Source organism: Rhinoraja longicauda, chromosome 3, assembly GCF_053455715.1.
Source record: "Rhinoraja longicauda isolate Sanriku21f chromosome 3, sRhiLon1.1, whole genome shotgun sequence".
Lineage (NCBI taxonomy): Eukaryota > Metazoa > Chordata > Chondrichthyes > Rajiformes > Arhynchobatidae > Rhinoraja > Rhinoraja longicauda.
The window spans coordinates 66,649,586-66,937,943 of record NC_135955.1 but is presented as its reverse complement, the minus strand read 5'-3'; the positions used below and the strand labels follow the sequence as shown (position 1 = coordinate 66,937,943).

Below are 288,358 nucleotides of genomic sequence, written 5' to 3'. Positions count from 1 at the left end.
CACTTTTGTTAAATTGAACCCCTCTCTCTCATAGTCACATGCAATTCTAAGTGTTAGAAAAACCTTGGGCTTGAGTTACCACAGCAAAAGCAAATCTCAGTGGAGTCATACTAAAAAGAGCAGCCATCTTGGAAACTGTTGACCATTTTATTGGTCATTTGATAATAGACAGATGCAAAATCTGCAAAGAATTAATACCACGGAGCAGCATTTAAAATTGTAATTAAAAAAAATAATTTCAATAAAAACGACGCCTGCATTTATTTAAATGGTAACTTGCAGAAGATGGCCTATTTTAAATAAAAAGCAGTTTTATCACCGTTCTTACTCACCATCATCAAGTAACTTAATTTAAAGTACTAAATAATTACTTGTTAAAAAATCTATAGCCATATGAATATAATAGCCAGTTTTTTGCAAATTGAAAAGCAATTAAAAACAAAGTCTTTTGAATGATGCCCTTTCGAGGCCATGGCTCTTTCAAGCCCTGCACACAAGCACAATTTATGGAAACTCGTACTAACTCCCTCCAGATTGATGTTTTCTAAACTGGCACAAAAGGTTGTAAAAAGTCAATACGCTCTTGAAAGAAATTTGTGCTTAAAATCCAGCAGTCTTTCACAAAGGGAAAACAGATTTATCAGAAAAACGCAAACAATCTTGTTGGATGCGGGATCTGAACATGTGATTCTCCAGATACTTGTAGCAGCAGGTCAATTTTACAAAGAATGGAATTTCTAACCCCTACTTTCAAACACTAATGATTTCAAAAAATTGTCGAGGAGGGAACCAAGCACAAGGTATTCCTTGACAGGGTTCACCTTTTCTTTAGGTTAGGTCGGATTCAGAGTACATTGAAGGAAGGTCTAAGAAAATGAAGTGAGTTGGCTCCCAGACCCGTGTTGGATTTTATTAGGCATTGAAAGATGGGACTATCAGTGGAAAACATTATTTTATATCAGCCATCTTTACATGAAACAGATTTTCACTTCTTTTCATAAGAGTCAACCTTTTGACAATTTTAATATCCCTGGCAGCGGATATTGAAGCATTAGGTCTTATTTCACTCACTTTTACAGAGATTGTTTAAATTTCCTATTTCCTCAATTTTTGACAATGATCGCAAAAATATAAAGTCAGTACTGGATTGCAGCTTTACTGTAACCAAAAGTCATAGTCAAATTTTTCACATCAATAATCTTCCAAATTGCCAATTTAAAAATATATTTATATTTACAGCAGCAATAAGTCACAGGTATACAAGTTTGGGCTATTCCTGTAACAAATCATTAACTTATATGATTTCATTTCAGTTCAGAAGACGAAGTGAGGAAGGCAATCAGTCTCAGTTCTACACGAATCAATTATGTTAATCAGAGATCACTGAATGACAAAAAAAGTAATTAATTGTCTGAATCCCTATTGGAGAAATGCAAATCTTTACTCAAAGAATTTCAGAAATCTTTGATAGCAATTGATGCCTGGGTTTGGTCGGATGCACATGAGAACAAATTCAATCTGTGAATTAAAAGGCTTTTATTATCAGAATATATCCAAAAAACCCAATAAAAATATTTTAAAATGTCCTCTTTTTTCTGTTCCTTCCCCAATTCATGAATTTGTTGCAAATAAGACTCAGAAAGTGGGATCTTGGAGAAGGCTGTTGTGATGTTTAAACAATTAATTTACAATTAATCCATTGCAAATACAATCAAACAAAACTCAACTACAATAGATAGAGCAAAGAGGAAGATATACAGTGCATTCAGAAAGTATTCAGACCCATTCGCTTGGAAAAAGTAAAGGGGTCTGAATACTTTCTGAATGCACTGTAGTGTGCAATGCTGGGACTGCAGCTATTTACAATATATATTAATGACTTGGATGAAGGGATTAAAAGTACCATTAGCAAATTTGCAGATGATACAAAGCTGGGTGGTAGTGTGAACTGTGAGGAAGATGCTATGAGGTTGCAGGGTGACTTGGACAGGTTGTGTGAGTGGGCGGATGCATGGCAGATGCAGTTTAATGTGGATGTGTGAGGTTATCCACTTTGGTGGTAAGAATAGGAAGGCAGAGTATTATCTGAATGGTGTCAAGTTAGGAAAAGGGGACGTACAACGAGATCTGGGTGTCCTAGTGCATCAGTCACTGAAAGAAAGCATGCAAGTACAGCAGGCAGTGAAGAAAGCCAATGGAATGTTGGCCTTCATAACAAGAGGAGTTGAGTATAGGAGCAAAGAGGTCCTTCTGCAGTTGTACCGGGCCCTAGTGAGACCGCACCTGGAGTACTGTGTGTAGTTTTGGTCTCCAAATTTGAGGAAGGATATTATTGCTATTGAGGACGTGCAGCGTAGGTTTACTAGGTTAATTCCTTGAATGGTGGGACTGTCATATGTTGAAAGACTGAAGCGACTAGGCTTGTATACACTGGAATTTAGAAGGATGAGAGGGGATCTTATCGAAACATATAAGACTATTAAGGGGTTGGACACGTTAGAGGCAGGAAACATGTTCCCAATGTTGGGGGAGTCGAGAACAAGGGGCCACAGTTTAAAAATAAGAGGTAGGCCATTTAGAACGGAGATGAGGAAAAACGTTTTCAGTCAGAGAGTTGTGAATCTGTGGAATTCTCTGCCTCAGAAGGCAGTGGAGGCCAATTCTCTGAATGCATTCAAGAAAGAGCGAGATAGAGCTCTTAAGGATAGCGGAGTCAGGGGGTATGGGGAGAAGGCAGGAACGGGGTACTGATTGAGAATGATCAGCCATGATCACATTGAATGGCGGTGCTGGCTCGAAGGGCCGAATGGCCTACTCCTGCACCTATTGTCTATTGTCTAATACCCAGCATTGTAGCGCGCAAGTTCCAGAGGAACAAGTCCAATTTCCACAATGGGGTAGGGATGAACCTGACAGTACCCTAACTTATCAGAAGCCTGATAACAGAGGGGAAGAAGCTGTTCCTGAGTTTGGCGGTGCATGCTTTCAGGCTTCTGTATCTTCTGCCTGAGGTCCCCCCCCCATCCGGACCAAACTCAGATCCTGGGGGGACAGGGCTTTCTCCATCGCTGCTCCCACCCTCTGGAACTCACTACCTCAAACCATCAGAGACTCCCCCTCACTCACCACATTCAAAACATCACTGAAGTCTCACCTGTTCAACACTGCCTTCAACCACTGTCCGTCACCTCACCTTATTTTTCCTTTTCTGTTCGTTTACTTATTTATTTATTTTTTTCTATGTTTTAGTAAACCCTGTAAAGCGTCTTTGAGTTTTTAGAAAAGCGCTATACAAATGTAATGCATTATTATTATTATTATTATTATAAGTGCAGTGGGACATGTCATTGATTATGTTTGCTGCGTTTCTGAGGCGGCGTGAAGTGTAGATGGAATCAATGGTCGGGAGTCTGGATTATGAGATGAACTGAGATACATCCACAACTCTCTGCCATTTCGTGCCATTAGAGTTCATAGCATAATCCGATACGTTTCTATTTTTAATGCTCCAATGCTAACAAGATAGGTGACTATGGTTTTTCTTTGGGAAGCAATGAACTTGAAGCCTGGTTTGCCGTATGGCTGATCTTTAAGCTTGATACCTTAACTCCATTTCACCCCATATCCTTTGATGCACTTTATGTCTAGAAATCTAAATCCTTCTTAAATATTTTCAATTACTTGCTTTCCACAAGTTTCACCGCATCTGAGTCCTAAATATCTTAACCCTGACACAAAGACTCCTGGTCTTAAATCCTACAGCCAGAAGGACCATCCTCCTTGCATCAGCTAGTTGAGCCCTACCTGAATCTTGTACTTTTCAATAGGATCTGCTGTCATTCTTCAATATTCTAGTGTACTTCAGCCTAGTTGAACAAATCTCTCCCCAACACCCAAGACCGTGAACCTTTGTTGCATTCCTTTTATGGCAAGTGCATCTGTTCTTAAATAAAGAGACCAAAACAGCATATAATACTTTAGATGTGGTCTCACAGAGGTCATGAATAATTGAAGTAGGTTATCCTCAATGCTGTAATCAAAAGCTCTTGCTATAAAGGCTAATGTACTATTTGCTTTCTTCACTGTATGCTGTGAATTCTGATTTGACATAAATTGCTCACATTAGCCTTAACAATACCAAAAGACGCCATCCCACTCAGAGCATCCTCATTATCTGTTAGAAAACAGTTGGATTTACACAGTACAGGTATTCACATTATGCTGCATTGGCCATGCATTTGTCCACTTCATCAACATGTCTAATTTACCTTGAAGCTTCTTTGTCTTCTTCTCATGGCTCACAATCTCATCCAATTGCATGTTGTTGGTAAACTTAAAAATATTACACCTGATTCTGATGATGTTTCACAATAAAGGGAATGGCTGATGCTCAACTTCTAATCTCTACGATATACTAGTAACCTTATGCCACCAGTAAAAGATTCCTTCATTCTTAAATTAATAAGTGATAGGAGCAGAATTAGGCCACCCTATGTTGAAAGACTGGAGTGACTAGGCTTGTATACACTGGAATTTAGAAGGATGAGAGGGGATCTTATCGAAACATATAAGATTATTAAGGGGTTGGACATGTTAGAGGCAGGAAACATGTTCCCAAATGCTGGGGGAAGTCCAGAACCAGGGGCCACAGTTTAAGAATAAGGGGTAGGACATTTAGAACGGAAATGAGGAAAAACATTTTCAGTCAGAGTTGTAAATCTGTGGAATTCTCTGCCTCAGAAGGCAGTGGAGGCCAATTCTCTGAATGCATTCAAGAGAGAGCTAGATAGAGCTCTTAAGGATAGCGGAGAATGGGGAGAAGGCAGGAACGGGGTACTGATTGAGAATGATCAGCCATGATCACATTGAATGGTGGTGCTGGCTCGAAGGGCCGAATGGCCTACTCCTGCACCTATTGTCTATTTGGCCTAACAAGTCTACTCCACCATTCAATCATGGCTGATCTATCTTTCCCTCTCGACCCCATTCTCCTCTTAACCCTGACACCTGTGCTAATCAAAATTCCTATTCTCTGGTTCCTATCTGTCAATTAATTTTCAATCCATGCCATTCTGGGGCTTTATTATTGTTGACTTTGAATGAAACATGCGATTTGTACAACAGTTCTATGATGATCACCTGAAGCTTGGTAATGCTGCTTGTATTATCAGGTTAATTCATTCCATTTATTGTACCTCCGCAGGTGTCGAGATAACAACTGTTTACATGTTACCTAGGGACACTAGGTATGGGAGTCACTGTCACACTGATTTGCATCAGTTCATTGTGCATTCTTGATCAGATTTAACAGATCAAGTAGGTTCCATCAAAGCCTGGATTTGAGCCATAAAGCGACATGGCATATTAAATTTATAAGCTCTGCCCTGTCTATAAGACACATAAATTGTTTGTTTCATGGCCACATCAACACAAAGCAAATCCTTGTAGTATAAATCCAAAGTGCTTGACAGAGAGGTCTCAGCTGGCTCCTTGAAGAGAAAGCTCAAGGCAATCAAAATAGAATGGTTATCTCAGAGATCATATGGACAATATGTAGGCTGCCTCATTACATAAGCATGCTACTGAAAAGAGAATACAAATATCCTATGCTTCATTACTCCATCCAGAGATAGAGATCTTTTTTGCTTTTAAAAAGAGGATTTAAATTATTTATTATCTTGAGAGCAATTGTTACAATTTGTAGCATTTTATTGCAGCCCCTGTTGAAGTAGTCCTCTAACAATTAACTATTGAACCACTGACTAACTTGTAAGATGCTAGATGTAGCATTTCATTCAAGGATTTTATTATTTTTAAACAGATTTACTTGATGTGGACATAACCACACAGCAGTTTAAAAATCTGGGCTGACAGATGGCACAATAACATGGCAAGTGCTGCAGAATATTAAACAACTAATTCATTTCAAACAGCCCCTCTTCCTTCTAGACAGTGCACCTTTTACATAACCAACAGTAAATATATTTTTTCTCTCAGTGAGAAATAAAGTGTTGACATTTGCAGACACTTGAATAAATCTAATGCAACCAATGAAATGGGCCCAGCACAAACAGAGACTTCTGTTTCTTTGTCTTCCAGGTGGAGGCAACAAAGAACTTGTAGCATTTAACTTTTCATACTTCATCTGTCAAATAAGATAGTACAGCAGGCAAATGGGTGCCTTTATAAAATATCTGGACACCCAGGTCAAAGCTGAGAGAATATTTTTGCAGCAGAATCCACTGTAGTCTAGGTTTAGAGAATTCTAAAATTGTTCATATTCTCCAAGTGCATACGTTTAAAAAAAACCCAAAAAAAACCCCTCATGATTTTTTAATGTTGCAGCATAGCTTAAATTATTAATAGGAAAAGTAAAAGCACTGCTAGAATATTTAGTCAAAGAGTGGGATAGGAGATGAGGACATGGGTCAAGGAAGAGAAGAGAGAAATTAATTGCCTGTATTTTCGAAATTATTTAATTTCTGGATGTAACAAATTAATTTTTTTACACTGAAAGGTAGTGATGAAAGAAGCACAAAAATAAACAAGTAGTCACTGTAGGGGATCTCAAAAAAAATTCAAGACCAGCAATGCTGGCTTGAAGGGACAATTGGCCTCCTCCTGCACCTATTTTCTATGTTCCTTAAATATTTACACATTGTAAATCATGAGGTTGATTCTGAAATACTTAATTTTTTTTCTTGTTCCACAAAGGTTAATGCAGAAGGGAATTGTTTTTTTAAATCACAGTACCAACAGTTTGATACTTCATGAATGGGTTTTAGAAAGGTTTAAATTGGAACCCCATGGTGCTCCCAAAATTAACCACATTGTAAATACGTTTCTGATTTGTACCACTTGGAAAAGGGTTAGAGATGAACCCAGCTTGATGCCTGATCTTCAAAGTAAGACTTGAATTCTCAAAGGAAACACAGACCTATATGTCTGATATATATGATAGTTTCAACAAGATTTACTTAAGCCAACATATCAGAAAGAAAAAAAATTAAGCATAAATGAGCCTTATTAAGCAGAAAATGCTTATTCAGGATAAGACGACTGGCACTACTTTAAATTAATTCCAATTTTTCATTCAAGCAACTTAATTCTTTGATGTCATCTTGAACAATTTTGGGATTTAATTCCAAGTTAATTAGAGGAAAGTGAAAGCTGTGCAAAATTTAAAACTTGTATTTAATCATCCCAATTATATTTAAAGACTGCTCTTTCAAATAGTTTTTGAAGAAAACCTCAGATAAGAAATTCAAAAAAACATCCTATATGAAGCTGTTAAAGAAGCTATCAATTCTTATTATTTCCCAGATTGGATAAACTATTGAATGTCAAGTCACTGTTGCCTTTAAATAAAAGAAAACTGGTAGGAAGGTGTGACAAATAACTTCATAGCAAGAGGATTTGAGTTTAGGAGCAGGGAGGTTCTGCTGCAGTTGTACAGGGCCTTGGTGAGACCGCACCTGGAGTATTGTGTGCAGTTTTGCTCTCCTAACCTGAGGAAAGACGTTCTTGCCTTAGAGGGAGTACAGAGAAGGTTCACCAGATTGATCCCTGGGATGGCGGGACTTTCATATGAGGAAAGACTGGATAGACTGGGCTTGTACTCGCTGGAATTTAGAAGACTGAGGGGGGATCTTATAGAAACATATAAAATTCTTAAGGGGTTGGAGAGGCTAGATGCGGGAAGATTGTTCCCGATGTTGGGGGAGTCCAGAACCAGGGGTCACAGCTTAAGGATAAGGGGGAAGTCTTTTAGGACCGAGATGAGAAAACATTTCTTCACACAGAGAGTGGTGAGTCTGTGGAATTCTCTGCCACAGAAGGTAGTTGAGGCCAGTTCATTGGCTATATTTAAGAGGGAGTTAGATGTGGCCCTTTTTGCTAAAGGGATCAGGGGGTATGGAGAGAAGGCAGGTACAGGCTACTGAGCTGGATGATCAGCCATGATCATATTGAATGGCGGTGCAGGCTCAAAGGGCCGAATGGCCTACTCCTGCACCTATTTTCTATGTTTTCTATGTCTATGTTAACATTTGCTCCTGAAAAATACTTTGGTGCATTTACTTTGTTCTCTTGAAACCACACAGAAATGTTTTGCAGATGTTCTTAAACTGACCCAGCATTCAATTTACAGCAGACCTGTTTCTGAACAATAAGAATAAGACATAAGAAAAAAGCATGAAGTGAAAACAAAACCAAAGGATATTAAATACTAAATTGGTCAAGTTCAAAACAGACAAAAATTTTAAATGCAGCATTGACAAGAGAAAAATATTTAATTAATTTGGTCAAAAAATCATCTTGGGGATCAAGTGATCTATTTTGGGGATTATATCCATACCCTTGCAGAATCATATTAGGGTAGAGGTGGGAGTGGGATTATTTACGAGCATTCCTTCCAAAATGACCTGTACGTTTGTTTCTGCGGTCTAGCTAAAATTACTTGCATTGCATCAATTAGAACACAGAACAGCACAGGAACAGGCCCTTCAGCACAACGTCAACCCCATCCAGGCTGCCAATCTAAGCAAACCCATCGGCCTGAACATGGACATCTCTCTATTCCAAGTCTGTTCATGAACCCATCCAATAAACTCCGAAAGAACAATCCAAGTTTGTCCAACCTCTCCTTATAGCTACTACACTCCAATCTAGGCATCATCTTGGTGATCCTCTTCTGCAACCTCGCCAAAGATTCAACATTCTTTCAAGAGTGTTGCAACCAGAACTGCAGACAGTGCTCGAATGTGATCTAACCAAAACTTTATGTAGCTGCAAAATGACATCTCAACTTTTATATTCAAGACTTCCAACTTCAAAGAACATAAATTTGCTTTAAAAACCCTTGTACATCCCAGAATGTTCAATCTGGAATTTTTCCAAATTTTATGGAAACACTCGGCATCCATACTGCACGTTTCTCTTTATTTTCTACCAATATTGATAATAAATGGTTTGTAAAATAATTTGCAAAAATATTAAGAGGACAAACATCAATCTTTCGTCAAGCAAAATTCATATTATACAAAAAGGCTTTGTGTGTATGTGTTTGATATCAAGAGATACGTTCCATTTCTCTGAAGTGACTGCAGAGTTGAGTTTGGTTTTGATTATGAGTTAACTGAAAGCATTCTATTCAGCTTCTGTCTGTGAGAGAGTGTGTGGGAGAAATTTGGATGTAAAGAGTGAAAGCTTCCTTTGCTGGTCTAAGTCAAACCCAGCTTCATTTCATTGCTGCCAGTGAACTGTGGGGGTCTAGTTGGATAGTGGCCAACTATTATGCAGAATCAGTGGGCTTCAGAACTTCAGAGCAATTCAAGACATGGCTTCATGCATGCCAGCAGCAGAATGGGAGTTTTTTTTTATATAGGTCTGAGAGGTTGATTTCCTCTGAGTTCCCAGAAAGCAAATGTGAAAATTTCTTAGACTTTTTTTTACTGACCTCCAGCAATCTCCTTAAGGACTGGTAATTTGACCCTTTAAAACCCAGGGCAAAGAGAAGGAAGGGACTGCAGATGCTGGTTTCTACCAAAGATAGGCACAAAGTACTGGAGTAACTCAGCGGGCCAGGCATCTCAAAAGCAATGCTGCCTGACCCACTGTTACTCCAGCACTTTGTGTCTATCTCCAGTGCTATGAGATATGTGTGTGGTGTAAGGCTCATCCATTAACAGTATATCTAAATTTCAAATTAATGGTCTTACAATTGGCATAGGATCAAAATGGATATATTTAACATGTTCAAACCCTATTTCTGGTGGGTGTCCTCAATGACAAATAGTCAATAGTCCAGCCAAATGATTTCAAGGCATTTTCAGCCCAAGTTAAACTCAACATGGACACCAATTATTATTATTTTTTTCTTGTGTGTTATTGAAAAGTATTTTAATGCAAACTGAAAAATAAATTTAAACGGCTGAGTATCCAGCTTGGAGCTGGCTAACATCGCAAAAAAGCAAGTGTAAGGTTTGCAGAGATTGCTGAGAAATTTACAAAGGAATGCTGCTAAACTAAAGATCCTATTACCAAGGGTCCCAATGTGAAATGTCGCCTATCCATTCCCTCTACAAAGGCGGCCTGACCTGCTGAGTTACTCCAGCACATTGTGTTTTGCTCAGGATTCCAGCATCAAAAGTTCCTTGTGTCTCCACAGGTCTGGCCTGTTCCCATCATAAGTTCACAAATCATAGGAGTAGAATTAGGCCATTCAGCCCATCGAGTCCATTCCACCATTCAATCATGTCTGATCTCTGCCTCCTAATCCCATTTCCCTGCTTTCTCCCCATAACACCCGTTAAAATCAAGAATTTGTCTATCTCTGCCTTAAAAATATCCACTGACGGCTTCCACAGCCCTCTGTGGCAATGGGTTCCACAGATGAACTACCTTCTGACTAAAGAAGTTCCTCCTCACCTCCCTCTGTCAGTGGATCATCAACTTCCTGACAGACAGGAAGCAGCATGTGAGGCTGGGAAAGCACATCTCGGACCCGCAGACCCTCAGCATAGGAGCACCGCAAGGCTGCGTACTCTCCCCTCTCCTTTACTCTCTCTACACCAACGACTGCACCTCCAGACTCCTCTGTCAAGCTTCTCAAGTTAGCGGATGACACAACCCTGATTGGACTGATCCAGGATGGGGACAAATCTGCCCACAGAGATGAAGAGACACAGCTGGCGTCCTGGTGCCATCACAACAACCTGGAGCTCAATGCTCTTAAGACAGTGGAATTGATTGTAGACTTTAGGAGAGCTCCCCATCCCCTCCCCCCACTCACCATCAACAACACCACAGTCACATCTATGGAGGCATTTAAGGACCTTAAATGGGGGGCCACCATCGACTCCACAGTCAAAAAGGCCCAACAGAGGATATACTTCCTGTGGCAGCTGAGGAAACACAACCTGCCACAGGCAATGATGGTCCAATTCTATACTGCCATCGTGGAGTCTGACCTCACCTTCTCCATCATGGTCTGGTTTGGCTCAGCCACCAAGCACAACATCCGGAGGCGCAACGAATCGTTCGATCAGCTGAGAAGGTTGTTGGCTGCAACCTTCCCCCCATTGACGAACTGTACACTGCAAGGTCCAGGAAGTAAGCGAGCAAGACCATCTCTGACCCCTCTCACCCTGGCCACAAACTCTTTGAAGCACTTCCCACTGGAAGGCGACTCCGGACTGTCAAAGCCATCACAGCCAGACATAAAAACAGCTTTTTTCCGCAAGTAGTAGCTCTACTCAATAACCAAAAGTCTGTAGTCTCTTTTTGCTCTGGTATATTTCACTCATATGTTTAACCCGTAATGTTGTATTCTTAATGTTTTAATTGTTTTAAGCTTTATTCTTAACTGTTTACTGTACATTCATGTTGTTACTTGCGAGCGGAGCACCAAGGCACATTCCTTGTATGTGTACATACTTGGCCAATAAACTTATTCATTCATTCATCATAAACGAAAACCCCATTGCTGTTGGATCATAAGATATCCACATTCCAGTACTGTGCATCGTGCAACTAAACCATGTCATTTTCCTGATAGTTACAAAATATCGGACAGCACGAATTTTCATCTTGGATGCAATTAGCTATTAAAACGTACTAGACATCTCTTGATGTACTCAAGATACAACTGTCATATCCATGAGTAGGTACAAATATTTTAATCAGAGTCTAATTTAATGCCTCCAATAATATTACAAAATACAGAATCATTTACTATTTACTCATAAAATCAGCTTCTTACTAAATTAAAATGCATAACTTGCCTTCTTAATCCACCAAAAAGTTGGATAGCGCAGTTGGATAGTTGGATAGCGGTAGCGCAGCGGTAGAGTTGCTGCTTTACAGCGAATGCAGCGCCGGAGACTCAGGTTCGATCCTGACTACGGGTGCTGCACTGTAAGGAGTTTGTACGTTCTCCCCGTGACCTGCGTGGGTTTTCTCCGAGATCTTCGGTTTCCTCCCACACTCCAAAGACGTACAGGTATGTAGGTTAATTGGCTGGGTAAATGTAAAAATTGTCCCTAGTGGGTGTAGGATAGTGTTAATGTACGGGGATCACTGGGCGGCACGGACTTGGAGGGCCGAAAAGGCCTGTTTCCGGCTGTATATATATGATATGATATGAAGAGACTTTGTAATCCCTTAAGCATGTGAAATTAGTAGAAAATCCCACTGGTGATTTATTCAATCTCAAGTTACGGCCAATTTCCTTGCAAAATGATAGATGTATTTGTGCCCCAAATACTAGTTTCACCAATTTTAATCAAGTAAAATAAAGCAATTGGATAGAAATGAATTTATGTTTACATATTTTATTACATATTTTATTAAGATGTAGATGGAACTCTCTGCCTGTGCTCAGATCAATTTCATTTCCCCCAAATGGTGCCTCCAAACTGTTCTCCCCATCAACTCTACACCCAACCTACTTGAGGGAGAATTTACAGTGGCCAATTAACATTAATCAGCTCGTCTTTGGGATGTGAGAGAACACTGGAGCACCTGAAAGAAACCCTCACTAGGACTATAGAATGTGAAAACTCCACATAGACAGCTCCAGAGGTCAAGATTGAACCCACTATACTGATAATATGAGGCAGCAGCCTCTAACAGCTGCACCACTGTGCCACCGAAGATAGACAGAAATTGCTGGAGTAACTCAGCGGGTCAAGGAGCATCTCGGGAGAAAGGGAATAGGTAATTGAACATTCACAGATATAATCATATTACCACAAAATTGCAACTGTTTTATCCCATGTTCCCCTTGTTGCTCAGGCAATTGCTTGGAAACCAATCGTACCAATGCACTTGTGGTGATGATAACCAAGTCAGGAACTGCTTTGAAATTCTGAATACCATTTACAGATCTATCATAGAAACGAAGTTCCTGGAAGAGATCAGCCCATCTGTTCCATCAGAATTTCATTAGTCTTTATGACTACTGCAAGTTGTATAACCAATGCAGTATCTTGCAAATGTTGTGAGCAGTTAGCCCTGTTTGTATTCAGTCTAAGAGGACCAAAAGCATTGGAATAAATGTTTTTTTGCCAGCTGCTGCAGCTTGAAAACTGGATCAGAGAACTGAAAAGACATGAAGAATGTGATAATTAGAAAGACAGGCATCCAACCATGTAAACAGTGCCTATTTGTGCCCTCACAATACCCTAAAACCTGTTACAACCAATTTTAAGTGTTACTGATGTGTAGGCTTTGTGCAAGAGAAAAAAGACAGTGGAATGAACAATAAATTCAACATCTAGCTGCAAGATCGTTTCAGATACCTTATCCCATACATTCTCTCTTGATTTTTCATGATTTCAACTTAAGCAGTATTTGATGCCATTCTTGTGCAGGGCAGGTAAACATTCAGTCGTTAATCTAGCTACAATGAAACAAAACTTATATTTCACCACAATTGATTAAATTTATTTTCCCATTACATCTGTATTTCACAGGACCTTGATTTTTATTGTCCTCAAAATGCACATACACACCAAAGTGTACTTTAGCATCCATTAAGCTACAGAATAGATCTGATGATATAAAAACAAGGGATGGTGGTGGTTTACACAAAATGACACAAACTGCTGGAATAACTCAGCGGGTCTGGCAGCATCTCTGGAGAACATAGACAGGTGACATTTCAGGTCAGGGCCTTTCTTCATACTCAGATCTGATCTAGGTTTACCCTGAGAAATATCATTGTGATTTATTTCATTAAAAACACGTTCAAAAATGACTGAAGTTCACTCTCCATATTAGGTTACAATATAGAAAAAAATACTTTAATTTGGTTTGGGAACATTGCAATATGTACAAACAGAGGGGCCAACATCATCTAATAATCTAATAACCAAGTCTAGATATGATCATTAAAAAACACTCTTAAATGCATCAATATGAAGTGTCTCTGTGGTACCCTCAGGCCATCCATCTTAAAGTTTCATCATGCTTCTGATAAATAATAAAAACAAAACTTATTTTACATCTGAATTCTGGAGTAAGCTCTCTTGAATTTTGTGACTAGAATTAATGAGTATTAATGTTCCTGATTCTTCATGATAGATCTCCACATCTTACAAGTCTCCAGTATAATATGTGAGTGAAAAGGTAATTTTTCTAGATATAATATCCATCTCACACTTGACTTATTAAATACAGCTGTTAGATTCATAGCTAGAAAAAAATCTGTTCTCCCCAGCTCAAGAGAATATAAACAATGGTAAATGTTCAGTAAAAAGGTATGAAATACTATGATGGAATGGAATCAAAGCTACCAAGCTCCTCTCCCTTCTCCCATCAGGCAAAAAGTATAGAAGTGTGAAAACACACACCTCCATGTTCAGGGACATATTCTACCCAGCTGTTATCAGGCAACTGAACCATCCTACCAGCAGTCCTGCACTACTATATACCTCATTGGAGACCCTCGGACTATCCTTGGTCAGACTTTACTGGCTTTATCTTGCACTAAACGTTATTCACGTTATTCCTTCTATTGTGTATCTGTACACTGTGGATGGCTCGATTGTAATCATGTGTTGTCTTTCCGCTAGTTGGTTAGCATGGCACCAAAAGCTTTTCCCTGCACTTTGGTACACGTGACAATAAACTAAACTCAAAATGTAGCATCAGTTACTATAATCAGTTAATGTTCCAATCTTCTGATGTTTACCATTCTCAATTGCTATAATTCCTCCTTGCAATAAAGAGGTCAAATGGATCTTCTATCACTCCAAAACAAACATGCATTTCCCATAATGCATGCACAAGCAATCATTACTCTTTACATCAGATGGTTCATGCAGTGTCATTAATTCAGTCCTAATACTAAGATTCAACTGTTAATTTTTGAAATAAGTCATTAATATATTTATATATTATCTATATATATATATATATATTATATATAGCCAATCATAGATTTGTACATCACAGAAGGTTGTCCCGTCCATTGTGCCTGTGTCAGCTCTTTGAAAGACCCATTTTAGTAATTTTGCTGCTCTTTTTTTTTTATCCCAGATTTTTCTTTTAATGAGTCCCAGGCCCCAAACAGAGATGACTTTGCCTCCCACGATGCCTACGGCAGTTGAATAAAAACTTCTATCGTTGGGGGAGGATGTCATATTTTTCAGCCACCACTGAAGTTTTCACATCACATGCAAATCAAAGTTAATATCAAAGCCACAAGGAGGCCTCTATTGGGAGCACTTCAGTCTCTTCCACTGCAATGCAGTTGATTCATCATTGCTGTGAGATTTTTGTCACATCTGACCAAGCAAAGTGTAATCTGGTACTCCTTAGTCTGAATTGCTGAAGTTATGAACCACATCATCGGTAAAATATTAGGCATAAAGAACATGTTTCTGTTCGTCTTGTCTAAGTTTGAGTACTCTTACTCCTGAGTCAGTTGATTGTGGACTTAAATTCAACTCCTGAAATTTGAGTACAAAGGTTAACGCAATTCTTACAAGGTTCGATAGGGTGGATGCAGTGACAATACTTCCTCTGGAAAGTCTAGAGCCAAGGGTCATAGTCTTAAAATAAGGAATTAGGCCATTTCGACCTCAGGAGAGATAGTCTAACTCAGAGATTGAATCTTTCTAATCGTCCACCCCAAACACCTCCATTCAAAACAGAGATTAATGTGTTTCTGGATATTAAGGGAATCAAGAAATATGGGGACAATTCTAGAAAATGGAACTTAGATAGAAGATCCCCCATGATCATGATAAATGCCAGTAAAGGTCTGAAGGATCACCCGACCAACTCCTGCCCACATTGCTTATATTTTTATCATAGAACAAAGTGACTGACTCAATGATTACCAAACAGAGGCACATGTCTATTGTGATGAAGTACTTCGAGAGATTGGTTATGATGCATATGAATTCCTGCCTTAGTACATGCAAACTCCATGCAGACAACACTGGTAGTCACGATCAAGGTTCAAGGTCTTTTTTTGTCATGTGTACCAATTAAGGAACAGTGAAATTCGATTTACCATCAAACCCATTTCAACTTTGCTCGCTGCATCACTGTGCTGTCATGATTCCTACAATACAATAGCGGTTATATGTGAAATGTTTTGGAATATGCCAAGTCATGAATGGGATCAGATAAGTACAAGATCCTTTTTATTTACTTACAACTCTGTTGGTGACTGGCGATGATACCAGCTAAATACAGAAAAACCCATTCCTTCTCTCCAGAGATGATGCCTGTCCCACTGAGTTTCTCCAGCTTTTTGTGTCTACCTTCGATTTAAATCAGCATCTGCAGTTCTTTCCTACACAGAAAAATCAAAGCAGCTTCTGTTTAATTTCTGACACGAAGCAACAACATGCATGTACCCTGGAGGAAAATATGCCATTCCACTCATTGAACATTGCTCTTTTGGTCGCAAGCTTCTCTTTATAATACCTTCTTGAATTGAAGCATCCCTAATAATTTAGGCTCTATTAGATTAGACAATAGACAATAGACAATAGGTGCAGGAGTAGGCCATTCAGCCCTTCGAGCCAGCACCGCCATTCAATGCGATCATGGCTGATCACTATCAATCAGTACCCCGTTCCTGCCTTCTCCCCATACCCCCTCACTCCGCTATCCTTAAGAGCTCTATCCAGCTCTCTCTTGAAAGCATCCAACGAACTGGCCTCCACTGCCTTCTGAGGCAGAGAATTCCACACCTTCACCACCCTCTGACTGAAAAAGTTCTTCCTCATCTCCGTTCTAAATGGCCTACCCCTTATTCTCAAACTGTGGCCCCTTGTTCTGGACTCCCCCAACATTGGGAACATGTTATCTGCCTCTAATGTGTCCAATCCCCTAATTATCTTATATGTTTCAATAAGATCCCCCCTCATCCTTCTAAATTCCAGTGTATACAAGCCCAATCGCTCCAGCCTTTCAACATACGACAGTCCCGCCATTCCGGGAATTAATCTAGTGAACCTACGCTGCACGCCCTCCATAGCAAGAATATCCTTCCTCAAATTTGGAGACCAAAACTGCACACAGTACTCCAGGTGCGGTCTCACCAGGGCCCGGTACAACTGTAGAAGGACCTCTTTGCTCCTATACTCAACTCCTCTTGTTACGAAGGCCAACATTCCATTGGCTTTCTTCACTGCCTGCTGAACCTGCATGCTTCCTTTCATTGACTGATGCACTAGGACACCCAGATCTCGTTGAACTCCCCCTCCTCCTAACTTGACACCATTCAGATAATAATCTGCCTTTCTATTCTTACTTCCAAAGTGAATAACCTCACACTTATCTACATTAAACTGCATCTGCCATGTATCCGCCCACTCACACAACCTGTCCAGGTCACCCTGCAGCCTTATTGCATCTTCCTCACAATTCACACTACCCCCCAACTTAGTATCATCTGCAAATTTGCTAATGGTACTTTTAATCCCTCCGTCTAAGTCATTAATGTATATCGTAAATAGCTGGGGTCCCAGCACCGAACCTTGTGGTACCCCACTGGTCACTGCCTGCCATTCCGAAAGGGACCCATTTATCCCCACTCTTTGCTTTCTGTCTGTTAACCAATTTTCTATCCATGTCAGTACCCTACCCCCAATACCATGTGCCCTAATTTTGCCCACTAATCTCCTATGTGGGACCTTGTCGAAGGCTTTCTGAAAGTCGAGGTACACCACATCCACTGACTCTCCCTTGTCAATTTTCCTAGTTACATCCTCAAAAAATTCCAGTAGATTTGTCAAGCATGATTTCCCCTTCGTAAATCCATGCTGACTCGGAACGATCCCGTTACTGCTATCCAAATGCTCAGCAATTTCGTCTTTTATAATTGACTCCAGCATTTTCCCCACCACTGATGTCAGACTAACTGGTCTATAATTACCCGTTTTCTCTCTCCCTCCTTTCTTAAAAAGTGGGATAACATTTGCTATCCTCCAATCCACAGGAACTGATCCTGAATCTACAGAACATTGAAAAATGATCTCCAATGCTTCCACTATTTCTAGAGCCACCTCCTTAAGTACTCTGGGATGCAGACCATCAGGCCCTGGGGATTTATCAGCCTTCAGTCCCATCAATCTACCCAAAACTATTTCCTGCCTAATGTGGATTTCCTTCAGTTCCTCCATCACCCTAGGTTCTCCAGCCCCTAGAACATTTGGGAGATTGTGTGTATCTTCCTCAGTGAAGACAGATCCAAAGTAACGGTTTAACTCGTCTGCCATTTCTTTGTTCCCCATAATAAATTCCCCTGCTTCTGTCTTCAAGGGACCCACATTTGCCTTGACTATTTTTTTCCTCTTCACGTACCTAAAAAAACTTTTGCTATCCTCCTTTATATTATTGGCTAGTTTACCCTCGTACCTCATCTTTTCTCCTCGTATTGCCTTTTTAGTTAACTTTTGTTGCTCTTTAAAAGAGTCCCAATCCTCTGTCTTCCCACTCTTCTTTGCTATGTTATACTTCCTCTCCTTAATTTTTATGCTGTCCCTGACTTCCCTTGTCAGCCACAGGTGTCTCTTACTCCCCTTAGAGTCTTTCCACCTCTTTGGAATAAATTGATCCTGCAACCTCTGCATTATTCCCAGGAATACCTGCCATTGCTGTTCTACCGTCTTCCCTGCTAGGGCCTCCTTCCAATCAATTTTGGCCAGCTCCCGCCTCATGCCTCTGTAATCCCCTTTGCTATACTGTAATACCGACACTTCCGATTTTCCCTTCTGCCTTTCCATTTGCAGAGTAAAACTTATCATGTTGTGACCACTGCCTCCTAATGGCTCTTTTACCTCTAGTCCCCTTATCAGATCAGGATCATTACACAACACTAAATCCAGAATTGCCTTCTCCCTGGTAGGCTCCAGTACAAGCTGTTCTAAGAATCCATCTCGAAGGCACTCTACAAACTCTCTTTCCTGGGGTCCATTTCCAACCTGATTTTCCCAGTCTACCTGCATGTTGAAATCTCCCATAACCACCGTAGCATTACATTTTTGACACGCCAATTTTATCTCCTGATTTAACTTGCACCCTAAGTCGAGGCTACTGTTTGGGGGCCTATAGATAACTCCCATTAGGGTCTTTTTACCCTTACAATTTCTCATTTCTATCCATACTGATTCAACATCTCCTGATTCTATGTCACCCCTTGCAAGGGAATGAATATCATTCCTTACCATCAGAGCAACCCCACCCCCTCTGCCCACCTGTCTGTCTTTTCTATACGTTGTGTACCCCTGATTGCTTAACAAATTAATGATATTGTGATAAATGTTTGGAATAAAGCTGTTCTAACTATGCCTATTCAATTTGATATTTCACAAAGAATTTCTGCAAATGTAACTTTAACAATAACAATTCTCACAATGGCATGGTTGTCACTTGACCTGAAAACAATCTATCCTAAATGAGTATTGGATATCATTTAGAAAATATGAATTAAGTATAAAATGATATAGTATGAAAAAAATTGTTTTCTCTTGAATAGACTATATAAATGGAATATTACAAACTCGATACAATGCCGCCTGAAGTTGTCTTTGCTACTATTGCTTGAGCAACTGTATCAATTAAAGACCTATGGGATGATTTTCATGCTAAGTTCAATGGCTTTGCATCAAGTATGTTAAGGATTCAGTACTGCAGTACAATTTGGGGTAAATAGCTTGCTGTTAACATGAAGAAAATGTCATGAATTAATTCAAATAGATTAAAGAGTGTGGTTCAGCCTGCAAAATGATTTAAGCAGGTGCAGTTATTTTCACTTTTTAAATTAAAGGAAAGTAGATCAGTTTAAAATCAAAATCAAATCAATAAAATAAATTTAAAATATTCTTGATAGTTATATTTTTAATTCTGCAACTGCACATACAGCTTGTCAGAACACTAGGCTGGGTAACAGGGGAGCCTTTTGCCGTTTGCACTTTATCCATGATGGCACTTATATTGTAGCTGCACAGCTCCCAAAATAGCCTCATCAGTGAGGCATTTAGGCTGCAGGCTTGAGAATTGAAGGCCCCACTCATGGACCAATGGGAGAAATTAAGCTCTGCTCAATGTCTCGGAGGATTTCTTCATGATGACCAGACTCATTTTGAAGCTAGTTAAAAAATTAATTACAAAAAAATGAATAAAATAAACATCAACTTTAGCAAATTAATTAAAAATATTAATAACTAAAACAACCCATTGACCATTTATCTTCACTCACCATTTGGATACCTAAAATGAGGTTCTGGGCTAGATATAAAGTCCATTCTGAAGATAGACACAAAATACTGGAGTAAATCAGTGGGCCAGGCAGCATCTCTGGAGAAAAGGAACAGGTGACCTTTCAGGCCGAGACCTGTCTGCAGAGTTAGGGGAGTCAGGGGAACATTTTATCACCTCCCTTCACAGCCTCCAGACTTATTGTTCCCCAGCCCTGCATGGCCAGGTTTTATATTCTCCTCAAAATCCATAGCTCCCCTGACTCTCAGTCTGAAGAAGGGTCTCGACCCGAAATGTCACCTATTCCTTTCCTCCAGAGATGCTGCCTGACCCGCTGAGTTACTCCAGTATTTTGTGTCTACCTTTGGTGCAAAACAAGCGCCTGCAGTTCCTTCCTACACATGAAGTTCATTCGGCTCTTCAGCTCAGATTGGACAGCACAACGACGGGTTCAGTGGTGGAGTGAGAGGCACGACCATCTGACCCTGGTGCTTCCATGTTGCTGGGCCATATATCCAGAAAATGTTGACACCCGCTCTGCAGCAATCTGATACTTCTCTTTGTAACTGCCCACGAATGGCACATTAGATATGGCTCTATTACTTAATATTCAATTGCATTGGGCTTGTTCATAACTGTCTATTGAAGATTCAGCTACAAGCTTATGCCTGATTAAGAGATGTACGGGATCTCTATGCTTCAGTAATGATGTCCACAATAAATTCGTCCACTGCTGTATTTAGAATGGGAAGCTTACGCTAGAATAGAACCACATTGCAGTGCCTTCCAGGTCACTGTGGTTATTAACTTTTATGCTTCAGGGTCCTTCCAGCCTTGAACTCCAATATCTTTCAAATTATTATCCATCATTGCAGAATGGAAGATACTAAACTCTCAATTTTGCAATAAGTTTGATAAAGCACGTAGTTTTGTTACAAATAGAATCATATAACTACAAAAATTAAGTCACCCAGCCGAGCTTGTCCAAATGCCTGCTCCTGGGACATATCGCTCTAAACTTTCCCCTGGATTCTTGTAAACACAGGAGACAACTGTTTCTAGAATCTTGAGCAAAAAAAACAATCCAGGTCCAAAGTAACGATAGAAAATAGAAACATTCAGACATGCAGTCAACAAAAAAACATTCTACCGCACCAAATGCAATGGAAGAGAGCACAGGCATCCCTCAACAATGATTCCACTAACATTAGCTGCCTCATCAATGCCTTTATATGAAGCTCTGTGGCAGAAATCACATGTGATTTTACTTTCTAGGGAGCTGGCAACTGTACTCACCAATTCACCACATATACATTCCGGTTCTAAGCTAACTACTAAAATCCAACTGTATCACAGGTTGACAGGTTTGACATTTCTACCATTGATCACATGGTTGAGTTCATGGCTATCTCAATTCATTGGGTTGAGAGTGGATCTGGGCCAGGTAATCTACAGGTAATCTACAGTCAAATTTGGCTGGCAAAACCGTAGCAGATTAGTAGGCTGCCTTCAAGGAAGTGATGATTCAAATCGATTGGGGCACATTCCCACGAGAAGCAAAGGAAGAACAAACACTGCTCGTGGATGACGAAAGGAATACAGAGGATGATAATGTAACAATAGGTTTAATTGTTGGGTTGTATTTACCAGTGAGAACTGGATTCATTACTTTGTGTGACACAGTGGCGCAGCGGTAGAGTTGCTGCCTTACAGCGAATGCAGCACCGGAGACCCGGGTTCGATCCCGACTATGGGTACTGTCTGTACAGAGTTTGTACGTTCTCCCCGTGACCTGCGTGGGCTTTCTCTGAGATCTTCGGTTTCCTCCCACACTCCAAAGACGTACAGGTATGTAGGTTAATTAGCTTGGTAAATGTAAAAAAAATTGTCCCTAGTGGGTATAGGGTAGTGTTAATTTGCGGGGATCGCTGGTCGGCGCGGACCCGGTGGGGCTGAAAGGGCCTTTTTCTGCACTGCAGCTCTAAATTAAATTAAAATAAGAGATGTAATAGGATCACAAAAGGGAAAAAAAAAGTATTAGCTGCCAGAATAAATGGGAATCAATGGGAATCACAGGAAACAGCATGTGAGGCTGGGAAAGTACATCTCGCTCCCGCTGATCCACAGCAGAGGAGCAATGCAAGGCTGCGTACTCTCCTCTCTCCTTTACTCTCTCTACATCAACGGCTGCACCTCCAGACACCTCTGTCAATCCTCTCAAGTTTGCGGATAACACAACCCTGATTGGGCTGAAACAGGATGGGGAGGAATCTGCCCGCAGACAGGAAGTGACATAGTTGGCGTCCTGGTGCCATTGCAACAACCTGGAGCTCAATACTCTTAAGACAGTGGAATTGATTGTAGACTTTAGGAGCGCACCACCTCCCCTCCCCTCACTCACCATCAACAACACCACAGTTACATCTGTGGAGTCATTTAAGTTCCTTGGAACCATCATCTCCAGGGACCTTAAATGGGGGGCTACCATCGACTCCACAGTCAAAAAAGCCCAACCGAGGATGTACTTCCTGCGGCAGCTGAGAAAACACAATCTGCCACAGGCAATGATGGTCCAATTCTATACTGCCATCATAGAGTCTGTCCTCACCTTCTCCATCATGGTCTGGTTTGGCTCAGCCACCAAGCACGACATCTGGAGGCCGTAGCGCATCGTTCGATCAGCCAAGAAGTTTGTTGGCTGCAACCTTCCCTCCCAATGATGAACTGTACATTGCAAGGGCCAGGAAGCGAGCGGGTACAATCATTTCTGACCCCTCTCACCATGGCCACAAACTCTTTGAAGCACTTCCCTCTGGGAAGGGACTCCGGACTGTCAAAGCAGCCTCAGCCAGACATAAAAACAGCTTTTTTTCCCACGAGCAGTAGCTCTACTCAACGGCCAAAAGTCTGTAGCCTTATTTTGCTCTGGTATTTTATTTTATTCTTCACATGTTTAAATTATAATGTTTTATGTTTAATTGTCTGCTGTATCTCGTGTTGGTGGCGCAAGCCACAGGGTGTTGCATGTGTCTAGTGCCCTGGTATAAATCCAGATGCCGCTGGTTTACAAATTTTGCGAAAAAGGGAGCCGAATGTGTAAGCCTCCTTCTGCCAGTACATAACCTCTGCATCATCAAAACTCTCGCAGTGCCTCCTCGTGGAAACACATGGTAACTGGGGCCATCTTCAGTCACAGGCTAAACTGCGCGGGGATCTCGGAGGAATGGCCCCCAGAGATGCGACGTGCAGGCCCACCGACGTGTGGACACGTCCTGACGTCCATCAACCCGGTCCCAACTATAGGTTAAATAGCACCCCGCCGCCTTGTGCGTAAGGCTCAGGAGAGCCAAAGGCACTGGAGCTGAAGTCCCTAGAGACGGTCGACTGACCCCTCGTGCATCCGTCTTCTGGCAACTCCTGCAACCGAGTAGGCCCCAGATGTGGCAGCCACGCCGTTCCTCTGGAATCAGCATATTAGGTCGAGAGGGGAATGCAGATGCTGGGCAAGTTTGTATGCCCATTTACCTGCCCAGGCTCAGCGGCCAAATCAAAAGGAGAGGACACTGAAAAATCCCCCTTTCCGAGCAGGGCAACGCCAAGCCGCACCATCATCTCCCGAAGATGGCCGGATGCCAGAAGAACTCAGAAAAAAATCGCTGCGAGCAAAGCCCCAAGGCAAATTCCTTGTATGTATACATACTTGGCATAAAATTTATTCTATTCTAGAACAGTTCTAATATTGAAGGATAGTAAATGTATGGCCCATTAAGAGCAAATATGGGAACTTGCACATGGGTGCTGGAGGTAATGCTAAGCTACTGAGTGATACTTTGCATCTGTCTTCACCAGGGAAGTGGGTGTTTCTAAAGGAAAAGTGAAAGACAGGATAGTTGGATAAATTAAGAAATGATAGCTCAAAGTGATTAGAAAGGTTGAGCAAATTTAAAGTAGGTAAATAAGAAGGACAGGATGGAATGCAAGCTGAAGGATGCAAGCCAGAGAACTGTTATTCCTTTGGTCAACAAGGGAATATGGATAATCCCAGCAAATATAGGCCATTCATTTTAATAAAGGTGTTGTGAGTGCTTTGAGAAACATTGAGCCAGAACAGGATTAATAGTCGCCAGGAGAAAAGTGGATTAGTCAAGGCAATTTTAGACGTTCTCACATGGTCCACTAACATGGTCCACTACTTGCGCTGGTCAAGTAGGCACAGCAATGACTGTTCTACCTGAGAACACTGGAAAAGTCTGGTCTGCCTCAACAACTGCTGCCGACCTTCTACCGCTGCACCATAGAGAGCATCCTAAAGCATGGCATCCCTGTGTGATATCTCAGCTACACGGAGGCAGAGAGGAGAGCTCTTCAGCGGGTAGTCCATAGAGCTCAGAGGACTATCGGAACACAGCTACCAGCCTTGGAGGGCATCTACAACATACGATGCCTCAGAAAAGCCACCAGCATTCACAAAGACTCCTCACACCCCTGCAACAATCTGTTCGAAATTCTACCATCGGGCAGACACTACAAGGCCTTCTATGCCCACACCTCCAGACTCAGGAACAGCTTCATCCCCAGGGCCATAGCTGCTATGAACCGGTCCTGCTGAGCCGGATGGTCACATTGCACAGTGAACCGGCACAGACCTACTTAAATTTTATTCTGTTTTAAAACTGTTTCTAATTTTGTTTCACTGGGTTGTCTAAATTTATACTGATTAGCTAATTAATTTATTGCATCGTATGGAAGGCGCATTCCCAATCTCGTTATACCCCTGTACAATGACAATAACGATATATTGTATTGTATTGTATTGCAAGCCAGCCCCGGTTGTTCATTTCAAATCATATTTAACTAATTTGTTTGAAGGTTTTGAAAAGGTAGCAGTAGAATTAATAAGGATAACTCAGCCAATGTGAGTAAATAGATGTCCAGAATGCTTTTAATAAGATGCACACAACAGGCTTAAGTGCACATTATTAAAAGCTGAACCAGGAGGGCTGACAGGAATATTGCAAGCATGGATGTAAAGTTGCTTAAGTAACAGAGAAAGAGATTTGTACTGAATGGCTGTTTTGACCAGATGTGTATGAACAGTGGTGTTCAGAGATCAGAGCTGAACAAACCCATTGCTTTTGTGATAATATATTTTAGACCTAGACTTGGAGATTCAAGCCACAATTTATGAATTTGTGGATAAATCGACACTACTGTGTACTGTGAAGACGAAAAAGACAAATTGCAGCTGGTAGCAGGGGCAAACCTAGATAAAGCTAGATGCGGAAAATGTGAGGTAGAAAGGATGAGGAGAGTACTATAGAATAAAGAATGACATATGAGACTGCAGAGGTTGCACTCTGGAAAAAAATGTAAACTGCAGGAGGAAATCAGCAATCGGGCACATCCTTAGAGGGAAAGTGATAGTCCATGTTTTGGATAGAGACCTGCTTCTGGACCTGAAGTAGAGTCTTGACCTAAAACATGGAATAAAGGACACTGTTCTAATATGCATGCAAAAAAAGAAACAGCTGGGGTATATGTGCACAAATGATTGAAAATAGGTCAGGTTGGGAAAGTGATCACTACGGCATAGCCAATTATGGGTTTTATTAATAAAATACATTGAATATAAAAGTAGGAAGGTTACACTGAACACTGGTCTACTGTCAACTAGATTAATGTGGTCAACTCTGGACACTACGGTAAAGGAAGGGCATGAAAGCATTGGGGAAGGTTCAAAACAAATCTGACAAATGATCCTTGGGATGAAGGAACTTGATTTTGAAGATTGATGAGAATTTTTTTTACCAAATGGAAAAGGTGTAGGAAAGTATATGCAATAACGAGGGGCCTGAACAGACTGGATAGTGAGAGGCTGTGTTCTTTATTGCAGACGTTTGAGGGTTGGAGGTAATAGGTAGAAAATGAAGCAGGAAAATTAAGAACTGACCTACTCAACAAATGGAATCTGGAAAGCACTGCCTGCAGGTCTGGTGGAGATAGATTTGGGAGCTGGCCAGGGCCTCCAGCACTATATTCTGGTTTGCCATTCACCTTTCAGTCAGATCCTGCTGCTTCTGATTAAATGTCCAATAATGAGGATATTGGTCAAGGAGCGTTGTGCAAAGTAATTGGCTATCATAATGGAAATGGGGGTATTTCAAGTTATGAAATGTGGGTGGTAGATAAGGCTTATGTGAACCAATGGATAGGAGGGCAAGCTCTTGATTGACAGAGGTTAATGGATGTCTGATGCACTCAGCAGGGTGAGGGGCATTCACCTTGATTTCACATGAAGACACAAGGAACTGCAGATGCTGGAATCTTCAGGAAACATGTTGGAGTAACTTAACGGGTCAGGTGGCATCTGTGGAAGGAATGGACAGGCAGATTTCAGGTTTGGACCTTTCTTCAGAATGGCGAAGGATTCTGATCCCAAATGTCATCTGTCCATTCCTTCCACAGATGCTGCCTGATGTACAGAGTTCCTCCAGCACTTTGTGTTTTCGCATGAGCTTTTTGAACTTCTTTCAACACTGCATCAAGATCACCTTAATGAGACTCTTGGCATTAACAACAGCTATTTCCCTCTAGTGCACAGCAGAGTTTGCATTGACGACCCTTGTTGATCTATCACATCTCTTCTTTCTACTTACTGCACAATGGCTTCCAGTGCAGACCTGAAACTATCTGGAAACCAGGCCCCATTGGAGAACGTTTCTTAAATAACCATAGTATAGACCCATTTTTAGAAAAGCTCTCATGGTTTCCTAAATTCACATAGCAAGTCATATAAAGAGATAGAGGCCAGCTTTAAATAGTGCAAGTCACTCAGGATTTGGAATATGCTGAATTATGCACCTAGTGAACACCATGGGATGTGCAGAATGAATGCAATCTCATCTTTCAACTGAGCAAACAGCTCAACGTGTGATGCTGTCTGCATCATAAATATTAGTCGGGCCTTAGCAATCTTTGTCATCCCTGTGCCCATTTTCAAAGACTACCAAATGCGGCCCCTTTAACTTTAAGGATTAATGAATGTCCCTCACAGCCAAACTACGTTCAGTGGAAAAAACATTTTTAACATAATAGGTTTTCTTTTAGGGGCTGATGGAGATAACAGTATCACAGCTGTCATCTGCATCTCAGGCTATGCATTATGACAAGCCCTTTAAGCTATGTGTTAAATATTTATAACAATATAGAAGTGGGCCAAGGCTTTATAATCCACTTTGGCTCAAATGTAAAGTTCAGATTGTCACGTGGTGTTAAGCAAGATGTTCCTCATTATATTGATGAAGTGATAATGCAACCTGACCTGACAGCATCATTAAAAGCCCCCACCGCTCCAGCTACAATATTACAAAGTAAGCTTGAACCCCACTAACAACATTAACAATCTCTGCCATTCTCCAAACCTTAGATGATATTAGCATTGCTTCATCTTTTGCAAGTTAAAAAAAAATCGTACTTACAATTTTTATACTTTGCATGGCATAAAAAAATATTTTGTTGCGATTGCATTGAATACCTCATGGTGTACAGATTTAGATAGATCTAACGGTGCTGCTTTATCTGTTTTCTGGGCCAAGTAGTTCAGAGTACATTGCTCATGTACTTTTGTTCATAATATTTGAATTTATTCATAACATCAGTGGGGGATTTCTGCACTACATAATTTAATGCTTCATGATCACAAAAGAGGCAATCTCCAATACAGTGGCAAACCATTAGGAATACTTTTGTTTGCACTAGCTACAATTAGCTACAAAAATATACAATTAATTGCTTATGAAAAAAAATATTGCAGTACTCCTTTTTGTGGAAGAGACCGGAGGCTGCAGTAACAGACCTAGCAGCAAACCTCATTCTGTCAATACTCATGGAATGCACTAAAGGTGGTAAAAAAAAATAACATCCAAAACTTATGCCAATAAATATTCAGTACTGTCCCCGTTGAGACATTCACTTATACATTGAGTTGGTACTTGCAAGAACAGTAATATGGTTAATTATCACTACAAATATACAGTAATGTTAAATACATAATTGCCTGTTCAGAACCCCGTTTATTGTGGTTCCTAATTTTAAAACTCAAGCGATATACGCTTTGCAACCATTTCTGTCACCTATCTTTGTCCTGAATGAAATGCAGACAGGAATTCACCAGGAAGTCAGCATAGTTACCATCAGTGATCACTACTGTTGCTATGCTGTGCTTTCTGATGCACTACTGCCAGCTCAATTAATGCAAGTAAATAAGATAAATGATCATGACTTCATTTTTTGTACAATTGGCCATTTATCAGTTTGAGAATTTGATTAGGAACAGAATCAGCCATAATTGAATTAAAATAATTATCAGTTTATCTTCTTCAGTTTCTCTTTTTGCTCCTGTAACCTTCTCTTGTTATTGTTGTGCTTCCTGTAGTTCCCTTTGATAGGGGGGGGGGTCAGTTCCTGTGATGGACCACCACTTTCTGCTGTCCCTTTTGTTCCCGAGTGTACAAATTAATGAACCAGGCCATGATGCAAGCAGTCAGTATGCTTTGCGCCATGCACCTGCAGATGTTTGATAGAGTATTCATCAGAATGTCAAATCTTCACAGATTTTTGAGGAAGTAAAGGCATTGGTGAGCTTTCTTTGTGATTGCATCAATCTGTTAGGCCCAGGACAAATGATCAGAGATGTATATGCCCAGAGTTTGAATCTGTTGATTAGAAACATAGAAAATAGGTGCAGGAGGCCATTCGGCCCTTCGAGCCAGCACCGGCATTCATTGTGATCATGGCTGATCATCCACAATCAGTAAGCAGTGCCCAACTTCTCCCCATATCCCTTGATTCCACTAGCCCCCAGAGCTCTATCTAACTCTCTCTTAAATTCATCCAGTAATTTGGCCTCCACTGCCCTCTGTGGCAGAGAATTCCACAAATTCACAACTCTCCGGGTGAAAAAGTTCCTTCTCACCTCAGTTTTAAATGGCCTCCCCTTTTTTCTAAGCCTGTGCCCCCTGGTTCTGGACTCCTCCAACATTGGGAACATTTTTCCTGCATCTAGCTTGTCCAGTCCTTTTATAATTTTATATGTCTCTATAAGATCCCCTCTCATCCTTCTAAACTTCAGTGAATACAAGCCTAGTCTTTTCAATCTTTCCTCATATGACAGTCCCGCCATCCCAGGGATCAATCTCGTGAACCTACGCTGCACTGCCTCAATTACAAGGATGTCCTTCCTCAAATTAGGAGACCAAAACTGTACACAATACTCCAGATGTGGTCTTACCAGGGCCCTATACAACTGCAGACCCTCTTTACTCCTATACTGAAATCCTCTTGTTATGAAGGCCAACATGCCATCAGCTTTCTTCACTGCCTGCTTTACCTGCAAGCCAACTTTCAGTGACTGGTGTACAAGGACACCCAGGTCTCGCTACACTTCACCCTTACCTAACCTGACACCATTGAGATAATAATCTGCCTCCTTGTTTTTGCCGCCAAAGTGGATAACCTCACATTTATCTATATTATACTGCATCTGCCACGCATCTGCCCATTCACTCAACCTGTCCAGGTCACCCTGCGACCTCCTAACATCTTCTTCGCAGTTTACCCTGCCACCCAGCTTTGTGTCCTCTGCAAACTTGTTAGTGTTACTTCTAATTCCTTCGTCCAAATCGTCAATATATATGGTAAACAGTTGCGGCCCCAACATCGAGCCTTGCGGCACTCCACTCGCCACTGCCTGCCATTCTGAAAAGGACCCGTTTACTCCTTCTCTTTGCTTCCTGTCTGCCAACCAATTCTCTATAGTGACAGGTGACCTCCATGGTGACAGGTGCATGATCCCTCGGCTTTCCCTTCCTAAAGTCAAGAGTCAGGTCTTTGCAGAAACAAGGAACCACAGATGCTGGTTTACAAAGAAAAGATACAAAATGCTGGAGTAACTTAGCAGGTCAGGCAGCATTGCCGGAGAACATGGATAGGTAACGTTTTGGATCAGAACTATTCTTTAACTCTTTGGTCTTGCTAATGTCGAGAGCAAAATTGTTATTCCAGTACCACTCAATCAGATTATCAATCTCACTACTGTACTCTGACTCATCATTACCCCTCACTTACATAGAAACATAGAAAAATAGGTGCAGGAGTAGGCCATTCGGCCCTCCAATGACAATTGTATCGTCGTCAAATTTAAAGATGACATGGAAGCAGTGGTAGACACAAAATGCTGGGGTAACTCAGCGGGACAGGCAGCATCTCTGAAGAGAAGGAATGGGTGACGTTTTGGGTCGAGACCATTCTTTAGATTGATGTTTTTTTTCTATGTATCTCCCCCTCCCCTGACATCAGTCTGAAGAAGGGTCTCGACCCGAAAAGTCACCCATTCTTTTTCTCCAGAGATGCTGCCTGTCCTGCTGAGTTACTCCAGCATTTTGTGTCTATCTGTTGTATCACTTGTTCTCTGTATATTACCAAGGGATCTTTAATATTTGCCTAGGAGGAGAGGCTATACATTAGGAGGAGAGCCAAAACATTATGACCTGATGAGCCAAAACATTATGACCACCTGCCTAATATGCTGTTGGTCCTCCATGTGCAGCCCTTTATGCAGCAAGGTGCGATGCACTTTGTATTGTGACACATTCCTTCCGTGACCACCATTAAAATTTTCTGTGACTTGTACCACAGTAGACCTTCTCTGGTTTCTTCCCTCACTCCAAGGATGTACAAGTTTGTAGGTTAATTGGCTTCTGTAAATTGAAAATGACAATTTGTGTCCACACTATCCTCGTGTGTAGGATAGCCCTAATGTAAGGGGTGATCGCTGGTCGGCGTGGACTCGGTGGGCCGAATGGCCTGTTTCCACGTTGTATCTCTAAAAGTCTAAAGCTGATGTTTCTCCTGGCAGAGGTGTCCAGCACCATGGGTCAGAATATGTTGATTGAAATCCTAGTTTGGGCCAGTCTACATAAAGGCAAAGAAATGTTCAGAACTCGGCTCAAGACTGCAAAGAGCCTCATCTGTCCCTTTCTATTACATTCAGCATAAGCATTTGATGCTAATAAAAGCTGGTTCTACTGGGAGTGAACAGCACTAGTCCACTATTAGGAGCAATGCAGTGTAAAATCTCATAAGAAATACATTTTGGACACACGATACCATTAGCAAGATTTCAGTGAGCAGGAGCCATAAAAATAGCAAAGAAGGTACAAGACAATCGTACAATAATTATACCATATTTTATTAAACACTGCTGTAATCTTTCCTAGAACTTTGAGCAAAATCAGTTAACTCTATGGCAACGTGATTGTCCGTCTAATATCTGTTTCTCCCGCCTTGTCCTTTCGAATTGAAAATCTGAACTCCACCAAGCCATGCTTGTCTTATCCTTGAAACATTTACTACTCCATTGCAAATTAGTGCCTCCTGTTCCTTCAGTTTAAAAAAAATGTTTTGTACGGAGTTAATTTAATCAGTTCCTTATTAATTATTCTGCTATGTTTATTAATAACACCTATTTTATAGCTATATCCTTTAACTGTCATTTATTTGCAGATCTTTCAGGTTAACTTTACTCCTTACCCTTTGCTGAGCTTTCTGCGTATTTCTTTATAATGTTCACAGAACACAGAAAACTACAGCACTGGAACAGGTCCATTAGCCCACAATGTCCATGTTGAACATAACGTCAAGATAAACTAAGCCCTGTCCCTCATTCCCTGTATATCCATGTGTCTATCTAAAAGGCTCTTCAACACCACTATCGCATCTGCCTCTACCACCAACCCTGGCAGCACATTCCATACACCATCACAAGGTACTCCAACTCCTTTATACTTTGCTCCATTCCCACCCTCAGCCTCAAGTCTTATGTTGAAAACTTGATCCACAGTCCTAGTTATCCTCTTACCTTATAAAAAGGTACAATTCCAGTCCATCCGTTACATTATGAAATACAACTTTATACTGCTGTGTACGACCTACCACCATCAATACAAACATTTAAATTCCATCAGATTCCACTCAGCCATATTTTAGAAATGCCTTTTCCTGATGGCACATTGAAATGCTGAAGTCATCCAATTCATAAATCAGAACAATTTGTGTCGTTCTGATATTGTGACATATTACAAGTTCCATTTCAATCTCCCCCGGCTACATATTTTAAAAATGCATGAAGAATCCTTTCTGCGATGTTTGAAGAGTCATCATAAATAAAACATTAATAACATGGGAGACAGATGCTAAATAGAGAAAAAACGCAGCAACAGAAACAAAGGGTAAAGACTTGCCACATTGTACACAGCTCCCAAAATTGCATTTCGCTAATTCAACTGAACCAGATTCAGAAGTAGAGATTAACCAGTACCTGCTACTACTTTATGCATTCACTGCATATAACCACAGGTATAATTCTAAACATTGATTTCTCTAATTCTACTATCCATCAAATTAGATTTTAAGGAGCAGGCTGGTGAAACTGACCCATTTGATAGCTTATCCCTTGACAGCTTTTTTTTTACCTTAAATATAACGAAAGGAATAATAATAATAATAATAATCCATTTATTTTATATAGCGCCTTATCACATGCTCAAAGCGCTTTACAAAAACAATTAACATAGAAACAAACAGACAAACTATCCTGACGGAAAAGCGGCGAATACTCAACGCCAGCGTCCTCTCACGTCAGGGTCCGGCAGTAGACATTAAAAAGCACAAGACACACAGATATAATTTTTTACACAAAACAGCCATCACAGTGATTGCTCTAGGCACACCCTCACTGTGATGGAAGGCAAAGTCTTATCTCCTCCTCATTCTTCTCCCGTGGTGCCACGAGGTGATCGAGGCTCCCGACTTTTTGAAGCCCCCACCGGGCGATGGAAAGTCCCAGGGCCGAGCCGAGCCGAGCAGGCCGATGAAAGTCCTGAGCCCCCACCGGGCGATGGAAAGTGCTGCGGCCGAGCCACGCAGGGCGATGAAAGTCCTGAGCCCCCACTGGGCGATGGAAAGTCCCAGGGTCGAGCCGAGCAGGCCGATGAAAGTCCTGAGCCCCCACCGGGCGATGTAAAGTGCTGCGGCCGAGCCACGCAGGGCGATGAAGGGCCTGCGGGCGGGTTGATCGAACCTCGCGCTTCGGGGCGGTCGAAGCTGCTACGGCTGGAGCTCCCAAAAGCCGGTCACCAGCCAGGGACCTGCGAGCTCCCGATGTTGCGGTCTGCAGGGCCCACGGCCGAAGCCTCCGAGATGGTAAGTCCAGGCCCTGCGACCGGAGTCTTTGGGGTCGATCCCAGCTGGAGGCCGCCGACTCCACGATGTTAGGCCGTAGCGCAAACGGAGATACGACACGGTAAAGGTCGCATCTCCGTTGAGGAGGAGATTTGAAAAAAAGGTTTCCCCCAACCCCCCCCACCACCCCCCTACATACACAGAATTAAAAATAAAACAAAACGTACATTTAACAACGACAATGACAAAAAACAAAAAAAAACGGAGACTGCCGGTGAGCCGCAGCTGCAGAACACAGCCACGCCCCCAAAAACAAAATGATGTGAACTTCCTCCAGAGTCTAAGGAAATGAATGCTTATTGCAAACATATGCAACCAGTAAGTAACGTCATTAATAATTGAAAATCAAAAAACTACAGATGTTGGAAATTGAAATAAAAAGAGAAACATTCACCATATCAGGCAGCATCTTTGAACAGTGAAACAGATGACAAACAGACTTCATCATTTACTGAGACAGTCTTACAACATTAGGTTGACTCAGGAGATAATGCCTTATAGCAGTGGTTTGTTTTGATGGTACAACAGAGGTGATACAACAGCACCTCAAAAGAGTTAAATGTCTTTATTTTGTTTTCTGGCCATGTGACACATATGTTTATTAAAGGTGCTTACTGGCATATTTTTGTCTACCAAAACACACTGCTTTTCACCAATTGTACATGAAGGCCTGTGCAACCCAGGTGCTTGATAGGGTTTATGTGAGAAAGGTTTTACGCTCAATTCTGAAGAATAGAGAAAGAAAAAAATCCAGCTCAAAAAGGTTTTTGCAGTTTTTTTCTAAAAGGTATTGAAAAACATGTGGGATCACATAGAAATAAAGCAAGCACCCAAGTTGATATATCCCCTAATACGCTATTGTACGATGCATTGTATGATAAATATTGTATGATAAATTGTGTGATAAATATCTAAAGTTAAAAAAAGGTTAGGATGATGTAAAACATGCCTAAGAGCCTTAGAATTTTATCTTTTTTTTTTAGATTTAGATTTAGAGATACAGCGCGGAAACAGGCCCTTCGGCCCACCGAGTCCGCGCCGCCCAGCGATCCCTGCACATTAGCACTATCCTACACACACTAGGGACAATTTTTACATTTACCCAGTCAATTAACCTACATACCTGTACGTCTTTGGAGTGATCATTAACCGCTGTGGTGGATGTTAATGTCAACTTTTATGTAGTTGTGAATCTTGTTGGGGTTTTTTAGTATGGCTGTATGGTAATTCGAATTTCACTGTACCTTAATTGGTACATGTGACAATAAACTGACCTTGAAACCTTGAACTAATATGTCACACGTGAACAGCACGCACAACTAATTTATATTTCCTAAATACTACATTCTATGTTCCAATGTTCAATTGATGTATACAATTGTTTGTGTGTCTAGGGTTGCATGCCGCTGTGTGCTTAGTTTAGTTTAGTTTTATGTCACACGTACCGAGGTACAGTGAAAAGCTTTTGTTGCGTGCCAACCAGTCGGCTGAAAGGCTACACATGATTACATTCGAGCCCTCCACAGTGTACATGCTGCTGTTGAAGTAGTGGTCTAAAAGAGTGGAGCGATTATAGTGCGTGATTGCAGATCCACTTCTGGGATCAGCACGCAGAGAGTCGTCTGGTTTGGGCGCTATCTCTTCTGAATTTGACTGGTTTATATTGTAATCATGAGAAACGTTTACTGTTTATTGTACAGCATGAATGGGACTTCTTGTTTACTGCCTTTTTCCTATATTTATAGAAACCAAGGCCAATATCCCATCATCAACCCAGCCAAGATCATCAATTTAAACAAGAGCATGACATTATTATTACAATTCAGTTCAGAATTAATCAAATTTTGAAAGGGATAGACAGATTTCTTGCTTCAATATTATGATCCGATACTCACTTGTTTAGGCAAGCGGAAGAGGGAATTTCCATAAAACATTCCTTTGGCCTGGCTCCAGGTCCCATCGATGATAATAATATTGTAAGGAGACAGCGATGGATCAAGTTCAAGTTCTTCCAGGTTATTTGCCTCGGGTCCAGGATACAAGATTAATGTACTAACACTCTGGCAAATAGCTGCAAGTTCAGGGTGCCTTTAAAATAAAATAAACTTTTCGGTCATTCAGTCAACATTTCCCTTGTCATTCTTTTCAAATTGCTATTACATACACTAAAAGCTCTTGTGGCATGGCCTTCGTTAAATAACCTACGAACTCATAGCAGTTTGTAGTGGCCAATTTAGCAACTATTGGGATCTGGGAGGAAACCAAAGCATAAGGAGGAAACCACAGAGAGAACAGAGAGAATCTCCACAGAGGATAGAGATGGTCAGCATTAAACCCAGTTACTGAAGCAGTAATGCAGCAGCTCTAATAGCTGTGCCACTATGCCGTATCAGCAGGCAGTCTGATCAGATGCCTATTTTAACAGCAAGATACTTTTATCTGATGTCCTCTGGCCGCTCCATAAGACCTAGCATGCGGACCGTACTTTGGAAATGGTCCCAAATCTGGTGACTTGAAAAGTATTTCATTTGTTTTGCACATGTAACATTAATGCGCTATTGATTGATTGATCATTGACCATGTTCACTGGCAGAGGCACCAGAGCAGAAGGCAGCACACGTGGAACCAAATGAAATGAAATTCAATGAATTGCAATTGGAAATACAGGTACCTCTGAGAGACAGATATATTCCCATTGGCCTATTCATTCTTTCCCCACCTTCCCTGAAACTTAAAACTAACTGTTTTTCACTTTCATCATTCTGACAAAGGGTCTTTGCTTTTGTTGCGTGCCAACCAGTCAGCTGAAAGGCTACACACTCCAAGATCCAAGAGTGTTAAGTTTGTTTGTTCTTCTGTATTTGCTGCCTAAACAGCTGAGTGGTTGCAACATTTTGTGCCTTTATTTCAGATTTACTTCACCTGAAATTTATTTTGCTGTTCATCTTCCTTCATCCCTCGCTTGGTTGTCCTGCACTTCCCTGCCTAACAGGCGTCAAAGCTGTCCTGGGAATGTAGCTTGAAGAGAATAAGAAAAGCTCTTCCAAACAGCTACAAGCAGCCTTCAATCATGATTATTATCCATTTCAGATCACGATTGCAGAAACAGAAAAGGGCCAAGTTCAGATGACTGGGGAGTTTGGACTGCTTGCCAGTCATCAGCAGATCAAGTCCGATGTGTTTTAATTAAGGAACATGACTGAACAGACCCACTATATCCTTTTTAGTTAAAAAAATAGGCATCATTATAATCAAAATATGCGAGAATATTACACACACAAACTGGGTAAAACAGATGTGTTTTGCCTTTAGTGGTATCTTATTTTCTGGTAGGTAGTTTTGCAGCTGATGCCAGAAGTTTATTGGGCAGAATATCCAGCAGTAGTGTTCCTTCTAATTTGCAATAAACCATGAAAATAAATACAGGAAAACAGACAAAATAATCACTTTTCTAAGATGTTAAAAAAAATTACGAATACTAAAGCTGTTGTACTGAAAATAATCAACTGCACTGCCTATTCAACATTGTAGTAGTTCACTGAAAAATAGTAACCATTCATGAATGTATTAGTTATTTTAAAGGTAAGTGTAAGTAGAAGTTAGGACAATTGGAAATATCATTCAATTAAATTTTAATCCTGAAATGTTGTTTCACAGAAATAATATCATAAACTGCTAAGTATATATATATACATATATGTACACACACATATATATATATTATATACCTATACACATGAATGTATATATATATTTAACAAATATATAGCAAAAGGCATTCAATGAGAGCTGAGTGATAGACAGTGATGGCAAGATGGGGATAGAATTAGTGATATCTGGCATTAGCGGGACATCACTGTTTGAGACTTCAACTGCCACCAATGGAAACAAGATCTGCCTGACATTGGGAGCTTTAATGTCAAGTGAAGTTCATTGTCATTTGCACAAGTACAGTGAGGTACAGGTACATTGAAAATCTTGCTTGCAACAGCATCACAGGCTTAGATAAACACACAAGACAACATAAATTACACATAACATTTCTAAAAGATGTACAGAGTTTGTACGTTCTCCCCGTAACCGCGTGGATTTTCTCCAAGATCTTCCGTTTCTTCTCACACTCCAAAGACGTAAAGGTTTGTAGGTTAACTGGCTTGGGTTTGTATACTTGGTATGTGTAAATTGTCCCTAGTTTGCATAGGCCTGTGTTAATTTTAGATTTAGAGATACAGCGCGGAAACAGGCCCTTCGGCCCACCGAGTCCGCACCGCCCAGCGATCCCCGCACATTAACACTATCCTACACACACTAGGGACAATTTTTACATTTACCCAGTCAATTAACCTACATACCTGTACATCTTTGGAGTGTGGGAGGAAACCGAAGATCTCGGAGAAAACCCACGCAGGTCACTGGAAGAACGTACAAACTCCGTACAGATGGCGCCCGTAGTCAGGATTGAACCTGAGTCTCCGGCGCTGCATTCGCTGTAAGGCAGCAACTCTATTGCTGCGCCACCGAGACGCCCATGTGCGGGGATCGCTGGTCGGCGTGGACATAGTGGGCCGAACGGCCTGTTTCCGCGCTGTATCTCTAAACTAAACTAAAGTCTGGCACAGTGGTGCAGTGGTAGAGTTGGTGCCTTACAACGCACAAGATCTGGGTTCGAGCCTGTCTGCGGGTGCTGTCTGTGAAGAGTTTTTATGTTCTCCCTGTGACCGTGTGGGTTTTCCCCTGGTGCTCTAGTTTCCTTCCACATTCCAAAGATATGCAGATTTGTAGGTTAATTGGGTAGTGTAAATTGTCCCGTGTGTAAGGTAGAACTAGTGTATGGGTGATCATTGGTCAGCGTGAACATGGTGGGCCGAAAGACCTGCTTCCGCGCTATATCTCTAAACTAAAATAAACTATACAAAGAAAAATGTGAGCAGTAATTTCCTCAATGGGCAATAGGTGGCCGGCCCCTAATGTTTCATTGTCGAGGTAGGATTAGGGTTGTGTGGGTTGGTTCAAGAACCTGATAGTTGTAAGAAAGTAGCTATTCCTGAACGAGTTGTGTGGGACTTCTAGCTTCTGTACCTCCTGCCGAGAGTAGCAGCAAGAAGAGGCCATGGACTGGATGATGAGGATTCAATGATACATACCATCTTATTGAGACAGCGCCTCATGTAGATGGTTTTGATGGAGTTTTGAATAATATTAAATAGTATGTTAGTATGATACTGTCTCTTCATAGAGCACTGCAGAAAAAATAGCAAGGTTTAAGATGGGACAAAAGTTAGAGGATGAAAGATGAACTGCTGAGTTTATCAAAAGGAAGCTGAAGATGCGATCCTGGAAGAGTAGATAAACATGAGGCATGAATATTGTGTGTCAACATTGGAGGCTGGGAATCAAAGCTGAAAGTGGAGGAAGTCAAAGTGGGAGAAGAAGGGTTCCAGTAAATCATGGGGAAAAAACTGAAAGGTGAAAATATGTTCAGCCTGGAATAATGTTTAATTGAAGGCCAAAAATTAAGGGAGAGAGGAAAAGCCAGTAGCATAATCAGCTGGGTAGCTAGACATGAGGACTAGACACAGGGTTAGGAAGAGCCATGATGGGCCATGATTGGCCGAGTAGACTTGATGGGCCGAATGGCCTAATTCTACTCCTATTCCTTGTTACTTAATGACATTGGAATAACGGCATTGAAAGTAAACGTTAAACAACAGTTTCCAGATCAGCAGAATTCCCTTGGTTGACATGGGTCACAGGAGAGAGAACCATGAGTATAAGATGTGTGAAGGAGCTAGAAATCTTTTTCATTTCTGTCGAATGGATAGTGATAATCTGATCAGTGGCATCAAGGGAAAAGGAAATGGTAATGAGGCCATCTTCAATAAGGCCAACTTAATTCACAAGTTGCATGCAGAATGCTAACATTTTTTTCACTTGCAGTGGCTGACAGAGAGACTACATATTGAGTTATTGATTTTCTTACATTACAACAGTGATTAAACTTCAAATGTAACAAATAGGGTTAACACACACTCGGGGACATTCTGAGATCATGCAAATGCTATTATTCCGTTACTTCCAGAATGCCTGCCTCTGATTTTAGATTTCTAGCTCTTGTAGCTCAAATCAAAAGCATGTAGAGCGACAAAGTTTCAAAAGCAACAAATCATTTTCCAGATCTGCTCCTGGTAGATGCCAATTATTTTACCAAGAAACAATTTATTCCCTTTGGAAGTTGACTGGATTTATTTGCAACCATGGTACTTCAATAAATTTTACAAGATCATAATTATTTGTAAGACACACAGCATAAATCGATCATCAAAATAAGCCTCGTTAAAGTTAAACTGTCTGAAGCCAGAGGAACCATGCCAAGGTTCAGTACTGTTTAGTCTCATGCCATTATGTGCACATTGGTGGAGAAATTGGATAATGCACTGCAGTCATCGCTTTCAATTAATTTGTCCTAGTTTAACCTGGTGCAGATTGTATATTAAATTCATACTCCAACCTCATTGCCAGTGCACTGCAAAATCCTACAAGTAGCTTTGGTTTCCATTATGATGAAGGCAGCAAGCTGATCTTTTGTTCCAGGATGTCTAAGATTCTGCAGCAGTGCTCAGCTATGAGGCAGTTTCTATCTGGATGAGAGTGGAGACTTCAGCCAGGAGATGTTGGGTCCCCGACATCTTGAAGTGAAGCTGGCCACTACTTGGATGCTGGAAAGGACAGTTTCCTATTCCCCTGCAAAATCCTGGGCAGAGTAGGAGCTGGACTCTTCCATGCTCCTTCACATGTTAACCTCCTTAACATGTTATGTAGGAAGGAAATGCAGCTGCTGGTTTATACCGAGGATAGACACACAGTGCTGGAGTAACTCAGCCTGTCAGGCAGCATCTCTGGAGAAAAAAGGATGGGTGACGTTTCTGGTCAGAATCCTTCTTCGGTCTGTAGAAGGCTTCCAACCTGAAACGTCGCCAATCCTTTTTCTCCAGAGATCCTACCTGACCTAGGCAGAGGGGAGGGTAATCTCACAGGAAGGCCAGGTTGCAAACAATTTATGCTCCATTGAAGTCAGTTGATGTCTTTGGAAGGGCATGGTCTATACAAAGGCAGATGGACATGCACAACAAACTATGAGGGAGATAGACACAAAGTGCTGGAGCAACTCAGTAGGTTCAGTTCAGTTTAGTTTCTTGTCAAGTGTACCGAGATACAGTGAAAAGCCTTATGTTGCATGCTAACCAGTCAGCAGAAAGACAATACAAGATTACAATCGAGCCCTTTACAGTGTATAGATACATGATAAGAGAATAACGTTTAGTGCAAGGTAAAGCCAGCCAGGTCCGGTCAAGGATAGTTGATGTCCGAGGGAGATATATGTCCAATTCTCGTTCATACATTACAAATGCATTTGCTGCCAGTAAAATACTCAATTTTAGGATCATGGTTGAAGTTACGATTTTAATGCCATGCCTTGGTTCCAGATTCTCTCTCTAAATTCCCTCCTCTCCACAGTCCCTAAACTGGTTTTTAGGCCCCTGACTTGATGACTACCTTTGCTTGTTTAAATAGTAACCCTGTAAATTGCTTTGGGGTGTTTCATTATATTGCAAGTTCAGGCAATTGTTGATATTGCTGCTGAATGTCAGTTTGGCCCAAATGGTTACAATCTGGATCTGTGAGTTGGATGGTTATGAATTCAACACCAAGACTTTGACTGACAGTCCATTAATCTATTGAAAATGGGCTGCATTGTTGGAAGTGCAGTCTTTCAAGTGCCGTGTTAAGCTGATTAACCTTTTAGCTGGATATGAAGATCACATGGCATTATTCAAAGAAGAGCACAAATTTTTTCCATTATCTTAAAATTGCCACTCAAATAACATCACTAAAATCAAATTAATCTTATTCATACCCATGAACATTGAACATTGAATGTAAACTATTACTATTGACGATATCAGTGTATTTATACAGTAAGAGCAGTTATTTGAAAGTACAATTTTTGAAAATTACTTCTTTGCCTTTATTTATTTGAATAGTTAAAGTGTATGCATTTTATTCAAAACACGTAGGCACTGTTTCCAAAGATTAGGCCTTTTAAATTAAGTTTTCTTTATATTTATTTTTTACTTACTGATTACCCGGGGCCTTGATTGCATACAGGAATAGAGGTCAGTTGCTAACATCATTATTTCCTTTAAATTCAACACTCACTTCTGGGCATCTAATTCACAATATTTCCTCAGGTCAATTCAAAACAAATTATTGCTATGGTTTTAACTTTAACTGGATTGGTGGCAGTTTAGGTCTAATTTATTATCAAAATCTCCCAGTTATCTTAATGTAAGGGAAAAGGCAGAAAGTGGGGGTTTATATACATGCTGAGCTGAGATGGATTGGATTGTTATCTTAATGCAATGTCTGCAATGTGGATGACATTCGGAAATGTTTATGAGGTGAATATACTTCACGTTAATGAATATAAACAATTTGTCTCATGCTGCCCTTACCATAGTTCTTAGTTTATAATCTTATAAATTTAAGTATATAATAAAAGGCGCGGGTGCCTTTGTTGGCCATGCAGTCCCTCTCATCTGCTCCTCAATTCAATAAGATGGCAGCTTATCTTGCATTCCAACCATTATTCCATCTGATCGCCCTGTCACTTATTTTGATCCATCAATCTTAGTGCACTCGCCGACTGTTTATCCAAACCACTTCTGGAAAGAAAATACTCCAGGGGAAGTCTACTAATAATTGGGTGATTTTACAATCAAAATAATTTCCTGATTCTGTGCTTTATTTAGTCCTACAAGGTGTGTCCGTTCCATTAATTCAGCAACGAAGCACTTATATGACAGACTTACATTATTATGTAAATAATTAAGTCTATCAAAACCTAGAAGAGTAGAATTAAGTCTACCAAAACCTGACCTGGGAGATCAGGTAAACCTACCCGATCTCCCAGTTGCTAAACACTTTAACTCCCCCCCCCCCCCCATTCCCACAGAGACCTTTCTGTCCTGGTCCTCCTCCATTGTCAAAGTGAGGCCCGGCGCAAATTGGAGGAATAGCACCTCATATTTCGCTGGGGCAGCTTACACCCCAGTGGCATGAATATTGACTTCTCTAACTTCACGTAACCTTTGCTTTCTCACGAAGGTAGACACAAAATGCTGGAGTAAATCAGCGGGTCAGGCAGCAGCTCTGGAGAGAAGGAAAGGGTAACGTTTTGGGTCGAGACCCTTCTTCAGACTTTGCTTTCCTTCTCTCTCCATCCCTCCCCTTCCCAGTTCTCCGACCAGTCTGACTGTCCCTGATTACATTTTATCTCTGTTTGCTTTGTTGTTAACTTCTCCAAGCTAACAATTATATATATTCTACATTTACCTTGACCTTCCCCTTGCACCCCCTTTAATGTCTCATTCTCACACCTTCCACTTTCTTATCTCTGCATCTCCCTCTCTCCCCCCCTGACTCTGTCTGAAGAGTCTCCACCCGAAATGTCATCCAATCCAATTTTCTCCAGAGATGCTGCCCATCCCACTGAGTTACACCAGTATTTTATGTCTATCTTACATTATTATTGAGTTCCATGCTCCCAATGCACTTCACAACCAATGCACAACCAACCAATTTGGAAGTGCGATCACCAGAATAGCACAAGAAATGTAACCAAACTAGAGATGCCAAATCCCACATGTGAAAATGACCAGAAAACAGCTGTTCTCTGAAGGTTGAGCGTGGAATATTGTCAAGGAAACTGGAGATAACTCCCTACTTGTCTTGGAAATAGTGAAATGAGATTGTTTAAAATCCATCTGAGAAACCAAAAAGGACTTCAGTTAAACATCTAATGTAGGTTCACATTTCTAGGCCTTGAACCCAGAACCCTTCTCACTCAAAGTGCTGCAGAACTTTGGTTGTTCTGTTCATTTTACTTCTTCCTGAGATTGTTTTGTGGCTTTTAACCTAATCTACCTTGACTACAAAATAGAATCTGGCTATAATTAGAAGGTACAGAAATATAATTCTACATAACCACCAATATACACTTACTGTAAAAATAATTTTCTAGAAATTCATTCCTGATTAATAAAACTCAAATTCTTTATCACAGAAAATGTACGTTTTACTCCATTCTATTGATTCCATTGACTTTGATGGAAACAAATCTCAGAAATGGAGCACACTCAGAATTTATGGAAATCGTGAATATAACTGCCAGTTCAGATAAAGTACAATATGATTTAGCACACTATGCTATGCCCATTGAGTTCAGATGGAGAAAGATGTAGCTTTGTATTTAAAGAATATTAATTAAATAAATTAATGTAATTAATATAGATGTGGCAGGGCAGTTGATGGGTAACAAATGCTGTATGTGCTTGCTACTGAATCCCATGGCGATCACATCTACAGTGCTGCTCAATTAATGGAATTAAGCCTGAGATTTGGATGTTGCAGTGCCTTAGGACAAGGGAATAGTTATTTGAATGTTTAATTCCAAGAGGCAGTTTCAACTCTTGATTAAGTGCTGTAGAACTGATCAGTCTTGAGAGGGCAGGGAGGTGTAACTGTGAGTGAAGCAGGAAATGGGGAAATCACAAAGTAACCTACGCACTTATCCACCATGCGCAATGTTCCTGCAACCTGCAGAGACCGCAAAGTGATGAGCACAGTACCACAGTACCATAGCACAGGTGGAGCATGAAGGGACTGAAATTGATTATAGTAATGACAGTATAGATCAGGGTACAGATACTAATCTCTGCAATGTGGCACATGAATCCTGAGCCTGTGAAACCTGTGCAGACATCTGCCCAGTGCTAAGGACATCTCCGAGGGATGAAGGGAACTTAGAGTGCGAGGGGAAAGACAAAGTTGTAATCCTCATAGGAATCAACAGCATCGATAGGATGAAGGTGGAGTGTCTTCTACAAGAATGTGACCAGTGGGATCCAAATTTAAAGGGGAACAACAAAGGGGATGACCTCTTGTACAGTTCAAGTGATCTTTTACTCTGCTAAATCCCAGTACATGCAACCTTAGACTGTTTAATCTTTCCTCATAAGGCAGCCTGCTCATTCCTAGTATCAAAAAATTGATGACATATAAAATGATGGGCTTGACATTCAAGATCTGCACAACAAGGATTTTCTACCAACCCTGTACAGCACCACCCTCTGAACAAAATGTTACACGGTGAGACTCTGGGAGATATGGACCACTTCTCATATCTCAGAAGCCACCACTATTGGAAGGAAAAATGTTGATCATGAAACTCACCATCATCTTCAATAGAACAACACACCTTTAGTTGATTGAGGATAAGATGGTCTTATGATTTCAAACACGACAAAACCTCAGTGTCAATGGGACACCACTGCATTCCTCTATGCTTCTAAGTTCTGGACTGCCTGTAGCAGGCCAACCAACATCAGTGCCCACTTCCAACCAACATCCCCAGCATTGAGATTGAGATTTGGGGCGGCATGGTGGCGCAGCGGTAGAGTTGCTGCCTTACATTGCTTACAGTGCCAGAGACCCGGGTTGGTCCTGACTACGGGTGCCGTCAGTACGGAGTTTGTAAGTTCTCCCCGTGACCGCATGGATTTTCTCCGAGGTCTTCGGTTTCTTCCCACACTCCAAAGACAAACAGGTTTGTCGGTTAATTGGCTCGGTATAAATGTAAAATTGGCCCTAGCGTGTGCAAGATAGCATTAATGTACAGGAATCACTGGTCGGTGTGGACAGGTTGGGCCGAAGGGCCTGTTTCCGTATTGTATCCATAAGCTCCCTCAGGCAGATGATTTTATTTGCATTTCTGACACAAATTTCCAACATAACAGTCAAGGGAGGAGGTCAGTTCGAGGCAGACAGAGAAAAAGATTCCAGAATGTGCTCAAAGATTTCTTGACAAATTGCACAGAGCTGCCAACCTTGTCAAACCAAAAAAAAGGAACACAGATGGCAAAAAAAAAGGATTTTTAATGAAAAAATATTTTTTTTTTTCTTCGGCCCTTTGCCGCTCCTGCTGGCCTTCCAGCCCTTCTTCCCGCTCGTCATCTCCATCAGCCGGGGTCCGCTTCCATTTGGCCGGCGCTCAACACCTCGAGGCTGGGACTGTCGAGCAGAGCCGTGGCCTGGTCCTCCGCCTCGGCTCCCAGCACCTGGCTCAGCTCTCGCCGCTGCCGATCGGTCTCTCCCCGGTCCTCTTCCTCCTCCTCTTCGAGCTCGACATTCCGCTCCTCCTCCTCTTCCACCGCATCCTCATCCAAGGCTGTCGAGCCTTTCCTCCCTGGGCCCTTCGCCCTCAGGCGGGTCGCTGACCTCCAGCGCTCGCTAATTCTGCCCCTGCAGAACCTTCAGGTCCCTCAGCTCGGGTTCTTCCCGTTGCTCCTCGCCCAGCTCGCTCAACCCCGTCCTTTCCTCCTCCTCCTCCTCCTCCTCTTCTTTTCCCCCCTCTGCTTCTCGGCCTTGGTCTCCTGCCTCCCTTCCTGGCCACGTTTCCCCTTCTCCCTGCGGCTGGCCAGACGTCTTCCCAGCTGCTTCTTGCGTCCACGGGCTTGGCAGCCCTTCTCCCATTTCCTCTTCCTCCGCCAGATTCTCCAGCTTCTTCCTCATCTTTTACAGCACAAAAATTGGCCTTTTGGCGGCTTTTTAAAGGTAAGAATGTACCTGTTGCATGTATTGGTAGTGTACGCTGTAAGCTGCCATGTCCTCCAGACAGCTTGAGTGACACCGTGCTTCACGCACTTTGACCTTACGTGCAATCCCCTAATACATGGACATACGATCAGAATTTCAAAAAAACGTATTTTACTGAGAAAAACCATACTGCCGCAATCATCTCAAAAACACGTGATAAATAGGGCAAAAACGTAATGGCTGGCAGCTCTGATTGCAACATCCGCACTAAGCCCTGAGAATCCCTTCCAATGACCACCCCATGTATTAAAGGAGCTTTCAGGATGGATATTCAGTTCCTTGAGCTCATGGAACAAGAGCACAAAGCAGCTCGGCAAAACTGGAGGAAGCCATGCACCACATTGCACACTATCCATTTCCCCACCCAGTCAGGTTACCCCCTGCCCTTGAGTGGAATGGTCTCTAGTTCCTTCATTGGCCTTATCAGCTATCTGAGAACTCGCAAAGCCCTAGTGGAAGCAAATCATCCTCTATCTCAAGATAGGAAAATAGTCTAACTGTTTCTTAAACGTTGAGATAGTCCCTGCCTCAACTACTTCATCTGGCAGCTCGTTCCATACACGCTGCACCCTTTGTGTGAAAAAGTTACCTCTCAGATTCCTATAAAATCTTTTCCCCTTCACCTTAATCCTACTGTATATCCTTTGGTCCTTGATTCCTCTACTCTGGGCTAGAGACTCTGCGCATCTACCCGATCTATTCCTCTCATGATCTTATACACCTCAATAAGAGCACCCCTCATACTCCTGCGCTCCACGGAATAAGAGTCCCAGCCTACTCTACGTCCCCCTACAGATCAGACCCTCAAGTCCTGGCAACATCCTCATAAAATGTTGGACAGGAAATTTAGTTAGTATTTGTCAGAAAATGTTGACAACTTATTAGTTGCAAATTTTCCAGCTGTTTCAGTTTTGACCACGTATACTCTATTGAAACTCTACAGGTGTACATTGAAAGCATACTGACTGGTTGCATCACTTCCTGGTCCAGCAATTTGATCACCGTGGAAAGAACGAGATTGCTGAGAGTGGCAGACACTAACCGCTCTATCATGGGCACTGACCTCCCCACTATCGAAGAGATCTGTAGCAGGCTCTGCCTCAAAAAGACAGCCAGTATCATTAAAGACCCACACCACCATGACCCCACTCTCATTTTGCGACCACCATCGGAAAGAAGAGATAGGAGCCTGAAAACTGTGATCAGCAGGCTCAAAAACAGCTTCTTCCTAGCAACCATGAGACTCTTGAACACTACACAACATGAACCTCAAAAAAGACAGACACAAAAAGCTGGAATAACTCAGCGAGACAGGCAGCATCTCTGCAGAGAAGAAATAGATGACGTTTCGGGTCGAGACCCTTCTTCAGACTGAAGAACCTCACCATCTTCCACACAATTTTATATGGACTGTGTAAAGGGTTGTACTACAGCCTTTGGTTTTTACACAATTTTGATCACCATAATATTAATTTAGTGTATTTTTGATTAACACATATTAACTGTGTCTTATTGCATTTACCAGCTTGTTAAGCTGCAGCAGGTAAGAATTTAATTGTTTCATTGTCAGTACATATGACAACTAAACATTCAACACTCTTGACCCTTGACGAATAGTAGTGCTGCTTGCATCTTTATCACTAACCACTTTACAGGCCCTCTGCAGGTTATGACAGGGTTTCATTCCTGAGAACCGTTTGCAATCCAAACAGTTTGCAGGTCAAAATTGCAGCCATCTGGCAAGAAAACTTAAATAAAAACAAAGGACAACCAAGGGCAATGTGCAGTTACAACCGGGCGTTTAATTCAACCACTCAGTTTTCTCTGCATGATGCAATGATATTGCTATGAATCGGGTTCCCACTCAACAGAAGGTGCCTGAAGCCCTGCAATAGCTGGCAAATCCATCCTGCCGATCTTTCAACACTCAGTCATGTGCAAGGGCTGAATGTATGTCGGGTGTTTGTAGCCTGGGAAGGACCAGTACTTCCATCTGCCACAGCTCCTCCAGCTACTTAATGTTAAGCACAGTACTTAAAGTAGATTTGTGCCCCCCAGCATAGCTGTGCACTTGTAAGTGTGGCCCCAGACCTTGTGTTATTGGTGTCATGATGTTGGTATGTTTGCATTGTTTTTCAACGTGTGAGGCAGTCCTTAGATATTCAAGATCAAATTTGTCATGGCTGTGAAACGTGTATTCCTCTACATTTTTGTTAGAGTTAATGACTTTATGTTTTTTTTCAGTGTGCATTGCTGATCTAATAGAATTCTTCTTTATCGATCAGCCTCAGTCTGACCATACATAATCCACGTAAATGGATTGGCTGTAAAATTTTGACAATTATTACCGGTGGTGATGGTTGGCTTGAAGTAGTGTTTACTTGGATTAAACTGGTATATGATTGGTTTTCTTCAAGCTGCCTTGATAGCTGCTAAAAAAAAAAAACATTTAAAACATGCCTTATCATGTTGCACGGATTCCAAAAGAAGTTAAAACTTCATTATTAACAACAGCCATGTGCCAGCCAATTTGTGCTCTTCATGTTGAACAACTCTTGGAAGAACCACTGAAAGAACCAAGGGAACAGAATGTACTCTGGGTGGGGAAGTTCAAAGAGCGTCGTCATAGCACTAGCTCTGATTGAGCGCGCCATGTCCTAAAGGACATAGCTCCCAGACTGAGTCTGTAGCAGATTATGAATGAACCAACATAACCTGACCTCATTCCCACCAATATAAAGGAACCTGGTGCACCTCTCTATTTTGAACCTCGTAGGGGGACTGTGTATAAACACTGCTGTAATTACGACATGGTGAAACCAAAATGTATAAAAATGGCCTTTATTAAAATCTGACAATGTGCACTTTAACCGCATGTAATTTTTTCTATTACAAATCTCAAATTGTTGAGTACAGAGGCAAATAAATAAATGATGGGTCTTTGTCCCAAGCATTATGGAGGGCACTGTATTTGAGGCAGAGATAGATAAATTTTTGATTAGTACAGGTGTCAGAGATTATGGGGACAAGGCAGGAGAATGGGGTTAGAAGGGAGAGATCGATCAACCATGATTGAATGGCGAAGTAGACGTGATGGGCTGAATGGTTTAATCCTCCATCACTTGTGATCTTATGATCCTGACTTATGGGATTTAACAATATCCGGTTAGTTTTTCTTGGTCATCATTATTTAGACTAGATGGTGTTTTTTGTCCTATTTGTCTTTTGTTTTATTAACTGAGCTAGCTAATCCAGGTCTCTAGATTAATAGCCTGATAATTTAACTGCTACATCATCGCCATACTGTTGTACTACTTGTGTAGGAAGGAACTGCAGATGCTGGTTTAAACTGAAGATGGACACAAAATGCTGGTGTAACTCAGCGGGACAGGCAGCATCTCTGGAGAGAAGGAATGGGTGATGTTTTGGGTCGCGACCCTTCTTCAGACTGATGGGTTTTTTCTATGTGTCTCCCTCTCCCCTGACATCAGTCTGAAGAAGGGTCTCGACCCAAAACATCACCCATTCCTTCTCTCCTGAGATGCTGCCTGACCTGCTGAGTTACTCCAGCATTTTGTGAAATAAATACCTGCATTTGTGTCTATCTGTTGTACTACTTGTTCTCTTTATATTTCCAAGGGATCTTTAATGTTTGCCTCAGAGGAGAACTATATTTTGATACTTCTAAAGAATGCAACAAAACATAAACCTTCCTCTGAGCAATCCTCTATTATTCCTAGTAAGCTTCAAACTCTACTTTCCTCCCTATAATCTACTTAAGTTTTTATTTATTGGCTAATTCCTCAAGCTGGATTTTCCACCCACTGGCTAATAACTGATAGGAATGTTTTTGTTTAGTTTAGTATAGAGATACAGCACAGAAACAGACCCTTTGACCCACCAAATCTGCGCCGACTAGCGATCCCCGCACATTAACACTATCCTACACAAACTAGGGACAATTTACAATTGTCAAGAAATTAACCCACAAACCTGTACGTCTTTGGAGGGTGTGAGGAAACCGGGCATCCTGGAGAAAACCCACATAGGTCATGGGGAGAAAGTAAAACTCCATACAGACAAGCAACCGTAATGAGGATCAAACCCCGGTCGGTCTCTGGCACTGCAAGGCAGCAACTCTACCACTACGCCACCCTTTTACAACCCTTACTTAGGATTTTAGGAATGTGGCCTTGTTTTCCTAAGGCTCCAAATCCATCAAATTTCTTTCTTGGTTCAGACTTTCCACCTTCCTGTAACCTTCAGAGCTTTATAAAGCATTGCTCACCTTTTGACATAGTCTCTGCAACATTGGCAGTGTCTTTCTATAAATGTGCTTTCACCTCGGCTTCCTCTTCTCTCCTTATCTCAGAGCTTTTTGTCTTTTTTGCATCCTTGACCTTTGTCTTCTCATCAAAGCATCTCCCCTCACTCACCTACATGCATCTATCACTTGCTGAAAATGAATGTATTTAAATACATTCTCAGATTATGCATCATATACTTCTTATTTCAACTGTTCGCAGAATCTCAATTTCTAAATGCAAGAAAACATATTCAGATCTATGCTGAGTATTTATATCTTTCAGCATATGCACACAATGGTCACAAGAGGCTTTTTTTTACAGAACATTAAAAAAACATTAAAAAAAAACAGAATTAAATGAGAATTTGTATTATTTGTGGGCAAGCAATATGATCCAGTGATTGTCATTAGTGGCTCAGTGGAGCATGATGAAGATAAGTATAGAACTTCAATTTCCTCTTGGTGAACAATTTGATAGATATAATTGAAATATCATGGGAGAAAACAAAAGATAGAAGCATCGGAACCACTCTGAAAATTTCCTACATGCTTAATAGAATGCTACTCAATGTTGCAATTTATCAAAGCATAACACACACACACACACACACACACACACACACACACACACACACACACACACACAGAGTGGATTAAAGTAATGTGTCAAAAAATGGGAAAAGACAAATTGTATGTGTGACATGACATTTGAATTGCAAAATGAACATTTCTTGGGTTAAGAAGTCATCACAGTGTTCCCCGGGTATGTAAAATGAAGCTTTGCACTCAGCTTTGCTTGCAAGGTTGTTAGTTGGTCTGGACACACAAGAACACAAGAAAACAGGAGCAGGCCTCCAGGCACCTCAAGCCTGTACCACAATTCAATACGATGGAGACCTTCATGCCAGCTCCCCATAACTCTCCGTTCCTTGATCGTTCAAATATGTATCTATCTCCACCTTAAATATATCAAATGATCTGGCCTCAACCGAGAATTCAAAAAATTCACTGTGTAGGCAGGAACCAGAGATGCTGGTTTATACCGAAGATAGACATAAAGTGCTGGTGCAACTCGCGGGTCAGGGAGCATCTTTGGAGAAAAGGAACAGGTGATGTTTTGGGTCGGAACTCTTCTGAGTCGGAAGAAGGGTTCTGATCTGAAACGTCACCTGGTCCTTTTCTCCAGAGATGTTGCCTGACCTGCAGAGTTGCTCCAGCACCTTGTGTCTAAAAATTCACTACTCTCCGAGAGAAAAAAAAGCTCCACACACCTCAGTTTTAAATGACTGGCTCCTTATGTTGTAGCTATGTCTCCTTGTCAGTGACTTTCTCAGCAGACACTGACAGAAAATTAAGCAGAACTAGATCAAGAGAAAAGTGGACATCAGATTTATTCGTTGTTGTACTCTGCCACCACTTTCTAGCACAAAATTTCTAAAACCAAACTTGCAAATCTTTTAATTAAATAGTACCAAATAATATTTATGATTTGGAGAGACAAGGAACTGCAGAGGAACTGCTGGACTATTGAGAATAACACAAAATGCTAGACGAACCCAGTGGGTCAGACAGCATCAGTGAAGGGTATTTCGAGTCAGTACCCGACTGCACACTGCTCAGTCTGACGAAGTGTACCAACCCAAAATGCCGTCTGCCAATTCCCTCTACACATCCTGTCTTAGTTTGGAGATACACCACGGAAACAAGCCCGTCGGTCCCCCAAATCCACACTGATTTTTCAAGAATCACCAAAGTCAGGAGTGGTCCCAGAGGACTGGAAAATTGCAAATGTTATTTCACTGTTCAAGAAGGGAGATAGGAAAAAGAGGGTAAACTATAGGCTGGTTTGCCTGATGTTAGTGGTTTGAAAGATTTTATAGTCCATTAAGGATGAGGTTTCTGAGTAGTATGATAAAATAGGCCGCACGGTTTTGTGATGGGGAGGTCTTGCTTGACAAATCTTTTGGAATTCTTCGCGGAAGTAAATAGCAGGATAGACAAAGGAGAGTCAGTGTAAGTTTGTTTTATTTGGATTTTCAGAAGGCTTTTGATAAAGGGCTCCATGTGATGCTGCGAAACAAGATGAGAGCCGATAGTTTTCGATGGAAGATACCAGCATGGATAGAAGAATGGCTAAAAGGCAGAAGGCAAAGAATAGAAAAATAAAGGGAACTTTTTCTGGTTGGCTACTGGTGACTCGTGGTGTTCCGCTCCTCTTCATGTTGTATATCAATTATTTGAATGAGGAAATTGAAGGCTTTGTGGCCATGTGAATCTGTGGAATCCTTTGCCACAGACGACAGTGATCGGCAGGCTCTTGATTAGTAAGGGCGTTAAAGGTTACGGGGAGAAGGTCGGAGAATGGGGTTAGGAGGGAAAGATCGATCAGCTATGATTGAATGGTAAAGTATTGATGGGCCGAATTGCTTAATTCTGCTTCTATGATTTATGACCTTATGATGTTAATAACCTCTTCACACTGTCTGTGTTATCCCACTTTCTCATCAACCCCCTGCACATTAGGGGCAATTTACAGGGGACAATTAATTTACACACCACACATCTTTGGGATGTGGGAGGATCGCACAGGGGCACCCTGAGGAGCACCCAGGGGCAACCCACGCAACTACAGAGAGAACGTGCAAACTCCACAGAGAGCACCCAAGGTCAGGCTCGAACCAGTCTCTGGTGCTGCAAGGCTTTAGCTCTCTCTAGTAGTTGCACCACTGGGCCGCCCTCTCTGACCTGCTGAGTACCTCCAGCACTTTGTGGTTTTGCTCAATGTTTTTAATTTGATCAGTAACATTAAACTTCTCTGCCTGCTATCCAAGTCTCCTCATTAATTGAAGAGTTTATATCAGAATACTAAAATAGATAACAGAGAGTTCATGCTTAGTAAAATAATATTATAGCATTTCAATTTTCCAGTTTAAAAAGATACATAATATCTGATGTTAAGCAATATCAGTTATTCCTCAAGCTGCTTTTCCATTTTGAGTTGCCTGAGTTTTAAATCAACCAAAAATTTTAAAAAGCACCCACAATTAAGCAGGTGCATGACAAACGGAACCAATGCAACAGTCTGAAATCTACACTTGTAATGTTGTGCTATGCTGATTATCAGCAATGCTGTCAAAAATAACTCTCACTTTAGCACCAGTTAGATTAAGCAATACCACACAAGAAAAATTGTACATCCTGGTTAGCAAACGTTAGGTTTATCTCTGGCCTTGATCGTACCATGTGAGACCTTCATGGAGTCTTTGACAGATGAAACATAAATTCTGCACAATACTGAAGTGTGTTATGATTCTGCATATTATCAGAATCATTATACCCTGCATAATAAAGAGGGCAGAACCTCCAACAGAAGAAGACTCAAAGTGCTGGAGTAACTCAGCGGGTCAGGCAGCACCTCTGGAGAAAAACGATGGGTGACGTTTTGGGTCAGGACCATTATTTAGCACTTTGTATCTTTTTTTATAAACTAGCACCTGCAGTTCCTTGTGTCTACATCCTCGAGCTGCATTAAATAATCACCCAGAGGACATTTTGTGTTGCTGGATTATTCCCATTTACAAATCTTTTCTGCCACTGACAAAGATTAATCTTCAATCTACAGATAACTGAACAAAGCAAAGTCTATGCCTTTAAGCTATTTCAAACATTAGTTAACAAAAGCTATTACAAATTCTCTATTAACAAGTAATAAACATCAAGCTTCAAATGAAAAATGTTATATGCAGGAACTACTAGTTAAAAGTATAATCACCAGTCGAGTTTCTCCTGCATTTAATTTGAATCCCAGCGAACAAAGCTGGCACACATGACTGTGAAAGCTCATTCTGACATACTAATTGTGAACAGGTCTGGACCTGAATGCAATGCCATGTGAACAGCTGGTACTCTTCAACCAGAAGAAATGAGTTTGAACAGCAGTGTTGCTGTATGTCAGCTACCGGTCCAGCAAAAACCACAACAAAAAGGTGTCACTGCCACAACTCATGTCTTTCATACAATCAGCAGCAGTTAACCTCTTTCCAGCCAAGGACATTTGGGAATGGTGTCAAGAATTCTCACATTTTCTTAACTCAGGCTAAACTTGAACACCGAAAGCAAATTGGCCATGAGAGATAAGATGGGGACTGAGTTCCAGGCAAGTATCTTTTTTTTCCTGAATATTATATAAATATGGGAAGAAGGATTTAAAGTTATATTATCGAACCCCTGCCAATAAAAACCAGCAGGACAGAATTGCTCTAGTCTTGGAGATCCTTCTGACTGGAGAACTGTATGTAATGTTTTATCATATTTCATTCATAACCTTTTTCATTTGAAGCTTGATGTTTATTACATGCTAATAGAGAATTTGTAAGAGCTTTTGTTAACTAATGTTTGAAATAGTTTAATTAAGAAACATTTGAATATGTACATGGATAGGAAAGGTTTGGACAGATATGGGCCAAATGCAGACAGTTGGGACGTGTAAAATGAGCATGTCGGTCAACTTGGGCTGAAGAGCCTGTTTCCACACTGTATGACTATAAATGAATGGGAGGCAATAATCTGCATGGTCGCTCCAAATACACTCAAAGTCCCGTAAATTCAATTGTCCTCTGTTCTGGTCATTTAATCAAATCAAATCAAATCAAATTGCTTTTATTGTCATTCAAAAATAAATTTGAACGAAATTGTCGTTATCATGCAATCACAAACAATAAAGAGCACAAGACATGCAACCACACAAGTTTAAAACAGACAACCATCACAGTGATCCCTCCAGGCACACCCTCACTGTGATGGAAGGCAAGAAAAGTCTTATCTCCTCCTCCGTTCCTCTCCCGCGGTCAGGCAGTCAAACTGCCTCGAGGCGATCGAGGCTCCCGACTCCCGAAGCCCCCGCCGGGCGATGGAAGGTCCCAGGCTGAGCCGTGCAGGCCGATGAAAGTCCTGAGCCCCTACCGGGCGATGGAAAGTGCCGCGGCCGAACCACGCAGGGCGATGAAGGTCCTGCGAACGAGTCGATCGAGCCTCGCAATTTGGGGCGGTTGAAGCTGCTACGGCTGGAGCTCCCGAAAGCCGGTCGCCAGCCAGGGATCTGCGAGCTCCCGATGTTGCGGTCCACAGGGCCCGCGGCCGAAGCCTCTGAGATGGTAAGTCCAGGCCCTGCGACCGGAGCCTTCAAAGTCGTTCCCAGCTGGAGGCAGCCAACTCCACGGTGTTAGGCCGTAGCGTGAACGGAGATACGACATAGAAAAAGGTCGCATCTCTGTTGAGGAGATTTAAAACAAAAGGTTTCCCCAACCCCCCCCCACATATACACGGCTAAAAATAGGTCATTACATTACATACATTTAAACGCTAACAATACACAAAAAAAGAAAAAGACAGACAGACTGCCGGTGAGCCGCAGCCGCAAGGCGCAGCCACTTCCGGAACTTTACTGTAGAGATACAGTGCAGTAATAGGCCATTGGGCCCATCGAGTCCGCTCCGACCAGTGATCATCCCGTCCACTAACACTATCCTACACACTGGGGACAAATTACAATTTTACTGAAGTCAATTAACTTACAAACCTGTATGTCTTTGGAGTGTGGGAGGAAACCGGAACACCCGTAGAAAACCCACATGGTCACAGGGAGAACGTACAAACTCTGTACAGACAGCACCCTTGGTCAGGATCGAACCTGGGTTTCTGGCACTGTAAGGCAGCAACTCTACTGCTGTGCCGCTGTGCCGTCCCTAAATTATTCTTAGGCAGAATGTAAACACTGCACGGTTCCTTGTTTCTTTTACTGCTCATATGAAGATAAAGTTAATGGAAACCTTTATCTTGGTGAGTTTCCATTTATCAAACAACATGATGGGAAGTGTGTGCTTCTGTGCTCCCAGTGAAAGTAACATTCAACATCACAGAGAAAGGATTGAGATCTTTAAAACAATCAATAAATTCTGTCCAGGTGGACCATGATTGCCATGAAAGGATTGGGGGAATTTCATAATGTCCCCAAAACAGTTGAATTACAGTCTAGAAAGTACTTCTCTTGGCAGGATGCCAAACTGAGCAGTAAGAGTAGCTTTGCTGTAAGGCGTTCAAAGTGGGATAAGCCCCATGAAACGCAAGTCCTCTTAAGTTTATAGAAGGTGGGTCATACCACTCATCAGAGTCTCCTCGTGTTTGCTTGATTATCCTTGAAACAGATCTTTTTTGACTTACGATCTAAAGTACATCGCTCCTAATTTACTCCTCCTGAGGCAACGAGGACTACGAAACAATGGTTGAAAGAGCCTTTATGTTGCATCACATTGACATGGGGCCAGCTTGATTTTATCATGGCTCTTTACTTGTACGGTACAAACCTGTGGATATATATTTTGTTAAATCAAAACAAAAAATATTTAATTTTACAATTAAAAACTCCACCCTCAGCTCTTTAGCAGGTTTCTTGTGAAAAGTCCTTTTTTTTGGTAAAATGTATCAAGTGATTTTTTTTCTCTATCTAGTCATTTACAGCAAACCCCACTAATTAGCTGACATACATCTGATTTGTACGCTAAGCATTGAATTTCTTGTACCAAGAAATGGTTACAGTGATAATAACCATTATTCACACTTTGAAGAAAACTAACCTCAATTTTACAAAAAATCTGCCAAAATATTTACTATCATGGTTCAACAAAATAATTTAAAGCAAAAAGTTTGAACTCCATCTTTAGATTCGTCGATGACACCACCATTGTTGGACGAATTATAGATGATGATGATCCAGAGGATAGGAGGGAGATTGATCGACTGACCAAATGGTGCCAGAACAACAATCTTGCTCTCAACATTCTTTAAGACCAAGGAACTGATTGTGGACTTTGTTAGACAGGGATGTGGATCCACAAACCCATCAGTGGTGGAGAGAGTTAAAAAAAAAAAAATTCCTGGGTGTGGATGTCTCATAGATACTATTTGAACTGCTGTATTTAGAACAATTTGGGTTTATATTTCAGTTTTCCCTTTTGTCCAGATTATTATGCTCTTTCATGCTTTGATAACAATGAGATTGAACTATTTTCAACAAAAAGAATATCATACAGCACAGAAATGGGGCCTTTCAGCCCACCTCGTTCGCGCTGACTGCGATGCTCATCTACATGAATCCCATTTGCCTGCATGAAGCCCATACCCCTCCTTGCCTTTTATATCCAAGTGCCTTTTAATCAGGCAGAATGCAATCATTCTGCTGCTAGCAGCTTGTCTTGCAGCTTGTTCCAGAAAACTACCAGGCTTTGTGTGAAAAGCTTACCCTTCAGATCTTCTTTACATTTCTCCCTTTGCACCTGAAACATTCAGCCCTCCATTCCAGGCAACATCCTGGTGAATATCTTCTTCGCAGTCTCTGTGCCATCACATCTTTCCTGCAGTGTGGCAACCAGACTGGAGATAATAGTCCAAGTGAGGTCTAACCAATGATTTATACAGCTACAATAATGACACCACATCTGGAGGCAGCATAGTGGCACAGCAGTAGAGTTGCTGTCTAACAGCACCAGAGACCAGGTTCAATCCTGACTATGGGTGCTGTGTGCACTGTGCTTCTGTAAATTGTTCCAAGTGTGTAGGATAAAGCTAGTAAAGGATTACTGGTCGGTGGGCCGAAGCGCCTGCTTCCATGTATCTCCAAAGTAAAGTCTAAACTCTTATACTCAATGCCTCAGCCGATGAAGCAAGCATCCAAATACCTTTCTCACTGCCCTATTTACCGGTGCTTTCATTTGCGGAGAGCTACGGAGTTGCACTCTCTGTACATCAATGCTCCTGAGGTCCCTGTCATTTTCTCCATATGCCATACCAGTATATGACTTCCCAAAGTGCATTACCACATACTTGACAGGATAAAATTCCAGTGGTACTGTTCAGCCTTGTTGTTTACAGAAAAACATGGGACAAGATTTTATAGACAATAGACAATAGGTGCAGGAGTAGGCCATTCAGCCCTTCGAGCCAGCACCGCCATTCAATGCGATCATGGTTGATCACTCTCAATCAGTACCCCGTTCCTGCCTTCTCCCCATACCCCCTCACTCCGCTATCCTTAAGAGCTCTATCCAGCTCTCTCTTGAAAGCATCCAACAAACTGGCCTCCACTGCCTTCTGAGGCAGAGAATTCCACACCTTCACCACTCTCTGACTGAAAAAGTTCTTTCTCATCTCCGTTCTAAATGACCTACCCCTTATTCTTAAACTGTGGCCCCTTGTTCTGGACTCCCCCAACATTGGGAACATGTTTCCTGCCTCTAATGTGTCCAATCCCCTAATTATCTTATATGTTTCAATAAGATCCCCCCTCATCCTTCTAAATTCCAGTGTATACAAGCCTAATTGCTCCAGCCTTTCAACATACGACAGTCCCGCCATTCCGGGAATTAACCTAGTGAACCTACGCTGCACGCCCTCAATAGCAAGAATATCCTTCCTCAAATTTGGAGACCAAAACTGCACACAGTACTCCAGGTGCGGTCTTACCAGGGCCCGGTACAACTGTAGAAGGAACTCTTTGCTCCTATACTCAACTCCTCTTGTTATGAAGGCCAACATTCCATTGGCTTTCTTCACTGCCTGCTGTACCTGCATGCTTCCTTTCAGTGACTGATGCACTAGGACACCCAGATCTTGTTGAACATCCCCTCTTCCTAACTTGACACCATTCAGATAATAATCTGCCTTTCTATTCTTGCTTCCAAAGTGAATAACCTCACACTTATCTACATTAAACTGCATCTGCCATGTATCCGCCCACTCACACAACCTGTCCAAGTCACCCTGCAGCCTTATTGCATCTTACTCACAATTCACACTACCCCCCAGCTTAGTATCATCTGCAAATTTGCTAATTTTTTGATGACGGTCAAGTAGTCTGAGCTCCTCAGTCATCGTTTTAAACTATGCTATTTTTTCAAGTGTGGTCCTGGATGCTCCCTCAGGGAGCTCAAAAACCCGGACATTCAGACTTTAAAATGGCTCCTTCCCACAGCAAGCAGACTCCTGAACTAATCAACTCTTTCACATCCCCTTCACAGAAATATTGCCATGCTCTTACTTTTATTTTATTTTATTCTGCTGTTTTCTTCATAGTTGCACTTATTGTTGTATCTGTCATTAAAGTATACTGTTTACAAGCTTCATGTGAACATGACATTTCATTGAATCCTGGTATGTAGAACAATAAACTACTCCGAATCTGAATCTGTAAACACAAGAGAGTTGCCAGCATCTAACAAAGGTCAGGCCTCAAAACAGCTCTAAACTAATAAGAACTCCAGTGAATAGATGCCTGTTCATTATCATACAGAATATGTGTCATCTCCAAATATGAATTTGTACGTTCAGTGACTCTCGAAGTGTCTTTTTCCTCAGGACACCATTAAGAAGCTAATGTGTGTGACAGCAACAACTGTACATTTGCAATGGGAAATTGTTTCTGACCACCTCCCTTCAAACTCTATGGAAAAAAAACTGCAGATGCTGGTTTAAATTGAAGGTTGAAGCGGGACACGTGTCAAGCAAAGTTTTCTTTGTTCCTCAAGCACCATACAGCTCCCCAAACCCCCAACCAGTTCAACTCCTCCTGGAACCACTACCAACGACTATTATTTCCAACAGTCTGTAATTCTTGGACTACATGTGCTTATCATGAGTAAATTCTGCTATTTATAGAAATTCCAATCCACAAACCCATTCCCCAAACTTTACAGATGTCCTAACATTCATATGAAATATATTTGAGCCTTTGAAAATCAAGTATTTCCTATTCAGTGTGAGGAAAAGGAAGCCATCCTGATCAATCAAATTGCTTCTGATTCAATTATTTACAAGTGTATTGGTGGAAATGATCACCATTTGACATTTATCTTGAAGTACTATCTTCACACTCAGGCCACATTGCATCCTGTTGTAGCATGCCCACTTGGATCAATTTAGAATCGATCCACCTACTTGGTCATCAATAGGTGCTGCAGGACGTTAGTAGCAGCAGGACCATATTCTACCACAACTTGTATCCCCAGGCCAAGGCACATACATAAGAAAACAGTGGCAGGAACAAAAGTAGGCCATATAACCCTTCAAGCCTGACTTGTCCTTTATCAAGACCCTGACTGATTGATATTCTACGAGGGTCATTTTCCTGTACTTTTTCCAATATCCCTTTTGATTCCTTTCATATCTTTTTAATTTATCTATATTTTGAATGAACCTAGTGACTGCGTTTCCTCAACCCTCTGGGGTAGAGAACAACAAAGATTCCCACCCACGTCATGAAGCCGTAAATGGTCTGTTCCTTATTTTCAATCTGTCTCCGGATCCTCAACTCCTCAGCCAGGGGAAATACATTCCAGCTTGTCATGGTCTTTAAGAATCATGCAAAGTTTCAATGAGATCTCCTTTCTTTCTTCTAAACTCAAGAGAATATTGTCCTGACGACACAAAAAGCTCTATATTACCATCTTTATCTCTTGTTTCTCTTTCCCCTGACTCTTAGTCTGAAGAAGGGTCTCGACCCGAAACATCACATTCCTTTCCTCCAGAGATGCTGCCTGACTTGCTGAGTTACTCCAGCATTTTGTGTCTATTTTCAATTTAAACCAGCATCTGCAGTTCCTTCTGAAACAGAATATTGCCCCTGTCTGCTCAAACCCACCATCCCCAGACAAAGTCCAACCCCATACCTCGCCTATCCATTCCCTCTACAGATGCTGCCTGACCCACTAAGTTGTTCCAACATTGTGTTTTGCTCGTGATTCCAGCATCTGCAGTTTTTTTGCTTCTCCCTGGAACTAGTCTAGTCAAACTGTCCAACTGTTCTCTGGCACGGATATCCTTTTGAAGAAAAGACCAACATTTTACACCATATGCCAGGTATGGACTATACAACTGCAATAAGACATTGTCACTCCTATAATTAAATCCCATGATAATAAATGCTAACATATCATTTGCCCTTCTTGCACTTGTTGCAACTGCATATTGACCTTCAGGAACTAGTGCACCAATACATATCTGTTCCTTTCAGCATTAATGCTACCAAATCTCCAACCATGTTAACAACCCTGTTTCATCTGCTTTGTGTACCAAAATAGATGAGCTGACATATTTCCACTTTAGATTCCAACTACCATGTTCTCACCACTCACCTAATGTGTCCACGTTATCTGAAGACTCTTTACATCCTCCTCTGTACTCACAATCCTATTTAGGTTTGCATAGAGAAACATAGCATTTTATTCCCTCAGCCAAATTATCGATACAGATTGTGAACGGTCTAAGCACCGATCTGTGCTGTATTCCATTAGTCACTGCCTGCTAACCCGAGGTGGATCCGTTTAGTTTCGTTTTGTTTGGAGATACAGCGTGGAAACAGGCCCATTTGGCACATGAGTCCACGCTGACCATCGATTAATGGTACTATGTTATTCCACTTTCTTATCCATTCCCTACACATTAGGGCAATTTTACAGGGTCCAATTAACCTAGAAATCCCCATGTCTTCAGAATATGGCAGGAAAACTGAGCAATAGACAATAGACAATAGGTGCAGGAGTAGGCCATTCAGCCCTTCGAGCCAGCACCGCCATTCAATGCGATCATGGCTGATCACTCTCAATCAGTACCCCGTTCCTGCCTTCTCCCCATACCCCCTCACTCCGCTATCCTTAAGAGCTCTATCCAGCTCTCTCTTGAAAGCATCCAACGAACTGGCCTCCACTGCCTTCTGAGGCAGAGAATTCCACACCTTCACCACTTTCTGACTGAAAAGGTTCTTCCTCATCTCCGTTCTAAATGGCCTACCCCTTATTCTTAAACTGTGGCCCCTTGTTCTGGACTCCCCCAACATTGGGAACATGTTTCCTGCCTCTAATGTGTCCAATCCCCTAATTATCTTATATGTTTCAATAAGATCCCCCCTCATCCTTCTAAATTCCAGTGTATACAAGCCTAATTGCTCCAGCCTTTCAACATACGACAGTCCCGCCATTCCGGGAATTAACCTAGTGAACCTACGCTGCACGCCCTCAATAGCAACCGGAGGAAATATACGCGGTCACAGGGAGAACATGCAAACTCCACTCAGACAGCACCCGAGGTCAGGAACAGATCCAGGTCTCTACCAGCTGCACCACTGTGCTGTCAAGATCTACTTCTGAAATAGAAATCTGAGAGCTAATGGTACTAACCACAAACTTAGTGAATCTAACATCACAAGCCCTTTCCTCATAATTGTGCCATGCTGTGTTATTAATAATTAACGATATTTAATCACCTTGAAAGAAGTAACATGGTTATGTGTGAATGCAACTTTTCAACAAAAAAGTATGCACGCCAAATGCACATACGATATTAAATATTAGAATAAATGATTATACATTAGTCTTACTGGAGTGATTCATAAAAATAACGTAACTGGATTCAAATAGGCCTGGCCTGGCCATTTACTAAGTAGTATATTATTTGCAAACATTTTTCTTCGTCCAACAACATTTTCTATTCCAGAAATGCCCAGTTGGAGAATGGAGTAATTTTCTGTACAACTAAACTATCTAGCTTGATCAAATATAACAAATTTAAAAAGTGATTTTATCTGACCAACTGAAAGTTAATGAAACCATTCAGCTATGCAATTGACGTTTCACTAGTTTAATTCAAATAGCTGATTCCCTGAGAAAAACACCCTGTTTTGTAATGTTGTTTTATCCTTATGATTCCCTTTATGATATCTGTGGTATCTACAGGTTTGTGAACAAATGATTCAGCACTAATTCACAGTTATAATCATTCTGTGAATTTCCAGTTAGCACATACACATTTCAAATCCAACAGGTTCCAGCTGCTGGCATTGTGTGAGGAATTTGTGTGATGAAATGCATTTTCTTTAAAAAAAAACCTCTTCCATCTTCATTACCAGGTGAGTACTCATTCAATAAAAATAAATAATTTCCCAATATTTCAGAAGGCCACCAATGATATTCACATTTTAAAGTTGAGCAGTGTCCAGTTTCCTTGTATTTAAAGTCACGTCGTTCTTTCAGAATCCAAACAAGAAACACAACCCATGAATTTATAGAAAATCTTACACAAGACCATGTTCAAAAGAACGTTATAGGCAGTGTGGTACTTAAAAGTACTGTTGATGTTACAATTTAGGAATATTAAATGGAATTGATCTTTACCTGTCCTCATTGAAGCGCCGTCCAATAAAGACTTTACATTTGTCAGCTGGAAGGCAGGCAGCTAGCAAAGGAACAGTCCGCAGCGCTCGACCCGCCTGAGTTAAGAAAACAAAATGGCATTTAGAGTTTTGGACCTTTGGATTTGACAATTTCACTTCTGAAATTACAATCCACAAACCCATTCCCCAAACTTTACAGATGTCCTAACATTCATATGAAATATATTTGAGCCTTTGAAAATCAAGTATTTCCTATTCAGTGTTCCTTTCAGCATTAATGCTACCAAATCTCCAACCATGTTAACAACCCTGTTTCATCTGCTTTGTGTACCAAAATAGATGAGCTGACATATTTCCACTTTATATTCCAACTACCATGTTCTCACCACTCACCTAATGTGTCCACGTTATCTGAAGACTTTTTACATCCTCCTCTGTACTCACAATCCTATTTAGATTTGCATAGAGAAACATAGCATTTTATTCCCTCAGCCAAATTGTCGATACAGATTGTGAACGGCCTAAGCACCGATCTGTGCTGTATCCCATTAGTCACTGCCTGCTAACCCGAGGTGGATCCGTTTAGTTTCGTTTTGTTTGGAGATACAGCGTGGAAACAGGCCCATTTGGCCCATGAGTCCACGCTGACCATCGATTAATGGTACTATGTTATTCCACTTTCTTATCCATTCCCTACACATTAGGGCAATTTTACAGGGGCCAATTAACCTAGAAATCCCCATGTCTTCGGGATATGACAGGAAAACTGAGCACCCGGAGGAAATATACGCGGTCACAGGGAGAACATGCAAACTCCACTCAGACAGCACCCGAGGTCAGGAACAGATCCAGGTCTCTACCAGCTGCACCACTGTGCTGTCAAGATCTACTTCTGAAATAGAAATCTGAGAGCTAATGGTACTAACCACAAACTTAGTGAATCTAGCATCACAAGCCCTTTCCTCATAATTGTGCCATGCTGTGTTATTGATAGTTAAGGATATTTAATCACCTTGAAAGAAATAACATGGTTATGTGTGAAAGAAAGGTTTTCTAAACTAAAATTTTGTAGTTTCTCTCTCATCACAATCCTCTTATTAAATGTCCATAACTAACTGGTACCCACAGGTTACCATATTCAAAACATCATTCTATATAAGAAAAACACAGTTCAATTTCATTTTCTATATTCCTCTATTATTGCTATCAAGTCAGAGGAGTGACACTGACTTAATAGGAATGTAGAAAAGTAGAAAACCAGGTGCACTGAAAAATGAGATGCTAACCTGCTAAGGTTAAATACCAGATGACATGCATGCTGAACAGTCCCATGAACAACAGATTAGATTTGCAGACCTGATAAAACTGTTTGAATAATAGTGAATTATTTTAAAAAGATGAGATTATTCCATGAATATTCAATCCACAATGATAGAGCACAGCGTGTGATGGTGAATCTGTGTAATTCTTTGCCACAGAAAGCTGTGGAGACCAAGTCAGTGAATATATTTAAGGCAGAGATATATAGATTCTTGATTCGTATGGCTGTCAAAGGTTATGGGGAGAAGGCAGGAGAAGGAGGGCGAGGAGGGTTATGGGGTTAGGAGTGCGAGAAAGATCAGCCATGATTGAATGGCAGAGTAACTTAAAGGGCCGAATGGCCCAATTCTGCTGCTATCACTTATGATCTTACGAGCATGTCAGTGCAAGAGAGAAGACATCTTGCAAAAGTAAATTTAAAAAATGAATTCCAGAGTTAAGTTGAGAGTAGCTTGACATTTAACTGAAGCAAAAGCATAAATGCTAGAAGAACAAGCAACATCTGGGGGAAGAGAAACCAGCTAAAGTTTCAAGTCAAAGCCCTTCTTCTGAAATGAGAAAGAGAGAAAGCAAGTTGTATATAGCCCAATGGAAATGGAAGGCCCCGATGCAGGGACAACCAGAAACACGACAGTTCCTCCCCACCAACCTCCCCTCCTTCCCACTCCCACAAATATGACTTGACCCATGAGGGTTCCTCCAGAAGTTTGAATTTTGGTCTAAGTAACAGTGAAGGTGAGGGAGGGCAATATATGGAACAATGGGAATGGGTAATGAAGTGAAAGGAATGGATATCTGAGCTTCATTATCTGTGTAATTTGTTGAAAACATTGTGAAGTCTGAGTGATGTATAACCTGGGGCTTGCTGAGCAAGCCAGAACATATAAATGAAATTATATTCTGACCTGCTGAGCACATCCTATTGAAATAGTTAAACCAATTTACTTTCTCTCTTTCTTAATTCTGATTAAGGGTTGTCAGCCTGAAATGTTAGCTGGCTTCTCTTTCCACAGATTTTGCTTCACAGGTTGAGTTCTGTTTAGTTTAGTTTAATTTAGAGGTACTGTGCGGAAACAGGCCCTTTGGCCAAAGCCGACCAATGATCCCCGCACACTAGCACTATCCTATGCACTAGAGACAATTTACATTTTTTTTTACAAAAGCCAATTAACCTGCAAACCTGCATGACTTGGGAGTGAGGGAGGAAACCGGAGCACCTAGAGATAACCCACGTGGTCACAGGGAAAACGTACTAACTCTGTACAGACAGCACCCATCAGGATCAAACCCGGGTCTCTGGTGCTGTAAGACAGCAACTATACCACTGCGCCACCATGCCATCCCTCAATTTACCGGAGTTTTCTGATTTTATTTCTGAAACCAGCTTTTGCAGTTTCACTTGTTTTCTGACATTTGGCTGTCCACGTCATAAAGAAGACAAAGTAAAATCGGTCAATGGGAATTAGTGCAAAATCCTTCCACCGAATTTTGATACATTGCACAAAAGAGGAGTCATTGGAAACTGCAGATGATGGAATCTTGAGGAAAAACACAAAGTGTTTTGAAAAACACAAACTCAGCAGATCAGTGGTAGGAATGGACAGACGACTGATCAGTCTGAAGAAGGGTCCTGACCCAAAATATATTTTGTCCATTCCCTCCACGATGTTGTCTGACCCACTGAGTTCCACCAGCACTTTGTGTTATAATTGTGGTTAATGGTGGTTAAGCATTTTATATACATTACAAGATTGCTCAAGGCCCAACAATCTTTAACTTTAATCTTTAAGGAAGATTTACATTTATTTAATGCCTTTTATGATTATTTTATACCAATGAATATTTCTCACTGTAATAATGAAAACCTCTAAGTCAACCCCCTCAAACTACGTGACAATGGCCAAATGACCTCTACAGATGAGCCGTAGAAAGCATTTTATCGGGATGCATCACAGCATGGTTTGGGAACAGCTTCACCCAAGACTGCAAGATATTGCAGAGTTGTGGTCACAGCCCAGACCATCACACAAACCAACCTCCCTTGCATTGACCCCATTTACACTTCACTCTGCCGCAGCAAGGCCACCAGAATAATCAAGGATGAATCTCACCCTGGTCGCTCCCCTTCTTCCCACTCCCATTAGGCAAGAGGTACAGAAGAGTGAAAACACACACCTCAGATTCAAGTACAGTTTCTGTTATCCGGTAACTGAACCATCCTATCAACAACAAGAGAGCAGTCCTGAGCTACTATCCACCTCATTAGAGACCCTAGGACTATCTTTAATTGGAGATAAACACAAAAGGCTGGAGTAACTCAGCAGGACAGACAGCATCTCTGGAGAGATGGAATGGGTGATGTTTTGGTTCGAGACCCTTCTTTAGACTGGTTAGGGATAAGTGAAATGAGAGATAGCGAGAGAGGATGTTGTAGAGCTCTTGTCAAAGAGAGGAGGAGAACTTCTTCAAAGTAGGCATACCTTGAGGCGATTTCGTAGTGGAGCGGACAAAATGTGTAAGAAGGAACTGCAGATGCTGGTTTAAACCGAAGATAGACACAAAAAGCTGGAGTAACTCAGCGGGATAGGCAGCATCTCTGGAGAGAAGGAATGGGCGTCGTTTCGGGTCGAGAACCTTCAGACTGGTTAGTTAGACTTTTACTGGAATTTATCTTGCACTAAAACGTTAATCCCTTTATCATGTGTCTGTACATTGTGGATGGCTCGAATGTAATCATGTTTAGTCTGTCCGCTGACTGGTTCGCAAGCAAAAAAATGCTTTTCACTGCACCTTGGTACACGTGACAATAAACTGAACTAAAGTGAAATTATTGTTTTGGATTGTGCCGATTCAGGGATGAATATTGGGCAGGATGGTCGGGATATATTCTTTTCCTTTAAGATAGCAACAAGGGATCTCCAATGCCCATTCAAGAGAGCAGATGGGATTTGGAAGACAGCATTGCTCAATGCATAGCATCATCTCAGTCGATGTACATTTTTGTGTTCACTTTTCGCCAGTGGCAGAGTTACCAGCTGAGTCCCACCTGACACCAGGTCAGATGTGGTGATGTTTCCTGCCAATTACAGTGTTCAGTTCCATTCACAATTTTCCACATCCCCAAGACCCAAGCAACATTAAATATTAGCTTCCTAAGTGGCAAAAACTAGTCAGAAACTTGCCAGGAAAGATTGACTCTGGGAAGTAAGAATGTAATGCCTCCCCTTGATATTCAACAGCATAATTATTGCCAGATTTCAAAACTCTGGTATTTCTAATTCCATGTTGTTTAAGGGGCAGAGAAAATTTTAAAAAATGCACAAAGGTCCACTGTTACTGGCATTATAATGGGGAGATAATCTGGAAAGTTTCCTTGTGTACGCGTGTGCTGTGCCAAAAGGTTGCAGTGAGTGCATTAATATTCACTGCACGTTTCTTAGGAAGGAGCAGAGAGGGAAAAGTCAGATGCTGGGTCACGCAAAATGCTCGTGCTCACTCTGTAAAGGAGGATTGCCTGCAGGTCACCTGGCTGTCCCTTGAGCAACATTTAAGCAAGCAGGAACACACAGTGATCCCATGAGGAGGAGTTTTGACAGACCTTACATCTAGTTGACTGCATGCCTCCTGCCTCTTTCTCCTTCATCGAGCATGATCTACCCAGTGCAAAACATAATTAAACAGTTTTAAAAAGCTAACACAAGCAAAGGGAGAATGTTCCTTGATGATTCTTTAAATAAGTTGTTGCCAGTTCCAGGAAGAGAAACATAGCCTTTCCTCAATGGCATATGGTCAATGTCAAGCATAAATGGCTTACCACCAGATTTTATGCCACAGGCCAGGATAATTTCAGGCTGATATTTATTCAGCCATTTCACTGCACTCAGCTAGTTTCTTTTAATAAATTAAGGGGATACCAGAAAATTGGCAAATGCTATCATTATTACTCATCAATTATTGCCCTAATAATTATCAAAATGTCCAAAAAAATGGTTAATTTATTTTTATTTAAATTGAGTTTCTCCTTTAAACTCTTCACCTTTCCCACATTTGTTCCCCAAGGTTTGCCTCAAAATAGTTACTGTAAAATGTTTGGAAGGGGTTAATGATTATGTTGATCACTGCAGCAGGCTTCTCAGCAGCAAATAACTATACTTTGTTGTGATGGGTATGATCAAACGTAACTGGCAACGGATGGGGAAATGGTTATTAACAAGTGCACACATTTTGTTCTACGCCCAGTTTGCAGCAGCTGAGCTGATTCATAGTTTCCTCTTGCCCTTTCCCATAGTCCTATTCCTGCTGACATTTGTCTCTTCCCACAGCTTTACTCACCTCTGCTGGATGCTGAACTATGTACAGGCATGTGGAAACATTCAGTGGGTGAACTGGAAGGAATGGGCAGAGGCAAACCTTCTGAGGACGGCTGTAATGAGGGAGACACATGTTAGTCACAGTGTATGATTCAAAACTCAATCAAGAGAACTAACTCATAACACCAAGCCACAAAGTCATTACAGCTATATACTTACATGACATTTCCAAAGCAACATTCACATGCAGGTTACACATATTGTCAGGCTGTGGCTTAGAATTTTATATAATGTTTTAATAAAATGCACTGTGACTTTCATACACTCAAGGTTCCCTAGGGCACTTCAAAGAAAATGGCAATATAAACATAGCACACAAAGTAAGGAAATTTGTGTTTGGTAGATTATTTCTTTGTTGTAACAATGCTTCTTGGCAATAAATCTTATACCGTTCGAAAGCCTGTTTATTTCCCTTTTAAATGGTGCCACATTTGTAAGGAACATGCATTTGTGGGATGAGCAGCAGAGCTGATATGTGGGTTGCGCCCATGAAAAATCTGCCAAATCTTCTCTGCCAATGCCAAACAGCTTATTCTGCCATTGACTCTTGTTCGGTGTTGTTTGGTGGATTGGATGATTGAAGTCTGAAGAAACAAGACATATTGGCAATTTAACAATTTATTCATTTAATAAACAGGAGCCTCAGTAGCGTGTGGAAGAACCATACACAGCCACAACAGCCTGGCACCTCCTCCTCATGCTGGTCACCAGCCTGGTCACACACTGTTGTGGGATGGCATCCCATTCTTCAACCAGCATTTGTCGCAAGTCAGCCAACGTGGTTGTGTTGGTCACTCTGGCACGAATAGCACGCCCAAGCTGATCCCACAAGTGTTCAATGGGGTTGAGGTCAGGACTGCTGGCAGGCCATTCCATCCTCTCCACTCCCAAATTCTGGAGGTAGTCTCTGAGAAACCCTGCTCTGTGGGGGCGAGCATTGTCATCTTGGAGGATAGAGTTCGGTCCCAGACTGTGGAGATATGGGATTGCCACTGGTTGCAGAATCTCATCTCGATATCTCTCTGCATTGAGATTGCCTCCAATGATGACAAGCCTCGTTTTTCCAGTGAGGGAGATGCCGCCCCACATCATCACACTGCCTCCACCAAAAGATGTTACTCTATCGGTGCAGCAATCAGCATAGCGTTCTCCGCGTCTTCTCCACAATTTGACCCTATGATCCAACTGCCGTAGGCAGAATCTGGACTCATCGCTGAACATAACGTTCCTCCACATGTTCAGGTTCCAGTGCACGTGTTGCCGACACCAGCGCAAACGGGCCTGATGGTGAAGGGCAGTCATGGCAGGCCTCCTGGCAGCCCTATGAGACCGGAGATCGGCTGCGTGCAGTCTGTTCCGAATTGTCCGGGCAGAGAGCCGTCGGCCATATCGTCCTGCGAACCTTGACTGCAAATCTGTAGAAGACAGCCTACGGTTCCTAAGTGCTGACAGGGTGAGGAAACGGTCTTCTTCGGGTGTCGTCTTCTTGGGACGCCCACTTCGCGGCCTGTCTCTGACATCCCCCGTTATATGGAACTTGGCCTTCACTTTGGAGATGGTACTAGGGCTCACTCCAAATAATGCCCAAACTTGGTTTTGCGGAACACCAGCTTGAAGTTGCCCTATCGCACGGGCCCTATCCAGATCAGTCAAACGTGGCATGCCGATTCTTGGAGCAGACACCTACTGACCACTGTAGCAGGGCCCATGCTCACAGATGCTGCCAATCAGGTGCCAATCAGGCACCTGATTGTCAGCACCTTGGGGTACCAGAAGCTCAAAACAAGAGTCAATAGCAACAGCAGAATAAGCTGTTTGGCATTGGCAGAGAAGATTTGGCAAATTTTTCATGAGCGCAACCCATATACTCAGCTCTGCTGCTCATCCCACAAATGCATGTTCCTTACAAATGTGGCACCATTTAAAAGGGAAATAAACAAGCTTTCCAACGGTATAAGATTTATTGCCAAGAAGCATTGTTACAACAAAGAAATAATCTACCAAACACAAATTTCCTTACTTTTTGTGCTATGTTTATATGGAGTGCAATATGCTTTGCATGCAGGAAATCAAAAAAAGAATTCAAAGTTCAGAAAAGGTGGAAATAAGGTGGCAGGTCAATCGCATCTGTGGATTGTTTTCTCTGGTGCACCAGAGGCTCAAGGGAAACTTGATAGAACCACATAAGTTTTCCACGGTGGAAATGTCAAAGGCTGATGTACATAGATTTAAGACGAGAGGGGCAAAATTTAAAGGAGTTGTGTGGGACGTTTTTTTTTTACACATACAGTGAGTGGTGGATGCCGGGAATGTGCTGGCAGGGGGTTGTAATGGAGGCAAATAAAATAGTAGGTTTTAAGAGGCTTTTGGACAGGCACATGGATATACAGGGAATAGAGGGATTTGGATCAGCAGGCAGAGGAAATTATTTTAAACCTCGAGCCCGCGGTCCGGACTCACCACCTGCGGCGCTGGCTGCCTGCGAATGCTGCGGGAACGGCTGCGACTCGTCTCCGGAGGCTCCGGCGCGGGCCGCGTGGACGTCGGAAGCCCGCAGGCCCCTGGATGGGGGCCGACATCGGGAGCTCCGGCAGCGGCAGAGGCAACGTGTCCGCCCGCCCCGATTCGCGGGGCTTGGGTCGGCCCGCCATGGACCTTTCACCGTCCGGCGCGGCCTGAAATAGGCCGCGGGATTTTTTTTCACCGCCCAGCGGGGGCTTCAATATCGGGAGCCCCGACCGCCCCGACGTGGCAACTCCAACAGCCTGACCGCGGGACAAGACGGCAGGGAAGAGAAAAAGACATTCTGGCCTTCCATCACAGTGAGGAGGGACTGGAGGAGACTCACTGTGATGGATGTTTCTTTTTGTTTGGTGTTAGTTGTGATTGTATGTGTTATTGCATTTTTATTGATTAATCTTATTGGTCTTATTGTTCAACTGCGGGTAATGTTTCATTTTACTACACATTTATGTGTATGTAACAAATAAACGACTATTGACTATTGACTATTGACGTTCGGAACAGACATTGTGGGCAGAAGAGCTTTTTCCAGTGCTGTGCTGATCTCTGTTCTATGAAAAAGAAGCAGAGTTAATGTTTCAGTTCAGAGAACCCTTTGTCAGAAACATTTTATTACAGGATTATTCTTAGTGAGTGGAATGCTATAAATTTGTAAGGATGAGAATGAACGAGTACAAGTGAAAATATAAGGGTGGGTAATATTCCTGTGGCAGTTAGCAATAAACAGAACTAGAAAAGGATCCAGGTAAATTGGGGGTGATGCAAGGAACAGTAAAAAAAAGTACTTGGCCAGATAGATTTCAGATTGTACAATTCTTTTGCAGTGAAAGCGGCCAACTGGCAAAGACTTTGGAGTCTATGCCATACTCAGAGTAATACCATTCTTCATGAATTTTCTCTGTAACATATTCTTCCTGCACTTCCATGAACTCCCTCTGCATTATACCACCTATAGAATCATAGAGTGATACAGTGTGGAAACAGGCCCTCCGGCCCAACTTGCCCACACCGGCCGGCATGCCCCAGATACACTAGTCCCACCTGCCCACGTTTGGCCTAAACTTGGGGCAATTCATAGCAGCCAATTAATCAAACATCCTGCAATTTTTTCAGATGAAGAGAGCTGTAGAGCTATGTGGTCACAGGGAAAGTGTCTAAAATCTACGTATACAGCAGGTCCGGATCGAACTCCGGATGTTTGAGCTGTGAAGGATTGATGATACAGCTTTGTCGGACTTTGTTAAGGCCATATTTGGAGTATTGCATGCAGTTTTGGCTGCCCCAATAATGTGGAGGCTTTAGAAAGGTTGCAGAGGTTTACCAGAATGATGTGTGGATTAGAGTCTTGGAGCAAAAAGAATTTGGACAGAAGATAGATACAATGTGCCGGAGTAGCTCAGTGGGACAGGCAGCATCTCTGGAGAGAAGGACTGGGTGACGTTTCAGGTCGAGACCCTTCTTTAGACTGTGAGTCGGGGAAAGGGAAATGAGACATATAGACGATGATGCAGATATTGAACAAATGAATGAAAGATATGCACAAAAGTAACGATGACAAAGAAAACAGGCCATTGTTAGCTCTTTGCTAAGTGAGAACGAGAATCTGGTGTGCTAGGCGAGAATGTGAAGTTAGACAGAGAGTTTGGACAGACTTGGATTGTTTTCTCTGAAACACCAGAGGTTGAGGGGAGATCTGATAAAAGTGTATAAAATTATGAGAGGCATTGATAGGGTAGACAGTCAGAATCTTTTTCCCAGGATGGAATTACCAAATACGTGAGGGCATAGCTTTAAAGTGAGAGGGTCAATGTTTAAAGGAGATGTGCAGGGCAAGTTGTGTTTACACAGAGGGTAGTGAGTGCCTGGAACACACTGCTTGAGGTGGTGGTGAAGATAGATATGATAGTGGAATTTAAGAGACTTGGATAGACACAGGGATGAGACACAATGGAAGGATATGGATTATGTGCTGGTAGATATGAGTTAGTCTTTGCACCATGACATTGTAGGCTGAAGGGCTTATTCCTGTGCCATATTCATCATCATCATCATATATCTACAGCCGGAAACAGGCCTTTTCGGCCCTCCAAGTCCGTGCCGCCCAGTGATCCCCGTACATTAACACTATCCTACACCCACTAGGGACAATTTTTACATTTACCCAGCCAATTAACCTACATACCTGTACGTCTTTGGAGTGTGGGAGGCATGGAAACCCCAGGTATCACAAAATGCTGGAGTAACTCAGCGGGTCAGGCAGCATCTCTGGAATGAAGAAATGGGTGACGTTTCGGGTCGAGACACTTCTTCAGATTGGAGAAGGGTCTCGACCCGAAACATCACCCATTCCTTATCTCCAGAGATGCTGCCTGACCCTCTGAGTTACTCCAGCATTTTGTGATACCTTCGATTTGTACCAGCATCTGCAGTTATTTTCCTACACTGCATGGAAACCTCAGTAATGTTTCTTAGTTGTGACCTTTACCAAGGTAGGACCAACTATCAGGATGATCACCTATCACTCAATTGACTCCACTTACTTACTGATTTAGTAAGAGAAAATGAACAATTTCTTTAAAACTCTCTTCCGAATTAAAATTTGTTTTCACTCTAATAAGTGCTACATTTCAAATTATCCAGTATTGGATAATCAAATTTGCAGACACAAGGAAATGCTTATGCTGGTTTAAAAAAAAAAATACATTGCAAGCACAAGATAGAGTCATAGAATCACTGAAAAAGGCCCTTCTGCCCATGCCAACCAAGATGCCCCAAGTAAGCAGGTCCGATTTGCCTGCGGTTGGCCCATATCTCTCTAAAACCTAAAAAGACACAAAGTGCTGGAGTAACTCGGCGGGTGTGGAAGCAATGCTGTATAGGTGACGTTTCAGGTTGGGACCCTCTGACCCACTGAGTTACTCTATTTGGGACTTTTTAAGAGCAAATTTGTATCAGTCAATGTGTGTACTTTTAGACTTTCTTGAATTATCTCCTCGTGCACAGGAACAATGTATGAAGTGTAACAAGTTTATTTCCCCAGAATAATAGCCAAGGGCAAATCATGTGCATTGCAATCCAGGGAAAATAACACAAAACCTAGTTGCTCCCTACACATTTTGTCTGTTCCACTGCAAAATCTCCTCAAGGTATGCCGACTTTGAAGAAGTTTTCCTCCTCTCTCCGACGAGAGTTCTGCAACGCCTTCTTGCTGCACCCCCTCTGTGATTCCTCCTTCTCTCCTGCTGTTTTTACATATCTTCCATTCGTTTGCCCTAAGTACCATCGATATTTCTCCTTCCCCTTTCCCTTAACTCTCAGTCTGAAGAAGGGTCCTGACCCGAAATTTCAACTATTCCTTTTCTCCAGAGATGCTGCCTGATCCACTGAGTTATTCCAGCTTTTGTGTCTGTCTTCCATCCATTTATGTAGGTGGTCAGCATAAAAATACAATACAATACAATACAATATATCTTTATTGTCATTGAACCCAGGGGTACAACGAGATTGGGAATGCGCCTCCCATACGACAAGATGACAGGAAATTTAATTTAATGTAATAACAATTGCAATCCAAACTAGTTCTTTCCAGCCAAATAAATCATATCAGTTTTTTAACAAACTGGAAATATTAAACAAAAGAGGGAACTAACACAATGAAAGGTTGATCCAAAATGAACAATATCAACAAGTTAACATCAGCATAAACAGCAAAGGTCACTTTGTAACATTAATAAATGTAAATTGCCAAGAAAGGATTTGGCAAGTTAATTAAAACTTGTTGAAGTTTGTTTACATGCAAATTCAAAACTCTTGCCAGTTACAATTACTGTTTATGGAATTACGAATGGAGTCATACAGCAAATTTCATCATTTGTATTAATATTTGAAAACAAATTTTACAAATTCATAATTTTGATGTCCAAAATGCAGAATTTTACAATAAAAATGTTACAATGTTACAATGTACTTAAATTTAATATGGCACGTAATGCAACTTTTCAACAAAAAAAAGTATGCACGCCAAATGCGCATACGCGTTGCACTACATTCATGTGTGAAAAACGACTATTACTTCCAACAGTCTGTAGTTCTTGGACTACATGTACAATGTCAGGCCTACCATGAGTATCTACTGCTATTTATAGAAAGGTTATTAACAGAGATACTTTTTGCAACACAAAGAAAAAAATGGTTTGTTTTGTTTTTTCTATTTTGCTTTTTCCTTGCACATCCTAATTCTTTTGGTACTGAATAAAATAATGGTCATAAAATGTATGACTAAGTTATGAAGAAAGAGTTAATATATGCGACTCGACTGAGCGTAGGGAAGTATTGTTGAAGTAAATTTGCACATTAATTGATAATCAGCCCAAAAAGGTAGTAATTGACTTTTCTGCTGTGTTTTATACTTTATCCCCGTCTTAATTAATGAATATAGTTATTATAATCTTGCACTTAAATTTAATATTTACTCATTACAGTTCCACCACTGATTTGCTGGCACTCTTGGTTCCAGAGCTTTGCTGGTTTTCCAGCTGGCTAAGGAAGCCGGCTATGGGGATAGATGTGCTGGCTCCAGCTGGGCTGGAGTTCAAGAGCCCAGGCCGCAGGTTGCAAATTCAACTCACCGATCGGCCATGGAAGTCCCGATGAGGTCGAGATTGGCTGCCTTGCACAGCCTTGGTGCCACATTTTCGTGGAGACTCCCAGGGTGTAAGGTTTACACGCGGAACCCCTAGTGACATCTAGCGGCCGAATTGACAAATTGCAATTACTGACTGTTTTGTGGAAAAATGTGAGGCAAAATCACGGAAATGAAATAAGAAAGCGGAAACTTTCTGCCAAATTCGAAAGGGTTGGGAGGGGTGCGTTGTAAGGCAGCAGCTCTACCAGCTGTTCCATTGTGCCATCATGAACTTGGTCCTCCACACCAGTTTGGGAATTTCAAGTAATATAATAAATTTGGAATTAGAAAAAACTAGTTAACAATTGTGGTGAAGAAACCACTGGAATGTTGTAAAAATGCATCTAGTTCTCGAATATCCTTCAGAAGTGGGAATCTGCTACGAATGGAAGATAGACACAAAAAGCTGAAGTAACTCAGCGGGTCAGGAATGGGTGACATTTCAGGTCTAGACCCATTTCATCTGCTATGAATGCTCAATTGTATTGTGACGACCATTTGGAGTAAAACAAAGATTATGTTTCAGCCTTTGTTCTCTCATCCAAGTTCAGAGCAGCGCCATAAGATTGATAATCAACCCAAAACCCTTCTTTGCTCCACCCAAGTTGGCAATGAAAATACAAAACGTTGGAATATCATCAATGGAGAAAGAGTAAGATTTCAGATTCACCAGACATATCTCATGGCTAAAGTGTTAACTCGTGAGAAATACAGTAGTAGAGTAGGATGGAGTTGTGCTTATTGAAGTTTAAAAGAGTGTGTGATGATCTCACTGAAATATATGATTCTGGGAGGACAAAGTAGATGCTGAGCAGATATTGTCCTTGAACTAGGGAGCACAGTGTTAAAATTAATAGTCAGCCATTTAAAGCAAAGATGAGGATGACTTTTTATTACCTCTCAAAAGATTGTGAATCTTTAAAATTGCTGACAGCCGCATGGGCTGAAACATTGAAAATATTCTAGGCTGCAATTCTCAGCATCTTGCTCCACAGGGGTGTGAAGACATTCAGACCAGGCAGAAAGAGGATCTGAAGCCAAGAACTGAATGGATTTAGAGACATGAGAGACTGTAGATGCTGGAATCTTGGGCAAATATTAAACTGCTGAAGGAACTCAGTAGATCAGGCAGCAATTGCAGAGGGAAATGGATAGACGACATTATGGGTCAGGATCCTTCTTCAGACTAATCTTTGTTAATGATAGTGTAGGAAAATAACTGCAGATGCTGGTACAAATCAAAGGTATCACAAAATGCTGGAGTAACTCAGCAGGTCAGGCAGCATCTTAGGAGAGAAGGAATGGATGACGCTTCGGGTTGAGACCCTTCTTCCGTCTGAAGTATTTTGTGATACCTTTGTTAATGACAGAGCAGGCTCAAAGAGACCTTTGGCCTACCCTGCTACTACTACTCATGTTTTTTCTCAGGTGAAGGACTTTTCATCAAAACTAAACCAAGTTGTAAAGATATAGGTTTTGTGCAAGGTTGCAATGGAGGAAAGGGCAAAAGGAAAAGGAAATCTTATGGCAAAGCAGATGATGGTGCAAAATAGAAGGGGATGGTGAAATGACCAGAAAAAAAAAGAACAGATTAGGTGTAAATGGGATCCCTATCACAGTCTTCATTTGACATTTGCACTTCGACTCCGGTGTTCTTTCCATCCACCATCTGTTATTTTAATAACAACTTTTCTGCTGAACCTCTGACTTCAGGTGCCAACAGAGTTGTGTCTTTTCCCTTGAAGAAGGGCAAAGCCTCCAAGCCAGGATTATCTCAATCTTCTGTCAAACTCATCAAACCAGCCCTGCTATTTCACAGGCAACTGAACCGTCCTCTCACCAGCTCAGGTGCAGTCCCGACCTACCATCTACCTCATTGGATAACTGAAATATCTTTAATCGGACTTTATTATGCACTAAATGATATACCCTTTATCATGTACCTGTACACTGTGGACGACTTGACTGCAATCATGTATAGTCTTTTCGTTGACTGGATAGCACGCAACAAAATAGCTTTTCACTGTACCTCAAAACGTGTCAATAATAATAAATTAAACTAAATAAACTAAACTAAGTTATTCGCAGTTGAAAATTCCATGCAGACTGGAAGTCGACAGATTATCTGAGTTGCTGTCAGAAAAGAGCCATCTAAATGGGGTCCTTGAGAACCTCTACATTGATTTTCTTGCAGCACCCTATTTGATGAAACTAATGAAACTGTTTTTGGATGAGACTGATGAACCCAACAATGGGGATTTGCTGTGTTCAGTGCTTGTCACGGCAAAGATGATGCAAACGCATTGCAGGCTCTTGATTGACTGATGATAACATCCAACAGATCAACAAACGCCAGTGTGGACACAAGAAACTGCATACACAAAGTGCTAAGTAATTCAGTGGGTCAAGCAGCATCTCTGGAAAACGTGGATAACACTGCGACCATCCATAGACATATTATACACTTACATGGCTCTCTTAGTTTAGTTTAGAGATACAGCACGGAAACAGGCTCTTCGGCCCACCGAGTCCGTACCGACCAGCGGTCTCGGCACATTAACACTATCCTACACCCACTACAGACAATTTACAATTACATCAGGTCGAGTAACCTACACACCTGTGCGTCTTTGGAGTGTGGGAGGATACCGGAGATCTTGGAAAAAACCATGCGGTCGGTCACAGGGAGAATGTACAAACTCCGTACAGACAGCATTTATAGTCGGGATCGAACCCGGGTCTCTGGCGCTGCAAATGCCACAAGGCAGCAATTCTACTGTTATGCCACTGTGCCGCGGTGATATGGTAATAAAAGATCTTATTATCTTTTGCCATTTTTTCCCAAAAATTAAAATTAAATATTTTAAAAGCAAAATTCCAAAAGCTTCAATTAAAAAAACCCAGGTAACACATAAAACGTAAAAGAAAATGATTTGCTTCCCAACCAGAGTGGATGCCTGATTATTATATAGAGCCATTTACAATTCAGTTTAATATCACTTTTACAACCTGAGAAGCATGGTTGAATCATACACTAAACCTCGCTATGTGTGCAGGCTGTAAATTTAAAAAGATGCAAGAAATGTAGGCAAGATTAAATTTATTAGGCTTGAAAGCTTGAATGATAATAAATACCTGCCATATACATTGTAAAATTTGCAAACATTACATTTTATTCAGAATCAGAAGGGTTATATTTGATGCAGGCAAGCTTTCAGATCATTGTGTGGTTATCAGATACGCAACATATTTTTTCCTTCCTCCTTTGTGCTTACTTCACATGTAAAATGTCCCAGTTTGCACAGCCCTGTAATCACAGGAGCCATTTGCTATACAATGTTTAAAGTGGTCATTCTGAACTATAAATGGAGGAGGCTTGTACCAATGTAAATCAATTACAGCTAAACGAAGCCTGTTCCAAGAAAAATCTGACTTCTGTGGCTACAGAGTTCACAGTTTATTCCTTTAGAAATATCATTGTCAAGTGATGATAGTTTTTCACCTCTCAAACTATATGGAATAGCTTTTCCATAAACTTGTTTCCACATGCTGTCAAACAATAAAAACAAACTGTAGACACAAAAAGCTGGATAAGTCAGCGGGTCAGACAGTGTCTATGTAGAAACGTCACCTATTCCTTTTCTCCAGAGATGCTGTCAGACCCGCTGAATTACTCCAGCTTTTTGTTTCTATCCAGTTTAAACCAGCATCTGCAGTTCCTTCCTACAGATTAGAAAAAAACTTTTAGTTTATTCATACAACATTCAAGAACAAGGCTCTAGGTAGCAACCTTAGATGAGCACACTTCTTAAGTGCAGATTCTCATGTCTATTGTTGATTTCGTTTTAGGGCGTCTGGAAGCATTTTTATAACAGTTGTGTATTGTGCCATTCTTCTTCCTTCAAAACTTTAATTAAAATGATATTTGGTTTCATCCATTTTCTGCAGGCTAACAAGACCAGCATTCTCCAAAATCTTTACTCATCGTCATTGTCTACCTAACCTTTCCATGCAGTTGACAATGTCATAGAGACATAGTGTGATACAGTGTGGAACAGGCCCTTCAGCCCAACTTTCCCACACAGCCAACAATGTCCCAGCTACACTAGTCCCACCTGCCTGCGCTTGGTCCATATCCCTCCAAACTTGTCCTATCAATGTACCTGTCCAACTGTTTCTTAAACATTGGGATAGTTCCAGCCTCAACTACCTTCTCTTGGCAGCTTGTTTCACATATCCACCGCCCTTTGTGTGAAAAAGTTACCCCTCAGATCCCTTTTAAATCTTTCCCCCTTCACCTAGGACCTATGTCCTCTGGTCCTCGATTACCCTTCTCTGGGCAAGAGATTCTGTGCATCTTCCCAATCTATTCCTTTTATTTTATACACCTCTATAAGATCACCCCTCATCCTCCTGCACTCCAAGGAATAGAGACCCAGCCTCTCCCTATAGCTCAGACCCTCTTGTCCTGGCAACATTCTCGTAATGTCATTCTCTTCATCCAATATCATACTTCCAGCTACAAAGGTCTTTCCTTATATCCCTTTCTCAAAGTTCTCATAAGTATACAAAACTCGTTTCTGGTGACCAGTCCAATGAATGAACTCCTCATGTAATGCCTTTTTAAATGTTTCCAAGTAAAATCTGGTTACATTGCTCTGAACATGACCAATAATTTGCAATCCACCTTCCCCGGCATACTTCGGAGATGCTACTGTCTGGATGGATACATATCAGGTTACAAATACTATTCATCCCTACCTTGACTTTTGCCTGTGTTCCAGGCTGGGTAGCAAAGGAAGAAGAGAATGAGGGCCGAGAGGAGTTGTTGCTCCATAATAAGCCCAACGTGCCACTGGGACAGAATAATACCAAGTGCCATGGAAGGAAAATTCTCTCCTGTGTGCTTTCAGGGCACAACTGATAACCCAGAGATTCCTTTGAGCGCAGCACTTTGTAGGTTTCCATGTCACTTATGCATTATCCGTTAGTGGAAGCCAAGATGCAGCACTCACAGTCACACCCACACTTTCAATACCAACAGAGCACGATGAGACATTAATGAAAGAGCTCACTTCCCCTTGATCACGCAAAACAGAAACCCCAGAACATCTGCATGTGTGTCACAACTGCCCCACAAGGGACACTTGGCCAGCTTTTGTTCAAAACCACCCAGTTACTCCTCAACTCCTGCAGAAATGGCCCACAAAAAAACCCAATGCACAATGTTTCTTCAACATCACAATGGGGTAATGGATCAGCTGAGCAGGCAGATATGCTTCCCATAAATAAATGTCAGGTTTGTTCAATTTCCTTTTTTTGAACAGGAATAGGCATTCCTGAATTTGAAAATAACTCTTTCCAAACAACTAAATGATATTACAGATAAAAGTAGAACCTGTCGTAGTATAGCAACAGTAATGATTGTTAATGCAAAGGTTAAACCTAGTAAGAGGTGTGGCTTGTTAGCAGTTGTTCACGATTATGACTCATTCTATTTGCAAAATTAAAATTGTAACTAATTACTATGTCAGCTGGAGGCTCCAGACAGATTTTTTTGTATTAGGGCAACAGATGCGGGAAATATTTCAATCGAATTGATTTAATTGTGTTAAAACCTGTACAAAAATCCAGTTGAATCTAATCTTAGCCAATTGTCCAAAGCTACATTAAATAAATTTTGAACATCTAACGTTGTTGCTAACAGAAATGAGTGCATAGTACAATACCGTTCAGAGAATTTGAGCAAAACAACAGTGGGAATGGCTAAAGCTGAATATGAAAAGAAAACCTTTCTCACTGGTTCATGTTACACTTTTGTGAACCAGTTATTCAGGTTGAGGTGTATTATTGAGGTGCAGCCCTGAGTGCTTCACTATTCTTCTTATTATATTACATTTGAACTACACATGCTTGATGCAACATTAAACAACACTATTTCCATTTTCATTTCACGTTAGCACGTTGAAATGTCTCAAAGTGCTTTTGACAATGAATCACTTTTGAAGCAGATTGACTGTCAGGTATACAATCACAATTGACTGGTATTACCAGCTAAATATCCCATGAAATAGTAACGAGATGAATGACCGGTTAATGTGTTTTATTCTGGAGGTGCCACTCAATGAAAGAATATATGTCTAGATACTAAAGAAAAATACTGTGCTCATTTTCAGATGGTGTCAAAGGATTTTAACATCCACTTGAACGATTCTAATATGAATGAATGAATAAGTTTATTGGCCAAGTATGCATATGCAAGGAATGTACCTTGGTGCTCTGCTCACAAATGACAACACCAACATACAGTTAACAACTAAGAATAAAGCATAACCACATCAAAACAATAAGGATACAACATTACGGTCTAAACATGTGGGTGAAAATAAACCAGAGCAAAAAGAGACTACAGACTTTGGTTATTGAATAGAACTATCACTCGTGGAAAAAAGCTGTTTTTATGTCTGGCTGTGGCTGCTTTGACAGTCCGGAGTCGCCTTCCAGAGGGAAGTGCTTCGAAGAGTTTGTGGCCAGGGTGAGAGGGGTCAGAGATGATCTTGTCCGCTCGCTTCCTGGCCCTTGCAGTGTACAGTTCATCAATGGGGGGGGGAAGGTTGCAGCCAACAACCTTCTCAGCTGTGCGAACAATCCGTTGCAGCCTCCGGATGTCGTGATTGGTGGCTGAGCCAAACCAGACCATGATGGAGAAGGTGAGGACGGACTCAATGATAGCAGTATAGAATTGGACCATCATTGCCTGTGGAAGATTGTGTTTCTTCAGTTGCCGCGGAAAGTACATCCTCTGTTGGGCTTTTTTGACTGTGGAGTCGATGGTGGCCCCCCATTTAAGGTCACTGGAGATGATGGTTCCAAGGAACTTAAATGACTCCACAGAGGTGACTATGGTGTTGTTGATGTAAGAAAATAACTGCAGATGCTGGTACAAATCAAAGGTATTTATTTCACAAAATGCTGGAGTAACTCAGCAGGTCAGGCAGCATCTCAGGAGAGAAGGAATGGGTGACGTTTCGGGTCGAGACCCTTCTTCAGATGATGGTGAGTGGGGGGAGGGGAGAGGGATCTCTTCGAAAGTCTACAATTAGTTCCACTATCTTGAGAGCATTGAGCTCCAGGTTGTTGCGATGGCACCAGGATGCCAGCTGTGTCACTTCCCCTCTGTAGGCAGATTCCTCCCCATCCTGGATCAGTCCAATTAGGGTAGTGTCATCCGCAAACTTGAGGAGCTTGACAGAGGAGTCTGTGGAGGTGCAGTCGTTGGTGTAGAGAGAGTAAAGGAGAGGGGAGAGTACGCAGCCTTGTGGTGCTCCTATGCTGAGGGTCTGCGGGTCCGAGATGTGCTTTCCCAGCCTCACATGCTGCTTCCAGTCTGTCAGGAAGTTGATGATCCACTGACAGAGGGGTTCAGGCACTGTCAGCTGGGAGAGTTTGTAGTGTAGTAGCTCTGGCACAATGGTGTTAAAAGCAGAGCTAAAGTCCACAAACAGAATCTTGGCATAGGTCCCCTTGCGGTCTAGGTGCTGGAGGATGAAGTGCAGGCCTAGATTGATTGCGTCGTCCACCGATCTATTGGCCCTATATGCGAACTGCAGGAGGTCCTGTAGGGGGTTTGTGATGTTTTTCAGCTGGGCCAGCAGATCTTTCAAAGGTCTTCATTGCTCCAGAGGTAAGTGCGACAGGCCTGTAGTAATTAAGACCAGTGATCCTTGTCTTTTTGGGTACAGGGACAATATATGGATGGATCACATCCAAATCTCTCACATAAAGAATATAATCTCCTTTCTGCTTTAACTCTGAAATAGCAGTAAATAACCAAAATATAAAAATAGCTCTTTCACCCAATAACACCAACCACCCTCCCCCCTCCCTTTCCGCCAAGTACAATAACATTCATTGAACACAACCATTGCAAAATATTTTACGTAATCATATGTTTAACTTTATTCTGGTTGCATCGCCATTGTACTTAAGTATAGGATTGCAAAGGAGAAACCCCTTCATGCCTTATGAAACAAAGTTTAGGTACAGCCTTCCCCGACACAAGGCTGCAGGAAAAGATCTCCTTGGACTCTCACATATGTCCCCACAGGAATGGTAATTCATCTGCTGATGAAAGATACTTTGATTTAAAATAATTTGACTAACTGCTCAGAAAAATTACAATTCAGATCTGGAAAAACAGATTCATAGAAAGGTAAATTTGAAGAGAAGCAACAATAATGTGTGGAACAGCAAATCTGATCGCAAGGTATGAACAACAAAGCACAACACTGTCCCCTATTGAATATACAAAGTAACAACAACTTTCAGTTAATACAGAAATCTAAGGATTGGGACTTGTTGGTAAATACCACACTTTAGTTCAGGATTGCAAACAGATATTCTCTCATCCCAAATCCAAGTGTGCCAAGCTTGTAGCGTCATACCCAAGAAGACTTGAGGCTGTAATTGCTGCCAAAGGTGCCTCAACAAAGTACTGAGTAAAGGGTCTGAACACTATGTAAATGTGATATTTCAGTTATTTCTTTTTAATTACTTTGCCAAAACATTCTAAACACCTATTTTTGCTTTTTTTATTATGGGGTATTGTGTGTCGATTAATGTTTGTTTTTTTTAAAATCCTTTTTAAATTAGGGCTGTAACGTCAGAAAATGTGGAAAAAGTGAAGGGGTCTGAATACTTTCTGAATGCACTGTTCATCAAAAACTTTTACCAACCTGTTGTTGTTTGCAGTGATATTAGTCATGCAATACCTCAATGCAGTGTAAAGCCTTGCCATTTAAGACAGGGTGATTTCAGGCAGCATCAACGGAAGCAAATAAGAAAAAATATCATACTTGTCTAATGGTCAACAGAAAGAGTGAGTAATGTGCTATGCTGTAATTCAAATAAGAAAACGTTGAAATGGTCTTGAGGTAATCAGTGTTTACCATGCTTGGTGGTTCAATTATTCGTTTTAATCAATGTAATGGCAGGAAATAATCCAGTTATTCACATAAAAGACCAAAAATAAAGATGTAGACCTCAAAATCAAATGATGTATCTTGGGATTATGAACAATTGAGCTTTTTCTTTATTCATATTACCCAAATCCTTGTGTTTGGAGTTGCATATTTCATGACTTCAGTATAATATTAAGCCTCTAAAGCTAATGATTACTTCCTGATGTTAAATAGATAAATCAAATTCTTACTTGAATCCATTCTAACCACATCATATAAAAAGCCAATCAGTTTCTTCGCTGAAATAAATGTAAATATGTCATACTCATCACAATGTTCCATATTTCCATCATCTTCCATTTTACTCAACCTGCCTGACATCTGATTTCCCCAGGTTGTTCCTCTGAAAACCACCATGTCTCCATCCATAATCTCATTCCCACCACAATGGTCCTCCTCTGCTCACATCATTGGAACTTTTTGGAGAAAAGTCCCAGCCTGAAATGTCATGTAACCATGTTCTCCGGGGATGCTGCCTGACCCGCTGAGTTACTCCAGCACTTTTGTGTCTTTTGTTTGTAAACCAGCATCTGCAGTTCCTTGTTTTTCGACCAAAGTATGTCAAAATTGATTCCAGCTAAAATCTCCAGTTCTTCACCTCGTTTTGCCAGTCTGCATTCCATAACTTGAAGAAGGGTCTCGACCCAAAACATCACGCATTCCTTCTCTCCCGAGATGCTGCCTGAACCGCTGAGTTACTCCAGCATTTTGTGTCAACATTTGGTTTAAACCAGCATATGCAAGTTTTTTCCTTCCATAACTTTCCACTATGTCTCTAAACTAATTTAGCCCGCCTACCTCACACTGCAGATTCCCAACTTCTTCTTACTGGCATCCTGCTGATGCACTAGTCATGTCAGAAGGAATAGGAGTAGAATTCCTCCACCATTCTACTCCACCATTCAATCATGGCTGATCTATTTCTCTTCCTAACCCCATTCTCCTGCTTTCTCCCCATAACCTCCGACATCTGTTTTTAAGCAAAAATATATCTATCTCTGCCTTAAAAACTATAAACTATAGCCTTCTGTGCCAAAGAATTCCACATATTCACCACCCTCTGACTAAAAAAAATTCTCCTCATCTCCCTCTTCAAAGAACGCCCTTTAATTCTGAGGCTATGAGCTCTAGTCCTAGATTCTCCAACTAATGGAAACATCCTCTCCACATCCACTTTATCCTAGCCTTTCAATATGCTGTACGTTTCAATGAGGTCCTTCCTTGGCATGGGCCTATTATAACAGGCATGTAACTACTCAGTCTGAAGAGCTTGGCACTTAACCCCATTGTTTCGCATCCAGGCTGAGATTTTCTTCTCCTGTTCTAGGCTCAGGCTCTGAGGTTTCCGCCCTGATTCATTTTTAAAACCTGTCCAGGCAACACTGGATGGAGTTTAGCCGACATCTTCAAACTCTCGTTACTGGGGTTTGAGGTTCCCACCTGCTTTAAAAGGGCATCAATAATACCAGTTCCCAAGAAGAGTAAGGTGATGTGCCTCGATGACTACCAACCGGTGGCACTAATGTCCTTGGTGAAGTGCATTGAGAGGGCTGGTAATGGCGCATATCAATTCCTACTACAACAGCAACCTGGACAAACTACAATTTGCCTACCACCACAACAGGTCAACGGAGGATGTCATCTCACTAGCTCTCCACTCTGCACTGGACCACTTGGACAAGAAATACACATACATCAGGCTGTTGTTCCATAACTACAGCTCAGCATTTAACACGATCATCCCCTCCAAACTGGTTCCCAAGCTCACGGAACTGGATCTCTGCACATCTCTGTGCAACTGGATCCTCTGATGACTTCATCATCAGACCACAGTCTGTTCGAATTGGCAAAAACCATCAGCATGGGAGCACCTAAAGACTGTGTGCTCAGGTCCCTGCTCTACTCACTCAATGCTCATGACTGTGTAGCTTGACACTGTTCCAATTCCATCTTCAAATTCACCAATGTCACCACTGTTGATGGACAAATTACAGATGATGACGAGTCAGAATATAGGAGGGAGATCGTTCCATGATCAAATTTTGCCAGAACTACAAACATCCTCTCAATATCAGTAAAAACAAAGAACTGATTGTTGACTTTGGAAGAGGAAGGCTGAGGATCTATAAACATGTCTTCATTGACGGGACAGTCATGGAGAGATTCAAAAACATCAATTCCCGAGTGTATATATCTCTGAAGATCTATGCTGGACCCAGCACACGATGCAATCATCAAGAAAGCCCATCAATACTTCCTTGGAAGATTTAAGGAGATTTGGCATATCGATGAATACTCTCCTAAACTTCTACAGTAGAGAGCATATTGACTGGTTGCATCATAACTTGGTTTGGCAACTCTAATGCCCAGGAATGAAGAAGTTTGCAAAAAGTGGTGACACTGCTCAGTCCATCATGGGTACTGACCTCCCCACCATCAAAGGGATCCACAGGAGTCGCTGCCACAAAAAGGCAGCCAGCATCATCAGAGACCCACACCACCCTAGCACACTCTCATTTCACCCCTGTCATCGGGAAGAAGGTACAGGAGCCTGAAAACTGTCAATAGTCAATAGTCGTTTATTTGTCACATACACATAAATGTGCAGTGAAATGAAACATTACCCGCAGTTCAACAATAAGACCAATAAGAATAATCTATAAAAACATCCAGGTTCAGGAGCAACGTCTTCCCAATATCTATCAGGCTATTAAATACCAGAACCTCCAAATAAGATCCGAACCACATAGACTTGGAGGTATTGTTTTTGTCTTTGCAATATATATATATATATATATACATATATCTATCTTTTATTATGGTGTTTACAGAGTACAATATTTACATATCTGTTGTGCTGTTGCACATAAGACTTTCATTGCTTTGTTTGGGACATACGACAATAAAACACTCTGGACACTTGACTCTTGAGATACAGGCCCATAAAGTTTTTTAAACAGTTCATACACTAAAAGTAAAAGCAAGTAAATCTACTGTTATTGCAGCACAAGAACGACATTTAAGATTGGACCTTCCTTTCTGTGTTATCTCTGACCCTTGCTTTTGTCAAGCGGCTCTTAGCATCTCTGCACCTTCTCATAACTCACCTGCAAATTAACCAATATCTGCTGACAATGCACAAGTTAACAATGGAATGAATGGTGGTTGCAATGATACATTTTGAATAATATTTCTCATAATAGTTGCACATAAACAAACATGTTCTAATCCTGAAAACACCCAAAGTCCAAAGGGATTTTTTAGTGGAGATTGCGAGATACCAATTAAAGCAGACAGTCTGTATTTTCTTTCTTTGTCTAATCCAAGGACAATAGCTGAAAAAAAAATTCCATGCAAACTGTAACTTGTTAATATGGAACACACTGAAGCTGGCTGGTCTGAGTCAATTATTCACTGGACAAGGTTTTCAGTAACCAATGAATATTTTTAAAATGTCATGACTTGGTTAAAACACATGACAACATAAGCTCTGCATCCTATAAAGGCACTGGGGCAAGGTCATTCAGGTAAATTGAATTCACAGTGCTGCTGCTCCCAGACTCACCTTCATTTAATCTGCAATACAATTATTCTACCTCCTACAGAAGCTCACGGGGTAAAGTGCACCATGCACACAAATAGCATAAATCATCCAAAATTATATTCATTATACAATATACGGAAACAAATCTCAAAATACAACCCAGGTTCATATGGATGAATAACCACTTTTGTCATGTTCAAGCAAAGCTACATTTATTGCCATGTAGCGTAGAATCATTTAAATATTTCAGTTAAAATATTTTGATTCACTGTTTGCCTGATATTTTTTTCAGATTAATAATGAGCTAATGTACATATTTAACTGTGCAAAAAAAACAGAGAACACCATCGCACAGTAAGATTTGTTTACTTTTTTTTATATAGCCCAACCCATCCATGCCAACCAACCAAGGTGCCCCATCTAAGAAAGTTTGATTTGCCTGTGTTTGGCTTATATCTCTCTAAACCTTAAAAAGACACAAAGTGCTGGAGTAACTCGGCATGTTAGGCAGCAACTCTGGAGAACATGAATGAGTGTCATTTCAGGTAAGGACCCTTCTTCCATCTGATGAAGGGTCCTCACCCAAAACATCACCCATGCATGTTCTCCAGAGATACTGCGTGACCCACTGAGTTACTCCAACACTGTCTTATTTTTGTATACCAGCATCCATAGTTCATTGTATCTTCTCTCTAAACCTTTCCTATGGTTTATACTTGTCCAAGGGTCTTTTAAATGCCTCAACTACCTCCTCTGCTAGCTCATCCCATATACATACCACCCTCTGAGTGAAAAAAACTCATGATCTGAAGATAAATAGACAGAGGTGCTATGATAGCACAATATAACTGTCAATTTTCTTTTAAGGAAGAATTATCATGGAGGGGAAAGTTTAACCCACTGTGTGTAATAAAATACTGGTGGAAGTGATGGAATTGGATCAGAATTGCATTGCTATGGTAATAATTTAAAAAATAAAAACAATTCATTTCAGTGGAGATTTCAGAATGAATGACTTGCTGTCAAGTGTGGCTTTGGAGCTCTGATAAAACTGAAGACAGCAGGCATTAAATGTAACACAATCCACTTGCACAAAAGAAGATTGCTAAGAATTCTGTAGTTTAATCATCCTAACCTCTGTTTACATTGTCATCAGCAGTAATAACAAACAGCACTAAAACATTTCAACCTTTGCAATCTTATGGGAAATTTCATTACCTCTTCCCTCAAGCCCTATTTGTTCACATTTTCTGTCACCAAGTAAAATTACGAAGTTACATCAAAGATGAAGATTTGTGTAGGCAGAACAGTGAGGAGATTTGCTTCAGCCTTTAGTCAGAAAGGTCTTTACAAATATCACTTCTAACCTGGAGAGCCGTTCCAGCACGAATGTGGAGTTTGAAACAATGGCCTTTTGCTCACAATTTAGTTATGCCAAAACTAATCTCCATAGATGAAGAGATGATTCTTAAGAACATTAAAGAAATATGAAATACTGTATTCCTAGCTAAAATAAAACAAACAAAAAAAAGTCAGGGTTTTGAGCAGTTATTTTCTACTTAAGAAAAAGTAGTTATGCTTAATTGTAAAATCAGTTTATGGAATGTGAACATAAATCTTTACTTCGTTATCATCACTGACTTTTATAAAACAGAACATTTTATTGAGACTTTCAGAAGAGTAACTAAATTGTACCTTTATTCTCATTAATGCATGATAGGCTGTTTTGGAAGGTTAGATAACATGGGATCCAGGGAGAGTAGATGACTGGATAGAGAATTGGCTTCGTGGAACGAAGCAGAGGGTGAAGGTGGATGGTTGTTTTTCAGAGTGGAGGTCTGTGATGAGCGGTGTCCCTCAGAGATTGTGCTGGGTAGATAGGGTGGTCAAGGAGGCTTTCAGTGCATTGGCCTTCAGCAGTCAAGCTGTTGAGTAGAGAAGTTGGGATGTTATGATACAGTTGTATAAGACTTGGCCAGTCTTATACTTGGTCAATAAGTCAATTACTTGGTAATTGAGGCAAGTACTTTAACAACATTTAGAAGGCATTTGGACTAGTACATGGATAAGCAAGGTTGAGAGAGATATGGGCTAAACGCGGGCAGGTGGGATGAGCGTTGATGGAACATCTTGGGCCACATGGGCATGTTGGGCGAAAGGGCCTGTTACCATGCTGTATGACTCCATGACCCTAACACAACCTATTGATAGGTTCTCAACATTAATGTAAATTTCAAACAAGGAAGGATACTGCAAAGGTGTATGTTGCTCACCTCTCTAACATCTAATTTGAAAACAGTATTATGAATGTTTCTTGCAGTCAAATCTGATGTTGTCATATTTCGAGCACAACTTAACTAACAGCACGAGTTATTTTCTGTCAACAGGTATTCACAATTTAATTAATTCACAAATTCGACGCATCTCGTTTCTCTGCACACTAGAGAAACTTATGTTCATACTAAAGCAAGGTTGTGGTCTCTTCTGAAGGATTCTCTTTGATCTCAATGTTTTCCAAAGCACCTCAACGAATACAAACTATCATTCCATCCAAAGTGATCAGGTATGAAAATATTGCTGTCGGCTCAGTAATCATTTAAGGCCCGAGAAGTCTTATGGACTACAATAGACGTAGGTTTGAGGTTTATACCCATCAGCCAGCATATACAACAAATTATCCTCCAACATTTCCGTCACCTCCAACGGGATCCCACTACTGGCCATCTCTTCCCATCTCCTCCCCTTTCTGCTTTCCGCAGAGACCGTACCCTCCATAACTTCCTGGTCCATTCATCCTTTCCCATCCAAACCACCCCCTCCCCAGGTACTTTCCCCAGCAACTGCAGGAGGTGCAACACCTGTCCCTTTACTTCCCCCCTCGACTCCATCAAAGGACCCAAACAGTCTTTCCAGGTGAGGCAGAGGTTCACCTGCACCTCCTCCAACCTCATCTATTGTATCCGCTGTTCCAGATGTCAACTTCTCTACATCGGGGAGACCAAATGCTGGCTCGGCGATCATTTTGCTCAACACCTCCGCTCAATCCACCTTAACCAACCTGACCTCCCCGGTGGCTGAGCACCAACTCCCCCTCTCACTCCCAGTTTGACCTTTCTGTCATGGGCCTCCTCCATTGTCATAGTGAGGCCCACCGGAAATTGGAGGAACAGCACCTTATATTTTGCTTGGGCAGCTTAAACCCCAGCGGTATGAACATTGATTTCTCTAACTTTGGATAGCTCCTCTGTCCCTCTCTTTCCCTTCCCCGAACCCAGTTCTCCCACTGTCTTCCTGCCTCCAACAACATCCTATCTTTGTCCCACCCCCTTCCCTGACATCAGTCTGGAGAAGGGTCTCTGCCCGAAACGTCACCCATTCATTCTCTCCCGAGTTGCTGCCTGACCCGCTGAGTTACTCCAGCCTTTTGTGATACCTTAGGTTTGAGATTTAATATTTTCCTAGATCTCAGCCGAAGTGGCAATGGAATGCCATAATTCAACAAGGTAAAAAATATACATCTGTAATATTCATGTTTCTTTCTCCTCTGCTCATGATTGCAAACAAACAAATATGATTAAGCTAAGGTGTGGTTTATCATGATACGGACAAATAGCCTCATCACACACAAAGAATGGCTACTGGGAAAGTTATCCATGATTTGGGTCTATCTGTGGAATACTCATTAGCTTAACAGCCAAAGAAACCTGAGGAACGTTAAAAAATAGCAAATCCAGAAACCCCTGTGGACCGCAAACCGAACATAAAAGGCTGAGTACAAAGATTTCATCCGAGGGCTTCTCTAATTTTACACCCGCAGAAAGAATTGTGCAATAACTTTTTTTCATAAATTCTGTTGAGAACTTTCTAAAAGCATGTTCTTTGTTCTTCAAATTGTAACTAAATATCTATGGAAATACATTCTAAAAACAAGAATGTTATTTTATTAAATAACTGTTATTTCATTGAAGCTGAAGAATGGAGCTACTGTACCAATCTTTGATATTTTCTCTTTGAGGTACCACATCATGACGTTCAGTCCACTCTCTACGGGAGCATTCCATTAGCCTCATTACCCCAACTTGAGTCACACAACCACTCTTTCATCAGCTGATTTTCTAAATCTTATTGAAATGTCCACAAATCCCACATCATTACATTTATTTTTTTCATTGAAAATTAACAATTTACACCATTACCAGAAGACAAAGCTATAGATCCTGCAATTGGCATTATGTTAATAACTGCTCCACAGGTGTCTCACACATTTGAACCAGTTCCTAAATTAGCAGCAATGTTAATGCCCCTGTAGCTAAATAGTAAAACAACAGATATTATTTATTGCTTTATTAAACCATTAAATAGGAAATTCACAATAGAGCAATGTAACAAAAAACTATGGTTAGAAAATGTGTATTATTGCACTATTGTTATTTGCAAATCAGTGAATACTTAATGCCAAAGTACCATTCTTTAAAATGGTAACATGGTAGATATAGCAATTGAACTACAGTCTAGGAGATAGTATGTACTATTAAGGTCATAAGGACATAAGTGATATGAGTAGCATTAGGCCATTTGTCCCATCAACTCTACTCTGCCATTCAATCATGGCTGATCTATCTCTCCCTCCTAATCCCATTCTCCTGCCTTCTTCCCATAAACTCTGACACGTGTACTAATCAAAAATCTATCTATCTCTGCCTTAAATACACTGATTCATTCCAGTTAGACGGTCCAGAATAAACACGGCTTTCTGTACAACCACACTGATGGCAGAGGTTCTTCCCCAAGTAAAGCAACAGTTGTAAAGGAAGAGTGAACAAACTAATGCCACCGCCTTTCCTCAAACTTAACATTCTCAAATTCCCCAGCTCTGATGAAAGCTTACCAACCTGAGATTTAGATATTGTTTTGCTCGCTGGTCTATTGAAGTTTGCTGTCTTAGACAATAGACAATAGGTGCAGGAGGAGGCCATTCGGCCCTTCAAGCCAGCACCGCCATTCAATGTGATCATGGCTGATCATTCCCAATCAGTACCCCGTTCCTGCCTTCTCCCCATACCCCCTGACTCCACTGTCCTTAAGAGCTCTATCTAGCTCTCTCTTGAATGCATTCAGAGAATTGGCCTCCACTGCCTTCTGAGGCAGAGAATTCCACAGATACACAACTCTCTGACTGAAAAAGTTTTTCCTCATCTCAGTTCTAAATGGCCTACCCCTTCCTTATTCTTAAACTGTGGCCCCTTGTTCTGGACTCCCCCAACATTGGGAACATGTTTCCTGCCTCTAACGTGTCCAACCCCTTAATAATCTTGAATATTTTCAGCATTTTCTGTTTTATACCCAAATCACTATGCTGCTCTATTGAATGGTTATTTGACAATCACGCTATTATTTGGGGTTTGTTGAGACAAGCTCTTTGTCACAGCAGTTATGACTGCAGTTACGTGGTGATCCCAGCAGGTCTAAGCACACAAGTAATTATCTGTTGTCAATAACTGATTGACTTGCAACATCTTTGCCATTTCTAATTCCCAGGAAATTAAAAAAATATATACTTAAAATCATTCATCTTTACTGGTACAAAGAGCGAGGTGATGAATACAAAAGTCACATTTATAAATTAAGTTTGAGGAAGACACTTTTCATAAATTAAATCCAATCATTTTCAACTCAAGTATTAATTAAAAACAGACCAATAAGAATGTGCAGGCTGAGGATTCAGATATGAAGCACAATTAACCTTGTGGCTTTAACAAATCAACTGAGTGTCTGTCTAAATCTTCAATCCCCTGGGGAAAAAATCAAATTTTCAAAAGTGAACCAGTGAACAAACTTGGTTTACACATTTAATAAACATTAAACTTTCTTGCAATAATGATGTTTCAAATTTTTTTAAATCCTCTGTTAAACCAAATGTTATTAGAATATGTTTGTGTTTTACAAGACCAAAATAATTTAATAGTGACTTTTAAAGTTTAATGTTGAAAAGCTCAGATAGGTTTAATGTTTATTCATCAAGGACTTTTACCGTATACATTCCAGCAAAAGGATAGTTATTTACATGAGTAAACAAAGATTCTTGTGAGTCAAAATCAGATTCCTTATTACTTGTCATCTTGAGAAACCTCCCTCCACTTAATGTAAACAGGTTTGTATTGGGGTGAATTAGGTGCAACAGACTTATTATTCAGCTCGTACCCTTCCTATCACCATCCAATGGCAGTTATAAATCAGCATTTATAACTGATTCATCCATTAATCCATGCCAATTACAATTCACAATAACATTTTCATTACCCTCATGAATGGAAGCTCCACTTAGCAAATGTAGGTGCAGCACACTGAAAAAAAAAGTTCCAATATGATTTTATTTTGGGGGGGTTAAAACAAGCATGAATCCTTCTCTGAACCTCCCAAAATCGGCATTGCAGCAAACACCTTGACTTCCTCCGTCCTTCTGCATCAAACCCCTCATAACTTCTGGATGACTGAGATTGCATCCAGTGTAAGAAAATAACTGCAGATGCTGGTACAAATCGAAGGTATTTATTCACAAAATGCTGGGGTAACTCAGCAGGTCAGGCAGCATCTCAGGAGAGAAGGAATGGGTGACGTTTCGGGTCGGGACCCTTCTTCAGACTGCATCCAGTTTGATGTCAGCAACTAATCACTCAAACATATTATTGAACTGCTTTGTGGCACCTTATCAAAACCTCTTGGAAATACACAAACAATCCTGGAGAAAAACAAGCAACTGTTGTTCGGTTACCGATTTCTTCAAAGCATTGGTGCTGAACAACACAGGAATCAATTAGGTGTAATTTCAGGCAAAAAATGATAATAGAGGGACACCAGAATTGCTAAAGGTGAAGGACAAGAATGTAAATTCATTCTGTGAAATGTGGGGAGAAGGCAGTAAGCAGTGAGTGATAGATGAACTGGTTAATGTGGTATTGAATGTAGATGGTAACTTTTCACAAGATTATGTTTATGCTGGAAGAAACTCAAATGGTAGACAAGAATGTATTTGAAAAAGTAAACTTTTTTCCTGAAATACTATATGTCATTTGTTTTCTGGCCTCTTAATAAAGAAGAAAGTCTGAGTGAATCCAGGTGAATGATTGGCATCAAATAAATAAACTGCAGATGCTGAAAATCTGAAATAATTTAAAACAGAAAATTCTGGGAAAAAAATCAGTAGCTGTGGAGAAAAAAAAAATAGGGTTAACATTTAATGTCCAGGACCTTTCATCAGAACTCAGAAAATTCAAACAAAATTTTCTCGACAGCAAAGGTGTGGGAGGGCAATGGGTAGAACAAAGATAATTTCTCTTAATAGGTGAAAAGTGAGGCAATTAATGAGCAGTCAACATCAGATTAAACTTCCTTCTGTGTTTGTGTTGCAATTATTGTATACACAGGCTGAGGCCCAACACAAACTCAAGAAAAAATATCACCTTCAGTCTGAGCACTTTCCAATCTGCAGGACCTAATCTGCAGGAAAGGTCAGAGTTGGAGTGGAATAGTCGGCAACCAGAAGCTCAGAGTCCCTTGAGTGGACTGAACACAGGTGCACAACAGTCACCCATTGTATTCGAGGCCACATTATACTGAAGGCAGTAAAGTGGACTGGAACAGGTAAAGTGAATTTATACATCTTTAAGGTTTCTCATGGGAAACAAATTGAATGGTATTAATCTCACCAATTACAAATTATTAAAACTTCGACATTAAGGCCTTCGACAAGGTCCCACATAGGAGATTGGTGTACAAACTTAAAGCACACGGTATTGGGGGTTCAGCGTTGAGGTGGATAGAGAATTGGTTGGTGGGCAGGAAGCAAAGAGTAGGAATAAACGGGTCCTTTTAGGAATGGCAGGCAGTGACTAATGGGGTACCGCAAGGCTCAGTGCTGGGACCCCAGTTATTTACAATATATATTAATGATTTGGACAAGGAAATTGAATGCAACATCTCTAAGTTTGCGGATGACACGAAGCTGGGTGGCAGTGTTAGCTGCGAGGAGGATGCTAGGAGGCTGCAGAGTGACTTGGATAGATTAGGCGAGTGGGCAAATGCATGGCAGATGCAATATAATGTGGATAAATGTGAGGTTATCCACTTTGGCGCAAGAACAGGAAAGCAGAGTATTACCTGAATGGTGGCCAATTAGGAAAAGGGGAGATGCAACGTGACCTGGGTGTCATGGTGCACGAATCATTGAAAGCAAGCATGCAGGTGCAGCAGGCAGTGAAGAAAGCGAATGGTATGTTAGCATTCATAGCAAGTGGATTTGAGTATAGGAGCTGGGAGGTTCTGCTGCAGTTGTACAGGGCCTTGGTGAGACCGCACCTGGAGTATTGTGTGCAGTTTTGGTCTCCTAATCTGAGGAAAGACATTCTAGCCTTAGAGGGAGTACAGAGAATGTTCACCAGATTGATCCCTGGGATGGCAGGACTTTCATATGAAGAAAGACTGGATAGACTAGGCTTATACTCGCTGGAATTTAGAAGACTGAGGGGCGATCTTATAGAAACATATAAAATTCTTAAGCGGTTGGAGAGGCTAGATGCGGGAAGATTGTTCCCGATGTTGCGGAAGTCCAGAACCAGGGGTCAAAGCTTAAGGATAAGGGGGAAGTCTTTTAGGACCGAGATGAGAAAACATTTCTTCACACAGAGAGTGGTGAGTCTGTGGAATTCTCTGCCACAGAAGGTAGTTGAGGCCAGTTCACTGGCTATATTTAAGAGGGAGTTAGATGTGGCCCTTGTGGCTAAAGGGATCAGGGGGTATGGAGAGAAGGCAGTACAGGTTACTGAGCTGGATGATCAGCCATGACCATATCGAAGAGCCGAATGGCCTACTCCTGCACCTATTTTCTATGTTTCTATGTCTATGTTTCCAGCTCAGCGTGAAAAAGTGAAACTTTGGTACAATGGCAATGGAACGCACTTTGAGGAAACAATGTGATATATTCAACATATATTTTATTCTCAGTACCTTCTGACATTCATTTCTGCTCTTTAAATTTGTTATTCATATTCCTTCTACATCTTTTTCACATTGCTTCAGATATATTAGCATAATTGTCATGTTATGGGACTAGTCTCCTAGTTGCATGGACTAATATCCAGAGGATTGCAATCCTATTTCAAATCCTATCATGATAGTTTGAGAATTTAAATTGCATGCAAAGTAATATAACAGGTATAACAGAGCTTTATTTGTCGTTCGGCACCGAAGTACCGAACGAAACTACATAGCAGTCATAGAAAAAAAGAACACAAGACACATAACCCCAACACAAACGTCCATCACAGTGACTCCAAACACCCCCTCACTGTGATGGAGGCAACAAAACTTCCACTCTCTTCCCCACGCCCACGGACAGACAGCTCGGGATTCATTTCCACAGCAATGTAATTACTTATTTACTGCTCTTTGAAAGCAGACTAAAAGCAAATTCCTTCAAAACTCTCAGGGTTTCCAGAAATAGGAATACCTTGAAATACCTTCCATAGAAAACTATAGGATTTGAATGTGCAAATGTGTGGGTGGAGGCTGGGGTAAGAATATAGCAATTTCAAACTGCTGCATTTTTCGGTTCTCCATTGTACTTAGACGGCACGTTACCAATGTATTTGGAAGAAACAGGCTGCATTTAACTAACTCTACTCACTCCGTTAGAACAATATTGACATAGATGTTTAGCTATGTCCAAAGAAAACTGTAAAAATATTATGGCACCATAGAAATGGGAAAATCAAAAGGGTAATGTAATTTGGATGGAAGTTAAATATGAAGATGGAAGCATTGAAAAATATTCCAAGTGGCAGGTTTAGAAATGGCTTGCCAAAGAAGAAAAAATGTAATAAACAATTTCTTCTGATCAGTGGCTTATGGGAAAGTCCATAGCTTTTAAAAATTATAAATAATTACAATTTGAAGGGCAGATTCTCCACAGTTTTTCAGTACCATGGTAATTAAGATTTGATGGAATTAAGAGTAAAGTAATTTAACATAATCAGTCCTTAATCGGACATTAAAAATTTGAAAATATGTCAATGGATGAGGCCTGCCATTTATTGACACGCAGAACAGATTCATCACCATATTCAAGTATTTGAATGTCAAATCAACACCAAAATATTACTGTAACCTACTGCTACAACAAAAAATTGAACAGTTACGGGTAGCATGGTGGCACAGTGGTAGAGTTGCTGCCTTAGAATGCTTGCAGTACCAGAAAACCCGTGTTCGATCCCAACTACAGGTGCTGTCTGTACGGAGTTTGTACATTCTCCCCGTGATCGCGTGGGTTTTCTGAGATCTTCGGTTTCCTCCCACACTCCAGACGAAATGGTTTGTAGGTTTTTGTAGGTTAATTGGCTTGGTATAAGTGTAAATTGTCCCTAGTATGTGTCGGATAGTGTTAATGTGCGGGGATCGCTGGTCGGCGTGTATTCGGTGGGCCGAATGTCCAGTTTCCACGCTGTATTTCTAAACTACACCAAACTTCCTATTTTCCATATTTTATCATGGAGGCCAATCATTGTCATCTAATTCACTCTGCAATAATAATGAAAATGAAAGGCATTACAAGATAATAGTCAGAGAAAAGGTTAGCAGTTCGTAAATCCAAGACAAAAATACAGAACAATCAACACATGAAGTAAAGTAACAAAGAAGTGCAGATGCTGTTTTACACAAAGGACACAAAGTGCTGGAGTAACACAGCGGGTCAGGCAGCATCTCTAGAGAGCAGTGATAGGTGTTGGTTCGTGTCGGACATTTCTTCAGGCAGACACACAGAGATTGACATCACAGAGTATTATGCTCCAGAAAGCAGGATGGTGTGTTGCCTCCCTGGAGCAAGGGTCCAGGACATCTCGGAGCACTGCACGGCATCCTCAAGAGTGAGGGGAGCAGCCGGAAGTTGTTGTGCATGTTGGCACAAATGATATAGGTCGGAAGAGGAAGGAGGTTCTGCAACAAGAATTTTTGGAATTGGACAGAAGACTGAAAAGCAGGACCTGCAGGGAAGTGATCTCAGGATTTCTTCCAGTACCTCGTGCTAGTGAAGGTAAGACTAGGAAGATAGGGGAAATGAATGTGTGGCTGAGGAATTGGTGCAGGGGGCAGGGATTCAGATTTCTGGATCATTGAGATCTCTTCCGGGGCAGGTGTGACCTGTATAAAAGGGACGGGCTGCACCTAAACTGGAAGAGGATCAACATCCTAGCGGGAAGGTTTGCTAATGCTGCACGGGAGGATTTAAACTAGATTGGCCGGGGGGTGGGGATCTCGTGCAGCACAGAAGCACGTGAGAGGCTAGTTGGTATCGAGGGTGGTGTGGGAAAGGTTAGTGGACAGAATAGGCAGATGAAAGGCAGAGAGCGAAGTAGAAGGGTTGGTTTAAATTGCACGTATTTTAATGCAAGGGGCCTGACGGGTAAGGCAGATGAGCTAAGGGCATGGATAGGTATGAGCGACCCGGACGTTGTAGCCATGACTGAAACCTGGTTAAGGGATGCTCAGGACTGGCAGCTCAATGTTCCGGGGTACAGGAGATTCAGGAGAGACAGGGGTGAGGGAAAAAGAGGGGGGGGGGTTGCATTGTTAATTAAGGAGGATGTCACGGCTGTGTTCAGAGGTGTCATTACGGGCAGTTCGTCAAATGAGGGTATATGGGTGGAGCTGAGGAACAAAAAAGGAATGATCACCTTGTTGGGGGTGTACTTCAGACCCCCGTATAGTCAATGGGAATTAGAAGAACAAATGTGCCGGGAGATTGCAGACAGCTTCAGGTCAAATAAGGTTGTTGTAGAGGATTTTAACTTTCCCAATATAGACTGGGAAAATCATAGCGAGGAGGGTTTAGATGGGGTACAATTCCTCAAAAGTGTTCAGGAGAGTTTTCTTAAGCAGTATGTGCAGGCCCCCACACGTGAGAGGGCAACGCTGGATCTAGTATTGGGAAATTGGGAAGGGCAAGTTAATGAAGTGTGTGTGGAGGAGCCTTTTGGGACCAGTGACCACAGTTCCATTAAGTTTAAGATAGTTAAGGATAGGGCCGGAGAGGGTCCAGGTGTTAAAATGATCAACTGGGGTAAGGCCAACTTTGAGGGTATGAGAGAAGGTCTCGCTCAAGTTGACTGGAGCAGGTTATTTGAGGGGAAAGGAACATCGGCCAAGTGGGAAGTTTTTAAAAGTGTACTGAAGAAAGCTCAGGATGTGTACGTCCCCGTTAGAATGAAGGGCAAAGCAGGCAAACATAAGGAAACTTGGCTGACGAGAGAAATTGAGACATCAGTCAAAAACAAGAAGGATGCAGGGGACTGGTATAAGCAGCTGGGATAAAGTGCATCCCTGGAGGAGTTTCGGGAACGAAGGAGTAAACTAAAAAAGGAAATCAGAAGGGCAAAAACAGGCCAGGAGATAGCTCTGGTGGGTAGCATTGAGGACAATCCCAAAAGATTTTATAAATACATAAGGAGGAAAAGGGTAACTAGAGAGAGAGTGGGACCTCTCAGGAATCAAAGCGTCACCTCTGTGTGGAGCCACAGGAGATGTGCAAGGTCCTAAATGAGTATTTCTCCTCTGTATTTAACAAAGAGAAAGACAGTAGGAAGGAGGAAATTGGAGCAGTCACTGGAAGTGTCTTGAGAGCAGTCAGGGTTACCGTCGAAGAAGTACTGAAGGTACTGTCGTGCTTGAAGGTAGACAAATCTCCAGGGCCTGATCCGATACATCCAAGGACATTGCAGGAAACTAGAGAGCAAATTGTGGAAGCCCTGGTTGAAATTTACGAGTCGTCCTTAAATACAGGAGAGGCGCCGGAAGACTAAAGGGTGGCAAATGTTGTGCCTCTTTTCAAGAAGAGCTGCAGGGAAAATGCTGGGAACTATAGGCCGGTGAGCTTAACATCTGTAGTTGGTAAGTCACTGGAGAGTATTCTGAGGGATAGGATAATAATAATAATCCATTTATTTTATATAGCGCCTTATCACATGCTCAAAGCGCTTTACAAAAACAATTAACATAGAAACAAACAGACAAACTATCCAGACGGAAAAGCGGCAAATAAACAACGCCAGCGTCCTCTCACGTCAGGGTCCGGCAGTAGACATTAAAAAGCACAAGACACACAGATATAATTTTTTACACAAAACAGCCATCACAGTGATTGCTCTAGGCACACCCTCACTGTGATGGAAGGCAAAGTCTTATCTCCTCCTCATTCTTCTCCCGTGGTGCCACGAGGTGATCGAGGCTCCCAACTTTTTGAAGGCCCCACCGGGCGATGGAAAGTCCCAGGGCCGAGCCGAGCAGGCCGATGAAAGTCCTGAGCCCCCACCGGGCGATGGAAAGTGCTGCGGCCGAGCCGAGCCGAGCAGGCCGATGAAAGTCCTGAGCCCCCACCAGGCGATGGAAAGTGCTGCGGCCGGGCCACGCAGGGCGATGAAGGGCCTGCGAGTGGGTCGATCGTACCTCGCGCTTCGGGGCGGTCGAAGCTGCTACGGCTGGAGCTCCCAAAAGCCGGTCGCCAGCCAGGGACCTGCGAACTCCCGATGTTGCGGTCTGCAGGGCCCACGGCCGAAGCCTCCGAGATGGTAAGTCCAGGCCCTGTGACCGGAGTCTTTGAGGTCGATCCCAGCTGGAGGCCGCCGACTCCACGATGTTAGGCCGTAGCGCGAACGGAGATACGACACGGTAAAGGTCGCATCTCCGTTGAGGAGATTTGAAAAAAAGGTTTCCCCCAACCCCCCCACCACCCCCCCACATACACAGAATTAAAAATAAAACAAAACGTTCATTTAACAACGACAATGACAAAAAAACAACAACAAAAACAGAGAGACTGCCGGTGAGCCGCAGCTGCAGAACACAGCCACGCCCCCACATACAGGATACACAGGCATTTGGATGGGCAAGGGCTGATTAGGGACTGTCAACATAGTTTTGTACGTGGGAGGTCGTGTCTCACAAAATCTGATAGATATTTTTGAAGATGTGACCAAAAAGGTTGATGAGGGCAGAGTTGTAGATGTTGTGTACATAGATTTCAGTAAGGCGTTCTACAAGGATCTGCACGGTAGGCTGCTCTGGAAGGTTAGATCTCATAGGGTCCAAGGAGAGATAACCGAATGGATAGCAAATTGGCTCCATGGAAGGAAGCAGGGGGTGATGGTGGAAGGTTGCTTCTCAGACTGGAGGCCTGTGACTAGTGGTGTGCCTCAGGGTTCGGTGCTGGACCCGTTACTGTTTGTGTATCCTTATTGTTTTGAGGTGTTTATGCTTTATTCTTAATTGTTAACTGCATGTTTGTGTTGTCATTTGTGAGCGGAGCACCAAGGCACATTCTTTGTATCTGCATACGGCCAATAAACTTATTAATTCATTCATTCATTCATTCTTTCTTTTACTAATTAATTCATTCATCTACATCAATGATTTGGATGAGAACATACAGGGCAAGATTAGCAAGTTTTCTAATGATACAAAAGTTAGTGGTTTTGCAGACAGTGAAGATGGTTGTGAACGATTGCAGTAGGATCTGGATCGTTTGGCCAGGTGGGCGGAGGAATGGTTGATGGAATTTAATACACAGAAGTGTGAGCTGTTGCATTTTGGGACATCGAACAAGGGCAGGATCTACACAGCAAATGGTAGGCCTCTGGGTAGTGTTGTGGAGCAGAAGGATCTAGGAGTACAGGTGCATAGTTCCTTGAAGGTAGATAAGGTGGTCAAAAAGGCTTTTGGCATTTTGGCCTTCATCAGTCAGAGTATTGAGTACAGAGGTTGGGAGGTCATGTTGCAGTTGTATAAGACGTTGGTGAGACCGCATTTAGAATATTGTGTTGAGTTCTGGGCACCATGTTATAGGAAAGATATTGTCAAGCTTAAAAGGGTTCAGAAAAGATTTACAAGGATCTTTTCTATAGTTATAGAGCTGTACAGCACGGAAAGAGGCTCTTCAGTATATCTTGTCCAAATTGACAACACAATTCTGAAACATGTTACCAGACACTGTGCCAGGCAAGGGAAGAAATCGATGGAGGTCTGACAAAAGATTTTGCTGATCACAGTTGACATATACATGACCATAACAGGAGGACAAGTAATTGGATATCTTTACTCAAGAAGGCAGCAGGGATATGACTGTTAATTGCAGGCCAGTGTGTCTTCATCTGTTCAAGGGAAGTTATTGGAAAAAATCCCGAGAGACAAGATCAATCTATACTATTGGAAAGGCAGGGATTAATCAAACACAATCAACATGGCTTTGCCTGCCTGACCAATTTGTTGTCTTTTATTTTTAAAAATCAAAGTCTATTGATGAGGACAATTTAGTTGATGTGGTTTGAGTTGCCTTTAGGAAAGCTTTTGACAGTGTCACATGGGAGTCTGGTCCATTGGATTAGACCTGATGGGGACCCAAGACAAGTTGGCAAAATGAGGAGGGTTGGTTTTGCAATTAGAAGAATGTGACTAGTCTCATGGCACAGGGATCAATTCTGGGATTATATTTTTTTGTTACAAACATTTATAATTTGGATGTGAACGTAGGAGGGATAATTAGAAAGTTTACACATTGTACAAGAGCTGGTGGTGAGGAAGGTAGTCTTAAGATACAGGATGATATTAATATGTTGGTAAAAAGGGCAGAATAATAGCAGGTAGTATTTAATCCAGGCATGGAATGCAATTATACACGAGTGAGCAAAAGTGTTGAGCGAAGCGATCCTCCAACATTTCCGTCACCTCACTACTGACCTCACTCTTCCCATCTCCTCCCCTTTCTGCATTTCGCAGAGACCGTTCCCTCCGTAACTCCCTGGTCCACTCGTCCGTTTCACTCACCCCCTCCCCAGGAACTTTCCCCTGCAACCGCAGAAGATGCAACACCTGTCCCTTTACCTCCACCCTCGACTCCATCCAAGAACCCAAACAGTCTTTCCAGGTGAGACAGCGATTCACCTCCACCTCCTCCAACCTCATCTATTGTATTCGCTGTTCCAGATGTCAACTTCTCTACATTGGCGAGACCAAACACAGGCTCGGCAATCGTTTCGCTCAACACCTTTGCTCAGTCCGCCTTAACCAACCTGATCTCCCGGTGGCAGAGCACTTCAACTCCCCCTCCCACTCTGACCTTTCTGTCATGGGCCTCCTCCAGTGTCATAGTGAGGCCCACCGGAAATTGGAGGAACAGCACCTCATATTTCGCTTAGGCAGCTTAGTCCAGCGGTATGAACATTGACTTCTCTAACTTTAGATAGTTCCTCTGTCCCTCTCTTCCCCTCCCCCTTCCCTGTTCTCCCACTGTCTTCCTGTCTCCACCTATATAATTTCTTTGTCCCGCCCCCCCGACATCAGTCTGAAGAAGGGTCTCAACCCGAAACGTCACCCATTACTTCTATCCAAGATGCTGCCTGACCTGCTGAGTTACTCCAGCATTTTGATACCTTCGATTTGTACCAGCATCTGCAGTTATTTCCCTGCCCAACACTAATCTCAGCAACTATGTTCTTCTATAGACTTTGTTTTTGGTTGCACTACAGACTTTGGTTTTTGGATTATTATGTCCTGGTTACCTTGTCTTACTGATTATTAATTTATTGTATTTGTGATTATTGTATATTTGTGTGTTATTGCATTAATGTGCCTATTAAGCTTCAGCAAGTGAGAATTCCATTGTTCCTTTGACAATTTGACTTTGTTACTTATGACAATTTAAAACTCTTGACTCTTGTATTTTTATCTCTATGATTGATATTCCTGGATGTTTTTGCTTCGGATAAGTTGCTATTTTGTTGCACTTACCAAGTTCTCAACTAAAGGTTCTACCAAAGTAGGAAACTGTATCAATTATAGATGAGGCTCTCACTAAGGCCTCTTCTACATCCCGCAGCTCCGCTCTTGCTCCCCCGCCCCCCATTCGTAACAAGGACAGAATCCCCCTCGTTCTCATCTTAATAATAATAATAATATTCATTTATTGTCATTGCAACGAGTACAACGAAATTAAAAAATAGCCAATCCTGACGGTGCGTAAAAATATATATGCAATAAATGCAAAAACAAATAAACACAATTATATTAAGTACAAAAGTTTTAACAGTGTTGCCTAGTGCAGAAGGTAGTGTTCAGTTCTCGTATGGCCCTGGGGTAAAAACTGTTCTTAAGTCTGTTTGTTCGGGATTTGATCGACCTGAAACGTCGACCAGAGGGCAGATGAACAAACAGACGGTGGCCGTCTTCCTCAGCATCTTCCACCCCATCAGCCAGCGTATCCAACAAATCATCCTCCAACATTTCCGTCACCTAGAACGGGACCCCACTACTGGCCACATCTTCCCATCCCCTCCCCTTTCTGCGTTGCGCAGAGACCGTTCCCTCCGTAACTCCCTGGTCCACTCGTCCCTTCCTACCCAAACCACCCTATCCACGGGCACTTTCCCCTGCAACCGCAGGAGATGCAACACCTGTCCCTTTACCTCCCCCCTCAACTCCATCCAGGGACCCAAACAGTCTTTCCAGGTGAGACAGAGGTTCACCTGCACCTCCTCCAACCTCATCTATTGTATCCGCTGCTCTAGATGTCAACTTCTTTACATCGGCGAAACCAAACGCAGGCTCGGCGATCGTTTCGCTCAACACCTTCGCTCAGTCCGCCTTAACCAACCTGATCTCCTGGTGGCTGAGCACTTCAACTCCCCCTCCCACTCCCAGTCTGACCTTTCTGTCATGGGCCTCCTCCAGTGCCATAGTGAGGCCCACTGGAAATTGGAGGAACAGCACCTCATATTTCGCTTGGGCAGCTTGCAGCCCAGCGGTATGAATATTGATAGTTCCTCTGTCCCTCTCTTCCCCTCCCCCTTCCCAGTTCTCCCTCTATCTTCCTGTCTCCACCTATATCCTTCCTTTGTCCCGCCGCCTGACATCAGTCTGAAGAAGGGTCTCGACCCGAAACGTCACCCATTCCTTCTCTCCTGAAATGCTGCCTGACCTGCTGAGTTCCTCCAGCATGTTGTGAAATAAGTACCTTCGATTTGTACCAGCATCTACAGTTATTTTCTTACTCAAACTGTATCACTTGGTACATATTCAACAACGGAGAAGAAAATGGCTAGTCTTTCTGCTTCCTGTGCCCCATGCAGTGCTTCATTGTAAGCTCTATTTAATCATTCAAGAATAATAAATGTTCACATTTACCAATCATAGAGAAAATACTCATCTGTTCAAGATAATTTGCTATTTTAAGTCAACAGCAAAGAAATGTTTTCTCAAGCAGCTACTGCTGTGAAAATCAGATCAAGAAAAATATATTTCCAAATACTGCGTCACTATTTTCTATCATCACATAACCTTTGCAACGTAATAATGTGTCACAATGATAAACAGGTTGGTTTCTTCATGCCTCAAGGTACAGTGATTTTCATATTACTAACATATGAACTTTAGTGCAATGACCTTCCATTTCCTCAGCATCTTGAACTTAGAATGGAACAAGGATCAGACTGTCCATGCCGATCAACCCCCACAATTCTCATCCGAACAACATGCTGTTGAAGGGCATTAAGACAATGAAATTCTTACTTAATGCAATAACACAAGGAGTAAATAAACAATAATACAATAAATTATTAATCAGTAATGCTCGGTAACCAGATAATGGTGCAAAGCCAAAGTATGTAATGCAACAAAAAAGTACATAATAGATAATAGCTTAATCATTAGGTATGACAGTGGCCTGGATTGTGCAGTGTTCAAGAGCCTGATAGTTGTTGGTTGGAAGCTGTTCTTGAATATGGAGGAAACAATGTTCAGGCTCCTGTACCTTCTTCCCAATGATTTTAGTAAGATGAGAGCATGGCAGGATAGTGAGGTATTTGATGATATTCGCTGCCTTTTTGAGGCAGCACCTCCTGTGGATCCCTTTGATGGTGGGAAGAACAATACCCATGATGGACCAGGCAATATCTACCACTTTATGCACTCTACTTTGTTCCTGGGTCATCAAATTAAGTTGTCTACCTTACACAGAAGTTCAATAGAATATTTGGAACCACACAAAATCCCCCCAATCTTCTGAGCAGGTAAAGATGTCAATGAGTTTTCTTTCTGATTGCATCAATGTGTGGGGCCCAGGACATATCTTCAGAGATATGCATACCCTGGAACTTGAGGCTGTTGTCTCTCTCCACTGCCGTCACATCAATGAAGACACCTTTATTATGGGTATTCTTGGAAAGCAGGTGGGGACCTTGGACTGCAGCAGTGAAAGGTTGAAGATGTCCACAAAAACTCCAGCCAGCGGGTCTGCACAGATTTTAATAACACAGCCACGTACACTTTTCCGGTGGCTTAGACAATAGACAATAGGTGCAGGAGTAGGCCATTCGGCCCTTCGAGCCAGCACCGCCATTCAATGTGATCATGGCTGATCATTCACAATCAGTACCTCGTTCCTGCCTTCTCCCCATACCCCCTGACTCCGCTATCATTAAGAGCTCTATCTAGCTCTTTCTTGAAAGCATCCAGAGAATGCCTATCCCTGTGAAGGATGTTCTGACCTCAATAACTGAGCTTACAGTATCATCAGTGGCTGTGGGGACTCAAGAAGGTTATTCTCTCTTTCAAATTGAGCATAGAAAGAATTGAGCTATTCCAGAAGTGATGCATCACTCTCAGATGAGCTACTATTTGGTTTTACCTTGTAGGAAGTAACAACGTGCAAGCTCTGCCACAGCTGCTGAATGTCCTTCTGCAACCAAAAGCCCAAAAGAGTCTCTTTGCTTCTTGATGGCCTTATCAATGTCGTGCCTGGATTTCCCAAGTAATCTGGTATCACCAGACTTGAATGCTCATTATCTGGCTCTCATCAGATTGCATACCTCCTGGTTCATCTAAGGCTTCTTGCTAGGGAACATTTGAATGGTCTTGGTGGGAACACCTCCCTTCACACATTTCCTTATGCAGTCTTCAGCAACTGTGGGGATTTCATTCAAGTCCATCACCCAGTCCATTGACTCCAAGAAGTCGCAGAGTCTCTCCTTTCTCTGCTGACCAGCTCTGTGCAGTCCTCACCACTGCACTCTTCAGGCAGAAGGAGCACAGCCAGGTGGTTTGTTTCCAAAGTGAGGGCAAGAGATAGCATTATCGGCATGTTTCACAGTGGAATAATGGTGGTTGAGAGTGTTTGATCCTCCTGGGCTGCTTGAGACAAGTTGGCAGTTTAGAAGTGACATTATGTGAATGTTTACTAACTGAACAGTGGCATTAATATCCGTGGTCATGAAGTATTTTGATTATAAACCCACTGACACACACAACTATCTCGACTACACTTCTTCCCACCCTGCTTCCTGTAAAGACTGTCCCCTACTCCCAATTCCTCCATCTGCGCCGCATCTGCGCCCAAGATGTGGTGTTCCACACTAGAACATCCGAGATGTTCTCATTCTTTAGGGAACTGGGGTTCACCTCTCACATCATAGATGATGCCCTCACTCGTGTCTCCTCGGTAACCCACAGCTCTGCACTTGCTCCCCCTCCACCTAGTTGCAACAGAGTCCCCCTTGTCCTTGCCTTCCACCCCATCAGCCGTCGCATGCAACAGCGCCGGAGACACAGGTTCGATCCTGACTACGGGTGCTGCACTGTAAGGAGTTTGTACGTTCTCCCCGTGACCTGCGTGGGTTTTCTCCGAGATCTTCGGTTTCCTCCCACACTCCAAAGACGTACAGGTATGTAGGTTAATTGGCTGGGTAAATGTAAAAATTGTCCCTAGTGGGTGTAGGATAGTGTTGATGTACGGGGATCACTGGGCGGCACGGACTTGGAGGGCCGAAAAGGCCTGTTTCCGGCTGTAGATATATGATATGATATGATATGATATAATCCTCCAAAATTTCCGCCACCTCCAACGGGATCCTACCACTGACCACATTTTCCCATCTCCACCCCTTTCCACCTTCCGCAGAGACCGTTCCCTCCGCGACTCCTTAGTTAACTCATTCCTTCCCACCCAAACCACCCCCTCCCCAGGTACCTTCCCCCGCAACCGCAGAAGATGCAACACCTGTCTATACCTCCTCCCTCGACTTTGTCCAGGGACCCCGACAGTCCTTTCAGGTTAAGCAGAGGTTCACTTGCACCTCCTCCAACCTCATCTACTGTATCCATTGTTCAAGATGTGGACTCTTATACATTGGTGAGACCAAACATAGACTGGGCGATTATTTCGCGGAACACCTTCACTCAGCCCGGGTGAACCAACCTGATCTCCCGGTTGCTGGACATTTTAATTCTCCTTCCCATTCCTACACAGACCTTTCTGTCCTCGGTCTCCTCCATTGCCAGAGTGAGGCTAAATGCAAATTGGAGGAACAGCATTTCATATTTCGCTTGGGCAGCTAGCAGCCCAGTAGTATAAATTTTGATTTCTCTCACTTCAGGTGGCTCCAGCATTCCCTCTCTATATACCTCGCCCACCAAAGTCGCACTAGCTTCTCATTTTCACCCTGTAAACAACTTACAATGACCTGTTCCTTTATCATCGTTACTTTTTTGCATATCTTTCATTCATTGTTCTTTATCTCTCCACATCACCGTCTATACCTCTCATTTCCCTTATCCCTAACCAGTCTGAAGAATGGTCTTGACCCATAACGTGACCCATTCCTTCTCTCCGGAGATGCTGCCTGTCCCGCTGAGTTACTCCAGCTTTTTGTGTCTATCTTAAGTATTTTGAGAGGTTGATTGTGGCACATATCAACTCCTCCTACCTCAGCAAGGACCTGGACCCACTACAATTTGCCTTACACCACAATGGATCAATGAGGGATGCAATCTCACTGGCTCTCCACTGGACCACATGGACAATTAACATACTTGTCAGGCTGTTGTTCATTGACTACAGCTCAGTGGTCAACACCATCATCCCCTTCAAACTTGTTACCAAGCTCAAGGAACTGGGTCTCTGTACATCCCTTTCCAACTGGATCATTGTCTTCCTCATCAACAGAATACAATCAAAATGAATTGGCAACAACACTTCCTCCTTGATAACCATCAGCACACATGAACCTCAAGGCTGTGTGCTCAGCTCCCTGCTCTACTGATTCTATACCCACGACTGTGTAGCCAGAGACTGTTCCAACTCCATCTATAAATTCACTTTGGACACCACATTTATTGGCTGAAATATGGATATACTCCAGAGTATAGAAGGGAGATCACAGGTCTGATTGAATGGTGTCAGAACATCTACCTTGCTTTCAATGACAATGAACTGATTTTGGACTTTAGAAAAGGAAGGTTGAGGATCCACAAACATTGATGCACTCAAGAAGAAAGCCCATCAATGCCTCTACTTCCTTAGAAGATTGAGATTTGATGAATAGTTGAACCTCCACAGGTTTATGGTAGAGAGCATATTGACTGATTGTACCATTGCCTGGTTTGGCAACTGAAATGCCCAAGAACGAGGGAAATTACAAAAAATGGTAGACAATGCCCTGTCCATCATGAGTAATGACCTCCCCACCATTGAAGGGATCTGTAGGAGACACTGCCTCAAAAAGATAGCCAACATCATCAAGGACCTATACCTCCCTGGTCATGCACTTGTTTCACTCTTGCCATTGGGAAGAATGTATATGAGAAACTGTAAAAGTCTAGGTTTGGGAACAGCATCTTCCTAACTACCATCAGGCTATTGAACACTACGAACTCCAAACTAAGAAATGACTTTGTTGCAATAGGAACTTTGTGCTTTGTTTTGGTTGGCACTATATTGTTTTTTATTTATTTAACTTTTTTTTGTTTATTATATTATCTATTGAGTACTGTGATTACAAACCTGTTGTACTGCAGCAAGTGAAAAATATTTTTTTCCCGTTTTGGGACATAAAGGAATAAAACATTCTTGAAACCATTTATAACTTCTGAAAGGAGAGATACAAAAAGGGTGACCTAAAGTTTGGTCAAGAAATTGCAGAAAATGTCTCAAAGTGCTGCTCCTTCCCGAAACACATTATAGGCAACCCCCAAATTGGAGACATTGGGTAACAAGAATTCACCCTTGCGGAGTGCACAAATCACTACCTAAAAATGTGAGATATTGAATTAAATTTACGCTGATATAATTTCTGTGGAAAAAGGGTAAATTAAACATTTTTCCAACTAGCATTTTGACGTATGTGGGGTTGACATGCTCTCGCTTTACGGAAAATTGCGATTGGACTGTTCTCTAGAAAAGCATCTCCACCCCACATGCAACGTGGGAATTGCTGGCATTTACGTTTAAAGACTCTCCTCCTAACCTCTCCCGATGAAGATTTGTCATAATAATTAGTAAATCTTTTTTTGACTCAAATTAATTACTTTTGTTGATACTTGCCCAATGCATTACAAACAATACCTATGGGTTTGGATATTAATTATAATGTGGGATCCAAGCTATTCAGCGTAAAATCTAGTCACGAGTATGTTTCATGGTATCAGTGGTTTTACAAGAACCATTAGTCAGTACCTCAGCTAAGAATGGAAGGGGGGGGGGGAGTGAAATAGATAGATCAAGGGAGAGTAAAAAATATCCATAGTTGAGAAACAAGGAACTGCAGTTGCTTGTTTAGAAAAAAAGGACACAAGTGCTGGGGTAACTCTGGACCAGACAGCATCCCTTGCAGCTGAGCTGGGGTGGGTCTGGATCACCGAAGCCGGACTCCGGCTGTGACTTGGGCCCCACTCTGCCTCCACGCGTCTCATTTTCCGGGGTAAGTACCTGCACCGTGAGCACGTCGGCCTCTTCCCCGCCCTCTCCACCGGCAACTCTGACAGTTCCTGCAAGACGTTTTGCTCTTCTTCCGCGCAGTTTGCACTCGAGCGTCCACCCTCCGAGTCTGCGGCCGCCTCTACCCCCGCCCTCTCGGACTCCATGTTGCCCGGAAGCGGCTGCAAAGCACGGTTGGTTCTGCACCACCAGAGACGAGACGGCCCAGCAGAGGGGGTGGTGTGTCAGGTCGCATTTGCGGGCATGCCGTGCAATTGGGATCGTGACCATCGGAGGGCGCAGTTGGTCAAACAGGACTCAATCTAAAGCAGGGTCCCGACCCGAAACATCTTCAGCCCATTCCCTTCCCAGATGCTACCTGACCCACTGAGTTCCTCCAGTACGTTATGTTTTAAGCGCATTAAAATAGTTCATGCTTGACTTTTATTTTTTCTTTTGACTGGTGCTGACGAAGTGATTTTTAAAAAATTTAGTTGCCATCAAGACATGCTGTGTTTCGTTTCACTTCTTGACCTAAAGCCAGTTTCCCTTCCGCCAAATTAGGGAGAACGTTGTCCACTTAGGCTTCTCATACCCATTATTTAAATATTTTCTGTGTGTCAATAAAATCAAATTAGATAACCAATTAAAGAATCACAGACAGTGCAAAAATAAATTCTATACATAATTGGCTTGAATATTGGAAGCAGGGCATGATGGTTGAAGGTTTTGTATCCAATTAGCTTGCTCTTCTTCGTTACTTCTTCACTCAATCAAATTCATGACATGATTTTTTTTACATCATGCTATTCTCACTCAACCCGTCCTTTTAAATGCACGTCTATCTTATCCCCCAGGAATCCCCAACAATAATTGACCTGCCATAGATGTTAGGCTATAAGAAAATAACTGCAGATGCTGGTACAAATCGATTTATTCACAAAATGCTGGAGTAACTCAGCAGGTCGGGCAGCATCTCGGGAGAGAAGGAATGGGTGACGTTTCGGGTCGAGACCCTTCTTCAGACTGATGTCAGGGGGGCGGGACAAAGGAAGGATATAGGTGGAGACAGGAAGATAGAGGGCAATCTGGGAAGGAGGAGGGGAAGGGAGGGACAGAGGAGCTATAGATGTTAGGCTTCCTGGTCTACAGTTCCCAAGTTTTTCTTTGTAGTTCTTCTTACATAAAGGCACATCATTAGCGATCCCCCAATCCTCCGGCACCTCACCTGTGGCTAACGATGATGCATATATCTCACCGAGAGCACCTGCAATTTTCCCTCTAGCCCAGTTCTCTTGGATGTATGTAATAGGGAGATGGAATGGAATTGAATACTTTATTGTCACATATGACAAGGCACAATGAAATTCCTTGCTTGCATACCTAGGGTATGCAAATCGCAGCCATCTACAGCGCTGACAAAGTTACAAAGTATGCCAGCTCTTCCTTTGCAATGATTGGATGACAGAGTACAGACTCAATGGGCTGAATAACCTAATTCGGCTCCTATAGAATAATTCAGCTCCTTAATAATAATAATAATAAAAATAATAGTTTATTTGTCATTCCACTCCTTACAGATCATGCAACGAATGGGACGAAACAGAGTGCCTCTGAGGGCCATTGTGCAATACAAATGCAAAACATATAGACAGGGGATGACAGTGCAGTACAATACGATACAGTACAATACAATTAGGCAGTGCAGTACAATACAATACATATAGACAGGGGATTAAAGCATGTAAAAGGTAAAGCATCTCTTCTGAGTATAATTTGTAAAAATATGAATTTATTCCAATGGCAAAAAATACCTGTAAAGTTGAGCTTATGTAAATGGTTTTAGTTGTGTTTTTGTTCAAAGAGATCTGGGTGTCTTTGAATATAAATTATTGAAGGCTAACAAACAAATGCAGCAGACAGTTTGGAAAGCAAATAGCATGTTGTTGGGCTTTATTGCTATAAGATTTAACTACACAAGTGAAGAAGTCTTCGAACAATTGTAGAGGACCTTGGTGATAACCTGCCTGGAATCATGTGTGCAATTTTGGTTTTCTTACCTAAAAAATATACTTCCTTCAGAAAGGTCCTTGCAAAGATTTGCCATTGTTTCCTGGGGTGATGTGTCTACCATACATGGGGAGATTGAGTGGGCTTTCTTCGCTATAGTTTAAAAGAAGTTATCGCATTGAGAGATACAAAATTGTTAGAGGACTTGACAGGGTGGACATGCAGAGATTTTTCCTCTGGCTGAGGAGACTGGAACCTGGTGTCATATTTTCATAATAAGGGGTAAGATATTTGGGACAAATGGAAAATCTTTGGAAATCTCGACCATGGGCTGAATCGTTGACTGCACTCAAAACAGAAATCGATAGATTTCAAGATATCAGAAACATGTGTGGATTGAACTGAAAACTGGCATCAGTCACAATGTTGTTGAACGACAGAGCATACTGTTGGGGTTAAATGGCTTGCTCCTCCTGCTATTTCTTAAAATCTCTATGTTCTCTCTTTTTATATAATGTATTTGCATCTGTCCTAACAAACCACGTCATCCTTGAAACTGCCTGGAAACCCCTTACATTATTTGTATCCATTACACTTCAAGCATCTGCTGCCGGCACACAGCTTAATGTGTAATTGCTGTACAAAGATTATACCAAATTTTACAGCAAAACAGTATCACCAATCATGAAGTTCAGAAAATTGTAAGATTGGTATTGATGTTCACAAGATCTCTGACTGCTCACGAAGCATGACTTCAGACAAAGCAGCACTGCCTAAACAGCAGAAGGTCTTACAAAACTACTTGCCCATCATATTAGCCAACCCCGCCCAAATTTGTTGAAAAACACGAGGTTCTTACATTGGCCTCAGAGCATCTCAGAACCCACAAAATCAAAGCAACGGTCATTCTCAAGCTCAATGGACCACCAAAGAAGAAAAATATCTATTATTACAATATCTCCCATTTGTCTGGAAGTCGTTTATTTTATGTTGACATTTCTTTACATGAGGTTAAGTGTCTCTATGCAACAGCTGTTATCATGAAACCATTCCCTTTCCTTCTGCTCCTCTGTGCTAAAAGATAAGCCATGTATACTCATATTGGAGATCGACTTGTGTAGTCACTCACCTCTGAATGCAGTAGCCTTAAGGTTCTTACACTAAAGGTAAATATCCACTCGCCATTAATACTGAAATTGCAGCTTCCCACTTCGGCCCATCATATTATCACTGATATATAATTTCTATTTTAATCCAATTTATCAGCACTTGGCCTGTAGTCTTCAATGCTCTGGTGATTCAAGTGCTCATCTACATATTTCTTAAATGTGAGACTATCTGCCTCCACCATCCACTTAGGCACTGGGCACCTGATTCCAACTGCACACTGGGTGTGAAGGCTCCTCCCAAGGTCCCCATTTAACCTCTTACAGTAAAACCTTCCCCTCTGCTATATCAAAAGAAAAAGCTTCTCCTTCTATCTTATCAATGCCCTCATAATTCTGTATATCTGCAGCGTCCTCCCTCAACTCTAAGGTAAACAAACCCAGGCGACGGAGTCACTCCTAGAAACTGAAAATGCTTCATCCTCGGTTAGATCCTTGTGAAATTCCTCTGCACTCTTTTCAGTGCAATCATATACTTCTTCGTGTGGTGACCAGAACCATACACAGTACTCCAGCTGCAGTCGAACCAAGATTTATAAAATTGTAACATAATCTCCCATTTATTGAATTCCATTCTCTGACTAATGAAGGCGTACCCAATATGTCTTCATCATCATCACCTTATTTACCTGTTTGGTTTAGTTTATTATGATTGTCATATGTACTGAGGTACAGTGTAAAGCTTTTTGTTGAATGCTATCCAGTCAAGATTTAATAGGAATCTGAGGAGTAACTTTTTCACACAAAGGGTGGTGGGTGTATGGGACAAGCTGTCAGAGGAGGTAGTTGAGGCTGGAATTATCCCAATGTTTAAGAAACAGTTAGACAGGTGCATGGATAGGACAGGTTTGGAGGGATATGGACCAAGCGCAGACAGGTGGAACTAGTGTAGCTGGGACATGTTGGCCGGTGTGGGCAAATTGGGCCAAAGGGCCTGTTTCCGCATTGTATCACTCTATGACTAATAGAAACATAGAAAATAGGTGTAGGAGGAAGCCATTTGGCCCTTCGAGCCAGCACCCTCATTCATTGTGATCATGGCTGATCATCCACAATCAGTAACCCGTGCCTGCCTACTCCCCATATCCCTTGATTCTGCAAGCTCCTAGAGCACTATCTAACTCTCTTTTAAATTCATCATTAAATGTATGATAGCAGATCCACTTCTGGGATCAGCAGGCAGAGTCACCTGGCTTCCTTTGCTACCATTTTCAGGGGTTCTTGTAGTTGCACCTCAAGGTGCCTGTATTCCTCAAAACTTTCTTAGATACCACTCATTGTCTGTGTACTAGCATTATTAGTTCTCCCAATGTCCATCTTGCATTTATTAGGATATATTTCATATGTCATTGCTCTGCCCATTTTACAAATTGATCAATGTCATCCTGTACCCACCAACTCTCCTCACTATCTTTCCCTCCCGTCTAGTGTTTGTATCAATTGTTTGTTACAATTTTAATCTATATACTACTAAAACTCTAATCTTGTGTGTTTAATTGCACTTACAGCACAAATGGTACACGATAGCACAACAATGCTAGGCCCACCTTACTCACCATTGTCCTGCAGTTCAAATGGTTGTTATATTTTAAAAGTTATTCACTTTTTAAACTTTAAAAATCACTTTATAAACTTTAATAAATCCCTTTTCCACTTGCCCTGCCCGTCAGCCGCGCCTGCACAGTTGGGGCCTGTTGATCCAATACAGATGCTCCCCGACTTACGATGCTTCAACTTATGATATTTCGACTTTGATATGGTTAAATGCATTTCGACACGATATTTTCGGTTTCCGATGGGTTCTCGGAACGTAACTCCATCGGAAATTGAGGAACACCTGTACTTACGTGTTGATGAGGGGGGATGGAGTGGGTGAGTAGTGGGGGGGGGGGGGTGGAGTGAGAGAGGGGAGGGTGCTACACCAATGCAGGAGCAGTTTGGACCCAACGGGTCAACAGTAGCTAGTATATTACAAAGTCACAACATTGTATTGCGTTCCAAATGGGTGGGGTCAAACATTTTGGGGGGGGGTTTCACTTCAATAGGTATTCAAGTGTGATGACATATCCACAATGCTATTATATATCAGGTGTACAAACCAGAACATGTCCACCTGTGACTCTGTTGTTGAAACAAGCTAATCACATATTGAAACGAAATCTAATGTGAAAACAAACAGGTATTTTGGATTCACAGCCACAGTACGATTCTAGCACACCTGGACCCTGTTTTATTATTGTATGGTGAATCATATAGCCTTTTAGGATCATCAAGAAACACAAGGGGGTAGAGAAAAGACATGGCTGAAGTTCACCAAATACATACCTCTTCTCACACCCTTTCACTTTGTTTTCACCACAGGTAAATTTAGTCTCAGGCTCTCTCACCGTATTCTTGAATATTTACACTTTTAGACAAAATCTGGATTTGTGGTTTCTACTGTAAGTACTGGTTTGTTATCAACGTTGGTTTGTTACTCTTCTTTAAATAGACATTAACAAAAGGTCAAACCATCAACTTTCTCCAAAAGTTTCTTCAATTTAAAATTTATCAGCATAGCACCATCTCTCTATATATTATTAAACTCTCATCTTGTATGCGAGTTCCTGAGATACAGCCAAAACGGTACACGATAGTGCAACAATTTTGGGGTCACCTTGCTCACCATTGGCCTGCGGTGTGCAGTAGCAGGTTTCGTTCAAATTGTTGTTATATTTTTAAAGTTATTCACTTTATAAACTTTATACTGTGAATGGGCCCAGCAGCCGTGCCTGCGCAGTTGGGGCCCGTTGATCTAAAACCTACGTGTTCATCTTGCGTCACAACGGTAAGATGGCCGCCGGATCCGTGCGTGCGCAGTTGTGGGAGGTTTGCCGGGGAGGACTGGCGCTCATCCCGGCGTATCACGTGCCTGACCTTCCTCCCGTGGTGCAGCGTGGACCTTCCTCCCATGGTGCAATGGGGCGGCAGAGGGTCAAAGAAGATGGCCGCCAGCAGGATGAACATGCGGCAGCGTCTTGCGGCCGCTTTCCTGCTGCTGGCCGCTGCGATGGCCGCCCGGGGCCGGGGTGAGTGGCTCCCTCTCCCCTTTCTTCTCCCACCTCACACGCCCCCAGCCCCGGGGGAGACTCCCCGGCTGGCAACGGGTCGTCAGGTGGGGGAGGGTTACCAGGCCCACAGGAGAGGTTTGGACCTAACGGGTCAACGGGTCATCTATTTACAATAAAAGCAACATGACTGAAATAATTTTGAATAAAGTACTTATCATTGGTCTGTATAATGTATGTTCAGCATAGATCCCTGGAAAATATATTTTGAAAAGCTTTCGTCTTTCATATGTTTCCAAGGCTGAATTTGTAGCAGCTATTTCTGAACCTGTAAAACCCAATTCCTCTTACCCATCACAGAAGAACTAAATAAGTAAACAGTGCAGAATCATAGATTTATTTTTCTATGCTGCTAAATTCCAGAATATCCTTTGTGCTCCACATCCCAAGATTACAGCTTGGATAATATTCAAAACGACCGAGTGAACCAACCATTTGCATGAGTACACAGAGGTGTTGGTGGAATAAAACCTTCAGGCATTAACAGAGGCCACTTAGCATTTTACGTCCAAGAAGAACAACCATCCACTCCAAACTCACCATGTAGTTCCCGATCTTGAGCCAACAGATTCCAGTACCTCAAAAGTACTTCATTTACCTTTTAAATAATTTCTGGGAGTTCAACAATATTATTCACGTACATCCCATTGCTCTCATGAGATCTCATATTCCAGCATTCTCCATTAGTATCAAGTGATACCAACACCTCCTCCCCACAAAGTGAATCTGCTTAATTAACTACTCTTCATTTCCAGATTCTATATTCCATGCCTGCTTCCAAGGAGCAATTTCTGTTCTCTTTCTCTATAATGCTCCATTATAGACATCAATTCTAGGTATTTCATCTTTCACTATTTCGTTGGCTCCACTTTCACTATCAATCACTGGAAGTTCATTTTGATTAGTTCCAACTTTCCAAAAGAGTCTCTCCCTACACAACAGTGGCACCAATCTTTATCCTGGTATGGTTCATCTAATTTAAATCAAGATATAATAATAGCAATAACGATGGGAAAAGTTAGGAATTGCAGAATTCAGTCCTCAGTACATTAGTATGAATTTCAAAATATCACAAAAAATTATAAATTAATTTGATTTATTGAGTTATTGTAAATCAATGAGCCCAGTAATGTGTTATGCATCAAACTCAAATACCCAGAACAGATGACTCTTTAGGTGCAATCATGCCCTCATGTGATAAATCTTCACACTGACACCCTGAAAAACAGCAAGAGGCGAAGAAACAGTCCAAAATCTCCTTAATAGTGCTCTTTTTCATGATTATCACTTGTGTGGTACTGCTCAGTAAATATTTCAAGCTCATCATGTGTCAGCACAAATCTACAGAATAAAGGCACGGTTCACCAATCAAGTTTTGGTAGCTCACAAGCATGTTGCCATTCACTCAGTCCTTAACCCAAACCGAGCATGCACAAGCCTTCTTCCGTTTATCAGCCTGGCTGTATATTACATTCACGAATAAGCCAATTTCCTGAATTCTATGGAAGAACATATGACCAAGATTTTTGTCAATTACTGAGATTTGCAAATGCGACCAACAGATTTTCAAGGGATTTTGCCTCTGCTGCTCCAGAAAGTCTGTTCTATTTTTTTTACTACTTCCTTCCCATCATCACCTCTTATTGTTCAGTCACATTATCTTTCATTTAACCCACTTTGTATGTCCAACATGTTCTCCCAAACATCACCACTCTTCCTTCCTACTTTCCAGTAGTTATTTCAACACAAGGTAATTCTTGGATAAGTCAAAAGCTGCCTTCTGTGCAACGCAGCATTTCTAACAAACCAATTGAGTTGTTCAGGCTGATATCCAAACTGCCCTAACCACTTCTCTTGCCAACCTTCCTGCACTCTAGACTTAAAGGTCAACCTTGCCAATCATCCTACTGCCCAATTTGTTTCATTCACTGTCTAAACGCACCCAAAAACCACTGTTTCAAGTAATAGTTTCCTCTCTGTCCTGCTATATGTGGTATAATTTCTGAGATATTTTCTGGAAACTGATTGAAACCTTTGAAACTGGAAATTGATTTTAATCTCCTACATTTCCATCAACACTCCTCAGATGCTACCACTAACCTACATACCAGGGTGATTTACTGTCGTAAATAACCTACCAACCCACACATCTTTGCAGCACTGTAGTAAATATTCTATAAACCCACATTTTTGCAATCTAAACATCCAGCACTGGAGGTCAGGAGTGAACCCGAGCAAGTGAGGCAGTTTCTCCACTAGCTACACTTCTACTGAGTTCTCCACCATCAAAGGGTTCTACCGAGAATGCTGCTTCAAAAATGCAGATGATATAATCAAAGACCCACACTATCCTGGCCATGCTCGACTTCTGTCCGCTACAATTGGAACAAAGGTAAAGGAGCCTGAGAACTGTTATAACGGTTCAAGAATAGTTTCTTCCCATCAACCATCAGATGTGAACCATAGGGGCAGCACAGTGGTGCAGCAGTAGAGTTGCTGCCTTACAGTGCCAGGAACCCAGTGTCGATCCTGACTATGGGTGCTGTCTTTACAGAGGTTGCACGCTCTCCCTGTGACAGCGTGGGTTTTCTACCACATTCAAAAGACATGTGGGTTTTTAGGTTAATTGACTTCTGTAAATTGTCCCTCCCATGTAAGATAGAACTAGTGTACGGGTGAGCATTGGTTATGTGTGAAATCAGTGGACTGAAGGGCCTGTTTCCACAATGTATCTCTAAACTATGTACAACCCTAACCACAACCCTCTCAATGTACTTTGCTCCTTTGTATTATCATGGTTTTATTGAGAAAAACACAAACTGCTGGAGGAACTCAATGAATTAGGTTTCGGATCAGGACCCTTCCTCAGAGTTCCTCCAGTACTTTGTGCTTTGTTCAAGATTCCAGAATCTGCAGTCTTTTATCTCTGAGTTGGGTTGCCTCAACTCTCTAACACGGTGGCAACATATGGATATGAAGACCAGTGCTGGATGAGCAACCTGTGGGCTTGCCTCCCACCCAGGAGATGCTCTGTGGGTTCCTAGGTCAGCGACAGGAGGCACCCCGGCTCGCCGAAGCAGAGTGGTGGCTGCAGGAGGCGGATTTGAGGGTTGAGTGGTCAGTTTAGTGGGCTGTTGGAGGCCCTACAACTGCCTGGAGATTGTGTGAACCAGGTGTCGTTGGAGGCCCCACGGTCTGATAACATGGCCCGTAGCAGCGTGGAGCTGTGCTGAAGGACATCACCAGCAGCACCAGGCCGACCCAACAAAGTGCTGCCACCAGAACAGGCCTTCAAGACCAAGATAAAACTCGATATTTTTAAGAACTTGAAACTTAAAACGTACAAGGTGGAAGCAGAAACGTATCGACCCTTTATGTACTGCCTCAGGAGAAAATTGCTATTCTTACAAACAGTCGTTGCACTCTTGTACTTGTGTATCATCCAGCTTATGTGTTGGATGATTTTCCGGATTGTATGCAAAACTGAGAATTTCAGTGATAATAAAGTACTATTGGACCTTTGTGCCCGTAAAGATACAGCAAGTAAGAAAATCATCGTTCCGGTGCATATGACAAGTCAGGTAAACACTCTTGAATTTTGGTTGGACTTAAACCTGACGATGTTATCACATGTTCTATTTTCCACCGCCCTGTGGTCTCTCGACACAGTCCATTGCTCCTCACACCAAATGGATAGCACGCAGACTCCTCGCTAGTCCCGTCGTTGCCATTCAAAATTAAAACAAATCGCATTTCCCAGTGCCGCTGGGTTGCTTTTCCGATTGCTCACGGCTGTTCAGGGGAATAAAGGCCCGTCCAAGGTGACCGTGATCGGGTGTGCATCAACTTCAGAGGTGGCGGTAGTAATTGTTCCTGCGCCACTCGTTCGGGCCACCGTCACTCCGAGCCCGGGCCTGCGGCTTCCAGTCGCCGTGGCAACGCCCGCCCGCTCCAGTCGGAGGCGCCCGGGGGGGGGGCGCTCTCGCGAGGGAGGGATGTGTCAGCAAGATGGCGGCTGCAGGCTGTGAGCAGCATCAGTGAGGAGGGAGAGAAAGAGAAAGAGAAAAATAAAGAGAGAGAGACGCGACTCAACAGACACGTCGACGGAACTGTGCGAGCGCAGACCCAGCCCATTGGGGCTGTCCGACGAGTGCCGCCGGCCGCCGCTGCTGGCCTGAGATGAGCCCAGGGAGCGAGAGCGAGCGGGCTGGGTGACCCTCCGCCGAACTACCTGCTGCCAGTGAGAGGGGAGGATGAATCTTCATCAGGTCCTCACCGGCGCTGTCAATCCCGGCGACAACTGTTTCTCAGTGGGCAACGTCGGCGAACAACCGTTCACGGTCAGTGTACAGGAGTATGGAGGGGGAGGGGGGAACACAGTCAGCTGTTTAGCCACCTCTGTCTCCACTGGAGACTGCTGGTCTTGGCCTCATCACCTCTCTTGCCCCCAACCCAAACGACTCTAGAGTCCGAGAATGAAAAGGAGTGCTCTCCTTATGACCACACACTTGTGATTTCACTTGTGACAACATTTCCTGATTCTATGAATTCAACTTGTTCTGTCAGTCTTGACCTCTTTTTAAAGTTCCTGCTTGAGGGAAATGAGTGGTGATAGTTCAGTCACTAGACATGCAGGTAACTTTAACACCCTAGGAATGTTTCGGTTTAAGTTATTAAATTTCCCTCCTTATTTTACGTGATCAAGCAGACCAGGAGACCGCAATTTCATTGCATGATCTAAAAAAAAATAGTTACAAGACATCAGGAAAGCGATGATATGCGGCAATAAGACTTTTAGAAAGTTTAATATATCCCGTTTGTATCTTCATTCAAGTTTTTTCTTAAGCCATGTTGAATATTGTACACGTGTGGATAAAAATAGTACTCACCAGCTATTTACAATAAACCATGGTTGCATTGAGTAGTTATTTAACTACAGTACTAGTGCTCAGAACCTTTTCATAAAAGTGAACATTTTGATAGAATAAAAACGTTTCACTGATTATTTGAGAACTTCTGTATATAGACGTTTTAGTTGAATCTGGAGAATATATTTATTCTTGAAGCCACGTTTGCATTTTTAACATTAAAAAAAAATAATTAGGTTCAAAGTGGAATGGAAGTGTACAGAGCTGCTGTGTTGATTTATGTACAAATGATGCATTGTACAGGTTGCCAATACATGTACAATTATGCTATGAGTTTTGTTGATGCACATATTTTTAAGCATTCCTTATGTATTTTATAATGGTGGTTACTTGGCAAAGTATTATTTGGTTTCAGGGAATCAGTGGGAGATGGCCAAAAGCTGACTGGCTATCAAATGTGGAGTCTGGTTTAAATGCCTTTACACTATTTCCCCACTAGAATGATTGTGCTGGCAAACATGCTTTAATTCATCAGCTGTGTAAATAATCATTAATGAAGTGATATGCTGCAAGTAATAAGGGATTTAGGGTTTGATAATAAATCACTTGCAGTTACTAGTTTGAGAGAAGTTAACCAAAGCAAATTCTGTACATATTGTTTTTCAAATGGTGTGGATTTTGTTTTAGTTGGGCTAAACCAGTTTATTTGAATTATAAATGTAATCTGATTATCAGTCACCAGCAGCATATATCAAAATGAATGAGTGGAATGATTTCACATGTATTTTACTGGAATTTTGCTGTAATGCTTGTTTTTGACTAGTTTTACATTTTGAGTTAAATTAATGGTGTACTTTGCAATACAAAACCAACCATTCTCTTAATCTAGTCACAATTTGCACTGAAAATATGTGCTGATATGTTAAACCTATTTTCAGAGGGATGTACAACAAGAAAGTAACCACGGATTACAAAGAAATTAATAGAAACAGAAAAAGTAGGTGCAGGAGTTGGACATTCGGCCCTTTGATCATCTAAAATCAGTACTCCGTACCTGCTTTTCCCCTCATGTTCCTTGATTCCTTTAGCAATAAGAGCTAAATCTAACTTTCTTCAAAACATTTGAAGGAGCTGAGAAAAATGGAATTGATCTGAGAGGAGCCATAGATGGAGGAGATTCACCTCTGTGTTGTAGAAAAATCTAAGAGATATGATGGGAAAAATATTCCATTTGACTTAGATGTTTCCTATCATTTTAAACCTAGATAGAACCTGCTTAAATGACGGCAAGTACTGTAAGCAGTTTGGATCACCATCTTATAATAGGGACGTATGAGAAATGCAAAGAGTGATAAATGAGAGTCAACAACTTTAAGTTCCTGGGCATACTAATCACTGACGATCTGCTCTGGATCCAGATATCGATGCAATCATAAAGTCCACCAAGCCCTCTTTTTTTCTTATTAGATTGAGAAGATTCGGTATGTCCACAAATACCCTCTTGAACTTCTACATGTGTATGGTGGAGAGCGTATTCACTTGTTACATCATGGCCTTGTTTGGCAACTCAAACTCCCAGGAGCAAAGGAAATTACAAAAAGCAGTGGAGGGTACATTACGGGTACTGATCTCCCCACCATCAAAGGGATCAATGGGAGGTGCGGCCTCAAAGTCCGCCAGCATCATCAATGACCCGCACAATCCTGGCCACGCTATTTCACATCGTCAGGAAGAAGGAATAGGAGACTGAAAACTGTAACCTCCAGGTTCAGGAACAGCTTCTACCCAATAACCATCAGGTTATTGAATACAACAAACACCAACTAAACTTCAAACTATGAACTGTCTTGGTTGCACTAGAGACTTCAGATCTTTGTTTCTTTTTGCCCTAATAATGTTTTTATTTAATTATTTAACTTTTTTGTTTGCTTGTGTTATTTATTGAGTTGTTGTCGTGGCTATCCCTCGAGGTCGAGGATGATTGTCTACGTTCCGTTGATTTTATGAACTCTCAGGTGGCTTAGGAGTCCAAAGTTGAGCGATTGAGTCAAGTATTCACCGCTTCTGTGCCGGTTCTTGACCAGGAGCTTCCAGCCATCATGTTACATTCTCCCGTCGCCCTTCCCCGATCGCCATGGGTGGCCCTACCAGAAGCTAGTGCTTCCGACGGCATCACTGTCGGAATCATGGGGGCACGCAAGCTTCACCACGATCCAAAGAGGATTTATTGAGTACCGTGTTTACAGACCTGCTGTGCTGCTGCAAGCAAGAATTTGATTGTCCCATATCTCTTGCACATATGACAATTAAACACTCTTGGCTCACTTGTAGCCATCTGAAAGGATTAAACACTTGGTGTCTCTTATATGGGTGGAGGGGGGGAGAGGGAGGGAGAGGGAGAGGGAGGGGGGGGAGGATGGGGGGGGAGGGGAGGATGGGGGGGGAGGGGAGGAGGGGGGGGAGGGGAGGAGGGGGGGGAGGGGAGGAGGGGGGGGAGGGGAGGAGGGGGGGGGAGGGGAGGAGGGGGGGGGAGGGGAGGAGGGGGGGGAGGGGGGAGGGGGGAGGGGAGGAGGGGAGGAGGGGAGGGGGGGAGGGGAGGGGTGGGGAAGGGGGGGTGACTGTAATGGGTTTGCAAGGATGGCCAAGATAATGAAAGGTTTAAATTGTGTAGCTCGAGAGGAGATGTTGTCATTTGCAGGGAAGAGCAGCATTAGGGAACCATAATGATAATTGCTGAAATCCAAACAAAGAATTCAATAGAAACATCCCTACCCAAAGATTTTAGAAAATGTGGAATTGGTACCTTGGGTAAAATATGTGGTGAATGGAGTTGATGTATGAAACATGGTTGTGAGGAAGAAAGGTATGGATGTTACATTTCACGGAAGGCACATTGAGATTTGTATAAAGCGTAAATATTTGTGTGAATCTTTTGGGCTTATAAAAGTGCTTTTTTCTGTGTTCTAAATGCTTTGTAAATATGGAACCAGGGATCTGGGTCTGTCGAGCAGGGAAAGTAGCCTTTGGTAAATTACAACATTTTGAATGTAGAAATGGACCAGAAAATGACTAAATTATAATACAGATAAATATTAAGGTGTTGTCAGAATATTGTACTTGGCTTTAGGCAATCTATATTTAAGACTGATCACAATATGATGCAAAAAATGGTATCCAGAAATGATATGATAATTTTAAATGTTGGAAATAACAACGTAAAAAGCCAATTTCTCATGAGAGATCTTATCTTTCATGGATAAGAAGATCAGCAAACAAACATGAAATATATGCATTTTGAAACATGTTTAGGGTATTCCTATTGATTGAAGATAGATGTAATCTTAATTTTTTTAATTAAAGTGGATAAATATTTAAATGAAAGACAAATACCAAGAAAAAAGAGAGTATAATTGTTCTCTGTAAATCTTAGTGAGGTTAGATCAGCACAGTGGATCAACCAGCCTCTCTCTCATTGTGTTAAGCTTTCTTGATTTCTTAGCTGCAATGGCAACAGTTTTCTAAGAAAGTTTGCTGTGGGGCCCATAACATTTAATTTATTGTAAATGTCATATGTATACACAGATATTTTGTCACAGTAGCTTGAAAACATTGATGCATATTGATGTTGATGCAACTGGCATTAAGTTTGAATTGTTTGGTCAGGTGATAGCCCACCAGAATAATGCCTTGATACCTTCACTTTGAAGAAGAAATAGAGATAATATTTTCTCTTGGAAACATCTATTGGTGACAATTTGCTCTTGCATTACCATGGACACAGGTATACAGCATGGAAATAGGCCTATTGGTCCAACGTGCCAACAAGATGCCCCTTCCAAGTTTGTTCCATTTGCCCATGTGCGGCCCCCATAACCCTCCAAACCATTCCATTCAAATATCTTTTAAATGTTGTTAATGTACCTGCCTCAATAACTACTTTTGGCCACTCATTTCATATATCCACTTCCTCTGTGTGAAAAGGTTGCCTGTCAGGTTCCTGTTAAATCTTTCTCACCAAAAACCTATGTCCACTAGATCTTCATTCTCCTACCCCAGGAAAAAGGCTTGTTTTCTAATTATGAGTTGCCTAAATGTTTTGTATTTTGCACAGTTTTATTTTCTTTTTAGTTGTATAATTTGTGTGTTGTCTGAGTCAATGTGCATGTGATGCTGCTGCAAGCAAGATTGTCGTTTCACCTGTGCTACACTGTACTTGTAATGTATGACAAATTAATGCTATTTGACTTGATGCTATGAAGCACTCTTGGGCTTAGTTGCAATAGAGTAAGGTGCAGAATACAGGATTTGTACTTTGTCCTTACTTAAAAGAGTCAACCCTGATTGTCATTTTACATTTTATCACCTATAATTTGCAAGAAAAGTCTCAGTAAGCATAGTTTATGCTTTAGGCCCATGCATACAAATGCATTCAGTTATTTTGGATTAAATTTACATGTATATCCTGAAAGCCAATCTATAAACTTATCAGTTGTAAGAGCAGTATTAGGCCATTCTGCCCATCAAGTCTACTCAATCATGACTGATCTATCTTTCCCTCTCAACCCCATTCTGCTGCCTTCTCTCCATAACCCCTGACACCTGTGCTAATCAAGAATCCATCGATCTCCGCCTTAAAAAATATCCATTGACTTGGCCTCCACAGGCTTCTGTGGCAATGAATTCCACAGATTCACTGCCCTTTGACGAAAGATATTTCTCCTCCTCCTTTTGTTCTGAGGCTTTGGCCTCTGGTCCTAGACTCTTCCACTAGTGGCAACATTCTCTCTACATCCACTTTATCCAAACCTTTCACTATTCGGTAAGTTTCAATTAGGTCCCCCGTCATCCTTCTAAACTCTAGCGAGTACAGGCCCAATGCCATCAAACGCTCATCGTACATTAACCCAATCATTTCTGGGATCATTCTCGTAAGCCTCCTCTGGACCCTCTCCAATGCCAACACATCCTTCCTCAGAAGAAGGGTCTCGTCCCGAAACGTCACCCATTCTTTCTCTCCAGAGATGCTGCCTGTCCCACTGAGTTACTCCAGCATTTTGTGTTTACCTTCGATTTAAATCAGCATCTGCAGTTCTTTCTTACACATCTTTCCTCAGATATGGGCCCGAAAACAGCTCACAATACTCCAAATGTGGTTTGACCAGTGCCTTATAAAGCCTCAGCATTAATCCATGTTTTTGTATTCTAGTCCCCTCGAAATAAATGCTAGCATTGCTTTCGCCATCCTTACTACTGATTCCAGTTGCAAATTAACTTTTTGGATTTCTGCACCAGCACTCCCAATTTTTTGCATCTCCGAATTTTGAATTCTATCTCCGTTTAGAAAATATCTACCCTTTATTCCTACTTTCAAGATGCATGACTCCACACTTTGTATTCCATCTGCCACTTCTCTGCCCCCTCTCCCAACCTGTCCAAGTCCTTCTGCAGAGTCCCTGCTTTCTCTATACTCCCTGTTCCTCCACCTATCTTCATGTCATACAGAATATTGAATAGCTTTTATTGTCATTCGTTTTACCGAACAAAATTAATTTGCCAGCAGTACAAAAAAACACACAACCCCAACACAAACATCCATCACAGTGACTCCAAACACCCCCTCACTGTGATGGAGGCAAAAAAACTTCCTCTTCCTTCCCCCATGCCCCTCCCACGGACAGACAGCTCGACCCCTACCGAGGCGACCGACCCGCACAGCCCCCGCAAGGAGATGGAAAGTCCCCGCGGCCGAGCCGCACCGGGCGCTGGAAAGTCCCGCGGCCGTACCGGGCGATGGAAGGCCCCGCGGCCAAGCCGCACCAGGCGCTGTTAAGTCCTGCGGCCGTACCGGGCGATGGAAGGCCCCGCGGCCGAGCCGCACCGGCGATGGAAAGTCCCACGGCCGAGCCGCACCGGCGATGGAAAATCCCGCGGTCGAGCCGCGCCGGGCGATGGAAGGCCCTGCGGCCGAGCCGCACCGGGCGCTGTTAAATCCCGCGGCCAAGCCGCACCAGGTGATGGAAGGCCCCGCGCCCGAGCCGCACCGGGCGCTGTTAAGTCCCGCGGCCGAGCCTCGCCCCGAGGAAGAGACCTAAAAAAATAAAGATTTCCCCCACCCCACCCCACCCCACCCCCCTCCCACACCCCCACACATACACAGCCAAAAACAAAACACCCCAACACACAAACAAAAAAGGACAAAGGACAAACAGACTGCTAGCGAGCCGCAGCCGTTAGGCGCCGCCACACGTGTAAACTTGGCCACAAAGCCTTCAACTCCCTCATCCAAATCTTTCATTTGCAATGTGAAGAGTAGCGGCCCCAGTACTGGCATCTGTGAAACACTCCTAGTCACTGGCAGCCAACCAGAAAAAGCCCCCTTTATTTCCATTCTTTGCCTTCTGCCATACAGCCAACCTGCTATCAATGCTACTATCTTCCTTCTGATACCATGGGCTCTCATCTCCTTTAGCAGCCTCGCTTGCGACACCTTATCAAAGGCTTTCTGGAAATCCAGATAAACCACTGACACTCCTTTGTCTATCCTGTTCTTTACTTCCTCAATAATTCCAACCGGTTCATCAGGCAAGAGTTCCCTTTCACAAAACCATGCTGACGTTGGCCTATTTTATCACAAGCTTCTTAGTACTCAGAAACCTCATACTTTATAATGCACTCTAAAATCTTACCTACCACAGAAGTCCGGCTGACCGGCCTATAGTTTCCACTCTTTTGCTTTTCTCCCGTCTTGAACAAGATTTTGTGGTATCTGGTGGTTAGAGTCCAATGGTACAATCCAGTGATAAACCCATTACATCTGCACATTACGTTCTGAAAGATGATTTGAATACTAGTGGAAAAAACAGTGCTAAATATCCTTAAATAGCATGTTGGAAATAGTTTCTCTTGAGTTGATGTATCCATTTCTTATCCAGCCGCCTTGAATTTTATATTTGCATTGCTACTATGTTCAAAGTTTGAACTTGGTACTGATGCAGGGTTTCAACATAAAATATTGACCATTCCTTTCCGTTCACAGATACTACTCAATCTGCTGAGGTTCTCCAGCAGACTGCTGCTCTAATTTTAAGCATCTGCAGAATCTTGGCTCAACCTGAAATGTCATCTGTCATATTCTCCCGAGATGCTGCCTGACCAGCACAGTGCTGAGTTGCTCTGGCACTTTGTGTCCTTGTGTCTCAAAGTTTGAGACTAGTCAGCTCAACTTAATGAAATCTAGCATGCTTGGAAGACAATATATTAAGCATCAGATATTGATACTGCACTTGTTGGATAAATATGGACAACTGTACTGATCAATGGGTAAAAGTTTATGTTCAAGAAGAAATGTGGCCAGTTTCTGTTGGTATGAGGTTTAAAAGTGAACACAGAAGTGATTGCAGACGGTACAGAGCGAGGCTCTAAATGACAGAGGCCGATCAACACGTGACCCAAATTAAAATTTAAGGCACATTATGTAGTTACTAGCATTAACATTTTTATTTTCTCTGTTAATGAAATATGTAGCACACATGGAAAAGTCTGAACAGTGAAGCGTTATCTATGAAGAAAGATGTTAAAGTTGATGTATGCAGAGAAAAACTAAGACTGAGATGTGCAGAAGCATTTGAAATTGAAATAGCCAGTAATACCCCCAAATAGCCAGCGTAGTTAAGAACATTCAGAAAAGAATAATATAAGCAGCATCAGCATGTATTTATGAAAGGGAAGTCTTGTTTCATTTTCTGAGATACCCTAGAATGTGATGAGTGGATTACATAAGTGGTGACCAGTGGCTGTGGTGTTTTTGTGCTATTTGAAGACTTTGGATGAAGTTCTATGCAGGAGATTAAGTGAGAATTGGTTAATAGACAGAAACCCAAGTGGATTGACAGAGACCAAATACAATCCTTTCAAGCTTACTGATTGATACAATAAAAAATTGGGTTGTGAGTAGTGAAATGGCATCCAAGGAGGCTTTGAGGGAATGATTCGATAAATGATTAGGCATCATGACGTGAACCGACGGTGGGTGGACAGAGTAGAGGAGATGCAGCAACTCACTGGAAGCTGTCATGTCTGGATTCATCAGTGCCATTAAGCCTTTGATAAGAAAATACTCAACGATTCAAAGCTTGCTCTGCTGGAAGTAACATAAAGGAAGTATCCCTCTCTGTGGGAAAGAACATGTTGAAGACCACCTCAAACAAGATTTTCTTTGATGCCAAATTTGCTTTTCACTTTTGCAATGCCTAAAATCTCCCTAAAGTTCAGAAACCTTGCACCTATTTAAAAATAAATAATTTGTAATTTGTTTACAAAGCACAGGAGCTACAAGCAGGTTTCTGGAGCAAATGTTGAGATATTTCATGCAATATAATGCATGGGAACAGCTTCAACAGCTGGAATCTGTCAGGGATTTGTGATTTTCAAGCTTTGCCACACATGCACCAAAGTTCTCAACTGGCTAGCATTTACTCTTTGTAAATATCCGTTATTCTGTTTTGAGCATCTACCATTTGCCAGCATGTTCCGGGACATTTAGCTAAATAAAATTTCCTCCCATTCTTTGTTGCATGTTAAACTTTGCTGTTCTTTAAATGCAGTGAACATGTGGGAGCAGTTTTAATTTTATTGGACCTTATTGTACTTTTTTTTAAACTGATGTCTATCCTGTGGGGAATACAGAGGCTAAGGAAAAGCCTGATTAAAGTTTATAAAATTCTGAGAGGCATTGATAGTCGACAGTCAGAACTTTTCCCCCAGGGTGGAAATGTGGAAGAATACTTTTAAAGTGAAAGGTGAAGAAAATAATTAAAGGATATATGCATTTTACGGAGTGGATGCCTGGAATGCGCTGCCAGGAGTCGTGATGGCGGCAATTATGTTAGTACTATCTAAGAGCGTTTCTGGTAGGCACAGGAAAATGCAGAGATTGGAGGGAAATGGATCACGTACAAGCAGAGGAGGACTTGGCGTCAAGTCTCGGCACAAACATTGTGGGCGGAAGGTCTTGTTCCTTTGCTGTACTGTTCTGTATAATTAGCATTCCAAATTCATGCTGCAGTAATTTTAATACATAGGTGTTAATCGCTGTGCACATGAAGCGTGATACCCTGTGTGAATGTGAATGATTCCTTAGCAGATCTAGATTTCCTTGCATTCAGATATTAAGTTGCTGTTGACTAAATCTACAACAAAGCCTATTTTGTTTTTTAGTTGTCTTGGATCTTCTTGTCTTAGACCTGGATCTCTGCCATGCATTATGTAGTGGCTGGTGTAAAATTGTCTTCCCACACTGAAATAATTCTCATACAGGTATCCTCCACTTCTCCAAACCGGAGTGGAAGGAAGCAAGTCAGTCTTGATCTTGAAGGACGAGGAAAGAAGTTATGTGTTTTATCAGCAAATTCTTTGTTGCCAGTGGTGTACTTATTTTGATCATAGATTTGCAGTTGCAATTGTTGTGTAACTATCCAGATCATATTATAAGCCTGAAAACTGTTGGTGTAACATTACAAGCTGCTGAACCTGCTGGCAACCTTCAATGCTATTTACACTTCATACAGAATTGGTTACACCTACACTTAAAGCACCTTCAGCATTCATCAAATTATTTTTTGTACATAATGGCTACACTCTGTATACTACTTGTAATACCACAGCAGCACTTTTCAGTCCTGTGCCATTATATGGTTGACAAATGTTTAATGTATTAATGAATCGAGGGGTATGGGGAGAAGGCAGGCACGGGTTATTGATTATGGATGATCACAATGAATGGCGGGGCTGGCTCGAAGGGCTGAATTGCCTCCTCGCACCTATTTTCTATGTTTCTATGTATTGGTCAAATGATAATGACAATTCTTAATGTATTCATTGTTGAAGATATTATTTGTATGAACATTTTAGAATATTTTCTTCTATTGAGCATTAAGAACTCAATAATACCAAGGAGGGCTAATAGGAAAACTGAGATTGAGAGGAATATTTAAAAAAAAAGTATAGATCAGAGTCCAGGTGGTGGAGTCAATAGTCATTTATTTGTCACATACACATAAATGTGTAGTGAAATGAAACATTACCCGCAGTTGAAACATTAAGACGTGTGTGGGGGACAGATGAGGGGGGGAAATGAAGGGGAGGGGATTGTGGGGAAGAAGGGAGAGCCGCCCCCCCTTCTCTTCCCTGTGCTCCACCTGGACGAACCTATTTCCCCTTTCCCCTTCCAACTACATTCCAACCCCCAGCTTCGCAATTTGCAACTCTATAATCCTTTTGTCTCTCATCTTGTCACAACTTTTTATCTCGGTCCCTTGTCCAAACACCTGCCTATCAAAAAATGTGTTTATCAACCCATCAACTTATTACCTGCCAGTCTTTGTCCTGCCCCTCACCTCTTCCAGCTTTCTTCCCTGCCCCCCTCCTCCACACATTCGGTCTGAAGAAGGGTACCAACCCGAAACATCACCTATCCATGTTCTCCAGAGATGCTGCCTGACCTTCTGAGTTACTCCAACACTCCAGATCTGCAGTTCCTTGCTTCTAAATGTAATGGTGGAACTCCACATATCAGTGCCATCTGAAAAGTTTGTTTTGCAGCAAAATTATTCATGTGTGTGCTTATTGCTAGCATTTTGCTCTGAGGCTTTAAATGGTGGTGGATTAATTTGAGATTGCACTTACCAAGTCTTTTTTGGTAGCACTTCTATTTAACTCAGCAAAATTCTCCTTGGCTATCTTTGCTTTCAGAGACTCATTAGCCACATATCATGTGTCTAAGTCTGGGCACGATGCTTAGACATATATGAAAGAAAAAGTCAAATCATTTCAAATTCTAAGTCGAATCCAACACCCTTAAGTTTCACTTTTATATGGTTAAGAAACCGACCATCTTGCCCATTCCCATTCAAAACATCCACAGTGTTCCAAATATGTCATTTGCAGATTTTAAACAGAATATAAAGTGCAAGTACTGAAATTAAATCCAGGAACTCCAAAAATAAATGTTGTTTGCTTTCGAAAAACATCCATGAAAAATGTTGGATTGTTTTCAACAACAGATTGGTTAAGTTGCCTTGCTCAAAGAAGTAAACCTACTCTTCATCTGTTGTAGGAAGACACAACATGCTGGAGTAACTCAGCGGGTCAGGCAGCATCTCTGGAGAGAAGGAATTGGTGACGTTTCGGGTCGAGACCCTTCTTCAGACTGATGTCAGGGAAGGGAGCGGGCAAAGATAGGCTGTAGTCGGATACAGGAAGACTAGTGGGAGAACTGGGAAGGGGGAGGGGTAGAGAGGGGAAGCAGGGACTACCTGAAGTTAGACTAACTTTAAAATGTGAATAACTTAAAAAAATATAACACCGATTTCAATGAAACCTTTTCCATAGGACCACGGGACGACGGTGAGTAAGGTGGGCCTATCGTGTACCATTTTGGCTATAGTTCAGGAACAAGGGAACAAACGAGAGTTTTAGTATATAGATTAGTTATTTTTCCCACATAGTAATTCAAATTAATGATGTTAACATGCCAAAATACTGTTCTGTGTAAATGATCAGAGTGGCAGATATGAAGCAAAGTTCTGCACAGCATGTTTGTTTTTTTCTGCTGCCAGCCTAGGCCAGTGTCCCACTCCATTTGCCAGACCAGAGAGGCCAGTATTGTAGGTTATTGCCAAACTCTTTGCAGGTAGTTGTCAACATTATTTTCCAGGCCCCCACTCCCTCATCTTTACTATGGATGTTCAGTCACTCTGCACCTCCATCCCCCACCAGGAAGGTCTGAAAGCCCTCCGTTTCTTCAATAGCACAATCAGCCAATTTCCCTCTACCAACACTCTCCTCCGCTTCATAGAGCTGGTCTTTACTCTTAACAACTTCTCTTTCAACTCCTGCCTTTTTGTAGGGTACATCGAACAATCCCTGTTCCAGACGTACACTGCATTGACGACTGCATCGGTGCTACCTCCTGCACCCATGCAGAACTCACTGACTTCAATAACTTTACTACAAATTTCCATCCTGCACTCAAATTTACTTGGACCATCACCCTACAGTTTCTTGATCTCACCGTCCCCATCACAGGAGATAGACTATCGACTGACATTTATTATAAACCCACTGACTCCCACAGCTATCAAGACTACATTTCTTCCCAGCCTTCTTGCAGAGACTCTATCCCCTACTCCCAATTCCTCCGTCTACAACGTATCTGCGCCCAAGATGAGGTGGTCCATACCAGGACATCGGAGATATCCTCATTCTCTAGGGAACGGGGATGTCCTTCTTCCATCATAGTTGAGGCCCTCATTAGGGCCTCCTCGATATCCCGCTGCCCCTCTCACCATTTGCAACAGGGACAGAGTCCTGCTAGTCCTCACCTTTCACCCCATCAGCAGTCATATACAGCACATAATACTCCGGCATTTTCGCCACCCCCAACGGGATCCCACCACTCGCCACATCTTCCCATCGCCACCCTTTTCCACATTCCGCAGAGATCGTTCCCTCCGCAACTCCCAGGTTAACGTCCCTTTTTACCCAAATCACCCCCTCTCCAGGTATCTTCCCCTGCAACTGCAGGAGATGCAGCTTCTGTCCCTATACCTCGCCCCACAACTCCATCCAAGGACCCTGACAGTCTTTTCAGGTGAGGCAGAGGTTCACTTGTACCTCCTCCAACCTCATCTATAGTATCCGCTGTTCCAGGTGTAGACCAAGCGCATGATTGGCGATCGTTTAGCTGAACTCCACTCAGTCCGCCTAAACCTACCTGATCTCCCAGTTGTTAAACATTTTAACTCCCCCTCCAATTCCCACACTGACCATTCTGTCCTGGGCTTCCTCCATTGTCCGATTGAGGCCCAGTGCAAATTGAAGGAATACCACCTCATGTTTTGCTTGGGCAGCTTACACCCCAGCGGTATGAATATGGACTTCTCTAACTTTAAGTAACCTTTGTCTTCCTTCTCTCTATCCCTTCCCAGTTCTTCAACTAGTCTTGCCTTCTAGCTAATGATGATCTATTCTACATGTTCCTTGATCTCCATCCCCTTTTTCTCATTTTCACACCTTACAATTCCTTATCTCTGTATCTTGCTCCCCTTTCCCCTGCAGAAGGGTTTCGACCTGAAACATCACCCATTCCTTCTATTCAGAGATGCTGCCTTTCCCACTGAGTTACTCCAGCATTTTGTGTCTACTTTCGGTGTAAACCAGCATCTGCAGTTTTTCCTACATCATTATTTATACTTTTCCATAGTGAAAGAAATATTTTTTAAATCTTTGTTTTCAAAAATGAGTGCATCTGACACTCCCAGCTCAATGACCCAAGTTCAGTTCTGACCTTCAGATAGTATTTGCGGAATTTGCATATTCTCCCTGTAATCACGTGCCCTGGTCGCTCTGGACTCCTCCCACATTCCAAAGATATTATGTTTAGTTTATTATTGTCACGTGTACAGAGATACAGTGAAAAGCTTGTTCTGCATGCTATCTATTAAAATCATGCTATACCCAAGTAGAATAGATCCTCTTTTGGAAAGCGTGCAGGATTGCCAAATTCCGGTGCCATGTTGCAACTTCCAGGCCTCTGGCCAAGATCAGACTTCGCAGAGGGAATATGCAATTTTTCATTTTAAGGCCCCGTGTCTTGGCAGCACTGGATTAATGAAGTAGGGATCGGCCTGACCTAGCACAATGCTGTCAGCCTCTTTCGTCGTTGTTTTGTACAGCTGCCACAGGCCCCGCTCAATCCACTCACTCACTCAGCTGCTGTAGGACCTCTAACGGTCATTTCCCCTTGAACTACAATCACCACCACTGTGCTGTCCGTCCTGGCTCATAGCGACCCTTTGCTTCTGTGCGCCAAAGCCACCATGCCCTGCTTATCTAGTTCATCATGGACCTTTAGGGTGCTTTGTGACTGTAAGGGAAGTGATTTTGTGAACCACTCACAGCCACCAACTTTCCCTTTCACCTTACCCTGCCATTTGGCACAGTCTCCCAATCAGACATTTCCCTTCTAGTTTCACAAATGCCAATGGATCGATCTCTTCAACTCTCTGCCATGTTCTTTACAGGCTGGCACAGGAGTAGAGGTGCAGCCTTACAGTGCCAGAGACCTGGGTTTGATCCTGGCACCAGGTGTTGTCTGTACGGAATTTGCATGTTCTTCCTGGGTTTTCTCAGGGTGCTCCGGTTTCCTCCCACATTCCAAGGACATGCAGGTTTGTAGGTTAATTGGCTTTTGTAAATTGCCCCGAGTATAGGCTAGAACTCATGTATGCGATGATTGTTGGTCGGCGTGGACTCGGTGGGTCGAATGGCCTGTTTCCACTCTGTATCTCTAAACTAAATTAATTAATTACAATAAATGAATTCTAGTGTGGTGTGTGGCTGGAGAATTAAGAAGGGGTGATGGACATGTGAGAGAGAATAAATACAGGGGAATAAGTGGAGACACGAATAACAGTAGATGTTGGAATTTACATACACAAAATACAAAGTGCTGGCGAAACTCAGCAGGTTGGGCAATATCTATGGAGGAAATGGATAGACTATTCTCAGACTGATTGTGGTGGGGGAGAAAGATGGATCAGAGTGGTGCGGGTGAGGCAAAATCTGATGAGTGAATACAGTCAAGGGGTGGCAGATAAAGGCTAGAGATGAAAAGGAGATAAAGGGGTGGCAGATAAGGAGAGTTGGAGTGAAATGTAAAGCAAGAGGGAGGGATATGGGTGGAAGGGGACAGGGAGAGGAAATAGGGGCGATAAAAGGAAAATCAGGGGCTCTGGAATGGGAAATAAGTATACAAAGGGCTGACTGGGGAAGGACAGTGGGGAAAACAGATGCGTATTAGGGTGGGGTAGTGTATAGGACACATAGTGTATATGGGGGTTTGGGATAGTATTACTTAAAATTGGAGAATTCAATGTTCATATTCAATATTTCCAAGTGGTATGAGAGGGATGGACTACTGAGAATATGGCAAGATGCGATGTTGACTTCATGGGCTGAAAGGAAAAATACGAGACCTGTCAAAATTGACAACACTATCCCCAAATCAAAATTGCTTAATTCTCAAGAATTTTTACTGAAATTGTCATAAATTCACCAAATAATTCTGATGCTGGCTGGACCTAAACTGGGAGGCCTGGGAACTAAGCTGGATGCCACATGGGACAGAAGGCTGCAAAGGCAAGTGTGCCTACTATACTTGCCTTTGCCGCCATCTTGTCCCATGTGGCTTCTGCCTCCATTTCCAGGCATCCCGGTGAGGGCCCAACTGAGATCTTAGGTAGCTAAACTCCATCTATTGCTTCTCGCAACAGTTCTGTTTCACTTCTAGCCTTTGTCATTATCTCTACCCATCTGATAATCACACACCCTCTCCCCCTCTGCTTCTTTATCCACATCACTTGCCAGGCTTTACACCACCACACTCTCGCTTTTCCAGCTTTCTCCATTCTTTCACTTAGTGTGAAGAAGGATCCCGGTTCAAAATGGTGTGTCTATTTTCCTCCACAGATGGTGCCTGACCTGCTGGTTTAAAATAGTACCGTATTTTACTCACTCTCTCTTTGTAGGCCTTATCCAAAAAGATTATTAATTAATATTGTTGCCTCATACTTGATCTAATATCGCAGTCTGAGATGGTTTCTCGACACATTGATCTGGAGATCAATCTTGTATCAATTACAGAAATTCAGCCCCTACAGTACTACATTAATCCTCAGTTTATATCTAGATCTATACACAGTGATTACTGTATTATTTACATTACATACACTTCTTCAATTAAACCATGTCCTTCATCTCTACTGCTATTTAAGACCTAATAAACAATTGATTTACCCTCTGCTGCCATTTTGCTTATTGAAATCGATTTACAAATAGAAAAATAGGTGCAGGAGCATAGAGCATCCTAACACATGGCATCCCTGTGTGGTACCTCAGCTGCACGGAGGCGGAGAGGAAAGCTGTTCAGCGGGTAGTCCATAGAGCTCAGAGGACCATTGGAACACAGCTACCAGCCTTGGAGGGCATCTACAACACACGATGCCTCAGAAAAGCCACCAGCATCCACAAAGACTCTTCACACCCCTGCAACAGTCTGTTCGAACTTCTGCCATCGGGCAGGCGATACAAGGCCTTCTACGCCCGCACCTTCAGACTCAGGAACAGCTTCATCCCCAGGGCCATAGCTGCTATGAACTGGTCCTGCTGAGCCGGATGGTCACATCGCACAGTGATCCGGCACAGATCTACTTGCACTTTATTCTGTTTTAAAACTGTTATAATTTGTTTCATTGGGTTGTTTAAATTAATACTGACTAGCTAATTAAATTATTGCATCGTATGGGAGGCGCATTCCCAATCTCGTTGTACCCCTGTACAATGACAATAAAGATATATTGTATTGTATTGTATTGAGTAGGCCATTCAGCCCTTCGAGCCAGCACCATTCAATTTGATCGTGGCTGATCATCTAAAATCAATACTCGTTCCTGCATTTTCCCCATATCCCTTGATTCCTTTAGCCCTGAGAACTAAATCTAACTCTCTCTTGACAACATCCAGTGAATTGACCTCCACTGGCAGAGAATTCCATAGATTCACAACTCTGGGTGAAGAAGTTTTTCCTCACCTCAGTCCTAAATGGCCTACCCCTTATTCTTAAACCGTGATCCCTGGTTCTGGACATTTTTCCTGCATCTAGCCTGTCCAATCCTTTTAAGATTTTTTTTTGTTTCTCTAAGATCCCCTCTCATCCTTCTAAATTCCAGTGAAGACAAGCCCAGTCGACCCATTCTTTCATCATATGTCAGTCCCGCCATCCTGGGAATTAACCTGGTGAACCTACGCTGCACTCCCTCAATAGCAATTTAAATAGTTTATCATAATTTGAATACAGATAATTTCTAATTGCTGTACTGACATCATTCTCTGATAGCAGCTTTACAATGCCACTTTAGACAAAGACAATAAGTGGAGGAGGATGCCATTCGGCCCTTCGAGCCAGCACTGCCATTCAAAGTGATCATGGCTGATCATTCTCAATCAGTACCTCGTTCCTGCCTTCTCCCCATACCCCCTGACTCCGCTATCCTTAAGAGCTCTATCTAGCTCTCTCTTGAATGCATTCAGAGAATTGGCCTCCACTGCCTTCTGAGGCAGAGAATTCCACAGATTCACAACTCTCTGACTGAAAAGGTTTTTCCACATCTCAGTTCTAAATGGCCTACCCCTTATTCTTAAACTGTGGCCCCTTGTTCTGGACTCCCCCAACATTGGGAACATGTTTCCTGCCTCTAACGTGTCCAACCCCTTAACAAATCTTATACGTTTCGATAAGATCCCCTCTCATCCTTCTAAATTCCAGTGTATACAAGCCTAGTCGCTCCAGTCTTTCAACATATGACAGTCCCGCCATTCCGGGAATTAACCTAGTAAACCTACGCTGCACGCCCTCAATAGCAAGAATATCCTTCCTCAAATTTGGAGTCCAAAATTGCACACAGTACATCAGGTGCGGTCTCACTACGGCCCTGTACAACTGCAGAAGGACCTCTTTGCTCCTATACTCAACTCCTCTTGTTATGAAGGCCAACATTCCATTGTACGTGCATGCTTCCTTTCAGTGACTGATGCACGAGGACACCCAGATCTCGTTGTACGTCCCCTTTCCTAACTTGACACCATTCAGCCATTCAGATAATACTCTGCCTTCCTATTCTTCAAGATTCAAGATTCAAGATAGCTTTATTTGTCATCCAATATTGGACGAAATTCAGTCACCCACAGTCCACCAAACCTCACACTTATCCACATTAAACCGCATCTGCCTTGCATCCGCCTGTAAGGGCTAACACACGCCCACTCACACAACCTGTCCAAGTCACCCTGCAACCTCATAGCATCTTCCTCACAGTTCACACTACCACCCAGCTTTGTATCATCTGCAAATTTGCTACTGGTACTTTTAATCCCTTCATCCAAGTCATTAATGTATATTGTAAATAGCTGCGGTCCCAGCACCGAGCCTTGCGGTACTCCACTAGTTACTGCCTGCCATTCTGAAAGGGCCCCATTTATCCCCACTCTTTGCTTTCTGTCTGTCAACCAATTTTCTATCCATGTCAGTATCCTACCTCCAATACCATGTGCTCTAATTTTGCCCACTAATCTCCTATGTGGAACCTGGTCAAAGGCTTTCTGAAAGTCAAGGTACACCACATCCACCGGCTCTCCTCTGTCAATTTTCCTAGTTACATCCTCAAAGAATTCCAGAAGATTAGTCAAGCATGATTTCCCCTTCGTAAATCCATGCTGACTCGGAACGATCCTGTTTCTACTATCCAAAGGCTCCGCAATTTCGTCTTTTATAATTGACTCCAGCATCTTCCCCACCAGACTAACTGGTCTATAATTTCCCGTTTTCTCTCTCCCTCCTTTCTTAAAAAGTGGGACAACATTAGCTACCCTCCAATCCACAGGAACTGATCCTGAATCTATAGAACATTGGAAAATGATCACCAATGCATCCACACTTTCTAGCGCCACCTCCTTAAGTACTCTGGGATGCAGACCATCAGGCCCTGGGGATTTATCAGCCTTCAGTCCCATCAGTCTACCCAACACAATTTCCTGCCTAATGTGGATTTCCTTCAGTTCCTCCGTCACCCGTGGATCTCTGGCCACTCGAACATCTGGGAGATTGCTTGTATCTTCCTTAGTGAAGACAGATCCAAAGTACCGGTTCAACTCGTCTGCCATTTCCCCATAATATATTCCCCTGCTTCTGTCTTCAAGGGACCCACATTTGCCTTGACAATTTTTTTCCTCTTTACATACCTAAAAAAGCTTTTACTATCCTCCTTTATATTATTGGCTAGTTTTGCACCAGCTCTTTCTAAATGTTCAATGTTGTGGATTATTTGATTCCCAGTTTAGGGCATCATTTCTGCGAGGGCCATGAGACCATGACCAAATACAAATATTTGTGTTCAAAAATATAGAGCCTTTATATGTGGCTTTTAACATTCTATATTCTGGATGTATCTGCTGATTGTCTTTTGCTTTTACTGCTTATTTATTTGCTGACTCTATTTCTAACTTTACTTTAAGCTTTGTTTCTCTCCTGAATAATCTCAGCTTCTTATCACACTCTGTAGCAAGTTTAAATCCTATTCAAAAGCATTAGAAATCATTCCTCGAAGTTGCCATCATATTGAAATGTAATCTATCGGATTTGTACAGGTCTTATCTGTCTTAGAAATCTGAAAGCCTGCTTCTTAATTTCTTTAGCCATATATCTTAAACCTGCAATGGAGATGATTTTTTTTTTTAAGGATTTTTTTTAACGTGACATAGCAAGCAGAACCTGGTTTGGAATTGCTATTATCCTTATCCCTGTGACTTAAAAGGCAGCACAGAAGCACATGAGATAATACTGCAGTTTCATTACTCCACGGACCCTGGATTAAATCCTGACATCTAATGTCAATACCAAGTTTACAGGTTCTTCTTTTGACTGTAGATTTTGTTCAGATACATCTTCAGATACTGTGGGAAAAGAAAACTTGTGTTGATAGTGGTGGGAGAGTCAATGAACACAAGTGAGAGTGGGTTCCAAGGAAGTAAGGACATAGGGTAGTTAGGATTGCTCTGTGAGCCATTGTGGACTCAATGGGTCAAATAGTCTCCTATGTCACAAGAAATAGTGTCATGAAAGTCAAACCTGCTGGCTTTGTAGAAACATTGAAAATGGGTGCAGAAGGAGGCCATTTCGCCCTTCGAGCCAGCACCGCCATTCATTGTGATTATGGCTGATCATCTACAATCAGTAACCTGTGCCTGCCTTCTCCCCTTATCCCTTGACTCCACTAGCCCCCAGAGCTCTATCTAACTCTCTCTTAAAGTCATCCAGTGAATTGGCCTCCACTGCCTTCTGTGGCAGAGAATTCCACAAATTCACAACTCTCTGGGTGAAAAAGTTTCTTTTCACCTTAGTTTTAAATGGCCTCCCCTTAATTCTTGGACAGTGGCCCCTGGTTCTGGACTCCCCCAAAATTGGGAACATTTTTCCTGCATCTAGCTTGTCTAGTCCTTTTATAATTTTATATGTCTCTGTAAGATCCCCTCTCATCCTTCTAAGCTCCAGTGAATACAAGCCCAGTCTTTCCAATCTTTCCTCATATGACAGTCTCTCCATCCCAGGGATTAACCTCGTGAATATAATGTGGATAAATGTGAGGTTATCCACTTTGGCGGCAAGAACAGGAAAGCAGAGTATTACCTGAATGGTGACCGATTGGGAGAAGGGGAGATGCAACGGGACCTGGGTGCACCAGTCATTGAAAGCAAGCATGCAGGTGCAGCAGGCAGTGAAGAAAGCGAATGGTATGTTGGCATTCATAGCAAGAGGATTTGAGTTTAGGAGCAGGGAGGTTCTGCTGCAGTTGTACAGGGCCTTGGTGAGACCGCACCTGGAGTATTGTGTGCAGTTTTGGTCTCCTAACCTGAGGAAAGACGTTCTTGCTTTAGAGGGAGTACAGAGAAAGTTCACCAGATTGATCCCTAGGATGGCGGGACTTACATATAATAATAATAATAATAATAATAATATATTTATTTTATATAGCGCCTTAACACATGCACAAAGCGCTTTACAAATACAATTAACATAGAAACAAACAGACAAACAGACAAACTATCCTGACGGAAAAGCGGCGAATAATCAACGCCAGCGTCCTCTCACGTCAGGGTCCGGCAGTAGACATTAAAGAACACAAGACACACAGATACAATTTTTTACACAAAACAGCCATCACAGTGATTGCTCTAGGCATACCCTCACTGTGATGGAAGGCAAAGTCTTATCTCCTCCTCGTTCTTCTCCCGTGGCGCCACGAGGCGATCGAGGCTCCCAACCCCTTGAAGCCCCCACCGGGCGATGGAAAGTCCCAGGGTCGAGCCGAGCCGAGCAGGCCGATGAAAGTTCTGAGCCCCCACCGGGCGATGGAAAATGCCGCGGCCGAGCCACGCAGGGCGATGAGAGTCCTGAGCCCCCACCGGGCGATGTAAAGTGCTGCGGCCGAGCCACGCAGGGTGATGAAGGGCCTGCGGGCGGGTTGATCGTGCCTCGTGCTTCGGGGCGGTCGAAGCTGCTGCGGCTGGAGCTCCCAAAAGCCGGTCGCCAGCCAGGGACCTGCGAGCTCCCGATGTTGCGGTCTGCAGGGCCCACGGCCGAAGCCTCCGAGATGGTAAGTCCAGGCCCTGCGACCGGAGTCTTCGAGGTCGATCCCAGCTGGAGGCCGCCGACTCCACGATGTTAGGCCGTAGCGCGAACGGAGATACGACACGGTAAAGGTCGCATCTCCGTTGAGGAGGAGATTTAAAAAAAGGTTTCCCCCAACCCCCCCACCACCCCCCTACATACACAGAATTAAAAATAAAACAAAACGTACATTTAACATCAACATTGACTAAAAAACACAACAAAAAAAACGGAGAGACTGCCGGTGAGCCGCAGCTGCAGAACACAGCCACGCCCCTTTTTCATATGAGGAAAGACTGGATAGACTGGGCTTATACTCGCTGGAATTTAGAAGACTGAGGGGGGATCTTATAGAAACATATAAAACATATAAAATTCTTAAGGGGTTGGAGAGGCTAGATGCGGGAAGATTGTTCCCGATGTTGGGGGAGTCCAGAACCAGGGGTCACAGCTTAAGGATAAGGGGGAAGTCTTTTAGGACCGAGATGAGAAAACATTTCTTCACACAGAGAGTGGTGAGTCTGTGGAATTCTCTGCCACAGAAGGTAGTTGAGGCCAGTTCATTGGCTATATTTAAGAGGGGGTTAGATGTGGCCCTTTTTGCTAAAGGGATCAGGGGGTATGGAGAGAAGGCAGGTACAGTCTACTGAGCTGAATGATCAGCCATGATCATATTGAATGGCGGTGCAGGCTCGAAGGGCCGAATGGCCTACTCCTGCACCTATTTTCTATGTTTCTATGTTTCTATGTGAACCTACGCTGCACCTGTACTCAAATCCTCTCGTTATGAAGGCCAACATGCCATTAGCTTTCTTCACTGCCTGCTGTACCTGCATGCTTACTTTCAGTGACTGGTGTACCAAGGTCTCATTGCACTTCCCCTTTACCTGATCTGACACCATTGAGATAATAATCTGCCTCCTTATTTTTGCCGCCAAAGTGGATAACCTCACATTTATCTACATTATACTGCATCTGCCCACTCACTCACCCTGCAACCTCCTAACATCCTCTTCGCAGTTCACACTGCCACCCAGCTTTGTGTCATCCACAAACTTGCTAGTGTCACTTCTAATTCCATCATCTAAATCATTAATCTATATTGTAAATAGTTACGGCCCCAGCACCGAGCCTTGCGGCCCTCCACTCTCCACTGCCTGCCATTCTGAAAAGGACCCGTTTATTTCTACATTTTGCTTCCTGTCTGCCAACCAATTTTCTATCCATGTCAATACCCTACCCCCAATACCATGTGCTCTAATTTTGCTCACCAACCTCCCATGTGGGACCTTATCAAAGGCTTTCTGAAAGTCTAGATACACTACATCTACTGGCTCTCCTTCATTCATTTTACTTGTCACATCCTCAAAAAATGCCAGAAGATTAGTCATACAGGATTTCCCCTTCATAAATCCATGCTGACTTGGACCAATCCTTTTACCGCTATCCAAATGTGCCATTATTTTCTCTTTAATAATTGACTCCAGCATCTTCCCCACCACCGATGTCAGGCTAACTGGTCAAAAATCCCCCGTTTTCTCTCGCTTGTTTCTTGAAAAGTGGGGTAACATTAGCTACCCTCCAATCCACAGGAACTGATCCTGAATCCATTGAACATTGGAAAATGATCACCAATGCGTCCACGATTTCTTGAGCCACCTCCATGAGTACCCTGGGAAGCAGACCATCAGGCCCTGGGGATTTATCAGCCTTCAGTTCCATCAGTCTACCCAATACTATTTCTCACGTAATGCAAATTTCTTTCAGTTCCTCTGTCTCCCTTGATTCTCTGTCCATTAGTACATCTGGGAGATTGTTTGGGTCTTCCTTAGTGAAGACAGATCCGAAGTACCTGTTCAACCCTTCCGCCATTTCCTTGTTACCCATAATAATTTCACCCGTTTCTGCCTTCAAGGGACCCACATTTGTCTTTACTAATCTTTTTCTCTTAACTTACCTAAAGAAGCTTTTACTGTCCTTCTTTATATTCTTGGCCAGCTTCGCTTTGTACCTCATCTTTTCAGCCCGTATTGCCCTTTTTGCTATCTTCTGTTGTCCTTTGAAAGTTGCCCAATCCTCTGGCTTCCCGCTACTCTTTGCTATCTTATACATCTTTTCTTTTAGTTTTATTTCATCTCTAACTTCCCTTGTCAGCCATGGTTGCCTCTTACTCCACTTAGAATCTTTCTTCCTCTTTGGAATGAAATGATCCTGCATTTTCTGGATTATGCCCAGAAATTCCTGCCATTGCTGTTCCACCGTTATTCCTGCTAGGATCCTTTTCCATTTAACCTTGGCCAGCTCCTCTCTCATGCTTCATAGCCCCCTTTGTTCAACTGCAGCACTGACATTTCTGGTTTAACCTTCTCCCTCTCAAATTGCAGATTAAAACTAGTCATATTATGGTCACTACCTCCAAGCGGTTCCTTTACCTTGAGTTCCCTTATTAAATCTGGTTCATTGGACAACACTAAATCCAGAATTGCCTTCTCTCTGGTAGGCTCCAGTACAAGCTGCTCTAAGAATCCATCCCAGAGGCACTCTACAAACTCCCTTTCTTGGGGTCCAGAACCAACCTGATTTTCCCAGTCCACCTGCATATTGAAATCCCCATAACCACAGTGGCATTACCTTTGTTACATGCCAATTTGAACTCCTGCTGCAACTTACATCCTTATATCCAGGCTACTGTTTGGGAGATCTGTAGATAACTCCCATTAGTGTATTCTTACCTTTATAGACAATAGACAATAGATGCAGGAGTAGGCCATTCGGCCCTTCGAGGCAGCACCGCCATTCAATGTGATCATGGCTGATCATTCTCAATCAGTACCCCGTTCCTGCTTTCTCCCCATACCCCCTGACTCCGCTATCCTTAAGAGCTCTATCTAGCTCTCTCTTGAATGTATTCAGAGAATTGGCCTCCACTGCCCTCTGAGGCAGAGAATTCCACAGATTTACAACTCTCTGACTGAAAAGGTTTTTCCTCATCTCTGTTCTAAATGGCCTATCCCTTATTCTTAAACTGTGGCCCCTGGTTCTGGACTCCCCCAACATTGGGAACATGTTTCCTGCCTCTAATGTGTCCAACCCCTTAATAATCTTATACGTTTCGATAAGATCCCCTCTCATCCTTCTAAATTCCAGTGTATACAAGCCTAGTCGCTCCAGTCTTTCAACATATGACAGTCCCGCCATTCCGGGAATTAACCATGTAAACCTATGCTGCACGCCCTCAATAGCAAGAATATCCTTCCTCAAATTTGGAGACCAAAACTGCACACAGTACTCCAGGTGCGGTCTCACTAGGGCCCTGTACAACTGCAGACGGACCTCTTTGCTCCTATACTCAACTCCTCTTGTTATGAAGGCCAACATTCCATTGGCTTTCTTCACTGCCTGCTGTACCTGCATGCTTCCTTTCAGTGACTGATGCACTAGGACACCCAGATCACGTTGTACGCCCCCTTTTCCTAACTTGACACCATTCAGATAATAATCTGCCTTCCTATTCTTACCACCAAAGTGGATAACCTCACACTTATCCACATTAAACTGCATCTGCCAAGCATCCGCCCACTCACACAACCTGTCCAAGTCACCCTGCAACCTCATAGCATCTTCCTCACAGTTCACACTGCCACCCAGCTTTGTATCATCTGCAAATTTGCTAATGGTACTTTTAATCCCTTCATCCCAGTATATTGTAAATAGCTGCGGTCCCAACACCGAGCCTTGCGGTACCCCACTAGTCACTGCCTGCCATTCTGAAAGGGACCTATTTATCCCCACTCTTTGCTTTCTGTCTGTCAACCAACTTTCTATCCATGTCAGTACCCTACCTCCAATACCATGTGCTCTAATTTTGCCCACCAATCTCCTATGTGGGACCTTGTCGAAGGCTTTCTGAAAGTCGAGGTACACCACATCCACCGGCTCTCTCCTGTCAATTTTCCTAGTTACATCCTCAAAAAATTCCAGTAGATTAGTCAAGCATGATTTCCCCTTCGTAAATCCATGCTGACTCGGAACGATCCTGTTACTGCTATCCAAATGCTCCGCAATTTCGTCTTTTATAATTGACTCCAGCATCTTCCCCACCACTGATGTCAGACTAACTGGTCTATAATTTCCCGTTTTCTCTCTCCCTCCTTTCTTGAAAAGTGGGATAACATTAGCTACCCTCCAATCCACAGGAACTGACCCGGAATCTATAGAACATTGGAAAATAATCACTAATGCGTCCACAATTTCTAGAGCCACCTCCTTAAGCACCCTGGGATGCAGACCATCAGGCCCTGGGGATTTATCAGCCTTGAGTCCCATCAGTCTACCCAAAACTTTTTCCTGCCTAATGTGGATTTCCTCCAGTTCCTCTGTCACCCTAGGATCTCTGGCCACTAGAACATCTAGGAGATTGTTTGTATCCTCCTTAGTGAAGACAGATCCAAAGTACCGGTTCAACTCGTCTGCCATTTCCTTGTTCCCCATAATAAATTCCTCTGCTTCTGTCTTCAAGGGACCCACATTTGCCTTGACTATTTTTTTCCTTTTTACATACCTAAAAAAGCCTTTACTATCCTCCTTTATATTATTGGCTAGTTTACCCTTGTACCTCATCTTTTCACCCCATATTGCCTTTTTAGTTATCTTCTGTTGCTCTTTAAAAGAGTCCCAATCCTCTGGCTTCCCACTCTGCTTTGCTATGTTATACTTCTTCCCTTTTATTTTTATGCTGTCCTTGACTTCCCTTGTCAGCCACGGGTGCCTCTTACTCCCCTTAGAATCTTTCCTCCTCTTTGGGATAAATTGATCCTGCAACTTCTGCATGATTCCCAGGAATACCTGCCATTGCTGTTCCACAGTCTTCCCTGCTAGGGCCTCCTTCCAGTCAATTTTGGCCAGCTCCTGCCTCATGCCTCTGTAATCCCCTTTGCTATACTGTAATACTGACACCTCCAATTTTCCCTTCTCCCTCTCAATTTGTAGAGTAAATCTTATCATATTGTGGTCACTGCCTCCTAATGGCTCATTTACCTCGAGTCCCCTTATTAGGTCAGGTTCCTTACATAACACTAAATCCAGAATTGCCTTCTCCCTGGTAGGCTCCAGTACAAGCTGTTCTAAGAATCCATCTCGGAGACACTCCACAAACTCTCTTTCCTGGGGTCCATTACCAACCTGATTTTCCTAGTCTACCTGCATGTTGAAATCTCCCATGACCACCGTAGCATTACATTTGTGACATGCCAATTTTACAATTCCTCAACTCTATCCACAGTGACTCTACATCGTCAGTCCCAATGTCACCCCTCGCAAGGGACTGAATTCTATCCCTCACCAACAGAGCAACCCCACCTCTGCCCACCTGCCGGTCCTTTCTGTAGGATGTATAACCCTGAATATTCATTTCCTAGTCCTGATCCTTCTGCAGCCACGTCTCTGTAATCCCACAATGTCATACCTACCAATCTCTAACTGAGCATCAAGCTCATCCACTTTACTTCTCATACTTCGCGCATTCATATATAGTACTTTTAATCCTTTGCTCATCTCAGCTTCCACGTCGATTCTTATTACACTTTGCCATTCTCTCCGTGAGCTTTCTGTCCCGTTAATTCTGGGGTGTTTCTTAATTTTTCCTATACTTCTTTCCCTTTAACTCCATCCTTGTCTATCCCATTTGAACCCCCCCCCCCCCCCCCACACTATTTAGTTTAAAACCACCTGTGTATGTATTATGATGGTATGTATTATTCCATTATGTGATTTTAGTCACCTAAGTAATTTAAGACACCACAGTGGAAGAGCTGGTAGACCTGTTGCCTCTCAGCGCTGGAGAGCCAGGTTGGACCCTGACCTCGGGTGCTTTCTGTGTGGAGTTTGCATGTTCTCCTTGTGACCACGTGGGTTTCCTCCGGGTGCTCCAGTTTCCTCAAACATTCCAAAGACATGCAGGTTTGTAGGTTAATTGACCCCTGTAAAAATTGCTCGATGCAGGCAGTTGATGAGAAAGTAGGATCAGGTAAAAATAATGAGTGATCTATGGTCGTCGTGAACTTGGTGGGCAAATGGCCTGCTTCCATACTGTATCTAAGCTATAATAAAGCTCATTTAAGGGCTCTTTCCAAGAAAAATGAACTTGTGTGTAACGTGAGATATTGTAAAGTGCTAAATAACATGACTTTCAATATTCATATAAATTAAATCGTAACACTTGAAAGAATGCAAGTATTGCAAAATTTGAATTTATGTTTACATTGCAGAAAAACAATATTTTTAATTTTCTCAATTTGTTGTTCTTTTTACTAACCTTTTATTTTTAATGTTTTAACAGGCCTATGCCTCGGGATGTGACATTGTCATTTTAGCCAGTGATTTTGAAAGACTTCAAATTATCCCTGGTGCCAAACATGGAAATATTCAAGTTGGATGTATTGATTGCTCCATGCAGGAAGGAAAGGTACATGAATGTTTTGGAAAACTTACGTAACAATTGAATTTTTGGGGGGTTTTGGTGACTGTCCTTTATATTTAACCCGAGTTATGTTCTGATTTTGTTTGTTTGGCCACTGCAACAACATCATAGCTGGAGGCAAGAAGTACATGAGGAAGGTGTCATTCAACTTAGCCTATTTTTTCATTTGGTTACATCATGTTTGATTTGTCTCCAACCTTCCTTGTCTTGGCTTCGCATTCATAACTAATAATTTAATAACATTTCTCTCCAGCGCTTCTAAGATCATCTTTGTGTGAACAACAAGGTGATTCTGGTAGAAAGCCAGAACCAGCATTTCAGCAAGTAGGAATTAGCAGGAAATGTAGCACTGCCCACATCCAGTGAACAAAACTAAAATATATATTAAATATTACCAACCTCTCAATGTATGAGGATGGATTTAGACAGTAATGTAGATCTTCCCATCACATTTCTTTGCTTAAGGGAAGTAGAGATAATCCAGGAAATTGTTGGTTGATGAGCCTCACATCAGTGGTTGGGAAGCTGTTTGTGAGATTTTCTCGAAATGGGATTTACTCACATTTGGATGTCTGTGACCAGTATTGTTCTGCAGAGATTTGTGCGAGGATTTCTGTTTTTCTCATTTATGATTTGGAAATAAATGTAGATGGGTTGGTTAGTAACTTTGCAGACAACACCAACATTGGTGGAGTTGTGAAGAGTGAGAATGTTTGTCAGCGGATTTTGGATTCTGTTACAGATATGGGTAGAGGAGGGGGGGGTGGTAGTAGAGCCAATCAAATTTATTAAAGTTTAAAAAGTGATTTATTAAAGTTTAAAAAGTGAATAACTTTTAAAATATAACAACAATCAATGGTGAGTAAGGTGGTCCTAAAATTATCACGCTATCGTGTGACAGGGGCACAAAAATAAGGTTGCATCACAGGCATGAGCAAACAAATAAATAAACAGTTTTAGATATATAGGTAGACAGACAGACAGACAGGCATGGATTAAGATAGGAAATTTGGCCTGATCAAACCCTTTCTTTCTTGGAGATAATAATATCTCTATTAGGTTGTGGGAAGTTGTATGATATGCGGGACAGGCTGCATCTCTGGACACAAGGAATGGTGACGTTTCGGGTCCAGACCCAACAAATATGGTGATAAAGAATTGGTGATGCAAGATGCATTTCTAATTTGCATCAGTGATTTAGATTTGTAAATAAAAATATTATGGATACCCAAGGAAGCTGTGCAGAAGATGCACAATTAAGAAGGGTGAGCAATATAGATTGCTAAGACCTTGGAAATGAAACTTAATATAGAAAATTGTCAAGTTGTAACTGAACCAAGATTGTAATGTTAATACAATAGTGGTAGATATGTAACAACATTGTCAGTTTTTGCCCTTCAAAGTTATTGATGAAAGTGTCTTGCTGTGTAATGCATTTATCATTTCTCCGCCATTGCCTACATACACACACATCTGGTACATTGACCTTCATTCCTCGGAAACATAGTTAATTGCTATGGAAATTGGTGTCAGGGGATTGTTTAAGTGGAACCATGCATATCTTTGAAAACTTTCATCATTTTTAAAAGGCACATACAGTATTAGTGTTCTTTGAACTTATATACACAAGTAAACGATGCAGTGGGCCAGCCTGAAAATGTTAACTACAATTTGATGCTAAATTGGATTTATCGAAGCATGCCACCAAATCTGAGACTTCTAAACTTGATAACTGTTTTTTGTTCAGAATTTCTTGACATTGCCGTCGCAACATTAGCCTTCTCCAAATTTGTAATTTAGTCCTCAAGCTCTAACCCAAGCTGCTTTTGTATTCCTTGTGAGAAGAGATAGAAATTCCCCAGCAGTTTTTCCAGGTGAGACAGATGTACAGTGGCACCTCCTCTAACAATCTCCTGCACCGGGTGTTCCCAATGTGGCCACCAGTCCATTGGAGATACTAAGCATACAATTGCTGACCATTTCGCCTAACATTTGCACTCAGTCTGCCAGGATCTACTGAATGCATTTTAACCCCCCTTCCCATTCCTCTTCTGACATTTCGGTCCTATCATATCATATCATATATATACAGCCAGAAACAGGCCTTTTCGGCCCTCCAAGTCCGTGCCGCCCAGCGATCCCCGTACATTAACACTATCCTACACCCACTAGGGACAATTTTTTTACATTTACCCAGCCAATTAACCTACATACCTGTACGTCTTTGGAGTGTGGGAGGAAACCGAAGATCTCGGAGAAAACCTACGCAGGTCACGGGGAGAACGTACAAACTCCTTACAGTGCAGCACCCGTAGTCAGGATCGAACCTGAGTCTCCGGCGCTGCATTCACAGTAAAGCAGCAACTCTACCGCTGCGCTACCGTGCCGCCCACAGTCTAGGCTGCTTCTATTACCAGAGTGGGGCCACACACACATTGAAGGAACAGCACCTTATCTTCCGCTTGGGTACTTTACATCCTAACAATATGAACAATGAATTCTCCAATTTTAGGTAACCATCTACAACCTTCCCCTCCCCTGTGTCCCACATCTCCCCACCCTCTCTTCCACCTGTATTCCTTCCTTGGGCTTCATAATTCACATTTCTCCTAATCTTATTTCACACCTTTTCTCTTTTCATCTCTGGCCTTTATTCAACCATCTGCCTATCAAAAACTCCACTCACCTGCATCCTCCTATCACTAGCTAGGATTTAGCTTGCCCCAACCCTCTTCTCTTTGTCCTTTGTCTCCCTCCCCCTCCCCCCATGCCCAACCCCCACCACAATCAGCCTGAAATATTGGCCTAACCTGAAACGTTATCTATCCAAGTTCTCCAAAAATGCTGCCTGTATAGTTGACACCACAGCAATTTGTATCTTTTTTTAATTCCTTGCCTCAGTTAATGCAGGAAAAGAAACAATTTATCATTATAAAGTGTCTGAAGAAAGATCATGCCTAAAATGTTTTCTGTCCACATCAAATGGCCTGCTCAGTTCCTCCAGAATTTTGTTTCTATTTTCCTTTATAACCCCTTTATTAATATTTCCTCTTAGTTCTTAAGATCCCTCTTCTTCCACATCTCTCTGCATTTTCTAATTTGTTATGCATTGCCTTGCCTTGTTGCATTTTTGCAAAATACATTGCCTCACTTCTCTGGACATTGTCAAAACTGACAAGCCCATCTATATCTATCTGCCAATTTTTATTTTGAATACAAATTAGTTGTACCATAAACTCTACATATCATTTAATAGGTACATTAGAAAACAAGGGATCAAATATGGAAACGTGGATAATCATTACCATCGAGAATTGTAGATCCAATTTGTCACTCTCCCTTAGATCCAGGGTTATTAATTTTGTTTTGACCAGCTTGCCATCTGGTACCGTATCAGAAACCTTGCTAAAATCCAGGTTAACTAATTAAAGATGACATGCTCTCATGGGATTGCATGTGTAACCACAGAAACACAAATCTTCTCCCCAATCTATATAAGAAAAAAATCACCTGAAGAAAGATGGAGTTGAAAGGTCATGGGAATAATAATCATAACCAATTATTTCAATTTGTCATGTGATATCATTTTCATTTGTCAATGCTTCTAGTGAAATAACGTTTCAGCAGTGGATCAGTTTTTTCAGTGCTAAAATTATCTGGTACAAGGCTGCTTTTTTTTTTACAAAGAAAGCACCAATTTTTCTCAGTTCCAACTTTTGAAATTATACAATTCACCTGGTTCTTTTATAATTCTCAAGATGATTCAGTGTAAGTCTCATATTAACATGCTGGACCAATATATCATTGTTAAGAAATTGGTTCAATTGGAAAACCCAAGCCAACTCTTAACTGTGAATCATTTCTGCTCAATAGTAATTCAATTTTTACATTTGACATCCTTGACAAGAGAGGAGAAGATACTGTGGTAGTTGTTTTAATTACTTTCCAGTAACGCATTAAAAAATGGTGTACATTCTCGCATGTCCCTTCCAAAATTGGCCAACAGGTCAGAAGGTTCCGATGTGGTGAGAGCTGATTGGAAGATGAATCTTGAAAGCATTCCCCAGTGTTGGTGGATGCCTTCAGGAAATGAAGTGAAGAAAGAAAATATGAAGTGTGAAGAAAACAGATCATGGGGTGGGCGGAGGAAGATTCATTTCAGTTCTCCATTTCTAAACTAATTTCTTTCACCCTTATTGAGGCCAACAAAGGGCTAACAGAAGTTGAAATATGTTCCCTACTGCCACTAGCAATTTTCTCAGTCCAAAGTTAAACAGAGGCTAAATTGTTCTATTAAATGACCATAGTCTTCTTCAAACCTTGTGATTACAATCAAAATAGATTAATTTGCTTTTTCTTTCCTTGCTGTTTGTGGGATTTTGGGCTTCTGCTTTTGTAACACTACTGTTTCTACATTAATCATTATGAATGTGACACAGTTGGAGAGACATGTTAAATGATTGTACAGGTGTTTGTAGAGTTCCACAGTTTATTGAATAGTTTTAGCTGAATAAGCCATGGAAATTTGGCTGAAATTAATTGTACTTGAAAAGCTGAAAACTGTTAAGATTAGATGAACTGGAGATGAGCTAATTATTAAAGATTTATACTCAAATGCTTTCACTACTTCATTTCCAGAATTTGTGAATTGCTGCAACAGCATGTTTATGAAATTTCAATTTTGCATTTGCTCTCTAAACGGCCAATTATCAACACTGCCTACGTTTACATCGCAAAATGGACAATTTTACATTCTCTTGTATTATACTCCATTTGCCCATTCACATACGATACGAGTGGAAAGGATTGGGGATGTGCAAAGATAGGGTGGAGGAGGGGAGTCAGCCTACCCCAAGGCAAAAGGGGGAGGAGTTGTACAGTTTGATAGGCACAGGGAAAAAAAGATCTGCATCTTGATGGAACCAATCTGTTGCTGAAGATACTCCTCAGGTTGACCAGTGTGTCGTGGAGGGACCGAGCTGTATTTTCAGAGATCCCCTTCCAGACCATCTCCCATGAATCCAACTCTGCCCCCAAGATGGAGCCAGCCTTCCTGATGAGCCTGTTAATCGTGTTGGCGTCCACGGCCTTCGTCCTGCTGCCTCAGCACACGACAGTGAAGAAGCTGGCACTGGCCACCACCAATTGGTAGATCATCTGCAGCATCTTACTGCAGATGTTGAAAGAGTGGAGCCTCATCAGAAAGTACAGATGGCCCTGTCCCTTCTTAATCAGTGCCTCAACGTTCCTGGACCAGGCCAGTTTATTGTCCAGGTAAACTACAAAGCACTTGTACTCCTTGGTAAACTGCACATCCACACCCTTGATGGAGACAGGGGTGTTCCTTTCCTCCTAAAGTCCACCACCAAGTCTTTTGAGCTGCAGGTGAATCAGCCCACACCACTCAACAAAGTTATTGACTACACCTCTGTATTCCGCTTCCCTCCCCTAGCTGATGCAGCCACAATTGCAGAGTCATCCGAAAACCTCTGCAAGTGGCAGGAGTCCGAGCTATATCTGAAGTCCAAGGTGTAGATGGTGAACAGGAAGGGTGAGAGGACCATCCCCTGTGGGGCCCCGGTGTTGCTCACTACCATGTCCTAGACACCATTCTGTAGCGTGATATACTGTGGTCGTCCAGTCAGGTAATTGGTGATCCAGAACACCAAAGGGGCATTCACCTGCATCTTCGTTAGTTTGCTCCCTCAGAGTGCAGGCCCGGTGGCGTTAAAGACTCGGGAGAAGTAAAAAAACATGATTCTCACAGTGCTTCCCGGCCTATCCAGGTGGGCATAAGAACGATGGAGCAGGTGGATGATGGCGCAGGTGGATGATGGCGTCCTCAACTTAGTTTGGTAAGCGAACTGCAGGGGGGGTCCAGCTAGGGTTTAACCAGGGGTCACAGATGAGTGAGCACCAGCCTCGCCAGGAACTTGATGTGCGAAGTCAGCGCCACTGGTCTGTAGTCATTGGAGGAGCTGAGATGGGTCCTCTTTGGTACAGGAATCAGGCAGGATATCTTCCACCTGGTTAATCTAATTGTATCCCTTTGTAGCCCCTTAGTTTCCGTTTCAAAACTCAGTTTCCTATTTAATCTTGTACATCAGTAAAATATAACAATCATACCTTCTGGGCTTTCATACAAATCAAATATCAATTTGAAGATACTCCACAGATTACACCAGATTAGCCCTCATTGCAACCAGAAAAAGGCCAATTTTTTGTTTCCAGATAGCCAGCCAATTTTAATCCACACCAGTACATTTATTTCTATTATCAATTGCCTTTTTTTGCACAGTTACCTTTGAAGTGGCACTGTATGTAATGTCTTCTGGAACTCCAAGTAGAATACAATACATCCATTGGTTCACCTTTATCCACAGTATACATTTCTTCTTCAAACAATTCTAAGAAAATGTTAAAATATGATTGTCATTTCACAAAACCATGTTGACTTTGCCTGATCACCTTTAATTTTTCAAGGTGCCTTGCCATGACATTCTTGAATAAAAGAATCTAATATTTTAACTATAGATATTAAGCTAACTGCTCAGCAGTTTTGTTTCATTCCCCCTTTTTGAATAAAGATAAGTTACACTTACTGTTTCCCAATTCAGTAGCATGTTTCCTGAATTGAGGGGAAATTGAAAAGTTAGAGCCAATGCATCTGTTACCTTGCTAGCCAGTTATTGGAAGACTCTAGAATGAAATCCATCGGCACCCAGGGACTTGTCAACAAGCCACTTCAACAGTTTTTTCAGTGTCACCTTCCTGGTGATACTAATTTTAAACCTTGTAATTCCTGATTTAGAATCTTCCATTATTATAATGAAAATTGATTGCAATATATATGTTCTTAATATTCTGAAAGATTCACAAAATTGTCTGCCAATTGACAAATCACTTAATATTTGGATTCCTTTCACCTAGTACTTTAATGCCCCCGTTTATCGGCGGTCACTCGAAGCGAGTATGACTGTCCTTTTAGGACGCCTGTGTGTGACTTTGTTTAACGTGGGGAGACTGGTGCACAGACAGCCACCACACGTTCCTTGATAGATCTGGATCAGGATCCAGTGGCATGGAGTCCAAGATGATCGGGGACCCTTTTCTGCCGCAGCCTTCATCTGCCTTCCCAGCCGTTGTGACGCTCCTCTAAAGTCAGCCATCATCCTCCGCCTGTTCCACCATTGAGGTCTTGGTTGGATTGCTCTTTGTCAGGGACCTCCCCCTCGGCCTTACCGCCATGGGTGTCTTGCCAGGAGCATAGCTCCAGACGGCATCGCTCTGAGGATCTCGAGACCACACAAGCTTCTCCACCATGCAAGGTGACAATCCACGGAGAATGCTCTCGTTATTGCCTGTGTATAAAATACTAGCTTTATACATAATTTTCTTCCTCAAACTGAATATGAAATTCAGTCGTGTTATGATTGCAGTTAACTTGGAGCAACTTCAGTGGGTGGTCATTAATGTTCTGACATTCACAATTCAAGATCTGGTGTAACATGGTTTCGCATTGGCTTCAGTATATGCTGTTTTAAGAAACAATCTCAAAAATACTCTATGAACTCCTTACCTGGGTTATTTTGGCCTACCTGATTTTTCAAGACGAGATGCAAATTCTCTGCCATTGCAATGCCTTTTCGTACGTTTTCATTATTTCCTTTGTTTTGCTCCGACCCATTATTTTTAGAGGGCCCATTCATCACTCCCACAGGTAATTTATTGCTGCCCAAATTGCTTTTACATTTTGGTCTCCTGAAGAACATTACCTTAACTTGAACAAAGATTGGGGGGGGTTGGGAAGAAAATAGCAAATTAAATCTCATTTTTCTAATTGATTTTGCTTTTCTAATTTAGCTTTTCTATTTATATTAATATGGAAGTGATAACAAGTGAACCTAGAATATAGGGACAACTTATTTTGTGATTCTGTCAATTTTTCTGGCATCAATAGACCCCATGTCATTGTGAGAATTATAAATTAATTACTAAAACATTTGCATATGATTCCTCCACAGATTGCAGCATCATATGGAAATGTAGTTTGCATTTTTGAGCCTATTCCCCTTTTAAATTGGAAAAGTAAGCATTCTACGGTAAGTGGAGATAGTCTGTTTACATTTAACCCACTGAAAAAAATGTATTCATAAATGTTGATGTGTTTCAACATTATTTCTTTTGGTATCTGCTGAGTATATATTTGATAGTATTGGAGCACTTTTTTTTTCCATGATGCATGGTGGAGTTTCTAATCCTATCATTGATGTTGTTTTTTCCTGTTAATTGCCCCAATTATGCTGCCTTTTAGTTCCTCAGGCACTCGCTATCCTCTACATCGTTTACCCTCCCCCATAAAAGTCCTCCCTCGTACTTCAGGAACACTGCACCCTCACCATAATCTTTCCCCGTGCACTATTGTTGAGCTATACCTTTTGAGCTACACGTCTGGGTAGATTCCAACAAACTTGGTTTAACAAGTACAATACAATTCCCCTTGCCAAGTGCCCATTCACATTTGCATGTCTACCCTGCTCCCAAAGAACAGACGGTAGAATCATGGAACTATACAAAAGGGAAATGGGCCTTTCAACCCACCTTGTTCAAAGTAACCAAATTGGTATTCAGGGTTGGTCCCATTTGTCTGCATTTGACTCTTATCTCTTTAAACCCTTCCATATGTCTGTCCAAATGTCTTTTGAAAGTTATAATTGTATCTGTTGCTATAGCTTCCTCTGGCATGGCAGTTGAAAAGAGGAGGTTCAGCATACAGTTCCCTCCATAATGTTTGGGACAAAGACCCATCATTATTTTATTCGCCTCTGTACTCCCCAATTTGAGATTTGTAATAGAAAAAATTTAATGTGGTTAAAGTGCACATTGTCAGATTTTATTAAAGAATATTTTTATACATTTTGGTTTCACCATGTAGAAATTACAGCTGTGTTTATACATAGTCCCCCCATTTCAGGACACTAATGTTTGGAACACATGGCTTCACAGATGTTTGTAATTGCTCAGGTGTGTTTAAATGGCTCCTTAATGCAGGTATAAGAGAGCTCTCTTCCAGTCTTTCCATTACCTTTGGAAACTTTTATTGCTGTTTATCAACATAAGGACCAAAGTTGTGCCAATGAAAGTCAAAGAAGCCATTATGAGATTGAGAAACAAGAATAAAACTGTTCGAGACATCAGCCAAACCTTAGGCTTACCAAAATCAACTGTTTGGAACATCATTAAGAAGGAAGAGAGCACTGGTGAGCTTACTAAATGCAAAGGGGATTGGCAGGCCAAGGAAGACCTCCACAGAAGAATTCTCTCTATAATAAAAAATAATCCCAAAACACCTGTCCGACAGATCAGAAACACTCTTCAGGAGTCAGGTGTGGATTTGTCAATGACCATTGAATGCAGAAGACTTCATGAACAGAAATACAGAGGCTGCACTGCAAGATGCAAACCACTGGTTAGCCGCAAAAATAGGATGGCCAGGTTACAGTTTGCCAAGAAGTACTTAAAAGAGCAACCACAGTTCTGCAAAAAGGTCTTTGTATACAGATGAGATGAAGATTAACTTATATCAGAGTGATGGCAAGAGCAAAATATGGAGAAGAGAAGGAACTGCCCAAGATCCAAAGCATACTACCTCATCTGTGAAACACGGTGGTAGGGGTGTCTTGTCTTGTTGATACTGCACCAACTGCAGCTGTTGGGCTACAAACGTGCAGTCCCTCATGCATGCAGTTGCAGATTTAAAATGTAGTGTTTGCAAGCAACAGTTTAAAAGATTTAATATCAGCAGCAGATTTTATATTGGCAAAGGATTCCAAACAGGGATGGTTCTGGGGTACAGCGAGTAGCGGAAACAGTCTTTGTTGGTCTTGATGGTTTTATAATTCAAGGCTTGATTTAGTTGAGTTCCTGGTCTGTTGTTCCGACTATGAAAGATGGGCAATGTTGGATGGAGCTAATGAGTGGGTTTCTTTGTAGACTGCAGTAAGCCTGGATATTATACGGCGTCTTTGGAGGGTGTCCCATTTGAGTTCATGAAGCATTTCTGTGACACTACTGGTCTTTCTATAGTCACCGGTTACAAACCTGGCAGCTCTTCTCTGGACCTTCTCAAGGTTGTTAATGTGGGTCACTTGGTAGGGATCCCAAATGGCACTACAGTATTCCAGTCTTGGACGTACTAGTCATTTTGTAAGCAATGTCCTTTGTGGATTTTGTACAGTTCCAGAAATTTTGTCGCAGGAAACCAAGGATTTTGTTTGAGCTTGAGATAGCTTGGTTAATATGTTTTGCCCAGCTGAGGTTGTCTGACAGTTCGATACCCAATTAGGGGTGATGTTTTACCTCCTAGAGTGCAGAGTTTCCCATGAAGTACTGATAATGATGAAAATTCTTCTTGTGGGTCATTCTTATGACATAGCACTTGGATTTGTTGAATTTCATCTGCCAAGAAGATTCCCACTTGCAGAGTGAATTGATGTCTTGTTGAAGGGTATCGCAGTCATTCAGAGAGTGTAAGGATCTGTAGAGAATCAGATCATCTGCGAATAATCTGACCTCAGATGTTACACAAGTTGAAAGGTAATTTAAGTAGGGTAGAAAGAGCAGGGGGCCCAGGACAGTACCCTGGGGTACTCCTGAAGACACTGGACATCTGGATGAAGATTGACCGTCGACTAATACCTTCTGGTGTCGTTTGGTTAGAAAGTTTTCGATCCATTTCTTGATGGCCTGCGCCTGTATGGCTCAAGGTATGGCTCACTTATCTTCATTGATGATACAACTGCTGATGGTAGTAGCATAATGAATTCTAAAGTATATAGACACATTCTATCTGCTCAAGGTCAAACAAATGCCTCAAAACTCATTGGCCGGCAGTTCATTCTACAGCAAGACAATGATCCCAAACATATTGCTAAAGCAACAAAGGAGTTTTTCAAAGCTAAAAAAATGGTCAATTCTTGAGTGGCTGTCAATCACACGGTCTGAACCCAATTGAGAATGTACTTTGTATGCTGAAGAGAAAACTGAAGTGGACTACCCCCAAAACAAGCATAAGCTAAATATTGCTGCAATACAGGCCTGACAGAGCATCACCAGAGAAGACACCCAGCAACTGGTGATGTCCATGAATCGGAGACTTCAAGCAGTCATTGCATGCAAAGGATATGCAACAAAATACTAAACATGACTACTTTCATTTGCATGACATTGCTGTGTCCCAAACATTATGGTGCCCTGAAATGGGAGGACTATGTATAAACACTGTTGTAATTTCTACATGGTGAAAGCAAAATGTATAAAAGTGGCCTTTATAGAAATCTGACAATGTGTACTTTAACCACATGTGATTTTTTTCTATTACAAATCTCAAATTGTGGAGTACAGAGGCAAATAAATAAATGATGGGTCTTTGTCCCAAACATTATGGACGGCATTGTATGACCACGACATGCAATTTTTTTCTGTGTGGTGAAGGTCAAACAGACCTACACAATTGTTGTATAAGAAGAAACTGCAGATGCTGGTTTAAACTGAAGATAGACACAAAGCTGGAGTATCTCAGCGGGACAGGCAGCATCTCTGGAGAGAAGGAATGGGTGACATTTCGGGTTGAGAGAAGGTCTGCACTGTGTGTGGCAGTTAGTGGCTTTGCAAGAGCTTTTGACACGATGGAACAAATCTGTTTTCTTGCAGAATTTTGTCTCCATCTTGCATCTGTTTTTAGTGATTGAATGCAGGCCATGATCTTAACTAATGTTTCAACACACACAGTCTCAGTGCAGACCTGTCTCATCATTATTAATTTTTCTTGCCACAGTATTCCACCTTACTTCCAACAAGCTTTCTGTTGGTGTGGAGCAGATCTAGAGGACAGAGCTGTTTGGCTCCAACCAAAATCATCCCAACTTCAATCATCCAGCTGCAACATGCAGACATTTATGTATGCACACATTCAGAGGCTGAATACCATCTGTCATATCTTACTCACAGAAGCATAAGAGAAGACAGGCCTTTAACTAAACATTGGCAAAATAAAGGTCTTCTATAACATTTTTTTTAATGTGATAGAATAAAATAGTTAACAGAGTCTTTCTATTGCTTTTCCATCATCATACTATGAATTCTCGTATTCTGTGGATTGACTTTCATTATTGCTTTTTTTCTGCAGGGTTTGGGCTTAATTAATTTTACTGGTTCAGTGGACATTAACCATAAATGTCCATTAACCAACATTGCAAAGTGTTGCTAAGATTTAATCAATGAAATAATCAATTGGGGAAATGTATTAAAGATAATTCTGGCCAAATGCATGTACAATGTTTTTTGTTTTTTCAACAATTACATTTTGTCTTTATTTTTCAAGTTAATTACTTGCAATGGATGTCTTTAACTAGCTCATTACAACTTTTATTTGTTCATCAAAGCTGAATTATCAATGGCAAAAAAGTGGACAGTTTGTATTGGAGTCGATGGCACATAATTTAGCATGGGATCCTCAAGGTAAGAGAAAATACTATGCTAGCTTTCAATTAGAAACATGTTTTCCTGATGACTCGAACATTAGAGAGTCATCACCAGACTGAATTGTTTACAGTCAATATGAACCAGCTGATTGTAAGCTTACTTTCCCCTGGTTATAGCTCCAGATTCACCTGTTCTGACTTTGTCTTGGATCTGTGATAGTTTATTATGTCTTTCCTTCCCAAATTTGGCTGTGGATAATAAACACTTGAATTGCAATTCTTAATCTCAATTAAGCTGGAGTCTTGGGATAGTCATTACTGACTTTGAGCATGTTATTTTGATTCCTTTATCCAGTTAAGCAAGTAGATTTTTGGCTAATCTTCAGATTGTTTGTGGTCAGGTGAGGTGGGGGGTGGGGTGGGAGCTGGACAAATCCAGATAAATGATAGGTGGGGAGGGTTAGATGGGCGGACAAAGGCCAGAGATGAAAAGACAAACGGGTGTGGGCATTTGTTTCCAAAGTGCATCATTAATAATTGGAAGGTAAAAGGGTGAGAGAGGCAGAGATGTTAAGACAGGGAATTGGGTTGCAGACTGCTGAAGGCAGAAATGCATATAGTGGAGTGATTGGAACAGGTGAAATGCAGATAATCAAATTAACTTGCGTTAATTTGTCAGCTGAAATATTAAAAGGTCAGCCAGGGCTATCTCCATTTCTGTTACTTCTGTGTACACCCCTCCTTCTTCAACTCTTCAGCTGTCATTGAATGGCATGTTTGAGAAATGAGTAGTAAAATACTTTTAGAGCAATGTTTTTCATTAATAACTTGCATAGTAATAGACATTCTTTATTCTAGGAATTCGTCTTTTGACGGGCTCCAATTCGTTACAGCTCTGGGCCAACGAAAATCAAGAGATGGATATAAATGATGCGGAAGCTACAGATGGGACAGATTCAAATGAAGTTAACAATTGGCAATGCATCTGGGAATCTGAGTAAGGGAGTATTAAAGCTTATTATTTATTGATGAGGTGCTAGTTTTATTTTGTTTTTTTCACAGTACTAAACTGACAGAAAATACTAATTGCTAATTTAAGGCCAGTTATTTCTTAAACTGATTGCTATCATTAAAGCTGTTTTATATTAAAGTAAATTGAAAAAAGAGCTGTTTCTTTTAGTAAATGGCTGATCAACAGATCGCTAACTAAAGCAATGTGAGAAGATTTTTTTAATGCGAGCAGGTGAGGATTCAGAATGCACTGCTGATAGTGTGATGGAGGCAGACACAAAGGGAGATATATATTTTATGTATATATTCTCGGAGAAGAAAAATTGCAGAGATGTTGGGAAGAAATGCTTAGAGTGAGGCTCACATTTTTGGTTTTTATCTGGCACTAATCAACAGAGAAGAAAAATATACCATTTGAACCTTTTGGTTCTAAGTGGGGGAGTCCAGAACAAGGGGCCACAGTTTAAGAATAAGGGGTAGGCCATTTAGAACTGAGATGAAGAAAAACGTTTTCAGTCAGAGAGTTGTAAATTTGTGGAATTCTCTGCCTCAGAAGGCAGTGGAGGCCGGTTTCTCTGAATGTATTCAAGAGAGAGCTAGATAGAGCTCTTAAGGATAGCGGAGTCAGGGGGTATGGGGAGAAGGCAGGAACGGGGTACTGATTGAGAATGATCAGCCATGATCACATTGAATGGCGGTGCTGGTTCGAAGGGCCGATTGGCCTCCTCCTGCACCTATGTCTATTGTCTATAAGTGGCTCCATTACTTAGTTTGTTACTCCACATCCCCTCCAATTTTTTTTTCTCAAAGAATTTATATATTTGGAATCTGTCTCCACCACCCTGCCAGCATGCATTCATAAGCTTTAGACATGTTTATGTTACTTTTGTTTCTTTCATGAGAAGCTTTTCCTTTTTATTTACCCTTTCTTTAACTCTGACACAGAATTTTAAGATGCAACACTGTATAATGACTTCCATGTTCCCTACAACTATTTCTGTTCTATCTCTTCATTCAATTTTGTATTAATGCTGATGTTTGCTTGCAAAATTGAAACCTGTTATCATATGCACGACAGAAACTGCGTTGTCCACATTTGTGCTGGCTCTACTTTGTTTGTCAGTTTGATTAAAATTATTTGTTAATTTTCTTGGAGATATTGTTTCCAAAGGTTTTCACATCACCAAGTTAGCCCGATGAGCCTATAATTGTCAGTTAATCTTTTTCTGAACAATGGTGCATTATTCAATTTTGGGGTATATCCTTTGTTTTAAGGCAAATAACAAGATTGTGGCCATTGTCTCTGCGATTTCAGAGAATGCACCATGTTGGTCTCCTGCTTCCCAAACCCAGTTCCTCTGGTCCAGTATATGCTTTACGGTGTGAAACCTGCAGGAATTTGGTTTGATGCTCCAGCTTTAACTTGATTGCTTTGACAATGATTAACACACTTAGCTCACACAAATGCTTTGGACAGCCATCTAAGCGAGCGACTCTAACCTTTTTCCAAAATTTGATCAAACATTTGGAATTGCAGTCCATATTTTAAAAGAGCATGATAAATGAATTGGTAATTCTGTCAGAATGATTTGAGTTTTCAAAACATTTTATTTTGTCTTTCAACTTATTATTCACAAAATTAAAGAATGCAGTAAAAGATTTGGAATGAATATTGTGAAGCCATTGACTGCTCCTACTGGTTTACCCACTTGCCCCTTGCATGCTGAAACTTGAACAACAGCTACAAGGTTGCATGTCAACCATTTCCCACCTCTGCTGGATGTTTCCAAACTTTAAAAAAAAACTTGGGTCCTGTTTCAATCCTTTGTGACCCAGTAATGGGTCACCACCGGAGATTGGGAATCAGCAATCTGGCATGTCCCAGATTTGCCAACATCCTAACAAATCGCCAAAATTTATTATTCATGAATTAGTGCCATTAAAGAACATAAAGCCAAACACTGAAAAGTATTTAATTTTTAATTCTATTAATTAAAAGGACGTAAGCCATCTACATCTTGCTGTTTGAACATATTTGAATTACTGGAGGCTAATCGGGCAGATTTCAATGCCAGACATTTGTTGGAGCACATTTAAAATGACATCAGAGGGGACAATATTAAACGTTGTGACTTTCATATATTCTCATCCTGAGCTGTCTGACAGTTATATGGTGAAACAACAGCTGATCAACCTGCAACTGTACAGATCCTCCTGAAATTTAGCTTGCTGAAAAATGGGCTTTGCAGATAGTGCCAAGAACAATCTTAAACTTTCAATATCATGCCTCACGGTGGAACATTTGTTTCTGTCCACTCTACAGGCTCAAATTTTAACAACTTGTGCAAGATGGCACAAAAAGAAAAGGATGCTGAAGAAAAACTGAAATCTGGACAAAGAGTTCTGGCCTAAAACTTTAATTCTTTCTCTTTCCGTGCATTCTCCCTGATTCGCTAAGCATTACCAACATTTTCCGGGAAAAAATAGCGTTCAGTTGGTTTCTTTCACTTTTCTCTAGCATTACATTGTCTGATCATTGGCAAAACCTATGAAAATTCAGGCTGAATATATTACTGAGCTTGTTATTACTTGTGGCATTAGTGTGATTAAAGCTAAGAATGTTAATTTGTGTTCACAGAACTGCAACACCCATCCATCTATTAAAGGTGTCTCCAGATGGTGATTTTTTTGCCACTGCAGGAAAGGTACTTGTTATTTGTGCTTAATTAGTTTTGAACACTATTCTAAGTATGATGATTTTTTAGGTTTATTTCATTATGGTTCAAGTTAATCAAGTATCACCTAAAATGCTCATCAAGTTGAAATAATTCAGAGCTAAGAAATCGTGCTTTATTATGACATTCATTCTAACTCTTAAAAGCTTTTTATTTTCAGGTTCAGATTTCAACCCAGTTGTGGATTTTGATCCTGCTTTCTTTTAATTATTAATCATAGATTCTGGAATGCAAGAGCATTAAACAAAACCACTACCTGACTGATAATTTTAAATAACTGAAAATGTGTTATTCTAGGAAAAATCAAGAAGAAAATACTTCTGAGAACAGTGACGTATAGCACCAGATTTGTTGGTGTTATATGTCATTACTGGGTACAAGGGAAATGTAATGGCTCTTATTTTAAGAACCACATTCACAACAACAGTTATTTATTTCTGATCATGTTGTGGAATTGTTCACTTTTTCTGTGAATTTGGTGACCAATGTTTTTCCATCTACACTTCATGCTGCCTTTGCAAGCATAATCAGGGATTGGTCTCAAGCCAGTCACTTCCTCGTCTCTCCCCCCCCCACCCCCCCCCCCTCTCCCTCCTATCAGGCTAGAGGTACAGAAGTTTGAAAAAGCAGACCTCCAGATCCACGCACAGTATCTTCCCAGCTGTTATCAGGCAACTGAACCATCCTCTCACCAGCTCGAGTCCGGTCCTGACCTTCCATTTACTTCACTGGAGACATTTGAACCTTTGAAATCATGCTTGACTAATCTGGATTTTTTTTGAGGATGTAACAAAGAAAATGGACAAGGGAGAGCCAGTGGATGTAGTGTACCTGGACTTTCAGAAAGCCTTTGATAAGGTCCCACATAGGAGATTAGTGGGCAGGATTAGAGCACATGGTATTGGGGGTAGGGTGCAGACATGGATAGAAAATTGGTTGGCAGACAGGAAACAAAGAGTAGGGATTAACGGGTCTTTTTCAGAATGGCGGGCAGTGACGAGTGGGGTACCGCAAGGCTCGATGCTGGGACCGCAGCTATTTACAATATGCATTAATGACTTAGATGAAGGGATTATAGTCAATATATAGTCAATAGTCAATTTTATTTGTCACATACACATAAATGTGCAGTGAAATGAAAGATTACCCACAGTCCAACAATAAGAGCAATAAAAATAAGCAATAACACACACAATCACAAACCAACACCAAACAAAAAGAAACATCCATCACAGTGAGTCTCCTCCAGTCACCTCCTCAGTGTGATGGAAGGCCAGAATGTCTTTTCTCTTCCACTGCCGTCTTCTCCCGCGGTCAGGCTGTTGAGGTTGCCATGTTCCAGGCCGCGCCGGACGGTGAAAGGTCAGCAGCGGGCCGACCCCAAGCCCCGCGATTCGGGGCGGGCGAAGACACTGCCGCTGCATGTCCGGGCGGCCGCGGCTCCCGACATTGAAGCCCCCGCCGGGCAGAGAAAATCCCGCGGCCTATTTCACGCCACGCCAGATGATGAAAGGTCTGCGGCGGGCCGACCGAAGCCCCGCGATTCGTAACATTAGCAAATTTGCGGATGATACAAAGCTGGGTGGCAGTGTGAACTGTGAGGAGGATGCTATGAGGATGCAGGGTGACAAATAAAAAGTTGTGTTTATGTTTGGTTCGGTGAGTTAATTTGGTGGCAATCCCAAAGTAATCAGGCTGCTGGAGTTGTAGTTTTTTTTACATAGAAGCAAGTAACTGCAGATGCCGGTTAATGCACAAGTAATGCACAATACTTGGACAAATTGTGTGAGTGGGCAGATGCATGGCAAATGTAGTTGAATGTGGATAAATGTGAGGTTATCCACTTTGGTGGTAAGAACAGAAAGGCAGATTATTATCTGAATGGTGTCAAGTTAGGAAATGGGGAAGTACAAAGTGATCTGGGTGTCCTTGTTCATCAGTCATTTAAAGTTAGCATGCAGGTACAGCAGGCAGTGAAGAAAGCTAATGGCATGTTGGCCTTTATGACAAGAGGAGTTGAGTATAGGAGCAAAGAGGTCGTTCTGCAGTTGTACAGGGCCCTAGTGAGACCGCACCTGGAGTATTATGTGCAGTTTTGGTCTCCAAATTTGAGGAAGGACATTCTTGCTATTGAGGGCATACAGCATAGGTTCACTAGGTTAATTCCCGGAATGGTGGGACTGTTGTATGTTGAAAGACTGGAGTGACTAGGCTTGTACACGCTGGAATTTAGAAGGATGAGAGAGGATCTTATTGAAACATATAAGATTATTAAGGGATTGGACACGTTAGAGGCAGGAAACATGTTCCCAATGTTGGGGGAGTCCAGAACCAGGGGCCACAGTTTAAGAATAAGGGGTAGGCCATTTAGAACGGAGGTGAGGAAAAACTTTTTCAGTCATTGTAAAGCTGTGCAATTCTCTGCCTCAGAAGGCAGTGGAGGCCAATTTTCTGGATGCTTTCAAGAGAGAGAGCTAGATAGCGCTCTTAAAGATAGCGGAGTCAAAGGATACGGGGAGAAAGCAGGAGCGGGGAACTGATTGTGAATGATCAGCCATGATCACATCGCATGGTGGTGCTGGCTTGAATGGCCGAATGGCGTACTCCTTCACCTATTGTCTATTGAACTATCTTTAATCAAACTTTATCTTATGCTATTTTTTGTACCTTTATCTGCACACTGTGGGTTACTTGATTGTAATCACGTATAGTCTTTGTCTGGATAGCACGTAACATAAAAGCTTTTCGGTGTACCTCGGTACACCTGACAAAAATAAACTAGCCTAAACTAAAACTTTTGTCCTGGAAAACACCACTCAGTTCAATTGCAATTGGGGGAGGAAAATGGGGAAGAGAAATAAAAACTGCCAATCTCAGCGAATCTCTGGAAATGAGAAAAATATATTCTGAAATCAATTGAAATACAATATTAGTTCTGTAAATCTCAAAGCCCTTAGTTCATACTTCATAGTTTAGTTGGTGATTGTGGTGTTCAAGAGCCTGATGGTTGTTGGGAAGGAGCTTTCCTGAACCCGGAGGTCTTGCTTTTCAGACCCCTGTAATCTTGCTTTGAGATATTGATTTTAATTAAATTTGTGCATTGAATAATAACTTGAAACTTTCCCCTCCAAGAGGAATCAAGAAAACCTCTCTTTGTGCATTAACCGGCATCTGCAGTTCCTTGTTTCTATGTAAAGAAAACTACAAATCCAGCAGCCTGATTACTTTGGGATTGCTACCAAATTAACTCACCGAACCAAACATAAACACAACTTTTTTTAAACATCGGGCTTTCTTTGAATATATAGCTGTGTGTTTTACCCTTGCCTTGTCAAAATCCACATTTTATGGACTATGCCATCAGTAACTACAGCATGCTGTATATTGGTACAATCAATGGATTTGCATTCTCAGATTCTACAATTTCTGAGCCAGCACCCTTGTGTGAACCAGTTCTAACTGGTTACCCCTAACTGAGAGGCTTGCAGGAAACTTGTTTGCTTTTTTACCACTTCCTTGCTAGTGCGAGTAAGAACTGCAAGGTTAAGAAAATCTATCAGTTAAAGTAAACAAAAAGAAAGAAATGAAATTTAACCCTCTATTCAAAATTGTTCTGTATTTCCTCCCCATAACTTGTTTTTCTTTCTGCCTCCTTCCTTTTAATATTGACTTAAAATTTACTCCTACACTTTTGTAATTATTTTTGCTCAGTTGTATTCTGTTCAATCCACTTTGTAGATTTTCTGGATTAAAACTTCTCTATAAACGTCACATGTTATACCTAATGTCATTTCATAATAAAGATATAGGTAGCATGGCTGGATTTTTTTCGCTTGGATTGATATAACAAACACACATATATTGTCATTTGGAAGGTGTGCTTCATAATAACAAACCTCAGAATCAGCATTGAGGAATATAAAACATAATTATTAGCTCTTGTGTTTGTGTATTTTCATTTTTTTTTAAATAATTATAAAACTTGATCTAAATCAGAATTTTTTTGCAGGTGTTGTATATTTCACTGAAAGCATGTTCAATTTTAGATTTTGGCAACACGTGTAGTAGACAAGGTGATGGAGAAAACATTTAGCTTGCTTGCTTTCATCGGTCAGGAGATTGAGTACAAGAGTTGGGATGTTATGTTGGAATGTTATGTACAAATCATTTATAAGTCCGCAGTTACAGAGTGTAGTTCTGGTAACGCAACTTTTGGAAGGTTGGAAAAGATGCAGAAGCAGATTCACGGGTATGTTGCTGGAACTGGAGAGCTTGAGTTTAAGCAGAGGCTGGATAGGCTGAAACATCTTTTCTGTGGAACAGAGAAGATTGTGGCGTGATCTTCTAGAGGTTATATAAAATCATGAGGGGTGTAGATGAGGCAGTCAGTCTGTCTTTTTTTCCCAGAACTAGGGGGCATAGAATTATGGAGAGAGCAATGATTTTCAAAGGACCTGAGAGATGACTCTTTCATGCAGAGGATGGTGAGTATTTGGAATAAGCTGCCAGAGGAAGTTGTCATGGTGGATACAGTTATAATTTTTATATGACATTCGGACAAATGCGTGGATACAAAAGGTCTAGAGGGATAAGGGCCAAATGCAGGAAAATGAGACGAGACATCTTGGTGGGCAGGGGGGGGGGGGGGTTGGACTATTGGGCCTGTTTCCATGCTGTGTGATGTCTAGGTGGAAAAAAAACATTTAAAATTAATTGTTCTGTTGTTTTTGTTTCTCCTTTTCCACTTTCTTCAGGATGATTGTCTTGTGAAAGTGTGGTACAATTCCAGCTGCTGGCAGTCAGCAGTGATGACACCAATCACTCCAATGGACAAAGAGGAAGACGACATTGATTTTTCCTTTGTGTATTTAGCCCATCCTCGGGCTGTGACAGGATTCTCTTGGCGGAAGACCAGCAAGTACTTGCCAAGGTTAACTGAATATTTAGAAAAATTAATGAATGGATAATCACTACAAATGCTGATTTCTTTTCTTTTCGTGTGACAAATTAGATGGTTTCAGTTTTCCTTCCACACATCGTTATGGGCAAAATTACCCTCTGTTCAAAGTGTTATTCTTTATAACATACTGCATAATAATTCATAGAAAATTACAAGGAACTTATTTTGGCCTATTGTGTCGGCACTTGTGGCAAAAAAGTTGGTCTAATTCCACTTGGTTCATAGCTCTTCATTGCAGTTTTCAAGTACACGGATTTTTTAAATGTGACAAAGGTTTCTTCCTATAATCGCCATTTCAGGCATTGAATCCAGATATCTGTCTTAATACTAACATCCCCTCTAATTGTGTCGTCAAACTCGGGGAACTAGCTCTTCTGCTCATCCCAATGTAATTGGATACTCAACTTCCTCATCAACAGAACTCAATCAATAAAATTGGCAACAATAATTCTTCCTCGCTGACCATCAGTACAGGGGCCCCTTGAGGCTGCGTGCTGAGTCCCACTGCTCTACATACTCGACATCCATGATGGTGTAATCCGACACGACTCCAAGGTTGTCTGTAAATTCACTGATGGTACCACCATAGTTTGACGAATAATGATGGAGATCGATAATCTCGTTGAGTGCTGCCAGAACAACAATCTTGCTCACATGGTCAGCATAACTAAGAAACTGATGGGTGCTTCAGGAAGGGAAAGCCAAGGATTCATGACCCTGTCGTCATCAGCGGGTTGGAGATGGAGAGGTCAGCAGCTCTAGTTCCTGGGCATGCACATCTCTGAGGTCTGTCCTAGGCCCACCATGTTGATGCAATCATTGTTGCCGAATACTCTATCGGACCACTGCAGGTTGCATTGCAATCTGGCTCAGTAACTCAAATAACCAACAATGAAGATGGCTGTAGAAAGTGGTCCAACACTGGTATTGACCTCCCCACTATCAAAGGCATCTACAAAAAGTGCTGTATCAAGAAGGTACCATGCCATCCTGGCCACAGACTCGTCTCACTGCGACCGTTGGGGAAAAATACTGGATTCTGAGAACCATTACATCCAGGTTAAAGAACGACTTCTTCCCTTCAATCACCAAGCACTTGAACCATATTACACATAACTGTAACCACAATCCTATCTTAGCAGTGAACTACCATGGACCTCATACGAGGGTGCACTAAATACTTTGGCTTGCACTATTTCAGTTTTGTTGCCTCGTGTAACTGATGATTTATTGCAGTTTATTCTGTATTTGTTGTATTGTTAGACAATAGACAATAGGTGCAAGAGTAGGACATTCGGCCCTTTGAGCCAGCACCACCATTCAATGTGATCATGGCTGATCATTCTCAGTCAGTACCCCGTTCCTGCATTCTCTCCATACCCCCTGACTCCGCTATCCTTAAGAGCTCTATCTAGCTCTCTCTTGAATACATTCAGAGAATTGGCCTCCACTGCCTTGTGAGGCAGAGAATTCCACAGATTTACAACTCTCTTGACTGATTTTTTTTTTCCTCATCTCCGTTTTAAATGGCCTACCCCTTATTCTTAAACTGTGGCCCCTGGTTCTGGACCCCCAACATTGGGAACATGTTTCCTGCCTCTAACGTGTCCAACCCCTTAATAACCTTATGTTTCGATAAGATCCCCTCTCATCCTTCTAAATTCCAGTGTATACAATCCTAGTCGCTCCAGTCTTTCAACATATGACAGTCCCGTCATTCCGGGAATTAACCTAGTAAACCTACGCTGCACGCCCTCAATAGCAAGAATATCCTTCCTCAAATTTAGAGACCAAAACTGCACCCATTACTCCGGGTGTGGTCTCGCTAGGGCCCTGTACAACTGCAGAAGGACCTCTTTGCTCCTATACTCAACTCCTCTTGTTATGAAGGCCAACATTCCATTGGCTTTCTTCACTGCCTGCTGTCCCTGCATGCTTCCTTTCAGTGACTGATGCACTAGGACATCCAGATCTCGTTGTATGTCCCCTTTTCCTAACTTGACACCATTCAGATAATAATCTGCCTTCCTATTCTTACCACCAAAGTGGATAACCTCACACTTACCCACATTAAACTGCATCTGCCATGCATCCGCCCACTCACACAACCTGTCCAAGTCACCCTGCAACCGCATAGCATCTTCCTCACAGTTCACACTACCACCCAGCTTTGTATCATCTGCAAATTTGCTAATGGTACTTTTAATCCCTTCATCCAAGTCATTAATGTATATTGTAAATAGCTGCGGTCCCAGCACCGACCCTTGCGGTACCCCACTAGTCACTGCCTGCCATTCTGAAAGGGACCCATTTATCCCCACTCTTTGCTTTCTGTCTGTCAACCAATTTTCTATCCATGTCAATACCCTACCCCCAATACCATGTGCTCTAATTTTGCCCACTAATCTCCTATGTGGGACCTTGTTGAAGGCTTTCTGAAAGTCGAGGTACACCACATCCACCGGCTCTCCCCTGTTAATTTTCCTAATTATATCCTCAAAAAATTCCAGAGGATTAGTCAAGCATGATTTCCCCTTCGTAAATCCATGCTGACTCGGAACGATCCTGTTACTGCTATCCAATTGCTCCGCAATTTCGTCTATTATAATTGACTCCAGCATCTTCCCCACCACTGATGTCAGACTAACTGGTCTATAATTTCCCGTTTTCTCTCTCCATCCTTTCTTAAAAAGTGGGATGACATTAATATGCCTGTAAATTAGCAACAAGAACGAATTTCATTGCTCCCTTCCCGATATGACAATTTAAAAACTCTTGGCTTGAATTAAAAACTTGATTCTTGACTATTATCTTTTGATTCAGCTCTTTTTTGTGATTTTTCTCGTCTGATGTCCTACCATTTACTTTAAATTCATGATTTCCTTCTTGTCAACATTTCTGCTGAGTGAAATTTCTCCTGTTTATTTTCCTCGGTAAATTATATTATGTACCAAGCTCTCTGAAGAGAGCATCTCTTGCATATCAAATCATGCCCCATAGGTATAATTTTTTTAAATCCCTGGTTACATCCTCATAAATCTCCTCTGTTCCATCGCTAATGCAATCACATTTTCCTGCAACGTAATGACCGTAAATGTACTCATTATTCAAACCATGGCCTAACTAGAATTGTACACCAATCAGCCAAAACATTATGACCACCTGCCTAATATGCTGTGGGTCCTCCGTGTGCCTCCAAAACAGCACCGACCCGCCGAGGCATGGACTCTACAAGACCCCTGAAGATGTCCTGTGGTATCTGGCACCAAAACATTAGCAGCAGATCCTTCAAGTTCTGTAAGTTGCGAGGTGGAGCTGCCGTGGATCAGACGTGTCGATCCAGCACATCCCACAGATGCTCAATGGGATTGAGATCTGGAGAATTTGAAGGCCAGGGCAACACCGTGAACACTTCATGTTCCTCAAACCATTCCCGAACAATGTGTGCAGTGTGGCATGGCGCATTATCCTGCTGAAAGAGGCCACTGCCATCAGGGAATACCATTGCCTTGAAGGGGGGGGAACCTGGTCTGCAACGATGTTTAGGTAGGTGACACGTGTCAAATTGATGACCACATGAATGGCCAGACCCAGGGTTTCCCAGCAGAACATTGCCCAGAGCATCACACTCCCTCCACCGGCTTGTCATCTTCCCACAGACGGTTCAGACCAGACGGGATTGCCTTCGTTGCCCTTGCGCATCGATGAGCCTTGGGTGCCCAACACCCTGTCGCTGGTATGTGGTTTGTCCCTCCTCGGACCACTGTCGGTAGGTACTCACTACTGCTGACCGGGAGCACCCACAAGCCTTGCTGTTTCAAAGATGCTCTGACCCAGTCGTCTGGTCATAACAATTTGGCCCTTGTCAAAGTCGCTCAGGTCTTTCCTCCTGCCCATTTCTCTTGCATCCAACACATCAACTTCAAGAACTGACTGTTCACTTGCTGCCTAATATATATCCCACCCCTTGACAGGTGCCATTGTAACAAGATAACCAATGTTATTCACCACCTGTCGGTGGTCATAATGTTTTGGCTGATCGGTGTATACTGTTCTAACATGCCTGCCCTGCTCTTACATTCTGTGCATCACTTATCTTATTGATTCCCTGTGTGAGAGAGGGCTCACACCTGCTACCTTTATTGATCAATGGACGTATAGCCAGGGCATTTTTGTTCCTTTACAATGGTCAATACCCTGCCAATTTTTAATTATTCCTTTGCCTGTTGTATCTGGTGAAATGCATTTCCTTGAACTCTACTTGAAAAATACTGCATGGAAACAAGCTCTTTGGACTACGGAGTCCACGGCGACCATCAATCACCCGTTCTCACCCAATTCTCTTCTTTGGATTACATTCCTTTTTCTCTTTCCTGCCCAACCCTCAGACCTTCATTTTGTTTTCTTCATCACTGTCAACTATTTTTGCATCATCTGTGAACTTGTTTATGATGACCTTGCATTTAAATCTAAAACATATTTAATATATATAAAAGTGACTGTCTACTGAGCCCTATGAAACCTGAATGACAACAGCATTTCAGTCTTTAAGCTATTACCCTGTGCTTCCAGCTACAGTGTGATTTGGATCCAATTTGCCCTCTGATCTCATGATCTGCTTTCTTAGCAGTCTGCCTTGTGAGGCTTTGTCAAAAGTCTTACTAAAATTCATGTAGGCTATTTCAAATGCATTGACCCTCCTAGTTTAAAAAAAATCAAGTTAGAGAGCTAGGATTTTCACTCAATATTTCATGTTAACTCTCCTTGGTTTAATGTTCCTTTTTAAATGAAGACTTAGAATTTTTCTTGTACTGGATTCTAAGAGAATATTTGAAAATTGCAATAGAGCCTCCACATTTCCTTTCAATTGTTTGAGATATTGTTCATCTGAGCCTGGCAATTTTTCTACTGATATACTTCAAATCTATATGCTATGCAACATTACCTCTATTCCTGTTCAAATTTCAATTAATTTATCATATAGCATGTATCAAAATGTAACATGTTTTTTATGAGCAAATGCAAAAAAAGGTACAGTACTTAAGTATATGCTTAGTGAATGAGTGTTGAGAGCATATGCTCAATACTTTGTTTTCTTTTGCATTTATTGATCAAAAATTTAACTTATCCCATGTGGATTCCCAATCAGCCATCAAGTAATATGCAGCATGTTCAATTATAGTATGATTTCCCCCTTTTAAATGCTTGATATGAAATGACCTCAATCATTAATGGAATTTGACCTTAATAGCATCTTTCATTGCAGGGGCTCCACATGTCATGTATTGCTGACCTGCTGCAAGGACAATGTTTGTCGATTATGGGCAGAGACATTACTTCCAAGTGATAGTTTGCTTTCTGGTGAGGGCTACACCCAGTGGTCTGAGTCTGTTACTGCAAACAGCAACCTCAAAAGGAACATCTCCAGTCGGGAAAAGGTGCACTGCAATTGAACTGAGGAATGTTATAATGACCAAGATATTTTGAAAGGAAAACAAAAGATCTTAAGATTGATTTGTATTGTTCTTTTATAGTTGAATATTGGACCATTTCGAATAGGCAGGAGGAGGTCATCTGGCCTTGTCGCACATACTGGGTATTTACCAAACCAACTAGATGCACATGAACTCCATAGGAATGCGCCCCTACATGCAAATTCACTTTGTCATTTTCACATAGCAGCCAGTATTAATCCAGCAACAGGTAAGGAAATTATATATTCATTATGTCAAGAAGTTGTTTAAAGATTCTTCGGCATGTAAGGTACATAATGTGTGTTGATGAACATTGTTACGCTAATTGATCCCAGCCAGCTAACTGAACCCTAAAACTGTTTGAATTTTGTCACACTTTGTGCCCAATATCCAGCAATTAACAAGCATAAATGTTGCCTAACTGTACATGGAAGGTACTATTTTTAGGTTGCCACCACAAGCCTAATTACTAACTATAAACCTATCTCTTTTATTGTCTGAGGCTGAACCTGGCATATGCAAACTTGTTATGTAATTCTGAGATCCGTTTACAATCACATCTACTCGGTCACTGATATCAGCCATGATCGTATTGAATGGCAGTGCTGGCTCGAAGGGCTCTGAATGGCCTACTCCTGCACCTGTTTTCTATGTTTCTATGATGTTGACTTCTGTAATATTACTCAGTGGCACCTCTGTCTCTCTTCAGCTGCTGCACAAAATCCTTATCCATACTTTGGACTCTGCAACCTCTCCAATAAAAATCAATCTTCTACTTGACTGACTTTAGATGTACAGACTATTTACTTCAAAATTTAACTCTTTCCCCCCCCTCCCCACCCCCTCCACTTTTCAATGCATTTTGAAACCTGTCTCTTGATATGTCCTTGTACCTGATACAATTTGGAAACAAATTTGTTTAATAATACTCCTATCTATTCAAGATGAACTGGCAGCTAAGTACCACAAAAGATTTTGGAGGTTGCCAAACCATGATCATTATGCAACTCTACTGGCAATCATTTTGCTAAACAGCATTGTTTATGTTTTGTTCAGCAGCACATAGTTACCTAGTTACCATTTTTGTATAAAATGTGTGATTTGAAATGTTAATACATCAAAAAGTTATGTGGATAATGTTCAAAATGTAAATGTAACAGCATTTTTTATTTTTTATTTTTTTAATTCACTTTCAAATAGACATTCCACTCCTGCCTTCCATCACTTCATTAAGTTTAAATGAAAATGAAGAAACTAATGGACCCTTTGTAGTCCATTGGCTAAATAATAAGGAGCTGCATTTCACCTTGTCAATGGAAGTCTTTTTGCAGCAGTTGCGAAGAAGTTTGGAGCAGCAATCTCCAGAGTCTGGAAATGAGGAATTTGGACAGTTGGAGAACCAATCTGATGAAGGTACTAAATTAACATTGGCTCATTCAAATGTGCACACATATTTTCTGCTGTTACATAATCTGTGATTTTTGGATATACAGGCAATGGAGGGTTATGGATTGTGTGCAGGTACATGGTTTTGCCACTGTGTTCAGCACAGACATTGTGGGCCAAAGGGCCTGTTCTTGTGCTGCGCTGTTTCATGTAAAATGATTTGCATCTGTGACATTTTTGAAGTTTGTCTCCAACAAACTATATCCATGTTATAGAACTTCATTCAACAATTATGTTGAAAATGATGAAAACCTACTGTTGCAATTTAATCATGACATCATTGGATTGTAGGCTACCCAAGTGAAATATGAGGTATTGTTCTTCCAATTTGAGCGTGGCCTCACTCTGGCAGTAGAGGAGGCCAGGGACAGACTGGTTGTTACGGGAATGGGAAGCGGAAATAAAACAGTGGAAGCAAACTACTGGAAAGGAGGGATTCTTGCAAGTCGACCTTCTACTCTCAATCCATTGATTCCCACAGCTTCCTTGACTACTCAGGTTAAACCCCTATCCCAGCCCCATCTCCTTATCTACCTTCCAACCCACCCACCCGCACGCACCATTCCATTCACTCCCTGCTCCCATTGCCGAGTTCACTTCTCCTCCTCCTCTATCTCCATCTGCTTATCTCTCACCCTTCCCTGTGTCCTCATATTTATTGTTCTTTCATTCCCCTGCCCATTATCTCTCTGATCTACATTTCACTCCCCACCTTTTCTTATCAGATTCCAACATTTGCACCCTTTCATCTTCTATACCTCCAGCCTTGGTTACTGTCTCTATCACCTGACTCTTCTGCAATCAACCCCACTTCACCAGGATCTACATATCACTTTTCATTTCTTGCCCCTCCCCTTCCCCTTATCTCTTTCGACCAGATATTTCTCCATTCCATTAGTCTGAGCAAGGGTCCCATCCATTTCCGTAGGCAACTGAGAAAGTTTGGCATGTCCACGAGGATTGTCACAAACCTTAATAGATGTGCTGTCGAGAGTATTTTGAAGAGGCACCTGTTAGCTTGGCATCACAGCTGCACTATCAGGCACGTCAATTTTCGGCGGATTTCCGCGTTTTTAAAATCCATTCTCCACGCTTTTTGCATGGTTTCCGCGTTTTTCACTTTGCCAAATAAATGGAGAAATCAGATCGAAAAAAGAAAGAAAAAAAAAAACAATGTAATGAACATTAGGGGTTATAGACAATAGACAATAGGTGTAGGAGTAGGCCATTCGGCCCTTCGAGCCAGCACCGCCATTCAATGTGATCATGGCTGATCATTCTCAATCAGTACCCCGTTCCTGCTTTCTCCCCATACCCCCTGACTCCGCTATCCTTAAGAGCTCTATCTAGCTCTCTCTTGAATGTATTCAGAGAATTGGCCTCCACCGCCCTCTGAGGCAGAGAATTCCACAGATTCACAACTCTCTGACTAAAAAAGTTTTTCCTCATCTCTGTTCTAAATGGCCTACCCCTTATTCTTAAACTTTGGCCCCTGGTTCTGGACTCCCCCAACATTGGGAACATGTTTCCTGCCTCTAACATGTCCAACCCCTTAATAATCTTATACGTTTCGATAAGATCCCCTCTCATCCTTCTAAATTCCAGTGTATACAAACCTAGTCGCTCCAATCTTTCAACATATGACAGTCCCGCCATTCCGGGAATTAACCTAGTAAACCTACGCTGCACGCCCTCAATAGCAAGAATATCCTTCCTCAAATTTCGCGAGAAATCCCCCCCGCTCGCCCTGGAAATCTCCTGGAAATGTGGCACCTAGGCTGGGCAAGGCAGCCAATCTCAACCTCACCGGGACTTCCATGGCCAATTTGTCATTTTGGTCGCTAGAGGTGCCGCAAGAAATCCCCCTCTCCCCCCCCCCCCCCCCCGCGTGCCCTGGAAGTCTACCCGGAAATATGGCACATAGGCTGGGCAAGGCAGCTAATCTCGACCTCATCGGGACTTCCACAGCCGATCGGTGAGTTGAATTTGCAACCTGCGGCTGGGGCTCTGGAACTTCAGTCCAACTGGAGCCAGCAAATCTATCCCCATAGCCGACTTCCTTGGCCTGCTGGATAAACCAGCAAAGCTCTGGAACCAAGAGTGCCAGAAAATCAGTGGTGGAACTGTAATGAGTAACTATTAAATTTAAGTGCAAGATTTTATAACTAAATTAATTAAGACAGGGTTAAAATATAAAACACAGCAGAAAAGCCAATTACCACCTTTTTGGGCTGATTATCAATTAATGTGCGAATTTACTTCAAAATGTTATTAGTGTACAGTGACATAATCACATTATTTTGTAATGTCTGTTTTTACTTTGAAATGCACTAAAAGAGGTTTGAAACTGGTAATTTTGTGTGTAAATTTTCTGTGTGACTATTGACTGCTTGAGCCTGCAGAGATTGATAAATGCTCCCCACATCCAAGCTTGTCATCATCCAGTCCATCCTCGTGGTGCATAGCATCAGAAAGGCTCATTGTATCGACAAGAATGCATGTCACACTGGCTCTTCCCTTTTCTCTCTTGCTTTCAAAAATGAATTGAAAGACAGAGGTACAGGGAAAGAGCTGAGAAAGGGTACTTACTGCATTGCTCTTTCAAAAGTAGCAAGGGCTCAATGAACAGAATGACTGTCCTGTAATAATTCTCTGGTTTTCGTGTTCAACAGAAAGAAGAATCTTGTCGTATTGAAAATGTTTTTATGTTGCTTAGATTGCACATGCTGGTCATGGTTGATCTGCCTTTTGCCATCATTCAACTCTATTTTATTTGCTCAACACAAAGATTATGATTTCCCAGCATTAGTTGCCAAGATGCAAAAGTTCTTCTGTGTGAGGTTAGATGCTGCATTTGAGCAGACTGGTTAGGTGCTGCAATTGTGTAGACTGGCTAGATCTTGGAATTGAACAGACTCTTATTCTCCACAGTATCTGATCCTACATTTAGCAGAGTGTTCATGTATGTATATTACGAACCTTTTTTTCTGTGTTTAAATTCCAAAATACTCTCAAAAGGAGAAACTATGTCTGACACATTATTGGTCTTTATGTAGAGTATAAGTATTAAAAGATTTATGCAATTTGTACTTTCAGACAAAGATGCTGGGGAAAAAACTTCTTCAGATGTGATGATGGATCATAAGATCGACATGCTGTTGGCTGAATGGAACAAAAATGCAGACATGCTCTTCAGTATTCATTCTATGGATGGCTCTTTATTGGTGTGGCATGTTGACTGGTTGGATGAATATCAACCTGGGATGTTTCGACAAGTGCAGGTGAAGGCATCTTTTGTTCCTTTATATTGCATATTTGATGAGCAAGATTTCCAGTTCCTAGTAAGTGATCCAATAACAAATTCAATGAATTCGCTGCTTCATAATATGTAGAGTAACATTCTAAAAAGAACATGAAAAGAAAAGGTATTTGAAAAGCCACATATCAGATCTGTTTTTGTCTTGGTATAATATACATTAACATTTACATCCCTCTGATTCACAGGGAGCTGTGGTCCCTTGAAATTCAACTGTTTTCCTGAAAATTTATTATAATACTGTGAAACATTTTTGTTTAAAATTGATCTACAAGTATTAATTAAGTACCATCCAATAGTTTGTAAAATCGGCCCGTCCGGTATCACCTATTTCCAGAGGCTGCTGGGTCATCTGAATGTTGTTTTAAATCTTGATGGAGCTTGGAAATTTTTTGCAGCTTTTTAGTGATACTATTTTTATTAATCTTTGGCACAATTACATATATAAGGAACAGGTAAACTTCCTAATATTTTGTTATAGTTTGAATATTTGAAAATCACTGATAAATAAAACTTCACTATGATATGTCTGGCTTGTGTTAAAAGGATGAATTTAAATGAAATCTGACAATGAAATGGTATTTTTCTTTAGGGCACTTGAAATATTCCTGCTTTTGTTTTTTTTATAGCAGACTGTTACAGTGTAAGTGGCTTGAAAGACAATTCTCAACAACGACCATGAAAAATAAATTTAAAATGTGTGTTTTTTTTCCTAGATTTCATTTGCCTCTCGGATTCCTGTTGCATTTCCTACTGGTGATGCAAACTCTCTCAGCAAAAGCATTGTTATGTATGCCTGCACAAAAAATGTAGATTTGGCTATTCAACAAGGGAAACAGAAGCCACATGGTCTGAATCATTCCTCCTCTGGCATGTTAATTTCTGCTGGCCATAATAAATCATCTGGTAATCTAAAACTGAGTATCTTCACACCTAATGTGCTCATGATCTCAAAACATGCAGATGGATCCTTGAATCAGTGGGCAGTCAGCTTTGCAGAAGAGTCTGTGTTTTCAACTGTCCTTGGTGTATCTCATAAGTCTCGTTACTGTGGCCATCGCTTTCATCTGAATGAGCTGGCTTGCCATTCAGTTTTACCATTACTTTTGACTACTTCATACCACAATGCGCTACGAACACCAGATGGTGTGTCCCTTTACAATGATGAATGGAGCTTTGACCCATTACGATGTAGCAATTCATTGTCAAGAAATCAGAGGGAAAATACTACAACAGCTACCTTCCAGGATTCTAATTCGATATATAGTGAACTAATTTTGTGGCGAGTTGATCCTGTCGGGCCATTGTCGTATTCTGGAGGGGTATCGGAGCTGGCGAGGATCAATTCTCTGCATGTTTCAGCCTTTTCAAATGTGACTTGGCTGCCAACTCTAATCCCAAGCTACTGTCTAGGTAGGTCTTTTTGAGTTCTCAGACAAATGCATTGAAGCAGAACAATAATACTTCATGGAGACACAATAAAATGCAGATGCTTGAACCGTGAGCACAACACAATATGCTGGAGGAACCCAGAGGTCAGGCAGTATCTGCAGAGGAATGGATAGACTATGTTTCAGGCCGGGACCCTTCTTCAGACTAAATTGGCCAAGGAAGTGTCTCAACCCTAAATGTCATCTGTTCATTCCTTCAACTGATGCTGGTAGATCTGTTGAGTTCTTTGTGTTTTGCTCAATTTCACTTCATTTTGCAGACATCTTATGTATCTAATTCGCACTGACAAGATTATGTTAAAGTTTATAGAATCAAGATTTTATAATATAACTCTAAATCAAATCTATATTTCCAATTTCATGGTTATTTTAGTGCAAAGTTAAAACAGATTGTTATTTGCATAGCTCCAGAAATCCATCTGACTAAAACCAAAAATTAGATTTTCTATCTAATTTTGGTTAATTTTTATCGTCATAACCTTTTTTCACTAATCTGTGCACTTTTTTCCTTCATTCCATCTATGCCATAGTTGTTGGGAGAAACTTGCTAGGTGCTACAGTCATCAGTAATATGCCTTTGCCATGGGACATACTCCGTAATTTTATAGTTGTCCAATGCCAGATAATGGAATTATGATTTTTATTTCAGGTGCATACTGCAACTCTCCTAGTGCATGTTTTGTGGCAAGTGATGGACGGTATTTACGATTATATCAAGCTGTTATTGATGCTAAAAAGCTTTTAAGTGAGCTTTCTAATCCAGAAATCTCTGTAAGTAATTGTTTACTTTTTTTCTAAATACTACGCGAGTATACTAATTTGATTGTGCTATTGACACCCAAAGTTAAATGCACATTTCCAGGGCAGAAATAGGTTACAGTATGCAGCATTCTTCAGTGGTTAAAATATTACAATCATGATATTGTTTGCATTTGTAATATTTGTTAATACTATCAGTCAGTTGTTTCATTAATGTGCAAGAGCACCAAATGTTTGCAGAAATTTGCTTAGAATTCCTCCAAGGTTTTGGACATCAACTAAATCGAGCATTTGGGAGGGGAAAAATATATAAACAAGTTAATCAGTAATTTCTTCTTTTAGGATAAATATGGCATGTTCTAATGTTGTTTATAAAGCAGTTTATTTTCTTTCTCACGATATAGATCAGAAGCAAATACTGAAAATGTAGGTATCTGGTAGATAATTCAGTGATAGCCTGTACATGAAATTTGTCTCTTGAATCTGAAGATTGTCTATAACGGAATATACCCGAATATTATTTCATATGCTTTAACTTTTTGTTTCAGAGGCTTGTTGGAGAGGTTTTCAGTATTGTGAGTCAACAGTCCACAGCAAGACCAGGTTGCATAATTGAACTGGATGCTATCACTGAACTTGTAAGTCAAATATATCTCGCCTCCTACTTCTATAACTCTCTTCACAATCATTTTATGTTAATCTGTGAACATGGAATGCGTATATTGGACTGTAATAGCTATTTATTAAGACCTTGCAGTATAATCCAAAGAACACTCCCAAGGGCTTTCCAAGAAATTAAGTACATTTTGAAGTGCAATCACTGGTTTACATTGAAGTCAATTTGGGTACTGAATCATCCACAATTAGTAAAAGAACAAAGTGATCATAACCAGGTAATTTGGTTTCTGAAGAAGGGACTCGACCCAAAACATCACCCATTCCAAAGCAACACATTCTAAGTGTCATGCTCCCTTCTGCACTGAGCAAGACACTAGATTACATGCTCAGATTGCTGAATTGCATTATAACTTTCTGACTGAGAACCTTTTGATCCATTCTGCACTGAACAAAATTTGCTGAGCGCTGACTTTTAAATGGCAATTTAGGCAGTTTTTCTTCTCATCCGTGCAGCCAAGATGTTTCCTCTAATAAAAATGAATACACTAATTGGCCATTTACTGCAATTATACAAGAGTAGATTAGGAACATTACAATCTGCATTTCAAACATGAACGTAAAAAGAGAAGCAGAGGTTGGATGCCTGCCCTGCCATTCAATACAATCATAGCCAATCTGTTGTAGTTGCTTGCCAGTTTGGCATCACCCTCGTTTTCCCAATCTTTTTAAAAAAATGCATCTTTGTCCACTCAGAATCTGCAGCGTTCTATCCTCCACAGCTCACTCTGAGAAAAAAATCCTATTTATCTCAGTTTTAAATGACTGCTCCCTTATCTTGTAACTGTATCTTCCCATTTGACACACTTCCATTTATGGAAACATCTCAACATCTATCTTGTCACTTCCCACTTGAGATCATGTGTGTTTGAGTAAGAGTGCTCTTCGATTTCTAAGCCGTTAAAGAATGCAGGTCTTACTCTTTCAGTCGTTCATGACATGGCAGGAATCAACTGAGTAAATCTCTTCTGGACTGCCACAATACTCGCATATACTTTGATAATTAAGGGAGTAAAACTGTATGCAGTACTCTAATTGTGGCCTCACCAATACCCTGTACAATTGTAAAAATACTTCTTAATTTTTAGTCACCAAACCACTCGCAAATCACCTAACATGATTTACCACCTTAATTGCTGCAGTTGCATGTTAACCTTTTTTTGCTTCATGCATTAGAACTCCACATTCCCTATCTACCTCTATCCTCCACTCACAAAACACTGATTTACACGGCACTTGAAGTATTGTGTGTGGTTCTGTTTGTGACGATAGAAAGGATGTAATTGCCCAGGAAAAAGTGCTGAGGAGATGCACCATGATGTTGCTTGGATTGGAGGTCAATGTTATTGGTTTGGCAAGATTGTTTCCTGGAGGTTAAGAGGCTGAGGGGTAATCTGCTAGAGGTATATAAAATTATGAGGCACAGATAGTGTAGATAGAATCTTTTTCTCAGAGTTAAAGTATCAAAAACTAGAGAGCATAGGTTGAAAAAGAGACAAATGAATTTTAAACGGGATCTGAGGAGTAAGTATTGTTTTAAACGGAGTGGGTGATATCTGCGAAAGGTGGTTTAGAATCGGATACAATTGTTATGTTAAGAGGCACATACCCACTTAAATGAGTACAACATAGTTGGAGACACAAGCGGTTGCAGATAAATAGATCTTGAGAAAAACAGTGCTAGGGGATCTCAGCGGGTGAGGCAGCAACTTGTGAGGGAATGGACAGGAAACCTTTCAGATCAGGACCCTTCAGACTGTTGGATAGAGTAGGATGCAGTCCTGCTATGGGCAAATGGGATTAACGTAGATGAACCTAAAGCTTGTTGACATGGACATGGTGAATCTGTTCCCATGCTGTTCCACCCTATGACTGTATACATTAAAGAGTTCATTTAATATCAAATGTGTCTTTTAATTCCTCCTCCTGCTCTATATGACCATGACTTTCACACAATAAATGGCATTTCCCAAGTTTTTGGTGATTTACACAACCTAATTGTATCAATACAGGGTTGAAATAGCCTCATGGCTGCGTGCTCTTCTGCCTATTTTCATGTCATCAGCACCACAAGCTTTTAGTATATTAAATTCAATAATTGAGTGCTAAAGCAGAGCTGCCAACTATTATGTTTTTGCCGTATTTATTACGTTTTTTGGAGATAATTACGGCAGTGTGATTTGGGCCGCTGCAGCCTGGAACGCGAGTCCCCGTCCCTGGGCCGCCGCAGCCCGGAGTACGAGTCCCCGTCCCTGGGCGGCCGCAGCCCGAGTCATGGTCCCTGGGCCGCCGCAGTCCAGAGCGTGAGTCCCCGTCCCTGGGCCGCCGCAGCCCGGAGCACGAGGTCCCGTCCCTGGGCGGCCGGAGCACGAGGTCCCGTCCCTGGGCCGCCGCAGCCCGAGTCATGGTCCCTGGGCCGCCGCAGTCCAGAGCGTGAGTCCCCGTCCCTGGGCCGCCGCAGCCCGGAGCACGAGGTCCCGTCCCTGGGCCGCCGCAGCCCGAGTCATGGTCCCTGGGCCGCCGCAGTCCAGAGCGTGAGTCCCCGTCCTTGGGCCGCCGCAGCCCGGAGCGCGAGTTACTGTCCCTGGGCGGTCGGAGTGCGAGTCACTGTCCCTGGGCCACCGCATTGCTGAGCACGAGTCCCCGTCCCTGAGCTGCCGCCTTCATCAGCAGCAGATTGAAGGGCGGGTCGCCATGACTGGACTGAAATCCGGCATGTAACAGCCGACTTCCAGAGAGCGCAGTTTGTCAGCAACGTACAGAGGTAGGTAGGAAGGGAAAAGGATAAGAAAGGAGGGGAGAGAGAAAGAGGGGGGGGGTGGGCCTTTGCAGCCACTCTCCTGCCTGGGCCCAATTGCTTTGCAGGTCAGGCCCAGATAGATTCCCCCTTTCTCCAGCCCGGAGTCACTTTTGATGACTACTCACTGGTATGTCTTGAGGCAGCTGTGCATCCTGCACTAAAGGCCGCACTGACTCCAGGTTGTGTGACTGCTGAAACAGTTTAGCTCAAACCTTCCATCAAACCCGTTTTCTTATTTAGCGGTAGTGTACTTCAGACGGATTAGTTCTCTAATCGTTGTCATTTTAGGGCTGCGCGACTTCATTAACCACCAAGAAACACAATAAACACAACTGCATCGCTGAAAATTAATATTATCACTCTGTTGACCAAAGGCATTGTTTTAAAATTGCCAGTTTTAATAAGGAAAAACACCACTGAATTTCGCCCAAGTCAGCGCACACACACACGATCAGATTTCCTCACACAGAAAGGGTATAGCTGTGCTAAAAAAAACAGTTGTCATCAAGTGAAGTTCAGTGAAAGGCTTCTGGAGAAGTGCAAACAGCAACCGATGTTAAATGAACAAATGTATAGCCACCCACCTTTTGTTTTCCCTCGCCTTTTGAAGAAGTTTCCATTCGGCTCCCAGAACTCTGAATTTTGTCAACTTCAACCAATAGCTCTGCTAGTTCTGCAGCCATTTACTTTAAAAGCCTTGTTTGTTGACCATTAGGTCCTGGTAATTTGTCTATCTTTAGTCTTTCCGAAACAATGTCTCTTACGATTGTTATAAGTTTTTCCTTGCCATTTGACTTTTTAAATTCCCTTTTTTTTTTATTTCTCTTTTTTCGCTAACTGTCATGTCTTCCTTCATCCTTGGCAGGTTTTTCCATTTTTCTTTTGTGTCCCTCTTCATATGCCTGTATGTTCATTTGAAATCTGTTGTGACTATATTCTTATTTTTCCTTTCATGCCATTGTTACCATTTTCAATCTTGTGTGCTAGTTTTCTCTGATGGTCCCTTTGTAATTTTTCTTTTAAATTTAATTGAGCCATGTATGAAGTATTTACCAGTTTTATTTGGTAATTATTTGACTCTGGCTTTATTTTAGTACGGGAAAGAAACACAACTGCTTCATGTCTTTAAAGAGGATTTTATATTAGTTAATCAACCCATGAAAAGGCAGAAAAATGAAAAGAGCGGAACAAACAAAACAAGTCCACGGCAGGAAACAGGTATAAAGTCTTGTTTATGTTATCTGTTTACAATTTCTTTGGGGGAAAATCAAGGTTGCTGATATGATCCCAATGTTTAGGAAGTCATCTAGTTAATAGATTTTGGAGAGAGGTTAAAGAGAGAGGAAATAGAACTTGGTCAAGCTGTGAAATGCAGATCTGAACAATTTCAAAAACCTTACACTAAAAGAGAATTCTGAAAAATCCCAGCACATCAGGTGGAGAGAAAAATGGCGATTAATATTAAAGATGGACACCGTTTCAACACAATTGGTCAGTTCTGATATAGACATAAAAAGTGAATTGGGGGAAATTATTGAATTTGATTTGAACCCCCAAAGACTGCAACTTCCCCACTCAGATGTGCTGCTCCTCATACCTACGTTAGTCCGTGTTGGAATAATGCAGGAGGCCTCAAACAAATAAAACAGAGAGGAATGGAAAATAAAGTGATAAGCAACAGGAAGCTTTGGGTCACCCCTGTGGACATCCACAAACGATTACCCAATCGATGTTGTTGTTCCAGGGATGAGTATTTCCGACAATTCACTAAATTAGAAGACGTCCAAGTGACTTGCTGTTTCACCTGGAAGGAGTGTTTGTATCCTTAAACGGTAAGGATACCGTTATCCTTAAAACGGTAGGAATTTTAAAGGGCAGTTAAAAGGGCAGGAATTTTGTCTGCCGCATGCCAAAATGATATGAACAGGAACATGGAAAAACAAAGTAGGGTTTCTTCATGCTGCTTGGCTTGCTGAGTATTTCCAGCATTTTCTTGTTTTTGTATTTTTGGTGCCTTGGGGGCGCTTTTGAGACCAAAATAATTTTTGATATGTGTGTTGATTTTTCTTTGTTTACTGTGTTTTTCATTACTTTGCTTCCAAACACCATGAAATTTAAAGTATCATCTGTTGCACTTACTGTAGACTGTGGAGGACATTTGCTCTTGTCAAATGTTTCATCTAATGTGGCGAGTCTGCTACTGAACTTGAACAGCAACTTTACTAACCAGCTTCCAGTAAAAAAACAATTTCACAAATATCGATTTTTATTTTATTGTCCAATTTAGTATTTTGAGTTCCATTTTTATTCCTTTTAAAAGAAACACATTAGTCTTCCCTTGTAACAGACCATTGTTAACATCGCTGAAAGGAAGCTTGTTTCTATGTCTTAATTTCATTTTTTGCAAAGCAGTTCATTTAAGTCCATTAGTGTTCTGTTTGATTTGCACTGTGGCTTGTTTCGAGATATAGTTTTTTTAGATCCAAAAGGTATTTTATTATAAAAAGATTGAATGTAGATGCATTTTTCCCAAAGTCTCTAAAGTACACTCAATTTTTAATTTGCTGCAGAGGAGTGGTAGCAGAGTGTTAGATCACCAACCAGCCTGATACTCCACGGGGAGGTGAACAAGACCATAGTATCTAGGAATACAAGTTAAGTTTAGGACGACATTAATGCTGTCGACTTTTAAATTCCATTTAAAATTATGTATCAATCTATCCAGAGAGTAAAAAGAATAATACTGCACAAGTAATCCATAATCCAAGCAAACACCAGATTGGAGCACAAATAGGGCAAATGCAGCCCGTTCTTCCTTGTGAAATTCTCCATCAGTGTACTGTCCTTTAATTTGAGAAATTTGACTAAGTTGGATGAAAGCCCAACTTGGCTCTACGCATAGCATCATAACGTAGCCAATGTGCAGAGAGCTACATCACAATCACTAGGAATGTCCTATTCTACTGGCAAGATAAACCCACAGGTCACACCTTTGGTACTGTGGTGTCCAAGTGGAATTGAGTCTTCTGTGATAGCTCAGGATCTTTAAATTCTCATGGGCCCAGGTCAAACATTGATAAGTAAACTTCCTCCTTAGTACCTAGCATCTTTTCTCAGTGAATATATTGATATCATCTCTGTTGAACAGTAGTTGGAATAAGTACCTGTGCGTAGCAAACGAAGAAAATCTTAAGTGCAGGATGTCAAGATCCCCACTAAACGTGAGACCTGAAAGTCAAAATTATCTGATTGGATCTGAGTGAGGTGATGAGAAAACGAGCAGTGATAAAGTAGTGATAAGATTCTGCATGCCCACAGTGATTCTCTTGAATTCTCTGTTGAAAATATTCTGACAGGATGCATCTCAGCTTGATATGGCTACTGCTCTGAAGCTGCAGAGTGTGGTGATGCCACAGACAATGGTGACCACAAAGTTAACTAACTGATCATGTCCTTATCAATCTACTTGTTGTAGATGCTTTTGTCGATGTGACTGTAGTGGGAGGCCCACGGCAAATAAGACACATCCTTGCATCAAGGAAGCTATCAAGGATGCTATCTATTCATTTGTGCAGCGGTATCATTCTATACTGGTGGATAGTTTAACAGATATTCTGACGACGATACCTCAAGAGCATCCCCAGTGCCAACAAAGCTATGGCCTAATATGAGAGTGTAAAAGACAAAGCTGGAATAATTTAACCATCTTTAGTCTGAAATACTAAATGGATGATCGACCAAACTGCCATTTGGAAACCAGTCCTCTAACTGATTTACTTGACTCACTGTGATATTAAGAAACTGCTGAGAGCACTGGTTATAACTAAGGCACTGTAATCAGGCATCACTTCAGTAATGGAGCTACAGATGTTCACCACAATATTTTGCCTCTAGCCAAACTGTTAAAATACAATTACAAAACTCGCACCTGCCAAATCAAGTGTAAAATTGCTTTGATTTTCTTATAATGGCTAGAGTAATTTAATCATGCTCATTACTCGCAAATTGGTCATTAGCAAAAGATGTTGTTGAAAGTACAACCAAGCAAGGTTTATTCACCAGTATTACTAACTGATGACCAAGGCTGGGAAACCAAAGGCTTCCCCGCAGTCTTAATCCAGAATGGCCAAAGGGGATGAATTCAGGAGATGAAGTGAGAGCAGTGGTCTTTGTATTAAGTCAGTATTTGTGGAGAGAAAAAAAACATAGTTGACATCAGATTGTTGATTTCTGATGGAAAATCCATCAGAAGTTGAAATCAATGCACAACATTGCACATATGGCCTCCAGAGCCATATGTATAACGTTCAACAGACTCGCCACCTTCCAGCCATTGAAATTCCTCCCCATCTCCATTTTGAAGGTACATCCTTTTATTTTGAGGCTATTCCCTCTGGCTCTGGACTCTCCATTGCAGAAAACGTTATTTCCACATCCACTCTGTCTAGGCTTTTCATTGTCTAATACGTTCAATGAGAACCCCCTCATCCTTCAGATCTCCAATGAGTACAGGCCCATAGCCTTAAAAAGCTCCTCATATATTCACCCAATCATCGCTGAGATTCTCGTAAACCTCTGGACCCTTTCCAAAGCTAACACATCCTTCTCAGATATGGGGCCCCAAGCTGCTCACAATATTCCAAATGTGGCCTCACCAGCACCTCATAAAGCCTCAGCATTGCATCCTTGCTTGAAAGGATGGTGATTCATTGGTGATTTTGGCTTTCCAAGAAACTCCCAGGTTGCAACAAAGACAATGGAAATGAAAATTATTTAATTTCTGTTCTTGATGTAGATAAGTTGTACAAACTTCACTGCTGTCCAGTAACGTGTTCAAGATGCATGCTTTGCAGATAGTTATCTTGATGTTGATTGTAAGTTTTCTGTTCTACCTCGCTCGCTGGGGAAACCTCCGGAAGGTTGCTGCCTTTCCCATACATTAATTGAATTCTCATCCAAAGAGAGGATATCAGTGACCATATATATTGGGTAGGTACATTTGTTGACAGTTTCCAGCGGAATGATGTTTAGAGTGATTTCAGGGAGGAGTTGAGTGCCCTGACCCATGCCAACAGTTGTCTTAAAGCTGAATGTCAGTTGGTATTCGTTGCATGCATGAAACCTTCTGTCCTTCAGTTCCTGAAGCCCATTTTCCATTGGGTCAATGAGTGCAGCATCATCAGTGTATAGGAGTTCCCTTACAAGCACAGTTCTGACCTTTGTCTTGGCTTTCAACCTTGCAAGATTGAAGAGCTTCCCGTTGCTTCTGGCATGAAGATACACTCCTCCTGTATATGTCGGGAAGGCAAAAGCAGATAGAACGATGCCAAACAGAGTGGGAGCTGAGACGCAGCCTTACTTTATTAACTTTCTCATGGGGAAACTGTCCAATGTAACGCCATCAAATTGCACTGGACCGTGCATGTTCTAATGAATGAGGTTTAGAAGACGTCGTGTATATCAAGTCTTCTCCAGTACCTTATAGAGGCTATGTCTGCCTCTATAAGGTACTGAATTGAAAGCTTTCATAAGATCCACAAAGGCAATGTCTAATGGGGTAAACTTTAGAGTTTAGAGATACAGAGTGGAAACAGGTCCTTCGGCCCAATGAGTCTGTGCTCACGCCCTACACTAATGCTATAACTGCATGCTCGGGATAATTTTACAATTTTTACTGAAGCCAATTAACCTACAAACCTGTACGTCTTTGGAGTGTGGGAGGAAAATGGAGCACCCATAGAAAAGCCACACTGTCACAGGGAGAGTGTACAAACTCCTTGCAGACAGCAACCATAGGGGATCAAACCTGAGTCTCTGGTGCTGTGAGGCAGCAACTCTATCGCTGCTGGATGTTGCATGTGCCTCAGGATGTCTCCTGTCAGCAACTCTGAAGTCTTTGCAGGTTCACTCAGGCAAAGGTTTTTCCTGTAATACTCAGAAGTGACATGCCCCTGTTGTTGCAATCACTGCAATCTTCCTTGTTTTTATACAGTGTGATGATGTTGGTGTTACACGTGTCTTGAGGGACATTTATGGTTATTGGGGGGGTCAAATAATCTCAATCTAGGACATTTTTGCAGGTGGTGCTATATCCGACCACTTTGTCACTTTATTAATAATCTTTCATTCTTAAGGTAAAGAGATGTTCTTGGTGAAGGATCTATTTCCATGCTGTATAACTCTATGACTATATGATTGCTCCATGTTTGACTCTAATTACATCTCTGCCATTTGTGCCTAAATTCATTATTTGCCTTGCACATTGCAAATTCTTGGACATTTTCACCCAAATCCTCCCTATGTTAAGTAGTTTGAGTTTTAAGAGTTTGAATCAAAAGGGATTGACTGTATTTTTATTTACATGTTTTGAAACCTCCATTGGATTATTTCACCAGTTCAGTTAATGCCCTTCTGTCCAGGCAATGTGTGGTACTCACAATGCACTATGTAACCGATCTCTATTAAATTACAGAAAAGCCACAGAATGGATTTTCCGAAAAATTCTTTTTGGTAGTAATTGAGCATAAACAGAACAGCCAATCGCTATTGCATATGTGGCATTTACACCTGAAATCCGATCCAATCTCCATTGGTAGGTGCCTTTGAAAAGTTGCATTGAATGTAGAAATTGTATAGTGTGCAGTTTAACAATTGAAGGTTAACAAGCATTATACCTGAATGTTGGTCCTTGCTTTTCCATGCTAAATTTTGATGTAAAAGATCAGTTCTGGCAACCTTCAAATATTAACTGTTTTAATAGTTGTAAAAACCAAGCAATGCCTCAGTGGAACCTGAGATGAAGGGCAATCGATTCATTCCAAAGGCATAGTGCTCCAAATAATCTTGATGTGCTAATTTTAGGCTACCTTTATTTTATGTCACTGTTGCAACCCTCTCATTTTTCAACATCTCAGACGAGATGAACAGACGAGGTCAAAATCCTCTGTGGCGAAACTCAAGAATGTCTTTAAACTAACTATAAGAAGGGAATAAGATCTAATATCTGCACTGTTTGGTGTTGCACATGGTAGATATGAATGCTGTACTCAGTGGGTTAAATAAGATGGGACCTGGTCTTCTGGTCATGCTCTCCCAAACGTACTAACCTGATAAGAATATATAGATAGAATCTTGCTGGACATCGAGTAAAGTCGACCTTAGACAGTGTATTTCTTGAGGGTATATTGTAGAACACATCTTGTCGGATGATAAGACTTTGGCAGAGCCAAGATTGGGTTCAGTGCAAAGGATTGAACAACAGATTCCCAAAAGAACTGCCATTGTGATTTTGTCCATTGTTGAGATTCTAACAGAAACATAAGAAATATGTTGACAAAAACATATTTAACCCACTTTTTTTTACTTTAGTCACCCACCTTTTCGCTTATCCCATGGACCAACTGCTCAGATCTAAAGTTAATTAATTTTATTCCGTTTCATAGAACTTGTCTTTCTAATATGAGCCTGTAAAATATAATAAGGTTTCTTGACCTGAGAAAAAAATGTGTAAGATGATTAAGATAATGTTTGCAGTATTAATTTAATGTAATCAATGGATTTTTTTAGATCACTCCACTGAGAATTCTTTGGTGCCTCCAGAGGAACAGAATGGCTCTTCCTCTGAAAAGATGTATTCACCTTTCTTCAAAAAATATCAGGCTTGTAAAGCAAATTTACAGAGCGCCAGTCGACTAGCTCTCAGCTCAACAAGAGTTTATAGCCGAGAGTTACCTCTGCCAGAAGGTGTTGAAATAATTAGAGCTACTCCCTCTGCAGGTTAGTTTGTGCTCAGTTGCTAAAATGAAATATGGTCCTTTAACTGTATTTGTTTTACAAACTGTGACTAGAAATAAATGTTAAGCTTGAATCTCTATATAACTTGTCAAATACAAGATAATTTTTTTCTCTATGTTAAATGTCTGAAATAAAGGATGACAACGCTGAAAATTCAATCAATGTATGATAAAGAATGTTGGATTAACAAGTTGTTTTTTTTAATCACTGTCTCCAGAAATTCTCATTCAGATAAAGTATTAAACTAACCCATTTCCATGGGAAAGTAAGTGATCTGATTAGATGGTACTAGCGTCAAAAGGAACAGGAGATTTTTCACTCTCTGACAACATTCATTTCAGAGAGGACACCAAAAAAATACTCCCAATCCTGTCATCGTGACATCCCTTTTTGTATATTGTTATGTGCAGGTTAACTGTTAATGTTGCCAACATTGTTTCAATAACTTCACAAATCCTATAAAAACAACTATTAATTGGGGAAAATTTAGGTTCCAAAAGATTCTACAATAGTGAAATGTTTTTTCAAGTTTAATTATTTCCCATGGACTCACAGAAATGTCAAAATGAGTAAATGCAGTAAGAAATAAGATTTAAGTAGTGCATTAAAGATTTGAGGGAAACCATAAGCATTTACCATATTTTACAATACTGGCAGTCCCTGACTTGTATAAGGGTTACATACCATGAACCCTTGTGCAAGTCAGATTTTATGTAAGTCTGAATCACTATCCCCATCCACTGCCCAAAATAACTGACAGAGTATTAACCATTTTGGCTGCATCCAGGGCACTTTCTGCGGCATGCGACCTTTTGGGTAAGCACCGCCGTCATTGTCGGCTTGTTGCCGATATAAAGTTGAATGACCATACAGTGTTGTGGAAATTACAAATTGCCTTGATTGCACCAGGGACTAAGCACAGAATTGTTTGAGTAACTGCAAGTTTGCGTAAGACGCCAGTTGCGTAAGTCAGGAATTGTCGGTCATGAAGGGGAAAGAATGTTACTTTTTCAAAGCTGCCCAAAAGAATTTCCCTGGAGCTAAGGGAAAGGTAGCTGAATAGTCTAACATGTGTTTCAGTGCAGCTTCCTGTAGTGAGCAATTGTGGAAAAACCAACAAGGCCTTTCAGCCAAACAGATTGAAGAATCCCTGGAGAGGCAAATAAATTAAACGAGACATAAGGAATGGAATCTTGAATAACACACAGTGCTGGAGTAACCCAATGGGTCAGACAGCCCAAAGAAGAATCCCCACCAAAAGCACACCCTATCAATGTCCTGCAGAAATGGTGCCGGACCTGCTGGGATACTCCAGCACTTTGTTTTATTAAAATAAGAAAATATAAATTGGGTTTCTATCGGACACAGATAGTAAAATTGAATATTCGGAAATACAGGTGGGGTTTGGAGAGAAAATAAAAGGGAAAGAAAGCTTTTCAATTTTTGTTTTCAAAGGATCTTCAGCACTCATTAATAGACAATAGGTGCAGGAGTAGGCCATTCGGCCCTTCGAGCCAGCACTGCCATTCATCGTGATCGTGGCTGATCATGCACAATCAGTACCCCGTTCCTGCCTTCTCCCCATATCCCCTGACTCCGCTATCATTAAGAGCTCTATCTAACTCTCTCTTGAAAGCATCCAGAGAATTGGCCTCCACTGCCCTCTGAGGCAGAAAATTCCACAGCTTCACAACTCTCAGTGAAAAAGTTCTTCCTCATAACATAACATAACATAACATAACAACACTTTATCTCTGTTCTAAATGGCCTACCCCTTATTCTTAAACTGTGGCCCCTGGTTCGGGACTCCCCCAACATCGGGAAGCTGTTTCCAGCCTCTGGCGTGTCCAATCACTTAATGATCTTTTATGTTTCAATAAGATCCCCTCAGCCTTCTAAATTCCAGAGTATACAAGCCCAGTCGCTCAAATCTTTCAACATGCGACAGTCCCGCCATTCTGGAAATTAACCTCGTGAACCTACGCTGCACTCCTTCAATAGCAAGAATGTCCTTCCTCAAGTTTGGAGACCAAAACTGCACACAATACTCCAGGTGTGGTCTCACTAGGGCCCTGTACAACTGCAGAAAGACCTCTTTGCTCTTATACTCAACTCCCCTTGTTATGAAGGCCAATGTTCCATTGGCCTTCTGGAATACTGTAGTCTATGATGAAGCAGGTTTATCTGAAAGCTTCCAGCTTGGCAGAAAATATCTAGAGATTGGTCAAAACATTGTCTTCACTGCCTGCTGTACCTGCATGCTTCCTTTCAGTGACTGATGCACTAGGACACCCAGATCTCGTTGTACTTCCCCTTTTCCTAACTTGACACCATTCAGATAATTAACTTCAGTTTTGACAAACAATCTTTGATCTCAAATTAATTTTGCTTCGTTCCACAGAAACTTCCTGACTAGCTGATCATTTCCAGAATTTCCAGAAGTCATAGGAACAGAATTAGGTCATTCAACCCATCAAGTCTACTCTGCCATTCAATCACGGCTGATCTATCTTTCCCTCTCAATCCATTCCCTGTCTTCTCCCTGTAACCTTTGACTTCCTTAATGATCAAAAACCTTTCAATCTCTGCTTTAAAAATACACAAAGACGTGTCCTCCACAGCTGTCTGTGCCAGAGGTTTAGGTTTATAATAATTGTCACCTGTACCGAGATACAGTGAAAAGCTTTGTTTTGCATGCTATCTAAACAGATCAGATACTCTATCTAAGAGGAAGAATATCAAATATAATCAAGTCATACATACAATCAGTCTGAAGGGTCTCGACCTGAAACATCACCCATTCCTTTTCTCCTGAGTTACTCCAGCATTTTGTGTCTACCTTCGATTTAAACCACATCTGCAGGATTTTTTCCTACAATCAAGTCATACTCGTACAATAGAGCAAAAGGCTCCATTTGTTCTGATTTTGTTTCAAATATGCAGCGTTTGTAGTTCTTTACAATTTGATACTCATTAATTTGTAAACTAAATGTTATAATCTGCCTTTGGACAAGTATCTCAAGTCTATAACATTGAATTTGTTGAAGGCCAACTCTTTCAACACGAAATGCAATACTGTAGTCTATGATGAAGCAGGATTATCTGAAAGCTTCCAGCTTGGCAGAAATTATCTAGAGATTGGTCAAAAAATTGTCACCATGACTTCATAATATGGGATTTAAATTTCCTATGATTTAAGTATAGAAGAACCTATGCAAGTAAATAAGGGACCAATGAGACGGTTGCAATCATAATTAGATTTACCATTGGTATAGAAAGCAACAAGATAGAATGGCAGAAAAGATCTCAGTTAAACCAAGGCCAATTTTAATAGAGCCACAACAAACTACTGATGTTGGAATCTTGCATATAACATAAAAGTACTGGAGTAATTTGGTGGGTCATGCAGCATCTCTGGAAGACGTGGATAGATGACGTTTTGTGTTTGGACTCCTCTTCAGACTATTTAACGAGGCTGAGGTATGGTTTCCAAAGGTCAACAGCTACTTGAAACGCAGTGGAAAACAGTCAAAGTGGAATAGTGAAGTTTCAGAACACACATCTATTAATACAAATTTAAGACCTCCCACCCCCTAAGGATATCAAAGACAATGCAGCTAAATTAAAAACACAAAATTAATTATAACTGAAAATCTGCTGGAATGTAAAAGGTGAAGAAGTGAAAGTACAGAAATTAGAAAGACAAAAATATCAATAAATAAAATAAGACATTCTATAGATATGCAAAGGGATGAAGAATAGAATGGAAAAATGTGGATCGGGTTGGCTGACCAAAATGGATGACTGGGGCAGATGACCTCTGGGTAAATACTTTACATGCTGGTTTAGATGTTGTCATTCGGAGGAAGAAAATTAAGTGTTGGAAATGGCGAACATAGAGAGAACATGTAATGAAGTCCAGCACATCGCTAGATCCAGATGAATTTTATTTAACCCTCAAAGAAACAAGTAAGGAAAATGCACAGGATCTGACTATAATTTTATATGTTTCTAATGTGGCAACATTGTTTAAAAAGGGAGTAAACAATATGCCAAGTAACTACACACTGTCAGTTAGACTTCAGGGATGAATGATGGAAACAAATTATAGTTAAGTAATCATATGGGATTCTTGCTTTTATTGCCTGCGGCACAGAATACAAGAGGAAGAATGTCATTCTAGCCCACAACTAAAGTACTGCATACATTTATGCTCATCACCTGATGCTGGGCCATTCAATAGCACCCTTCATCTCAAGGCAACAAACCATCTGCTGGAGGAACTCAATAGGTGGAGCAGCATCTTTACGGAAGGGGGAAGGAACTGTCTTATGTTTCTTGTCGAAACCCTGCTTCTCATCTAGATTCCTGAATCTGCGGTGATTGGGTCTCCGTGGATGCATAGAGCACACAAAGAAAAGCTGGCCTCTTGGTCCAACTCGTCCATTCTTACCAAGATGCCCCACCTGCTCTAGTCCCATTTGCATGCGTTTGGCCCACGTCTTTTAAATGCTGTTATAGTACCTGCGTCAACTTCCTTCGCTGGCAGCTCTTTCAATATACCCAACACTCTCAGTTAAAAAGTTGCACCTCAGGTTCATATTAAATCTTGCCCTTAAACCCATGTCCTCTCGTTTTTGATTCCCCGACCCTGGGTAATAGACTGTGTTTTAAACATTCCCATAATGATTTCATACACCTCTCTAAGATCACATTCTTTTCTACACTCTTTCCATCTTAATGACATCCTTCCTATGGCAGGGTGACCAAAATTCAATACAGTACTCTAGATGTGGCCGCACCAATGTGATATCCTAACTTGTATCTTCAATACACTGATTAGATGCACCAAAAACCACCTTTAACACCCAAACTATCTGAGATACCCCTTTTAGGGAACTATGCAGCTGTACCCCAAGATCTCATTGCTCTACAACACTCCGCAGGGCCCGACCATTCACTGTGAAGATCCTGCCCATGTTTGACTTCACAAAATGCAACACATCTGCATTAATTTCCATTTGCCGTTCCTCTTGCCCAGCCCACTTGCCCAGCTGATCAAGAGCCTGCTGTGGCTTTTGTTAATCATCTTCACTATCTGCAATACCACCTTCTTTAGTGTCATCTGCTAACTTACTAATCATGCCCTGTACATTCTCATCCAAATCGTTGATATAAACTGCAAACGGCAATGGGCCCAGCACTGGACCCTGAGGCAGACCACTCATCACAAGCCTCCTGTGCGAAAAACACTTCTACTATCCAGCTGACAACATAGCCTTTGCCTTTTCCTATATTCTTTTTTTTTTTTTTGTTAAGGAGATTTACAAAGATGTTGCTAGGGCCAGAAAAATCCTTCTAGGCTGAGGTTATCTTCTTTGGAATAAAATATATCGAGGGACATTCAATTGGGGTATTTAAGATTCAGAAAAGAATGGCAAAGGACCTTTTCACCTTCTGAAGAAGGGTCCCCACGCAAAACATTACCTACCTATGTTGTCCCGAGATGCTGCCTGACCCGTTGAGTTTCTTTTGTATCTTTTTTTTGGTAAACCAGCATTTGCAGTTCCTTTTTATTATATTATTACCTCTTTTCCTAATGGTTAGATCAATGAAGAGCCATAGATTTAAGTTAATTAAGAATAGGCTGCGAGTAGAGAAAAAAAAAATCACTGAATGAATAATGGAATTCGTCACCTGACAGGGTTGGATGCCCCCCCCCACCCTCCCATCCGTGGCTCGCTCTGGGAACTCTGTCTCCATTTAAAACTGGTGACTGAAATGTGAAAAGGATCTGCAGTTGATTGTCTTCAGATTAAGCTATGGGGATTTAAGAAGTTACTTTGTCAATTTACAAAGCAGATCTCTTGCATTCTTTCTGCCATGTATTCGCAGCTTCAGTACTCATCGTTACCGTTGAGGGAAAAATATCCTGCAGGAAAGGCATCTCCACTTACAACATGAGATTCAATATGAGATAGGACTTCATGTTATGGATGGTTTTCTTTGAACTGAAGACCTCCATAATGTGAGTCGCCTGTATTAGATCTGGGTCTTGATCTGTGTGGATGCATACAATACACTTGATTGCTCATATTGCACACTGTTTTTGAAGACTATTGTTCCCTTCCTGCATGCCTACAATTGACACAGAGGTTGTAAAACTAAAACAGTATCCACATAACTTTAGATTTATAACTACAAGTTTGTAAGTTAGATGTGATTTCATTGAGGTGTATGCTGATCAAATTTTAAATGTGCAAAATTGGAGTGATTTTGTGTTATTAAACTGAAAGCAGTGTTTGTCTACATTAATATTTTTTATATTTTCATTCTCCATACTACAGGGCACTTGAGTTCCTCATCAGTTCACCCAGCATGTCTTGCTCCATATCTTCTGGCAACTTCCTGCACAGATGGAAAAGTTAGATTCTGGCGCTGTAGAGCGTCAGCTCATCCAATGTCTTCTGCAGCTGGAGATGGTGTGGAGAATGATCTTGTTTATTCTTGGGAAGAATGGCCTCTGCTGATTGAAGAAGGACTTCAGAACAGCAGTGCAGTTAGTGTACCAGGAAGGCCTGTAGATGTTTGCTGTTCATACACAAACCGGCTGGCTGTGGCTTACAAAAAGACTATACCAGTTAATGAACATTCCAGTAAGAACTTCACTATGCATGTGGGTATATTTGAATGTGAATCAACTGGAGCCTCTCAATGGATTCATGAACAAACAATACACTTGGATGACTTGAGTCACACAGGTCCAATGTTGGACCCAAGAATCAGCATTGATAGTAACCTAGTCCTTCATAATGTATATCATTCTCATTTGCTGAATGATTATCAAATGACTTTTGATGCAAAGCCTTTGGTTCATTTAGACTGGGTCTCCAAGGAGGACGGATCGCACATATTAACTATTGGAATTGGATCTAAACTGCTAATGTATGGGCAGGTTTCTGGAATAATACAAAATCAAACAAAGAAAGAAGCACCAGCAGTTTTCTCTTTGTCTTTATGGGATAGTGCCAAAGAAGTATCTCAATCCAGATGGATTCTTCTCAGGAGTTTGAATTTGGTTTCCTCAGTGGATGGATCATTGTCGCTGCCAGTTTCTCTGTCTTGGGTGCGTGATGGTATCTTGGTTGTTGGTATGGATTGTGAAATGCATGTTTATTCGCAGTGGCAGCCTCCTGACAAAATTGATTCAATAATAACTGAAGCTGAAAGTGCCAGCATTCCTTCAATGGTTAGTCTAGGAAAGTGTGCTAGTACAAATGGATCCAACCAATATCTCTACAAAAAAAGCCTGGCAAGGTCAATGACAGGACTGGCTCAAAAGTTTGGTGGCAAAAAGGTTCCATTTCATTGGAATATTGAGATGGAAGACTCTGGCCTTTTTGAAGCTTCTCATGATTTATCTCCCACACTGCCACAGTACCATCCGCTGCAGCTTTTGGAGTTAATGGACTTGGGTAAAATCAGGCGGGCCAAAGCAATATTGTCACATTTAGTTAAATGTATTGCAGGTGAAGTAATCACTGTTAGTGACACTGAAACCAGCCATGAGCGACGACTCCGATCTTTGACAATTAGTGCAAGTGGCAGCACAGCCAGAGATCCCCTAACTTCAAACAAAAGTGAAAATCCTGATTACACAGAAATAGACTCCATCCCTCCACTTCCTCTTTGTGCACTTTTAGCTGCTGATGAAGACATTTCTCACACAACCTTTGAAAAGAAAAACAATCGTGCAAATTTTACAAAGAAAAATGAAAGGACTTCAACAGGAAACAACTATGATGAACTATTTGCAACGTCAGATGTTGGTGCAGATGATCTAAATAGTTTTGATGTTGATGAAGGCAATAAGCTAAAGGTTATTGACCTTTCCCAGTACAGTCTTACCTACTTTGGTCCTGAACATGCACGAGTACTATCTAGCCATTTGCTTCATTCCAGTCTGCCTGGTCTTACCAGTATGGAACAAATGTTTTTGATGGCACTGGCAGACACTGTGGCCACCATCAGCACTGACATTGGAGAAAGCAGAGAGAGAACCCAAGGTAAAGTTATAGCTTTATTTATCATCTGTGAACAGTAGGGTCCACTTATTTTATGTATGCAACTGTCTGTGTGAATCACTGATAAATCTGAGATATTAAATGTTGATAAAGAAATGTATAGTTAAGTTTTGTTACAATTTGCTGTATTTGCTCAGGGCAGGGTTTTTGATGCTTTCATTGTATTATTATGTATCGCTCTATCTATAGTGATATTGACCAAATGATGGATGCACAATAATTTGTCAAGATTTTTATAGTAGAACCATCTATTTCTTAATCTGATAATAATTGCAGATTGACAAGTGATGAGCATCTCCATTGACCCAACCAATGCCACTCGTTATGTTTACCTCTGATTACAAATTTCCACTTTGTATGTACCTATGCTTGAAACTCTGCCAAGTCATAAACTTTATGCAGTGAATTTTGCTTTGGCAGTGTGGTCACATTTTGCCATTGCCTGATTGCCCTTGGTGTTATTGTATACGAAATGTGGAATGTGGGAAAGAACATTGATAAAGAACATTCAAGTAAAGACTGTGGGAAAGAACCATTGAAGTATCTTTTCAAAATATGTTATTTGTCAAATAGGTATTTGATTAAAAAAAGGTGTAGGCAGAGGAAGGTGCAGTGAGCCAAGGATTAATTGGAATTCTATATGGTTTCCAGAAACTCTAGAAATGCAAAAGAAAGAATACTACTGCAAGTTATGTTACATTTACTTTGGAAAGATGTGAAAAAAGTAATTGTTCATGGTAATGCTGACTAGACAGCAGTTATTGCTCACCGAAAGGCGCCCAATAACCAAATGGCTTTTATTTCAAGGGGTACTTAAGTACTCACCCACATTGATTCCAGTGGACCAGATCAGATTTCTTTCCCTGAACGACTTGGTGACTCAATGAGGTTTTTATAGGAATCCAGTAGTTTTCATGTTCACTAATACTGATGTTTTCAGCTGCATGTTTACTTCCAGCTGCATGTTTACTTCTGAAAATTAAAATAATTAAATCAGATACAACGAAAATGTATTACTTTTGTTTATCTTTTAGGCGGAGAAACACTTGATGAATGTGGATTGAGATTTCTTTTAGCAATGCAGCTACATACATTCCTATTAACATCACTCCCTCCAGTTTATCGAGCACAACTTCTTCGACAAGGTAAATTCATGAGTGCATTCTATGTAAAGGAATGATCAGAAGTTTAATTTCTGTACAACTGAAGACAACGGCTGTTAACGTTTAACTTTTTATTCTGGTACTTTACATGTAAAGTGATTTTTCTGTTGGGCATTTGTACCTAATGATGAATTAACATTCCTATATGAGGAATATTTTTTAAACCCTATTGCCTCGCCAACAGTCTGTTTGTCCTTTCTTCTTTTTGTTATTTTTAGTATGTGTTAAAAAGTATGTTTTAGTGTTCATTGGTTTGTTTTATGTGGGGGGTGGGATTGGGGGAAACTTTTTTTCAATCTCTTACCTCGATGCAGATGTGATTTTTTTTTTTTCGTATCGTATCTCCACGCCCACTGCGGCCTAACATCGTGGAGTTAGCGGCCTTTCCTGGAGACCAACCCGGCGCTCCAAGCCGCGGGAGTCTGCGGGACTTTAACATTGCGGTGCTTGCGATACCTTTGCCGGGGATCGAAGCTCCAACCGCAGAGCCTGTGGACTTTAACATTATGAAGCTCGAGAAGAGGCCAATTCGGGAGCTCCATGCCGCGGAGAGAATTTAAACTGCCCCGATGCGGAAGTTTAGATCAATCCAACGGGGGCTTCGATCGTCGGCTGCGGGGGGCTTTGATCGCCCCGTCTGCAGATGGTTTGACTACCCGACTGTGGGAGAACAAGAGGAAGAGGATTGAACTTTATTGCCTTCCTTCACAGTGAGGGATGTGGAATCCATTGTGATGGATGTTTATGTTAACTTTTATGTGGTTGTGGATCTTGTTGCTTTTCACTTAGTATGACGTGCTGTGACATGCTGCATGACACATGCACTGTAAAGGATCTTGCAGAGGCCAACGACATGACACTAAAATTTGCTCGCAAACATTTGTGTGATGACACAAAATAATAATTGGCTATTTAATGAACTCAATGCCACAACAGCTTGATACCATTGATTCCTTTGAAACGGCATCAGAAAAGGGGATGTTGAAAGATGTTTGTACACCAGTGATGACCATTATTTATTCATGGCTGACAGCAGCTGTAGGCCATATTTCCATATTGTTGAGTAGAAACCACTGTTATAGTTCCACTGGAATAGCTTGCCTTAAAAAGAAAAACAGTTACTTCTGGAGCGCAATTCTTCAGCCTGAATCTTTGTTGGGCACATTGCCTTTATTGTATCCAGGGCAGTCAGAAGAATCCAAATAATTTCTGCTGTATTGTTGGGAACTTCTACCAAGGCAGTCACCCTCTGCACTCGGCACTGTGCCAGAAGAAGATTTAAATTTGCAGTCATGTCTTTTTTATTTGTGCTAAATTCTATCTTCATTGAGGATGGAGGCATTCACCTAGTTATCTCCTAGCTCATTTAAGAAACAACTGTATGATTCTGGAGTTTCATGCAGCTCATATTGAGTAAGCATGGCAGTTTTCCTTCCCTCGGGGATGGTTTTATTTGGTTATATTTAATTGATTTGTTTTCAAATTGACAAACTACCGTGATGGGAATTTAACTTTTTTGACTGGAATATAAATCCAGTAGTCAAGGTTATATGTACAGCATTGCCATACCTGTTAAAAGTAATCTAGGACATCATGTTTGACTATTTGTGATTTATTTTTGTATCCAAATAGGTTTATCTACGTGTCATTTTGCCTGGGCCTTTCATTCAGAAGCAGAGGAGGAGCTGCTAAACATGATCCCTGCAATGCAAAGAGGAGATCCCCACTGGTCAGAGCTCAGATCAATGGGAGTGGGGTGGTGGGTGCGCAGCACAGTCATTCTTCGCAGATGTATAGAGAAGGTAATGCTCATTGTTTATTTTAATAACCATTACAAAATAAAACAATGTAACTAGTTTTGCTGCATCTTATTGCAGCTACAAATATTCCATGTTGACATAACCCAAATTTGCATGTTGCCCAGCAGCATTCACTTGTAAGCTGCTTCAAATTAGAATAAATAATTGATTGATACTTTATCTCATGTGACATGTCACAGTGAAACTCGAATAATTAACTGATGGATTGATTGATACTTTATTATCACATGTGACATTCACAGTGAAATTCTTTGTTTTGCATACCGTACACAAAGTATGCAAAGAGTCACAGAGTCACAAAGTATGCAAAGTTTCTTTTGGCGCAGTCGAGCCTTCTAAATTACACTATTACAAATGCAGTGATAATTTTAAAGAATCCAATGAGAATGGAGGTGTATGAAACGGGAAGGAAGGAAGTGGGAGAATTGTGAGGAAAAGAAAATAGCACTAGCTGGAGGAATGAGGGGGAAAGGAGCAAGCTGTGAGAGGAATGCAGATGGGAAGGGAGGAAACAACGAGGGGCATGATAGCGGGAGAGGAGAAAGCTGTGGAGGAATTGAGGTGGGATAGGAAGAAGCAGTCTGGGGAATGAGGGTGCGTTAGGGGGAAGTGTAGAGAGTGTGGATATGAGAAGCTCTCTTGTTAAATAAAAGACTGGTATCTCAGAAGTTTGGAATCTACTTTAAATATCATCCTTCACTAAAATATGCCTAATATGCTACAATCACATTAAAGAAAAGCCTGTGAAAGATCTTCAGATTTTTTTCTTTGGAGATCGACAGCATTTTGGTGTAAATGAACAGTGGCTGATAGTGCGATGTTTCCTGCCTTGTCAAATAGTCCGTGTCGAACAAAGATTTTGATAATGTGGGCATATCAAGGAAGATGGGATTGTTTTCTTTCTGAAAGAGATTCAAAATGATCTAGTTAAATTTTACAGCACGATATAGGAAATGAAATGAAAAGAAAATCTTTGAGTTTCAGATGAAAAAATTTGATAGTTGTAAAGTCTCGAGTAAAAAAGTCAAATCTTTTTATAATTATGGTAAAGATGTTCTTATAGACACAAAATGCTGGAATAACTCGGCAGGACAGGCAGCATCTCTGGAGAGAAGGAATGAGTGACGTTTCGTGTCAAGACTCGACTTCAGACTTTGATTTAAACCAGCATCTGCAGTTCTTTCCTACACAAAGATGTTTTAATATTGGGGCAGTGATAACAGGAATTCTTGAATCTGAATGATAGCCCTATAGCTTTGAAATATATATATTTTTAAATAAGTGTGTTTTCATATTTTTATATGTGTTATCTCTGAATGTTTCTCTTCAAAACCTTTAGGTTGCCAAAGCTGCATTTCAAAGAAACAATGATCCTTTGGATGGAGCTATATTTTATCTTGCAATGAAGAAAAAGGCTGTACTCTGGGGCCTATTCAGGTGTGACAAACTATAATATTTTCCTAATTTTTACAGTTTCCCATCAAACATCATGCTAGTTTGAGTTCTATCTGTGTCAAATTATACAAACCACAATTTCTCATGTACAGATTCCTCTTATGCACATTTTGTATTGCTTTAAATGAGTGTGTTTGAGATCCTTGCATGTTGTTTGAGTGGGATTGGTGAAGCTTCGTTTAGTTCAGAGGCCCACCAAATCCACGCCGACCAACGATCACCCACACATAAGTTCTATGTTATCCTAGTTTTGTATCCTACACTCTAGGGACAATTTACAGTAGCCAATTACCCTATAAACCTGCACTGCTGTGGAATGTGGGAGGAAGCCGGAGCACCCTGAGAAAACCCACATGGTCACAGGTCACAAACTCCTTTCAGATAGCACCCATAGTCAGGATCAAAGCCGGATCTCTGGCACTTTAAAGCAGCAACTCTACTGCTGCGCGACTGTGCCACGCTAGTCAAAGCTATTCATAGATGGAACTGATGAAAGCATTATTAAGTGTAATTTTAAAATTATTAAAATGCCCTGTTTCATTTTACTAAATGTTTATCCTTGCCGATGAAATGTATATGGAAAGTGATACTTCATGTGTTGACCTGAAAGGAACTGATTTTTGCTACCTATAGCACCAATCCATTGAGAAATATTCAGTTAAATGTTTTGACAATAACATAAAATCTATTTTTTTTAATATGCAGGTCCCGTCAAGATAGAAAAATGACAGAGTTTTTTGGAAAAAATTTCAATGATGATAGATGGAGAAAGGCTGCATTGAAGAATGCTTTTGCGTTATTAGGGAAACAGAGATTTGAACAAGCTGCAGCTTTCTTCCTTTTGGCTGGTTCCCTGAAGGATGCAATTGAGGTAAGACAGACATCAATTATTTTAATTGGTACTGTGAGAAAAGAAAATGTTTATGTTTGGGTGATCATAAGTTTTTCTTTCCCTTCTATTCTCAGCTGATACATTAATACATTGCATAAACGCTTGAAATGTTAGTCTCATTATTGTGATTTTTATTGACCACTACCAATCACATTTTAATTGACTCGCCTCTCCGATTAAAAACTTACTTCAAACTTGTACTGTACCAGACTTTTTTTTTTCAAAACAGAATTAAGATACAGTTCTTAGGATTTATATTTCAAAATTTGTATCCTATTTCTGAAATATTACAAAGCCAGGTGGTTATGGAAAATCCCCAGAATCACCAGATGGAGTCATAATCTCATCTATATACTAAAACTCTGGTTTGTTTGTTTGTTTGTGATCGGAGTACAGCCAAAACGGTACACGATAGCGCGACAATTTTAGGGCCACCTTACTCACCTTCATTGCTTTAATAGTAATGCAAGTAGTTTTATTGAAACCAGTGTTATATTTTTTAAGTTAATCACACTTTAAAGTTTAAATCTGTCTCCGAGGGAGGAGGGAGGGAGGGGGGTGGGGGGGGAGGAGGGAGGATGGAGGATAAGGGGGTTGAGAAGGATGGAGTGGGGGGAGGGGAAGGGGAGGGGGGTGGAGGGAGGGGGTGAAGGGAGGGAGGATAAGGGGGTTGAGGGGGAGGGAGGGAGGGGAGGGGATGGAGGGGAATAGGGGGAAGGGGGGGAGGAAAGGGTGCTGCACCAATGCAGGAGATTTGGGCCCAACGGGTCCACTTGGTCTCGTAATCAAATAAAATTGCATGAAATTAAGCTGTAAAAATCTCATGTGCATTTTGTTCTCTCATTCGGTTTTATTTTATTTCTGTTTTGTTTTAAAGGTTTGTCTTGAAAGACTTCACGACATTCAGTTAGCACTTGTTATAGCAAGATTGTATGAATCAGAGTTTGAAGTGTCCTCCACTTACAAGTCTATACTTATAGAAAGGATCCTAGGCTTTGATAAGAAGAGCAAAGATTTTAACCTTTCTTTAAGAAATTCTGATCCTGTATTGAGAAGTATGGCTTATTGGATTCTGGAAGATTACACAAACTCTCTGAATACACTATTGGAGCAAGGGACGAGAGACGTTGATGATTCCGATGGAGTAACAGGTAATGATTTAGAAGAAATGTATTGTGCCATGTGAAGTAAAGCATTGTGTAGGTTTTTCAATAAAAGGAGTTTGAGTCAGTTCATTCTGCTACAAAGTATTGCATAAATAGGTTATTGGGAACAGAATTGGATATAGACTTTATTAGAGGCTGTTACGCCAATTGCACGGGAATGATCACAGATCAAGATTGCAGAAGTTGAAATCTGGTGCAAATAAAACAAACTGCCAGAGGAATTCAGTGGGTCAAGCAGTCTCTGTGACAGAGGCCAGTCTCGACTCAAAACGTGGACTGTCCATTTGCCTGCATCAATGCTACCTGACCCACTGAGATCCTCTAGCAGATTGCTTTTTGCACTAGAATGATTAGTTTGCTAATGCTGATAAATGCACGGGCATCTTGACATTAAGAAAGTGGACCTGGTGTTTGGGCTCTTAAAGAGCATTAAGGTGAATAAATCCCCAGGAGCTGCTGGGATTTATTCCATGTTATTATGAGAGGCAAGACGGAAAATTGTGTAAGCCTTAACTGAGATTTTCACATCTTTTCTAGCTACAGGCAAGCTCACAGTGGACTGGAGTAACTAATGTTGTTCATTTAAGAAGGGAAGTAGAGAGAACCCTTGGAATTATCGGCTGGTGACATCACGTCAGTGGTAGGGAAGCTATTTGTGAGGATATGCTCCCATTTGGAAGAAAATGGGTTCATTAGGGATAGTCTGCATAGCTTTGAACATGGCAGATTGTACCTTATTAACGATCGCGTTTTTTGATAGGGTGGCAAAGGTGATTGATGAGAATAAGGTGGTGGATGTTGTCTACATGGATTTTAGTAAGCCATTTGATAAAGTTCACCGAGGTAGGTAGATCCAGAAGGTTAAGATGCATGGGATTAACAGGTATTCCAAGCTATCTTACTGATAGAAGACAGAGGGGTGTATGGAAGGACAATATTCAGGCTGGAGGTCTGTGACCAGGGTAGTTCTACAGGGATCTATGCTGGGGCCTCTGATGTTTGTGATATATATGAACAATCTGCACATAAACGGGTTGGTTAATACATTTGCAGATGACATCAGATTGCTAAGGTTACAGACTGAGGAAGATTGTCAAAGTATACAGTGGGATATAGATCAGTTACAGAAATAGGTGCATAAATTGCAGATGGAGATCAATCCAAGCAAGTGTGAGATGTTACACTTTGCAAGGGGAAAATATACAATTTATGGTATGACCCTTAACATCATTGATGTACAGAGGGATCTTCGGCTCCAAGCCCATAACTCCCTGAAAGTGGCAACATAAGTAGATAGAGTGGTATAGAAGACATATGATATGTTTGCCTTCATTGGTCAGGGCAATGAGTACAAGAGTAACAAAGTCATGATGCAGCTTTACAGCATTTTGGTTAGGTTGCTTTAGTTTGCATTAGCAACCTGACTAAAGTGCGATAAAGCTGCATCATGACTTTGGTACTCGTATTATGTGCAGATATGGTCACCCCATTACAAGAAGGATAGGGACGATTTGGCAAAGATACAGAGTGGGTGAACCAGAATTATGCCTGGATTATGGGTTATTAACAGCAGGGAGGGGTTGGACAGATTCTTTTGAGTTCACTTTTCAAAGTCACTGGTTTCATTTTGTGTAGTCTGACTTTAAAGTACTTTCTACAACTGGTCTTTAATAACTATCGAAAACCAAGGTCAATATAATTTAACTTGTTTGGTTGACTTCCTCTTTACCTTGTGTAACCTACTTTACCTTCTGTAACACAATAATCCGATGATGGCATAATTAATATTCTGTCCGAAATTTTCATTCCATTCTTATTTTGTCTGTATTTATAATGCTAAAACCTGATGCTATTTTTTATAGAAACATAGATAATAGATGCAGGTGTAGGCCATTCGGTTCTTTGAACTAGCACCACCATTCAATATGATCATGGCTGATCATCCAAAATCAGTACCGTGTTCCCGTTTTCTCCCCATATCCCATGATTCCGTTAGCCCCAAGAGCTACATCTAACTCTCTTCAATACACCCAGTGAATTGGCCTCCATTGCCTTCAGTGGCAGAGAATTTCACAGATTCACAATCCTCAAAAAGCTTTTCCTCATCTCAGTCCTAAATGGCCTACCCCTTATTCTTAAACTGTGACCCCTGGTTTTGGACTCCCCGAACATCAGGAACATTTTTCCTGCATCAAGCCTGTCAAATCCCTTAAGAATTTTTTATGTTTCTATAAGATCCCCTCTCATCCTTCTAAATTCCAGTGAATATAAGCCATCCCAGGAATTAACCTGGTGAACCTATGCTGCACTCCCTTAATAGCAAGAATGTCCTTCCTCAAATTTAGGAGACCCAAATTACACACAATACTCCAGGTGTGGTCTCACCAGGGCCCTGTAGAACTGCAATGGGACCTCCTTGCTCCTATACTCAAACCCTCTCGCTATGAAGGCCAACATGCCATTTGCTTTCTTCACTACCTGCTGTACCTGCAACTTGTGCCTTTGTTAAATTATTGTTTCTCAGTCTTCATCTTCTGGCATTTTTTTATTAAATCTGTCTCCAATTTTATTTTCTCTGAAAATATGTTAACTTATTCCAACTCAGTTCCTAAAGTCTGAGCTCTCCATCATTTGCCAAAGTTTTGACTAACTTAAGTATATTTCAAGGTTGTGTTTGCTGTGTCCAAGTACACAATGTGTAAACTGAAAACAAAGTGGGTAGCATTTGACTGCTGGGACATATTACTTTCAACTTCCGTCCAGACTGAGCCACATTCATTTATTGAATCAGCAGTGTGTATTTCTGGGTATGCAAAAAAATGCAGACAAACAAACTTGTTGGTACCTTCCCATTGAGTAACATTTCTGTTGGAACTTGTGACTTTATACTTCTAACATGAAGGTGCAGGTTGTGTGAAGCTGTAAGGGGGTAAAATGCATCAAACTTTTGAGTTTGATTCTTAAACAAAACATCATGAAAAAGTATTTCTACATAAAATAACCAGGGTAGTGATTGAAATCTTATGTTTGAAAGTTGATGGGTATCAAATATTTTAGCATGAATTAAAATTGTTTTTCTTTGTATTGTGATAAATTCTGATGACATTTAGTAACCGAGAACATTGACAAATACATATGAAAATCTCTTTGTAATCTATCTTTAGAATGCAATAAGTCCGTTTCATGCAATCCAGGAGTATTCAATTTCTACAATTATTTGCGGACCCATCCTCTTCTATTGCGACGATATTTTGCTTCTTCAGAGAAGATGGTATCACAAATGGGCTTAACTGTGGAAAGTGGCTTGGCAGATAAAATAAGTCTAGCTGAAAGAAGACTATTCTTTACAACTGCAAATGCCCATTCTAAAGCTGGCTGTCCGATGCTAGCTCTTGAAGTCTTGTCGAAAATGCCAGTTGTCAACATGAAGTCAAAGATTTTACAAAATAAAGGAGGCTCTTATCTGACTGTCATTTCCTCAATAGAAAAAGCAAAGTGCACACATTTGGATTTTGATTCCTCTTCACCAACCGTAAATGGTTTTGGATCCAAAGCTGCTTCTAATTGGCTGTCAAATGGGCAATCTAGTTCATCACTTAGTCTTGATTGGAGTCAATCCTCAATAGTTGTTGAAGATCAGCCATTAGAATTAAAATGGGATAGTGATAAAGAGGATGACCAGGAAGAAGTTGGTCTTTCAATGAAAGAGATACATTCACCTTGTCCCAGCATTGAGGAGATACAAGAGAAACATTGTGGCAATGCAAATTTCACCAGTCCATTTGAAGAATTTTTATGTCCTTCAGAAGATGTTATAGCAGCACAGCTAAAATTTGGAGCATGTTTGAAAATACTCACATCGGAGCTGCGTACTCTCTCTACTGGTTATGAGGTGGATGGTGGAAAACTCCGCTGTCAGTTGAACAAGTGGCTCGAGAGGGAAATTATGGCCCTGCAGAAAACGTGCAATTACAATGTTGTGGAAGACAGAAAAGATAATTCCGAAGGTATCTGGGATGAATTACCCAATGGAGAGCAGATGGAAAATGGGGCCATTGACCAACAAAGGACATTGCACCACCAAGAGTATTTGCAAAGAAGGCGGCTGTGGCTTCGCCAAAACCAGCCGCTTCTAAGGATGTTCCTTAGTTATTGTAGTCTTCATGGATCACACGGTGGAGGTTTGGCATCGGTCAGAATGGAGTTGATTCTTCTCTTGCAAGAATCTCAACAGGTATTTTTAATATATTTATGTTAAGACCACACATTTTCTTGTGCCCTGGTGTAATAATTTCATTAAATTGAAGTTAGAATTTTGTACTCCCTCTAGTATGTTATTTGGTTGATGGATCTGCATATTTGGTTCCTAAGGAAGTATTAAAATTTCAAACTTTTGATTATTTTTTCCAATATTGGATTTTACTGTACTATAAATTTCAGAAGTTGTTATAATGTTACAATGAAAGAATGTAAAGTTGGCCATGAATTATTTTTAAAGTGGAATCTACTCATCAATTCACAGAAATCTTTAAATATAGGACACTTTCCATATACGGTTAATGTTATTGCAATTACCAATGCTACTAATTTTGCTACATCATTATTGTTTTCCAATTTCTCCGAATCTGCACTCGAACAGCATTTGTAACATTAATCAAGATTGTTGCCATTTTGTCCAAGTCTAAATAAACATAGAGCTGTGCATATTTAAAATCTAATACCATTTAACTCAAAACGTAGAATCTAATCATGCATTCTTTCATAGTTCAAGGGAGAAAACCACTTTGGGGGGTGCTGGGAGGGGGGAGAAATTCCACTTATATTTATAGTTTTATTTTAGCAGCCCCAATTCAAGGAACTATCTTTTTAAAGATACGTTGAAAGCTGATTGCATCCAATGGTTAGTTCATTGGTACAAACCTTTGTGCTGTATTGTTGATATCCATGCATATTAATGTTTTGGATTTAGGAGCATTCATTGGAACAGACTACTAGTCCTTTGCTACAACTGGCATCAATACCTCTCCTGTTCGCCTGTACAGCAAGTGCTAAAATTGTAGTGGCAAATCCCAGACTCCATCTGAGCAACCTTACTCATGATATTATGCATACCATCGTGGAATTTGATTCACCTCCACATCCAGACATCAGGAATAACCAGGTTGGTATTAAATAATTAACATTTCATAAAAATTTAAATATTTCCGTGACCAAATTGTTTAGTTCAAAAGATGCATTAGACATCCTAAAGGTGAAATCCAAAATACCAATTTTGACACTGATTTTGTTTTGAAGCCTCTTTATTTATTTGTTTCCCACAGAAGCTTAATAAGCAAGCATTTTGTATTTTTTTATAAAGCTTCAAACAAGCTACTGATAATCCATGATTAGTTATAGTTCATGTACTTTCTTGTTGGCACCAAGTACTGGCACCAAGTACATTATTCTTAAATGAAATTAAGGATGCTTTTTATTATAGTCCCAGACACATACCTACCATTGTTATGGTCAGTCCATAAATGTTGTACTTTTTGCATGTTACTGCCAATGTAACTTAAATTTAAACTACTTTTATAAGTTCTTGTAATCTGGCAAGAGGGCTCAAAATTAATGTGTTTTTTTTTTTAATGATGCATAAGTAGAGTGCGGGGTATATTTACAGCTTTTATTATGTTTATTTCCAAGATGACTTAGAAACATTACAGCAATTGGCTTGGTGAAACCCATTATCTTTTTTTGCTGATTTAAGCGAGTATATCCTGGATTCTGTTACATACCGTGCCCTCCATAATGTTTGGGACAAAGACCCATCATTTATTTATTTGCCTCTGTACTCCACAATTTGAGATTTGTAATAGAAAAAAATCACATGTGGTTAAAGTGCACATTGTGAGATTTTATTAAAAGGATTTTTATACATTTGGTTTCACCAAGTAGAAATTACAGCTGTGTTAATACATAGTCGTCGGCCCTCCCATTTCAGGGCACCATGATGTTTGGGACACATGGCTTCACAGATGTTTGTACTTGTTCAGGTGTGTTTAAATGCCTCCTTAATGCAGGTAGAAGAGAGCTCTTAGCACCAAGTCTTTGCTCCAGTCTTTCCATCACCTTTGGAAGCTTTTATTGCTCTTCATCAACATGAAGACCAAAGTTGTGCCAATGAAAGTCAAGGAAGCCATTATGACACTGAGAAACAAGAATAAAACTGTTAGAGACAACAGCCAAACCGTAGGCTTATCAAAATCAACTGTTTGGAACATCATTAAGAAGGACGAGAGCACTGGTGAGCTTACTAATCGCAAAGGGACTGGCAGGCCAAGGAAGACCTCCGCAGCTGATGACAGAATAATAAAGAATCTATAATATAGATTCTATATAATTTCTCTATAATAAAGAAAAATCCCCAAACACCTGTCCAACAGATCAGAAACACTCTTCAGGAGTCAGGTGTGGATTTGTTAATGACCACTGTCCACAGAATACAGAGGCTACACTGCAAGATGCAAACCACTGGTTAGCTGCAAAAATAGGTTGGCCAGGTTAGTTTGCCAAGAAGTACTTAAAAGCGCAGCCACAGTTCTGGAGAAAGGTCTTGTGGGAAGATGAGATGATGATTAACTTATATCAGAGTGATGGCAAGAGCAAAATATGGAGAAGAGAAGGAACTGCCCAAGATCCAAAGCTTACCACCTAATCTGTGAAACACGGCGGTGGGGGTGTTGTGGCCTGGGCATGTATGGCTGCTGAAGGTACTGGCTCATTTATCTTCATTGACGAAACAACTGCTGATGGTAGGAGCATAATGATTTCTGAAGTGTATAGACACATCCTATCTGCTCAAGTTCAAACAAATGCCTCAAAACTCATTGGCCGGCGGTTCATTCTACATCAAGACATTGATCCCAAACATACTGCTAAAGCAACAAAGGAGTTTTTCGAAGCTAAAAACTGATCAATTGTTGTGGCCAAGTCAATCACCTGATCTGAACCCAATTGAACATGCCTTTTCTATGCTAAAGAGAAAACTGAAGGGGACTAGCCCCAAAAACAAGCATAAGCTAAAGATGGCTGCAATACAGGCCTGGCAGAGTATCACCAGAGAAGACACCCAGCACCTGGTGATGTCCATGAATCGCAGACTTCAAGTAGTCATTGCATGCAAAGGATATGCAATAAAATACTAAACATAACTACTTTCATTTACATGACATTGCTGTGTCCCAAACATTATGATGCCCAAAATGGGGGGACTATGTATAAACGCTGCTTTAATTTCTACATGGTGAAACCAAAATGTATAAAAATGGCCTTTATTAAAATCTGACTATGTGCACTTTAACCACATGTGATTTTTTTCTATTACAAATCACAAAGTGTGAGTACATAGGCAAGTAAATAAATGATGGGTCTTTGTCCCAAACATTATGGAGGGCGCTGTATTAGTCTGAAAGGACATTGAGATTTGGAAAGCCATGTGTTCCGATCTACCATGAATTCCAACTGCCCAAAACTGTTTGGCCTATCTTTACAAAATTCTGATAAATGTCCTATTTCACCCAACGGAAATTGCCCTGTGAGTTGTTTACAAATGTCATGTGAATTTATTTCCATAAATTCTTCAAAGCTTTCTCTTTATATGTATTTTTTGCAAAGATCCTCCTCACCAACTTTAGTATCATCAGTAGTCATCTGTGCTTGCCATTTGACTATTTGAATCTGCATTTATTTGTGCACAATTGAAAACATAATCTTCGCAATACAATACAATATATCTTTATTGTCATTGTACAGGAGTACAATGAGATTGGGAATGCACCTTCCATACAATGCAATAAATTAATTAGCTAAATTTATACAACCCAGTGAAACAAAATTAGAAACAGTTTTAAAACAGTATAAAGTTCAAGTAGGTCAGGCCCAGTTCATTGTGCAATGTGACCATCCGGCTCAGCAGGATCGGTTCATAGCAGCTATGGCCCTGGGGATGAAGCTGTTCCTGAGTCTGGAGGTGCGGGCGTAGAAGGCCTTATAGTGTCTGCCCGATGGTAGAATTTCGAACAGACTATTACAGGGGTATGAGGAGTCTTTGTGGATGCTGGTGGCTTTTCTGAGGCATCGTGTGTTGTAGATGCCCTCCAAGGCTGGTGGCTGTGTTCCGATAGTCTTCTGAGCTCTATGGACTACCCGCTGAAGAGATCTCCTCTCTGTCTCCGTGCAGCTGAGGTACCACACAGGGATGCCATGCGTTAGGATGCTCTCTATGGTGCAGCGGTAGAAGGTCGTCAGCAGCTGTTGGGGCAGAGCAGACTTTTTCAGTGTTCTTGGGTAGAACAGTCGTTGCTGTGCCTTCTTGACCAGCGCAGCGGTGTTAGTGGACCATGTGAGATCCTCCGAAATGTGAGTGCCCAGAAACTTGAAGCTGGACACTCTCTCCACACTGTTTTCATTGATAAAGATCAGAGCGTATTCCCCGTTGTGTGATCTACGGAAGTTGATGATCAGCTCCTTGTTTTGGAGGTGTTTAGGGACAGGTTGTTATCTGAGCATAAGATAGACTGTTGAATGAGATATTAGGCTGAATTCTGCTTGTCAGCACTGGTGAATTGGGAAGATTGAAAAAATTGAAAGATTTTCAACTTTAAAATAAAAGAGGTTCTTCATGTATTCCGGTGAATGTTAATCACTTCACTATCACTAAAAACAGATTACTTTGCTCAGTCATCTTATGTTCTGTTTGCAAATTAGATTGTACATTTGATTGTAGATTAATTGCAGACTGCACTTCAAAAGGGGCCACTAAAAAACAAATGTCCCTGGTGAAATATCCTGAAAGTGAAGAGGCACTTGTCAGTTTAAACAGTGATACCTCTTCCTCGTTAACATTCAGTGCGGGAGCACCTCAAGGCTGCATGCTCAGCCCCCTGCTCTACTCACTCTATACTCATGACTGTGTAGCCGGACACAGTGCGAACTCCATCTTCAAGTTCACCAACGACACCACCGTTGTTGGACGAATTACAGATAGTGATGAGTCAGAGAAAATAAGTGACATTGACCAAATAATGGCAGTACAACAACCTGGCTCTCAATATCATTGAAACCAATGAACTGATTGTGGACTTTGGAAGAGGAAAGATGAGGACCCACAATCCTGTTTATATGGTGGAGAGAGTCAAAAACTTCAAATTCCTGTGCGTGCATATTTCTGAAGATCTCTCCTGGACCCAGCACACTGGTGCAATTATAAATAAAGCATATCAATGCCTCTACTTCCTGAGAAGATTACGGAGATTCGGTATGTCAAAGAAGATTCTCTTGAACTTCTACAGGTGTACAGTAGAGAGCATATTGATTGGTTGCATCATGGCCTGGTTCAGTAACTTGAATGCCCAGGAGCTGAAAAGACTGCCAAAAGTTGTGAACACTGCCCAGTCCATCATCGGCTCTGACCTCCCTACCATCGAAGGGATTTATCGGAGTTGCTGCCTCAAAAAGGCAGCCAGCATCATCAGAGACCCACATCATCCTGGCCACACACTCATTTCACCCCTGTCATCGGGAAAAAGGTACAGGAGCCTGAAAACTGTAACGTCCAGGTTCAGGAACAGCTTCTTCCCTACAGCCAACAGGCTGTAACCTCACAAACACTACAACCTCAAATAAGCTCTGAACTTCAATAGACACATTATTATCATTATTATTATTGCACTATTATTGTTTGTTCTTTTGAGTGTGTTTCTATATATATATATATATACACACCGATGAGCCAAAACATTATGACCATTGACATTGATTATCTTGTTACAATGGCACCTGTCAAGGGGTGGGATATATTAGGCAGCAAGTGAACAGTTCTTGAAGTTAATGTGTTGGATGTAGGAGTAATGGGCAGGAGTAAAGACCTGAGCGACTTTGACAAAGGCAAAATTGTTATGGCCAGACGACTGGGTCAGAGCATCTCTGAAACGGCAAGGCTTGTGGGGTGCTCCCGGTCAGCAGTGGTGAGTACCTACCAACAGTGGTCCGAGGAGGGACAAACCACAAACCGGCAACAGGGTGTTGGGTACCCAAGGCTCATCAATGCGCGATGGCAACGAAGGCATATTAGGCAGGTGGTCATAATGTTTTGACTCATCGGTATGTATATACATATATATATATACACACACACACACACACACACATATATATATATATATATACACATACATGCATACACGTACATGCATACATGTACATGCATACACGTACATACATACACAAGCATATACACATGTATACATGCATGTATGTATATACATGTATGTGTATTTATATGTATATATACGCACACATACATATATATACATATATGCATATATGTACACACATATAAACATAGCACAAAAAGTAAGGACATTTTTGTTTGGTAGATTATTTCTTTGTTGTAACAATGCTTCTTGGCAATAAATCTTATACCGTTGGAAAGCCTGTTTATTTCCCTTTTAAATGGTGCCACATTTGTAAGGAACATGCATTTGTGGGATGAACAGCAAAGCTGAGTATGTGGGTTGCGCCCATGAAAAATCTGCCAAATCTTCTCTGCCAATGCCAAACAGCTTATTCTGCCATTGACTCTTGTTCGGTGTTGTTTGGTGGATTGGATGATTGAAGTCTGAAGAAACAAGACATATTGGCAATTTAACAATTTATTCATTTAATAAACAGGAGCCTCAGTAGCGTGTGGAAGAACCATACACAGCCACAACAGCCTGGCACCTCCTCCTCATGCTGGTCACCAGCCTGGTCACACACTGTTGTGGGATGGCATCCCATTCTTCACCCAGCATTTGTCGCAAGTCAGCCAACGTGGTTGTGTTGGTCACTCTGGCACGAACAGCACGCCCAAGCTGATCCCACAAGTGTTCAATGGGGTTGAGGTCAGGACTGCTGGCAGGCCATTCCATCCTCTCCACTCCCAAATTCTGGAGGTAGTCTCTGAGAAACCCTGCTCTGTGGGGGCGAGCATTGTCATCTTGGAGGATAGAGTTCGGTCCCAGACTGTGGAGATATGGGATTGCCACTGGTTGCAGAATCTCATCTCGATATCTCTGCATTGAGATTGCCTCCAATGATGACAAGCCTCGTTTTTCCAGTGAGGGAGATGCCGCCCCACACCATCACACTGCCTCCACCAAAAGATGTTACTCTATCGGTGCAGCAATCAGCATAGCGTTCTCCGCGTCTTCTCCACACTTTGACCCTATGATCCAACTGCCGTAGGCAGAATCTGGACTCATCGCTGAACATAACATTCCTCCACATGTTCAGGTTCCAGTGCACGTGTTGCCGACACCAGCGCAAACGGGCCTGACGGTGAAGGGCAGTCATGGCAGGCCTCCTGGCAGCCCTATTTGACCGGAGATCGGCTGCGTGCAGTCTGTTCCGAATTGTTTGGGCAGAGAGCCGTCGGCCATATCGTCCTGCAAACCTTGACTGCAAATCTGTAGAAGACAGCCTACGGTTCCTAAGTGCTGACAGGGTGAGGAAACGGTCTTCTTCGGGTGTCGTCTTCTTGGGTCGCCCACTTCGCGGCCTGTCTCTGACATCCCCCGTTATATGGAACTTGGCCTTCACTTTGGAGATGGTACTAGGGCTCACTCCAAATAATGCCGCAACTTGGTTTTGCGGAACACCAGCTTGAAGTTGCCCTATCGCACGGGCCCTATCCAGATCAGTCAAACGTGGCATGCCGATTCTTGGAGTAGACACCTACTGACCACTGTAGCAGGGCCCATGCTCACAGATGCTGCCAATCAGGTGCCAATCAGGCACCTGATTGTCAGCACCTGGGGGTACCAGAAGATCAAAACAAGAGTCAATAGCAACAGCAGAATAAGCTGTTTGGCATTGGCAGAGAAGATTTGGCAAATTTTTCATGGGCGCAACCCATATACTCAGCTCTGCTGCTCATCCCACAAATGCATGTTCCTTACAAATGTGGCACCATTTAAAAGGGAAATAAACAGGCTTTCCAACGGTATAAGATTTATTGCCAAGAAGCATTGTTACAACAAAGAAATAATCTACCAAACACAAATTTCCTTACTTTTTGTGCTATGTTTATATGTATGTATGTGTATATACATGTATATATATGTGTGTGTGTACTTGGAAAGGGTATTTATACACACTGAACTTTTTTCTCTTGTTTATAATATTGTTTACAGTGTACTATGTTTACATATTCTGTTGTGCTGCAGCAAGTAAGAATTTCATTGTGCTGTCTGGGACACATGACAATAAAATACTTGACTCTTGATCAATTTATTTTTGCTTCCCTTGTAGTTGCATTTCAAAATCCAGCAGATGGCAGCTGTTGACACTCTTTAACTTTTTACTTTGCTACAAAGATTTGTTTTAAATCCAAAGTTATTAATGAAACAGTCAGGTTTTGTGTAACATGAGCAACTTGAGTTTATTTGTACAATATTAACCTAAAAGGCAAGAGATTGAGGTAATATTTTATTCAATTTGCTGCCATTCTCAACTGAATGTACATTAGATCGATATGTTCTTGTCACCGGCATTTTCTGTCCACTTCACTAAATCTCTTCAGTTTTACAATATTGTATGATATGCAGCAATAAAAATAGCTGTTTAGTCCTCGTCTTGCTTTCTGTAAGGACTACATCCCATCCCCTTAGTTTCTCCATTGCTTTGCTTCTGCACTTATGAGACTTTCACATCCGTGCCTCTGAGATCTCTTCCTTGTTCCACAACCATAACTTCCTCTCTTACTATAGTTGACAGACTCCCTGACTACAAATCGTATATCTCCAGCACCTTTGCTCTCATTTCCCTCTCCTCCCGGACAGAGCAAGGATGGAGTTCACCACTTGGCTTTCCTCCCAACCAGCATCCGCATTCATGGAGTCAAACTTCACAATTAATAGCACCAATTCGACTCCACCATCGCACACTTTCTTCCACTCCTTTTCTAGCAATTCTATGAGACCATTCACTTTGTGACTCCTTGGTCCACTTTTCCAGGAAATGGTCCATCATCCAGGGACCAAACAGTCCTTTCAGGCAAAGTAGTAACTTGTGCATTTCTTTCAATCTGATGTACTGCATTTTACGTTCACAATGTGGTCTCTACATTGTAAAAAACAGTCATAGATTGGGTGACCACATTGCGGAACACTATTCATTGTGCAGAGGTGAAACTGAATTTCCAGTTGCTTCCCAGGTTAATTCTCCATCCCACTCCAACATTGTTTATCTATCTGTGGCCTTTAATGTTGCTTTAATAGATCAAAAATAAGATTAACCTCTCAGCACGTTACAGTTTTCTATGCATGCAATCAAATACAACAGTTTTTACTGACTTTTTCCTGTTTCAATCAAAACTAGCTGGTTCTACAGTAGGTTATCTATCTATAATATTCACTCAGTTTTTCTCTCTCCAATGGCACTGCCTAATCATCTTGACATTTTTCATGGCCTTAACCTTCATTTAACAGCTTTTACCTGTTCCTTTACTTGTTTTTATTCTTTAACTTCCCTCCTTAACTGATCAACTAGATAGTCTTACTCTTTCAAAAATATTTTCCTTGCCCTATCCAATCTTCCTTCAAAATATTTGTAGCATAAACTTGTTTTCTTTCTTTCCCCATTCTGCTGAAAGATCTTTGAAAGATCAACTGCTTTTATTTTCATGGCGTGCTGGGTACTTTCCAGCATTCTTCATGTAAATTACTCTGTGTGCAGTGGTAGACTTGCTGTCTTACAGTGTCAGAGACCCAGGTTCGATCCTGAATATTGATGCTCTGTACGGAATTTGCACATTCTTCCTGTGACCGCATGATGCAGTTTGCTCCCACATTCCAAAGACATGTAGATTTATAGGTTAATTGGCCTCTGTAAATTTTTCCTAGTGTGTAGCACAGGACTAGTGTATGGGTAATCATTGGTGGGCATGGCTTCGGTGAGCCGAAAAGCTCGTTTCCACCCTGTATCTCTAAAACTAAAATTAAAAAATGTGAGTTATGATGCTAATGGGCTAATTCCTTGAGTAAAATACCAGGAAGTACAAGAAGTTTCTTCCTTTAAGCACCATGTTTCTTCTGAGCATATTATCGTTTCATTTTCAAAAATTACACAAAACTAATATGTCGATCGCTTGTCCAACTGCTTTCCTTGTTCTAGAATTGCCTTCTCCCATTTAAATAGACCCAGTCTTTGTGGTCTTAATACAGAAACCACTGTTGTTCCTGGGTAAACGCATACATCATTTAAGCCTTGGGGCTGTAAACAACTTAAAATAAAGCAAAGGCTTCAGGGGCAGAATCTAACATAAGCACATGCTTTTGAGCATTCATACTGGATAACTTATTTTAAGTACTAATGAAAGGTTTATTACCCAATTGGCTTTCATACATTGGTTGGTGTACCATGATGCTTTCAAAAATGAATGAAGCATATTGTAAGTTCTTAATCACATCATTGGAAACTGTCAACATTAACAGTATCTCGTAAGAAACACTGTGTATAACTGCTTAAAATAGCTTTGTATTTTGTTTAACAAATATTGAGTGGCAATAGCACATCCATTAATGTTGCCTAGGGTAAATACATTTTGTTTAATTTCAGATCCACATATTGCACACTATTGCTGCTTCGCTGTCGGCATGCCTCTACCAGTGTCTGTGTGATGGCCACAGTAACGGGTAAATGTGAATGTAATATATTCAATTAGAACGTTGTACTTTCAAATGAATTTATTTCCTTTGTCCATTCTTTGTGGAAGTGTTGAAAGTAACATTGTTTAATTTTCAACACTCAATATTTCACATAAGGTGGTGTTTTGTATTGAAAAGCCCAGGCATTGAAAGGCTATGTCTGATTTTACAGTCGTGTCAAAGTGTGGCACAAAATTGTCCTTATCCAGCAATCACAAGCATGCACTTTTAAACAGTTAAAGGATAGCAGTCAGCCCAATAAAGGCTGTGACAAGTGCACTACGCATGCTATTTCAGTTCAATAAACATTGAAACAAAAAATGGAACCTCTGGTTTACCCGTTTGCTTAGCTCATTGAAGCATTGTCCAATGTAACATCAATGGATTAACCAAATTGGATTTGCATTTAATTCTGGTCGTTGATCCATGATAATTTCTTTCAGACTTCTTGTAGAATACTTTAAATGCAGATTATTCTGAACAGAATCAAAAAACTTAAATGTCCTTTTTTTTTGTTTCCTTTCTTTGCCCCTAATCTTGTCATGCAACTAATGTGCATACTGCTCCAGCTGCTTCTTTTGCAGATATGCTGCATCTTTTGTTGTGAATTTGTTATCAACTACTTGTGTTTCTCATCGTGTCCTCCTCATTCATTTACACTGTGTGGCCATAGTTCTCATTACCAGCTTCTTACCATTTCAGTTTATCTTTTGTTCTATCTTGCATTTGACTTATTTGGTGTTATTCTCTCATTAATAGTGTTTTTTCATCACCACCTGCTTTTCCATATGTTTTTCTTTCATTCACTGTGAAAGAGGCTGTTTGCCCATTGAATCTATGGTTGACATCAGTGCAATCACATCAGTCCCATTCGTCCACTTATCTTCCTGCAATGTATTCAATCTTTCATGCCCATCAGCCCCCTTCCCCCCCCCCCCCCTCCCCTCCCCTCCCCTCCTAATCTCCAGCCACCCATTACACTTGAGGCAATTTATGGTAACCAACAAACCTACCAGCACATCTTTGGAATGTGGGATGAATCAAAAGCACCCATAGAAAGGCCACTTGTTCACAGAAAACATGCACACCCCACGGAGCAATAGCACAATGCCAGGATCGAGGTTCGTGTTTATTTCCTTTGCATCAACCATGCCAGATTACAAAGGCAAACCCATATAAATAATTCTTCTTTCCACCAATTATTTCTGTCTCCCTGCTTTTTAATTCCCCTTTTCTTGACCCACTTCTCCTCCACCTCCATCACCCAGGTCTTCATAATTCCCATTCCACCTTTGTGCTAATACTCATTGTTAGCACAATTTTATTCAGTTTCATTTTAACCCCCAAATGACATTGTGTCATGTCAAGTCCACTTTGGTTACCATAAAAATAGCATAATCAACATATTCTCTCCTATCTTACAATGCTTTCTTTATTTATCTATAATTATATATGTATGTTGATCTTGTTTGTAAATCTGTCAGCATTTTTCCTACGTGAACATTTTTCTGTTCTTGCAGACACTCCTTTTTCAATCTCAGTATATATACTATTTTCTTGTCATATTGAAGGTTATGGCAGTTATAAGCAACTTCCATTTCTGTTCACCTATTCTTTCTCATGTCTTCATTTTTAAGTACTTTGCAATATCTTGTGCAGTCTCACTCATTCATACCCTTCCACTCTGTTTATTAGTCAACATTTTTCTCTCTGGAGTGTGATGTGAATTGTGAACCATTTAAGAAGTGACATCTTACATTTCATTGGAGAAAAAATATATGTTTTGTCTCTTACAGTTCTTTATATGCAAACCAATTCACTGGAATGGACTATCAGAGTTTTCTGTTTACACAGCAACGTTCAAACAGAGCAGCGAGTTTAGATTGCTCAGTGACTCCCAATACATCTCCTGACCAATGGCCAGGTAATTTAGATATTTTTGCAATTGTTTTTTAAATATTGAATATTTGCTATTCATTAAACTTCTGTGTGCCATTACATACTCTGTTCTATTTAGATTTTGAAGATGGGTACATGATAGAAATGGATAGACCCAAAACGCTGGAGTAACTCAGCGGGACAGGCAGCATCTCTGGAGTGAAGGAATGGGTGAAGCTTCGGGTCGAGGCCCTTCTTCAGATTGAGTCAGGGGAGAGGGAAACTGGAGATATGGAAGGGTACAAAGTGAATGTAAGGTGTGAAAATGACAGATCAAAGCATACCATGATCAAGGAAATGTATGGTCAAGGAAACCAATCATGGTTGGTTGAGAGGAAGGTCACAATGAGGCATACAAACAGTAAAATTAATCAGGACAGTGAAACTAGTCGGAGAACTAGGGTGGGGGAGGGACGGAGAGAGGGAAAGCAAGGGTTACTTGAAGTTGGAGAAATCAATGTTCATACTGCTGGGTTGTAAGCTGTGGTAGGAATGTTGATGTTGAATATTCTGAATATTTATACAAATCTGAATATTTACTCCCTTCTATAATTCACAGGAATAAAGGAACTGATTCAGCTCTTAAATTCAGCTGGAGATGAAGACAAGCCCAAATTAACAGTTCTACTTTGTGAGGTGTTGACAGCAATTTATCTCAGCCTTTTTGTTCATGGTTTGGGAACTCATTCTAGTAATGAGCTCTTCCGTGTCGTAACTCATCCTCTTAACAGTAACATGTGGGCTGCAATTTTTGGTGGAGGTGCCCATGTACCTGCAAAGAACCAAATCCAGGCCACAGCTACTACAGGTTGGTTGACATTACTTCACCTTGTGTGTCTTTAATTATTCACTGTTAAATGTAGAGTCATAAAATGAGAAGCACTATTGTTGCGTGTTTTTTTTCAGTTTGATCAGAATTATACCATGAGAAACAATGAATAACTAAATCAGGTATCATTTGCCTTTGTTTGTACTATAACCATTGCAGAGCTTACTATAAGAACATCTTTTAAATGATTTTATCCCAGAGACTTTGTTGTACTGCTGTGAAGTTTCTTTAAATAACTGTGAATTTAGGTCAAACCTTTTCGTAATGGTCTATTATGAAATTAACCAAGTAAGTTAACGATTTTTAATCTAACCTTAGTTGGAATAGCGTGCAGAAGTTTAGAGGTATAGCAATATTAATGCAGTCCAAAGACGTACAGGCATGTAGGTTAATTGGCTTGATAAATGTAAAAATTGTCCCTGGTGTGTCTAGGATAGTGTTAATATGCGGGGATCGCTGGTTGGCGTGGACCTGGTGGGCCGAAGGGCCTGTTCTGTGCTGTATCTCTAAACTAAACTAACATGCCAGGTTTATCTTAAAGCTTCATGCGGACGCAGAATTAAAATTAATTGCATTAAAATTAGCTGACTTGTTTTGCAATTACTCATTTTGGCTCAGATGAGTAAATAGTTGTGCTTAAGTAAAGGTGATTGGGGTGTGTATAATCAGAAATATTACAATAATATTCACACATTCAATGTCCTCAGTGTTCATGGCATAGTCCCAGGATTACATTTAAACATGATAATACTAGGTGATTAGATGTCCAGGACATTAGGGGGGTGTAATGTAAAATAGAAGCCAAATCTCTCGGGGAAAAATTATTGTCTATTGACAAAATACCTTGCTCCTCCTGTGAGGTGTACAGATTCAATTCAGTACTCCATTTAAGTAACAAAATAAGAGACCAAGTGCAGGAATAATTCAGCAGATCCGGCAGCGTCTCTGTCGAACATAAATAGGTGATGTTTCGGGTTGGGACCCTTCACACTGATTGGGGGGGAGGGCGGGCAGGGGGGGAGAGAGGTAGAAGAGAGAGGAGCAGGACAAAGCCTGGTAGGTAATTGGTTGGCAGTTAAGTTGCAATGCTGTGAATAAGGATTGAGCAAAAAACATTTTACAAGAAAGGTTGTGGAAGTGAGAAAATTGTAATTGGATTACTTGTATATCTACTAGGAACTGAATCTTGGGTAAACTAGATTTAGTTAGATTTAGTACTACTGCATCAAATTCACCCTTGCATTGGAGTCATATTAGAGTTTTAAGGTAGAGATAGATAGATAGATTCTTGATTAGTACAGGTGTCAAGGGTTATGGGGCAAAAGCAGGAGAATGGGGTTAGGATGGAGAGATAGATCAGCCATGATTGAATGGCAGAGTAGACGATGGGCCGAATGGCCTAATTCCGCTCCTATCACATGACATGACACTAATGACAACTGGTGAAAGATGCACTTGGCTTTATTCAGACTCCTATTTGGGAGGATAACACTCAATTACTACTATTTCAAGACACAAGGTGATCAGTCTCAGTCATATTTCTGGCTTCCCTTTGTTCCCTGAGTTCCAGACTTTGGTTCTCATCTTGCAAATGTGCAATTTGCAAATTCCGTCAGTCCAGAATTTTGTTAGGAGTTAAGTCCCATTTCCAAGACCTTTCTACCCCCTGTTATTTCTGTTCGCCAATGAAGCGGGACTGTTTTCCAATGAAACAGTACCACATCGGCAATCCAAACCAAGTCTTGCCTGTTTCATTGATGTGTCACAGGATTATCTCCAGTTTTCACCACAAATTGTGTCTCATCCTAGTTTTTATGTGCTGAGCCAATCGGGTACTGAGAACAGTAAAAATGATTGCTCCTGAGCAAGATCAAAGTACAAAGAACTCATTCCCACATGGGTCTCATGACTAAGTCTGATCACTGAGGTATTTTGCTGCCTTTAACTTAAATATCTCTTACTGTAGTGTCAGACAGCTCTTCTGTCTGCCATCAAGACCTTGGATGTTATTGGAGATGTGCGAGAGTGGGTTTATTATTTCTTATTTCACCTTCGACAAATGTTCATTTCCCAGTTAATTGGGCTTCTGCAACCTTGAGTCTTGATCAACATAGAAACATAGAAAAAATAGGTGCAGGAGTAGGCCATTCGGCCCTTCGAGCCTCAAGGTAGCTAACTTCAATGTTAACGATTGCTACTTACAAACCAGGGAGAACATTGCCCCTTAACGCATGCCAATCTGTTAATCTTGAGGTTCACCCTTTCAATTAAATTGTTATCAATGCACAATGGCTCACAAGGCAGCTGTTGTACATTAATTCCAGGCAATAAATTTATAGTTTTTCAGGATTTTGCCTTTGAAGTACCTTGACCAGTGTTATGTATTGGAGTCCCCACATTTGTCAAGTTTAAAGGGAATTTAAAACCAAAAGTGGTGTCTCCACCCTTTCAAAAGTGCTGTCACTGGCAGGGCAATCATGTTTTGTCTTCAAATTTAAGCTAAAATTAGATTATTTGGGATTTTCTTTTCACATTACATTCAAAGCATTCAAAACATGATTCCTTGGTCATTGTAAACATCCTCTGTAATAATATCTAAAAGATTGTGGTGGTTTCTCACTAAACATCTCCAGCTATGGAGATCATAGCTGGTCTCCAGCAGAAACTTTCTTTCTCTTTGTAGTTCAAGTTGACTAAAAGTACTTGTCAGGTCCTCAAAAATATCTATTACAATTGGATTGGAAAAAAAAGGAATCATTTTCAATGAACAACATTAAAATTAAGCCCTATTTTAGGCAATAAAGGACCTCCTGTGGACATTATTAGAAAAAAATAAAACTTGTACGCATCCTCTTGTAGACACAACTTCAGATTCCAAGGTTGTATTGTTCTTGAATTATGCACGGGATGTGTATACATCATTCTTATGGTATTTGCAATATTCCATTTTTTAAACAAGAATAAAAGATATATATTTGAATTGAAACAAATAAATGCAATTTCAAAACTGCATCAAAAATAATCTCGATAATGTGCCTAAAAAATAGATCTGAAAATAGATCTCATCAATTTTCAATGGGAAAAGATTAATTTAGTCTATGAGGGGGGGGACTTTGGGGATTCCTTTGGGGATTTTTGAAAAAAATAATAGGTGTAGTGCATATACTTAATCCTAACCTAATTTACCTGCCAAACTTTAAATTGCTCCTGAGCTATGTGAAGGATACGTGGGCATTCAAGTGTATTATATATTTGTGGATAAAACAAGTTCCAGGTGGATAAAAATGGGGAAGAGGTGGAGAGAAAAAAGGGTTGGCCTGAGATGGGGCAGAATGATACAGTGAATTTCTGCGTGTGAATAATGGGACACACTGCTTTTTGAAGTGGAATAGAAGCAGAATATATTCTGAATATCTACTAAATGCTGGAAATACCAATTATTCAAAATCATTGGCCACATTCAGTACAGAATGCTGTAATCTGTGTCGTTGGAAGAAGAAGTGCTCTTCTTGGGCCTCTGGGGAAAAGTATTGCAAAAGTGTAGGAAGCAAGGAGAGTGAGGTTAGTTGGGAGTGAGATATATAAGTAAAATGACAAGAAACACTGCGTCATGCTTCTAGTCCGAGCATGGTTGTTCCACAAAGCAGGCATCCAATCATTATTTGTCTTTCCAACTTAGAGACTGGTTTGTTGTAAATACGGTATACAAGTTAAAAGTCTTATAAATAAATAGCTGCTTCATATGGATTGTATGTTCAGGATTACGAATGGTCGCGAGGAAGGAAGTAAAAAGACAAGGGTTGCGCCCCCTGTGGTTTCACAACAATGATCAGTGGTAAGAAGAGAGGATATTGGTTGAGAAGGAAGAGGAAATCAAAAAGCCCTAGAGGCAATAGGCCCTTAGAACTGCTGTAATATGAGGTGAAGGTAGGATGTGTCTGCTTACGGCATCATATTGCAGTTGTCAAAAATTATGGAGAATGATTTATTGAAAGTGAAAGCTAGAGGAATGAAAAATAAATACATTTGGAATCCTATCCGAGTTGTGAATATGGCCAAGAGTGATGAGAGCAGAGTTCGGGAAACCGATCACACATAGTCAAAGACCCTGACACCTTTCGTCAAAAGAGAATTCTTCTCCCAGCTGTAGTATTTTGCTTATAGATTGGCCATAATTTGTTTGATTGCTGTAAATAGGACCATTTTAAAAAGACTGTTGGAGGATGTCCTTTGCCAATTCAATATATAAAAACAAACAGGTTGATGCTTTCAGAGGGCTAAGATGAACTTGTGTTGTTGTGAGAATATGGGGACACTGCATTTAGTTATGTCATAGATGACTTGAGATTGAAATGGGATACTCTCATAAAGTGACCAGATAATATCTCCTTGACATAGCACACAGGAATTCCTTAATGTGCAATAAATGTAAGAGTAACCGTAATATGTAAATGGTGCTTGTGCTCCAGCTTCATGCATTGGCCAGAGGTTTCCCTCCATAAATATGCTCAACTGTGGCTGCAAAATAAGATTGTTTGAAAGAGGAATTGCAGTTCACTCAAGGTGTAATTCGCTTTCTTCCCCTAAAAGAGCAAAACTCACTTTGTAGGTAGAACAGTTCTGAAAATAAATCCACTTTCTTGCAGCCAGATTCAGTGATCTGTTTATGAAAAAATCTGAATCCACAAATGCTTAATGTGAGTAGCATTTTACCACTCTGCTGTAGTGATAGTATTTGAAATTAGCAATATTTGTCTTAAGTATTATAGCAGTATATGCAAAAATACTTTTATTTCTAAGGAGAGAGTCTTTACTTTGTTAGTTTTATATTTCTCTTTCCTTCATTTCTTCCACGTCATTCTCATTGCTTTTCCACTGATGAGATAATAACAGTAGAAGCATTAGAAGAGTTGTCTGATCCAGAGCTGCAGATTGATCCCTACCATTTCAGTATGTCTGAGGCTGAAGTAGTTAAGGTTACTGGTGAGGTTGGTGAGTACTTAGACTGCCTCATATTTGTGTGTTATGGCTTTTCCAGTTAACTACAATCAATCAAGGCTAGATATGAGTAACTAAATATTGTGAAGGTGCCATTGCATTTTAAACTAACTTATTTGAATGTACATTTATCCATGCGTAATTGTCTATCAAGTGCAAGCAATAAATTACCTCAATGTTTTTAAATGTTCTTAATGTTTTACTATTAATCTTGTCGCTGTGATCTGTTTGAGCTGAAAAATTGTCATTTCTGCAACTGGATTTTTTTTCTTCATATTTAAGTACGGTGCGTAGAAGAGCTGTGAAGGCATAAAACCTAGAGAAGTAATGTTTCAGATATGGCTAATTAGATAAAAACTACCATAGCAAAGGAAAGGTTTATAAATTTGCCAGCAAAAGTAGACCTGAGGATTACATTCACACAGGAGGATGAAGATATTGATAAATATTGAGTAGATGACTTAAAAGCAAAAGTAGACTACAAGTGTTCTTATTGAAAGGAAAAATTAGCCAGGACAAACATAATTTCCTCCCAGTCAGTCACCAGGATTCATAATATAGAATAAGGAAATTGCAGAGAAATTAAAGAAAAAAATTAATTGATATTAAAGAAAATATGCACATCCTGCTAGACATAGTATGGAATCAGAGAACCTAGTGAACTTAGAGAGTACCAAGGATAGTTATACAGTACAGAATCAGGCTCTTCAGCTTAACTCATCCATGCCAACCCAGTTGCCTGACCTGAGGTAGTCCCAGTTGCTTGAGTTTTGCCCATATCCTTCTGCACCTTTGCAATTCATATACCTAGCCAAATGTCTTGTAAACATTGTAATTGTACCCGCCTCTACCACTCCCTCTGACAGCTCATTCTACCTACCCATCATCTCCTATGTGAAAGAAATAGAAACATAGAAACATAGAAAATAGGTGCAGGAGGAGGCCAGTCGGCCCCTCGAGCCAGCACCTCCATTCATTGTGATCATGGCTGATCGTCCCCAATCAATAACCCGTGCCTGCCTTCTCCCCATATCCCTCGATTCCACTAGCCCCGAGAGCTCTATCTAACTCTCTCTTAAATCCATCCAGTGATTTGGCTTCCACTGCCCTCTGTGGCAGAGAATTCCACAAATTCACAACTCTCTGGGTGAAAAAGTTTTTTCTCACCTCAGTTTTAAATGGCCTCCCCTTTATTCTAAGACTGTGGCCCCTGGTTCTGGACTCGCCCAACATTGGGAACATTTTTCCTGCATCTAGCTTGTCCAGTCCTTTTATAATTTTATATGTTTCCATAAGATCCCCTCTCATCCTTCTAAACTCCAGTGAATACAAGCCTAGTCTTTTCAATCTTTCCTCATATGACAGTCCCGCCATCCCAGGGATCAATCTCGTCAACCTACGCTGCACTGCCTGAATTACAAGGATGTCCTTCCTCAAATTAGGAGACCAAAACTGTACACAATACTCCAGATGTGGTCTTACCAGGGCCCAACACAACTGCAGAAGAACCTCTTTACTCCTATACTGAAATCCTCTTGTTATGAAGGCCAACATTCCATTAGCTTTCTTCATTGCCTGCTGTACCTGCAAGCCAACTTTCAGTGACTGGTGTACAAGGACACCCAGGTCTCGCTGCACCTCCCCCTTACCTAACCTAACTCCATTGAGAAAATAATCTGCCACCTTGTTTTTGCCGCCAAAGTGGATATCCTCACATTTATCTATATCATACTGCATCTGCCACGCATCTGTCCACTCACCTAACCTGTCCAGGTCACCCTGCAACCTCCTAACATCCTCTTCACAGTTTACACACAGCTTTGTGTCATCTGCAAATTTGCTAGTGTTGCTTCTAATTCCCTCTTCCAAATCATTTTTTTATATATGGTAAACAGTTGCGGCCCCAACACCGAGCCTTGCGGCACTCCACTCGCCACTGCCTGCCATTCGGAAAAGGACCCGTTTACTCCTACTCTTTGCTTCCTGTCTGCCAACCAATTCTCTATCCATGTCAACACCCTACCCCCAATACCATGTGCTCTAATTTTGGTCACCAATTTCCCGTGCGGGACATTATCAAAGGCTTTCTGAAAGTCTAGATACACTACATCCACTGGCTCCCCTTCATCCATTTTACTTGTCACATCCTCAAAAAATTCCAGAAGATTAGTCAAGCATGATTTCCCTTAGGCTGAATAGGCTGGACCATTTTTCTTTGAAGTGTGGAAGCCTGAATCATTAGGTTATACAAAATCTTGATGGGTTTGAATAAGGTGAATGCTCATGGTGTTTTAACAGGGTGGGGATGAAGGAGGGATCCCCCCCCCCCCCCCAAGAGAATGGGTGTAAAACAAGGATTGACTTCAAATCTAAGGGATAGCATTCACTCAGAGTGGTGTACCTTTGGAATTCTCTACCCCAAGGGTTGTGGATCTCAATCATTGTTTTCATTCAAAACAAAGATAAATCGATTTCTGGAAATTGAGGAAGATGGGAATGGCTGATATTCTACCTCCATGCCATTTTGGAAAATCAGCTGTGAATCTTGACAAAAAGTGGAGCAGTCTGAAATGACTGACCTGCCACTGTCCTGTTACTCTGAATCCTGCTTCTCTATGCATTGCTGTTTGAGTTGGATTTTCTTTTGTTTGTTACTTTAATATAAATATGTGTTTTCTTTTTTTTAATTGAACTGGTAATGAACTTTTCTATTTCATGTCTGAATTTCTGTTAAAAAAAGTTTTTAAATTGTTAAAGTGGTTGATACATAAATTGCAGTTTTGTGTATGTTTATGCATGTCTTCTGCTGTAACTATAGTTTTCTATTTATCTCCTAAACTCATGCATTGGAGAAATACGCCTGCTATAGTTGCATGAGGGCATGAATTTGTATGTTCGGCATCTAGTCTAATTATGTTTCAAAGGGAATTGGAATTGATTTGGAATTTCAGAGAAATAATGCTGACACTTGCATCTATTTATCCTTATAAATGTTTCCCTTTCCAATTTGCTTTTTTAAGACTGAAACAACATATTTTAATTAATAAGTTAATTGTTGGGATGAATAAATTCTGGTAAATGAAAGTCAATCAAATTTTATATACTGGAAATCAGAAATACAAACAGAAAATTGTGGAAATGCCTTGCAAGTTAAGTGCCATCGAAAAGAAGAAACAGTTAATGTTTCAGGTTAATTTTCCCCATCCAAAAGAAAGGTCTGAAATGTTAACTTTTTCTCTTTCCACAAATTCTGCCTAACCGACCAAGTCAAAGAAATATAGCACAGAAACATGCCCTTTGATCCACTGGATCCATACCCAATCATCCTTAATATTTTAACACATATCTTGCTCGAATCTATTTTATTCTCCCTACATTTCCATCGGCCCTTTCCATATATTCTATCAATCACCAACATAATAAGCATAATTTACGAAGGTGGTTAACGTATCATCCCATTTCTGGGATGTGTGGAAGCGGGAACACCTGGAGGTAACCCTTACCATTACATACAAACTGCATGCAGACAGCACCAAAAATCAGAATATTACCCATTGTTGGAGCTATGAGGCAGCAGCTCTACCAGCTGCACCACTGTGCTGCTCACCATTTTCTGTTCTTGTTTAAGTTCTAATAAACATGTTGCCATAAGAAGTCGGTAATTTTTAATTACAGGTCCCACTGATGATAACTATGACAGCCATTTGAAGAGCATAACATCAAGACCTATGATCAGAGATTCCAAAACGGCCTCCCCCAACCATGCTTCTCCTGATGTAAACCAGAGGATTCCTGTTTATAAAGAGAATTTTATCCCACCAGAGCTTAGTATCTGGGATTACTTTATTGCAAAGGTATGTATCAATTTGAGCAAACTTAATTTCATTTAATTGAAAACATGGAGATTAATGAAGTTAGATTTTGGAACATGTGGACCTTGACCAGCAAAACATAAAATATTCAAACAAAATGTTTTCTCTTTGTGTGAGAACAAACAAATCTGAGCATTTGAAAAACCATATTTACACCTAAAAGTGCCATTGTTAAGGAAATGTAATTAATTCAGACCTATTTGTGAAACCTGCCTTTGAAATGTACACCAAAAACGCATTTGATGGATAACATGGGTTTATTTTTAATTCATGGTGAATTATCTTTGTAAAGTGATACTATCCCAGGATCTTGTGGTCATGTTGACATGTAAACTAAAATAAATTGGGTTTACTCACCCATGTAATCCCTGCTTGCAATGTTGCATAAAACCATTTCTAGCCTGTCTCTCTTAATTCTTTGCTTACAAGCTCCAATCTTTAAATGTACTATTTCCCAATGGTTCATTATTACAGCCTGGAAGTTGTTCCAGATTGAAAATTATTTAAATTATTCTGTTATTGTAAAGCCTAAAGTTATAATCCTACCTGAAAGAGCTCTCGTAATCTGTTGATGGTTGCATTCTCACTCTGTTGAATATTAAGTGAATATTGTAAATGCTGAAAACATTCTAGCCATGTACCTCCTGGAAATGACAGTCTCAATACCATGTGATTTATTCTTGGAACAGGAAGATGTTACAGTTGAAAAGTATTTTTAAATGAATAGAGCAACAGTAAAGAGGATGAGTGATTTTCAAAAATCTCATCTACAGGCAACAAATGTTCTACCTTTTCCATTTATTTTGTTAACAGGCAGAAGTAATACCACTACACAATAGGAGGCATAGAATAAAGAGTAAAGGACTCCCAAGAGTAGTTTTACAATCTGAAAGGATGCAAGTTTGTTTGAGATTGAGATTTAAAAAGCTAAAAATCTAAAACAGAAACTCGCCTCTCTTCATAACCTGCCTGTCCTGAATTTGGCAACTTGGTATAGACCTCTATATTTAAAGAAGCATACACTTGCATTGGTGGGAGTGCAGAGAATGCTTACTCGGTTGATTATTGGGATGAAGGGTTTTGCACATGTAGAAAGATTGAGTAAGCTCCTTCTATGCTCATTGAAGTTGAGAAGAATGAAAGGTAATTTTATATATTTAAAAGTTCTGAAGAGGATTGACCAGGGGAATGCTGAGAGCATGTTTCCCTAATGATGGTACCTGGAACTAGGAGGTGTAGCTCCAGAATGAGGAGTTGCCCAAACAGGGCAGAGAAGGCAAGGAGTTTCATCTGAGGATTGTGACATTTTGGAATTCTCTATTCCTGAGAACTGGAAATAGTGGCTGACATATGGTGGAATTACAAGGGAGTTAAGGGTACGAAGGGAGATCTGGAAAGTGGGGCCATTTATATTTTATTGAATGTCAGAGCAGATTTCAAGAGAAAATTGGCCTACTCTCCCTGTTGATTATGTTTTGCTTTCAATGGCGATGGGGCAATACACTCCTAAGATAAATCTTGGCTGATTTATTTTAGCTTTTAAATAGAAAATGTTCCGCTGCTTTTAGCAACTTTATCTTTAATCTTGGTCAGCGGATCTACTGACATAAGGAATCCTGAAAGGGGGAAAAAGCAAGGAATGCCTTTGCAGCATTGAGTGCAATCAAGGAGGAGTAATAGTGTGTCTTTTGGACTGAACAGGCGAACCATTGAAACTCCCTCTACCCTTCCATGATCTATCTGTTTCCCTACCTCCAATGATTCCTGTATTATTCAGCATCCCAAGGTTCCCTCTTCCCAGCCCACCACCACCACTAACCTCTTCACACAACTAGCCCTGCCTTACCTTGTATGGACAGTTAGATTTATGCTGATGATTTCGCATCCACTGAGCAGCTAGTCTATCGATGTGGCTGGTCGCAGATGGGACACAAGAGGAAAATAATATTGAGACCAAATTCCATAATTTGTTTCCTATTGCTATTAAGCATCTTGTTAAATGTGTATGGGAAGTATTTTTATTTCATAATTGAAGGAATCATCCTAAAAGCTTTTAACTAAGGTTATAAATGACAATATTGCTTGCATAACACCTGGTCAATTTTTTAATCAAAGGTTACAGCTGTTAAAATCTGCATACGTTCTTTTTTCCAGCCCTTCCTTGCTCCGTCACAGAGCAAAATTGAGTATGATTCAGATGAAAGCCAAGAAAGTGATGATGAAGATGATGATGCTTTTTCTTCAGACGTACAACTTCAAGAGCATTCAAATCCTAATTCTTTCAGGTACGAGATATGTTGATTAGTTTTGAGAATATAAGAAATGGATGCTGGTGTAAGCCATTTGACTCGTTCAATCGTTTTCACATTTCATTAAGAACATGCATGATCATGTGTCCTGTTATTATTATTCTCACAATTATTTCAATTCTATAGATTTAAAAATTCTAAAGTCATCTTTTAAAATTTGTACTGTTTTGGTTTCTGCTGGGAAATGTACGTTCCATTTGTTATTTAAGTCTCATTAACTTGTTCAAAAGCTTTATTTAAAAATGATTACATCTAATTTGCTTTGTTTCAAATTCTTCAATCTGCTTGTCTTCTCTGCCATCTTAATGACAGTTTGTTGAGTTCTACAAAAATCATGTTTTTGGTGCTTAATTACCGGTGACATGCCAAAGGGGCAATCATTTTCTCCACGTCAACTGAAGTTTTGTGTGCAGGGTGCGTCAAAATCAGCGATGAGCGTTGTCACTTTTCCGTTGACCACAAGCAAGGGTTGGTGTACCTATCATGTGAAAGACAAGATACATGCCTTCAATAAATGTTGACTTAATTCAAACTGATACAAATTTTGATTCAAGTTGTTCTGATAGCATTTCTAGCTGGAAAGCTTAAGACAGTGGTCTTGGAATAATTTTCTGTTCAACTTTATGCAGAATTTTGTCATACATTAAACAATAAATGTTAAACAAAAAATCAAAATAATGTTTATTTTTAACAATAACTTTTTTCAAACTTTTCAATATTATTTAGCTGGTCACTGATGCGATATGCTATGGTGCAATTGGTGCTACATAAATTAAAGAGCTTTTACCCAATGGCAGGCCTGGATCTTTCAGGTAATTAACTTGTGTATTTGTTTCAAAATGTACCAAGTTAATATTTTTAACCAGCCTAATCAGCCTGCATTCATTCTCTATGCCTTAGCAAAATTTAGCTTTGCAGTTTTAATATGTACTAGACGACCCGTTGGGTTCCCGTTGTGACGCTATCGATCTCAAAATGGCGATCTCATCTTGTATGTATATATGTAGAGGGAGCCACTCACCCCGGCCCCAGGTGGCCATCGCAGCGGCCAGCAGTAGGAGAGCGGCCACAAGGCGCAGCCCATGTTCGCCCTGCTGGCCGCCATCTTCTTTGATATTTTCTCTGCCGCCGGGCTGCACCACGTGAGGAAGGTCAAGCGGGTGACAGCCCTGAGGCCGGGCGAGGGGAGAGAGGAAAGAGAAGAGGGAACCACCCACCCTGGCCCCGGGTGGCCATCGCAGTGGTTAGCAGCAGGAGAGCAGCCGCAAGGCGCTGCCCCATGTTAGTCCTGCCGGCGGCCATCTTCTTTGACGTTTTCTCTGCCGTTGCGCTGCCCCACGGGAGGAAGGTCAGGCGTGGGGCACGCTGGGACGTGCGTCGGTCTTCCCGGGTCTGCTGCGCAGACGCGCCACCGCCGAACCCGGCAATCCTCCCCCAATTGCACACATGCGAATGACCGTTGGGTTCCTGTTGTGATGCTAGATGAACACGTAAGTATTAGATTAAAATGCCGATGTTTATTTTTTGGGGGATGTGTCCGAAATACAGCCAAAATGGTGCACGAGAGCGCAATAATTTGAACAAAACTTGATACTGCACACTGCAGGCCAATGGTGAGTAAGGTGTCCCTAAAATTGTTGCGCTATCATTTACCTTTTTGGTTGTATTTCGGGAACATTCATACATACAAGGTGAGACTTTTAATAATATAATATATACTAGACTGTGGACCCGTTGGGTCCAAACCTCCTGCATTGATGCAGCATTCCCTCCTCCCCTTCACCCCTCACCCCTCCCCCATCCTCTTCACCCCTTGCCCATCCCTCCCCCTCCCTCCCAACCCCCTTCCCCATCCTCCCAACCCCATCCCCCCTCCCCTCCCTCCCCCCTCGGCCCAACCGTGGAGCCATTGCCAGGCGGGGAATGCCCCTGTGGCCGTGTGCGGGCAAGGGGGGACAGGGAAAAGGCACTTACCTCTGCCCCGTTTCTCCTGCGGGCCTCTCCTTTGTGGAGCCAAAGCGTCTCCTGCAGCTCGGCTGCAATCTGCGTTGGGGAACGGTGGTGACGGCACAAACCGGTTGCCGGGCGGGGAGCGTCTCCCGGGGCCGTGGGTGGGCGAGAGTGGACAGGGAGAAGGCCCTGACCTCGGCCCCATTTCTCTTGCTACGAGCGGCGGGCAACGGCCATCTTGTTAGACCCTCTACCACCGCCTCTGCGATGCGCTGCACCATGGGAGGAATATCAGGCGAGGGGCCCGCCAGGATGGGCGCCGTCCTCCCGGGGGAGGGGGGGAGGGCAATTATTAAAGTTTATTCGGTAAATTGTTTTTAAAAAGTAACAAAAGTGGGTTTATTCACTCGACAGGGGAATGGTGAGTAGAGTATATATATATATACTCTACTCACCTGGGAGGGAAAAACCTGATCAACTTTAATTGTGTTTGCAATTTATCAAGATATTTTTACACAGATTTAACTTTATAGTTTTGTTATTTTCAAGTTTATTTCTCTCTTGCAGAACTCCCAGTTTGTTCTCCTTCTTGTCATGCAATGTTAAAGACACTTCAGCGCTGGGAACAGGTACTACTTCGACGACTTGAGTTATTTGATGGTCCATCTCCAGACCTCATCTCAATGCATGCCAATGAAGGCACAATATCTTCAGGTCCTGCCCTTCTCATCCATAAAGTGTTACTAGAACCGACAAATACACCGTTCAAGTAAGAGGAATAATGCAATAATGTTGAATGTTTATACTGATCACGTGATGGACTAGATCAAAAGTAACCCATATATTCAAAGTTGCTGTTTCTGAGATTTTGTATGATTTGTGTCCAAGAGGGAAATATGCATTTATTTATCTATTTTCAATTAATGAAGTAAATTCTGGTTAATGAAGTGGAACTGATGTAAGAATGTAAGTTTGAAATTGTTTGTCAAAAAATGAACAAAATTCAAGATTATTTATTATTGGGGTTTGTATAAGTTATTATTGGAATTATTAGCAAGGCTAGTGGTTATTGATCATCACTTGAGAAGATGAAGAGGTGCTGCCTCGAGGTGCTGACTCTTTAAGGCAAATGATGTTACAGGGCTGAGAGTGTTGTTGAAGGATTATTGGCATGGTGTTTGCTAAGGCACTGGAGATATTTACCAAGATATCTGGGAGACATTCAGCATACAAAGAGATGGTGAACAGAAAACCAATCAAGTAGGCCACATTGTACAAAATAGTTTTTAATTTGAAGGACTATTCAAGCAAATAAACATTTTCCATTGCTTGTGGGCTGGGTCATGCAAGTAGTGGAAAGGCTATTGATAGTCAATCGCTAACAATATCCTTGTTCTTGCAGCCATGTTGCACATGCAGCATGTTCATTTACGTTTCTGTCCGGTAGTATTTATGGTTGTGAGATTCTGCAACAGTAAAATTGTTGAATGGCAGAGCGAGATGGTTAGACTTTTTTTATTGGCACTTGCATGGGTAAATATAACATACCATATTGCCTAAGCCATTTTAAGATTATTAAAGCTATAAAAAAAAACAAATGGCACTTTAGTTCATACCAGTAGAGCCATTCATTATAAGAATAAAGAATTGATAATACATTTTACATGCCACAGGTTGAACAAGCATTTTATGGGTTTTGAATGTCCCATTAAAGAAGAACATTAAATCATAGAGTAAATGATGCCAGCAACTGGAAACTATTATTATGACAAAATCTTTGAGATACTTAGATTATTTTCCTTTGATCACAAAAGGATTAATAGAGTTTGCAAATTAAGGTCTTGGTAGAGTGAATAACAAACTATTATTATCTTTTATGATATTAAAAACTATTGTTTTGTCTTATTATATTAGAAACAGGAAATCAGCTTAATAACCGGCATCAGAATGAACCACCGATGAATCTTCATCTGGAAATGTTAACTCTGTTTTCTTCCCACAGATGCTGCCTAACAAATACACAGATGTGTATTTCCAGCTTTTAATTTATTTTTGCTTTCCAGAATTTGCAGTTTCTTTTTAATTTTCATTTTGTCTGTTGGGACACCCTCGGGTAATATTTTTTTTAATAAATTGAGAGATGCTGGAACAAGCATTTTATTAACACAAGAACTTGAAAATAAAGAAAGCTTTGAATTTCTGAAAGGAAACGTTGTTATTTGAAGACATGATATACGGCTTTGCAGTGTATGGTAGTGCAATTTATTTTCCATTGTTTTAAGAACTAACACCGTGAGACAAAATTCCAATTTTCAATTCTGAAAGCCTGGGGTTATAAGAGCACAATTTAATGAGATCCAGTCACTGGCATGTTTTTGTTTACTTTGTAATCAATCTTTACTGTTGACGGCAAAGGTTACTTTACTATATTTATTTTCTTATATAGTCATGTTCATTTAAGATGATCAAATGTGTTTCTTTCAATTTGCATTATGCTATTGTGTACAACTTTCTACCAGAACACCAATTACTGCTCCATTGAGATGATTTTTTGTCTCTAGGTCAAAACACCATACTGCACTTCCAGTTAAAAGACTTTGGCAGTATCTGGTGAAACAGGAAGAGGTGCAAGAGACTTTCATTAGAAACATTTTCACCAAAAAAAGATGTCCAAATGAGGTCTGTGGTATAACAATTACAAAGTTTAAAATTTTATTTCTTCTTTACTATTTACAATTGATAATTTTCATGTTTTATACATATTAACAGTGGTTAGATAATTGCCACAAATCTACATGTTTCTCTGGTTTATTTTGTATTTTACCACTTTCCATTTCCAATGTTATCTGGACCGCTTTCCTTCTTGGCTACTTTTTAAATGATTCAGTCAACATTACCGTGGGAATGCATTATCAGTCTTTGGTCTTTGATATCATTGACCAAAACGTCCTCCTAAAATATCTTTCCTCCTTTGTATACAAGACAAAAATTGCCTTTTTATATTTCTCCTTTTAATTTTCCATCATCTTCAACTACAATTTGTTTCTATCCTTCAAATTTATCACAAGAGTATGTTTCTAACCTTTTCTTTTGAATATTTTCTGTCGCTTGCTGACACCATCAATAATGGTCTACCATCTATAATGGGTCAGCTCCATAAATTTTCTAACAATAATAGACTTCAATATGTCTTTTAAAGATTGATTGATCGTGTATTTCAATTTTTGTTTCAAAGGTAAAGTACAGTAAGTCTGACCTTTTTAATACCTTTCATCGTCTTGCTATTGAAGATGTATATATTTTACCGTGCATTTCCACTTTTGCTTTTTTCTTTCTCGCTCATATTTATTTAATGCGAATTACATTTATTAAATTTCCAGCTGATTCACCACCTGCATTCGTCCCATTCTTAGTTTCACATAAAGAAGTGAGATATTGATTTTTTTAAATTTATCAAAGTTACACATCTTGTATTACCTTGATCCAGTTTACCTACAGTTTCACATGGCAATCTTCTATTCAAACATAAATAAGGTGAATCCCCAAGATTACAAAACACTACTTTAATTGAGTTTAAGGGGAAAAATTCCAAATATTTAATATAATCCTGTTAACGTTATCATGGAAAATATTTTGATACTCCTTGAGTTTAGTCTTCATAAGACATTTGGATAGGAGAAATGCCAGTGCTGTTTTTAGATGTGACGCCTATTTTAGGACCAGTAATTGTTTTTCATGTTAAGGACAGAGCTTCATCTCTAACAATGTTTTCTAACTCATGCTTAATTCATCTCTTTTTTTTTAAACGATTTGTGTTGTGGCTGTTCTTTGTTCTGTGATGTAGTCAGTAGACAACTCCAATGAAAAAGTCAGAAATTCTATGACGGAGGAACCTAGCATCAACAAGGTACAGCTCCACTGTTCGTAATCAGCTTTGGCACCAAATGTAGCATTCTCTCCTGAAAATACTCTCTGCTTTAATGCAATGTTGACATCTAGTCTAAGGTAATTAGATAAAAGTAAAGAGTCTAAATTTATGAGTAAGCTCCAGCAAGGGAAATGCTTTGAATGCACTCTATAACCTAAGAGGGTAACAGCATTTATTGTGAATGTTCAAAATGAATTTTCTTTTATGTGCTGAGTGGCAAACTGGGAATAAGAAGACATGGGCTTAGTTTTACCATTGCACGCTTACCATGAAGTAAACCTTTTTGGTTTAGAACATGTTTCATTTAGAATTTACAAAAATAAGAATTAACGATGTAGATTGAGAGGGCATATTTGTTAGTTGGAATAAGCATTGTTTTTCAGAATAAAATCCCTCGGCTGCTACTTTGAATGCTGGGTAAGATCTCTTTTTGTTGGAAAAGTAAACAGAAAGTTGCTTGTTTAAAAAATAAAGCATTTTTGTCATCTTATATTGGACTGATTCTAGACTGGATAACCGATTCCTTACCTGAAACTCCTCACTTAATGGTCAGAATTGTAAGTTTCCAAAGTTCTGGTGGCATGGATGGGTGGAAAATATTGCGGTTAGAGTATCTGCTAATTTACAGAGAACACTGAAGTGCAGTGAAGCAAAAAAAAAACAAAGTGCTGGAGGAACGCAGTGGGTTAGGCAGCATCTGTGGAGAGAACGGACAGATGATATTTCAAGCAAGGACATTTCTTCAGGCTTATGGAAGGAGGGTATAGGGAAGAAAGCTGGAAAATAGAAGTTTGAGTGGGGCAAACCTGGGGAAGTGATAGGTGGAAGATAGACACAAATGCTGGAGTAACTCAGCGGGTCAGGCAACACCACTGGAGAACAGGAATAGGTGATGTTTCGGGTCAAAACCCTTCTTCAGACTGAAGATGGGTCTCGACCCGAAACATCACCTATTCCTTTTGTGATAGATGAATTAAGTGACGAAGCCTATAGGTGAGAAGGAGACAAAATGATAGCCGAGGAGGAATGAAATATAAAGTCAAAGGGAGGAATATGGATAGAAAGCTGTTGGGGCTGTGGGAAAGAAGGGGGGAATAAAATGGAATTATGGGACTTGGGAATGGGAGGAGGGAAAAGAAACAGGGTGACTAGGATGGTGGGAGAAAAGTGTTTGTAACAGGGAATGGAGGGGCAGTGAAAGAGAGAGATGATAGGTGGGTATTAGTTGAAATTTGAGAATGCAGTGTTCATACTGTTGGGCTACCCAAGTAGAATATGAGGTGATGTTCTGCACGGTTTGTGGAGGCTGAGGACAGAAAGGTCTGGGAAGGGGTGTTAAAACGATTATCAACCAGGAGCTCCAGCATGCCCTGGCACATAGAGCGCATGTGTTCAGCAAAATGGTTGCTTACTCTACGCTTGATTTTACTGAGGCAAAGAAGGAGCATTGGAAACAGTAAACAAGCTTTGGAAGAGGTGCACATGGACCTCTTTCTCATCTGAAACGGCTACTGGGATCACTGGATGGAAGTGAAAGAGGTGGTGTAAGGACAGGTGTTATAGCTCGCTCATGCAATTGTAACCCAATAGTGTAAACATTGCATTCATCTGGAGCAGTTACAAAGTTTGTGCAAAGTACCATTGAGTCTTTGGCTTTACTGTACAATCTGGTAGAGGGGTTCAAGGAGTTATTCTTGCACAAAAATGGGCATAGTTGAAGGCCTTTGTGATAATATTGTGGGAATCCAGAACCAGGGGCCACAGTTTAAGAATAAGGGGTAGGCCATTTAGAACGGAGATGAGGACAAACTTTTTCAGTCAGAGAGTTGTAAATCTGTGGAATTCGCTGCCTCGAAGGCCGTGGAGGCCAATTCTCTGGATGCTTTAATAATATATTCCTTTATTTGTCCCACACCGGGGAAGTTTGCAGTGTTACAGCAGCAAAGTGGATACCACCAAGAGACATTATAAATAAAAATAAAGACAAGGATAAATTGTCATCATTTACTGTGTATTCCTCTACTGTTACTGTTAACTGGTCTGCTGGGAGTAGCACTGGTTGTGCAGTCTCACAGCAGCGGGAAGGAAGGACCTCCGATATCTCTCCTTCACACACCTTGAGTGAAGGAGTCTGTCACTGAAGGAGCTACTCAGTGCAGTGACAGTGTCCTGCATGGGGTGGGAGTCGTTGTCCAGCAGCGATGTTACCCAGGTATTGCTATCATCCTCCTCTCTCCCATCGCCTGTACTGAGTCGGGGGGGGGGGGGCAGCCCAGGACAGAGCTGACCTTCCTGATTAGCTTGTCGAGTCTCTTCCCCTCCGCTGCTGAGATGCTGCTGCTCCAGCAGACCACTCCATAGAAAATGGCTGATGCCACCACAGTGTAGTAGAAGGTCCTTAGGAGTGCCCCCTGCACTCCAAAGGACCTTAGTCTCCTCAGCAGATAAAGTCTGCTCTGGCCATTTTTGTACAGGGCATTGATATTTTCGGTTCAGTCGTTTATTGTTGAGGTTAACACCCAGGTACCTATAAGTGTCCACCTTCCCGATGTCCATTCCCTGAATGTTCACCGGTGTCGGGGGGACATGAGAGAGTTGGATAGAGCTCTTAAAGATAGCGGAGTCAGGGGGTATGGGGAGAAGGCAGGAACGGGGTACTGATTGTGAATGATCAGCCATGATCACATTGAATGGCGGTGCTGGGTCGAATGGCCTACTCCTGCACCTATTGTCCAATATCCATCATACTGGTAGCAAGCTGCATGATGTATTGAATTGGAAACTCCATCTCATTTGCTCATGAGACACATGTTTTGAGGGATTGAATGAATTCTTCCTCCATTAGAGGATCTGGGTGTTGGATTTTAGAGTTGTTGAGAGTAAAAGTTTTGAATCTAGAGTCTAGAGCAGCAGGGCTGGACAAGATGTGAGATTTTCTCCCTGAAAGATATTAGTACCAGATGTGGGTCTTTCTGACAATCCAGTGGTTTCAAAAGACAATGTTTTGATACAGACTTTTTGTTATTTGATGGGCAAGAAGATATTTAACAAACTAGATCAACGTCCATTGGAATTTAGAAGAATGAGAGTTGACTTCATAGAAATGTACAAAATTCACAATTGGTGGGACAGGATAGATGTGCGGATGGTGTTTCCTTAGCTATGGTGTCTAAAACTAAGGGTGATGGTTTCCAAATAAGATGGGAGGCCATTTCTTCATACATTGCAGAATGAGTCTTTAAAATGTTCTACTCGGCAAGGGGATGGAGGCTCGGTCATGGAATATATTGAAAGCAGTTGTTTTTAGGTACTAAGGAACTAAAAGATAAATGCAGGAATGTAGTACAGGTAAAAGATCAACAACAATCTTATTGAATGTTGGAACAGGTTTGAGGGGCAAAATGGCCTACTCATCTGCCAATTTCTTAGGTTCTCAAAGAATCATAGAGTGGTTGAGGCAAAGAAGGTCACTCAGCCTTCATATCTGCACTGGTTTACATAGTGTTGCAATGTTTTCTTCATATAATTATCCAAGTCCCTCTTCAAAGTGATAATAGAATCTGCATCTGCCATATTTGTAGGAAATGTTTTCAAGATTTCAACAATATTTTGCATAAAGCAACCAAAAATCTTCAGGTCTCTTTTACTTCCCTGTTACTTTATTTCATACCTGTGAGTTTTAATATTCTACCCATCACAAAATGGAGCTTCTTTCTTCATCCACTCTGTTCAGACCTCTCCTCATTTAATTTGCTCATCACATCTCACCTTGGGTAATGGTCACAGTTTCTCGGACCTTGTAACTGTAGCCCGACATCCCAGGAACCATTTTCATGACTTATCTGAACCCTTTTTGATGCTCTCACATTTTTATAATTAAGGAGACCAGAGCTGAACACAATATACTATTGAGGCTGCACCTGTATTGCATTGAGCATGACTTCCTGCTTTATTGTTCTTTGTCTCAATTGATAACACCAAAAATGTCTCATGACCCATTTTTTCAGCTACACTGCTATTTTCATTGACTTGAGCTCCCTTATCCGCTGGCCCCTCTGTTCCTGCACCGCTTTTAGGAATAGAAATTTTATTCTCCTTCATATTCCTACCAAAATGCATCACCTCCATTTTCTCTGTATTAACCTTCATCCAGTATGAGTTTGCCCACACGAGTAGGTTGTTTAATTCCTGCAGCAATTTTTCATTATCCTCCTTGCATTTTATAAAACCGCAAAAACATGTTATCGTCAAATTTAGACATTGTAAAATTGAGCTTTGCATCAAAGTCCAGATTTTTCCAGCCCTTGCACATATTGCTGTGAAATCCCACTGTTCACCACCTTCGTTCACCATGACGTGTCCGTTACTTAGCCAACTTAATATCCATGCTATTATTGTCCCATCATATTCTTAATTTTATCTGGCCACAACAGTCAGCTATACCTCTCCTCTTCTTCTTTCACCTCGGGTCTGTCCTTTAGTTCTGACTCAGTTACTCAGCAAAATTCTAATTTTAGTCCCCAAGACATTTCCCCATTATGCTGATGCAATTCCCACCAGTCCTGTGTCCAATCCTAAACTTTGTTGTTCTTACCCCGGCTGAGTGTGGTAATCCTTCTCCCAACCCCACGATTGTTTACAGTCTCCTTAATTAGTTTGACCTATTTGAACCTGTTTTAATATTTCTGTGCCCCTATTTCCGAACAACTTCGAAACTATCCTTTTGATCAAACTTTAAGTCATTCTCACTGGCTCTTTTCCCTACCATTGGTGATTGGTCCATTAATTATCCATCTTTAATAAAGGAATCATTATAAATGAATTACTCTGAAACAAAACTATTGAACATGCTATTGGGTGTAGAATTATTAGATCGAAGCTTACCGTGGGGGTTAGGTGAAGCATCTGTTTGTTTTGCTTCCGAATGAGTTAATAGTTTCTCCGTGATGTTCATTTTGTTTATCATTACTCAGTCTCTGAATGAAATGTTTCATTTTTGCAATGACACATCTGGTGGTTAATAACAAGTTAGTATTATTTATTCTTACTGTAAGCTTCAAAACATAAATTTAATGTTGCACAAAAGCTGAAAGAAAGACCCCTTTGCTAAAATGCAGAATTGAGCCAAGGATACCAATAAATTATGTGAAATGATCAAATTTCAATCTGTATAATGTTGTATCATTCCATGATGTAATTGGTGCAATAAAAGCTTTTCAATCTTGTGTGGGCAAAATTGCTGAAGGTTAATTTCTGAGAAAAACATTAGGTGGATTTATTTTTGCTGTGCAGTTCTAATGTTTGATTATATTCCTGTACCATGGGAAACAAAATAGCTACTTTAATGCATCTTAACAAATGTTTTGGTTCTACTTTATAAAGGTGGAAACAGATGCTGGTTATCCTGGTGGTAGAGCGACGATTGTTCACAAAGAATCGGACATCATTACAGCATTCGCTATAAATAAGGTATGCCTTGAATATCAATTTAAATAACGTGCTTTCCACTTGAAAACTAAACAGAATTTTTGGAACAGTATTAATCTACTGTGCATTTAATGGAATTGGCTCTTTGCATTGTGTTGAACTATTTGTCAGTTATTTTACCCAGTTCGTGGTGTGGAAACTTAAGATTTATTTTTCTGCTAATTTCTCAGGCTAATCGGAATTGTGTTGCCATCGCCACCAGCCATGATATCCAAGAGCTGGATGTTTCTGCAATTTTGGCGACCCAGATTTATGCTTGGATTGAAGATGAGTTTGAACTGGAATCAAAAGGGTATGAAAAGTGGGAGTCCAGTTGATGTTTTGCTTTATAATTGATTGAATCAGGAAGCATAAAGTATCATTCCTAAAAAAGATTCGGATTGTAAAACCATCTGATTGTCTACTTGATATTTCAGTGACAAAAAAATATATTTTTCATTCACCTCATTTGGCATTCAATGATGTGTTAATTACAACTGGATCATTGACAAAACAACCTCCATGATAATTCTCAACACCTCGCCAGGCTGCTTTCTCAGCCCCTTATTATACTCCCCAAGCACCCATGACTGTATGTTAAATTCTGCTGTAACTCTACTTACACGTTTGCAGATGACTCTGCCAGAGCAGGCCAGATTTTGAACAATGACGGGCAGAGAACAAAAATGATAGAACGTGGTACCAAGACAGCAACTCTTTCTCGATGTCAGCAAAATAAAGGAGTTAGACATTGGGGTGGAGTACACACCCCAGTTTGTATCAATAGTGGTGAAGTTATCGGACTCTTGAACGCTCCTCTCATAAACTAAGAGATATAATCTTGATCTTCCAACTTACCCTGTTGCAGCCCTTTTTTATCAACACCTTCTCTGTAGTTCCCTGCCATTAAGTATAAACCATATTCCGTGCTTCCTTTCTCTTTTTGCACAATCTATTGTTCTTCATGTGATTTGATTGTAATCACATGGATGATTTTCTTTCAGAGCACACAAAACAACATTTTTCATTGTACACTTGACAATAATAAACCAATAATTTCCCAAGTATTTACTTTTTAATATTGAAAACCACAAGTTCCTGGTTCTCACTACTCACTTGGCACCCCACGTCTTCAGAGACATTATTTATGGTTTATTTTATCCCCAGTGGTAAAGTAAACTGTTAACATTAAACTGCAAAATAACAGAAATCTGTATGTACATTAAGTAGAGATTAGTTCCTGGCATTTATGAAACAGTTCTTCAGCTGTGATGACATCCTTTCAAACAATTTCATGTCAGTGTTTGGCCGAACATCTGCAACTCTTAACACAATGTGGCTTACTCATCAAGAGAAAAATATTTTTGTTCAAAAAATGCATATACTCAAATAATTGTTAATACCAAAGTTATGTATAAAAAGAGGTTGAGTATAAATTTGTTAATAGTAAGTCATGTCAGACTAGTTTATTTGAATATTTTAATGATGTCTTTTATTAGTTATATCGGAGACTGCTTAAAGCTGTTATCGTTCTTAAGGCTTTCCAGACAGCATTTGGATAAGATTCCAAACAAGGAATTTTTCAAAGTTGGATTGAAAATTGTTTGATTGGTCTAACATTTAAAAAGCAGATTAATTTAATGACTGGGGGTATGTTGGTATTCCCGATTCCATGCTTCACCTTTCCAACATATAAATAGCGATATTGGGACAGTCTGAGCATGAATGGACCTACATAAATCCAGGATGAGCTTTAGATGTCTAAATTTGCAAATTGTACAGGAATTAAGAGCAATACCAATTGTAGAATTGGAATAATGTGTAATTGGACAGAAATAGTTTCAATTATTTAAAGTTCAAACTAGATAACTCAAACACTGTGGATTCAAATTATTTTTCTGAATTATAAGGAATAAGGAGCAGGGGAGGCAGAAAGATTTGAAATCCAAGTAGGCAAATTACTTCTCTGTTATCACACTTCTGAACGGCCCTTCCATAAGACAAGGTACAGTTTGTTTCTCCTCAGTGAGGACATTGGACTTTGTCTCTGGATCTGTTGTGCTATGATGTTGTGAACTATATTCTGCCCTCTGTATCCTTCCCTTTGCTCACTTGATTGTAGTTATGTATAATATTGATTTGATTGGACAGCCTTTAAAACAAAGCTTTTCACAGTACTTTGGCGCATGTGACAATAATAAACATAAGCTTAAGATTAGTAGGCATATGTAACCCATCATTAGGACTAATGGCATTTTGGCCTTTAACATAAGAGGGCTGAAATGCAAAGAGAAGTAGGTTATGCTTCAGATGCAAGCAACCTTGATGAGATAAAATCTGGAATATTCATTTTTTTAGGCTGGAAACATATATTGGCCTTTGAGCATTTTGGGTTGTAATGTGAATTAGGTGGAGTGACTCAATAACTTTAGATTCAGATCGCAAAACCTGCAAGCTGGTCTATTTTGACCTGGGGGGAGACCAATATCAATGCAGAAAGGTTTGCTTGTGTGACTCGGGAGGGTTTAAACTAGAGGCAAGGGGGGTTAGGACTAGAATAGCAGGTCAGAAATTGAAATCAGTGATGGAAAGGTGGAGATTAAGTCCAGTAGGTCAAAAAAAGAACAGGCAGGGCGAAGTGAAAGAATATTGTGAAGCTGATTGAGTGAAGTGTGTTTATTTTGATGCAAGGAGTTTTGTGGGGAATGCAGATGAACTTAGACTCAGAAATGGTGCTTGAAGCTATGATGTATTCGCCATTGAGGAAATGAGGAACAGAACTGACAGCTCAATATTCCTGGGTTTTGATGTTTCTGATGTGATGAGAGGGAAGGAAAAAAACTGTCACAGTGGCACTCTGAGAGGACATACTGAAGGGTTTGTCTGCTGAGGTGATATTGGCAGCGCTTAAAAAATACAAGAGGTGCAAGCACTCTAATGAGATTGTACGATAGGCCTCTCAACAGCAAGGGAGAGATGGAAGAACAGATATGTAGATAGATTACCAAAAGATGCAAAGCAACCGGGGGTGGCACAGTGGCGCAGCGGTAGAGTTGCTGGCTTGCAGCGCCGGAAACCCAGGTTCAATCCTGACTACGGGTGCTGCCTGTATGGAGTTTGTACGTTCTTCCCGTGACTTAAGTGGCTTTTCTCCGAGATCTTCGGTACCACACTCCAAAGACGTACAGGTTTGTAAGTAAATTGGCTTGGCATAAGTGTAAATTATCCCTCATGTGTGTGGGATAGTGTTAATGTGTGGGTCGGTGCAGACTCGGTGGGCCGAAGGGCCTGTTTCCACCCTGTATCTCTAAACGAAACTGGGTTGTGTAAGTGGGTGGTTTTAACTTCTCCAATATTGACTAGGACTTGTTTAATGCCAAAACCTGAGATGAGGCAGATTTTGTTAGGTTTATCCAAGAAGGTTTCTTGGAATAGTACATGGATAGTCTAGCCCACAAAAGAAACATGTTGGGATATGAGCTTGGCCAGGTGACTCGTGTTTCAGTGGAAAAGCATTTTGGACATGGGGATCAAAACTCCATCAATTTGTTCAAAAGTCTGAAGAAGGGTCTCGACTTGAAACGTTACCTTTTCCTTTACTCCAGGGATGCTGCCTGACCCGCTGAGTTACTCCAGCATTTTGTATCTGTCTTCGGTGTAAACCACCATCTACAGTTCCTTCCTCCACGTCCTATCCATAAATTTTAAGTTTGCTTTGAAAAAGGAGAAGGCTGGACCCTGTGGGAAGGTGCTAAGTTTGAGTAAGGCATATTACGTTTTTCGGCAGGAGGATACATTGGGCACACTTGTTATTGGCTAAGTCCACATCTGACATGTGGGAGTTGTTTAAAGGCCAGTTGATCAAAGTTCAGAACTAGCATGTTCCAGTATGGATAGGGATAACAGCAGCAAAGTAAGGGAACCTTGGATGACCAAAGAGGTTGTATATATTGTCAAAAAGAATAAGGAACGGCATGCAAGGTATACGACGATGGAATAAGATAGGGTCTTTGAGGAATATAAAGAAAGGAGGAAAAAAACTCAAGCAGGTGATTAGAAGGGCCAAAAGGAGCCACAAAAGAAAATCCCAAAGCTTTTTATACCAATGTTAAAAACTGTAGGGTAACCAGGTAGAAGTTAAGTCCACTCAAGGATAAAAGAGGGAGTTTGTTCTTGTCAGGGGATGTATGCGACATACTAACGGAGTACCTTGCATCACCAAGTAGAACGACATGGAGGACAGTGAGATCAGTGTGGAGAATACTAATATGCAAGGGCAGATTGAAATTAAGAAGGAGGATGTGTTTGGGGCTTTTGAAGAGCATTAAGGTGGATAAATTTCAAAGACCTGATCAATTGTACCCCAGGTAACAAAGAAGCAAAAGAGAAGATTGTGCCATACTGTTCCATGTTCTATGTTTTCTGCTTTGCAACTGTGATCATTCAAAAATACCTCATTGGTTGTAAGTGCTTTGAGACATTATTATGGGGAAATTACATTATAAATGGATGGATGTCTTTTCAAATACCTTGTAGTTGATGCAAAAAGTGTGTTTGATGAAAGAAATGCTCGTAATAATTTCTCAACCTTAGCAATGTTACTTTAGGATAGACAAATGTCGTTTCCGGAGTAAAAGTCCTTCTTTGAACATAGAAAATAGATGGGTAAAGGCTGAAACCAATTTATATCATGGCTCACCTGGCTCGTTAGTGGCAGTATTGTAGAAGATTATAAAAGCAATGTAGAACTCCATAATTTGGTGTATTATTCTTCAGTTCTATGCTACAATCAATAGCATAGAGCCGAGCAGCATTGGCCAATATAACACGCATGCAATTTGAATCCTAGCCATCAATTAAATACTTGCCACTGATTATGGAACATTTTATCTTTGTTTTAATGTTCTCGTTCATTTATATTTGCTTGCAGATCAGATGAATTCCTGGTGGTTCATGCTAGAGAGGATTTTGGTGATTTGCAGTGCAGTACTCCATATACGCCCAGTGTTCCTGGCATCCCTATACACATGCCATGGTTAGGCAGCACACAGACTGGAAGAGGAGCATCTGTGGTGAGTTTATATTTAGTTTAATCTATTAATAAACTTTGTGAATCTTCAATTTGCAAAATAGTACTAAATGATTATTAAAATGAAAGAACAATAGTCATATTATACAAACGGTTTTAATCTTGTTAGCTATAGGAATTCCATTTAGCTTCCTTGTCTAACTTTTAGTTGCAGAGGTAAAGAAAGCCAGCAGCACTATTCTGCTTGGGTGACTGCTGTGCTGCAGGGAAATTACACTTTTTTAAACAATTATATCTTATCTCATCTGTTTTGGTTAAGACATGCCATTTATAAAACCTACTCTAATTGATGGTGCATTAAATTTACAAGCAGCATCTGTAGCTATTTATAAAGGTATCAAACTTGTAACTTTGCCACTGAGCTTCTCTGCAGTGAAGAGTCTCAAGCTGAATAGTTTTATTTGGGAAATTTGTGCAAAAATGTAATCAGATTGTTGAAGCCATTCCGTCTCCAGAAACTAATAACTTTGTTTGAACTTAGATCAATGATTTTAAAATTATTGTCTTGTCCCAGTACACCATGGATTTTAGAATCCTAGTCTGCTCAGCTCTAAATATTTTCCAGTGGTGGTGATTGAATTTGGTTGAATAGCGAGGAAATTTTCCATTCTTGCCATTTGATCCCTCACTAGGATCTGACCAGTAAAGAACATTGCTTGACATGGATATCAAAAAGGCTTTCTTTACTGCAATGAAGAGAATCTCACACTTCTAGGAGCTCTCTTTGTGGCTTGGCAAAATCTGTGGCTCTGTTTCAGTATTTTCTGGAGCTTATGTGCTCCATCTAAGGATGGGTAAATTAATACCAGAATAATCATTATATACAAGCCATGTTAATTTGATTTTTTTGCCAGTGTTCATCATGGTCATACTGAATGGTCTCCTTTTGTTGTGCGATGCATCATAATACAAGTCACGTTAACACACTCAGCTAAAGCAATTTCCTCCTTTCTGATGGCGCTGAATATCAAAACTCCATATATTATATATACCCTTATTTCCTGAAGTCTGACGATAAGAAATAGAAGAGTAAACTAATCCAGAAATTGTTCTGGTTTATTAATTGCCCCTTTAATCCATTTGACCTGGTCTTAGCCTATCATTGTAATTCTCTTTGTTGTTTCCATTCCTCTTGACATCTACACACTAACTTAAAATTACTTTTTTATCTCTTTCCTCCTTCTGAATAGTCCGTGTTTCTCTTTCTCCAGGTCCAACTTAATGTGCTGAATGTTTCCAGCAATTTCTGTTTTTATTTCAGTTTCCAGCAACTGCAGTTTTGTTGATTTCCAATAATTGTTCTTCCTCAAAATCAATGACAGCAGTACACTCTAAGATGTTTTTATAGCACCATTTGTTGTTTTAGACAAATATCACGAGGGCATTCATTGCTGTATAGGTAAGATTTTCAATGATTTGTAGCTGTAGTTCCACAACTTAATTCCCGGTGGCGACAGACATTTATGTTGCATATTGACATTGCGGAGTATCATTTCTTTTGGAAGGAGTAACTGAGTTTTTCCCCCTTCCTACCTATTTTGTGCATCAGAATCCACTGAAATTAGATAATATTCAAAGAAAAACTAGCTGAGTCGGAATTACATTTTTGAAGCCAGAAAAAACTTCCAACATTAGTAAAATATCAATTTTACTTAGCAACATGAATTGAGCTTAACTTAACAATCTTTTTAAAATTTCCTTCACCTTGCTCCTTTCTTTCCTTTTATAAGGATTGCAAAAACTTGATTGAAAGCATGCTGCTTTCAATCATAAAATAAAAACAGGAAAATGTTGGATATGCTCAGCAGATCAGATTGCATCTGTGGAAAGAGAAACGGTTAACATTTCACATCTGATGAAAGGTCATCAACCTGAGCACGTTTTTTTTTTTTTAAATTTTCCAGCCATATGCAGCTTGAACTGCTTCCCTTAATTTCTCAATTCACTTTACAGCAAATATATGTTTCTGTTCATTTTTAGTTTCCTTACATGCTCCTTCCCCTGTTGCTTATCTTTGAATATTAAAGACAATTCAGCTAAGTTTGATGGAATATGAAAAGATTGTTCAATAAAAGAGGTAAGTTGACAGCCTCTCTGAGCATGACTGAAAGCTGGTGAATGTTTGGTATTTGTTCATCTACAGTCAGTTAGTGTTTTGCCTAAACTACTTTCACTTCGTGGACATCATTTCTGGGTTTTTTTCAGTGGTCTTAATCAGGACACTTTAAGACACTTAAATGTAGCATGTATAACTTTGAGACTTTATTGATGTAACATTGTTTTGTGAGCAGTGAATTCATAATTGTTCCCTTTAAGTATAAAAATATTAGCTAGGACACTCCATTGCTGAATATCTAATGCTGAGGTCTGAGCCCGAGTACACTATATGAATTCAAATTTCAACATGGCAGATTAAGAACTTGTATTGTGTAAATAAGTCTGTAAATAAAAGGGTTGCGGCTATAAAGGTGGCTATGAAGATGTTCAATTGTCATGGTAGGTTACTTCTATTGATGAATAAAACATCTGCCCAGAAACTGGATCTTTTGCACACATTGTTGCTTGCAACCTCTCATGGAAGTCATTTTCTCCACATTCATCCCAATGATCACTTGGTAATAAATTATCAATCAATCGGAAATTAGCCCAGGTCCTATGGTAATAATTTGTTTTAATGTGGTTGTCATTTGCAGTTTATGACATCACACTGCACAAGGAATATTTTCCAACACTGCCCAATAGAAACTCAAGCTTTTAGTCAAAGCATACAGAAATGAAACTTCTATTAAAGGAAATGAAACTGCTATTAACTGAGACATTCATGACTTGCAAATAGCATCTGCCATCCTTACTTTTCAGTGATCAGCAGTATATTAAGTAATTTTCTGGTGTTCCATTCACTAACTGCAGACAATTTTTTTAAAACTTCATGCTGAGATGCATTCTTGTGATCACTGGCCCCTTGACCAATAATAGCTCGCAATAGCTCTTTGCCAGGGTGTTAGGCCAATTCATCGTGATTCTGGATATCCAAGTGCACTGGAGAGCACCATAATGCTTTCTTCACAATGTCCTTCATTTCCTTGTCTTTTTTTTTGTCATTATACTGTGGCTGCCACAAAGAGCCTCTTAAGTGCTGCTCTGCTTACCAGCATAGCTGCTTGAGCCTACTTTAGAGCTCCTGACAGCATGTTCCATTTTAATGCATGAAACAATGCGGTGTAAAATTGAATATATTTTGCCCAATTTCACAACGGTCGACATTAGTGCAATATGCAGCATATGTTTAGCACAGCCGCCAAAGGGAAAACTTTAATTTCTAAGCTGCTGTCTTTACTCATGTTGGCTCTTTTGATACTCTCACCGGAAGAAAGTGATTGGCCCTTAATTAATTTTAAGATGGCCAAAAGCCACGCCGGATAATCAGGCTGCTGTGCGGCAGTTGAGACAGGGCATCAAGGCAGTAAACAATAATTGCCAGATGAATAACAGACCGACAATTTTTTTTAAAATGAACAGTCATGTTTAATTGATTATTTGAAATGCTGTTCCTTTGGGTCTATAGCAGACAGGTGGGACTGGTATAAATGGATCATATTGGTCACTGAGGGCAAGTTGGGTTGAAGGGCCTGTTTCCGTGCTGTGTGACTGATTTTAATAAGCCGTAAAGCAGCAAAATTGAGGATATTGTGCAAGAAGTACTTTGACTGTTCCCCATGTTATGATGCCAATGATCTTGAATCATATGTCATCACTCTGCAAGCTCCTATGTTTAGTTAGTTTAGTTTATCATAAATTTAACCTTTTATTAGGCATGTTTTGCTGCAGCCTGGCAGTCTTTTCTCATGTTTGAAATGGTGAGAAACAATATTGTTGTGCATAAACTCTGCAATATGCAACATGTTTGATTTTATTTGGCTCCAAGCAGAAATTATATATCTTACCATATGTAACAAATAATCCAATCCCATATAGTGTATTTTTGTTTAAGGAAGTAAAATATTTGACTAGATTTAATTAAGAAATAAGTATCATAGAAATGTGCTTAATAGTTCAACATCAAAACAAATAGTACATGAACTGATTATAATGAGTGGTAGAGTGTGTTGGGAGTGCAGGCAATCAAGGATGAATTCTTTATCCATTATTCCTGTTTTCTTTGTATTAGCTGAGCATCAAAATCACTGAAGTAATACACTGTAAATGTTGTGAGTATAACATGCAGTATTCACTTTGACAGATGATTAAGCGGAATATGAATAATGCCAGGAGAATGGCTTCACATCCAACGCTACCTTACTGTGAGTTTACCTGGAGAATGTTTAATGCTGTATGTTTGTGATAGTCAACATTGAATATCAGTGTCATTGCTTCCATCATCATGAATTGCTCAAGATCAGGTTTGAATGTGTTTCTGTCCTAGAGTTAATATGCAATTTAAGATGATAATTTTAGAATTATTAAACTACCTTCAAAATGCAGCAGTATTTTTCTTTTTGCTCAAGATTCCTGCATCCACAATCCCTTGTCTCTTTTAAAATTACTTTTTCAGAATAAATTTTAATTTTGCATAAGCTATCTTGTTGGAAGTCTTTAAGGATTAGTGTTTACATAATTGGGGATTGCGATTTTTAAAAGTTGTTCATTCTGGTGGTACAAGAAGATTAAAAAATGTGCATGTTTAGTCAGTTAGGTGTGTCAGTAATTTAAAGATAAATATTCTAATATATTAAGTTAGGAACTTGTTTCTTTTCCTGAATGTGCCACTCTCCCCCCCCCTCTCTCTCCCACTCCATCCCCCTCAACCCCCCTTATCCTCCCTCCCCCTCCCTATGAAAATATTTGAATTGTTAAACCAACAAAGTATATTGGTTTCAAGCAAAACTTTGAAGTTTTTCTTGAATTAGTAATAAGGCATTGACTGAACAAACTCCTTCTCAAATTATCTAGATCTGACTGGTGCTCAAGATGGCAGTGTCCGGATGTTTGAATGGGGCCACTCACATCAACTAGCATGCTTTCGACCTTCTGGTAATTCTAGAATAACAAGAATCCGATTTAATCATCAGGGTAATAAGGTATGTTATCTATGAAAGAATTTTAAGAAAGAAATATTAAGGAATAAAAGTTAAACTTTTGCTGTTATTTCTGCAGTATGTCATCATGTCAATACAGATGACTATAATAAACAAAGTACTTGTTTTGGATTTCACAAACGCAACTATTCTTTTAGTTGCAAGAAAGAAATCGCAGGTCATCAGATATTCTTAGATCCATTCGGTTTCCCAATGTGTTAAACTAAATATCATTGGTGTTTCCCCCCATCCCTACTTTCAACATCACCTGTAACAATTGGCAAGGAGATTTACTTTACGTTGCCAAGATGCCAAGCTATTTAGTGACAAGTGACATGCTATTTAGCTGTCTCTCCTGCTTTCATGCTTCTTGCTAATGAAGACATAATGTTTGTTATACCCTCTATATCTTGATTTAAGAGCTTTATCATCGCTAGAGAATCACTGTCAGTGTTCTTTTATGCTAACTTAAAAGTCTAATAAGGATTCATTTTTGGATTTGTTCCATCTGCATACTGCCCTTGAAAACGGTATCAATACATTTTAAATTACTTTTCATTTGCATGTCAGTTGCTTCAATGATAAATCTACCATTCTCTTGGTTTGCCTCTCTTCAGCCCATTGGACACTAAAGTCCTAAAATATACCTTTGTCATTATCAAGCAATTCTTGGGAGCACCTAGACCTTCTTTGTCTTGACTTTATGTAGACTTCTACTTGCCCAAAACTCTGCTATCAACTAGTGTAAACAATTGATGTTATTAACTAATGAGACCTGCTTTCTTTCTCAATCCTGTTCTTGGAGACTTGTGAATTTGTAATTCTTTTCTTACTTTCACAATACTGCACAAATTTCTCCATGGCTGCCTTTAAGAACAATGTTCTACCTTTAAGGAGATGACTATTCTGAAATTGTGGGAGCACATTCCCATTAAAAGCAAAGGAAGAACAAACAAACTTGCAACTTCCAGCATGGCAAAGATGATTCAGGAAAAAATAACGTAAAAATGGCTGCTTATCTCAAGTATAGGATTGTAAATATCATGAAGACCCAGGCTTGATGACAGAATCAATAGTCATCTATTGGATTTGTTAAGGGAAATGCTGGTTTACAAAAAAAGACAAAAGGTGCTGGAGTAACTCCGGGTCAGGCAGCATATCTGTTGTACATGGATAGATGGCGTTTCTGGTTGGGTTCCTTCTCAGTCTGAAAAAGGATCCTGACTAGAAACATTAATAATAATAATAATAATGCATTTTATTTATATAGCGCTTTTCATATACTCAAAGACGCTTTACAGAGATTTTGAGAACATAGGGAAATGAATAAATAGATAAATAAGTAAATAAATAAATGAACAGAGAAAGGAGACAGAAGGTGAGGTGACCTTCAGTGGTTGAAGGCAGTACTGAACAGGTGAGACTTCAGCAATCTTTTGAATGTGGTGAGTGTGGAGGAGTCTCTAACGGTTTGGGGTAGTGAGTTCCATAGGGTGGGAGCAGCGATGGAGAAAGCCCTGTCCCCCCCAGGATCTGAGTTTGGTCCGGATGTGGGGGGATAGGAGATTGGCAGCGGCAGAGCGGAGGGTGCAGGTGGGAGTGTGCCTGTGGAGGAGGTCGGTCAGGTAGGATGGGGCCAGGTTATGGAGGGCTTTATAGGTTATGAGGAGGATTTTGTACTGGATTCTCTGGGGGATGGGGAGCCAGTGGAGTTTATAAAGGACGGGGGTGATATGGTCACGGATTGAGGTGTGTGTGAGTAGACGGGCAGCGGAGTTTTGAATGTATTGAAGTTTATTGATGATTTTTGAGGGTGCGCCATAGAGGAGGCTGTTGCAGTAGTCCAGACGGGAGGTGATGAAGGCGTGGATGAGGGTTTCTGCAGCTGTGGAGGAGAGGGATGGACGGAGACGGGCAATGTTTTTGAGGTGGAAGAAGGCTGTCTTTGTGATGTGTTTGATGTGTTTGTCGAAGGAGAGGGTTTGATCAAGGATGATTCCAAGATTCCGGATGTGAGGTGAGGTGGATACTGGGAGACCATCAATGTTGAGGATGAAGTTTTGGGTGGATTTGGTGAGCGTTTTTGGACCAATGATGATGATTTCAGATTTGTTGCAATTTAGTTTGAGGAAGTTTGATTGAAGCCAAGATTTTATTTCAGTGATGCAGTTTGTCAGTGTAGAGTGTGTGGTGGGGGAGATTGACTTGGTGGAGATGAGGAGCTGGATATCATCGGCGAAGCAGTGGAAGTTGAGACCATGACGGCGGATTAATTGACCAAGGGGGAACAGGTAGAGGATGAAGAGGAGGGGGCCAAGGATTGAGCCTTGGGGGACACCTTGGGGGAGGGGAACGGTGGGGGACTTACAGTTGTTAATGGAGATGAACTGGTGTCTGTCAGAGAGGTAAGATTTGAACCAGGATAGGGCTGTGCCAGTGATGTTAAGGGAGGTTTCAAGTCGGGTGAGGAGAATGGAGTGATTTATGGTGTCAAAGGCGGCGCTGAGGTCAAGTAGGATGAGGATGTTGAGGTTGCCAGCGTCGGAGGAGAGGAGAATGTCGTTTGTGATTTTGAGGAGCGCAGTTTCAGTACAGTGGTTTGAGCGGAATCCAGATTGGAAAGTTTCATACAGGTTATTGGTAGAGAGGTGGTATTTGAGTTGGGAAGCTACAGCACGTTCCAAAACTTTGGACAGAAATGGTAGGTTGGAGATTGGTCTGAAGTTGATTGGGGTGTCAGGGTTTAGACCAGGTTTTTTCAGAATGGGGGTGACAGCAGCGATTTTGAGGGATGGCGGGACGATGCCAGTGGACAGGGAGGAGTTTATTGTTGCAGTGATAAGTGGAGAGAGAGCAGGAAGGCAGGCCTTGACAAAGCTGGAGGGGATGGGGTCCAGAGAGCAGGTGGCAGTTTTTATTCCTGTGAAGAGGTCAGAGAGGTCGGTGGTGGAGATTGGGGAGAACTGAGGCAGGGGCTGACAGAATAAGGGGGGGCAGGTGGTTTGAGGGGGAGCAGGTGCGTTGGTGGTTAAGGTGCTGTAGATGTTGTCTATTTTGCTTTGGAAGAATGAAAGGAAAGTGGTACATTTGTCAACTGTGAATGATTGGGAGATGGTGTCCAGGGGGCTGAGGAGTTTGTTTATTGTAGAGAAGAGTGTTTTTGGGTTTCCGGAGCCAGAGTGAATTATTTGAGAGTAGTAGGTGGAGTGGGCACGGGAGAGGGCATCTTTATAGTGCTGTATGTGGTCTTTGTAGGCTTGGGAGTGAATTGTGAGACCTGTTTTGTTGCGGAGTCTTTCAAGTTGGCGGGCATGAGTTTTCATCACGCGGAGTTCAGGGGTAAACCAGGGAGCAGAGTGGGTGAAGGAAACTGTTTTGGTTTTTATAGGTGCAAGCTGGTCGAGGCAGGAGGAGAGAGTGCGGTTGTAGTAGTCAGTGAGGTCAGAGGGACTGTGGAGGTCAACGAAGGGAGAGGCGGACATTATTTCAGAGAGGGAGGATGAGAGCGAGGTAGGTGAAACAGAGTTCAGCTTGCGGAAGTTGATTTTGCGTTTTTGCTTTGGAGCTGGGGTGGGAATGTTGACAGACATGGTGATGGCTAAGTGATCAGAGAGGGTGGGGTCGGAGCCAGAGAGGTGATGTAGATTTAGTCCAGTGGAGCAGACAAGGCCCAGAATGTGTCCACGGTTATGGGTGGGAAAATTGACGTGTTGAGTGAGGTTAAAGCAGTTGAGTATTTCAGTGAAGTCAGCGGTTATTGTGGAGTCAGTGGAGTCCATATGGATGTTGAAATCACCGAGGAGGAGGATTGAGGGGCAGAGAGTACAGAACTGGGTCAGAAAGTCAGAGAAGTCAGAAAGGAATGATGGGTGTGGTTTGGGAGGGCGGTAGATAACTGCCATGACTAATTTTGTGTGGCCAGAGAGTTTGAAAGCCAGGTGTTCAAATGAAGGAGCAGATGAGAATGGAGATGAGGTTGATCTTGAAGTCCTGTCGGTGAATTACGGCAATCCCACCACCTCGGTCTTCCGAGCGTGGTTTATTGATGTAGGAGTATCCGTTGGGTGTAGTGAGGTTGAGTGGGAGGTAATCCAGAGGTTGTTGCCAGGTTTCTGTCAGACAGAGGAAGTCCAGTTTATTTTCCAGGATGAAGTCATTCAGAATGAGGGTTTTATTGTTGAGGGACCGGATGTTGAGCAGAGTGAGCTTCATGTTGCTTTGTGTGGTGTGGATGGACACGGGTGATTTAGCCAGAGCTTGTAGACAGGGGGCACGCTCGTGTGCGTTGTTGTGATGATGTAATGGACGAGTGGAAGTCCGATCAGCTGACCAGAGTGCAGGGATGGAGTGACCGGTCTGGGAGTAGACAAACTTGTGACCGGAGCCTCTGTGGTTGTATTTGGGTCGTCGTAGAAGTCCGTGGTTGATGATGGCAGAGATGCATGTCGGAGTGGAGTGGTTGTTGAGCTGGAGCAGCCTCGCAGCCAAGTACTTCAGTGCCATGCCAGGCAGGAGCGAAGGAGCATAGAGCCCAGAGAGATCAAAAAGTCACAGCAGGCACAACAGGCTGATCCAGAGCAAGGCCTATGAGGATCGAGGAAGCTGAGCAGCCTAAGGGTTAATAGGGAGCTGAGGACGTGCAGGCAGAGGAGGTAGCCAGGCAAGCAGGCAAGCAGGCAGCCAGGCAGCTGTCAGCGTTAGCGGTAGCGTTAGCGTTAGCGAGTTGATGACTGCAGCGCTAGCTGTCAGGTAACCCACAGGGGAGCAGTCCAAGCCAGCAGAGACAGGAGCACAGACAGGAGTGAGAGGTCCAAGGGTGCGGAGTCCAAGGGTGCGGCGGCAGCGGTGGAAGAGCTGGGCAGATGATACCTGGTCAAGCAGAAGGATTTGTTTAAGCAGAGGGATTTTTTCAAGCTGAGAAAATCTTTTCAAAAACGGCAAAATTAATCCAAAAATAGAAGTGGTGAGAAGCGGCGAACAAACAACGCCAGCGTCCTCTCACGTCACTACCTATCCATGTTCTCCAGAGATGCTACCTGACCTGGGGAGTTACTCCAGTACTTTGTCTTTTTTTGTAAACCAGCATCTGCAGTTTCTTGTTTCTACATTTGCAGTAAAAGGCTGTTTTTTGGATTGGAGGAAAGTGAGTAGTGGCATTTTTGTGGGATCTGTGTTGGAGGTTATTGTTTAAAAAAAATTCTACATTAATTTCCTAGGCCTGTGGGATCACTCCACAGGTTCTAACTTTGAAGATCATACAAAACTTTATTGTTGCAAACTGTAAAGTGGAAAGATTATGATAAATTGTAGCAGGATTTAAACTAGCTGGTGGAATGGGCGGATGTGTAGATTAAGTTTTATGTGAAAAAATGTGATACATTTAGTAGGAAGAATGGGGAAAGGTAATATAGAATAAAGGACATTAAAAGGAATGCAGGAGCAGAGAGACCTGAGGATAGGGGTGTATAACTCATTGGCATTACAAGCTGGGTTGAGAAAGCAGTGAATAAAGCATATATATTTTTGGAAACTGTCAATAGTCATAGAGTATAAAAACAGGGTAGTCATCTTGACTTTTTTAAAAACATTGGCCAGGCCTCAACTGGAATATTGTATTAACTGCTCATCACCTCAGATATTATATGGAGTCATGGATGTAAAGTGGAGAGGGTTGAGAGGAGATTTATGACAATGATTCCTGGAATGCTTGCCAATGTGGCAGGCGGAAATTATGTTTTGGCCTTCAAAAGGGAATCCAATAATACACCATCATGAAAATTGTGCAAAGTTAAAGAGAAGGGATTAAGGGGTAGAACCAGTGAGTTGCTCCGGTACGGACCAATATGGACTTGATAGACTGAATTGTTCCTTCCTATGCAATCACCAGTCTCTGATTCTGTGAAACGTTGGCGCGATCATGGCCATAGAGACTCTTCGGCCCAACATGTCCACGCTGTCCAGGTTTTATACCTAAGCTGGTCCCATTTGCATGCATTTGGCTCTTATCCCACTAAACCATAACTATCCATGTACCTGTCCAAATGTCATCAAAAAAGTTGTCATTGTACCCATCTCTTCAGTTCATTCCATATATATCTGCACGATCTTCTTTGTGAAGAAATTCCCCCTCTGATCTCTTAAATCTTTCCTCTCTCACCTGAAACCTATTCCCTTTAGTTCTGGACTGCTTTACCCTATGAAAATGAATGACTATTCACTATACCTTTCATGATATTGAACCTCTACAAGGTTGCTCCTACGCTCCATTAAGGGGGGAAAAAGGTTGCAGCCTATCCAGCCTTTTCCTATAATACAAATCCTCCATACCTGATGGCATCTTCAAATCGTTTTTGCACTCTTTCCATTTTATTGGCATCCTTTCTCGAGCAAGCCCACCAGACTTGAACAAATACTCTTAAGTGTGATTCACCATTGTTTTGTACAGTTATAACTTGGCATCTCAATTCCACTACTCAGTACTCTAAGTAGTGAAAGCATAGTGGCACAGCAGTAGATTTGCTGCCCTGCAGTGCCAGAGACCCAGGTTTGATGCTGACCTCAGGTGCTCTCTGCCCGGAGTTTGCACGTTCTCCCTATGAGATTTCTCCAGGTGTTCCGAATTTCCTCTCGCATTCCAATGACGTGCAGTTAATTGGCTTGTATAAATTGTCCCTAGTGTATAGGATATGAAACTGGGATAACATAGAACATGGGTGATCGTTGGTTGGTGTGGATTTGTTGGGCCGAAGGGCCTGTTCCACACTGTATCTCAAAACTAAACTAAAGTGTGACAACCTTTACCACCCAGTCTACCTGCATCGCCCCTTTTAGGGAACTGCGTAACTGTACGCCTTAGGTCTGTGCTTCAACTTGCAAGAATTCAACACCTTGCACTTGTCAGAATTAAACACCACGTGCCAATTCTTGACCCACTTCCCTAGTTAATCCAGCTACTTTTATAAACTTAGATAGCCTTCCTCACTGGCCACTAAACCAGTAATTTTAGTGCTATCCACAAATTTACTAACCATGTTAACTACAATGACATCCAGATCAGTAATTTAGATGACAAATAGTGGGCATAGCAAATATTACTGTGTCACTCCACAGGTTACAGACCTCCAATCAGAACAACCCTCCACAACATCCTATGGCTCTTTCCACCAAGCCAAATTTGACTCCAGTTAACTGGCTCACCCTCGATCCTATATGTTCGAGCCTACCATGCAAGACCTTGCAAAGGTCATGCTTATTGTTTAAGTTCACGTCACCAATCGTCTTGGTGACCTCTTCAAAAATCGATTGAATTTGTGAGATATGAATTTCCCCTGCAGAAAGCCATGATAACTATCCTTTATCAGTCCTTATCTATCCAAATGCTTATAGATCCTGACCCTCAGAATGCCTTGCAGTAACTTGCCTCCATTGATGACAGGTTGACTAGCCTGTAAATTATCTGGTTTGTCCTTGTAGCCCTTCTGAAATCAAGGTACAATATTACCTACCCTCCAGTCTTCTGGTACATCCCCCTGGACTAGAGATGATGCTAATATATCTGCCAGGGCCCTATAAATTTCTTCCCTAGCTCCCCATAATGTTTAGCGTCCCACTCGGTTAGCCCTTGAGGATTAATCCATCTTAATCTATAATACTAAAACTCTCGTTTGTTATCTAGTTTGTGACTGAACTTCAGCCAAAACGGTACACGATAGCGCGACAATTTTACGCCCACCTTACTCACCATTGTCACTTTAATGATAATGCAAGGAGTTTTATTAAAATTGGTGTTATCTTTTTAAAGTTATTCACATTTTAAAGTTTAAAAGGAGGGAAGGGGGAAGGGAGTGGGGGAGAAGGGAGAGGGGACGGGGGGGGGGGGGGGTTGAGGAGAGAGGGGAGGGGGGGGGAGGACAGGGTGCTGCACCAATGCAGGAGAGGTTTGGGCCCAACGGGTCCACTTTGTCTCGTACTCTTTAAAACTGTTAGCACAACCTCTTCTGTAATTTGCATATGGTCCAACACGTCACTACTTCTATGAGCTGTACGACTCTATTACCTTCTTATCTGAAGAGAGGTATTCAATCAGCAGCAGGCCCGTCCCCTTTGGCTAAACATGTAGATAACCACATTGAGCCTTAATGAATCCTTTTGTTATCCTTTTGATCATAATATATCTGTAGGATCTCTTAGGATTTTCCTTTTATCTTTTCTGCCAGAGCTATATCCGTTACTCTTTTTGCCTTGCTGAGTTCTTTCATGTATACTGCTACATGTATTCCTTAAGGGATTCACTTGAGCTGCCTATTCCCGATATATGCTTCAGTTTTCTGGCGAGAGCCTCAATATCCCTCATCAACCAGGGTTCCCTGAACATGCTAGCTTTGTCCTTCATTGAAACAAGAACATTCTGTCACTGAACTTCCCAATCTCACCCATAATTCTTTACCTGTAACCAACATCTTCTAATGAACCTGTGCAAGTTCCTGTCTTCACATTGGAGTTAGAATATCTGTGACTTTATATTGGATGCAGTGAAAATCATTTTGATGCCATTTTTCTTTCTAACTTCTTTGTGCAATTGTACAAAGTTTAAAATTAACAAAGTATTACTGCAGTTACATTTAAAGCACAGACTGTCTTTAATGATATTTCATGGCATTTTGCAAACTCTGAGTAAAACAAGCTGCCGTTCTCGTTAATAATTCTTCAGTTTAAGATCTTTAGTTGACGTGCTTCAAGTCTCAAAATATTACTGGCAAAGTAATTCAAATTTCTGTTTTATTTCAATCATGCTGAAGAAATGTAGAAAAGCAAGGTTGATTGTTCTTTATTTGAAATGCAAAAGATGACATCCATTTTTAAGTATAAGGTATATAACCATTTATCTTTATACCAGTTTGGCATTGTAGATGGAGATGGATACCTGAGCTTCTGGCAAACAAGTCCAATTGCTTTAGGAGTCACTCCAAAACCTTATTTGGTGAGCTAATAATTAGTTGTCTTATTTATTTAAATCTGATATGTTAACAAAACTGTATATTCATTTACTAGCCTGCTGCCTATTCATTTAATTAATTATGTTTTATTTTTCAGACTTGGCAGTGCCATAACAAAACAGCAAATGATTTTGTTTTTGTTAGTTCCTCCACTTTAATAGCTACGGCAGGGCAGTCTAGTGATAACAGGTAAGATTAAGAGGTCGATGTTTAGCTTTTAGATACATTCAGCACTTTTCCCACAAAATCAGTTGTACAATACTGCTTTTGGCCAGAAATGGATAACAAAGTTGTTAATTCTGGAATGTGCTGTATCAATCACTATTTCTGGGCTATTTTGTACTATTACAAACATTCAAGGCATTTCCAGCCACGAATCACTTTTTTGTAGTTCCACATTCCAGGATGGTTGTATTTGGTTTGCAATGACCATTTTAGAATATTGAAGAGAAACCTGGATAATGTTATCCGAAGAGCAACTATTGTTGGTTGCCCTCGGAATAAATTAATTTTACTATTGCAATGTCAGGCCATATACTCACCAGATATATTAGTTGACCACTGATCAATAAAAGTGTCCTCCTTTCTGACATTGTAAATAATGGAAAGTTTCACCCATGCCATTACATGTTTCCTCTATTTAGTCTGTTGACTTGTGGACATTCATTTAGAAATTGCAGTCTACCATTAATGGTTGCAGTACCTTGTATCGTAAAAATAACATAAATTAGCTAAACCAATAATTGAAGGCGCATAATTGATTATAGAAACAGTTAATGTTTTGGGTCAGAGACCCTACATCAGAACTGGGAAAGAAAGACAAAAAAATGTGGATTTAAGTTGTAGAGAAGGTGGCAGTAGAAATGGCTTGGGCAAAGGGAATATCTATACTAGTATGTGGCCCAATGATACAAAAATAAGTGGAAGGATATGTTGCAATTGGGCAATGTGATTGGGTTAGATTGAGTGGGCAAAAACCTGGCTAATAGTGTTCAGTGATGGGAAGTGTGAGGTTATGTAGTTAGTGAGAGGATTCAAAAAGTGGAGTATTATCTAAATGGAGTGAGACTGCAAATCAGCACGTGCATAGGGATCTAGGTGTTCTCATGCATGAATCACAATTTTCATCAGCAAGCCCAGCAAGTAGTTCAGAAGACAAATGGCATATTTGCTTTCTTGCGAAGAGGTTGGAATTTCAGACAGGGTGGTTTTGTTACTGGATATTGGTAAGGCTACACCTGGAATACTTTTCACAGTTTTGGTCCCCTTAACTAAAAAAGGATACGGTGGCATTGGTTAAGGTACAAAGGAGATACACTAGGATAATTCCTGGAATGGGATGGTTGGCCTATCAAGAGAAGCTACCCAATTTGGGTCTTCATTCGTCGATTTAGATGAATAAGGGGTGAAGTTAATCAAACCCAAGATCCTAAAGGGGCTTGACTGGATAGACGTTGAGATATTTTCACTGGTGGGAGAGTCACGAATGAGAGATATAGCTACAAATTTAAAACTGAGGTGTAGAGAAATTTCATCTCGGAGGTTAGTGAATCTCAGAAATGTTCTGAGCCTGAGATCATTTAAAGCGGAAATAGACAAATGCTTGAAAGATCAAGGAATTCGGAATTGGATGTCGAAACAAGGAACTGCAGATGCTGGTTTGCAAAAAAAGCTTAAAAAAAGATACATAGTGCTAGAGTAACTCAGCAGGTCAGGCAGCTTCTCTGGAGAACATGCATCGGTGATGTTTCAGGTCCACACCATTCTTGAGACTGAAGAAGATTTCAGACAAGGAGTTATTGGGAACTACCATAGAGGAGGAGTTGAGACTAACATAATCAGCCATGATTATTTTGATGGCAGAGCAAACGGAAAGAGCCTGGTGGCCTGCTCCTGACCTCATCTTATCACAGATAATGTCCTCCACATTCCTCCCACCAGCTCCTCTACAAATTTAAATTATCTTTTATATCTACCTTTCATACATGTGAAGATGTGAAGGGCTGCTTACCCAAAACAGTGACTGTTTCTTTTTCCACAAATAACCTGAGTTTATTTGCATTTTCAGTTTTAATTTTGGATTTGAGCATCTGTTGTGTTTGAGTTATGTACAGATGTCAGTTCTAAAGTAAATATGTTTGAAAAAAAACCCATCTGTTCTAAAGAAGGCCTTTTCCTTCTCCTTAGGAATATCTGCCTCTGGGATACACTTGTGCCACAAAGTAATAGTCTCATTCACGGTAACGTATAATATATTGTTTCAAAGTTGCAATGATTTACTTAATAATGAAGCTTTATGGGGATAAGTTATAAAACGTTTACTGAAGATTGATTAATTTGTAGTGGATTTTGACCTAACGAGTCAAAGTTTTTGTCAAGGTTTTCAGCTTAAAGTTTTAATTTTAAAGTTTGATAGATCAAAAATCATGCCACGCTGTTTGGCTGCTGAGGAGCTAATTCTCACCCTAAAGCTCTGCCTCATTTGTCTCCATTTGAACATTCCTTTAAAAAAAATCATTTGACTACTGTTTTGTCATCTGCCCGAATAGCACATTATTTCATTTGGTGTTTGCTGCACCTTTGGTAGTCTTATTAAGCCAATAAATGCAAGTTAAAACAGTTTACCTCAGTTTTAACAGGCAACATTTAAACAAAATAAACTCTCAAACTTTGCTTACTGTAGTTTTTTTATAAGTAAAATATGCATTAAAGTATAATAAATCACTCTACCATTAATATTAAACTAAGAGTTTATGTATTTGCATATGCAAGTGCTCTGCTACAGTGGTGCTTCCAATACTTACAGTGCGTTTGGCGATCAGCATTTTTGTAATCTGTAGGATGAGGCAGATCTTGCATTCTCAGAATGATGTGTCTTTGGTTCCCATTGTTGTTTGCTATCTTTACCCATGATCTTGGATTTGGATTGATACAAGAAGTATCTTTCAATTTTGCATTAACATTTTATCATAAGATCCTGCCCATTACAGTAAAACACCTGCCCTTTTACCATTTATTTTGTAATTGAGAGATGTTAGCACGTTTTCCGGGTGAAGCATCGAGTTACTTGTACTTTCAAACCATTCAGCGCTCATTATGTGGTCTTCTGGTATTGTGGAAAATAAAAATACAACTTGGAGTCACAGAGTCATATAGCCCTTTGGCTCTACCTGTCCATGTCGACCAAGATACCCCATGTAACCTAGTCCCATTTGCTTGTGCTTGGTCAATATCCCTCTAAATCGTTCCTATCTGTATGTCTGTCCGTGTATTTTGAATACTCTTATCGTGCCCTCAACTACCTGCTCTGGGAGCCCATTCCTTATACTCACCATTTGCACGTATCAATGCTCTGCTGTAGTGCTTTGTGCATTTTGAGATTCAGAGTTTTTCTTTAATCTTTGCAAGGAGGCAGCTTGGATGACCTTTTCAGAACTCCATTCTGTTGGGAAGTGTAATTCCGAGCTTCCAATTGCCTGTCACTTCAAGGCCCTGTACCACATTCAAACCTTTTTTTAATCTCTGTGTTTGACCTCTTGCACAGTTGTAATAAAAGTCAAAGTAAGCAAATCAAATGCACCCTATCACCTGATTGACACATTGCATCTTTCATGACTCAACATCGAATTTAATAATTTCTCATTCAGCCATTTAATTTGTGTTTCTAGAGTTTTTCCCCTCTTCCTTTCTGATATTTCGATTTAATTTGTCCTCCTATTTCTATTTCCTCTTGATGTCTTTCTCACTCTCTTTCAAAGGTACCAACATCACCCGTGATATTCAGTGTCTCTATCCCACCACTCATCTTTCTGGTTGTTCCCTCCTCCCCTCCTCCAACCTGCTCTGTAACTTGATTTCAAATGAAAGTAATTTTTCAGGTTTGAAAGTCATATTAATGACTCTGAAAATTAGATCATCTTGGCATTATCACTAATAAGGTTTAGTACTACACGCTACCAATCACAGTTGTGGAGACATTGGTATAGTTGTCTCATTGTTGATCACTGATGGCTGATGCTTTAAACCATGCATTGTGCTTGTATGTAATTTATTGTGCTTTTGTTAGTAATTTGTTAATAACTTACTGTGCTTTTGTATGTAACTTATTGTGCTTCTGTATGTTTATTATATGTAATGTCTTGGCTTTTATCTGGACCTTGAGTCTGTAATAAAGTATTGATTGATTGATTGATTGATATACTTGAAATATTCCTCACTGATTCCAGCATTCTCTATTGTTATGCCTTGATTCAGTCAGTGTATGATCTTTGCATTCCAGCATTCACATGTCATGAAAGTGGAGCTACTGTGTTGGCATATGCATCAAAGCAGCAGTTTTTGTTATCTGGTGGAAGAAAAGGTTTCATCTGTATACTTGATCTACGCCAGGGACAATTGCGTCAGACGTTTCAGGCTCACGATTCACCTATTAAAGCAATTGCTGTGGATTCAGCAGAGGAATACTTCATTACAGGGTCTGCTGAGGGTAACATGAAGGTACAAAATATAAAATTGTCAATTTAAAATAAAATTGATTTAAATTATATTCCAAACTAACTGCGGGTATTTTCATGCATAATTCAGCTTGTGTAGGTAAAAATAATCTGATTAAAACATGTAAACTTAAAAATATCAAAATAGCTTCCAATGAATAACTGAAGATGTGTGACATCCGCTAGTTGTGTTAAAAGCAGTATTGAGCCAAATGAATGACTTTTTGTGGGGAATTGTTTTGAACATAAACACATGTTAAGGGCAGCACAGTGTTGAAGCTGCTGCCTCACAGCGCCAGGGACCCGGGTTCGATCCTGACCTTGGGTGCATGTTCTCCCTGTGACTGCGTGGGTTTCCCCCGGTTGCTTTGGTTTCCTCGCACATCTCAAAGATGGGTCGGTTTATAGGTTAATTTGCCTCTCTAAATTGCCCCTAGTGTGAAGAGAGTGTGTGACTAAGTGGGATAACAGAACTAGTGTGAGTGGATAAATGATTGGCATGGACTTAGTAGGCTGAATGGCCTGTTTCCATGCTGCATCTCTAAACATTTTTTCAAACCTCTAAAATTATGCTGTGATGTGGGTCAGTACTTTAATCAACCAATATCCTCAATAATTGTAATCACAAAACATTGATTCCCCTCTGTTCTGAATATCATTGATTATCCTCACTAAAAAAATCCATTTTGCATATGGAAAAGCTTTAAAGAATCTGAGGTTCAAGGTTCTTGATTCGATATGTCACCTATCTGCGTTCTCCTGAGATGCTGCCTGACCCATTGAATTTCTCCGGCACTTTGTGTCTGTTTTTTTAGTTATTAATGTCAATAGATAATAGACAATAGGTGCAGAAGTAGGCCATTCGGCCCTTCGAGCCAGCACCACCATTCAAGGTGATCATTCTCAATCAGTACCCCGTTCCTGCCTTCTCCACATACCCCCTGACTCCGCTATCCTTAAGAGCTCTATCTAGCTCTCTCTTGAATGCATTCAGAGAATTGGCCTCCACTGCCTTCTGAGGCAGAGAATTCCACAGATTTACAACTCTCTGACTGAAAAAGTTTTTCCTCATCTCCATTCTAAATGGCCTACCCCTTATTCTTAAACTGTAGCCCCTGGTTCTGGACCCCTAACATTGGGAACATGTTTCCTGCCTCTAACATGTCCAACCCCTTAATAATCTTATATGTTTCAATAAGATCCCCTCTCATCCTTCTAAATTCCAGTGTATACAAGCCTATCCAGTAGGCATTTTCCACATGACATCTTTCTTCTCACAAAAAATTCTGCCTTTATTAAATTGCTTTATTTAATTATTCTTGACTTCTAGTTTGGTTTATTGTCACATGTACCAAGGTACAGTAAGAAGCTTTTTTGTTGCATGCTATCCTGTCTGCGGAAAGACTATACATGATTACAATCATGATTACAAGCCGTTCACAGTGTACAGATACAGGACAAAGGGAATAATGTTTAGTGCAAGATACAGTCCAGAAAAGTGATTAAAGATAGTCCGAGGGTCCCCAATGAGGTTTAATTCTATTAATTTTAAGAAGGTTTGGCTGGGTAAAGTTGTAATAGCAGTATGAACCCATTGGAAAGGACATGCAATTTTCTTGAAGCACAAACAAATGGAATCTCAGAATCTTGAGCTGTTGGTTGACATCTGTAACCCAAATCATCATAAATTTTGGTTGAAGCTGTGAAAAGTTGATTAGTAACTAAAGTATATTTTCATAATCAGATATTTAATTGAAATGATTATTGGCGCCTCTGACATCAAAGAAGGTTATTGGAAGACCATGCAACTCCAAGTAATGTAGACCTTCGGTTGATTCATACAAAAGAATGGAAAAAGCTCAACAAATGAGAAGTGAAGTGATTTGTAAACTTGTCTTGCAATAAACATTTTAAGCTGTACTGTTTAGTTTATATTTGTTTTCTATTACTTTCAGGTTTGGAGTTTGTCCACTCTCAACCTGATTCATACATTCTCCAATGAGCATGCTCGACAGTCGCTCTTCAGAAACATAGGAACAGGAGTCATGCAAATAGAGACTGGTCCAGCAAATCATATGTTCTCCTGTGGGGCTGATGGGACAATGAAATTGAGGATCCTGCTAGATCGCTTTAGCACAGGAAGTGGAAAATTGGATATCTGGCAAAATGATGTAAAATTTATACTATAACAATATAAATGAGCAATTTATATTATTATAGTGATACTATCAGCACAATCCATTGTAAATTAAATCTACCAAAATATTTGTTTATGAAGTGTAAAGCAAACACTGGTGCCAACATAGGATAGGTGTTGGGCTAAAGTGTTGGAGGGGGGGGGGGGGTGATGAGTGCTTATTCATTTTTAATTAATGCACTGATGCCTTAAGAAGATTGTACACTTAAGGACTTTGTTAATAGTTGGAAGGAGGAAATGAATCTAAATGTGTCAAAATATGAGAATGAAGTGATTTTCTTGTAAAACGTGGTCAAATATATTTGCTGCTATAAAGCTTTTTGTTGAAACTCGTTGCTGATATTTTTGAAGTGTCAAAATGTACAGTGCTTTAAGAAGAGTCAAAGTATAAGATAGAATAATTATCTTTTTTATGCTTGTATTAAAAGTTTATATATGATATAAAGTTATCATTTGAACTGTGACCATTCCTTATTTTTAGCTGTAGGAAGTCCCTGAAATACAAGCTATAAATAGATTTTGCTTATCTTCATATGGGAGAATGCAACTGGTGCTTCAGCCTGGCAAGGAAGAGGGGGAAACAAATCTTGTACAGCATTGTACTGTAAAATGAAAGGTACATTTGTGTTGAGCTGGAGCTAGAAATTATCTATGGAAATTTGAATATTTCTTACAACACAACTATTATATTTAAATTATTTTCTATCTATGTGTAAAGTACATAGGTTGAGAGGGCATCAAATAAACCTCTCCTTTCAATGCCGCTTTGTATGAGCTCACTAATGGATATGTTGCAGTTGAGCCAGGGTTGCTCGGCATCTGAAATTTACCAAGATTAGTAACTCGTGATGTGGGGAATCATGGGCACAACTGCATCCTATCTAGTTTTGCAATGTGTTGATCTGAATGTAAATGCTTTTCAATGTTTCAGCCTACACAATGTTGTTAAAACTCCATTTTAAATGCAGTTAGGAATGGTGAGAAAACTGCTAACCACTGCACCTAAATAGTAACATTCTGGTTTTATCTCAAGAAGCATGCTAAGGTGGGCAAGATTTATGATGTCTAGAATTCAAAGTTTAAAAAAATTGTATCTTTTTTATAATCAAATGTTTAAATGCAGTACTTAATGGAAAATAAGCCAAAACCAGAATAAAGGCTGCAGCCTTCCTTTCTATAAACCAGAAAAGTCAAAGTCAAAGTTGCGTATTTATTATCTGATTGTTAATTATCTTTTGCTATGAAGATTAAATGCTGAGACCTTTAAGGAGTGACCATTTCTTTAAGATAAATCTTAAACCAATAGTCATCAGATTTACAAGAGTCTTGCATATACTACCATTCACTATGATCAGCCTTGTTTTTTGAAAGCAAATGGTACTTTTTTTTTGGATGTTTCTCATCGCATGCCACATATCCATTAACAGAGAAGGCATGGTGACATGTTTTTTCTCAACTCAGATCATTCATGCACCACTAAAACATAGGTGTAGGGAAGCTGCCCAGTATTAATTGAACTTGTTCTCATTCCACGTAAGTATTCCCAGTTTGTCCTGATGGAGCTGATTGAAATCTGGTCTTGAGTACAACATATTCAGCAAATCACATTACTTACTAGGACCAAGAAAGGCAATGTTATAGTACTTTTTCCCCATTAGATGTCATTTAAGGATAAACATATTTTTAGACCAACTTTATGGATATATGCTGTTAGAATTAGGGAATTGCACAACCACTGTATAATCAAGCAGCAACCAAATTATTACTAAGTCCATATATCAAATATGCAGCAGTACATTGAACCTTGTACAGTTGGAAATTTCTCTTGTGTTCAGGAACACAGAATTAATTAAAAGACATTGTAAAAAGTAACTATTTACTAATTCATGTCTAATCAATAGTGGGAATAGCTATCTGTAAAGATTACAAAATTCACCTTGGTGAATGGCAATATGTTTTCTGGAGCCGGAAGCCTGGGTATAGAACAAAACAAAGTATAGCTTGAAAATGGTTTTTGTATAGGGTTCATTGTTTAATGTTTAATTAACATATCCCACAGTTGTAGTTGGTATAAATGTAATCTTAGCTGATCAGTTTAGTGAGATTTATTAATTTCACTGGCTACATAAATCTGTGTTTGTGGTTAGCAAAAAAGTATTCTGTTCAGACATTTACATTTTTGTCCATATTGAATGGCTTATTTAGAAACCTTGTTATTTTTTGTTATATACTCAGGATATATCATCTTTAGGAGTGTTTTAGTACAATTAAAATAGTGAAACAGTTTACCAGTCAGATAACTTTACTAGAAAATAGAAAAGAAACAGGTCGTAATCATTTTAATTGTGCAATAAGATATACTAATTTTATTAAAACAACATTTATGGAAACTTTGGAAATCTGAAGAAACAATTTGTTCTTTTGCATTTATATGAAATATTATGTAATAATTGATTTGAAAGAAAGTACTGCACAAGTTGATCATAATCAGGTAATTCCTGAAGTACAAGAATCTCCGGGATGAACACATTTTACAAGTAAAAATTAACCTTTTGTTTTGAAACATAACAAAAGAGAAGTCTGTAATCCTAAGTAACATTACTGGTGTCTGACTTCTCCTTGCCTTGTCAGAAGCTGCTTCACCGAATTCTCTTTAAAAATGTCAATCATGTATTTAAAATTCATAATTGTTTCAATAAAATAGCTATGAGAATCAAAAATTTCTCTTGACATGTTCTTTCTTGGTTGAAAATATGGAGTCAGATTACATGTCAGTCAAACGAACAGTACGAGGACAAGTTGAGGAGGCTAATAATTGTCCATGTGTCAGTATTGCACGAGAAAATTAATGTCTGCAAATAAATCTGAATGTCCTGGAGGCATGAGCTGCTCTAACAAATGGCTTTGATTGGATTAGAGTAACAATACCATCAGTGTCCACATGCTTCATAATACATTCAAATTTGTCGGTAGGAAATGTGATGGATCATCGATGTCTATAATTTTTTTAATGTTTGTCAAGCGATAGTCAAAGTATTCAACTACATAAATAGAATTGTTAATTGCAGAAAAATACACATTTTGTTTCTATTTATAAGAACTTTATAAGATCTTGCATTGACTCCAAAATGCAGTATTTAATCGTGCCTATCACATACAATAAACAATACAGAAGTTTTTTTTTAAATGATCAAATGAGAATGACCTGTTTCAGTATCATATTTATTCATAAAGGGTTAAAACTTGTTTACTTTGTCTATCTTGACTTAAAGGGTGAATCGTTAAAGGATACACACACACACACACAACATTGTTAAGGGGTTTGATTCTCTTCCTAGTTAAGAGGGTGGTTGAAATCTGCAATTAGGCAGATATTTTCACATCCAAGTAGCATTCTGAAGAGTACTTATAATGCATGGTGTACGTGTATTTCAGGCCAAGTGCACAAAAATGAGATTTGTGTGGACAGGTTCTTGTTGGCCAGCATTGACATTGTGGGCCAAGTTCTGTTTCCATAAAGTATGCCTACATTATTCTTGTGCAAAGTGAAATCAATAATAAAATATATGAATTGAAAGGATTTGGGTCGCATGCTTATAAGGAAAGTATGGGGTAGGTTATATAGGGTCAGAAAAGAGAGAGGCAATTGGAGTTTAGGAATAGAGGTGTGGACCAGACCTTAATGAAAGATTATTGGTGACTTAGGAGAAATAGAGATAAAGGGCCGAAGCAGAAATTTGAAGAGTCGTAGATTGATACAGTGTGGAATTGGGCCCTTCAGCCCAGCATGCCCACACCAGCCAACATGTTCCAGCTACACTTGTTCTACCTGTCCACATTTGGTCCATATCCCTCCAAACCTGTCCTATCCATGTAGTCGGGAAGACCATGGAATGTAGAGACACCAACTTGTTCTTCATAGTGGTTTAAGGGTGGAATAGCCAATAAAATGGTCTGGCTGCTTGGTGATACAATAAGCCACTAAATTATCTATAATGCCAAAACTTGCATCAAATCGGACTCAAGTTAAAAGAGAATTCTCTTGTCATGAAAGCTGGAATAAACATTGGTTTTTTTTAATTGACCAACAGGTAGCTCCCTCCTGGAAACAATTGTAATTTCCTTGCCTAATTCGGATAATTCATATGTGGTTATTGAGACCGAGACAAAATTATGCCCTCTTATTGCAAATTTGTTCACCAGAATAAACAGTTTACCTTTACCTACCTTTAAATCATATGATTAAATCCTAGGAAAAAGAGTATATAATTCAACCCCTCAGGTCTTTGCTTGCATTGAATTACGTGCTAAATTTGCAACAGTAATGTTTAAGATTACTCATGAACATTGTTTTCTTTCTTGCTAATTTCCAATTAGGTAGCCAGGACATGAGGGACTATCGTTAAGGTTGTGTCCAAAATGTTAGAATGATGCGTTTCCTAAGGAATGAAGATGAAGAACAGTGTAGAGGAATCGAGCAGGTCAGCTGAAGAGAAGCATTGCCTGCACCTTTCTCATCTGTGTTTCCATCTCAAGGTGCACCATCCTAACAATTGATCATGTTGGCTCCAGAATGCAAATACAATAAATAGCATAGTTAACCAGATTTTGGATTGATGTTAAAATACAAAATAAGCTAAATACATTTAAATTAGTCTGATGTTCCTTCAGAGAAAAATAATGTTTCCCAGGCAAAGTTATTTCCAGTTAGTAAATGGAATCAAAAACATTTAACAAGGGGGATGAAGGCCAAATGTATAGGATAAGTTTCAAAATATTGTGGCTAATTTACAGGCAAAGACAGCACATTTGGGAAATATTAAGTGATTTTTGTTTTCAGATCGAGGGGTGTATTCATAAATATTTTTAAATGAACATTTGCCATTATTTTGTGGCGTCGGGAATGGCGGGGGGGGTTTGGCGGTAATTGCACGACACTCACGGTGGGATGAATCACATGATATATTTTATTTACACTGGTAAGAAAGTCCAGGACCACAAGGGGTTGCTGCCCTTGCCATCAGGGTGCATGTGTGGTGGAGCCGGTGATCTCTGGTTTGTCCCGGCAGCTTAGTCCTGGTCTTGAAGCAGGAGGCATAGCAATCTCCGGCTTATCCTTGCAGTTCACCCTTGCCTCGAGAGGAGGTGCAGTTGGTCTCAGGTTTATTCCAGAGATTCTGCTTTGGGGCTTGAAGAAGCAGCACTGGCAGTCTTTGCATTATCCTGGTCGCTCAGTCTTTGACTATGTGTGTGTGTGTGGGCGCACTCCCTCGTTGTCCATGGGCAGGAAGAGGCACTGGCATCTCAGGCTTGCCCTGCGACTCAGTCTTAACCTCAGTGGGTTTATGGGACTTCTTTCTGGCAGTCTACTCTTGACCACATGGTGGCACTGGTGGCCTCGGGTTTGTCATAGTGGCTCAGTCTTCCTCAAACCTGCGACAGGAACAGAGCAAGCTGGGAGACACCCCACTTTATCCCTCTCCTTTCTTCTTTCTCTTTCACTCTCTTCTGCTTCTCTCTCCCTCCCCTAGCTAGAACGCCTGGGTTTTATAGGGAGAAGGCTGACAAGGTTCACGGCGCCAAACCAATATACGATACGATAAAACTTTATTCATTCCCGGAGAGAAATTGGTCTGCCAACAGTCACAACACACAACAAGGTACACAAAAACTTGAAATTAGAAGTGAAAAGGAAAAGAAAAAGACAAGCGACTGTTGGCTGCTGCGGTGTGCACAACGCCTTAACCAGAAAGAACGAACAAACAAACAAACGAACGCAGGCTTGTCCCCTGGGCAGAGAATTGTAAAACTAGAGTGCCCGCCCCCCACCGGGTTCCCCTTGAATCTTCACCGTCCCTCACGACAGTCTCCCCACGCCGGGTCGCCATTGTTCTTCAGAGTGGTCCCCCCACACTGGGTATCAGCTAATTGGGCCCAGCCTTTACCAGTTATGCTGGGAATTGTCCTCTCCGCTAATGATAGGGATCAGAGTGACATCCCAGGATGGGGGCACTGTCAAAGTCGGCCCCCCAGTGCATTCTAGTGTTCCAAAGCTAACTCATCCATCATCTTGTTAATAAAAACGATAGATACAAAGTGCTGGAGTAACTCGGCGAGTCAAGCAGCATCTCTGGAGAAAAAGGATGAGTGATGCTCCGGGTCGGGACCCAGGTCCCAATCGAAACGTCACCCACTCTTTCTCTTCAGAGATGCGGCTTGACCCGCTGAGTTACTCCAGCACTTTGTATCTATCTTTGGTATAAACCACCATCTGCAGTTCTTTGTTTTGACATATTGTTAATATTCCTGGGATATGAGTGCACATTGGCACAGATAGTAGAACTTCTGCCTCTCAATGACAGAGACCTGAGTTCAGTCCTGACCACGGGTGTTGCCTGTGTGGAGTTTGCATGTTCTTGTTGAATTGCTTGGAAGGTGAAAATTGGAAGGGACTGTGGTTGCATGTGAGAGGCCTTTCGAGCAGTGGGGGAGAGGCATGCACAAGAACAGTCGTTATAAGATTAGATAATTGTCGCATTTTTAGATATTTTTGATCACTTTGACAAGAAAATATTGGCAAATATTGCAATTTTTTTTTAATCACGCGATTTTAAAAAAGGTACATGTGATTAGTGTTCAACCAACGAACATTGAAGTTGCTTCTACTCTCATCCACCTTGCTGGGAGTTATTTGTTCACAACAGAAAAGAGGGCTTCTGGGTGGTATCTATAACGGCCTGCTTCCCATCTATCAAATTGGCTCCCAAGCTGCCGTTGACACAGATCAGGTGGAACGAAAGTTTATGACGCAAGCAATCACGATAACAGAGACCTCCACGACGTTTGAATTAGTTAGTCGTTTTTATTTGAAGTTGCAATATAAAATATTGGCATATCTCTTGTCATCGACTTGTTATTGATTCGCTTGGTAAAAATCTATATCCTACCCCAATCTATGCAATTGATACGAAACACTGGATCTATCTTCGGTGGAGATTTCTCACTGATCTTCTTGTCAGTAAGTTCTTCCACCGACTACATATCCGCTGCTGGTTCTTGGCTGTGGTTCTATCAGCCGCTTCCTCGCTTGAAGTCGAACACGTCAAAGCTGGACATTCTCTTACTCTGCCTAGCCCATACGCAAGCATAGCATTAACCTCTTAGTGCCCAAAATGCAGCAGGATACAAAGTAATAATATATATTCCTTTATTCGTTCCACACCGGGGAAATTTACAGTGTTACAGCAGCAAAGTGGACAGCAAGAGAGCAAGAGATCATTCATTATAAATAAATAAAAGATACATCAATCGTCATCAGTTTTCTGTGTGTTCTTAGCTGTTATTGTTGACTTGTCTGCTGGGAGCAGTGTTACTTGTGCAGTCTCACAGCAGCGGGAAGGAAGGACCTATATCTCTCCTTCATGCACTTGGGGTGAAGGAGTCTGTCACTGAAGGAGCTACTCAGTGCAGTGACAGTGTCCTGCATGGGGTGGGAGTCGTTGTCCAGCAGCGATGTTAGCTTTGCCATCATCCTCCTCTCTCCCACCACTTGCACTGAGTCGAGGGGGGAACCCAGGACAGAGCTGGCCTTCCTGACCAGCTTGTCAAGTCTCTTCCCTTCCACCGCTGAGATGCTGCTGCTCCAGCAGACCACTCCATAGAAAATGGCCGATGCAACCACCATGTTGTAGAAGGTCCTTAGGAGTGCCCCCTGCACTCCTAAGGACCTGAGTCTCCTTAGCAGATAAAGTCTGCTCTGGCCCTTTCTGTATAGCGCAGTGGTGTTTCCAGTCCAGTCCAGTTTATTGTTGAGTTAGACACCTAGGTACTTATAAGAATCCACCCTTTCGATGTCCATTCCCTGAATGTTCACCGGTGTCGGGGGGACCTGGCTGCGCCTGCGGAAATCTACTGCCATCTCCCTGGTTTTCCCCGCGTTGATCCCGAGGCAGTTCCGCTGGCACCAGTCCACAAACTCCTTGATCAGTTCTCTGTATGCCCTGTCCTCGTTGCCCGTGATGAGGCCGACGATGGCAGAGTCGTCAGGGAACATCTGTAGATAGGAGTCTGCGGAGCTGTGCCTGAAGTCCGCAGTGTACAGGGTGAACAAGAATGGAGCTAGCACTGTTCCCTGCGGAACCCCAGTGCTGCAGACCACCCTGTCCGAGACCAGGTCCTATGTCCTCACATACTGTGGTCGGTTGGTGAGGTAGTCCAGAATCCAGGATGTGAGGTGATGATCCACTCCTGTGCGCTCCAGCTTGCCCCCCAGAAGCCCCGGCTGGATGGTGTTGAATGCACTGGAGAAATCAAAGAACATGATTCTCACAGTGCTACCAGGCTTCTCCAGGTGCGAAAGAGCTCTGTGTCGTAGATAGATGATGGCGTCCTCCACCCCGATGCGAGTCTGGTAGGAGAACTGCAGCGGATCCATTGATGGTCTCACCAGGGGGCGGAGATGGGCGAGGACCAGACGCTCCAGTGTCTTCATCAGGTGTGATGTCAGTGCCACCGGCCTGTAGCTGTTGAGTTCCTTCAAGTGCTGCTCTGGCACCGGTACCATGCAGGATGTTTTCCACAGCTGTGGAACTCTCCCCAGTTTCAGGCTCAGATTGAAGACGTGCTCCACTATTCCGCACAGCTGGTCTGCACAGGACTTGAGGAGCCTCGAGCTGATGCCGTCCGGACCAGCCGCCTTCCTCGCATTGATCTTTCTGAGCTCATTTCTCACCTGGTCTGTGGAGAAAGATAGATTGGAGCACAGGGGCTGGGTGCTCAAGAGTGTGAGAGGAGGAGTGGGTGTGGGGGGGGGGGGATGGTGTGGGGAGTGGTGGGGTTGGGGCAGGAGAAGCAGAAGCAGTGGGTAGTGACTGTGACCCAAGTGCTGTTGGAGGGGAGGTGGGGCAGCGTACTGGACGTGCAGAGAAGGGGGGCTGCAGCAGGGGTGACTGGACCGGGGAAGGGGTAGGTGACTGATCGAACCTGTTGAAGAAAAGGTTCAGATCGTTCACTCACTTTTGGTCCCCCACAGCCCGGGAGTCTGGTTCCTTGTACCCAGAGATGGTTTTGAGGCCTCTCCAGACTCCACTGATGTTGTTCCTCTGCAGCTGGTCCTCCATCTTCTTCCTGTAGCTGTTCTTCCCCTCTCTGATCTTCCTCCTCAGCTCCTTTCGCACAGCCTTCAGCTCCTCCTTATTTCCCGACTTAAAGGCCCTCTTTTTCTCCTTAAGGAGATCCTTTATGTCAGGGTTGACCCAGGGTTTGTTGTTGGAGAAACATCGTACAGTCCTGGTGGGTACAGTGTTCTGCACTGGGTTAGACCGTCAATGTCCTCCCCATGGGGATCACAGAGTTCCTCCCACACAGTTGTTTCGAAACTGTCTCTCAGAGCCTCCTCCGTCTCCTCAGACCATCTTCTAACTGTGCGGGTCACCACTGGTTGCCTGTGCACGAGAGGTTTGTACACAGGCTGGAGATGGATCATGTTGTGGTCAGATCTCCCCGGGGGGGGGGGGGGGGGGGGGGAGGGGTGCTGAGTTATATGCCTCCTTGGCATTGGCATAAATTAAGTATAAAGTAATATAATAACATGCAAAAATAACTAATAAATGCAAAATGACGACAGAATCATTGAACCACATGTCAAATCATTTAAATATATGTTTCCATTTGAGGGTGAGATGACACAAACTAATTCAACATTGGTTATTAAAATGTGCATAATTCTTTATAAAGATTAGCATAACAGGTTTATTGTAGTTGAATATTTTCATATCTAAATCCTATTTAACAGTGTGGTGCTCCAAGATACCTAAATATTTCCAAACTGTAGTATGATCCATGACTTTTGGATCATTATAAACCATAAAGGTGCAAGTAAACAAAATCAATTGGGTGGTACAGTGACGCAGAGGTAGAGTTGCTGCCTTACAGTGCCAGAGACCCGGATTCGAACCTGACTACGGGTGCTGTCTGTACAGAGTTTGGAACTTCCCCCCTCTGACTGCATGCTCCAGTTTCCTCCCACATTCCAAAGATGTACAGGTTTGTCAGCTAATTGGGACATTACTGGTCAATTACTGGGGTACCACATTCAGGCAAGGACATCATCAGCTTCTATCATAGGCAGTAAACATTGGTTGACAATATTTTCTGCAATATTATCCTCTAGTTTTAGTCAGTGTAATAATATATTGACTGAGACTTTCAATTACATTCGTAGATTAATTCAAGACAATTGCATTTTTCTTGCTGGCCCCAAGGGAGGGATGAATCAAGTTTAACAACTGAAACAAAAGAAGCAAAGCCAGACTAAAGAAGATTGAGCAGCAGATCACTCACCACATTCAAAACATCACTGAAGTCTCACCTGTTCAGTACTGCCTTCAACCACTGAAGGTCACCTCACCTTCTGTCTCCTTTCTCTGTTCGTTTACTTATTTATCTATTTATTCACTTCCCTATGTTCTTTAAATCCCTGTAAAGCGTCTTTGAGTGTATGAAAAGCGCTATATAAATGTAATACATTATTATTATTATTAAAAGACAATCCCTTGCATACAGATCAAACTGCAGATTATGTGACAAGCTCAAGTATTGGGAGAAGATGTGTAAATCAAAAATGATAATCTCAAGAGGAAATAGTGGTGCTGGTGTGAAAAGACCAATATAGAAGAATCAAAATCAGAATGTACATATTATGAAACGCTAGGCCAAGTGGACCCGTTGGGCCCAAACCTCTCCTGCATTGGTGCAGCACCCTCTCCTCCCCCACTCCCCCATCCTCCCCACTCTCCCCCCTCTCCCTCCCTCCCTCCCCCTCCCTCCCTCCTCCCCCTCCCTCCCCTCCCCCTCCCTCCCTCCCTCCTCTCCCCTCCCTCCCTCCTCCCCCTCCCTCCCTCCTCCCCTCCCTGGCCTTCATCGGTCAAAGAATAGAGTATAGAAGTTGGGAGGTCACGTTGCAGTTGTATAAGACGTTAGCGAGGCCGCATTTAGAATATTGTGTTCAGTTCTGGGCATCATGTTATAGGAAACATGTTGTCAACCTGGAAAGGATACAGAGAGATTTACAAGGATGGTACCAGGGCTCGAGG

At 41.1% G+C, this 288,358-nt stretch overlaps 2 protein-coding genes across 4 annotated transcripts in view; one reads left to right on the top strand and one right to left on the bottom strand.

Annotated features, from left to right (window-relative positions):
- dtwd2 (DTW motif tRNA-uridine aminocarboxypropyltransferase 2) overlaps positions 1–113,217 on the bottom strand; it is a 119,291-nt gene extending 6,074 nt beyond the window's left edge. The window contains exons 1-4 of one of the 2 annotated variants that reach the window (XM_078396301.1): positions 113,017–113,217; positions 69,411–69,501; positions 63,760–63,854; positions 35,418–35,610 (exon numbers count right to left, since the gene is read on the bottom strand). In XM_078396301.1, the coding sequence (XP_078252427.1) occupies positions 35,418–35,610; positions 63,760–63,854; positions 69,411–69,501; positions 113,017–113,171 (534 nt within the window). In that variant the 5' untranslated portion in view covers positions 113,172–113,217. Of the gene's footprint in view, positions 1–35,417; positions 35,611–63,759; positions 63,855–69,410; positions 69,502–76,599; positions 76,664–113,016 lie in introns of those variants that run through there. The other variant, XM_078396302.1, reaches the window with a different exon arrangement.
- A 10,005-nt stretch (positions 113,218–123,222) lies between these two features.
- Positions 123,223–280,064, top strand: dmxl1 (Dmx like 1). Of its 2 annotated transcripts, XM_078396297.1 has the most exons (43): positions 123,223–123,627; positions 151,773–151,898; positions 159,938–160,015; positions 164,357–164,432; positions 165,254–165,392; positions 168,045–168,111; positions 172,896–173,071; positions 178,368–178,539; positions 178,636–178,804; positions 179,776–179,988; positions 183,118–183,302; positions 184,054–184,750; positions 185,438–185,559; positions 186,096–186,185; positions 190,117–190,240; positions 195,495–195,614; positions 196,589–196,798; positions 203,164–204,882; positions 205,935–206,045; positions 207,696–207,865; positions 209,223–209,320; positions 210,044–210,209; positions 211,108–211,381; positions 214,561–215,630; positions 216,366–216,557; positions 226,037–226,113; positions 227,922–228,049; positions 228,623–228,871; positions 237,566–237,744; positions 239,917–240,047; positions 240,798–240,883; positions 242,589–242,790; positions 244,583–244,700; positions 251,332–251,418; positions 251,607–251,728; positions 256,346–256,487; positions 260,745–260,805; positions 261,455–261,582; positions 270,476–270,559; positions 270,673–270,764; positions 272,763–272,815; positions 274,855–275,072; positions 277,024–280,064. In XM_078396297.1, exons 1-43 carry the CDS (start codon positions 123,541–123,543, stop codon positions 277,255–277,257), a joined length of 9,042 nt encoding a protein of 3,013 aa, XP_078252423.1. In that variant the 5' UTR covers positions 123,223–123,540; the 3' UTR covers positions 277,258–280,064. The 2 variants fall into 2 exon arrangements, with proteins under 2 accessions (XP_078252423.1, XP_078252424.1); XM_078396298.1 differs by lacking the exons at positions 123,223–123,627; positions 151,773–151,898; positions 159,938–160,015; positions 164,357–164,432; positions 168,045–168,111 and having other exon boundaries at positions 165,306–165,392.
- Positions 280,065–288,358: the final 8,294 nt, after the last annotated feature.

Excerpts from the sequence above, each read along its gene's own strand:
- dmxl1 (XM_078396297.1), top strand. The coding sequence starts at position 123,541 with ATGAATCTTCATCAGGTCCTCACCGGCGCTGTCAATCCCGGCGACAAC. Across the intron at positions 242,791-244,582 it reads CCGACAAATACACCGTTCAA|GTCAAAACACCATACTGCAC; the intron begins GTAAGAGGAATA and ends TTTTGTCTCTAG. Across the intron at positions 260,806-261,454 it reads ACATCCAACGCTACCTTACT|ATCTGACTGGTGCTCAAGAT; the intron begins GTGAGTTTACCT and ends CAAATTATCTAG.